This window comes from Lepidochelys kempii, chromosome 1, assembly GCF_965140265.1.
Source record: "Lepidochelys kempii isolate rLepKem1 chromosome 1, rLepKem1.hap2, whole genome shotgun sequence".
Classification (NCBI taxonomy): domain Eukaryota; kingdom Metazoa; phylum Chordata; order Testudines; family Cheloniidae; genus Lepidochelys; species Lepidochelys kempii.
Genome location: NC_133256.1, coordinates 152,426,155 through 152,681,775, shown reverse-complemented (window position 1 = coordinate 152,681,775; position 255,621 = coordinate 152,426,155). Strand labels below are relative to the sequence as shown.

The 255,621-nt window shown below is 41.3% G+C and overlaps 2 protein-coding genes across 6 annotated transcripts; one reads left to right on the top strand and one right to left on the bottom strand.

Annotated features, from left to right (window-relative positions):
- The first annotated feature begins 14,067 nt into the window (after window positions 1–14,067).
- Window positions 14,068–20,327, top strand: RPL8 (ribosomal protein L8). The gene is made up of 5 exons (XM_073358644.1): window positions 14,068–14,211; window positions 16,162–16,303; window positions 17,375–17,593; window positions 19,674–19,789; window positions 20,123–20,327. Exons 1-5 carry the CDS (start codon window positions 14,074–14,076, stop codon window positions 20,279–20,281), a joined length of 774 nt encoding a protein of 257 aa, XP_073214745.1. The 5' UTR covers window positions 14,068–14,073; the 3' UTR covers window positions 20,282–20,327.
- Window positions 20,328–40,530: 20,203 nt separating this feature from the next.
- USP9X (ubiquitin specific peptidase 9 X-linked) lies at window positions 40,531–244,553 on the bottom strand. Of its 5 annotated transcripts, XM_073358602.1 has the most exons (46): window positions 243,895–244,552; window positions 218,323–218,486; window positions 211,621–211,874; window positions 204,624–204,769; window positions 204,238–204,317; window positions 198,884–198,996; window positions 197,836–198,054; window positions 180,949–181,064; window positions 180,429–180,680; window positions 180,213–180,351; window positions 178,049–178,201; window positions 173,962–174,066; window positions 169,609–169,815; window positions 167,312–167,448; window positions 159,833–159,966; window positions 140,623–140,710; window positions 132,776–133,118; window positions 130,491–130,586; window positions 128,899–129,110; window positions 120,298–120,538; window positions 119,452–119,601; window positions 119,214–119,334; window positions 118,597–118,727; window positions 118,020–118,298; window positions 111,052–111,177; window positions 106,760–106,885; window positions 102,745–102,911; window positions 93,903–94,011; window positions 93,072–93,218; window positions 92,804–92,950; window positions 91,405–91,627; window positions 85,223–85,443; window positions 84,583–84,773; window positions 84,014–84,187; window positions 78,766–78,907; window positions 77,293–78,043; window positions 76,383–76,506; window positions 74,611–74,836; window positions 63,204–63,333; window positions 60,970–61,155; window positions 58,686–58,906; window positions 56,148–56,236; window positions 44,902–45,058; window positions 44,282–44,494; window positions 43,645–43,740; window positions 40,531–42,118 (listed from the first exon to the last, which is right to left on the bottom strand). In XM_073358602.1, the coding sequence occupies exons 3-46, from the start codon at window positions 211,714–211,716 to the stop codon at window positions 41,984–41,986; spliced, it is 7,659 nt and encodes a 2,552-aa protein (XP_073214703.1). In that variant the 5' UTR covers window positions 211,717–211,874; window positions 218,323–218,486; window positions 243,895–244,552; the 3' UTR covers window positions 40,531–41,983. The 5 variants fall into 5 exon arrangements, with proteins under 5 accessions (XP_073214703.1, XP_073214713.1, XP_073214693.1 ...); XM_073358612.1 differs by lacking the exon at window positions 218,323–218,486 and having other exon boundaries at window positions 91,420–91,627; window positions 243,895–244,553; XM_073358592.1 differs by lacking the exon at window positions 218,323–218,486.
- Window positions 244,554–255,621: the final 11,068 nt, after the last annotated feature.

The window sequence follows — 255,621 nt, the reverse complement described above, 5'->3', positions numbered from 1 at the left end:
CTTAAAAGGGAAATGACCTGGCTGAGTCACTTCCATGTTTGCCCAGGCGCCCCTGACTGACCTCACTGAGGTCGGCTAAAAGAGCACCCTGGAGTATGGCGACGATGGCTACCATCATACTGCACTGTCTGCTGCCAAAAGGCAATGAGCTGCTGCTGTGTAACAATGCAGTACCACATCTGCCAGCACCCAGGAGACATACGCTGACGGTGACCTGAGCGGGCTCCATGCTTGCCGTGGTATGGCGTCTGCACGGGTAACCCAGGAAAAAAGGGGCAAAACAATTGTCTGCCGTTGCTTTCACGGAGGGAGGGAAGGAAGGGGGTGCCTGACGATATGTACCCAGAAGCACCCGCAACAATGTTTTTGCCCCATCAGGCATTGGGATTTCTACCCAGAATTCAAATGGACGGCGGAGACTGCAGGAACTATGGGATAGCTACCCAAAGTGCAATGCTCCGGAAGTCAATGGTTGCCTCGGTACTGTGGACGCACTCTGCCGACTACATGCACTTAGAGCATTTGTCTGGGGACACACACAATCGGCTGTATAAAAACGCTTTCTACAAAACTGACTTCTATAAATTTGACCTAATTTTGTAGCGTAGACATAGCCTTGGTCGACAGAAGAATTCTTCGGTCGACCTAGCTGCCTATATGCCGGAGATTAGGTTGAGCTAAACTACAATGCTCAGGGTGCCAAGTTTTTCACATCGCTGAGCGACATAGCTGGGTTGATATAATTTAAGTGTAGACCAGGTCTCAGTGGGACAATGCATGCAGAGCCATCCCTCAGGGACAGCAAATCGGGCAACCACTCTGGGCCCTGCGCTTTGGCGGCCCCCGTGGACTGGTGCAATTGGCCAGCGCCACATGGGCAGCGGGTGAACCGCTGTCTGGGGGAGGCTATCCCCAGCCCCACCTCTTCCACGCGTGACCTCCCCAGCCCTGGGAAGGTGGACAGCGTGGCCCCAGTCCCCTGGAGCCCAGCAGCGAGGCCGAAGTGGGGCCTGGGGGGGAGGAGGGGAATGGAGTGTGGGCAGGGCTATGCCTGGCTGTTTGGGGAGGCACCACCGCCCCCCCAGCTTCCCCATCCACCTTCTGTGCAGTAGGTCCCAGAAGTGATGTCACTTCTGCCCCGGGCCCCACACTGACCTAGGGATGGCCCTAAATGCATGAGGTGGATTTTTGCAATATGTGAAAGTCAACAGAGTTTGTCATGTTAAGCTTGTGGCAGTGGCATGTGGAATAAGGACATTATTATTATTATAATTATATTATATTATTATTATGGCATGTGGAAGGGGATGGGTTGATACAAACTACTTTTCACTAGTAACTGTGCTGTTAGGACTGGAGTAAACACTGGTTTGAAATTAAAATTCCCCAAAGCTCCAAGGATGGTATGATTCCCATTGTTCCAGGGCAGTAAATGGCTATATATATAATTTGATCTTTATAAATAAGTTTTGTGTTAGGCCTCTAGAGGTCCCCATAGCCTCATGAATGAGAATGTACTAGGCAGATAGGAATGAACAGCACAGCTCTGTTTTGTTTGTATTTCCATCTCTGTTGGAACTTTGAAGCTCTCATCTTCCAATTTATCCAGGTTTTATTTAGTTGTGAGATACATAAAATGCCTATGACACTATAATTCATGGGAAGGCTTAAAAATATAGCAATCAGAGTCCCTTTTGTTTAAAGGGTTGCTCTGAAAAGTAACTAAAAATGAAACTTTCTTACTGACAAAACAGGCTGTTCCATATGCATATTCAGAATCACTTCCACTGACTTCAGTGACAAAAATGTTTTTACTGCTTTCTATCCCTGACAGCAGTGCATAGCCAACAGAGCTGAGTCTGCACCCCCTCATGTATCAACACCATTCTTCACTAAACTTCAACCACATCTTTGCAGACCCACTGATCACAAGAGGGTTACATAAGTGTCAGTGAGGGAATAATTTGGCATGTAATGTCGTTTTGCTATTCATGATACATGAAAGGAAAGAATCCAGGTTGGCTCTTAGAGTCCAAGCTGAGTTTGCTGGGCTGGAAATTAGTTTAAAAAACATTCTTTTACTTTTAAACTAACTGCATTTGATCTGGAACTAGTGAGATTCAAACAGCTGCACTGTAACATTTAAGAATGATAACCAAGGGTTAAATTGTGCCCACAAGATCTGCCCAAGACCTTTCCTGCCCCGTGTAGGAGCAAAAGGGGCTCCCCGAGGCCTCATGGAGGGCTCTTCATGGTTTGGGGAGTGAGCAGGCTGGGTGAGGAGTGAATAGGGCATAGCTACAACGGGAATGCGCATCAACCCTGCCTGCACAAAGGATTAAACAAAATATTCTCTCTTCAACGTGAGGAAACTCCTTTAGGGGAAATCCAAGGTAGTGGCTGCCTGTGAGCAAAGATGTGTGTGTTGGGGTCCATGGCTAGAATGGAAGCAATGGGTTTCTGTGAATTCTTGGAGATCCATGTAATCTGAATGCAGAACCACAGCTTATTGCAGGAGGGTCAAACTCTACCCCAACAGAAGAATGTGAGAAACTCTGTGAGGGAATCCTTAGCAATTTCCTTCCCTGTAGTGCCCTTGTGTGGAAGTGGACAATCTGCCCCCTCCGCCCGATATTTTCTCAGCTTTGGCAGTGGCTTGAGGGTTCTTTTGGACACTCTACAGTAAGTGAACAGATGTCACTTCTACGGTCTGTGCAGCAATTAAATTTTTCCTTTTACATGAAACATTGTAATTCATGTTTCAGAGTAACAGCCGTGTTAGTCTGTATTCGCAAAAAGGAGTACTTGTGGCAACAGGCACATGAATTACAATAAGAAAAGGAGTACTTGTGGCACCTTAGAGACTAACCAATTTATTTGAGCATGAGCTTTCGTGAAGTGAGCTGTAGCTCACGAAAGCTCATGCTCAAATAAATTGGTTAGTCTCTAAGGTGCCACAAGTACTCCTTTTCTTATTGTAATTCATGTGCCTGTTGCTTTTCTCCCCCTTCCTCTGGTGATAGCAGGTTGCTTCCATCTCTTGTATCTTGCTTATGTGAACTGCAACACGTATTAATGTGTTTGCCCATGTATTTGTAAATCTCTCCTTTGACATTTTTATAGAAGATTAGTGTGAATGTTTTTTTTGTTTTTAAACATACTCAGGCTTTGATCCTGCAATCTGATCCTTGTGGCTGGACTCTTAATCCCATTCAAAGCCCTACTGAAGCCAATGGGGCTCAGCACAACAGTAAGAGTGCACTGGTTTGTGGGACTGGGCCTTAATCTTCATCATGCATGAGATACAGAAACCATCACTCCCAGAGGTAATTCATTCACACAAAATGGTTTGTGGGATAAGCATATTCAGGTAACAAAAGAGAAGGGCTTAAATTCAGTGCAAGCTCTGTTACATTTTACCTGGGCACATGGGGGCAATTTAATTGCACTAGCCCTTAGTGTATTTGAGGCTAAGGTATACGCTCAAATTTTGTATAATGCAGAAATGTGTGGATGGAATGATCCCAAGTGACTGGAAATGATTGAAAACAAATTTCTTAGAAGATTCTTGGTCTCCCAAATAATACCTGTCTTGTCTCTAAGAGCTGCTGAGTTATCAATTCTCTTCTGTTCAAAGTGCAACAGCACAATATTAATTTTTGGATTCATATTCATTGTATTCACCCAAAGCATTTGCCAAGGTTATGCTTAGAGAAACAGCTCAGCAGGCCTTTCTCACATAAGGTCCCCTGGTTGGAGCATATTCAAAATTCTTTGCATTCTCTAGGCATCTCAGAATTAGAAATGAGTAGATTTAACTTTAAAAATGTAAAATCCCAAATCAAGTCAAGAATAGAGAATATTAATAAGCAACTGGATATGGCAGTTATTTCTATCTCAAATATGTCACCTTGGTTCCCCCTTATTAAAAAGCATCTTCAAACCATACAGCTAGCTTACTTAGAAGGCCGATATATTGGTATAGAGAAATATAACCATCTCTGTCCATGTACCATAGGACAGGTGGAAGACCTACCCCGTTATTTATTACATTGTAATTTGTCTTGCCACTTGAGCCAATAATGACTGTCCGTATTTTTGCCCCAGATACCCTTTTTTTTTTTTTTTTTTTACAATCTCTCAAAAAACAGAATATTTGTTAAGAACTGACAGTGAATCTGTGAGCTGAGCGGTTTCCCTATTTGCATGCTCAGCCGCAAAAATAAGGAAAAGGCAAGTGGCATGGTGATCATATATGGTTTAATGTTGTATTTCCTTGTTAATTCTTATTGACAAGTAATTCAACATTTTAATTTTGGATTTAGTTTTAAGTTATATTGTAAGACTTTTCATTTTTTGCACATTGGCCCAAGGCTAAGTCGCTCTTACAAACTATTGATCACTCCCAGAACGTACAAAAATAAGATAAATACTTATAAACAACTGTAACAAGGGTCTTATCACTGATCAACTACTAACACTTTCCTCTTTTAATTTATACATGCAAAAAAAGAATCTAGTCTCTTCTCATCCTGCTGACTCAGGGCTGGCCTTACCATGAGGCGAACTGAGGCGGCCGCCTCAGGTGCCAGACTGTGTGGCAGCACCACTAGGACCCAGAGTGTAGAAAATTGTGTCTGCTGCTGGGGCATATGTATTCTCTCTGCTCTAGATGCACAGAGATGGTGGAGTGCTGTGCTGGAGGAAGGAGAGCACAAGAGACATAACAGGCAGGCAGGAGAAAAGGTGAGAGGGAATAACAGAAAGCAGCAGGAGCTGCAGGGAGAGAGAGGAGGAGGAGCCTCTTATATACCTCTCTAGCACCCCCAGGAACCTGGACTGATTAACACCAGCTTCTCAGGGAGCTTCCTGTTTGCTGCTGCTTCCCTGAACCTACCTGAGGAGAACAGGCAGTCAACTCAAGTAGTAGGAGCCAGTTAGGCCCTTAAGATGCTGATATCTTCCCTCACTCAGGCCCCGCTACCAGCCTGCTTATTTGTCCTCTTCAATTGAGTGTTGAGAGCCACTATAGCTGGCACAGAACAGCAGTCATGAGTGAAAGAAGAAAACGCCCCTTTGGGGCAGCATTCAGAAAAAGAAAGAAAGCAAAGGAAGGTTTTCTATATATGCAGGAAGCAGCTCTCCTGAGATACATAGACACAAATGTTCACGGTGAGCCTTCCGGCCCCATTGAGGATGTGAGTGGTGAGGAGATGCCTGATCTTCCAGTTAGTCAGAGTGCAGGTGACCTGGCAGCTACTGCAGCATCCATATCTCCATCTCAGATGGATGTAACTGTGCACATTCCTGAAGAAAAGTGTAGATCAGAGAAGAGTGTGGTAGAGGCGCAAGAAACAGCTGCTGCTGAGTTTAGTTCCTTAAATCTAAATGATCCAGGACTGTGGACCCACTTGAGCAGTAGCCTGAGGGACTTCCTTGTACTGCATGGGCCACAGCAAGTGAAAAACTTCATGTTCCCCAAAGACAATGAAAATAGAAGTTTCCATCCAACACATTACTGGTGTGAAATCCCCAATGGTGACAAAGTGGAGAGGCCATGGCTTATGTACTCAAAAACCCAGAATGCTGCATACTGTTTTTGCTGCAAACTCTTCCAGTCTAATGTTCCAGCCACATTGGGTTCTACAAGAACAAAGGACTGGAAAAATCTGGCTAGAAATCTGGCATGCCATGAGAAGGCAGCAAATCACCAGAGAGCATTCCACAGGTGGAAAGAGCTTGAGATGAGACTTGATTAAAGGCCACCATGGATGACCAGCATCAAGAGAAGATTGCATCAGAGTCTCTTTACTGGCAAAATGTTCTGAAAAGGCTCGTTGCCATTGTGATAATGCTTGCTACTCAAAACTTAGCACTGTGTTGCACTTCAGATCAGCTGTATATGCCAAACAATGGAAACTTCCTTAAAATTGTGGAGCTGATGGTTGAGTTTGACGCTGTACTCCAGGAGCATTTAAGAAGAAATGTACCACCCAAGAAATGTACACACACCACTACCTTGGAAAAACAATTCAAAATGAGACCATACAGTTACTGGCAACAAAAGTCAAACAGAAGATTGTGGCGGATCTGAAGGCAGCAAGATATTACTCTATTATTCTGGACTGCACACCTGACATCAGCCATATGGAACAAATGACTTTAATGGTGTGTTTTGTAACAACAACAGAACCTAGTGAAAATGACCCTGCAAAGGTGACTGTCAGAGGGCATTTTCTAGAATTTATTGACACTGATAGTACAGGAGCTGGTATGACAAATGTGCTTCTTAAAAAGCTGGAAGATACAGGAATTGCGATAGCTGACATGAGCAGTCAGGGCTACGATAATGGTGCCAACATGAGAGGAAAGAACAGAGGAGTACGGACACATATCCGAGAGTTCAACCCTCAACCTTTTTAGTCCCATGCAGTTCTCATTCATTGAACTTGGTGGTCAGTGATGCAGCATCAGCTTCTAGTGAGGCTGCTGAATTTTTTAATGTAATTCAAAGCATCTATGTATTTTTCTCTGCAACAACTCATCGATGGCAAATTTTGAAGCACCATCTGGGAACATCCTCTCTGACACTGAAAGCACTGAGTGCCACACTATGGGAAAGTCAAGTGCAGGTGATAAAGCCTATCAAACACCAAATTGGGAAGATAGATGATGCCATAGTTGCCATTATGAAGTATGATGCTCTGACAGGAACTGTTCATGGGAGAACAGTGGCAGAAGGAAATGGAATCACCAGAAACATACATAACTTCAAATTTCTGTGTGGCTTAGTGTTGTGGCGTGACATACTGTTTGAAATAAATGTTGTAAGCAAGAAACTCCAAGATTTGACCTTGATATATCTGGAGCAATGGAACAACTGGACAAAACAAAGTCTTCCCTACAGTCTTACCGGTCAGATGAAGGATTTCAAAATGTTCTGAAGAGTGCACAGGCGTTGGCAGAAGAACTTCACACTGAAGCTATTTTCCCACCCATTTGAGAATACAAGAGTCACTGAAGAAGAAGACATTTTGATTACGAGGCATGGGATAATCCCATAAGAGACCCCAAATAACAATTCAAAGTTGAATTCTTTAACCAGGTGCTAGATTGTGCAATACAATCAGTTGAAGAACATTTCATGCAGCTCAAGGAACACAGCAGTATATTTGGGATGTTGTAGGATATTCCAAAACTCCTCACTAAACCTGAAGAAGACCTACACCAGCAATGCAGGACACTAGAGGCAATGTTGACACATGATGACATGCATGATACTGATGCGAGTGATTTAGGTGATGAACTGAAAGCCCTTTCAAGATACATTTCAGCAGGATCAACTCCAAAGGCTGTTCTGGAATATATGTGCACAAATAAGATGATCACCCTCTTTCCAAATGCTTTTGTTGCTCTGCACATACTTCTAACACTTCCTGTAACAGTTGCCAGTGGAGAATACAGCTTCTCCAAGCTGAAGTTAATAAAAACACATCTGCGCTCCACAATGACACAGGAGAGGCTGGTTGGCCTTGCAGCCATTTCACTAGAGCATGAGTTGGCCCAGACTGTGGATCTTCGGTAGGAAGCAGTTCAAATCTTTGCAACCAAGAAGTCACAGAAAGCACCACTTTGATTATTCAAACAGCTAAAAATGTCAGTGTTTACTATGCAGACAAGAAAAGTTACATTTGCTGTTCAGGCATTTGAATGTTAAGTGTTACTTAAAATTTTTGAACAAGACATTTTAAGTTGTTAGTTCTCCTTTATTGGGGTAGGTAGCAGAGCAGTACCATGAGAGGAGTAGACCAGGAAGAAGGCAGAATTGAGACCTTTCAAAGTTTTGGCCCAAACAAGGGAGAATGGCGGCGTCATTTGAGCTCCCCGCCTCAGGTGCCAAAATGTTGTGGGCCGGCCCTTTGCTGACTTCCCTTTCAAGATGTTGTTGGAGGGAAACGCTTCTCCCTGTTCCTTCATTGGATGGCAATCTCACAGAAATACTGTCCTGTCAAATACAAAGTATCTCCCATCTGCAACAAACAGAACACCCTAGCCTTTTACTAGTTACAGTGCAATTATACTATAGCCCTGGGGTCTAAAACACACAGCCCGCAGGCTGCATGCAGGCTGCAGAGTTATTTTCTGCAGGCTGCCATAGGCGCCTACTCCACCGGCAGCCAAACTACCCTCACCCCCTACTCCTCTCCCCCCCTCCAAGCGCACCACACCCCCACTACTCCGCCTACCTCCCAGCGCTTCCTGCCACCAAACAGCTGTTTGGCAGCACTTAGGACTTTCCAGGAGGGAGGGGGAGGAGTGGGGATGCAGCATGCTCAGGGGAGAAGGCGGAGAAGAGACCGGGCCAGAATGGGGATTTGGGGAAGGGGTTGGAATAGGGGCAGAGAGGGGGCGGAGTTGGGGCGGGGACTTTGGGGAAAGGGTTGGAATTGGGGTAGGGCCTCATGGACTAGACAAGCAATCTGAGGTATGAAGTTCAGCATGTATGATTCTTTGCTGTGAGTAGTTGGGAAGAATGTTTGTTAAAAGTGGCAACATATTTTGTATGAATAGTTACTTTAAAAAGTTCCTTCCATTACAGCTATGTTGATAGACTGGTTTTGTGTAGATCATCATCAGTGTTACTGATCACATAAGCAATAGTTACAGGTGTTGCAGTTCAAATACAAGACAGCACAAAGCTTTAAGCAAGCAAGCAGGCTGGTCTGCCAACGGGCTGCCCCTGTCAGCTTTCCACCCTCTCCTTTATTCTTTCTCTCCCCCCGCGCATTACATTCTCCAACAGATAAAAAGAATACACTGGCTTTGTTTAACATTCTTATTTACCAATTTCTATCTACCGCATTCCTTGCTCTCGGGCCTTGAGCCCAGTCCTGGGAGGCTTCCCATGGTTCATGTCATCTGGGCAAGATTCCAAGGTTCATGCCCTTGAGAGGAGCTGTGTGTGCACTGTTCCTACACAACACTCCGGGTGTGCCCTGAATGTTGCCAAGTGCATGAACCTTGTATGAATGCTACATACAGGTGTTTATATTTTATTAAAACCCCTCTTTGCATTACAGTTTTAAAAAAGTTAATACATTGACTTTTAATAGCATACTATATTACTATTCATTTTTTTTCATTTTTGACTATACTTTTGTTTCGTTGTATGAAAAAGTTTCAGTGATGTGGCCCTTGGGCCAATGTACTAGTCCTCATGTGGCCCTCGTGGTGATTGGAGTTTGAGATCCCTACTATAGCCCATTAGCCTATAACTGTCATAAAAGGATTCAATAATGCAATATACACCCATGACTTGTATACTCCGTGGAACTAGTGCATACAGTTTGTATCAAGTTAATGGAGAATTTTTCTTTAAGTTTGTTTGGGTCCATCAGTGTTTGAAACCCCATAAACTGTAAGCAAAAGCAAAATGGGATTTAAGCACATGCTGAAGGGCTTTGCTGAATCAGGGTCTGAAAAAAGCTACTAGGGACAACAGTAGCTGGAGTCTTGAATTTGTTCAGTAATCATTCCAAGATTACTTTCTGCTGGAAATGGGATGGTCACAGGATAGTCCCATAATATATTTTACAGTCTGTGTCATCAAACATCCCCTCCAGCAATGATCCACCTTGTTAGGGAATAACAACACTACCGTGTTTGAAACTGCACTTTGTTAATGTACATGAGGGAACTTCTAGTGCACACCAGCAGGGTCTACATGGGTCAGTTTGTGTGCAACACATTGGTGCACTTTAGAAATCACACCCCTCTAGTGTGCATGGCTGCACCATGTGGACAAGCTCTAATAGAAATGACATACTTATAAGATGAGAGATAACTTAGATTGTAAGCTCTTTGGGGCACGGACCCCTTTTTGTTCTGTCTGTACAGTGCCTAGTGCAGTGGGGTACCTGGTCCATGACTAGGGCTCTTAGGCACTATGGAAATACAAATAAATAATAATAAAAGTGTGACAGAGTATACTACAACATTATACAACTATATTTATCCTTACCTAATTGGTTACTAGTTACCACTCTTCATTTGCTGTAGAGGACACAGAATAGCAGTGACCAGTATAATGTGCTGCTTATACAGATAACATGTGAAGATTCATACAGTGCCTTAGTGTCAGGATGGTTTGCCCGTAATGACGGAAGGTTTTTAACCCCCTTTTGTCCTGGGGAAACCATGAAGCAGAAAGTTTAGCACAAAGGAAATTCTGGATGTTTACATTTAGCTCAGTTCAATGAGAGGAAAACGCTGGCCTACAAACAATTGCACATGTGAGTCTACACCTGCTGTGTTCAGTAATCATTCCAAGATTACTTTCTGCTGGAAATGGGATGGTCACAGGATAGTCCCATAATATATTTTACAGTCTGTGTCATCAAACATCCCCTCCAGCAATGATCCACCTTGTTAGGGAATAACAACACTACCGTGTTTGAAACTGCACTTTGTTAATGTACATGAGGGAACTTCTAGTGCACACCAGCAGGGTCTACATGGGTCAGTTTGTGTGCAACACATTGGTGCACTTTAGAAATCACACCCCTCTAGTGTGCATGGCTGCACCATGTGGACAAGCTCTAATAGAAATGACATACTTATAAGATGAGAGATAACTTAGATTGTAAGCTCTTTGGGGCACGGACCCCTTTTTGTTCTGTCTGTACAGTGCCTAGTGCAGTGGGGTACCTGGTCCATGACTAGGGCTCTTAGGCACTATGGAAATACAAATAAATAATAATAAAAGTGTGACAGAGTATACTACAACATTATACAACTATATTTATCCTTACCTAATTGGTTACTAGTTACCACTCTTCATTTGCTGTAGAGGACACAGAATAGCAGTGACCAGTATAATGTGCTGCTTATACAGATAACATGTGAAGATTCATACAGTGCCTTAGTGTCAGGATGGTTTGCCCGTAATGACGGAAGGTTTTTAACCCCCTTTTGTCCTGGGGAAACCATGAAGCAGAAAGTTTAGCACAAAGGAAATTCTGGATGTTTACATTTAGCTCAGTTCAATGAGAGGAAAATGCTGGCCTACAAACAATTGCACATGTGAGTCTACACCTGCTGTGTTCATTCTAATTTCCCAGTGACCCAAACTGAAAACAACAATAGACTCACTGTGCCGGAAGAAAGTAAGTTGTGATAGTATTGGTGATCCCATAAGAAGGGAGCGGGACCTCTTCCATGCTGAAAACACAGGCTGTAACAGCAGTTTAGACACTCTTCACTTCCCCTTTTCATAGAGGGACAGCAGCTGATTACGGCCAGCCACCGAGGGAATTATCTCCAGTTTGCAATAATTGCAGTTTAGCTCCTAATTAATATAGATTAAAATCTGACAAAGGCACCTAAAAATGGCTGATGAAGAGTTTTCATGAAGATCCAGATTCACTTCTCAGCCCGAACAAAGACTATTGAACCTCAACTAAATGATGTAGAAGTCTTTTTTAAAAAGTCAGCCTAGGCAACCACTTCACACAAACAGCACTGTCTATCAAGCCAGTAACTGGGATTGCCAAGTGGCAGCCTACCTTTGGAATGGGTCTGCCAGCTCAGGGAAAGTGGCTTGATACAGGGTCTCCAAGGTTAGAAATGACATTAACCCCCAGATATTTAAAAAATGAGATATAGAGGTACAGACCATTATTTCTTTGATCAAAGTGTACAAGCGTTTTAAAAGACAAACAAACCTAAACCTTTAGAGTGGTGTTCTGAAATAGTGCTTTTTACAGAGAGGAGGAACCTTAGCAAGGCTTGGGTAACACAGTTCTAAGAAAACACGCCCTGTTCACACTGGACAGGCAAACCATGTCAGAGCCCTGCTAGCAACACCCATACTTAAACAAGAGGCTCGTATACCTGCACATCCACCAATGTGATATATGCCATCATGTGCCAGCAATGCCCCTCTGCCATGTACATTGGTCAAACTGGACAGTCTCTACGTAAAAGAATAAATGGACACAAATCAGATGTCAAGAATTATAACATTCATAAACCAGTCGGAGAACACTTCAATCTCTCTGGTCACGCAATCACAGACATGAAGGTCGCTATCTTACAACAAAAAAACTTCAAATCCAGACTCCAGCGAGAAACTGCTGAATTGGAATTCATTTGCAAATTGGATACTATTAATTTAGGCTCAAATAGAGACTGGGAGTGGCTAAGTTATTATGCAAGGTAGCCTATTTCCTCTTGTTTTTTCCTACCCCCCCCCCCCCAGATGTTCTGGTTTAACTTGGATTTAAACTTGGAGAGTGGTCAGTTTGGAAGAGCTATTACCAGCAGGAGAGTGAGTTTGTGTGTGTATGGGGGTGGGGGGGATGTGAGAAAACCTGGATTTGTGCTGGAAATGGCCCACCTTAATTATGCACATTGTAGGGAGAATGGTCACTTTGGATGAGCTATTACCAGCAGGATAGTGAGTTTGTGTGTGTGGTTTTTGGGAGGGGGGTGAGAGAACCTGGATTTGTGCAGGAAATGGCCCAACTTTATTATCATGCACATTGTGTAAAGAGTTGTCACTTTGGATGGGCTATCACCAGCAGGAGAGTGAATTTGTGGGAGGGGTGGGGTGGAGGGTGAGAAAACCTGGATTTGTGCTGGAAATGGCCCACCTGATGATCACTTTAGATAAGCTATTACCAGCTGGACAATGGGGTGGGAGGAGGTATTTTTTCATATTCTCTGTGTATATATAAAGTCTGCTGCAGTTTCCACAGTATGCATCCGATGAAGTGAGCTGTAGCTCACGAAAGCTCATGCTCAAATAAATTGGTTAGTCTCTAAGGTGCCACAAGTACTCCTTTTCTTTTTGCGAATACAGACTAACACGGCTGTTACTCTGAAACCAGCACTCTACTTTGACTCCCCCCATCAGGACGGAGGAGCCAGGGGTCCCTACTTGAGTGGACAGTGGGGTGGCCACCATGGGGCCCCCTACAGTAGCGGCTCAGCGACAGCCTCAAGCCCCCCTACAAGCGCGGGGAGCTGCAGGGCGCGCAGTCCAGGGGAGCCGACCCGGGGGCGGGGGGGGTTGCTGAGCGTTAACCAGTGTAGAGCGGGACCGGTGTGAGCGCCACGTAAAACATCCCGGGGGACGCCCCCAGCCTTCGGCGGCCATTCAACTAAACTAGGTTGAACTAAACTCGGTTTCAAAATGAAGTTAAACCGGCGCAACCCCGCGTGTAGACAAGCCCCCTCAGGCTCGGGGCGTGGCAGCCGCGAGAGTGGAGTCGAGCATAGGAATGTGGGCGGGGCGGTTACACGCTATAGCGTCACCGCGGCGGTTACTGATTTGCGGAGACGTGCCACGCTGCACGGGCCTGGCTCCCAGGAGCGAATGTGACACAGCGCCCTGCTCCCGACGGTAATGACGTCACATAGGGAGGGGGCGGGGGCTGCACTTAGAGACACGCCCCTTCCCTCAGCATCACTGGGCCCAAGCACGAGCCTGGCCTCCTCTCACCCTCCATGAGAGGCGCATGCGCCCCGCCCCGCCCCTCACCTCACCTCACCTCAGACTCGGAGTTCGACCAGAAGCGAAGGCGACGGGACTACGTTACCCGGGAAGCTAAGAGGCATGACGTCACCGCGCGGCGCCCGTGCCTTGCCCCGGAAGGGTTTAGCGCCGCCATGACCCCCCCCTACCGTCCTTCCCCCTTCCTTTCTGGAGTAGGCAGCGGAGGAGGTAGGAGCAAGGTGACGCTACAGGAGCCGGGTCCATCCGCCCCCAGCGGGGGCGACCCAGCCCCGGCCGCCCCGAGCCTTCCCTCGGCTCTTCCCTGCGCCCTTGGCGGGAGGGGTTTGAACGGGTCGCGAGGTTTCGGGGCGGGACCGGGCAGGGGCCCGAGGTCCGAATCGCAGCCGGCTCTTGGGGCCTCCTCGCCTCGCGCCCGGTTGTCGGCCCGGCCTCCCAGGGCGGGAAGGGCCAGCGCGGCGCTGCGGGGGGCGGCGGCGGCGGTTGGGTTCGGGGGCGCGGCGCGCGCAGAGTCAGCGGTTTGTCGCGAGCCGGGTCCGTTCTCCCCGCAGAGCGCCATGGGCCGCGTGATCAGGGGCCAGCGGAAGGGCGCCGGGTCTGTGTTCCGAGCCCACGTGAAGCACCGGAAGGGCCCCGCTAAGCTGAGGGCGATCGACTTCGCCGAGAGGCACGGCTACATCAAGGGCATCGTAAAGGTGGGTCGGGGGCTAGGGGCCCCGCCGGGGGGCGTCGGGCTCAGGCCGCGGGTGGGAGCCGGCGCGGGGGTAGCACGTGTCATCCCCCCGGCCATGGCGGGACCGGACTCGGAGAAAGGGCAGTGAATTGCTCGAGGCAGGGGTGGATCGATTTAAACTCTGTTTTAATCGCGATTCAGGTCAGCCAGCTGCAACCTATTGCAATTACTTCAATCATGTTTTGTATTCTCATGGGTTGATATACCCGTTAAAACATGATTTGCAACTACAGGTAACCTTTACCTTAAATATGATTTCCATGGCAGTTAAGGCCAAACCTTCCTAGGAGCTCTTGTCCTATCATTAGCTAGGTAGCTGCTTTTTCCCTGGCTCTGAAAATCTAGCTTCATAAATTTTTAAGAACACAATTGTTTCATTCACTCTTGTTTTTTGATAAATTAGAGGCGGGAAATAAAGCTTTCATCCTGTCTCAATTTCCAGTCTGAACTTTGAAATAGTGGAAAATGGAAAAAAATATTCTCCATCTGCTAACTGAACAAACCAAAAGCAATTAAGGGAGAAACTTTAATGCACGACAAAGTACTTGCAGGTGGATGTATGTAAATACCAGAATTCCCTCCATTGTAAGGAATGAAAATATAGATATTTAATGTGGTACCTCATGTTGACCTACTTATAAAACCTAAGTTGATATCAAAGTTAAAGATTAATTTCCCCTGATTCTGTATAATTAAAGCAGTGCTCTTTAATTGCAAAATTTGAGGGTTCATCAATACAACATATACGCATTTTTAAAATCTACACTGGCCCTGTGTCTCCCAGGAGGATAGTGCCAGAGCTGGAAGTAGAACCCACATCTGACTCCCAGATAGCTAAGGGAATGTCTACAGTTACTCTTCTGTAGTGGCACAGGTATAGTGCTTCATCATAGACACTACAATGATGGAAGGATTCAAGGGGACAGGTAGCTGGATGAAAGAATACTTCCATTGACCTAGTGCAGCCTATACAAGGAGTTAGGTTGGTTTAATGACATTGCTCCTGGGGTATGGATTTTTTCACACCCCTGAGTGATGTAGCTGAGTCAATCTAATCTAGTGTAGACTAGCACTAGACCAAACATTAGCTGGGTTTTTTTAACACAATAAATTCCTCTAAGCTTCTTAGAAAAAATACTACTCTTAGCTTGACACTTCAGATGGTTGTCAGGCCAGAAGGGAGTTAGTCTGAAATCAATTTGAAAGTCTTTTAGAGGAATAGAACTTGTTAAGTGACCCAGATTGTTTGATGTTCAGACAGATCCTCTGAGCAGCAATCTAATTGCAACAAATCAGTGTGATCCTATTGGAGGAAAGAAGGGGCAGTCTAACAATACCAAACACACACCTACAAAAGCTAAATGAATTTGGCAGTTCCAAATCAATTAAGACCTTTACATAAATATATTGGCAGTTCTGAAACTCTGACAGATGTGGATTGGGAGGAGTTACTTGGAGAGCAGTTGAAAAAGTTCCTCTCTTTTTAAATGGTTCTCAAAATAGCTTTTTGGTAGGTCTCAATTAAAATATGCATAAACATCTTATTAAATTGATGTTAGTGAAAGCCAAATGCCTAATTTTGGAAGGTCTGCAGGGATTAAAAAAGGGCAGTAAGTGTGATTAGCATGAAGTAATATATTTAGCTGAGAACTGTTACAGCTAGGTTTTTGATCTGGCCATCTTGCAGAAGTGAACTTGATCTGAACTTAGAGTGAGGGTTGAGTAAAAGACTGGGAGTGTGTTTAAGTAAAGATTAGTACCAGATTCTAACTTTCTGGAGGAGTTAGAATAATGTTTAAACTACTTGTCTTAAGAGCCTGTTAGGTTTAAGTATTTGCTACAAGCTTATGTATTTGTCACTAATCTGAATAAATGACATAGCTGTTTCTAAATATGCTTTTTATCACATCAGGATATCATTCATGATCCTGGCCGAGGTGCTCCCCTTGCCAAGGTTGCATTTCGTGATCCATACAGGTTTAAGAAAAGAACAGAGTTGTTCATTGCAGCTGAGGGTATTCATACTGGCCAATTTGTTTACTGCGGCAAGAAAGGTGAGTTAGGACTGCAGCTAGTCATGTTTAAATGGCCTCCAGAAGCTGGTAGTTTAGACCAGTGGTTCTCAACCAGGGGTACATGTAGCCCAGGGGGTATGCAGAGGTCGTCCAAGGGGTACATTGATACTCATTTAGATATTTGCCTATTTTACAACAGACTACGTAAAAAGCATTAGTGAAGTCAGTACAGACTAAAATTTCATATAGACAATGATTTTTTTATACTGCTCTATATGCTATACACTGAAATATAAGTACAAAATTTATATTCCAATTGGTGTTTCATAATATGGTAAAAATGAGAAAGTAAGCAATTTTTCAGTAAGTGTGCTGTGATACTTCTATTTTTATGCCTGATTGTGTTAAGTGAGTAGTTTAAGTGAGGTGTAACTTGCGGGTACACAAGACAAATCAGACTCCTGAATAGCGTACAGTCATCTGGAAAGGTTTAGAACCACTGGCTTAGACTCATATGATGGAATCTGACCTGCATGTTTGTCTTCCTGAGAACTTTACGGCATGACCTTGTGAGCCCTAAGATTTCTAAAAGTAATGTTTAATGCACTGGCCTTCACTAGCTGTTTGCAAAGTACTATGTTTTTATATGGAGCTGGAAACATTTCACCATCCAACAAATTCTGCAACTAATTACAACATTTATAATCTAACAAGGTGCATTTTTTTTGTCCAGGCCTCTGACAAACTATTCCTTAGAATCCCTTACATTTGACTGACTGATTACCCTAAAGTCACTGTTATTGAAGGAAGGGGGGAGGGAAAGTGTACCCAGATAGCATCATGTTGGTAACCCTATAAATACATCTAGTGATACGTAATAGTTTAATACCTTATTTCTGGTTTGAGTCTGTATATTGTACCTGAAGATATCTATACATATTTCTGGATTTTTCAAGATTACAGTTAAGCTTCAAAAAGTCCCTCTGAGGAACCTGGCATTGGCCACTGTCAAAAGACCAGATACTGGGCTTGATGGACCTTTGGTTTGACCCAGTATGGCCGCTCTTATGATGTGCATCTACAGATAACTAAATGGGTCTATTTTTTCAGCTCAGCTTAACATCGGAAATGTCCTACCTGTTGGCACTATGCCAGAAGGCACCATTGTCTGTTGCCTTGAAGAAAAGCCTGGTGACCGTGGTAAATTGGCCCGTGCTTCTGGAAACTATGCCACAGTTATCTCCCACAATCCTGAAACTAAGAAAACCCGAGTGAAGCTGCCTTCTGGTTCCAAGAAGGTGATCTCTTCTGCAAACAGAGCTGTTGTTGGTAAGTCACAAGTGACAGTGGTCAATTTATGTATTGTATCTTAATGGTGTCCAAACTATAGTGAAAGGGGTGGTAGTAAATAGGCTCACTGCTTAATACCTCAAACACAGGTGATCTAGGTTGGGGTGTGTGTTGCGTCTTTGAAAGCTAACTATACACACGTGGACCCAAAATAGCCTACATGTTATATAGGTGTACATGTGAATAAATAGTTTGTACATGGGAGTTTAATGTACTGCTTTAATGTGGGTCTTACTGCACAAGTTGTGTTATCATAAAGCCTAGAATCTTTACTATGCTAGGCATTATACAAAGAACAGAAGACATTCTCAGCCCCCAAATAACTTAACACATTAGCCTATATACTTTATCATTAAGAGTTATTAGGAAGTTATTGTGTTGGATTTAAGAAGTTCTAATGGTGTGTAGGCTTGGAAATAGAGTTCAAAAGTAGACTGTGATAAACTCCAGTTCCAGAGAGGTATCATAATACACATGTGCAGAGAGCTGATCAGTTTATGAAAGCATGCAATTCTGCTACCCTTGCTTGGAAGACTTGCAAGGAAAACCTTCAGTTCTGTAGGAAACAGTATTGGTGTTCCAAGAGGTGGCAGGCTTCCTTTCGAGTGAGTCTAAGGCTAAAGCCAAAGCCCCATCAGGCTGTTGCAGGTGCTCTGTATTAGATGAGACATACAGCAGATCCTGACTATCTGATCACTAAATCCTGTGGTACTACTTGCAGAAGTTGGGATGGCTGCTTAACTGTCCAGTCTAAAAGCTGAGTTACACTGTTTCTCAACCTGGGGGTCATGGGATGGGTTCAGTGGTGGCAAGCAGGACAATTGCCTGGGGCCCAGCAAAGCTAAGTTCCATGCTTTAGCCCTGGGTGGCAGAGCTCAGGCTTCAGCTTAGTGAAGTCCAAAGGCAGTTACCAGTACAAGAAAGTTGAGAAACAGAGTACTACCTGCTTTTTTGAAATTGCATGAGGACACAGTATTACTTATCCTAAACTATTATAGCAGGTGCTATGTGAAGCTAGCAGGAAATTGTTTTAAAAACTGGACATCTTTCATTGTAAACAATCCATTTTACCAGTAGCTAGTTTTTGGACTTCAGTAGCAAACTCATTACTTCCCTGTACATTTCTTCTCTGCCACAGCTGGGTAGGGTTGCTAATTTTCTTTGGACATAGTCCTGGAGGCTTCGTGAGATAACAATCTCTAATTTCTAGAGACTCCAGGAGAATCCTGGAATGTTAGTAACCCTACATCTAGGGGCACAGGGAGGCTTGACAACTTTTGCATTTAACACACATACTGATGGAACAGAATAAGGGCAGGGGAAGCAATATAAAAAGACTGAATATGCAAATTACACAGGCTACAGTAATTTTCATAGTTAATTCATTACATATCTTAAGCTGTTATTAGCAGTGTGCCAAGTCAGTTATGACCAGTGTGTTGAAGGTAAAACCCAGTAGGCGTTAACTGTTTCTCCTGATCTTTCAGTGATGATTTGTTCTAACTGAAAGGTTGTCACATCTCATTACTCCAGGCAGCTGTGTTGGCGTTGTACAAGCAATTCTGGGAAGTATGACCAATGATCTAGTATTCAGGACCATCTTTTGTGATCTAGTCTTACTATTAAAAGGAGAAAAGTTACTTAAATAGAGATTAAAATTAAGAACTCTTCCTTTGCAGCCCACCTTCAATGCATAGAGATACTAGAACACCTGTTTGCAAGAATGTAGTTTCACAGTATCTAACCTTCATGAAGCAATTCATACTCTTGTCCTGGGTGTGAAATGTTTGTGTGGACAGTTGCACATTTGTGACTCACTTTCACAGATTAGCTAGCTAGACAAGATTTCTAAAACAGTTTTAAAATCGCAAAATTGCAGTCCATTTTTTCCTTAGTGTGAATGGGTACTTCCCCTTAAATATCCCATCACTAACAAAGCCATTTGCTAATCATTTTAGCCAGACTTCACTGCATGAGCTAAAGCTTTCAAAATATAAAGTGATGACCATAACATCTTAACTCGCAACTAATTAATTTGTATTTTTAAAATTAATTTCAGGCATTGTTGCTGGTGGAGGTCGTATTGACAAGCCTATCCTAAAGGCAGGTCGTGCCTATCACAAATACAAGGCAAAGCGAAACTGCTGGCCACGTGTCCGTGGTGTGGCTATGAATGTAAGTGTCTCAGCTTTCAAATGTCTGTCCTTCTATAGTTCACGTAAGGGCTTAACAATTGTCATTCAAGATTCAGTGGTGCTTTTGGCAAGAGCTATTGAGTGTAGGCGATATAAACTGTCTAGAAAGTGCATATAGTATTGCTCTACAGTTGCAAACATCTGCTGTAGAGCATGCATGGTAGGTAAAATTATTCCTTGATATAAAGTAAGGAGATAAAAGGTATAAAATAAGTTCTAGAGCACACTTACCTTGGTTTGAGTGTTAAGTTTAATTTATTTAACTGAAACATCCCTTTGTCTACATTTTTGACCTTGTTGACTTTCTTTATAGCCTGTAGAACATCCCTTTGGTGGTGGTAACCATCAACATATTGGTAAGCCTTCAACCATCAGGAGAGATGCTCCCGCTGGTCGCAAGGTCGGTCTCATTGCTGCCCGTCGTACTGGTAGACTGCGTGGAACCAAGACTGTGCAGGAGAAGGAGAACTAATGTCTTTCAATACAGTTTACACAATAAAAGGCTTTAAAAACCCCCATATCTGTCTTGTGTAAACCTTATGAAGGAATGATATCAGCTTCTCGGGACTCTTCTATTAGTGAGGAGACTTTTGTAGGGTGAGGGTGGATTGTGGAACTCTTGCTTTCACTGAAGGGATAAATGGGACTTTAGTCGCAATCAAATAGCCTGGTACTAGGAATAGGTTTTAGAAACAGTTCAGATCAGATTCGCTATGGGATGAGGATAAGATTGAAGCTATCACCTAGTGTTAAGGGGGGGGGGTAAGAACTTGGTCACCCACCTCTCCTCTTCCCTGGAAAGGAATGGGTGGCCTCTACCCATGCCTTCCTCTAAAGTGTGGATTAATAGGTGACGGTTCTCTTTCACATATGCACTCAGTTTTCTGTGGAGGAGAATCTCCTTCAGGCACTAACTGAGAAGTGTATTCAAGTAGTTCAAGGATGGCTTATGCACTAGACCATTTGAAATAAACTTTGTGGAAGGGGAAGGTCAGGAAAGTCTATTTTGAAATATTACCACTGGCTTATAAAAACATCTGCCCTGTCTAGCCTTAACAAAACTGAATGTTATGGCTGCTGTTCTATTTGGTGCTAGTACAGAGTGAGCAAGCTGCAATAATAAAGCCTTGTGGTGGGGAAAGCTTAGTGACCAGCAAGTACTACCCCATGATTGTCTGTTAGTATGCTAACTCCACACAAGGGAGTACCTGCTCGTCAAGCTACACCAGAACCTCCCTTATACCATCAGCATTATGCATTAACATTACAATTTTTTGGAAAGGCAGCCACAATGCTGTTCTGCCTGAGAATACCTCACACTTCCCTCATGCCTCCCTGTAAAGAAAAAGGCAGATCTTTGGGTGGGTAGGACAAAGGCAAGAAGATGATTGCTCTCAGTGAACATATAAGCTGTTGCATGAATCATGCACATACTGTTGTGCTGGAAAAAAATTTCAGCTTCTTGTGAACAAGTCCTGTTTGGAAATCACCTATACCTTCTCACATTAGCCAAGGGGCTGCTGAAAGTAGTATCCTCCATAAAGGACCTTTGCTAGGCACTACATGAATCCACATCTCTTCCATCAAGCAAGTGTGGGGGGTGAAGAACTGAAGGAGTGCTCCATGTCAACTTAGGGTATGTGTCCACTACGAAATTAGTCAAATTTATAGAAGTCGGTTTTTTAGAAATTGGTTTTATATATTTGAGTGTATGTGTCCCTACAGAAAATGCTCTTAAGTGCATTAACTCAGTGGAGTGCTTGCACAGTACCAAGGCTAGTCGACTTCTGGAGTGTTGCACTGTGGGTAGCTATCCCACAGTCTCTGCTGCCCATTGGAATTCTGGGTTGAGGTCCCAATGCCTGATGGGGCTAAAACATTGTCACAGGTGGTTCTGGGTACATATCCGTCAGGCCCCCATTCCCTCCCTCCATGAAAGCAAGGGCAGATAATCATTTTGTGCCTTTTTTCCTGAGTTACCTGTGCAGACGCCATACCACGGCAACCGTCACCGTATGTCTTCTGGGCGCTGGCAGATGCGGTATGGCATTGCTACACAGTAGCAGCAACCCATTGCCGACTGGTAGCCGTCCTTGTCGTGTCTGAGGTGCTCCTGGCCACATCAGCTGGGAGCGCCTGGGCAGACATGGGCGCAGGGACTAAATTTGAAGTGACTTGACCAGGTCATTCTCTTTAGTCCTGCAGTCAGTCCTATTGAACCATCTTATGGTGAGCAGGCAGGTGATAAGGATTGCTAGCAGTCCTGCTGTACCATCTTCTGCCAGGCAGGCAAGAGATGAGGATGGCTAGCAGTCGTACTGTACCATCTTCTGCCGAGCAGCCATGAGATGTGGATGGCTTGCAGTCCTTCTGCACCGTCTGCTGTCAGCCAAAGATGTAAAAGATAGATGGAGTGGATCAAAACAAGAAATAAACCAGATTTGTTTTGTACTCATTTGCTTTCCCCCCTCCCCCATCTAGGGGACTCATTTCTCTAGGTCACACTGCAGTCACTCACAGAGAAGGTGCAGCAAAGTAAATCTAGCCATGTATCAATCAGAGGCCAGACTAACCTCCTTGTTCCAATAAGAACAATAACGTAGGTGCACCATGTCTTATTGGAACCCTCTGTGAAGTCCTGCCTGAAATACTCATTGATGTAAAGCCACCCCCTTTGTTGATTTTAATTCCCTGTAAACCAACCCTGTAAGCCACGTCGTCAGTCACCCCTCCCTCAGTCAGAGCAATGGCAGACAATCATTCCGCGCCTTTTTTCTGTGCAGATGCCATACCAAGGCAAGCATGGAGGCTGCTCAGCTCACTTTGGCAATTAGGAGCACATTAAACACCACACGCATTATCCAGCAGTATAGGCAGCACCAGAACCTGGCAGAGCAATAGCAGGCGAGGAAGCAACATCAGCACAGTCACTTGAGTGATCAGGACATGGACACAGATATCTCTGAAAGCATGGGCCCTGCCAATGCATGCATTGTGGTGGTAATGGGGCAGGTTCATGCTGTGGAACGCTGATTCTGGGCTCGGGAAACAAGCACAGACTGGTGGGACCGCATAGTGTTGCAGGTCTGGGATGATTCCCAGTGGCTGCAAAACTTTCGCATGCGTACGGGCACTTTCATGGAACTTTGAGACTTGCTTTCCCCTGTCCTGAAGTGCACGAATACCAAGATGAGAGCAGCCCTCAGTTGAGAAGCGAGTGGCGATAGCCCTGTGGAAGCTTGCAACGCCAGACAGCTACCGGTCAGTTGGGAATCAATTTGGAGTGGGCAAATCTACTGTGGGGGCTGCTGTGATGCAAGTAGCCCACGCAATCAAAGATCTGCTGATATCAAGGGTAGTGACCCTGGGAAATGTGCAGGTCATAGTGGATGGCTTTGCTGCAATGGGATTCCCTAACTGTGGTGGGGCCATAGACGGAACCCATATCCCTGACTTGGCACCGGAGCACCAAGCCGGCGAGTACATAAACCGCAAGGGGTACTTTTCAATAGTGCTGCAAGCTCTGGTGGATCACAAGGGATGCTTCACCAACATCAAAGTGAGATGGCTGAGAAAGGTACATGACGCTCGCATCTTCAGGAACTCTGGTCTGTTTCAAAAGCTGCAGGAAGGGACTTTATTCCCAGACCAGAAAATAACTGTTGGGGATGTTGAAATGCCTATATGTATCCTTGGGGACCCAGCCTACCCCTTAATGCCATGGCTCATGAAGCCGTACACAGGCAGCCTGGACAGTAGTCAGGAGCTGTTCAACTACAGGCTGAGCAAGTGCAGAATGGTGGAAGAATGTGCATTTGGACTTTTACAGGCGCGCTGGCGCAGTTTACTGACTCGCTTAGACCTCAGCGAAACCAATATTCCCACTGTTATTACTGCTTGCTGTGTGCTCCACAATATCTGGGAGAGTAAGGGGGAGACATTTATGGTGGGGTGGGAGATTGAGGCAAATTGCCTGGCTGCTGGTTATGCACAGCCAGACACCAGGGCGGTTAGAAGAGCACAGGAGGGCGCGGTGCGCATCAGAGAAGCTTTGAAAACCAGTTTCATGACTGGCCAGGCTACGGTGTGAAAGTTCTGTTTGTTTCTCCTTGATGAAACCCCCCGCCCCTTCTTGGTTCACTCTACTTTCCTGTAAGCTAACCCCCCTCCCCTCCTCCCTTTGATCACTGCTTGCAGAGGCCGTAAAGTCATTGGTGCTTCATATTCATGCATTCCTTATTCATTCATCACACAAATAGGGGGATGACTACCAAGGTAGCCCAGGAGGGGTGGTGGAGGAGGGAAGGAAAATGCCACACAACACTTTAAAAGTTTACAACTTTAAAATTTATTGAATGCCAGCCTTCTGTTTTTTGGGCAATCCTCTGTGGTGGAGTGGCTGGTTGGCCGGAGACCCCCCCACCGCGTTCTTGGGCGTCTGGGTGTGGAGGCTATGGAACTTGGGGAGGAGGGCGGTTGGTTATACAGGGGCTGTAGTGGCAGTCTATGCTCCAGCTGCCTTTGCTGCAGCTCAACCATCCACTGGAGCATACAGGTTTGATCCTCCAGCAGCCTCAGCATTGAATCCTGCCTCCTCTCATCACGCTGCCGCCACATTTGAGCTTCAGCCCTGTCTTCAGCCCGCCACTTACTCTCTTCAGCCCGCCACCTCTCCTCCCGGTCATTTTGTGCTTTCCTGCACTCTGACATTATTTGCCTCCACGCATTCGTCTGTGCTCTGTCAGTGTGGGAGGACAGCATGAGCTCAGAGAACATTTCCTCACGAGTGTGTTTTTTTTTCTTTCTAATCTTCACTAGCCTCTGGGAAGGAGAAGATCCTGTGATCATTGAAACACATGCAGCTGGTGGAGGAAAAAAAAGGGACAGCGGTATTTAAAAAGACACATTTTATAAAACAGTGGCTACACTCTTTCAGGGTAAACCTTGCTGTTAACATTACATACATAGCACATGTGCTTTCGTTCCAAGGTCGCATTTTGCCTCCCCCCACCGCGTGGCTACCCCCTCAACCCTCCACCCTCCCCGTGGCTAACAGCGGGGAACATTTCTGTTCAGCCAAAGGCAAACAGCCCAGCAGGAACGGGCTCCTCTGAGTGTCCCCTGAAGAAAAGCACTCTATTTCAACCAGGTGACCATGAATTATATCTCACTCTCCTGAGGATAACACAGAGAGATAAAGAACGGATGTTGTTTGAACGCCAGCAAACATACACTGCAATGCTTTGTTGTACAATGATTCCCGAGTACGTGTTACTGGCCTGGCGTGGTAAAGTGTCCTACCATGGAGGACGCAATAAGGCTGCCCTCCCCAGAAACCTTTTGCAAAGGCTTTGGGAGTATATCCAGGAGAGCCGCAAATGCCGGGCAAATTAATCCTTTCACATGATTGCTTTTAAACCATGTATAGTATTTTAAAAGGTACACTCACCGGAGGTCCCTTCTCTGCCTGCCGGGTCCAGGAGGCAGCCTTGGGTGGGTTCGGGGGGTACTGCCTCCAGGTCCAGAAACAGTTCCTGGCTGTCGGGAAAACTGGTTTCTCCACTTGCTTGCTGTGAGCTATCTACAACCTAATCATCATCATCATCATCTTCTTCATCCCCAAAACCTGCTTCTGTGTTGCCTCCATCTCCATTGAAGGAGTCAAACAACACGGCTGGGGTAGTGGTGGCTGAACCCCCTAAAATGGCATGCAGCTCATCATAGAAGCGGCACGTTTGGGGCTCTGACCCGGAGCAGCCGTTCACCTCTCTGGTAGGCTTGCCTCAGCTCCTTAAGTTTCATGCGGCACTGCTTCAGGTCCCTGTTATGGCCTCTGTCCTTCATGCCCTGGGAGATTTTGACAAAGGTTTTGGCATTTCGAAAACTGGAACCTAGTTCTGATAGCACGGATTCCTCTCCCCATACAGCGATCAGATCCCGTACCTCCTGTTCAGTCCATGCTGGAGCTCTTGCGATTCTGGGACTCCATCATGGTCACCTCTGCTGATGAGCTCTGCATGGTCACCTGAAGCTTGCCACGCTGGCCAAACAGGAAATGAGATTCAAAAGTTCGCGGTTCTTTTCCTGTCTACCTGGCCAGTGCATCTGAGTTGAGAGTGCTGTCCAGAGCGGTCACAATGGAGCACTCTGGGATAGCTCCCGGAGGCAAATACTGTCGAATTGTGTCCACAGTACCCCAAATTTGACCCAGCAAGGCCGATTTAAGCGCTAATCCACTTGTCCGGGGTGGAGTAAGGAAATGGATTTTTAAGAGCCCTTTAAGTCTAAATAAAGGGCTTCATCATGTGGATGGGTCCAGGTTTACATCGATTTAACGCTGCTAAATTCGACATAAAGTCCTAGTGTAGACCAGGGCTAATACAACTTTCCCTCCACATTGCATTGTCAGGGCATAAGGCCGCAAGGTTCAATGCCTCTTAATGGCTTCAGTTGTAAGGAGATATAATCAGAATTGGATACATTATATACAAAGGTTTCAGAGGAACAGCCGTGTTAGTCTGTATTCGCAAAAAGTCTTCAGCAGGAGTGTCTCTTTGAAATCACAGCAGCTGCTACAAATCAAGGAAAGTCCTTTGGCAGCTGAATACTATTGACAAATCTAGCCCCATTTGTGTGTATTTGCTGTGGCATCAGCTTGCCAGTTTTATTCAAGTCCATTGCTGGCACAGCAGTCAAGAAGAAGAATTCTGACCTCACTCACCCATGAGTTATACAACATGCACAGGGTTGTGTATGCTGGTTTATTTTTTTAAAAGGGAATAGAATACAGCTATGTTGGGGCTAGAGACCCAAAGAAAATAAGCAATATGGTTTGTAAGAACTAAGCTCATTTCAACCAGTCATGTGATGCTACCTGTAGCATTTTTGGTGCTGTAACAAGAAGTGCTGTTATCAAACCTCACATGAATTCAAATACACATTCAATTATGTAGCACTATACACTTTGGAATATAACTCAAGAGGAATTGCAGGTTAAGGAGAGCAGCAGCCACTGTTCTTTAAGGCCCATTTATTATGGTTTATTTCATCCACTTTATACCAGCATTCAATGTGCTGAACCCACCAGTGGAGTGTTAATAAAAATCAGAGTAATTTCCACAATACCTCACTTTAAAAATGTCTAAACCACACAGCTTCAACTAGGGGAAAGGCACTTTCCTCTGAGCACTAGCACAAAGTTTAAAATATCAAAAAAGGTCCATTCACAACAATCAGAATACCAGGGTTGGAAGGGACCTCCGGAGGTCATCTAGTCCAACCCCCTGTTCAAAGCAGGACCAATCCCCAATTTTTGCCCCAGATCCCTAAATGGCCCCCTCAAGGATTGAACTCACAATCCTGGGTTTAGCAGGCCAATGCTCAAACCACTGAGCTATCCCTCCCCCCATATTCACCTTTTACTCTGATTCAAAAAGGGCAAACACCCCCACCCCAGCTACCACTGAGCAAACAGGTACAAATTTCAGACCAAATGGTCATAATCTCAGTTATAAGAGCTAGCCTTCCCCCCTGCCTCCCCCCATGGTGGGTACCTCTCATTTGGTGTCAATTAAATACAAAAAAAATGTTAGTTTCCATTAAGGGCGAGGATGTAAATTTCTAGCCCACTCCCGTAAACTGATCAATGCAAAGTATTGCAGTGATTTGACCTAGACATTTTTTAAGCACCCACAGTACAGGGAGACAGTCTGTACCTTACAGATTCTGAATCCTTCCCACAGCCAAACCACTTAGAGGCCAACCTGTGGCTTTTCAGAAGTTAATATGCGGCTCCTTGTATAGGCACCAACTTTCCAATGTGCTACAAGGTGCTCACTGCTCTACCCCTGGCTCTGCCCCCACCCCCTCCCCTGCCATGCCCTTGCTCCCCCCCCCCGCATGCTACAAAACAGCTGGTCAGGAGCTGCAAGGAGGGAGGGAGGGGGAAGCACTGGGGCAGGGGGGAAGGCAAGGAGCTGATGGGGGACTGCTGATGTATTACTGTAGCTCTTTGGCAATGTACACTGGTAAACTCCAGCTCCTTCTCAGGCTCAGGTTGGCCACCCCTGACTTAGAGCACAAACAAGGCTCTACCACTCCTGTCTATCCTGAGCCACTCTGCATGTCCTTTAGATTAAATTCCCACTAAAAATCATTTTCCTCAACTGCTAAAGGCAGCTTAGTGCACAGTGGTGCAATCACACTAGGCAGAAGTCTGTTACATTTGCAGGGATGAGGAAGGAGGAAAGAGAAATACTGTTTCATATTGTTTCATCTAGAAGTTAAGGCCAGCTCTGGTTGTAAGTGCCTGAGAGAGGCATTTATAATGGAAGTGCCTTTTGATAATAGCCTCAGGTTTGACCTGTCTAAAACAACTTTGGGTTAAGTTGTATTGTAGAGCAAAGTTTTGGGGAAAATTATATAAAAAGCAATTTAATTGGCCAGTCTTATTGTGTACCGTCCATTAGTAGTGCAGCTGGGTGGTGTGACAGTTTGTCCTCTCACATGCCAGCCACTCCTGCCACGAAATCATAATCCAAAACATTCCCTTGCTCTGGATAAAAATCCAGCATTATAGCATCAAACCTAGAATAGGAAGAGGGAAGATGATTCAAAGGTTTGAGCTTAAATTACTAACAAAGGGAAGAACCAAGGTAAATATAATTACACGTTAAGTCTAATCCATTTGAAACTTTTCTCATGCATGAAAGTTGCTCTTTAAGGCTAGTTGATGGAAAAGAACATCAAAACCAATTTGCATGAACTGTATCGTAAGGATCCACTAACCTACACACTTAGGACAACAGCAGCAAAAACAGTACCCCACTATATTGCTGAAGGCAGCAGCAAACCTATTTCATGTAAATATACAGGATGCAATGCCACATTTCATTCTACATTCACACATCCAGAAGAGGATTTTTGAAGACTTGAGTCTGTTCACTCTGCACCAAACTTATCAAGAACGAACACCCTTTTAATGCATAACTAAACTAAAGGCTGTATTGTAGTAACTGATGCAGCTTCTAGTCTGTAAGTAAAGATCCCTTCCTTTAGTTTATGTAGAGCATCCTTGAATATAAAGAGCAAGTTGTAAACACTCCTTTGGAAAGACCCTATTTGTATGTATAAAAATCCTTGCACTCAGGAGAAGTCAGGTTGGACACAGATTTCAAAATTAACTCCATATCTGGTAGTAAAGGACCAGTCACTTATTACAGATGAACTAGAAGAGGGACAGGTTGAGATTCCAGAGGTTCATTCCAGAAAGTGAATGTGATAAAATTTAATAAAAATAGACCTAGGGACAAAAATAAGAACTGGACACATCTATGTACCGACAACAAAAATAGGGAAATGGTTCCTGACATAACAGGGATTCTTGCAACATGATGGAATGACCAAATCAGCGGGACACTAATACCCGGAGACAATTGCACTGGAAATATAGACTAAATCATAGAGATGGAGTAGCAGTGCTATGCTTAGAAAATTCCATAGACTCCTACAGGGTAATGATGGGGAACACCATCCGGTAGAATCTGTATGGATGCAAATTCCAGGCCACAGGAATACAAATATACTAGTTGGGTCCTAGCACCAAGTCATGAAAAGGACACTGAGGTTCTGATCCAAAGTCAAATGAAGTCAATGGTACTTCATTCCTATTGACTTAATTCTGCTTTGGATCAAGACAAGAGTATACAACATAGAGGGAGATCAAAAGAGCTAGTAAGTCTAGTAAAACAGTAATAATGGGTAATTTCAACTACTGCACATAAACTGATCAAATGGCACAACAGGACAACTTACAAAATCCCTTCTTGGAAAAATGAATTCGAAAGCACACAAGAGGAAGGGCTATTTTCAATATAGTCTTAAGTAACACACTGTTTAGATCAAGAATAACTCCGCTATTAAGTGACCAATGCATAATTAAGTTCAACATTCTTGTGGAGGAATCATACCAAAAACTAGTATCGCAACTGTAAACTTAGAATGAGGGGTTTAAATTAAAAATGAGGAAGCTAAGTCAAAAGGCCCTAAAGAAAACACATTAAAATCTTAGATTGAGCATAGTCTGAATCATCATTCTCAGAGTCACAAAAGGTGTTCGCACCGCTAAACAAACATAGAAGCAGGAAGGTGGCTGGCTGGGGGAGTCAAGTTATATGGCCTGGGTTAAGGGTTCCTTTTAAACCAACCAGTTTTCATTCAAAAATGGAAATTTAGCTGAAGTGATGACAGAAAAGAGCATAAACTATGGCAGTTAAAATGTAAGTGGAAATTAGGAGGGCTAAGAAGGAATTGGAAATGCAAATAGCCAAAGATGTACAAACAAAAATTCTTTAAGCATTTCAGAAGCAAGAAGCCTACACGAGAATCAGTGAGTTCACAAGTCTGCCAGGGAGTAAAGGGAGAAGTTAAATAGGATACGGACTTCACAGAAAAGCAATACACCATTCCTCCTCACACTGGATGCTGGGTTGATACTCAACCCAGACCTACCCCTTTCAGGTAAAAAAGATGAAGCACTGTCAGAGACTGATGGCGCTAGAGCAAATAGATGCATTACAGAGCAACTGGTCTCCAGGATCTGATGGTATTCACTCAAGAGTTCTGAAGGAAATTAAAAATTAATTGGCTGAGCTGCTGAGAAAAATATGCAAACTTTCATCGATCACTTGCTATGCCATAGGATGGCAAGGTGGCAAATCGACTACTTATCTTTAAAAAAAGATGGTAGGGATGATCCTGAGAATTGAAGACCTCAGATTCACTGCAATGCCAAATGGATTGAAATAATTAAAAATAGAATATTCTATCTGTAGAAACCTATGGTAAGTAGAGCTGGACATGATACAAGAGGGATGACCTAGTGCAATTTCTGTAAAGGAGAACTGTGCCTTTTCAATCTACTAGAATATTTTCAGCAGGGCAACAAAACAGATAAAAAGCACTAGTTGATTTTTCATTTGGAGGTTCAAAAAAGCCTCCTGCTTTTTTTCACTATAGGAACCAACCACTAATTGAGGGGGTTGAGTAAGATGGTTTCTCATTTTGTATAGCCCACAATGTGGTTTCTTGCAACTTCCTCTGAAGCATCTGCCAGTGGCCATTGTCACAGACAAGATACCAGATTAGATGGACCACTGGTCTGAGGCAGTAAGGCAATTCCTATGTTCCTAAATAGATGATACTTCACACAAAACATCCGCATTCATGCTGTTGCCTTTATGTTCGGTATTGTTGCAGTCCATGAATGTCTATTTGATTTTGGTGTTGCCCGGGTTGCTGTATTTTTCAAAGCTGAAATCAGATTTATATAATGAAAGTTTAACTATTCAAATCCCCCCCGTTTATCAGTATTGATATCAGTCACCTGCTGGCACCCAGTGCTCCTCCCATTTCCATTTTGAAATGCTCCAATGTTGCTAACAGGATGGATATCATGTAGTTCTCAGAGCACTGGGGGGGGGGGGGGCACAGACACAGACAAGCCCAGTGGTAAGACTGTTCGTTTCTTTCTTCTGTAACTTTACTTCAGCAGCTTTATAAAAAAATGTAAACAGTAAAAGAGAGCAAAATAAATATGAATAACGTAGAATAAAAGTGTGTCATCAAGGGTGCCTTGCATTAAAAACATCTTATTTGTGGCCTACGTGATAGTCTATGGTTCTCTCACCCCTACCACTAAAGGGCACACACTTGTATTAATCTGGACAGCAAGTACTAATGTGTAACAAATGCGTATTATACCCACTGACCTGTTCAAACCAGCTGTTGCTGGTTATTGAGAAGGAGACACAGATTATACAATTTATTTGCTCACATAATTTACAAACAAAGGAAAGATCAAAATTTTTATCACATGGTTAATATAGTGTCAAAATTAGTTCAAAGCAAGTCCAGTGTTAATGCAGCACAATAGGCGAGATTTAAAGAACTACAGCACTGGTCATTAAAAATGACAAGAGAATTGTGAAATATTATCTTCAGTTAAGATCTCGCCGTACTGGAGACTCTGACAGGAAGTAGATCACGTTTCAGAAGCAAGGTACTAAAATGCCAATGTTCCTACATGAGTTTCCACTGCTCAGTTCTAGTACAAGGCTTTGCTTGCTACAAAGTATACATGCAAGTTGAATACCAAGAGGCTTCCATTCAAAATTGGAAGCTTTAACAGTGGAGCTCTAAAGAGATAAATTGCATTTTCTTTACACCTTCATAAGGGCATGTTGTGAATCACCAAATTTTAAGCAGGGACACTATGCCATACAGTATGGCATTCTTTGAAAGTTTACCTACTAGTATGAAAAGGAACTGCCCTATTACAATTTTTTTGGGGACTTTTACAAATTAGTCTTAGGATGGTCACAAACACTGTGGGTGATCCTTATTTGTACACACACACAAACAGATACAAGATCTTACTAACAGATATGTGAAGTCTACTACTTCACTAGTATTGTCTCCTCAGTCCAAGTGTAATTGAACAGATCCTCTGTAGTGATTCAGAAGTGTCCATGCACTTCTGAGCATTCTCCATCTACTCATCCAGGAGTAGTGGTGAAACAATGGATCTTGAGTGAAATATAGGAGATATGTGTTTGAGGGAGATAAATCAGAGCTAAATGATACAGGGCAGTGGTTCTCAACCAGGTGTATGTATACTCCCGGGGGTACACAGAGGTCTTCCAGGGGGTTCATCAACTCATCAGATATTTGCCTAGTTTTACAACAGGCTACATAAAAAGCACTGGTGACATCAGTACAAAAAAAAATTCATACAATGACTTGTTTATACTGCTCTACATACTTACATGGAAATGTAAGTACAATATTTATATTCCAACCGATATGTTATAATTATAGGGTAAAAATGAGAAAGTAAGCAATTTTTCAGTAATAGTGTGCTGTAATACCTGTATTGAGGCATGAAAGACAAAATCAGACTCCTGAAAGGGGCACAGTAGTCTGGAAAGGTTGAGAGCCACTGATACAAGAGAGCCCTGAGAAAGTAAAAGGCCTTATCTTCAAAAGTATACACTGTAGAGTTTATAATGGTATCTATACTTATTACACAAGTGAATATGAAAAATCTGAGCATGAAAAGTGATTTGGGCCATATGTTCAACTGGTGTAAAATGGCAGGATGTGAATACTTGACAGGTTTCAAGCAGCTCATTGATAAATCACTACACTTCTATCTTTTTCACAAGTAAAAGGAAATTCACAGTTTAAAAAATCTGATCCCCCTTAGCACTAGAGATTACTCCTGGGGAAACTGACTACTGGCAAATGGGAAACATTTGAGGGATTTTTAAAGTTTTGAGTTGCCTTAATCAAAAACTTTCCCTTTTCTGTTTAGCACATAAAACAGAGTGGTAACTGTAAATGTACATATATTGGGGGCATCTGAAAGAGTTTAATTATCATCATTGTGCTTTTTTTCATTGAAATACTAATGGCTGGTGCTGCAACATGCACTCAAGACACCATGGTGGTGGGTGACTTTATAAAAATATAGATAACTAGAGCAGATTCTTATTCTTGCTAGAGTTCATGCACTTCTAAGGGTGGCTTGTTTCATAATGTGGTTATTTTTTTGTACATCAACACCATAAACCAACACAATCATTTACTGGGCCCCACTTCTTCTGTGCAAAGTGAACGTAAAATGCTACTTAATCCAGAATTCTTCAGTCATAGGACACACAACATTTCACTCACTTTGTACAGTCCATTCCAGGTTCTGGCCCTAGCTCTGATGGTGCAAAGCTGGCTTGTAAGAAGAATCCACAGGAGGCATTTAGCCATCGGTGGCTCTTCAGCACTCCCCCTCGGGTCCTGGCCTAGGTGGCAATCCTGAAGGAAAGTGGGCACAGCTGGAGTATCTGCATTCTCTCTGATCGCAGCAGCTGTGGGCAGCCAAATATAAATTAGACCAGCCTTTGGGCTGTTCTAAGGGAGACTGGGGTCCAGTCTGGCCCCCAGCTGGCCTCAGGATCCAGGGACAACAGAAACTTCAAGCTACCTTTCTCATCCCTGTTCTGCACGGAGCACAGTGCAATTGAACAGAGAATCTGACCCCAAATCATGACAGTGGATGCAAGGCAGAGGACAATCAGGCTATTTTGCTTCTCACACGAAGCACAACAGGTTTACTTCTGTCTCCAAGATGCTTAAAGCAGATACAACTATATTTCATTTGCAGTTCAAGACATCCACAACAGAACCTCTCAACCAGCCTGTTCTTCAGCTGAGTCCACATTTTTCTTCATGCTTTGCTGGTACTACTTTGGCCCGTAGAGTCAAATGCCATACTCATCATTTGAAACCTATCTAAAGAACATTACCAAACTACTCTGAAGACAGTATATAGCACCATAATACAAATCTGTCCTAGGTTATTCTACAGACATTACGATCTACAGTGACAGTAATCCTTTGGTTCAAACTGCAGAAATGTTCAGAAAACCACTGCTAGACTTTGCTTGAAATATACTGATTATAGTTACATTGCCTGCATAATCAATGTAGCAACTTAAAAATGCTCAAACTGTGATCTGTGGAACATAGGTTTTTCACATGGTACTAACCCTCCTTTCCTTATTTCCAGCTATTCAATTGCTTGGACAACTAAAAATACATACTTCATGTTTATTCATGTAAACAACAACTGTGGTTGTCACAGGGATGTTATGTGATCTTCACAATCTTGCACGCTTCCTTGAGATCAAATGGCAGGGGGAGGAGCATGCAAGATTGTAAATGGGAGGAAAATAGTCCATGAGACAGTCTATTAAGTGGAGGTCCTAGGTATGAATGTCTGACAACCCCCACTTTAAGCGACCCACAGGCATATTATGCGTGGAATCAGAGTTCAAATGATCCAAGACCTTTGCTCCATGGGCTAATGGGAGCCAGATACTACTACTATAGTGGCCCATAGGTGGGTGGAAAAAAGTCTTTGTCTAGAAAATTCTGCAGCTGCATGGGTGTTGAAAGAAGGAACAAGCTCAGCTGGCTGTGAGACCACTGCCATGTTTCAAGTAGTATCGAGTCTCGGTAGGAGTTTCAGGATGTAAAGGGTAGAAAGTGTCAAATGACCACGGTTAAAGGCTCTGACCCACCCATGGCTGAGTCCTAACACCCTGTTTCCATAACGGGTTCAGCTGTGGGGTGCAAACCACAGCAGGAAGCCTTATAAAGCAGCTGTGTGGTGGCTTGAGGATACTTTTGTGAAGACCTAGGGAGAAAAGGGCAGAAGAGAATGACTTACACACCATTCGGTGGAGATTTTTCTTATCAGTTTAGGAGGGACTCATGGGATACATAGAAATTGCTGCTTAGATGGGAAGATGGTGGCTGAGAGAGCTTTGAAGACACAGGGTTAACATGAGAGGTGGTGTCCAACACCGAGGTTCAGTGAGGCGAGGAGAATGGTCTCTTGGGAACTGGTAACATAGGCATGTGTGGAATAGCACCACTTTACACATGCCCAACTTCTGTCCCTCCCTCCCCAGTTAATTGGCTGAAAAGTTTGATTTTTATGATCAGTTAATGAAATAGGTTCTGCTCCTGCGTTTGCAGTTAGCCTGGATAATCCTAGGCTTTTGGATTTGCTTTCAAAAAGGTAAGGACATTGAAGCTTCTCTCAGATTTTTTTTTTTTTTTAAATACAGCCAAACACAGCAAGAGGTACCTAAGTTAGACACAAGTTTTATGATCCAGAAGTGGAGAACTAGAGAAGCCATCATGGATCTACTTGCCAAGAGACAGGAATTGCTTGAGAATGAAAAAAGGAGGCTTGGATTCATGAACTACTTAAATTTAACAGTGTGTGTAGTAGCACTAAGATATTAGATTCCAAAAAAGCCGTTTTTGAGATATTGAGAAATATCGTGAGATCCAATAGGAAGATATTGTTATCACAAGTGTAAGAAGCGGCTAGTTCATTGTAAATGAGAGAAATCCTAAGAGACAGAAAAACTGTACCATTTTCCAGATCATCTAAAATACCTATTGATAAACAGATAAATAATTAGAAATTTATAACTATACAAATCAGTATTCTAGGGAATAAAAATACCTAAATAAATGTACTATATTCCTGAAAAACACTATTGGAAAATCATGGGAAACTAGGGGTTATCAGATGATGTAACAAGAGCAAATGTATCAATCTTTAAAATAAGATGACAATAATCCTAGCAATTTAAGGGGAGAAACCTAGAAAGCAGTAATGCTGAGATGGACAAAAATTGAACATGATTTTAAAGGAATAAAGCAGCAAAAAAAGCCAAGACAATTTTGTGCTGCATACACAGAGGCATCACAGAAAAATAAGACAACAACTCTCTACCTGGCTCAAGAGTAACCAGACCTGGAAATACAAATTCAGTTCTAGTCTTGTCATTACCAGAAAACCATCACAGAGTCCAGAGAAGAGCAAAAAAAAGGTCTTGGATCCTGGAGCAACTGATTTACATGGAAAGATTAAATACATATAAATTAACTGGTGACTAAAGGGGATATAAAAGTGTACAAATTTATAAAGGTGCAAATATGAGGACAGACATTTATCACAATACAAAGAATGTTACTAGGAGTAATAGAATTATGTTAAGAAAGGGAAAAATTAAGATAATCATCAGAAAGATTTCTGTCTTCCAAGGGAAGTGATAGAAGCCCCATTGCTTGGGACTTTTAAAACTAGACAGGACAAAATATTAATAGATCTGTAATAAGGAACAATCCTACATTGACAGGGAGATGGACTGGATGACCTAATTTTCTTTCACCAAATTTTACTGTTCTGTGACATGGAGATTTTGGATAAGATTTAAGTTTATTTACTTAGCTCTATTTCCACTTTCATGACTCACCATTCATTCAGAGAGATTAAAAAATAGATTAAGTTAGTAATTATTTTGTGAGATTGTGTTCAACAGTGACAGTGATTTTCTATGCTAAAGCTCTATTTACTACAAGTTAGTCTAGAAGTTCATTTAGTTTCTGTCAAAAAGTGGCTTTTAGTTACTAAGCGGTTTGAGTTCTAAAGTTGAAAATATAATTTGGATACTTAAAATGTGGCAGAAAATTAGCCCTTATTCAGGAGAGATTTTTCTTCCCAAGAGTTAAGTCTGTTCTTAATTCTTTTGATACCATTTCCCCACCTACATTTAAATACAGGTGCTCTGGATGTGGCTTTTGGTTTAGGCCCCAAATCCAGCAATGTAATTGATGTGGGCAGATCCCTGAAGAGCCCAACTGATTTAAAACAGGACTCCTCACAGAGGAATTTATGCAAGTCCAGTCAAGATGATCAGATTGCAAGATTGAGACCTTTGACTTTAGTGTCCTTGGGACAGGAACTAGGTCACCTCCAGGTCCTTCACAGCACCCTACACATATTTTATGCACTAGCACTTAAGTCAGCACAATTCTAAGTACAGCCTATAAACTGCTGCTGCAGAGGCAGCACTGAACAACATTTCTTATGGGAAAGGAAAATAATGGCCACTTGGCATTTCAAATGTGAGAGAGTCAGGAAGGCAGTTTAATAGAAACAAAGACACCAGACATTTTGGTACTAACTTTAAAAATGGTTAGATTGTGTAAAAACTGACAGTGCCAATTACAGTGGATTAAAGCCCTTATTGCACAGTAGATAATTTTGCTAGTCCTTATTAAAGTGGAGGCTTAGTGCAGATTATTGAAATTTAGTCACAGCAATCCCCACCAGCTGTGGGGAGAGGGCCAGAAATGCCCTGAAGCAGGGCTAGGGCATTTATTGTGCCCCTCCTTGCCACTAGTAAATCTGCTGCAGCAGCTACATAGTGGTCCCACTTCGTCTGCACAGAGAAGTGGAACAGAGATGCTCATCTGCAGTAAGGAATGGAGACCTTTAGGAAACCATCCCTGCTGCCACCTCTTTGCTTCCCTGCAGCATTCAGATTACTTGTGAGAACAAAGAGAAGCTGGGGTCTCTCTTTCCCCTGAGCTCAGAACTCGCAAGAGTCTCATTTACTTTCACTTTCTTAGAACTACAGAGATCTTAGTGAAACATGGAGTATTCACAAGGCGGTGATTTTTCTAAAGACCTCTGCATCTTTGCTCCAGATAAAAGCCTGGTCATTTCTGTGACTGTGGGCATAGCGAGAGCCTGAGAAAAGGGGAGCTGGGAGGATGAAGAGCACAGTTACATGTACTCTCTGTTTCAGGGCACTACATAGTGCTGACCCGGAACTCCCACACTGGCCCAAGGGAAATGTGAGGTCTAAGATAGCGGCCCCATCTCCAGCAGACTTAGCAAATAGCAATAAAGGAAATACACTTTTAATGTGGGTTTGCAGTTTACCAGATTGTGGGCTAACAAGGTTTTACTGCAATCAAAAATAGCTAACTACTACTCTGATCCTTTCCTAATATCACACTTCTCCCTTTATTTATACAATTTAAAAAACTTTAAATCATAACATTTTTCTAACTTGTTTCTAACAATGCAATGCCAGCATTGCAAACTTTACAACAACACTTAGATGTTAAAAATTATTTTAATAGGAATTATATAAAAAAGAAAAAACACCCATATATTTTAAATCATTTTACCAGCATGCTTATTGCAGGCCAAGGATTTTGAGAGCTAGGAAAACCAATTAACAAGCATATAAAAACCAAAGCAAAACCTAAATAAAGTTGCTACAGTGGGCTAATTTCAGCCAATTTAGCTTTGGCAGAGTAGCAAATCTGATTTGCTGTGAGTGCAAAGTGTTATTAGGAGGGTTTTGGAAGAGTAACTGCTCTTCCTCAGCATATACACTGAAATATACACACTAGGCACAACAGAAGGATTGAGAAAGCATACAGTAGAAACTTCAACTCACTTTCCTTAATTGGTTTGTTTCTTAAATGATCAGTTTCACTCTGATAAGTGACCCCACAAAAATGGCATTGTGGGACTGCATGTTTGTGTCTCAATTTCCACAACGAAACATACTAGCTTACAAACAAAAGTATTTATTTCCCCCTCCTAACTGCCAGTCCTGCAAACTCATTCAGAAATCTCCAAGTAAAGCTGGGTGGCTTTCCTTCTTGTGCATCACCACCAGTAATACAAATCCTGCAGGTCAAATTATGCCCCCACTGACCACTGTAAAAGCCCGTTTTCTTCAATGGGTTTACACAGGGGTACTTGATAAGTTCTGAAATTAGAACTTAATACTCTCATTGAAGCATAAGGAAGAATGGAGTCCCATTCACACATACCTGTGTTAACCCTGCAGTAACAATAGTAAAAATTTATTTTAGTCACTAATGGTAGCAGGAATTAATCTAAATACACAGAGGGAGAACTTCTGTTAGGTAAAATGCAGCTTTTTATAGATACACTTTACCACCACATAACATGACCTATGAATGTTCAATTTGTATGCATTTAAATGTCAAATTGTCAGGAAAATGAGAAATTGTTTTATTATTTATTGGCTCTTATTTTGTGGAAGACCAGAGATTCCCCACTATCTGTTCTAAACAAAAAATATCATCCAGAAATTATTGAAGGGGAAATTAAACCTTTAGGCACTTTGAGGATGTGTGCCATATCAATATTGAGGTATTGGATATAGCCTGAAAATGACCACTGCCATATTGCTGCAACTGTAACATGCATATTAAACTTTTTGCTAGTACATTTGTTACTTAAATGAATACAATGTAAAAACTATTTTGCCCAGAGTGAAGAAAAGATTTTCTCCCCAGCACACTTTTTGCTGTAGCTATCTATTTTGAAAAGCAAACACCACCACAGGCTAGCTTTCTTCAAAGTGGCAGATGCAGGATAACCTCAACTTGCCATCTGAAAAATAACTGCTACCAGTCATGATTCCCCAATTCAGGGGAGAGGGGAAAAATCACAACCTTCAAAAAATCTCACAGGTTTTTACATGTCTCTACAATCATTGCACTGTTAAAATTAATCACATTTGGCAAGGCTGAACTAGCACATTACATGTTCTTACCTAAATAGAAAAAAATGCACAATCGTCTCTGAGACAGTGTGTTTAACAATAATTACTGGTCCAAATAAATATGAACTATTTCAGCTCTAATATGAAGGCTACTATTTTGAGTTATAACTTCCAGTAAGTATCCCCAAACACATGTGGGAAAACTTCTCCCAAATTTAACAAGTTTAGGTAAAATGGTATTATTAAAAAACCATGAAAAACTGAAGTAAGTGGTTGAGCACTAAAGAACACATGGAAGCACAAAAGTGATCACTGCTACATAGAATATTAAAAAAAAAATCAAATGAATTCATCTCTGTAGCCCTCCCTTATATTACACTAAATGCATAAGAATGCACTTATGATTTTTTTTTTGTTCATTTCAACACAGACCTTCTGTTTGATTAAGCAGCTTTGTTTCTATTAACTTAGTTGTAAAAAACACCATCAAGCTTGTGCTCATTAAATATATATATATGTATATATAAAAACATACAAAAAGTACAAGATAAATCACATTAAGAAACTTTTACAGGGTAATTGTCCTAATTTTTTATTCTTAGTCAAGGGCCCAATTTTTCTGTGCACAAAAATCTCAACGTGACTGTAGTTCCAGAATTCAGCATAGTGCCATTGCACAGAATTAAACTTTCTGTGCAGTCAAAAAACAAAACAAAAAAACCAACACACACCACAGGACAAAATATTCTTCTTAAATCAAATTCTATTTGTGAATTCAGCAAAATAATTTCTATAAAATAAAACAGCAAAATATTTAAATAGTATAGGGTGGGCTGTATCTGTTTTGCAGGGGTATTTGGTTTTTAGACAGGTTGCAAAAAATTACACACATTCAAGTTACCAATTTTCATTTAAATACAGTATTTACTGATGCGTTTCTTGAAGTCTTTAAACAAATGTTTATTCCAGACTAGAGATACCTTAGAATTGTATGTGACTAACCAGTAGTTTCTTTTATAATTAAACCCTGCGTCTAAAGTCAAGATTTCTCGTATAATGGTTAAAGAGCTAAGACAATTCTTGCTTTCAAGTAGAACTGTGAATGAGCAGAAAACCAGCAAGTTAACTTGGTGCAGTAGCACACACAAGTACTGTGTGATTTCGTTGACTTCCACTTCACTGGGATGCAGTAGAAGGAAAGTGTTAGTAGTTTATCTAATAAGCTCTACCAAAGAAACAAAACAAGCACACCAAATACAGTCTATTATGCTCCAGGCATCCTGGCATAGCAAAATTTTTGCATATTTGTTTTAAATCTTTTAAATTCCTATTACTGAAAACTAAGTGTTTTTATCCCACCCAGAGACAGAACTGTCCAACATTAGATGTGAGGAATATATGTGCAACTGAAAACCACTTGTTTGTCACATTTTCCCTCCCTCCCCCATTTTGTAGTCTAGGTGTAAGAAAAAGCTCTGAGCAATACAGTTGTCACTTTGGGACAACTACTGTCATGGTTGGGTTTTTTGCCCCGATTGGCTACACTAACCTGGTGTGAAGCCATGCTAAATGTTACAGCATAACTACAGCTTCAAAGTGATTAACCTAATACCAGAATGAAAAAGGCAATGAAAAAAGATCTAGAAACAATGTTACATCACCAATTTTCCACATCAACCAAATAATTAAAAGGTTACCAGCCATTACGTTGCTCATAGTAAAATCGACTCCAGTGGCAAAGAATTAACATGAAACTATTTTTGTGGTTGACATGGATAGGCTTTTTCATAAAGGAGTTGATCCAACTGCCATTAGGCAGGCAACACTGGTTGCAGAGCGCAGCGGATATATCAAGAAGTTACTTTTTGTTTTTGTAGATCTGTGAGTCTCATCAAGACAAAAAAAATGTTTCTTGCTTAAGAATTAACAGTCAAACATTAATATACTATATACACCTTTGCCATTTACACATTAGCATCAGGCCATTTATTACAAAACACTATACACTTTCCACTGCAGGCAGGTTATATATTGACAGCAATTTTCTGCAGATAAGACAGTGAATAGACTCTCCACTCCATGTTGATTAGGAATAGTTTTTCTAGTTTTAAATATTAGCCAGACACAGAGAAAGGTTGGACTGTAAGGCCTGGGTGCACAGTCTTGATGGAGCAAGTTAATTGATTATGTGCATTTAACTAATCTTTCGTCTGAGGCGGGGAAACTTCTTCACTGCCTTCATAATTTTCTTGTGCTCGTTGGCCAGTTCGTTGAGGGTTGTTCATATGATGTGCTGCTGGACCTGTATATGGCTGTCCATGCACATGGTTATTCTGCAAAATAGAATAAAACATTTTAAAGAGACCTTATGCTTGGGAAATTTTTTCTAAGCAATTATATTGATTCCCCCCTCCTTTGAACATACCCCAAAGCATAGTGAACTGGTTAATTAGTAATACATATTTCAGGATGTTTATTAATTACTGTGAAGTCTCCTGCTTTATCTTTTAAATGAATTTATGCTGAAGATTCTGAATTGGAATTGCGAAGATTAAGCTAGTGAAAAATTAGTAATTACAGATTTTAAATTGCAATTACATGCAAAACAAAGCAGGAAAAAGAGGATGAATGGAATGCTGCCTATGTGATATGTACAGTTTAGATTAAAATGTAGATATAGTTCTACCAGAAGATAAAACGGTATGGGAGAAAAATTTAAACACACACAATAAAAGAAATTAGTTATAAATTGTGCAAACATACATTAAGTTTTGCTCGCTAAAAAATAATTGCAACGGAAGTCAATAAAAGCTGAACAGTTATTTTCCCCAGATGCTAACAAGTACAATTTTTCAAAACTAACTAGTACAATTTTTAATTAAAAATACACCTATACAACTGTCAAATGTAAAACGTTGTCTGCCTATGACACTTCAGGGAACTGCAAGATTTGACCAAGCATAAACCTATTGCAATACTAAGAAAAAAGGGTTGTTTTTGTTACAGGGTGAGAAATGCCAGCAGTTGTGAGAAAGTGAACACATCACACAAGTAAAGAATTAATCAGCGAGTTTGTGATAAACTGCAACTTAACTCCAAGGGGACGGAGGAGTCTATATCACTTGCCAACTGCTCTGCTGAGAACATCAGTAAGGAAAGCAAGATGAAGGGGGAATGGGTTTGGGCAGGGCAGGAAATGAAATGAGCGGATTCAGAATATATAAGTGATTTGAGAAAAGTAGGAAAATAAAAACTACAGTTAATTCAGGGACCTACTAACTTCGGTATTACCAGCTCAATAATTCTAGTATGGTTTCTTTCACATCTAGCTTTCTATTTAAATAGATGCTAACAAAATAAGTCACTTAACCCTGAAACAGATTTAAATTTGATATGCACTTTAAACTTGGATATCAGGTTCACAGAACAAATTATATATGGGACAAAATCATTTTTAAGTACTTACTGAAGTCTAAAACAATTTACTAATGTAAGGCTGGATTCTATCATTTAAGTCAATGGTGCAATTCGCAGAGTAAGGTGCTAAACATGGAAGAAGCACTGCTTAACGAAACCAGTATGCATTCGCTAGGGGATGGCAGTCAGCATATATGCTTTTAGTATGAACGATAAATAACTTTATGGTAAAATTTGGGGTTTTATGTGAAATTCTGATGGAGAAATTGCTTCTAGTAAATGGTGCTCAATGTTCATCCTTATGATCACTCTATAAGTGTGAGATTTGAACTATAATGTGTTTCTAGTTAAATATTTACTACAGTGAGAGTTAGCATGAAAGCTAAAACAAAAAGTTAGACTTTAGATCCTTCAACGGAAAGTGAAACTCTGCACTGTTTACCTGTTGATACTGGGAACCGGGTGAATGAGGATACAATGGCGCATCTTCTGGTGGGGAGGATTCATGTTCATCTGGGGCATCTGGGTCATCTGGTTCCTAAAATTAACATACAGTAAAATATTATTTTCAAGTCAAATCCAATCCCATCCTTAAACTGTAATCTCACTGTTCTTGGGAGACCAAGACACTCCTCCTCTCCCTCCCCCCAACATTTTAAAAAAGTAACATTAAGTGACAGCTTGCTCAATATCAGAGAAAAGACTTACTTCTGATATAAGTTATCAGATATCACCTTATCTCTTCCTAGAATTGAATTTCACCATTTTAGTTCAATTAGGGGTATTCCAACTTTGGAATCAGTTAATGCCAGTACAAACAGTAAACAACATGAGAGAAGATTACTACAAACCATCAGCACTATACAACTGGCAGTCAGTGGAAACTACTGTTAATTTTAGGCAGTTTCAGACTAGCAAATGAAGTTACAGAACTTCTTACTTCTAAAACGAGCAGAAACCAGGAACAATCTGCTGCCCAACTCACTGTTGCTACTACTGGATAAAGTACAAAGGATTTTGAGCATTTAAAGCAGTAATTTTATTTAACTTCCCATTTGCTGTGAAGTCTAATTTTTTACCTCCTCTGGGCAGAGTTCACAAGCTTTTGCAAGGGTCATTCTAGCACTGTGTGATCTTTCCAAGAAGTAACCATTTGAGGTTTCATTACTCTGTACGGGGGGAGACCAATTATTATACGTGTATTGTGGATTTCCAGTATATGGCCTACGCTCAAGCTCATCTCCAAGCCATTCTACTGCCCAGGTCCATTTTCTCTTCAAATCTCCATTGCTCTGCAGAGATAGAAAAGTGACAGTTCAGAATCCCATTTTTATTCTTCAAACACCAATACTTCTCTATTGCCACAACATCCACGCATTGGAAAACAGGTTACTGTCTTCACACCAGCCCACTGTTTAAGCAAAAGTTCTTTTTACTGAGTACATACATTTTTCCCCCGAAGGGAAAAGCATTGGTGAGTTTGGAGCAGCTGCCACACAATCATTAATACAATCTGTATATTACTGTCAAGTTTAGCTGAATCCCTCCCTCCCACTTCCTTCTCCTGATCTTTTGACAAAGAAATATCCAAATGAGTTTTACTTAGAAGAAGAGGGCAATTTACTCTGTTGTAATTTGCTTAACTTACTTTTTGTCTAGAATTCTAAAACAACAATGAAGTCAGAATGGAAGGTATCACCTGTAAGATTTGGTAGGCTACAGGACAGTTGCTGAAAAGAGCTACCATGCACTTGATACACTGGTAAGCTCTTTTCTGATAATGGTTCTTAGAACGCTGAATGGTGTCAAATAGCCCATCCCTGTCATCTGGGATTCCTTTAAGTGCATTGTGAATCCTGGAGGGGGAAGGAAAAAGGAAAAAAAAAATTTTAGTCCTCAAATTTGTTACACATTATAGAACAGTAACTGGAATGACACTTCAATTACACTGTAATTATAAAAGTTAATATTCTGATTACAGGATTTTGTACTAGGTGTGTTCATCAAAAAGTATAACAGTAATTACAATGCAATGTATTAATTAGGACTCTAAAAGGGTTAAATAACAATTCAGTTATATGCTTGACCTCCTGGATATATTAAATCAGAGTAATCACAGATACCAAAAAAGCATAACGACAATTATAGCTATAGCAATAAAGTGTCACCCATTAATCATTAGTTCTCAATCAACAGAATTAAAACAAATCCTTTCCATAAATATCTACCACCCATTGTAATGTTAGAATATAGTTGCATCTCAGAAAGAACGGTTGCTTACCTTACAGTAAATGTTGCCTGAAATGTCATCAGTGTGGATCCCACTATAGATGCACATGCGCCTCATGCATGTGAGATGATAGTCTTTTGCTGGGACCGTGCATGCACCCCGTGCTTCTTCACATTCCTTTACGAGGGTATAAAGGGCGGAGCGTCCGCAACTGCCCCTCAGTTCCCTCATCAATTCAGAATCCCATATGCTGAGGGCTCCGAAAAAGTTGTTACGGAGGAAGGGTTGTGGGATCCACACTGACAACATCTTGAAGAAGGTTTAGTTCTGTCCACACAGAGGATGAATGAACTTGAAATTCCACAGTATGCAGTTTTAATCCTGGTACAGAATGGGTTTTTGGAAAACAAATTAACTTGATTTGAATGGAATTCTGAGACCACTTTAAGGATGACCATATGATGAGGTATCAGTACGACCATGTCTCCGTGAAATGTCATGTAGACAGATTCAGCCACAAAGACCTGGAGCTCACAGATTCTCCTAGCCAAGGTGATGGGAACCAGAAAGACCATCTTTAAAGTAAGATAATACAGGGTGCATCCCAAGAGTAGCTCAAAAGGGAAGCACAGTAAGATTTAGGAAGAGGATATTACGGTCTCACACAAAAGAGTTAGTTCTTTACCTGGGGTTAAAAATATAAAGAGGTCTTTGTGGATCTTCAATACAGTTGGTTGTGAGACGATCAAAGACAAGTGTACAGGTGAATGACAAGCTGAAATTGCTGCCAGGTGAACCACACATAGAGCTAAATGAAAGGCCAGAATGTTTTAAATGCAGTATGTAGTAAGATCTTTGGTACCTATGTTTCTACTGAGACTGGGTTGTGCTGGGCCACCCATATGGAGAACCGCTTCTATTTTGTGGAATTGGTCCTTCTTGTATGTTGCTTACAACTATGTATAAGGATTTTGTGCATCTGAAAGGAGCAGAGTCTGTCAATGGTTCTCAATCAGCCAACGTCCAGGCTGTCAGATGTGGTCACTTTGGGGCTAAATGCAGAATATAATCATTGTTCTGAGATATGTCTGGCAGAGATATGGGAGACCTGAGTGGACATCTGTAGCAGGTTTCTCACACAAAACTGCCTTAGCCAGTAAGACGCCATGAGGGTAACTGTGGCCTTGACCTGTCTGATCTTACATATTACTCTGGGAAAATTGGGGAAAAGGCATAAGTGAGGCTTCAGTTCCACAGACTTCCCACGAGCAAAAAGTTGGACATTTGGTGTTTTCCCTGGTGGTGAAGAGGTCTTTTGTGGGGCTCTCCCACTTCGAGATATCTGCTGGATGATGGAGCTCTGCAGTGACCACTCATAACTGGCGAGTGATTGTCTGCTTAAGAAGTCCTCTAGGCTGTTGCTGACTTCTGGGAGATGAAGAGCCACTGGGGTTATCCTGTGTTCCTGACAACATTCATAACACGATCACTCCCTGGAATGGGGGTAATAAGCACACACTGGTGTGTTTATGTAGACCACTGAAGATGTGTTGTCTTTTATGCAGAATTTCATATCACCCTAGGACCAGGACCCTTGCATCTCAGGTGGTCCAGGTGACCACCCCAACCTGTCTCTGACACATTTGTGATTAGTGTCACTGTTGGAGGAAAAACAGAAAAGGGTATTCCAAATGTTTTTGGGGTCTAGCTACCAATTCCTCTCTGAGATGACTCGAGGTAGAATATCTGATGACTTACTGGGAAATAGACTGACCCCTGAGTTTTAAGGGTCGCAGGAGAAGTCTAGCAAGTGGTGAGAAATAATTGCCATACTGACATTTGACTTAATAGTCTGAGACAGGCCTGCACTGTCATCATGGCCAGATTTGATTTTATTCCATTCAGCAGTCATTGCAAAGAGAGGAACTTGTCCTTGGAGTGACGTGAGGAGGCTACCACAGTTCCTATGATTGCTCTTTTGTGATAGAGTAAGGAATAATTTCAGTTCACCAAGAGGGCTAGCTGGGTGAAAAGGGAGAAGGCAATTTTCAGACCCAATGCTCTTCTGCTGGAATCCACCTTCGTTCAGCCAATCATTCCAGGTAAGGGTAGATATGGATATCCCTTCTCCTCATATAGGATGCCACAACAGCAGCCGATTTGTGAATATTGTGTGTGCTATGGAGAGTCCAAACAGCAATACTTTGTACTGATAATGGACTCCACTGTGAGGCTTAAGCCTGGTCTACACGGAGAAGAATATCGATCTAAAATACGCAACTTCAGATATGAGAATAGCATAGCTGAAGTCGATGTATCTTAGATCAACTTAGAATTACTAACTTCATGTCCTCATGGCACAGGATCGACGGCCGCCGCTCCCCCGTCGACTCCGCTTCCGCCTCTCGCCATGGAGGAGTTCCGGAGTCGACGGCAGAGCAATCGGGGATCAATTTATCGCGTCTACACTAGATATATAGACATGGCCTTAGGTACTTTCTGTGGGCTCGGTGGATGGCTATGTAGAAGTACACATCCTGTAGGCTGAAAACGATGAATCAGTCTTGAGTCTGAAGGGATGGAATGATGGAGGCAATAGTTACCATTCTGAATCTGAGATGGTGTATATATTTCTTCAGAATTCTAAGATCTAGGATAGGATGAAGACACTGTCTTTTCTGGAATGAGGATATATCAAGATGCCTCTTCCCCTGTATTCTTGTGAGACTTCTTCTGTGGCTCCTAGATGAAGCAACAAGGCTAATTCTGTTTGCAGAAGGCTGAAAAGGGTCCCTGAAGAGGGATGGGGAAGTGGGTAGGCGGGGGAAAGGACTGGAAATGGATGGGACAGTGGGCAATGATGTCTAGCACCCATCTGTCTACTCTAATTGCAGACCAGGCCTATTGGAAGGAGGTAAAGTTGGCTTGCTGAGGTAATGATTGGCTCTAGACAGGCTTTGGTGTGGCTCTCAACACTTCTGTCAAACCTGCTACCTCAGTGCAGGTACAGTGTGCGTGACAGAAAAGGACAGTGGTTGTCTCCTGGAATACTGGGGCATTTTTCTGAGAGTGTTTTCAGGTTTCCTACTTTGGGAGCAGGTGGATGTTCTCTGTCTCAGTTGTGATCGGGCTTGTGTATATACCTAAACACTGCAGTGTGGCCCGAGAGTCCTTTAATGAGTGGAACACCACATCACCAACACATAGTAGGAAGGTGATATGGAAGGGGGGGGTTCAGCTGTTGTGACCTGCACTGGATGTGCCATGTTTGTCTTTCTTCCACAGGACAGAAGCGATTTTGTCTGTACAAAGTGCAAGCTGGTCTCCATATTGGAAGAGAAGATTGAAGGTCTGGAGCAACAGATAACGACCCTGCGTTGCATACGAGAAACGGAGGATTTTCTGGACAAAAGTCAGGATATGCTTCTACGGGCACAAAGCTCTAAAGATTTAGAGCGGGTTGCACAGCGGAGCCAAGAGGCCAGTGAAGAAGCTTGGCAACATGTGACCTCCAGAAGAAGAAGGGGGAATGTCTGGGTTCCAGCAACGCAGACACAGGTAACTAACCGCTTTCATGTTCTCTCCACAGGTACCATTGCGGAGAGTGGACCAGATGATATGTCTTGGGGGGTGGGAGCAGAAGGAGACTCCGCTGGTTGGAAGGCATAAGATGCACTGTCCTGAGATGAGGGGTTCCACGACCACCACTCCCAAGAGAAGGAGGTGGGTGGTGGTGGTCGGGGACTCTCTCCTCCGGGGGACTGAATCATCTATCTGCCGCCCTGACCAGGAAAACCGAGAAGTCTGCTGCTTGCCGGGGGCTAAGATTCGCGATGTGACGGAGAGACTGCCGAGACTCATCAAGCCCTCAGATCGCTACCCCTTCCTGCTTCTCCACGTGGGCACCAATGATACTGCCAGGAATGACCTTGAGCGGATCACTGCGGACTACGTGGCTCTGGGAAGAAGGATAAAGGGAGTTTGAGGCGCAAGTGGTGCTCTCGTCCATCCTCCCCGTGGAAGGAAAAGGCCTGGGTAGGGACCGTCGAATCGTGGAAGTCAACGAATGGCTACGCAGGTGGTGTCTGAGAGAAGGCTTTGGATTCTTTGACCATGGGATGGTGTTCCATGAAGGAGGAGTGCTGGGCAGAGACGGGCTCCACCTTACAAAGAGAGGGAAGAGCATCTTTGCGAGCAGGCTGGCTAACCTAGTGAGGAGGGCTTTAAACTAGGTTCACCGGGGGAAGGAGACCAAAGCCCTGAGGTAAGTGGGAAAGCGGGATACCGGGAGGAAGCACAGGCAGGAATGTCTGAGAGGGAAGGGCTCCTGCCTCATACTGAGAATGAGGGGCGATCAGCAGGTTATCTCAAGTGCTTATATACGAATGCACAAAGCCTTGGAAACAAGCAGGGAGAACTGGAGGTCCTGGTGAAGTCAAGGAATTATGACGTGATTGGAATAACACAGACTTGGTGGGATAACTCACATGACTGGAGTACTGTCATGGATGGTTATAAACTGTTCAGGAAGGACAGGCAGGGCAGAAAAGGTGGGGGAGTAGCACTGTATGTAAGGGAGCAGTATGACTGCTCAGAGCTCCGGTGCAAAACTGCAGAAAAACCTGAGTGTCTCTGGATTAAGTTTAGAAGTGAGAGCAAGAAGAGTGATGTAGTGGTGGGAGTCTGCTATAGACCACCGGACCAGGGGGATGAGGTGGATGAGGCTTTCTTCCGGCAACTCGCGGAAGCTACTAGATCGCATGCCCTGGTTCTCATGGGTGACTTTAATTTTCCTGGTATCTGCTGGGAGAGCAATACAGCGGTGCATAGACAATCCAGGAAGTTTTTGGAAAGCGTAGGGGACAATTTCCTGGTGCAAGTGCTAGAGGAGCAACTAGGGAGGGAGCTTTTCTTGACCTGCTGCTCACAAACCGGGAAGAATTAGTGGAGGAAGCAAAAGTGGATGGGAATCTGGGAGGCAGTGACCATGAGTTGGTTGAGTTCAGGATCCTGACACAGGGAAGAAAGGTAAGCAGCAGGATACAGACCCTGGACTTCAGGAAAGCAGACTTCGACTCCCTCAGGGAACAGATGGGTAGGATCCCCTGGGGGACTAACTTGAAGGGGAAAGGAGTCCAGGAGAGCTGGCTGTATTTCAAGGAATCCCTGTTGAGGTTACAGGGACAAACCATCCCGATGTGTCGAAAGAATAATAAATATGGCAGGCGACCAGCTTGGCTTAACGGTGAAATCCTAGCGGATCTTAAACATAAAAAAGAAGCTTACAAGAAGTGGAAGGTTGGACATATGACCAGGGAAGAGTATAAAAATATTGCTCGGGCATGTAGGAATGAAATCAGGAGGGCCAAATCGCACCTGGAGCTGCAGCTAGCGAGAGATGTCAAGAGTAACAAGAAGGGTTTCTTCAGGTATGTTGGCAACAAGAAGAAAGTCAAGGAAAGTGTGGGCCCCTTAATGAATGAGGGAGGCAACCTAGTGACAGAGGATGTGGAAAAAGCTAATGTACTCAATGCTTTTTTTGCCTCTGTCTTCACGAACAAGGTCAGCTCCCAGACTGCTGCGCTGGGCATCACAACATGGGGAATAGATGGCCAGCCCTCTGTGGAGAAAGAGGTGGTTAGGGACTATTTAGAAAAGCTGGACGTGCACAAGTCCATGGGGCCGGATGTGTTGCATCTGAGAGTGCTAAAAGAATTGGCGGCTGTGATTGCAGAGCCATTGGCCCTTATCTTTGAAAACTTGTGGAGAACAGGGGAAGTCCTAGATGACTGGAAAAAGGCTAATGTAGTGCCAATCTTTAAAAAAGAGAAGGAGGATCCTGGGAACTACAGGCCAGTCAGCCTCACCTCAGTCCCCGGAAAAATCATGGAGCAGGTCCTCAAAGAATCAATCCTGAAGCACTTACATGAGAGGAAAGTGATCAGGAACAGTCAGCATGGATTCACCAAGGGAAGGTCATGCCTGACTAATCTAATTGCCTTCTATGATGAGATTACTGGTTCTGTGGATGAAGGGAAAGCAGTGGATGTACTGTTTCTTGACTTTAGCAAAGCTTTTGACACGGTCTCCCACAGTATTCTTGTCAGCAAGTTAAAGAAGTATGGGCTGGATGAATGCACTATAAGGTGGGTAGAAAGTTGGCTAGATTGTCGGGCTCAACGGCTAGTGATCAATGGCTCCATGTCTAGTTGGCAGCCGGTGTCAAGTGGAGTGCCCCACGGGTCGGTCCTGGGGCCGGTTTTGTTCAATATCTTCATAAATGATCTGGAGGATGGTGTGGATTGCACTCTCAGCAAATTTGCAGATGATACTAAACTGGGAGGAGTGGTAGATACGCTGGAGGACAGCGATAGGATACAGCGGGACCTAGACAAATTGGAGGATTGGGCCAAAAGAAATCTGATGAGGTTCAATAAGGATAAGTGCAGGGTCCTGCACTTAGGACGGAAGAATCCAATGCACAGCTACAGACTAGGGACTGAATGGCTAGGCAGCAGTTCTGCGGAAAAGGACCTAGGGGTGACAGTGGACGAGAAGCTGGATATGAGTCAACAGTGTGCCCTTGTTGCCAAGAAGGCCAATGGCATTTTGGGATGTATAAGTAGGGGCATAGCGAGCAGATCGAGGGACGTGATCGTCCCCCTCTATTCGACATCGGTGAGGCCTCATCTGGAGTACTGTGTCCAGTTTTGGGCCCCACGCTACAAGAAGGATGTGGATAAATTGGAGAGAGTCCAGCGAAGGGCAATAAAAATGATTAGGTGTCTGGAACACATGACTTATGAAGAGAGGATGAGGGAACTGGGATTGTTTAGTCTGCAGAAGAGAAGAATGAGGGGGGATTTGATAGCTGCTTTCAACTACCTGCGAGGTGGTTCCAGAGAGGATGGTTCTAGACTATTCTCAGTGGTAGAAGAGGACAGGACAAGGAGTAATGGTCTCAAGTTGCAGTGGGGGAGGTTTAGGTTGGATATTAGGAAAAACTTTTTCACCTAGGAGGGTGGTGAAACACTGGAATGCGTTACCTAGGGAGGTGGTAGAATCTCCTTCCTTAGACGTTTTTAAGGTCAGGCTTGACAAAGCCCTGGGTGGGATGATTTAATTGGGGATTGGTCCTGCTTTGAGCAGGGGGTTGGACTAGATGACCTCCTGAGGTCCCTTCCAACCCTGATATTCTATGATCTGTTTGGCTACTAAAGAGCTCTATTCCCTCAATAATCAGCTCCTCTATTGTGCATTGCACCTCCTTAGGAATGCTTAATGCTTGCAACCAGGAGGCCCTTTGAATGATAACGGTCACAACCACTAACCTATCAGCCATTTCCAAGGCATCCATGACTGTTGCTAAGACAACCTTATAAACAATTTGGCCCTCATTTATAAAGTCCTTGAGGTCCTCCATGCTGCCCTGAGAGAGTCTGGTTAGGAAAGTGACCACTGTCACAAGTAAGGGAACTGTATTCCACAAACTGAGCTTGATAGTTTGCCAAGTGAAGTTGTAAGAAGGCAGAGGAATAGGGTTTATGCTCAAAGAGAACCAGCCTTTTAGGGGCTCTCTTTTGGGGGTACACTTCTTGATTTGGACTTTTTTTGGACCACTGAAATCACCAAGATACTGAGTTAGGATCAGCACAGAATTATTAAAAGCCCTTATCTGGTATTTAGAATGTCTTATCAATCCTCTTGGCTGTAGGAGAAAGAGTTGCTGGAGCCTGCCAGAGTCCCTTTGCAAGCTCAAGTATTCCCTTGTTAATGGGGAGGAAAATACTGGCTGTGATTGAAAAATTCAGGATGTCAAAGAATTTATGAGACGACTTCTGGATTACCAAGATTTCAATGTCTAGAGTCTCTGCAATTTGAGCCAGTAGCTCCTGGAATGCTTTGAAAGAATTCAACACCGGTGCTGCCACATCCAGGGAGAACAATGATTCCTTAGGGGGGGGTCAAGAAGGCTGTATGTATTCCTCCAGTGCTGCCTAGATTTGTCCGTGATCACCTGAACCTGGCTCCAGCATGGGAGGTTGAGCTAGCAATTACAGTGGGAGTGAGATCTCCTTCCCTTCCTTAATAGGTGAGAAAGGGATCTGCTTTGAGAGACATGCGAAGGTGGTCCCAATACAGCCAAGAGGGTATACTATATTGGTATTAGCCCAGTTAAGTTTGACCTGCCCACTGCCACACATTGAGCTTATGATGGGCTCTCCAAGAAGGGAGCCTCCAGTGTCTTCTGCAGAGTCTCCTCCTGATCGTAGAGGAGATAGATCTCTGCTGAACATGGAGAAAAAATGAGGTGAAGGTGAGGAGGAGCACATCTCTTCAAGTGGCAGTGCCGTAATGTGGGGTGATCTTGGTAGCAGAGATGCCAGTGCCAAGCTCTACTCAGAGGACATCTCGGGTGGAGACGTAGACTCTTGCCAGTATATACACCTCAGGGTTCTACCAACAGTGCCCATGACAGTGGCTGAAAGACTGAGAATGTTCTGGCTGGTAACATGCAACCATGTCTTTCTTGAGCCATGCTAGTGGTTGAGCTTTTATCCCTAGCCCTCACAGTAGCAGAGCACTGTGACTTTCCTCAAGGCAGGACTGGTAGTGGCTGCGCCCAGTGGTGAGTGGAACAAGACCATCACAGGATAGGCAGGAATCAAAGCTGTGGGATTTTTAGTTTGCCTTGAGGTGTGGCAGTTGGTGCAAAGTGCCTAAACCCTCTGTACTGGAAGGCTGTCCTGTTTTTTTGCAGCGGTTCAGTTGAAAGCAGTCCACTTATTAGTGGAGAGAAAGAAAAACAAATTCTTCAGGTAGATCAGTGAAATAGAATGGCAGCAAACACTAATAAGTAGTGGGGTGGACCTGGGCAATAAGAAGGAACTGGGACATGGCTGTGATCACTCCACCCTATATACCCTCATAAGGGAGCATGAGGTGCCACAGACCCAGTGGACACTGCTACTCAAAACGCTCTTATATAACATGCTTGAGATGCATGCACACATACAGTGAGATCCACAGCATGCATACTTGAAAAATCCGAGTTAAACTCGTATTTCAAATGCTGAAAATCCAACAGCTGGACATATGAAAAGCAGTAACATTCAGAATCCCAAACCAACCCAGCACTTTTGCACGTCTAATGTTGTGTCTTATTAAATTGTTTCCCTCTCCAAGAGTGTTTCTTAAGCTAAAGACTATGTGAACTTTATACATCTAGCTCAGTTGGATATGCAAGTGTTGACACACCATACAGGGGTTCAGAATCTGGGGAATGTTTACACTGAAGCTGGGAGCAAGCTTCCTAGTCTGGGCAGACAGATTCATAATAGCCTGGCTCAAGCAAGAACGCTAAAAATAGCAACATGGATGATGTTGCGTGACAGCTCAGGCTCTCAAGCCCATGTTACACTCTGGGTCCAAGCTCAGGTGGCTAGCCCAAGCCTGCAGTGGCGCCACAATGTTCACACTTATGTTTAGTGCACTAGCTTGAGCTGAGCTAGTAAAAGTCTGTCTACCTGGGCTGGGAGCAAGGCTCCCCTCCGTACTGTAGACATATCCTGGAAGGTTTGTTGGGAACAACTTCCTATCAATATGTAAATCAAGACTTAGAAATAAATAAATAAATTTAAAAAAAGATCAGTCCCCAGTCTTTGGAGCACAGCAAGCCACACCACTGTCTTTTCAGAGGTGGTCTTCAGGGATATGTCCAGGTAGCAGCTGAAACTAGAAAGTCCAATGCAACTCTAAAGGGAATGACTTAAGGGCCCCCTCAAATATTTTCATCATTGCAGTCAGTTTTCATTGTAACACTCTTTCAAATGATTTACTAAAATCTAACTAACAACATATTTCCACACACAAGCTATCAAGCAGTGGCTGTATTTCAAAACATGGCTTACTACCACCTAGACGACGTTTATTGCAAGTTGTACCCCTCTTCCATGATACTTTTGATTTTGATTGAAGCTACCAGGAAAAAAAAAGTCAGTATTCATAAAGTTGCAAAGAAAAAACATTGAGCATTTTAATGGTCATTTTAAAAAGTCCTTATTCTCTCAATTGGTGAGAACTGTGTTTCAAACTGGTTTGAATATTTGGACACTCTTAAAAGAGACAACTGTCTATTAAAATGTGACCTAATGTAGAATGTTTACTGTCTTCAAAAACCGCAACTCTCCTAACTTCATGCTTCATACGTGTCAAAGGTAATAAATAATCCTATCCACATAGGAATGTGTCATGACCAATAACACCACTATTAACACAGTATACTCCTCTTAAATGGATTAGCCACTTTACTTTAATGTTTCCAAGACAGCAGTCTAGCCTAATGACACTGAGTACCAGTGACTGCTGCTTAACTGGAATATTAGTAAAAGGTTCCACTTTTAGAGGGATGCATTCAATTGGTGTTAAGTGGCTAAGTAGCTTTCTGCCAGCTGTGAAAAAAGTGAAATTCTAAGCTCAAGTTTTAAATACACAAGTTGCCTAATTTTAAAAGTAGGGATAAAAATGAAGTAAGCTGAACATAAGTTTTGTCCTTGTGTTTTGAATACCAGAGTTTAAGTCTTTTCAGATTTTTTAAGTCCATTTCTCTTAATCAGCAGAACCATTTAGTTGGGAAGAGAAACTGTCCAACAGGGGTGCCCCATATTATAAAAAGATGGGAGTCTACCGTAAATTGGAAAAAAAAGAATACTAACCTGTGGGTCTGCCAAGAGTCCTCAATTAACAGGATTTGCAAAAGCAGATCCAAGTAAGGTCGAAGTTCATAGGTGTATGAATATGCAACCTTAAAAGAAGTGAAAATGAAGTGAAAATTATATCTCAGAAAAAAATGTTTCTTAAAATATTATGTTGTAATAAAGATAACTAGGACATGAGTTTGAGATGGTTGCAATATTCACGTTCTGAATTCTCAATTCTGCTTCTCTGGCACTCTCTCTCAGACAGCATTGTCACTCTGGGGCCTTCGCTTCCCCAGGATGAGTTTGGCAAAACTCCCTCAGCTCTTGGGAATTTTGATTCCAAGGGGTGGTGGTAGTAGCAAGCACTGCACAGAACATGAACCAGGCCCTTACTAGCTGTTGCACACAACCTCCCCACTATTACAAGATATAAATATTGACATTTCAGCATCCCAGCCAATTACCTCAGTTGTACAGCATATGAATCTCCTGAGGAGACAAGACCAGCAGAGAGATTTACAAAGGAAAGAAACGGACTAAAAAATGAAACTAAAGAAAAAAGAACACCTCAAAAAATGTGACACCCAAACTCTGAGGGGAGGAAGGTAGATGAAGGAGAATCCTGTTTGAAAAATATAGCTTCAGAGAAGCAGAACAACAAGAAAATACTTTCTATTACAATTCTTGCTTCTGGAGAGTAAGCAGCATAAAGGTTATCCCAAAAGAAAAAGTAAACTGCAAATAGCTGCAAAAAGCAGTAATATTAATGTCAATGTTGTTTTTTAAAGATACCACTAGACACTCCAACCTATACGATGAATATAAATGTCACAGAGAATAAAACTAGTCCAACCTAAAATAAGGGACATCCAAAAGTAAAACAAAACTTCTACTGGGGTGGGAAAATGTGATCTTCCTTACCTAGGAAAGAGTTTTTAGAGTAGAGCTTGGAATCGAAAACCAGATTCCTTCCTAAAGACTGAATCCAAGTAAACATGCTTTGTAAATGTGTGAGAGGACTACATAGCTGCTTTGCATACCTTTGCAAGAGAGACATGTCAGATAGCCAGTGGTCATAGCTTTGGCTCTAACCAAGGGAGCCTTGATATGGCTGGCATGAAGATGAAAAGCTAAGTCATTATAGAGGTGTCTGGCAGCAACTTCATGGTTAGCTTTGCATCGTAAAATAGACTTAAAATAGGGAATAATTTCCTCTCTCTCTTTAAAAGTAGGTGGCCCAAATGGTGCAAAATTTCACAATAGGTTAGTTTGTATGCCCTTCAATTTTCTGTGTGGATTCTGTTTGGCTTCTCTTCATACATTTTTAAAAGGAAGTCTCAAGTTAGGTTCTGGCTGAAAATTTCCCTTGGCAGGCCTAAATTTTCATTATTGATGACAGACAATGCTTTTTAAGAGCTATCTTCAAGGAACTTGCCAGAAAGGTCGGTTTGAGAAAGCCTGTGCAAAGGAGAAGGGTTTGTTAAGTGTTGGATTTAAGGTAATTTTTAGCCAGTATTCACATTAAAACTGGAAGTTTACATACTATGCATGCAAGCCTGGTTGATGGGAAGGACCTGGCTCACACAAGCCGAGCTGGTTGATCGAGGGGTCTGGCATATGAAAATACGACTGGTTGAAGGGGGTACACATACTCCTTAATCATCCCTTATTAAACTAGTAATACACCAAATATCTATAATCAATAGTGTTGGAGGGGAAATCTGGTAAAGGGGTGAATGCAGAAAGATGAAAATGGTGCATGGTCTGTGGTGCACACTAGTTGTGGTAAAGGTAAGGTGGGTGCTTGTGAGTGGAGTACAGTCTAGGTACCATTAGGTGGCTTAACTTTTGTTTCTTTGCTTGTGTGTGTTTGGATCAGGCATACTGAGTGTGTAGGAACCCTAAGTGCTTCACAATGGACTTCGTGTATTAATAACAAAAAAAATGCATGATAACTAGACGCACACAATCCTTTTAGTAATAGCACTGCCCAGTGAATTGCTGTCAAAGGAAACTAAGTAGGGTGGACTTTCTAACGGTTTTAGTTCACTTTAGATAATCCCCCCTAAGATCTTTTGGCATCAAGCATATGAAGAATGTTCTCACTGGAATGGGCATGCCAGCTAAAAAACAGTACTCAGCAGATAACCTAGCAGATACACTGAAGTTTTGCAACATACTGACTGGAAACAAAAAAAGGAAATTTGAAGACATGAATCAATGAGACTGAAGCTCCTTTGCTGACTGTGCCTAGGAGGGAACTAGCCAGTTTGTGGGTGGCGACACACAAAGGCCAGTTTGATCTGGTTGTGCTATACCCTGTTATCATTGCCCTGGGGGCTCCTAATTCTTAGGATCTGGGCAAATTCTACAGTACTTCAATATGAAGCCCCAAGAGAGAATCCCAGCAGAAGGCATCCAAAGAGAAGTTTATTTATCACATATAAATACAATATCTAACATGGATATCACTTCTCCCTGTATGGCATATTTTTACACTTACATATGCCCAAACTTATCCCATCTGCTTCCCTGATTTTTATTTTATTTTACCTGCCAGAGAAGTTCACTTAGGACAGTGGAAGAGAACTGAGGATTTTCCCAACAACAGAAACGAAGCAATTTGATGGTCTCTTCTGAGTTGCTACAGTCTTCAATGATTTTCTTCACATAGCTAGTTCGTACGAACAAAATGTCTGCCACGTTCTGCTGAAGTGCCATTATAGGCTGTGACAAATTAGGATCACCATAAGGGTTTGAAAGTGGGGGATTACCTAGAACAAACAAACAATACTGATGAAACCGTACTTAAGTACTTTTTAATATAAAACGAATACATATTTAAACTCTGGGACTAACAAATGAAAGACACATGGTATAGTCAATGGAAAGACTTAAAATAAGACACTGAATTTGTAATAAACTATCCTCTCTGCGAAAAGTTCTCTGGCATACAGAGCTAGATTCTCTGACATTGAGGCAGGGGACTTGTGTGACCTGAGTGAACTACCTCTTGTTTCGTGGGGCATTACCACAGTTGAGGTCACTGAAAGCATTGGAGCTCTTCTGGTATATAAAAGAGAATGACTTGTTGGCAGGGTGTCCTCAGTGAGGGCCCTTCAACTTTGGAATATACTCATTGTCCCACTTGTCTAAAATAAGCCCAAATCTGTTTAATTTTAGAGCATGGTGCAAAGTCCAACTGGCAATTGGGATACGAGGGTGTGTGGTGGTTTGGATGGAGACAGATTTTTGTGGAGGGGGGGTGGTCACTGGTGAGGAAGGTAAGAGCCTGTGCAGGAACTGAGGTTGGGGGATTTAGTTCTGTAGACTTATTTGTTTTGTACAGAGGAAAGTTGTTGCTTTGCTCCTGGTGTTTTGGTTTTAGTTGGATTATATTTAGGGTGACCAAATTTCCCTATGCTGAATACAGGACACCTGGTAAAATTACTCATATTCAAGTGAGTTCAATGGCAATCAATGAGAACTATGCAGTACAAACGTTCAAATTAACATCAAGTTGACTGAGCTCCTGTTAAAAAGAAATACTACACAATACTTTCTTATCTTTAAGGCTTTAGGGTTCACTCACTCCTGTACACCTCTCACATGTGGGGGTGACCGACCGACCCTCCCTGCCCAGCACTCTCTGACCTCCATAGGACCCGGACTCGCCTCTCTTGGTACCCAGCGCAGCATCTTCCCGAGGAAACACATGAGGGGGGCGGGGGAGGAGGAAAGGGGACATGTAGGGTCACATGCCCCCTCCCCAATATCTGCCAGGGTTTACACCAGAATGTGGCCAGCAGCAGCCTTTCAGCACTGTGCAAGATGGAAGGGACGGGAGCTGCTTCCAGCCGCAGGGGACAGGCGTGTGTGACCTGGCTAGCGTCTTTGCAGAGCTCATCCCTTACCCCCTCCCAATTCCACCCCCATGGCTGGAAGCAGCTTGTCCCTTCCTGCCTGCAGAGTGTTGAAAGGCAGCTAACAGCTGCCTCCTGTCCCCCAGCTACAGCGTGGGTAGGAAGGGGTTAAGCCCTAAGGATGCACTGTGCACCAGAGCCCAGGGAACCTGACTGCAGGGGCATCATGGAACCTGGCCAGAGAGGTGACTCAGCAGGGGAGGGTACCTAGGCAACGGAGCAGCCCCACACTCCCTGGGGACAGGACCCAGGACGGGGGGAGGAGGGAATGAAGAGGGTGCTAAGCCCCTGCCAAGGGGACTGCTGTGGAGCCTGGAGGTTTGGGTCGGGAACAGGATGGAAATCGCTTCCCTCCCGCCACTCCAGAGTTTAGCTGAGGGGTGCAGAGGCTTCCTCGTGCCAGCACTGTGTGAGGCTTTGGCACATGCAGGGCTCGGCTCCTTCTGGCCAGCACCCCAGGCTGCAGGATCTTGGGCTTTCCCGGGGCACCGGCTTAGCAGAGTTAATTTTTAGTTAACTTCTCATCAGGTATGTCACTTCAACTCCATTAATTTTAATGAGAAGAATTTAGCACAGTCTTTATAAACTAAAACAGCTAACTGCAATAGGTTTGATATTAATAGGTCCTCTATACCTTCCTAATTGTGTTCTTTTAAAAGGCCTACACAGGCTTAATGGAAAATGATTTGTAGTTTTAGTGAGTTATGTATATCAAGATAGGATTTGGCCACCGCAGAATGAGGAAAATCTTTATTGCAAAATGTGAGAAACTGCTAAACATAATGAACCTCCTAAGACTATTGCTCCAATCAGTACATTTAATAAATAGCAAAACACCGCATATACTAATAATTTACCAACTTATAACCAATGTTTTCAATTAATTTAAAGAAAACATGTAAAATTCACTATACCATTGATAGAAGACTGCATACGTGATGACACATTGCAACAACGGATTAGCTGTGACACTACAGTGTACAATTTTCCCAGTTCAGCATACTGATATTTGATTGGAGGGCCTGGGCCTTCATCCAGAGCCACAAGCATGAACGTTGCAGGTACGCTTAGTTTCAGAAGTTGTGTCTTTTCTGCTACACCTTCAGAGGGGACAAAAAAATTACACCTCATGGATAGTATTGACAACAATATGTTATTACAAGCTTAACTCTTACTGTTCTTATGTAGTTGGATTTTTTGGAAAAAATTCTGAAGAATTTGAAAAAGTCATTTTCCACTGCTGGTTTTTATTCATGCTCTCAGTTATACATTCCTTCCAGGAGGGAGATGGGGGCACGGGGAAGAAGCTGGACTGGATTCTTATTAGAGTTTAGCTGAAAACTGCATATATCAGCAGAATTGTGAACAAAAACATTTCCACAATGGTGCTCATTAGTGCTCACATAACTAGAGATCAGTCGCTAAGAACATAATGCTCCAATAAGTCTGTTAGTCTATAAGGTGCCACAGGTCTCTTTGCCACTAAGAACATGAGAACGGTCATACTGCATCAGATCAATGGCCCATCCAGCCCAGTATCCTGTCTTCCGATAGAGGCCAATGCCACATGCTTCAAAGGGACTGAATAGAATAGGGTGATTATCAAGTGATCCATTCCCATTGTCCAGTCCCAGCATCTGGCTGTCAGAGGCTCAGGGACACCCAGAGCACGGGGTTGCATCCCTATCTTGGCTAATAGCCACTGATGGACATATCTTACATTAACTTATTCAAATTTTTTTAAAATATTTTTGGCCTTCACAACATCCCCTGGCAATGAGTTCCACTGGTTGACTGTGTATCATGAGTCTCAACTGTCTCCAATACTTTGCAGGAAGAAAGGTAAAGCCCACTTGTATCAGACTGGGAGAGAATCAGAATCCAAAGTGATTAAGTTGTAGATCATTACTGCAGCAAAAACATGCCTTAGAGTACCTTTATGCTTCATGATAACCTATATAACTATCAGTCATTCAAAATGCTGACCACAAAAAACTGACATTTTAAATTAAAAAGATTTATCGAGTTGTGGACAAGCTTAATTAATCAAATCACAGTAAACAACTAAAAATCTCACCAACGGCTAAACTGTGCTGACTGACTGAAGCACAAAACAGGGAAGCACTCAAGCCTACCAGAAAGCAGCATGTCAAGAATGATAGTGAATAGCACCATACTGCATCAACACCAGTCATTAGAAAATGATTAAACTTACATTATTTAATGAGTAGACAGCCACCACGTATTCAGTAGAGTAAAAATAAAGAGCCACTGTAAGCAAATATTGCCCCCAAAATCAATATTAAGATTAAAAATAAACAAGCCTTGCAGTCTTGGGAAACAGAAGATTAAGTCCAATTCTTAAGGTTTCCTCTCTGAATTGGTTACATGATGTAGTTAGAGAACCCCTCCAAGTAACTGATTTGCTCAGCTGATCTTTGCCAGAGCATAACTGCTTATCTCATTATAACAAGTCCACAGCAACATGATTAGAGTAACAAACTGTGCGACTCATCATCATAATGCTTAGTTTTTATATAAACACTTTACAATGTCTAAACACTGTACAAACTTTAATTAACCTCCCTCCCTGAACCCCCTGAAGTTATGTACTAAAGTTTTTAATGTAATTTAAAATTGTGATATGCTGTTCAGCACCTGGAGCAATTTGGCAGGGGGCTATTTGTAAAAACAATATTACTATCACCATTTTAGGATAGAGGAATCAGTGGTTAACTGACTTACTCAAGGTTAGCAAGTCTTCTGCTGACCTAGTATTAAAAGTTTATAGTCCCAATCTTTGGCTACTAGACCACACTGATAACGTACAGTCTAGTGAGACTTTGGGCAAACCATTTAGCCTCTCTATGCCTCACCTTACTTATTGTAAAATGGGACATTATTTCACAAAAGTGTTGTGAAGTTTCATACACCCATTGTCAGAAATGTTTTGAAATACTCAGTTGGAAGTGCTATATAAGTACCTAATATTCTTAAAAGTATTAACACCCCCACAAGTACAATATGGCCTGCAATTTCTTATTGATCCTGGTCATCTCATTACTTGAGTCAGCATGGTTAGTTTCCTATATGTAAAAACAGAGTGCCTTACAGCAACACCATTAAGCATATTTCATAAACTACTTACCTAGGTTGGCATACATCACAAACAGATTGAAATACTGTTGCAAATGGCGCCCATGCTCAGACACTTCCCTTCTAAGAAGGTTTAGTACTGCTCTCAGCAAGTGATCACTCAAACTTAAGTTATCATAGGCCTGCAAAACAAAAAAGTTCTAACATTAATGGCAGTTCCTGAACAGTTTCCATTCAGTAAATCCATACATGGGAGCTCAATACCTGATAACACGGTCAGCCTATTTAGGTGTCATTTTTCATGCAGCGAACTAGTATAAGGTGAAGCCCTTTTAAAGTGGAATAGTTAAAAAACAGGTTTATGAAATTCTAAGACAGCCTCAACTACTGGGTCCAAAGTGAGAGAAATAAGAACGCTTCACAGTACTCGACAAAAGAAAAATATTCACCGTTTTCCAATTAAGATGCAGTACATATACTGGGAAAGACAACCAAGTGCCCAAATTACAGTTAATTTTTTTAAATCAAAAAACGTATAATTAAAAGAAAAACCCATTTACAACTAGTGAGGAAGGAGAATGGGCAAGCGATATTCTACTATAAACATAGACTTAAGGGAAAAAATTGCTTGCATGTATTTTGATCCTCTCTGGAAGTTAAGAACTTAAGATAGATCTGAACTATCAGAGAATAAATTCGGATATGTATTTAAAATAAATGACCTGTATATTAATTAGAATGTGACCAATCATCATAGATAATGCAATAAAAATAAGCGCTGTTCCTTAGCAAGAGTAAACAGCCTCCAATAAAGTAAAGAATTAAAGGATTTCCCTGTTAATTCTCTGGGGAAAAAATTAAGAGTTCACAATTTTAATATGAAGTAAAAGTTCATATACCAACACACAGAAAAACCTCTCTCTCCAGATTTAGCACTGGTACTCATCACTATACTACCTGAGCACGTCACAGGATCATAGCTGGCATAGTGAGGTACCCTTGTGAACTTTATTAAGTCTTTGGCTCTTCTCCCTTTCTCTGGTTATGGGAAGCACTATTTGAGTGTGGGTCCCATCCCCCCCAAATTTTACTGAGGATTTTTTTTGGGGGGAGGGGGAGGATAGGGTGAACAGAGTTTGATTGTGGCAGAAAAGGTTTATCAAAGGATTTGCAGCTTTCCCTACATGTAGTCACACTATTGATTAGACCCATCTACTGTCTAAGTTTGTTCACTGGCTTGGTCACCTCAACCACCAATGGTTTAACTCCAGCTCTGATATGCTTCCTTCTAGGCTTTGTGATTTGCAATGTCCAAGAGTGTATCTGTCTTGGCAGGTCAGAAATGGGTGATATGGTCTCTAATGTAGCTGAGATATGATTCCTTACTGGCATTCACAATCGGGACCAAGGACTTGAATTGGCATGAGAAGGAGAAGGAGCCAGTGGAGGGAGTAAAGTACAGGAGTGCTGTACTTATGGCAATCTATCCCATGGAGGAGAGGGCAACTACATTCTGTGCAAATTGGAGCCTTTGAATTGTTTACACAGTCAGCTTCTGACACAGTGAATAATTCAACCTGGAGATGACAAATCTCTGCATCAATGTGGCCACATCCTCATCTGGAAGGAAAAGGTGAATTTTCCTAGAAAGCTGCAGGTGGAACATGGTGTTTATCAGTGATGTAACCTGCTCATGCAGGCTCAATGATGAGCTAAAAAGGACCCCAAAGCTTCTTACCCCTTTAATGAATTGTGTGTGCGTGTGAACACAAAATTAGATATTTTTCATTGTTGTATGCAGTACTGTAACTGTGTTGGTCCCAGGATATTAAAGAGACAAGGTGGGCAAGGTAATAGTTTTAATTAGACCAACTTCTGCTGGTGAGAGACAAGATTTCGAGCTGCACTGAGCTCTTCCTCAGGTACGTGAGAGAGACAAGCTTTCAATCTACCCGAGAAAGAGCTCTATGAAAGAGCTCAAAAGCTTGCCTCTCTCACCAACAGAAGTTGGTCAGTAAAACATATTATCTCACCCACCTTGCCGAATACACAAAATTAAAAAGATGGTGGAAACAGTTGGTCATTTAATCCAGAAGATAGGCCTTTGTTCTATAGTACTGAAAGGCCAAACCTTGCTTCATTGCAAAGAACTGCCAATAGTAAGTCCTCAGAATTTGTGGTTCTTTCTGTATCATGACAAAAGATCAAGCCTCAAGATCATTCAGGGCAGTTCTGGAATGTTCTAGGGCACTAGTCTTCATATAGAGATTGGTTCAAACAGTTCCCATCCACCACCTTCTTGATTCATTTTCCTATAAAGGTGAATTGCAAGATTGGGTGATAGCTGGATGAATATTTAGCCTTTATAGATCATGTTATACATCTTCAAGTCACTTCACAAACACTATCAATCCTCAGTGTCTCTCTCTGTCAAGAATTATAGGTTAAGTGGTACCCATATTTTGAAGATAGGAAACTGAAGCAAGAGAAAAATGACTTGTCCAAAATCTGAGTGGGTGGCCAAGCCTCAAGTTTCAGACTCCCTATTCTGAGCTCAAACTACTGGAAAACACTGTCTTCTGCCTCCTTCTATGACTTCAGTGTCAAGTGATGGCTTCCCTAAGCAGCAGTTGTACCTCAGCATATTTCATAAAATCAGCTCTGTACCCTACACTAAGGAATTAATAAATCAATCCAACCAGTTACTAACTCCATGTTGACTTTTGCTAGCCATTATCAGCTAGGATATCCACCCACAAGCAGTGGACTTAAATCCATAATGGATTCTCCAGACGTCGTGAGGTATGACTCTACCAAATAAATGCAGTGGATGTACTCATGCCTTCTCACTTGGACAACTGTGTATCTACACTGAGACAAACTGAACAATGAAACTTCTTGAGACACCAATTAATTAGACTCTTCACCTGAAGAACAGCTCCAATCAGTAATGGCAAACCATTTATATTTGCATTGATTACAGCTTTGTGAAATGTTCCCTAGACTCTATTGAGTGTTCCTCTGATCATAACTTCATCGTTCACTCTGCTTGTGACTCATGGTCAGAACAGGTAAGAAAAAAGACCCAAAGCTGACGCAGCACAGTCAGCACTTCTAAAAAGTGCTATATTGTAGCAGGCCATGACCACCTCCCACCCCCAAAAAACCTCTCCTCACAATCCAGATGTGGCTCCGACCACCTGTTAGAAATAAACCCTGATATGTGGAGCCAAGAGTGACTGTGGTGGCTACTAATCTAATTTTTCAATTGAATGAGGCATAAAAAGAATGCACAAGTGTGTCCAGAATGTCTTTTAGTTATTGATACATTACCAGTCACTGTAGTATCTAATTGGAGACTTGCAGCGACTTGAAACATTATATAACATTGATGAGACTAATATTGATATACTGCATCCAGTTCTGGGGTCCACATTTTAAAAAGGATGTTGAAAAATGGGAGAAAATGCCTTAAGCTAAACAACTTGAGTCCTTTGTCTTTCAGTGTATCTAAAGAAGAACGAGGGTTGACTTGATTACAGTGTATAAATACCTTCACAGGGAGAAAATATGGAGTACTGAACAGGCTCTTAAATCTAGTGGAGAAAGATATAACAAAAAACAAGGTCTGGAAGCTGAAGCCAGATAAAAATTAGTGCCTAATTTTTAAAATTTAATTTACCAGTGAGGGTAGATAGTCATCAGCCATTGCAACAAACCACCAAAGGAAGTGTTGTCATCTCTTGGTAACTTCAAATCAAGACTGGATGTCTTTTTGGAAGGTATGTTTTAGCCAAACACAAATTATGCTTTAGTCAAACAAGTTATTGGGCTCAATACAAGGATATATGGGTAAAATGTAACAGCCTGTGATATACAGGAAGTCAGATTAGATCATCTAATGGTCCCTTCTGGCCTTAAATGTCAAAAATCTTGCTCCATAATCACATCATCAAACCCAAGAGCTAGGTTTCAAAATCTCTTTGACTGAGATGACGACATCCATTGTTCTAGTCAGACAAAAGAATAACTCTTGAAGCATACTGGCATTAGGTGGAGCACAGTCAAAAGAGATCTAAGTGAGTCTTTCCAATTCTCCTTTAAATAGATTCTGAACATGAGTAAGACAGATTCCTGAGAGAAAGCCACACAAAAGTCATTAGATGTCTCCTTCACTGAAGACCTTATGACCAAAAGCCTGCAGACAACAGGTAAAATAAACGTCAAAGACGACAGAATAAAGTACCTTAAGTTCCCAGTGAAATAGTGGCCCAGTGGCCATTGCTAGCCTGGAAAAAGAGACTTTAAAATTTGTCCATACTTTTGGTTAAGGAAATTAGTCAAGTAAACGTAAATAAAGGTTCCGAAACCCCAGACGGTCTTGGAATAAAACATACACACGGTGAGACAGATTGACACTTAGGTTCCAATCCTGCAAACACTTGTGAATAGTCCCAGTGAATTTAATGGAATGACTCGTGCTTAAAATTACATACATGGTAAGTGCTGCAGGACTGGGGTCTTAAATAAGCACTACAGCAATCATAATGGTTCAGGTGCTTTGGTACCTCATATGGCATAAATGATGAGACAGAATGAGATGTCCCTACAAGCTAACCTCTGGTAGACATCTAGGTTAGAGGACATCTTTCCTCAACAGAGTCTGAATTGCTTGATATTAAACTGATAGAAATCTGCCCTAAAAAAACCCATCAAGGTATTTAGCAGATTCGCAAACTTCCAGCTAAAAAGACAACTAAATTAGTCTTAGTGTATCAGTTGTTATTATCTGTAGAACTGTAGCATGTATGGGCCATAGTCATGTACCAGGACCCGATTGTACTAGGCACTGTACAAACAGATAGATTACAAACTCTTCAAGGCAAGGACTAAGCAAATCTCAGTAGACCACAGTGCATAGTCATAAAGGAATGTGGAGAGATGCATTTACTAGGTCCACAGAAGTGAAAAAGTCCCCTTAGAGATATTACCACTAAATCTAGAGTCTCCATCTGGAATCTAATTTTCTTCATCCATTAAGCTGTTTGACATCTAGAATGGCTGACCCTGCTCGCTTCTGGACAATGAAGAAAATGGAGCATAATCCTAAGAATTTTTTTCTCGGGGAACAGTTTCTATTGATCCTATGTCCAGGAGATGAAGAAGTTACTCACATTATGCAGTAATGATGGTTCTTTGAAGTGTCCCCCCCAACAGGTGCTCCATTGTAGGTGTGTCTGTGTCCCTGAGCAGCTGATCAGAGAACTTTGGTAGCAGTGTCTGTTCACCCAGGACATGCGCTGCTCCCCACCTGCCATGGGGCTAGTTAATATGCATAGGTGAACCCTACCCTCAGTTCCTTCTCTACCCATAGAGTCTAATCAACTACTAGAACACCGAAGTAGATGGGAGGAGGATGGGTCGTGGAGTACCCAGAGAGACATGCATCTCGTAGAACCATCATTACTGCACAAGGTGAGTAACTTCGACTTTGAGTAGTGTCCCTATGAGTACCCCACTTTAAGTGACTCCTGAGCAGTACCCACCACTAGAGGCTGGAACTTTGCAGTTGAGTTTGATATCGATGATAGTGCTGTGGGGCACCAAATTTGGTGTCTGGATCCGAATACTCCAGGATGGCACAATGTTTTTCCAAGGTGTGTGCAGATGCCTATGTAGCTACTCTGCAGATTTCTGATATAGGGATAAAGCGACGGACAAGGAGACTGACCTGGTAGAGTACATGCATACTGAAGATATGTTGTTACATTACACAACTGTAACAGAATTTCACACAGCTTGAGACTCAAGAGTGTCCTTGAGCTGAAATCGCTGAACCTTTTGACTTATCTGTAATGGAGAGGAAGAGTCAGATTTTCTGAAAACTCTTGTCCTGTACAAATAGAAAGCCAAGGCTTTCCTCACATTGAGCGTATGGAAAATGGATTCCTAGTATCCTGAAGAGGTTTGGAATAAAAGGCTGGAAGCTGAATAAGCTGTTTCATGTGAAATGCAGGAGTCATCTTGGGAGTGAACTCTGCATGTGGTCTGAGCATGACTGTCAGGGAAGAACACAGTGAAAGGGGCACGTGCCATCAGAGCCGTTATCTCCCCTATCCTTGCAGAGTTGATGGCGATCAGAAACGCCGTCTTCATGGAAAGGTGAGTCAATGAACAAATGGCAATAGGTTCAAATGGTAATCTAGTCAGTCCTTCTAGCACTAGGTTGAGATCCCGTTGGAGGGCTGGGAAGTCTGGGTTGTGGAAAGAGGTTTGCCTTTGAGAAACCTCTTCATAGTCAGATGGGAGAAGATTGAGTATTCTTCTGCCTGCTGGTGGAAAGTTGCAATTGCTACTTGATGAACCTTTTGCAAACTAACAGAGTCCAGATTTCTTGAGAGTCCACAGGTAGTCCAGAACTACCGGTAAGGTGGCTGTAGTAGGAGTCACACCTTTGGGCTGGCATCAGATCAGAAATCTCTTCCATTTTTGTAGATAGGTACAATGAGCAGCTCCTTTCCTCCTGTGCCTCCTCAGAGGAAGATGTGTTTATGTGCTGGACCCATGAAGGAGCCATGCTTTGAGCTGCAGAATCCGCAGGTTAGAATGGAGAATCTGTCTCCTGTTCTGTGATAGGAGGTAAGGTATGATTGAAATGTGGCAGTAAGCATCTTGGAGGTCGAGGGCCAAGAACCAATCTCCTTTTTTTAACGTTAGAATGATCTTTGATAACGTGACCATCCTGAACTTCTGAGCCTTGATAAATTTGTTGAGGGCTTGGAGGTCCAATATGGGTCTCCAACCCCCTTTTTTCTTCAGTATCAAGTAGTAACAAGAATAGAAACCTCCACCCCTTAGATGTATGGGCACTGGCTCATTGAAGAGGGACAGTGAAGGGTGTTTGGAAGGAGGAAAGGAGGAAGAAATGGATCAAGTATACATCCCAGATGATCTCCAGCACCCATTTGTCGGAGGTTATTCATTCCCAGGTGCTGCAGAATGGAGGGAGATGGTTCCCTAAGGGATGGAATTTTCCAGAGTGATGCAGCAGTTAGAAGAGTGTTCTATAAACACCTCAACCAACCCGTCAAAACTGTCTTTTCAAGGTAGAGGGTTGAGAGGAAGTTTGCTGAGATCCTGATGTTTTCTGTCTAGGGAACCTGGTCTTCTTCCTTTTGGGTTCATATGATCTCTGTGAATATTGAGATGAATATTGTGATGAATGGAGAACTACATTTTCTTTTGTATCCAGGAGTACAGATCCTGAGGGATCAAAGGGTGGCCCTGGAATCTTTTAATGTGTGAAGGGAGGCATGGGTCATCTCTGTAAATATTTTTGTCCCATCAAAGGGATGGGACTCCACAGTCAATTGGACCTCCTTTGGGAAGCCAGACAGATGAAGCCACGAAGACTGTCTCACTACAATAGCAGTAGAGATGAAACTAAGCTTGGCATAGTTTTGACAGTCATATTTAGCCAACAAGGTATGACAATTCGCTACTAGGAACTGGAGGGTGGCCAAGGAGTTCCTGCAAAAAAGGTCAAGGCGCTTCCAGTTACCGTCATAAAGGGTTGACTTAAACTGGTGTTGGCGGCCCTTAGAAATAACTGCATCCACAATATTAGAATTGGGAGGTGGGTGTGAAAACAAATTCCTGCGTCTTTCGCTGGCACATAATATTTCTTGCACGCCCACTTGCAAGTTGGTGGGACAGATGCAGGAGTCTGCCATATTATCTTGGTGGGGTCCAGTAGAGTCTCATTAATAGGGAGGGCCACTCTGGAAGAGGTGGAGGAACGTAAAATGTCCACCAGCTTCTGGTGCAACTCAGTCACCCCTTGCAGAGGTATTTGTAGTGCTCCTGCCACCCTCTGTGCCAAGTCTTGGAATAGTTTAAAGTTATCAGCCATAGATGGCTAAGGGGGCATCACTGTCTCACATCAGATGACAACAACGAGAAGTGGGCTTGAGAAGTGATTTCCTCCACAACTTGGGCCTCCAGTTCCTCCCTTGCCTGCTCAGGGGGTTCAGAGGCCCTTGAGGCAGCAGCTGAAGGAGGGTACTTCCTTGGCTACTGGTAGGCCACTGTAGAGATGGAGGCCTGTTACCTTTGGGCCTGCCAAGGATCCCAGTACAGTTACTTTGATGGGAAGGTGCCCAGTGGTTGATACCACAGCTACCTCTCTCACCCACTTGTCTGCGGTCAATCAAGGCCATTCTCTGAGAAGTGGGAAATTCTGCCAGCTAGATTCAGGTCTGGGTGGAGGCACGTTTGTTCTCATAGTGGACTCAGAATGGGTGGATCCACTTCTGGATCTTCCACCTTCATCCAGGGTTTCTGCCCTGATATACCCATTGTCTTTCATTTGATTCCTTTGTGAGGAGGATGTACAAAAGCAGCATTTTTGTCTGTTGCTGGGTTTTGTTGTCCCTCAGACTACTGGGTTGGGAGGGGCGAAAGTGTTTTGGTTTGGCTATGGCTTCTGACACTAGTTTTTCCCAAAAAGGAGAGAGCCTGGGAATTTAGATGAGCATACAATTTGTTTAGAGTGAGCATCAACCTTCCAGGGACAAAGCCAGATGTGACATCCGGCTGCTGAGGTGGATACTATGGCCCTGACTGAAAATCTCATTGTATCCATTGAGGCACTTGCCACGAAGGCTGTTGCTAGTGAAAATTTTCTTACATGTAGACCAAAAGTCAGGATGGTGTCTGTCTTTCGTGGCCTTAAGGTCAACCAACTAAAACATTGTGGCTCTTGGAAAGCATGTAGCCGCTAGGATGCTCTAAGGGTGGCTGATGAAGCCCCTTCTGCAGGTGGCTTTCACCTTTCTATTAGCTGGATTTTTGGTAAAGAAATCTCATTCAGATGAAATTACCATATCTTTGCGAGAGATGCCACTGCAGCATCAATCTTTGGTATATCTGTAACATTTTTTGGCTATTGCAACTTGTAATACCCAAGTACATGCCTGCTTATGCTTTTACCCTTATCAGGGGTTTTCCACTCCTCTCTGATCACATCATCCAAAAATGGGTGAGATGGGACTAGTGTCTCAGGTGAGGATTTAGAAGGCAGGTTATTTACTTTTAGGTTTGTCCCTCTGCCTGCTCAGTAAGCACTACCACCTTTCTGTAGCTAGCTTTATGCAGTGCCTTGAGCCCTCTGGATACGTCTCCCGCAGTGTCCTCCCCTGCGGAGTCCCACTCCCTCTGCCAAGGGGATGGGATTTCATTGCTGGAGTTCCCCAATTCAAACTGGGAAGAAGAGGAACAGAGAACTTACACTGCATTTTAGGTCTAGGGGGAGTGGAAATCTGTAAATCCTTAAGGGTTTTTTCCGTCCGGTCCTGTTCTTCCCCAGGATTTACCAGGGCCGCCCAGAGGATTCAGGGGGCCTGGGGTCTTCAGCGGCGGGGGTCCTTCCGCTCCGGGTCTTCGGGGCACTTCACCAAAGACATGGTGCAGAGGTACCCCCGCCGCCGAACTTTGCTGCCAAAGACCCGGAGCGGAAGAAGCAGCGGCGGGGCCTTCACTCCGGGTGAGTTTGGCGGCACTGAAGGACTCGCTGCTGAAGTGCCGCCGAAAAATCTCCGGGGGCCCCTGAAAACTCTCGCAGGGGGGCCTCGGGCAAATTGTCCCCCCCTCTGGGCGGCCCTGGGATTTACCCCCTGGCTTGGCCAGATAAACTTCTCCTCAACCTTGGAATCTTTCCCTCTCTGTGCTGCCAAATCAGGATTTTTTATGCTGGAATTGCAACTTCTTGGGGCAGAAGGACCTAACATGCCTGTCCGATTCAGAGTCCCGTGCCCTAGCAGTGCAAAGGTTGGTTGGTTGAGAAAAAACAGGGCATAACTGACCCTCCAAAGAGCCTGCAAAAGCTGTCTCACAAATAGCATATCGCTTGGATTTAGCTCAGTAGCTCTGCCATGCCGGGACACTGGGCACCGAGGGGCACTATAGTGCTGGCTCTGGGTGATTGAGACCATCTCACTGCTAAATAGCAGATCTAGGGAAGGGAGAGATAGAAACCCTGTTCCCTAATACATGAAAAAAACAGATACAATAATAAGTTAACAAAGAAAAGTCAGGAGCAAAGTGAACCACCACGTGACTGCTGAAGTGGAGGGAGACGATCTGGCAGTACACAGGCGGCCAGAGAAGCAGGTATGGCTAGCACAGGCTGTGCTACAGCTTTGAAATACCTCCAGAAACTGCAGACAGGAGGGGAACAGCCCGTATTTATCTGAATTGTGGGAGACACTGGGCTACAGAAAAGAGCCTACTATTTGCAACTCCCTATTTCACATAACAGAAGCCTGTGCTTTTGATTCTGAAGGTCCTGGCTTCAGACTCCAGCTGACATCCCACAGTGGAGGGGTCATATATAGCAGTTCTCAAAACTAAGAGCAGGAGACCACTAAGTGAGGAACTGTAAGAGGTTCTGGAGAACTGCACTCGGTAGCAGAATTCAGAATCAGAGGACATTCCCACATTATGTTTGTGTTTGTGACACAAACACAAACAAGGACACACAAAATGTGTCTGCACTGATTTCCAGAAAGATCTACAACCACTACCTCCACCTTCCTCACCCCCACACCTTTTTTTTTTTTTAAATCAAATCTGCTTTCTGCAAAGGTAGACAACAGAATGGTTGAAACAGCTGGGCTGCTAAGGAAGAGGGGAGGTAGTAGGCTCAAAAATCCCAGCAGCCGATCCATCTATTTACATTACAAAGGAACTTGGAGCTGCCCCATTTTTCAGACTAGATACACTTGAACAGAAAAAATGACTGTGGGACCAGGGGATAGTGCATCATTATTTATTACAACAGTGCAATAAATAATGCAGATGCAGAAGTTTTCATTCAGCTTTTAATATAAAAACACCTGCTGGGTCTAAGTGCATAGCTGATACATCAAATCCACCTGTGGAGACTATAAAAGGAGACCAAACAAGGATTATATAGCAAAATTTGAGCTGCCAAATGAAGTAAAACTATCAGTGATTGAAACATGCCCAGCTTCATCTTCATCATCACAGATGCTGTATTGCTAGATTTTACACCATTTACCACTTTCTGAAGAATACAAATTGAAAATTAATAAAGCCTACTGAAGGTTTGTTTCTGGAATTTTAACAACTACAACATTGCAACAGTTTTACGCATCCAGACTGACCAGATTAAAAAAACATAGTAAACTTTTTTTTTCTTTTGAACTATATTGAAATCATGATTTTTGGTGCCTCTAGTGTTGCAGGAGTGTGAATGAAAAACCTGAAGCTCACCTCCATTAAAACCAAATGATTTGTAAGAAATTATAAACAAATATTTGTTTATAAACAATTGTCCAAAGTTTGCAGCTTTGATGCTGCCACTTGTTCCAAATGAGCATTTAAGTAAGTTGCAAAACAAATAAGTAGATGTTTAGACTGAAAACTGTTGTAAATACCTGACTAGACGGTCCAGGAGAGGCAAAAGGTGAAGGACATGGTCCGTCTTGCAATGAAAAATGTGCAATAAATACTATAAGCTTTGCAAATGCACCCCTCACTTCAGCACTAGGGCATTCCAAAAGATACTCAGAAAAGCGGTTTGAAACATTAAAAAGGACGTTGTGTGCAAACCAAAAGCGTACATTCTTGCTGTGACGAAGGAGGATGCATAACGCATCATACCTGAAACAGAGAAGATACATTACAACTGTGATATTAACATCGACATTAAAATAACAATAACTTTAACAGATATTTACAAGATGCAACCCTCATTTTCTATAGCATAAATGTCTTCCATTTGCTCTCTTAACCACCCATTCCTTTAGAAATTGAGGAAAAAGCAGATTTCTGTACAAACATAGGTCTTTTTGATCATCTGTCACATCTCCACAGAAAATGTGATTACTTATCCTGACTAGAGCTGTCTTAACTGTTTTGTTCACTAAACAGTAAAAAGGACCATACTGTGGTTTTCTTTCATACAAATTATTTCAAATGAAAGTACTGAAATTAGAATTAAATATTAAGCCAGAAGGTTTTCATTTCCATCTCCAACATATGCCAAAAAGCAATACGTACCCCAACTTCATCAAATTTGCACTCTAATGTAGGCTCCCAAGCTGAGAGTCATTGCAGACTCAATTCCTCTGTGGATCAGGCACGGGGGGGGGGGGGGGGGGCATAACTGATCAATGGATTACACAAGCACCAGGTGGGTCAAGACAAATATGAAATGTGTATTTTGGTGATTCACACCATAATTTACAGTTTATCGTAGTTTCTAAGTACAAAACCTGCTTTAAAAAGGTCTTCTGATTGTGGGAATCACATGCAGTTGTACTACCCCCACACACAGATCAGCAGTAGGTTATGAAATGTTTTGATCATCAGATTCCTAGCTTAGACCCTTCCTACTTGAGCTACAGGCGTAAATGCTCGCTCCTTTCTAGACCAATCACTGGAGGAGGGTTTAACACCTTCCCAGCGTGTTATACGACTATTTACGAGTCAGCAATTGAGTACTGCTGATTCTGTTCCCAGCTCTGGAAGAAGTGTGGGGTTTATGGTGGTTAGAGATTGACTAAACCAGTATGGGTTAGCCTTTTTGAAAGACAGTATGGTACAGAGCCTAAGACAGGTTTCTCATGTTTCAGACCTGGGCTCTTTGTTTAGGCAGTGAAGTTGCATAAACTCTCAGCTAATGTATTTTTAAAATGGGGGTGATATGTGTGTGTGTCCCAGAGTATCAGATTTCTTGCAAAAGGGTAACAAAGAAAACAGACAATCCAGCGGAAAACTGCCAAACGTGGTGATTGTAAACTCTTGCAATTCTTCGCACCACATCATTTTTTATCAAACCACCATGAGACATTCAAACAGCACTCAGAGATTATATTCTATGTTTTGGGTTGTGCCATTGCAATGGAGATTTTTAAAGAAAGTACTGTTAAACATGAATTCTGTAACACAACCGTTACTATAGTATAGCTTATTCCTGCACAATCATCATATACATCAAAAGGAGGCTAGCCCTCACTTCAATTTAGAGCTCAATATCTCCCCTGTACTTCCCCATCCAGATTTAGCTCTCATCTCCACATACACATTTGAAATAGACATGGAATGAATACCTCAAACAGCTTTAACCCTATTTTTACACAACCTGAATTTCTTAAAGGAAACCAAACTGTCAAAATGGTACAGTCATTGTTAAAGACTAATATACCAATCACTGGCAGGGCCACGGACTATTTTCTTTGTGTGAAATCCTGTGGTGAACAGAAATCTAGCAGCTAGCTGAATACTGATCATAGTTATTTCTTCTGCTTCAGGCAACAGGTGATCTTGTCCTAAAGAAGTGTAGACAAAATAAAAAACAAATAATTTTACCTACAATTGGCAAAAAGACTAACTAACGTTCTTGTTTGGTAGCATAAACCTGGTCAAAACAGAATCTAACATAACGTCCAGAACCTCTCATTACTGATTAAGGCCTAATCTTTCAAAAGTGAACAGTAATTATGGGTTAACTTGAGATACCTGAAAGAGGCACAATTTTCAGAAAGTGCTCAGGTTCCACTCTGAAAAACATAAGCCGCTTTCAGGTAAATCTGTGTGCCCAACTTGAGATATTAGTCACTTCTGAAAAATTAGATCTAACCTTGAAAATTTGGTTAGATAACAGCTGACTGATGGAGTTAATCAACCAAAGCAGCTGCTGCTAATTACTTTTGCCTTTAGTAACATACTCAAACAAAAAGTAAGAAACTTCAACGAACAAGTAAGACTTCAAGAAACGATGGCAGGAAAAAAATGTCAACAGTAGTATAGAAATTTAATACATCTGGTATCCATAAGAATTATTTTAGTGATTTTTGAAACACAGTTTAACATAATAGATAAAAAATAAGGTAATAAATCCTTTTTAAAATGAAAATCAGAAAAATTATTCTAATGGTGCAGGTAACCTTAAAGGAAAGCAGTACCCATTAGGAAAAAAAAATGTTCAAAACGAAATGCAATATATTAACTTTTGATAGGACTCAAGAATTCTGAACAATGATCATAAAATCTTTCCTGGCAACAGAGACTAATTTTCTATAAGAACAATAGATAATAAACTTTCAAATACTAACCTGGAGGAGGATTTAAGTAGACACTGTTACAAGTAAGCAATTTCTTTATAAACTGGAAATATTCTAGACTGTACTGCATACGGTTATGCATGAATTGCACATTCTGTTTCCGTACACTTCGCTCAATGGCTGATGGCATTTTAATCTGGTGGGGTTTAGTGGTCATAGCTAGTTCTGAAATATATTTTATTAGTTCATTGTCTTTATCCATTGTGTCCATACGTTCATAAAAAAGAATGTAAGCATTCCACCACCTCTTCTGGCGTCTGTAGGACATGCGCTTCATCATATGATCAAACACCTCCCCCATGTACTCTCCACCAAAACACTGATTTTTCATTTCTTCATCATCATCCATTTTACACTCTGTTACATCTCCATCATCAAATTTATACCATCGATTTTTCTCACCATCTCCACCATTTCTCTGGATAATGTAAGAGTAATAATGTCCACCACTGGCCTGACCACTGTGTACTAATACACCAACTAGCCTGTATTTAGTGCTCCCAGAGTGCTCATTTTCCGGCTGTTCATTTTGTATCAACTGATTTTCAGGATTTACATCATCTCCTTCCAATTTAGCTACACCTGCCACTGTATAAGGCTCCATGTCCAGCTCCCGTGGAAATTCAAAATAATCATTGAACTTGATTGCACATTCCCTTTCCCAGTCATAGTCAAATCGTTTTAACTGGATAGCAAGAACTGGAGGCAACTTCTTAATCAACAAGCGTTTCACTGTATCAACCTAAAAAAACAATCAAACAGTATACTAACAGATATTGATTCTTAAATTTTCATTATCACTCAACACAAAATTTAAGGTCTAATGATGAAAAACCCATTTAATAAATGCTGTCAATGTTTACCAATAATATACTGAGAAACTTCAGCATCAATAGAATCTTGGCTGCAAAGCAAACAACATAGTGTAAATAGCATTTCAAATTTCATACAATAAGCACGCAATGGACTTGGAAGTAAAATAATATTGTTAACATCTCATTGAATTATTGCTAACTATTAAAACAGTAGCAGTTCTCTACAGCCTACATCACCATGATATCATCTGACCTGTTTAGGCCACTGTTAAGCTATCTGTTATACATTTCAAACAAATTTCCAAGTTACTTCTGAAAGGTTTGCTTACAAATCCACTTTTCCATAAGCAGATACACACTTTCAAAAAAATGCAACACTAAAAAACAGGGTTGCAGTAACTTTAGATATAGGAGAGAAGCAGGTTGGTCATTTGAGATCTGGATTCCTGACACAAATTCTGAAGTCTTATTTAAATAAATGACGGTTTCCTAGAAATATTCACAGTGAAACTGCCTCACCCAACCACAGACTGATAAATTATGTGCTAAAAAATAATCAAATTTAAATATATTATGCTAAAAACAAGCTAAAACTTTGTTAAACCAGTAACAAACTTGCACAAAAATAAATCACAAAAAGGATCATTACCTTTTTGTTGCATTTTTCACAATGATATGCATTTGCACCTTCCAATAAGTCTCCTTTGACATATTGTTCCAAAGAATCAAGCAGGTTTTGGTGATTTCTAATATCTACATTCAGAGTTGTAAAGGATTCCTCGCACTCGTACCTACAGATATGATTGGTGGGGGGGGAGGGGGAGAGGGAAAGGGGGAGAGGGAAAGGGGGAGATACAAACGTGTTCATTTGGCAATTTTACATGGTTTGCAAAACATTCTAGCACAAAATGTTTTGTTAGACATTTGATTACAACAGTGACACACCAAAATAAGAAGCCATTCTTTATTATATAAATGTATGTATTTAAAGTCACTGCTTCGACTATCAAAGATGACAGTTGAAATTACTTCCTCTTAAGTGCTAATTCAAAATGGTAAATCTTTGAACACATCAGCCTGTTTTAAAAATAAAGTACAATAGGTTTGTATTAAGCTTCAACATGAACTCCTTCTCAAACCACACCCCTCCACCAGGTGATTGATAGTCCAAGCAAAGGATAAAGGGTTTACAAAAATAAATATTTGCTACAGAAAACTCAACTCCATCCCCTAAAGCTAACAGCCACTTGGAATGAATCAATAAAGATGGTACCACAGTAAGCAGACATGAAGAATGACTAAAACAATATGCTACTGTATGTGTTGCATTGCAGATTTGAATTGCAGCACTTATCTGTGTGCACTCCAGCTGCGTTCAGTGTGTTAGGTGTAGTTGTATTGAATGGTGGCATGATTAGTTGGAGCAGATTAGCAGAGGTGTAACTATGAACCTCTTGCTTAAATTTCAACCACTAATCCTACCCTGGACACTCATGAGGCATTGCAAATTTCAAAACAATCCAAGCAAGCAGAGAGATTTTAGAGCACTTAGAAAAACAATCTGTTAAAACAGTGGGTCTCAATCTTAATAGCTGCTCAGTTATAGTAATAGGTGCATTTTTTTTTTATAAGTAACACATCAGATTATACTTTTTTCTGTGTAGAGTGTTTGACTACACAACGTATAGTCAGTTTCACTGGTTCCTTTGTACAGTCACTCAGTCTCTCCTGCTGAGCAGGACTCTGGCACAGCAACAGTACAGAAAAATATTTTAGAGAGAGGAAAATGCAACTGTAAAACCACAAAATTGGTAGGGGCAGTCAGAGGCAGGTATAGTACCTGAAACTACTTTTAGCTCATGTGTTCGAAAGTGCATACACAGGCTAAGAATAATTGGATTTTTACTGGTAAATGTGGGTAAACATCTATTTCACTGCGCACATACAAACAGATGAAAAATAATGCCACTAATAATAAGCAAACTGGACAGATAGGCAAAGTAAGAAAAATGCTGCTTGAGAACTTAAGGTATGATTAAAGATATTTACTTTGTATATTTTGATGTGATGTTAACAATTTGTGTTTTAACTGTTGTAAAATTTTAACTTTTTGAATCACAACATCTACTGTTCTACATTATGGCCTGACCCTCCACCATAATTTCCAACAACTGTGAAGATTTTGATAAAAATAAAAATATTAAAAACATTGATATCTGTCAAAACTATAAAAATTAAATAGAAATTCTGTCAAACCTATGCATACATTTTAAGCTGATATCCCTTTAATTATAGGTAAGAAACAATGTAAGAAAAATTACACGCAACTGTCTCTTGCTAAGTTAAGGATAAAACAATTTTTAAAAATCCCCTTTTTTAGTAAGAATAGAACTGTGGTCATTTAATTAGTGAGCTGCAAAGCTTTAAATCACTTGTACACTCCTATAGGCTCAGTACTGTAAACACACTACTAGGTGAGATGTTTACTACTTTGAATAGTACCATTTATTTTAACAGTTCTATTTACCGCAGTGAATTCCCTGACTAGCAGCAGTTTTGCTTGATTGGGTCCTAAAAGCAGCAAATATATGTATCTCTTTAAACATGTCAGACCTGTGTTTTAACAAAATCTGAGACAATTATGAGACCCTGAGGAAAACGAGCAGACGACTCCTGTTTCCTCTTCCAGAGAGGGACTGATGTTGTACCTACCATAAATACAGGCTGAAAGAGCTGTTCTATTCACACAAAATCTTTTTGGAATGAAATTCTTAATGCTTAGTCTCAAATTAAAGCTCCAAGAAAATGTTTAAAAAAAAAATCAAATCTATTTTTGAGTTATATAAGCATGAAAAATGATGCATTCCAATGATCCAAATATACATTAATGTATATAAGTAAAAAATGAGAATGAAGAACCCAGATGCTGCATGGTCACTCAGTTGGGCAGCAAAACAAAACAATCTTGAATCTTATTCATATGAGCTCAAAACTATCACCTGGTTTTGTTGAAACTTCATACACACAGTCCTTTAACTTTAAGGAAAGGGTTTGTCTGCACACTGACTTGCACTAGTTTAGTTAAACTAGTGCAAACCCGTGCATGGACAACCCTTATTCTGATTTAGTGTAAATCTGACCTAACTTAAACAACCCTGGTTTAACCCAGTTTAAATCAGTTTAAAATTGCAACTTTTGTTAAAGCAGTGCAACTGTGTTTAGACGAGCCATATATCTGGAACATGAGAAAATTCATAACCCTTCCCCAAAAACAACACTTATGAGTAAAAAAAAAATCACTGTAACTATCTTTTGGTCTTTGTAATATCACTCAGAGAAAAAGTCTGGATCTCAGGATTCTCAGCATTCTGAACAGCTCTTTCCAATTTTTGTTAAAACATGTAATATCACTACTATATTTTAACAGCTAGATATTCTCCCATTTTTGGGGCTCTCAAACAACTTTTTAATTAATCTTTTGCAGTTCAGTAATCAACTATAATATACCCAAAAGTAAGTTTTGTATGTTTTATAATCAAAAACAAATGGTAAAAATTAGAGACCACCACCTGAATTGTTCTATTACATTACAACTTTTTAAAAGTATTTTTGGAAATTTTTCTATTTCTTCCATTAATAGTAATCCTACTTCTTTCAAGATATCAGTGTAGGCTAGTAAGCCGAGTATGCATTTAGGGTCCATGCCAGGTATGTAGTACATTTGCTGAAGCTTGCACTGCACTGTCTTCACTACTGTTACCTGCACTAGTTGGATTCACACTAGTTTAGGTAGGCTATCCTGTACACAGATTTTACTGTGTACACATACCCCGAAACACAAATAGGTTATGACTGAAGAGCTCCTCTAACCTACAAATGATCTAATCTGCTGTTAACCTTAGAGCTTCAAGAAAATTCAAGTGGGAATGTATTATTGTATTATATATTAATTTACCCATTCACTTTACTTTCAATGATCTTATTCTGATAATATTATAGTATTTTCTATTAATTATGCACTTTTCAATCTTTGTCCTCAAGGCACTTATTTTAAGAAGCTCATAGAAATTACTTAATTTTCCTAAACTTCAAAAAAGGTGGCAGATGTTTATCTTTAGGATTATTCATTACATGCATTTTTCAGCACCTCACATCTTTTAACCATCTAAGATATCTTGACAGACTTGCTTAACTCTCAAGAAATGAGTGGACAAGCGTGCACTGACAGAAGATTGTACTTTTATAACCCAATTTCCAGCTGTAATTTTTTCCATAGTTGACCTTTTATTATCTGGAGTTTGGCTTTCCCAACTTGATAAACTATAGTAAGTACTTTATATTAGAGCTAAAGTGATGGCTTCAAACAGCCACCCTAGGAGGGTATATTTAGCTTCCTATCTGAAAATCTACAAGATAGAGACTTTACAAATCAGTTGACACTTTCTGGCATGTCTGACTTAATGCGTTCTGATGTGACCTTCAAATTAACAAATCAGAGCAATGAAGCAGCAATATATGGAGACAATCAATTAGGACATATCCTGGACAGTAGCTGACCTTATTGATATTTATCAAATGAAAGGAAACTGAATAGATCAAAAGGGTTCTGCCTGTTCTACACAAATGTAAAGAATCTTTTTCTCTAACTTGTAAGCTGTTGTATACTCTCCTCTATTCTAGGCTTCTATGATAAAATTACTATTATTTTGAATCCATTCCTTCAAAACATTCAGTGACACCACCTATATAACACTCATGAATTTGGAACTTTTACTTCCCTGCCATCTCTCTCACTCTATTTACCACCAGCCTCCTCCTCCTCCCAAGACACCATTCTTCCAGGGCCATCCTTTTTGCTAATAGATACTGTTACATAAGTCTGGTAGAAACAAACCCATAAGCCAGCTAAACCAAATATTTTCAAAGGCCAAGAAGTAAACATACAACCACACAAGTTCCTGAACTTTGAGAAACACCCAGGTTATTACACATCTCTGTCATTTTACACACATTTAGCCTTTTCGTATGGGGAAGGAACACTTTTTTTTAAATTAAAAAAATCCAATGTTTTTAGCAACTTGCAGTATTTTTGCTTTCTTCTAGCAAGAGAGACATATTAAACTCATAGCTAGCAGGTACTTACTTCTCTTAACATTATTTCTTGAAGTGGTTACAGTGCGTGCCCAGTAATTCAACTGGGGTCAACAAAACAATCATAATAAAATCCAACTGGATCATTATTGACCAAATCTGCCTTTTCTGTTCGTTTCCAATAAAGTTATATTTCTCAATAAAAAGGTACACAAAATTTTAGGACACAGATACATTGGCAATTTAGGAGACAGTTGCACCTTTCATAAATATATTTAAGTATACGTTATTTTAAATAAGAAATAATTGTATACTACTATAATATCTGATTTAATTCGCACCTTTTTTATTTAATGGAAATAGCTTGGTGCTTGAACTGAACAGAAATAAACATGCAATATGGTCAACTGGGTCTTCATCATGTTGTTCTAGGGTGAAAACAGCAGTGGGGCATGTTTTAGGACTTTGCAAAGTGCATTTGGTCCTAGGCACCCCTGTTCTAGTACAGATGGTTTGTGTTCACAGAGTGATTTAGAAATTTTTGAACACAGTTGATAGTGGGGAGCAATAAGACCAACAGAAACACTAACACACTGTAAATATTGTTAAGACTTTGGCCAAACACGATAGCAATTTCCGTTAAAGGCAAAATATATCCTCAATATTAATGGGGTTTTCCAACGTACGCTTCTTCTAACAGAAAGACTTTTATAAGGCAGTTTATTTGCTTTACAACATTTTTGTAACCATCTTCTCTCATAAATGTAGAATGTTTTACTGTGAAAAAGGTGAAACGAAACACTTACCTATGTGGGCATCCTTGACAAATCTTCTGATCAGCGAAGGACCCTCCCAAAACCTTACTTAACATGGCTGGATGCCCCAAAGCTTTTAAAGCTTCATCTAGACTGTCCACCAAGGAATTAAAAAATTCTAAAGCATCATGTTGTTCACGGAGATTAACAGGTTCACCCCAAAGTCTAAAAAGAAAAAAAAATGTTTTGGGGGTATTTTTGGAGGAGAGAAAAATACACTGAAATTATAATACCTCTATTCACTTTTACTGAGCATAGTTAACTGATTGCTTATGGTGTTGTGCATCAACTGGCACAAAAACTAAACATTCCCTTTCACATATAACCTAATATCTGGCTGATAAGTCTCAAAAATTGCTAGAGTTCAAAGATGTCGCTGTTACTTCTGCTCAATTCAGCTTACTTTTTCACCATTCTAAATAGCACATATAAAACCACATGAATCTTTAAATTTATACAAACTGTTTATGTCTAATACTTTTTTCATATCACTGACTTCTATTATATTTTAATAGTCTCAGTGACCAGAAATCAATAGTAAAAACCAATTCTCTATTTACCTGAATTGTTTCCAAAACCCTCTTGGTACGTAGTATTGTAGTCTGGAAGCTGCTAAATGACCAAAGATGACTTGGAGATGTCTCAGAACTCCAATATTGTATTCTTTTCTATCTTCTGTTTTACTTAACACTGGTTTATCTTCATACTGATGTGGATAACCAAACACATCATCCCGAGGATCTACATTGCTCTATCAAAAACACAGTCATGTAATCTTCATTAACATAATGAATAGAAGCAGAATATAGGAGAACTAAAACTAGCAACAAGGCAACATGTACAGTATGGTGCACTCTTCGTTTACAGAACGATTATCGGAAAAAACTAGTAACTTGTGTACTGTTTCCTCTATTTTAACTTATACATGCTACATGTAGACTGTTTAATCGACATTGTAGATGACATTTTCAATCATGTATTCCATCTGAGGGAGAAAAAATGAAGGGGAAAAAGCAAGCCTGACCTTTAATCTTTTGGACCTTCTACTTTAGTCTATAACATTTCCAAATAAGAAATATTAGGTTACAGTTTTGTTGCCAGAAATGTAAGGAAAACCCATTAAAATAAAATTCTATCTGATGAAAAAAGTTATGACTTAAACGTATTAAAACAGATGACCAGCAAGTTCTGTACAATTACCTCATTGTCCTGCTTCTCATCCCCAGACATATCATCGTCTACATCACTGCCTGTGCCTTCAATTGCAAGAATACCATTTCTGATAGCTGGAATCATGTATAGCTGCTGAATGACAGAATTCATGTAACAAGTAGCACCAGCATTTTTTAATCCTACAAATCCCTTTGATGGCCGAGGCCCAACAGGTGGCAAATATTCCCATTCTGTAAGTGCTTCACAAGCTACAAGAGAATAACCAAAATTGATTTTAAAATTATTTTATTACAAAACAATATTATGATAATCAAGGCAATTCCATAAAACTGAAATTACTATTTGTTCACAACGTTATATTAAACGAAGTTTAACTTACCAAACCTTCAAACAGAAAATAGTTAAAAACCTCTAAAATTGATGCCCGCATTTGTTGCCAATGACAGTTTAAGTGCAACCTTTAAGTACACTATCTTATATAACCAACTTAAAAATAACTATAGCTAGTGCCAAATTAGCAGCAGAAGTACTTATTCCCTTGAGACCAGTGATTTGCCTTTTAAAGACACTTAAGTTGAAGAATTCAAAATCCACTAGCAATGACAAGGAATCAGAGTTCAGAATACTGCACCAGTTTGGCTCTGTAACTTGTTTCCTTATTAAAAGTAAATAAATGTCTTAGAAGAATACTTCTCTAGTCAGACTATACTCCTCTTAAATCTCTTATTCTACATCATGTTTATTTATGCCACACATTTTACTTCACAGTTGAAAGCAATTTCACATAAAGATATCAATATGGCTTACGGTTGGGTTTTCTCTGAAAATGGGTGTTATTTACAACTGGAGGTTCTTCGAGATGTGTGGTCCCTATCTGTATTCCATATGTGAGTTCGCTCCATGTGTCCAAGACTGGAGACTTCTAGCAAGTAGAGTGCACTGGTCCACCCCTGAACAGTTGCTTCCCTCATGCTCTGCACCAAAGGAATAAAGGATGGTGCGGACCGATGCCTCTCCAATTCCTTCTCTTACCATGAATCAGATAGGATTCAAAGCTAAGGGGAAGGAAAGCAGGCAGTGGAATATAGATAAGGACCACACATGCCTAAGCAGGTCCAGTTTCAAGTAAGTAACCTCCATTTCTTCTTTGAGAGCTGGTTTCTATGTGTATTTTCACATGTGGGTAATTGGTAAGCAGTACATAAACAGGAGCAGGGAGCAAGGATGCAATTGGTACAGATGTCTGTAATACTGCTGTCCCAACAGGTGGATCTGCAGAAGAGGTCTGGACTAAGGCATAATGTTAAGGTATGGATGGAACTCCAAGTTGCAGCTTTACAAATGTTCAAAGAGATGCTACAGAGGTTGCCTGTGCTCTAGTGGAACGGGCCCTCACCCTTTCCAGGGGAAGAATTACACACTGATGATAAAGAATGATACAGCTGGACATCTACTTAGAGTCTCTGATCCAATAATGCTTGTCCCCCATGATCGCTCTGCTATCGTGACAAACAGTCTACGTGTTTTCCTAATTGGTTTCTTTCTTTCTTTGCAGATATATTGCCTACAGCTCTTCGCTGTAGAAGACAGTCCACCTCCTGACAGAGGATTTCCTTGTGAGCATGGTCCCTGAAAAAGGGTCAGCAAGGGCATGGTCCCTGAAGAGGGGGAAGAGACTCGATAGTGCAGTTGGACGGAATGATCTCTAGTACCCACCTGTGACCTGTTATTCCCCTTCAGTTGTGGGTGAAAAGGGTGAGTCGACCAAAGGTTTGGGGGGCAGAAGGGAGTGATATCAATAAGGGTACATGGTTCTCAAGCATCCCATCAAAAGTAACCTGGTTGGTGGATGGAGGTTGAATGGATGTAGCTGTGGTGGAGAAAGCTGCATATATAGGCCTTTATGCCCTCTGACGTTTGCACAGAAGTTTTTAAGGGACTGGTTGTAGAACACCTAAGGGAAAGGTCTTAGCTTGTACACTTGGTTTATGGTGTTTTCTCTTTGGGGCCAGGGTATAAATACTCAAGGAGTGGAGAGTTGTCCTGGAGTCCTCAGCAAGCATAAAGATTAATCAGTCTTTTCATTTAATAGATTAGGGTCCTCAAAGGGCAAGTCCTCAATGGTATTCTGGACTTCCCTAAGGAACCCCAAGAAGTGGAGCCAAGGTTCACGCCTCATCACTACAGCTGTAGCTATACCTCTAGATGCAGTATTAGCCATGACCACTGCACCCTGAAGCTTAGCCATCAGTTTACCTTCATCGATGAGGACTTGAAATTGGGCTCTGGTCCTCCTGAGGGAATTTGTCTTTGAACTTCAAGTGTTTGTGAAAACATTTTTTGCCAATAGAGACTCATAGTTAGCAATTTTGAACAGAAGGCTGGTGGATAAAAATATCTCCTTTCTCTAGACGGTCAAGGTATTTAAGCACCTTGTCTGCAAGGATTGCCTTGCAGTGCTATAAGCATGGATGTCTTAGTGGCTGCTTGTACTACTAGGGAGTTGTGGGCAGCGGGAGTAAACAGAAACTCCGTCCCTTTAGCTGGTACAAAATATTGCCTCTCAGCCATTATTGGGATGGGAAATTAGGAAGAAGGAGTATGCTAAACTATCCTGGCTGGTTCCACACTGGCCTTGTTTGCTGAAGGAGTATGCTAAACTATCCTGGCTGGTTCCACACTGGCCTTGTTTGCTGGGTGGGTCACCTGACCAGGATTCAGAGGGCTGCAAACTGTCAAATGGAATCTGGATCTCACTCCGCACCTTCTGCAGGAGCTTTTGATGTTGCCCATGGTAGTCAGGTGGGGATGGCAGGGATGGGGTAATTGCCTCATCAGATGAGGAAGGTGACACCATCAGAATCATTGGTACTGGTGAATCTGGTTCGATTTCTTGTATACTGACATTAGCTAGAGGAGGAAGGCCAGCAGTATCCATGTACTAATCTGGGGTGTCTAATGTAGGGATCTTATGGGCATCAATATGGCCAGTATGAAGGATCAACCCATTGGGGGGACCCCAAGACACTGGGTACCACTGGTCCCGTGGGTACTCATATTTGAGTGGAGGATGGATCCAAGACCTCCTAGAGTCTCTGTCCAGACTAGTCTCCTTCTGTGGCAGCAATGGCTTATGTAGAACATCTGAGCCAGCCAACTAAAAGGTAAGTTCTGGTTCCAACAGCAATGCTGTTGGTACTAGTGAGTGAATGTTCCAACTTGTGGACAGGATATGGAGTATCCTTTTCTCCTTAAGGTAGTTCCTCCTCCAGTGTGGAGATGTCACTCAGGAGAACCAGACCCGAAGGGAGAGGCAATTGAGGATAAGGAAGGGTGAAAATATCCTCTGAAAAGGTACAGGTTTCAGTCCATCCTGGAGGGTGAAGTGTCCCGATGGTTATATGCAGCATATCCATGGTCATGGTGGTCTGTGGGTCCTTCTGGGGACAAGACAATACCATGTAAGAGGAGTCCTATCTGGAGTTCCTAGTTGGTGTCAGCAGGTGTTGATCCTTTGGCTCAAGAGCTGGATTACTATAATGGGATCCATTGGTACCATTCTCCTTTGCACCTTATCCTCATAATTTGGAGGTTTAGATGATCATAGGTCCTTAGGATCCAATCATGAGGACTTGCCCAACTTGGACAGAGTAGGAGAGGGATCCTTTCTTTTAGGAGAAGACCTGGAGGGGGATCTGTTCTTGAGTATATTAGTGTGCCCTTTAGTCTCATCAAAAGCCCAGACGTAGTGATTCCCTGGGCTTAGCAGATCTGGCCTCTGCTTCTGAGCTTGTGCTTGAAGGGATGGTGTTTTACAATGGTATCAATTTGTGAGCAAGACGGTTTCCCTGGCCTGGATCCACGTGGGGTCCCATGGCTTTCCCCATGAGGTACTTCTTCAGTCAGAACTCTTGTCCCTCACAGGTTTGGAGAGGGAGAGTGGCAGCTGCTGACCTTAGCAGAGATATTAGCCTCCCCAAGACTGTAAAGGAAACACTGGTGTTCATCACTGACCGAGAAGATGACAGCTCTTAAACCCTAGGACTCTAAGCACAGTCCTTTTCCACAAGAAGAGGATCCCCAAGATGGGGAGAAACTAAACTAAACTAGACTATAAAAATACTAAAATGCTTAAACACTATGAATACTAGAACTATATACAATTATATTTACAGGTTTTGAAAGACTATGCAAAGATAGCTTCAGACACAGGATTCTGACTCAGGCCATGAGACAATAAGAAGGAACTTGAGCGGTGTTGGTCTGCACCACTCCTTATGCTCTCAGTAAAGAACACGAGGGAGCAACTTGACAGAGGCCCAGACTAACAGAGTACTTGCTAGAAGTCTTTGGTCTCAGGTGCATGAAGTGCATGCATGCCATGTGTGGAATACACATAGGAACAAGCACTTGAACTATTCCTTGCATCCACACCCCCAGACTCTCAACTAGTCTTTTACTGTCACCAAGTAAGCTAAAATCAGTGACCAACAGGCCAACCTAGTGATGTCCCAGCAACATTGTAATGCAAGCAACTCTGATTTGAAAGTGACCTATAAATTTATTCCCCATAAGCTTGTGATCCATTGTGTATATAACACACTTAGGCTCCCGTGCCTTTGCCATTCCTATGAAAATCCATCCAAATTTGGAGAAAAGTTATAAGCCTTTGAAAAAATCGCTGTTTGCATATGCTCAGTAGACTTTAGACTATAGTAACTAAATTCCCTGAAGATTCCATCTGCACTGGGCATGCTACAGCCCAAGGGTCTTCAGGACTTTCCCTGCAACTCTGCTGGGTCTGGGCACCGGAACTGAGAGAAGGGAGATGGTCTCCTGGGCTCTCAGGGTACGTCTATACTGCAACATCAGCCCCTGCTTGAGCCTGGACTCAAGGCTAGCCTCCCTTGTGTCTATACTGTAATTGTGCTAACCCAGGGCTCTAATGCACAGTCCCAGGATCCTGCAGGGCTGGAGTGTCCAAGTTTGAGTCAAGCTGGGACCCAGGTTTCAAGCCCTACTGCTTTGCAGTGTAGATGCAGCCCCACTTGACTCAGGTCCCGGGAGTCATCTGGAAGTATCCCACAATTCCATGGGACAACTTAGTCCTCTCTATCCCAACAATCTGGAATCCACTCTATTGAAAATGGAAGCCACAATCCCTCTGCAAACTGCAGAAATCCAGGTCAGTGTTAACCCATTCTGGTCTGATCACCTATTTGCAAGCACACTATCAGAGAGCCTCCTCGTTTTGCAATGCAGAGAAAACAGATCAAACCTTTTGCAAAGCAAGCTGCTTCCTGGTAATGTTCAGGGTGGGCAGTAAAGTTTTCCCACAGCACTTTATGGTCCTAGGGCTAGAGCAGCCACATGGAGGGGATGGAGGTGCACCATGGGAAGCCTAGGGATTCTAGGATATGGTTACTTTGACTCAGGTTTGCACACTGCATTACGGATGCCAGAGCCCTTGGTTTGAGCATGGGTCAAAAAATTCTTAACCTAGTTAAAATACAATGTATTTTATATTGGGCTTACATTGCAGTGTAGACCCTCAATGACCCTCCTGCTGGACCCAGGCAGCACAGAGGAGGAAGCTGCCAGATTCAAACGCAAAAGAAACAAGAAGCAGACCTGTGGGGGAGCGTGTGGGTGGAGGTAAACTGAGACAAGGAGGCTGTGGCAGAGACTAACACTGGAGGCTAGGGATTGGGATGTGTCATGACTGCAACTGTCTAATCAAGAAGATGGACTAAGGAGTAGAAAAAGGTGATGGGAGACCAATCTGAGGAGGAGCTGGAAGAACTGGGACTGACTGAGACAAGTAGACAGGGGATGAAGGACACAAATAGGGCAAGGAGTTCAGGGAGGGAGACAGGGAGTATGGGGGTGGAAAAGAAACTGGGACAGTCTGGGCAAGGAGACTGGGATGTGATCAAGTTATTAAAGACGATCATAATGCATACAAACCATGGGGCCAAAGTAAGGCTGCAGAAGCAACCTTAACACTGGTATTCCCTAACTTTGTAGTGATTGACTTTACAAACTTAAAGTTAAAGATTCTTTTAATCGGTGTGTATGTGGAGGGGTGTAATTAGCATCAAAATCAGTTGACACCACAAGTTACTCGTATAAGTGGGAGGAAACACTTACATACATTATAATACATAGATTAAATAATTAGAAAATAGATGGTTAAAAATACTACATACTAGTTATTGCTGTACCTATGTAATACATTTCAGTCAAGGTGTCTACTATTTGTTTGAGGTTTCGGACACACCCCACTGCTAGTGCAACTAGCAACTCAAAACCAGCATTAATGGTAGCTGGTGAACTACAGACTGGTATGGCTTGCTCAGCAGGCAGTTCTCCATTTCTCATGTATTGTAAATATACATTGGAAGCTGGAAAGATGAAGTCATCTATCAATTCCTGAAAAACAGAAAAGTTGTTACCCGTTACTATTAAAAAACTGAAGTATTTTTCAACAGTCTGGAAAGCTTTACATTTATGAGAGAGATGACTGAAAAGAATATAGATAAGCTAAAATGTATTTCATTCTATAATAAAGAAGAGCCTAAAAAATTTGAAGTGGTAGTCTTATTTTTTTGGAAATATTCTATCTTCAAGTTAACTCTCTTTTTAGAATTCAATTGTAAGTCTCTAATCAATCTGGATCAGTGACAAATCTTGCTAAATTAGTGTATCACCTTTGGAAAGTACTATTCTAGCTGTTGCTTTGTGTTCTCAACAAGAGAGCTTCAAAGCTCAGAGCTATCACCCTACTCATGCACAGAAAACACTTGATTAACTATTCAGACATGATGGAGTTGTACATAAACTTGAACACAAAAGAATAAATTAATTAGCAAGAGCTAATAGACTGAATTTGGGACATGAAAGGAAAGAATCTCTGTGCTCTATATCTGTCTCACTATGCATAGTTTGTCAAGCTAACTTGTTGCTTCAGTTTCCCCAGCTGCAAAGCAGACTATAAGTAAGGCCCTACTTGAACTGTGGGAAGATTTTCAAAAAATTGCGGCTGAATTCTGAACAAGCCATAGAAAATTGCAGAAAAGTAATAATGGAAATTATTTGCGGTAATAAAGTCTGTTATTACTTTTCTGTGATTTTCTGCTGTTGGCCGCCCAGGCTGAGAGTAGGAACACTGGGCTGCTTCTGCTGTTGGTTGCCCGGAGCTGACAGTGGGGGCTCCCATGGTCAGCCTCAAGCATGGTGGGACTCCTGCTATCAAAATTGTGGTGGAAGCTAAATATTGTGGAATATGCAATTTCTGCAATATTATAAGTGGGGCCTTACATATAAAGTTATCTCACTAAGTTGTAACAGATCAACAAACGGTGGTCTGAAGATGTAAAAGGCAATGTAAACGCTAAGTATTCTTAATAGACCAACATGTCCATTATACTTTGAAAAGTTTAATAAATTCCAAGTAGAACCATTTGCTTTACAAACAAAAAATGCTTCATGGAATGAGGCACTTTTGTGGTTCCATTCTGTAAAATAAAAAGTTTCTCCACATTTTTTTTTTACTGGTTTCAAAGTAGCGATATTCAAAATTAACATATAATACAAACTGTAACTTACTTTAATGAGATTAGCACCTCCCTTTTCACAACCAATATGATATTTCTTTTCAGGAGTTTGGAATGCCAACAACTCTTTTGTTACTCCAAGGTGGCCTTCCAAGATCGTCTCTTCAACACCTGTTTCTCCTGTTCTTTTCACTTCATCCTAATATTTTAAAAAAGTTAGAAGGCTTGAAATTATGTATCTTTTGTGAAATTTACAACTAAACTTTAATCTGAATTTTTGGAAGACCAATCTCTATAATTCACCTGATATTACAACTTACCCTAATCCTTTTAAGCCAGTCTATTTCATTATTAAGAAGAACTTCAGCATTGGGCACATTAATATTACTGTTGTAAGCGTAGTTAAGAAGGTGTCTTAATAGGGTGAAGTAGTCTCCTGAATGCTTAGCTCTCTCTCTTGCAGTACTCTAACACAAATATAAATAAATAAATTTATAAATGCCTTTTTTATTTAGAGCCACTAAACCCAGACAATTTTTTCCTAAGCTGAATAGAACTGTAATAGAAAAATAAAATGAAAAAGTTTAATATTTGAAGAGATTAACAGTTGTGTGTAAACTTAAAAATGACAATTTATTTTGGAACTAAATACTTGAAAAGCAGCTTCTTTCACTAACTTGTAAAGATCAACTGAGGAGATAAAACGTTTAATACAGAGCCAGAAGTACACTGAGTTTGAAAGTCCTGACAGGTACAGAAAATGAAGGATGAACTGCTTCACAAATATGTAGCTTAAAAACAAATTTATTCATAATTTATGCATATTTATCTAATTTGCTAAGGAATAAACATTTCAAAAGAAGTTTTGCCATTCACTTTTAAAATAGTTACATTTTAAAAAATATATTTTTAGTATTTGTGTAAGAGACCATTTTTACCGCTATCAAATTGGAATGATCCTACAACGCATTGCAACACAAGAGCCATAGCAGCATAATTAAAGAAAAAACGTTCAAAACATGTAAATTCAAGTGCATTATACATGGTAGTAAGGTACTCTTAATTGAAATTATTTTTTATCTTATCACTCATTTCTTATAGAACACCAAACTGTACTAGAATAATGGAAGTGTTAATTTCAAATGCCTTACCCCTAACACAGTAAACAGCAGTGTAATGAAGAAAAGCAGAGGTCTCTGTCCCATACAACACCTGGTAGCCATTAAAAAGAATTGCTCCTGTGCCATCTGACGAACAGTTCTGAAAACAGTGAAAAAAACATTTAATTTTTCCTATAAAGGATAAATACAATTTTAATGTGGGCTAAAAAAAATACCTCTTGAAATCCACGAAAATTTTTGTTAAAAGAGAAAAACACACAACTGTAAATTATATGTTAAACTGCACAATATAGTCTTTTTTGGCAAAATGTAAGCAACAACAATACCTTCACATTTTAGTTATTGTCCCTCATTTGTTTTTTCTTTCAAGAGAATCACTATTTATAAACCAAAAACTATAAAAGAACCAACCATTAATACGACAAACTTTTAAATATCTCACCTTGCCCTTTAAAACAAGATGAGCAAAAAATCAATGATGTTGTCTTTTAGTATAAGTGAAGGTGATCTGCAAACAGATTTAACAAACACCCACAATTTTGTATGACTGCCAGCCCTTGCTCCATGGCCCAATACCAACATGGTGACATTAACCCCATACTGGAATCCACTAGAGAGCGTGGGGTGGTCTATTCAGTACTTAAAAAAACAAAAGGCCCCAATACGTTTGTAGACTGCAGCTTCTTTTTAAATATCTTTTATTCCATAGGGTGTAAACTGCATTAAAAGAACCTTTGCAAAACTATGCAATACAAATAAGAACAGTTTATTTCCTAGACTGTCTCCTTATTCTATAGCAGATGTAACTTCACCTGCAGACTTATATGCATTGGGGCATCAAATGAAGTCAAAACTGATGACCGGGACTTTAGTGAGATATGAGAATGCAAAGTTTAAAACAAATTACATCCTGAATGCCCTCTACCTTTGCTATTTGTGAATTTCAGCATATAATTCTCAAGTTACTGGACTTCTGGCATCCTAATTGCAAATCATATTTAAAAAAATCAGAGTTGAAATGATTTATGAGCACGATGTACCTAATTAAGATTCTTCTAGTCAAGTAGTACGACTTGCTGAGAATCCCCTTAAGTGATCCACGTTTAAAATTAAATGCATATACTGCAAAGTAGGGGAGGAAGACAAGGATGTAATCAGAACACATAAGGAAAGCTCTCTGAATATTCAAGCGGCTGGAAAGGATAGAGAATTGAGACGATCATGCAACATAACATACAGCAATACTGAATCAACATGTAACATGCAGCAACATATACATGTAAAAAAGAACAATACCATATGTTCACAAATGGTTGGAATTCGATGAAACTTAGTTTCACCATTTAAAATAAAATAGTAGAAACTGGAATATGCAAAAAAAGTGCTATTTAAAAGATATTTTTAAGCATAAGGTAATTTTTATTTGGCAAACACGTAACAGGAAAAACAAACAGGCCAAGTTCTCCAAACCAACCAACACACACACACACACACGTCTTTGTCATTGTGAACTGTCATCACACTAAGAGACTAACCAATTTATTTGAGCATAAGCTTTCGTGAGCTACAGCTCACTTCATCGAATGCATACTGTGGAAAGTTTAGAAGATATTATATACACACAAAGCATGAAAAAATACCTCCTCCCACCCCACTCTCCTGCTGGTAATAGCTTATCTAAAGTGATCACTCTCCTTACAATGTGTATGATGATCAAGGTGGGCCATTTCCAGCACAAATCCAGGTTTTCTCACATCACTGTGAGAGAAGCAATTAAAATATACTTTAATAGAATTGATCAGTTCAGGAAAACATCATCCCTGTTCAGTTCCTTCCACCTTTAAATGCCTAGATCTGCAATGAATCCACACTCTGTGCATCTAGTGAACCAAGTGCTGTGTCATTGAAGCCTATTCAGCCACAGACAAAGCGTATTCCAAAATGGATCAGATCCCATTCATTGTATTCCACAGCGGCCTTCTGGGCAGAAGATATGGGCGCCACAACAGGGGAAATCTGTAAAATTGCCACCTTGTCAACCATCAAGACTGTTGCATCCGATGAAGTGAGCTGTAGCTCATGAAAGCTTATGCTTAAATAAATTTGTTAGTCTCTAAGGTGCCACAAGTACTCCTTTTCTTTTTGCGAATACAGACTAACATGGCTGCTACTCTGAAACCTGTCATAAAACACTGTAAGCCTTATTTTTCACTCCCAAGCAGAAGTGTCTTTTTAGCAGGAAGATGCTCCAAGAGGTGATCCCAAAATTACTAATCTCTCTTACTGTAGGGAGGGGGAAATATTCCTCTATTTTTGTTCTCCCTTCATACTCATTTTTTCTTACTGCTCTTTCTCCCCGAGTACAAGATAATTGGAACAATTCAAGAATGGAAAAAATGTACCAGATTTCTTTTCTGTGACTGACTTCTTTTCAGTTCCACCCCCGCTGAGTGAATTTTTTCTGGATATATATACGATGACCTATTCAAGGTTCACGTCTATATATATTTAGCACAATGAAAGAAGGTATTAGAAGATTATAACCTCTTAATAAAACTTTAATGATTCCATGCATCTGTGAAAGTACTCATCAAGCATGAGAGTGGGAGGGGAATAGCTAATGCTCTGGAACTTTTTGGATGAGTCTGAACTGCCACTAGTAGTTTCAAGAAGAGAGACACTACCCATGTCCAGAAAGGAATTCTGTTGTACAAAATGACTTCATTTAATCATTTTATCTGATAGATCTTAGTGTGATGAGTCCAAAGAGCAACCGTTTTTCCTCTTGAAAAAAGCAGTAAATCTTGTACCTTTTAACAGCAGAGATTTGGTGACCACTATGCCTTTATGGGCCACAAATATGAAGTAATTGTATACAGTAGATTTTGAATAGATGGGTTAAGAGAGATCCCAGACACGGAAGATCGAAATAACTGCTGGTTTGGTTAGAGACGCTGCTCTAACAAACTTGGAGGCTGATCTACATCAGACTTGGATGAGTCTGAGACTGGTTTATACTAACACATGGGATGCAATGGTGGTTGGTACATGGTCAGGTTTAGTTCCATCCTGTATGGAACGCGGAAGAGCTGAAACACTTGATATTTCCTAGGACTGATCTATTGTGAACACCAGTGGGATGGATGGAAGGCTTGCAGCACCTGCTATTTTGAAAGAATATTGCCATGTTTAGGAATTCAACAGTCCTGGAATAAGTGCTCCTGCCTGTTAGTAAGCTGATAGAGTGGAGACATGAGATCTCTACTTGGTCTGAGTACCATACCTTCAATATCTGTTTTGGGGGATGAGAACAACAGCTGTCTTACTCCTTTTTTCATCTTTTGACATACTTAGCCTAATAGTGAAAGAGTGGAGGAAAGCCAATCTGCAAATTTGTGAGCCTGTTTCCTGATGAAGGAGAGCCTTGCCTTTGTGTTACATCTAGATAGCTCTATGGCATCTCTGAGTGGTGTAGCTTTGAAATATGAGCAGAAACACTTTTGTTGCGGGGACAATTTAAGGACCATTCTGAGGTGTTTACCTGTTAATTGTTCAGCCAGTCTCCTCTTCTTTTCAGGGTATTCCCTTATATTTTATTGCCATAACAGAAGGTAGGTGACATTTTGCCCACAAAAGAATCCAAATTTCTCTGACATTTTGATTTGAGTTTCTTGAACCCTGCTGCTTATTTATGTATGCCAGGAGCATTGTGTTGCCTGACTCAAACAGCATTTGCCTTGCTCTCAGGTGATCTGGGAAGTCCAAAAGAGCCAATTCAACTACTTTCCTCTAGGAAGTGATAATTCTGAAGATACGACGCTATGAAGATCTGACCATGCCCACCTTCCCCACGTATTATGGTTCTTCAGCTATGATCAAAGATTTGGGGGAAGTGGGGAGAGGAGATTGCAATCATATTCCAGGTCCCCAAAAATAAATCTGGAAACTCTTTCTTATGTGATCTTGCCTGTTGAATAATCTCTTTGCATGAGATCAGAAGACTTATGTCCTGGATATAGATGGAAGAATGACACTTCAGAAGTCAGTCCTTGGATCTTATTAACCCCTCTCTGCTTTAGGAAAACTGACTTATCTCTATCTTGACTCTGAAAAGAGAGATTCTTTAAATTGATCATAAATGCATATTGTCAAAGAATGGAGAGGGCCCTCTGGGTTACTTCTAGTGGTTCCAGGAGAATGCTGTTCTGATGAGCAGGTCCTCTAAGAATCGGTATAGAGAAGTTCCTAGAGTTCTCAGCTGGGTTATCACCACTACTAATAGTTTTACAAACACTTGAGGTAGACAACTGACCAACGGGTAACTTATTGTATTGACTGTGCTGACATCCTTCATTTTGCTAAATCTGGCTTGCTTCACCACGATGGTGGAGAAGGGAAAACCAGAGATAAGAAGCTCAGTGGGTGGCCCCATATAAGTGGATGAGTCCCTTAAATTTTAGCACATGTGAGAGAGAGAGAGAAAAAAATTGTTAGCTAATGACACCATATAATCTTTAAAGGCTGGGATCGTAATGGATGACTCAGGAGAACTAAAGTGCTGCTCTGTTTAGCAAGTTGGACACAGAATTAAGACATGAGGGAAAAAAGGGGTGTGGGTCAAGCCGCAGAACGCAGGTATGTTTGAACTGCCTCTAGCGGTTGCAGGAAGAAAGACACAGTACAATTGTCCCATATACTGAGAAAGGTCAGGATACAGAAACAGAACAAAATTTCTCAAAACTAAAGCACCACTTCAAATTTGGCCCCAGTTAGCAGCAATCAAAAGTAAACACTGTCTCTTAGCTGTTCACTTGTAGTCTCTAACCTAGCAGTCAAAGGCATAACAAGATCTAATGGCTGGAAGCTGAAGCCAGCAAAGTTCTGACTGGTAATAAGATAGTTTTAACAGCAAGGTAATTAAACACTGGATTACCAAAAGGACCTTATAAATTCTCCATCATTTGGAGTCTTCAAATCAAGACTAAATGTTTTTCTAAAACATGCTCTAGCTTGGCCACAAATTGTGGTAAGATGCAAGATCCAGAGTGAAATTCTACAACCTATGTTAAGCAGCAGCTCAGTTTAGATCAAAATGGTCCCTTTCTGGCCTTCGAATTTATGCATACTCAATTCGAATTCTGTAGTCCAGTTACTGATGCATAAATGCCAAGAACAGAAAACTCATTATTACAAATGGCATCTTTGACAACCAGTTTTAGCAGTCTCCTATGACTGAAGGGGTCTGGATACATAGCTTTGAGGTGGGGTTGATATGCTATTACTATATGCTTTCTGTAAACAGGTTACTTCACTTTCTAGTGCAGTCAATCCAATACCTTTCATAAGTAAATTTACTTGAAGATTTAAAATTCATTCTAAATGTAATTTGTAAGATGTTTGTAAGTTAATTCTGTGACTTATCAGCACTGAGAAATATACAGCATGTTATACTTGCATCAGATGTTTATGCGAATGCCAAATATAGTTAAATGTTAAGTTAAATGTCAGTTCTTGCAGCAATACAAGCAGTTGCTAATTATCATTAAAACATGATTTGTCATTACAAAATAACAGATGTCATTCATAGTAATAAAAGACTAACCTAAATAGTTATTCTGGTTGCTCCTTTCAATGTCAAAATATTAGCCACACTAGCAGGACCAAACAAATTAAATCAGGGGTGGCCAAACTGTGGCTTGTGAGCTGCATGCAGCTCTTTTACAGTTAAAGTGTGGTTGCGGGGGGGGGGGGGTGGTGGTGGTGGTGGTGGTGGGGAGTGCACACGCTTAGAACCTTTACCTTGCAGCGGGATGATGGAGTAGGGGCTTCTGCCCAGCGGGGAGGGGGATCTTGGGACTTCAGCCCTGTGGAGCACGCCTGCTGGGGCTTCAGCAGGAGTGGGGCTGAAACTCTGAGCCCCAGCAGGTGCCTCCCGAGGGGCTGAAGCTCCAACCCCCGGCCAGTGTGCCCCATCTCTTGAACTTCTGAAGACTGTCATATAAGGCTCAGTAACTTGGGCCACCTCTGGATTAAATTATATAGTGAAAGGAAACTTAATGCAAAGTGGTCTATTGAATGCTCATGTAGAAAAAAATTCAATAGTGGAGGGATGCCCAAGTGTGATCCATGACAGACTACCAGGTCTCACATAAAAAAAATTCAAAAAGTGTGTAACTGCAGATCACAAATTCCTTGCCTTGTCAAAAAACCCAGTTGAAAGAGGATGCAGAAATCTATTTGCTTGAGATACCACTTTTAGCTGCTATGACAAAAAGAGTATACTGCTGGAAAAGTCACAATAAATCAAACACAACAGTTATGTTGTTGGAAAAAACAGAAGATCTAGACTGACATTTCATGCAGAAGATTTTATAGTACAATGGTCTTTATTTTAAAATAAACTACTTCAAATTTAAAAGTTACTGGAGTTAACCAAGCATCAAGCCATTTAGTAATGGAGACTATATGAAGCAGTGTGTAACACACACTGCAGATGTGTATCCCTAAAGGGAACTTTCTCTCAACAGTGCTTGATATGTGCTGCACAAACACTGCATGGCACATATTAGATATAACTGGACATGGACGACCTCATCATGAATGGTGGGTACCTCACCTACATCAATCAAAAATTGCAGGGGAATGTATATTTTGCCTCATCTACATTTGATTGTCTTTCCAACTCTGAAGGAAAACAAATTTCTACACACACACAGAGTCTGATGAGATGAAAATCTTGATTGATCTATGCAGTGTTTCATTTCCCAATAAATGCAACATACTTCTAGATCATTTAACACATGGAGTGTGAGACCCACTTCCTAGAATTCAGATCTTATGAGGTATTTATCTCTGTAAAGGAAAATGCTACTATTAAACCAAATGCAGATGCCAGATTCTTGAATAACCTTATACTAAACTATCTCAGAGATGTCAGGCATTATTCAAGCTTGCACAGTCAGGACTGCACAGCTTTGTACGAAAAAAAGTCTTCCAACGTTCAAGAAGAGGTGAACAATGAACAACTTTACCTATATCTCTGCTACAACCACCCTCCAAGTTTGATGTGTAATGTGCATACACTTGGAACCAAAAAACCCCTTGATTTTATATTACAGAAAGGCTGCTCTAAAAATACAAGAGATTGGTGAAAAATAAGTCTATTTAATATCTGTTAGCGTGATTAAAAATAAAGTTAAGCACATTTTGTCTGTCTGCATTTTTTTTTACTACAAGCTATGAAAACTAATATGTAAATTAATTAGATGTGGATCTCAAACTTTTGTGAAGCTGCTAAAGCAACAATCAGTATCACAAGGTACTAGCAGCCTTGTTAACTGCAGCCTATGATAATGCAGGGATACTTAATCGTACGGCTAAAGAACACTACTGTAAACTGTAACACAGTAGTGAGGAATGATACTTACCATTTTGTTGTGATTGATACTCAAAATATTCATGAACAAAATACTACGGGCAATGGGCCTATTACTGTTCTTCAGGTCACATTTTACTGCTATATGTTTAGGGTTCATAGAATTCATTTGCGATAACTGATTTCAGAAGTTGAAAAAACAGCATCTTGAAACACATTGTGTGTCAGTTGCTTTCACACCCACAGTCTGGCCTTTTGACGGCTTTCAAGCAAACCAAAAGATAGAATGTGTCCTTGCTTCAGGTCAACGTGAAGTAATTATGCTTATTCTCTGGTATTAAGCCTCCCCACTCCCTGCAAAAAACTTCATACCTGAAGTTCATGTTCCTTGTGGCTATCCTCAGCTCATATATAACTAAGTTCATTTATCCTGGTACCAGTGATTCAGTCTTTGAAACACCTGTCTTAGATAACATTCACTCTGGCTGACGTGGATTGCTATATTAAGAGGCAACCACATTTCAAGTGTTTCTCAACGGAAAGGATTTGTTAGGAGATACACACAGAAAAAATGTTTTTCCAACACTAGTGTACAAGATGTGCTATATGCTAAAGAAAATGTCTGGAAAGTTAATCACAGAACTTCATGCAGAGTAGTGTAGAAATCTTTACAGCTTGTCACATCTAGATGGAAAAGAAATCAAACACTGTGGGTGAAACCCTGACTCCATATAAGTCTATTTCAAAACTTGTATTGACTTCAATGGGGCTAGGATTTAACCCAGATAACTAACATTCCACAGATTGGACAATCATGACTTAACTCACTTACCTATTGTTGATCTTTCAAAATACAAACTCAACAAAATAAAACTCAACTTTTTTGAATGGCATTAAATACAACATTTACTGGTCTTTTTGGAAGCTTAATAAGCACTCTGTCAAGTCAGTTGGACATTTATAATACATTAAGGGTTCTCCCTCTTACCAGTAAAAGAAAAGGATTAGAGTTTTTGAACAAATGAGTACAAGTGGAAAAAGTAACAACATTAGTGTTACTAATACATGCATCACATTATGAACGAAAGTCAGAATGGCCAAATACCCTCTTCAGGATTTCTAAAACACTATTTTCTGGTTTAACTGACTTTTGAAATAAACAGCACAATGCTTAGTGGTACTGAACACCTGCAACTCACTGATTTCAGTGAAAGTTGGTGAGACACAGAACCTAGTTACAAAGTTATATTGCTAAGCAGCATACTAATACATATTTGTACATGAGTAACCAGTTAATCATAAAAAAGCAAACGTATTTTGAACTTAACACAAAGCAAACCAACACTGAAAGTCTTTAGTATTTCTGTACAAAAAACCCCCTTGTAGTTAAAAAGATGATAAATAGCTGCAACATCTACTTTGTGTTTTAGATTAGTTTGTACAGTGTTTTGAAGAGGTAAAACACTATACAAGTGCTATTTATTTTAAATCACTTACTTGCTGTGACAGTGCAATAGCAAGTCAATGATAAATGTCTGCCATGCCTTTTCTTTACTAAGTGCATCCAATGCTGTTGGAATCAAAGCAAAACACAAGGTCATCACCTCCAAAGCTTCACAGCAAACTTGTTCATCTTCCATGTCTGGCTCATTGCCTGCATTTGTCTGTAAAGTGAATCAAATGAACAGCATGAATGGATATGGAAAAGTGCAACAAATCTGCCTGGCATCTAGCTATACACTTAAAACACAAGGGGATACCAAGAGTTTGTGTACCAATGCCCAGCTAAATCTACAATGCAAGTTATCACATACATTGATTCAGTCCTCTCTCCCCTAAACTCTTTCCACTCACCTGCTGCCTTGTGTCTTAAATTATAGGTTCTCTGGGGTAGGAACTGTCTTAGTATATATCTAGTAAAGTGAAGTGCTGACCTGTTTGGGTCCTGCAGGTGCTAGTGTAACAGAACGAATACATAGTAATATATGCAGAAGAGACTGTGCCTTTTTATACTTAAGTTACAAGCACTTGGATCTTAGTTATAATTGTTTAGTTACTTTTCCTTCCACTTTTACATTGGTAGCGTCTTAAATACAATATTAACCAATTTCTTTCCCGCCCTTGTCACATTAGTATGCCTTAATATTATTCCACCCTCCCATCCCCCAATTAAAGTTTCTCAATACTACTTGTCAAACTAACACATGAAGATATGGACTGTATAAAGCACCACATAACAAAATGCATAGTTATACCAGATTAGTAAAGGCAAAGCTCAGAAAAAAAGATGCAAAATAGGATGCCTATCCTTTTGGTACATAACTGAAATCCTCTCCAGCAAAAGACAGTTCACCTAGTCCAACTCAACAATCATTCCCTCTAAAGAGATAAGAAAGCAAAACAGCTTAGAAAAATTTTATTTCTATTGGGGGGGTGGGGGGGACCTACAAACTGCTTAAGGCTTTAGACACCCTAACACACAACTACAATACTATTCAAATCTCAGAAGCATTAAAATGATCAATTCAGAGAAGCTCAGCCAGCCACTTACAAAAACTAAAGCATATTCTCAGTCTTCTTCAAAATTCTTATGAATAAGCAGACCCCCATTTAGAGTGAGCATATTCACACATACTGTATACTTACATGTATTAAAAATACTCATTTAATGTTAAGACTGAGAAATTAAGCACTCAAGGACCCAGAAAAAAGTTCTGGTCCCCTCAGGTAAGGGACCAGATCCCCAGTAGGCAATAGAGACAAAGTCAGCTGCGACAACACAGGCTGCATGGCAGTCCCATTGCAACACAAAGCCAGACAGCTGCAGGGTCATCCCAGGAACAAGGTAGTATGAACCCAAGCCCATGGGACAGGATGTTCCGCAGTACATTTCAGGGTGTGCATGGAGGGCCAAGATCCTGGAAGGTCCTATACACCCTTGGGCAACACCACCATGTTTTTATATGTTCCAGAAGAGTCATTACTTCGCAAACTGTGCAGAAGGAGGAGGGATGAATATTGGGTTGGAGTTTGGGGGAAGACCACGGAAGCGCGAATATCAGTTTTGTGGAAGAACTGAGGTGCAAAAATGGAGGAGCTAGCGGATAGAAGTTACTATCACTGTATGTTACTGCTAGTTGCTCACATTTTTTTTTTCAATAAAAAGAAAAAAGTTTCCAATGCAGTGCAAATGTGGAGTTTAAAATTTTGCAAGCAGAGCTGTTCTTCAAGTACAGCAGAGTTGTCCCTGAGGAGTTGGTCTATGGTTCTAAGGTGCTCAGGACCTATTTGACTAACTGAGGTTCTTAGTACTCCTTTCCTAAAATCAGAAAAGAATAGAATTTTCTTCAGATCAAATAAGCCAAATTTGAATGGTCATCTTTTGATCATTTTTGATCAGACATGAAATTTTTTTGACTGGAATACAGCCACTCCACCATACCTTCTTGCATAACTAAAAAATGGCTGAACTGATTTTGCCAAAGTTTCTACAAGGTGATTTTTAAAAAAAAAGCAAGCACAGGATATAAAAAATTAACTGGTTTGAAAAAGCTTTGCGCCAATAGAACATATGCCAAATTTCAACCTTAACCATCGCCAACAGTTATTATATGACAGTATTATAGAGGGGTATATACACACACACACACGATATGCATTTTAGATGACAGATAGAAAGATCACAGGGTTAAGTATGTGGGAAGAAGAGAAGGGTAGAGTATCTTGTGTTAGCCTTCTCACAGGGGTGATTTTCACCCCAAGTGAAAACTGGGTGAGTATCTAAAACAAATGTGAGAAATTCCTGAAGCAAAGTTAAATGGCATTTAAAATTAATGTGCAGGAAACATTCTCATCTTGTGTACAATTCTCAACATCATTCGTCCAACTATAGTTTCTCTCTAGTTATTTCTGTGGCCATATACATTCTTATTTAAGATACATACTCACTGCCTAATGTTTTCAATTCTATCTTTAAATATATAGTTTACATATACAAACTGTAAAGCCTGAAACAGACAGTACAATACAGAGAGTGTCAAGGTTCAACTGTGGCTTTGCCACGATGCCACAGTAAACAGCAGCACATTGTTGCACTGCTACCCTTCCACCTGGTTTCCTCGTTATTCTAAGGAGGGAGTAAACTGTGACAGGTCTATAGCACAGCAGAGGCTCTCCAGTATGCCAGGGCAGCTGTACTGGCTAGAGTGTTGGCAGAAAAGGGGACAAGGAGCCAAGACTTCAAGTAGTTCTGCCCTAGCCTGCCCCCTTCCGTACACCTGCATATGGATCTTGCTTCCCCTCCCACACACTTTTTTTGTGATATGGGTAGCAAGTGAAGAAACATTTGAGAAAAACTTCTGCTTCTCTACTACCACACTAGCTTAGCCAGAATTTAGCCCTGTTAGCAAACTTCAAATAAAGGGAGGATTACTCTTCTTAGTGAGGAACTCATTTTGTGAGAAATTGAACAGGATACCTAGGCAATCAGAAGTGCTAGGGCTACTAAGCTAGCTAAACGAGAAGCTGCTTCTTCTGGAAGTAAACCTATTTTTCTGTAAATCAAAAATTTAAGCAAAAGGTCTAGTATACAAAGAATAAAAGCATCCCATCAAATTCCTTCTTCCTTTACTTAGCTAAGTACTTAGCAGTGCCAGACTTGATTAACTTTGAAAATTCAGAGGAGATAGTGAAGAGACACGTGAGACAAACAGAACTTGCTCTTTCCAGAATTCAGCAACTTCCTCAACTACATCATCCAACGATACACATGAATTTGCAATACAATTCTAGGAGTTGGTTATGTCATTACTTTTAAAATTTTATAAGCCACCGTTGATAAGCTGAAGGTTACTTTTACAAGAACAAGGTTCTGAGTAGTGTATACCAAGGGGAAAAAAGATCCAAAAGCTTGAGACAGTATAAACATTTTGCATGATACCCAGAAATATCTCCAACTCAGATTGGTCTAACCCACCCCTTAAATCCTGTGTATGCAAAGATCTGATATTTTACACTCCAAGTACGTGCATAAACAATTAAGGAAAATAAACCGCTATACATGCTATCACTCAGTTTTACCAGTGCTTCAGTGTCAATTTCAAAATCAAATTTCTTCCAAAAAAGGCAGGCTAAAAACATTTTTCATTCCATATGTGCCTAGTCTGAGCTTTAAAGACTAAAGCATTTGAATTATCTAAATTACAAAAGTACACCTGAAAAATTTAGCATGATGTTTATTTCATATTCTGATACAACAGAAAAAATGTGACTTCAAGTTTAAGAAATTTCAGCCCCAAAATAATTGAAAATAGGCACATGGCATGGAAATGCCATCTTAATCTTAACTTCAGTATCACAATTGTGACCCTACATTAGAATCCAAAGCATATTACCAACAAGAATATAACTATTTGAAGATAGGTCACATTTTGAGCCTAAATTACTTGACACTGTCCTTTTTATAGCTGACCAAATAATTAAATAGAAAAAGAAGTTGCTTAAGAACTCTTACCTTTTCATAAATTTTACTAATTTCCTCATTTGAGCTGAACACCAGCTGTACTGACCCACACCCTGATGCCCAGACAATTTTTTGTACTGCTCTAATAACACAGATATCAGGGATGTATTTTGAAGCCTGGAGACAAAGAAATAAACAAACCACGGCAACATTAAAATACAGTTGCTAGTAATATTAAAATGGACTCTACACCATTACGGCAACTAACCTCGTAAAAATAGAATCTTTACACTACTTTTTAAGACATTTTATATTGAAACAAAACAAAAAAAGATGCTATAACTTAGAAAGGCTTGTGCCTTCATTTAGCATTTTACACTTCACTTTCATCTTAGCAATGCTCATGAAAGCCAAATATGAGTATTAGGTAGTGTCTCAGGGTCTTCCTTCACGCCACTATAGTTAGTGAGATATAAGTATTATAAACTGATATTAGATAAGTGACAAAAATATTTGATACTGGCCAAAATTTGGCAAAAATATTAAAATTATTTTCAATATTGTTTTTAAAAAACCTAATCTGCTCAGCCATTTTTCATTAGAGAAGTATACATAAAATATACATTTACTGGATTTGTTTGCTTAGTTCTCAACTCCAAAACAGCTGTGATTTGGAAAGCAATTAGCCTATAAAATGGCATAACTAATTTTGATAAAGAAAAATAACCAAGATATTGCATGTTAGCTGCTATCCAAACACAGAAGAGTTCACCCAAACCCCTAATTAATTTTCAAAAGGAATTTTGCTACACATAGGCCCTACAAAGTTTATCAGAGAGCCGAACACCTACAAAGGTTATCTGAGTCTTGTTTTATGAATGAATTACTAGAATTCAACAGTTTTGGGGCATAGTTCCTAGTTTATATACTAATTTTTTTAAACTTTAGCATCATGTTTTTATCTATCACTAATTGCTGCAAAAGAGTTGTTTGTTTTCCAACATGCTTTATAAAGGTGTGATTAATTTAAAATATGCAACCAGAGAGAAATATTACACCTTTCCTGCCCCCCCGCCCCACCACCTCATACACAAACACAAGTCCTTAACATTCTCCTTCAGGAAGGAGAATTAGCAAAAAGTAAGAGTTAAGGACCACGTTTTAGTTTTGAGGAGTACTGCATCTCCTTCCTCCCCTTGACCACATTTATGTCATAGAATGTAAACTTGGTTTTATAAGCCATAATCACCTTATAAGAACACCTAATGTATTTTTTGAAAGCTGGAGGATATGGTATTTGAGAATATTCATAGCAAATTATATAGCCCAAGCTTTTAAAAAAAAACTAACAAAATCCTATGCCTCAAGCTAGCCTTGCAGGTCCAGATGCTGGCATCTAAGTAAGTGGCCTGGCTTTCCAAGGTGTTGAGAGCACAGAAGCTCCGAAGCTGCCTAACTTGAGAGACATTTTTTAAAATCCTGGTCTCTGACTCCTCTTTTTAGACACTAAAAAAAGTATTCCGTTTAACATTAACTGTACTCACTTTATATAATGAAGAGGAAGAAAGCAAATTATACTCTCAAACATGAAAGTCAGAATTCTTGCAATTTTATATTTTAAGTAACTGAAAGAAGTCAGTCTTAAAGTGACAATGTCAAGATTTATAGGTCCAAAATCTGACTCTCCCCACCCAATTTATCTATTTTACAATAATAAGCAGATAAGGATAAAATCCATCTACAGTCCTAATGAAAAGTCATGCATTTCAGCTATGGTGTAATTAGACATTTCTCTCTACTGTGAAGTAAGCATGAAATATGACAGCCAAGTTAAGTTCCCAATTTTTATAGCACCTTAAACAAAAACAGTAGTTCTCATACTAAAGCCAACTCTATGTTTAGTTGAGTTACACAGTACCTTTGGGAGCCCTTATATTGTATTTTGTTGATGGGAGCTATACAAACATAAAATAATTCCAATAGGACTGTTTGGAACAGTAAAATCCAAGGCCAAAGGGGAAAATTGTTAATACATAAAACCATCTGCAAGATCCCAAGAAGTTAACAGAATGTATATTTCAAATTAATTACTATAAATACATATTTGGTAAAGGTAAGCAATAAGTTTTCTGTTGCTTTACTTTTAGTAACTTTTAAATAAAGCACTGTATTGATTCATATATATCAAATATTTGGTAGTACAAACACCTAAAACATTACAAAAAATTTAAATACCACAATCGTAACTTCTCCCAGTTTGCAACAAGCTTTCACCGAAATTTCATGAGTTCATATTCAAGGCAACATTGTTCAGGAAGCATACGTCCCTCTAATAGGGGAAAACTTCCAATATCCTTTGAGAAGGCTGGTATCTAGTCACCTTTTTTCTGTCAATGTATATCTTCCAATACTCAGATTTATTAAACACTGAACATAAAAAGCTTAATAAACTGGTTCCATCATGAGCTTTTAATCCTAGATGAACCTACACTACGACTATGGAAATGGCAAGAGCTAGAACAGAAAGTAGGAACTTCACCAGTCTCTCCACCAACTGATTCACCTTGCATCAGAAGCATCTCAGTAAGAACTTTCACATATTAAGAAAACAAAAATAGGTTTGTTAATTTAGTCTGGAGAAAAGTTACATTAAAAACTTGAAGTATGATTATTAACAAATACGTAGATTTTTTTTAATGCCCTTCAACTCTTACTCTATTCTTCCCTCACAGGCTGCATCCAATGTCTCAAAATTAAATAAAAAACAAGCAAACAAAAACATTCTGCTGAAGAACAACAAATTATTGGCCACCAAATCATACAAGAAAAATCTTGCAGGATAAACCAGATAATACTTCAGATTTAGCTCTTCAGCAGTTCTCTTCATTTTTGCAAATAGAGACTATTTTAGCACTGATGCAGTGTAATCTGAGTCTCGTTCCTTTGATCTGTCTCGCTAGTGTTCTGCTTTTAATATTTTTTTTTAAGAACTTCATTCACACAGAGCACGTAAAAATCACATTTCACATCCTGCCCTCCCTCCAAGATCTATTTCTTCTATGGAAAAATCTGTGTCTAAAGTAAATGTCTCTACACTGGCAACTTCATATACAAAATTCATGACTGATGCAGCTCCATCAATGGTAGCAATGATGAAAACTAGGGATCCTGTTTTGGTGTCCAGTTCCATCAACCTCTTTTTCTCAAGCCTGTGTCTTTTTTTACTTGTGGCAGACGCTGTACATTTCATATTGTTAAAATGGTCATGGAGGGTTTCTACACTTTTGGATATCTCAGCAATGTTCTGAGGTAATATGAGGACATTATTTCCTATACAGGTCCTGAAGTCCAAGTCAGCATTGCTTCCACTTTGGAAGCTGATGCAGCACCAATCATCTGGAAAGGAAGTTGTAATTTTTCCTTTGGCCACCCTTTTACCTGACAGGCCACAACGTATTAAACGCATTACTAAAAATTCTAAATCTAATAACTGAGACAACATGGGTGAAATACTATCTTTTACTAGACCATCTTCTGTTGGTGACAGAGATAAGCTTTCCAGCTTACACAGTGCTCTTCTTAAGATATTATCTCACCCAGTATTGCATAAATCTAATAAGGCTAAGTCACACCATTTAGATAGATGATCCATTTGTGAGCAAAGCTGTTCACTTTTCCTCCACCCAGGTGATCCAATTTTCAATTATGTGTAGTTTAAACATTTTTATATTATATATATTGTTAATAATCTGAGACCTCAACAGTTGAATTTTTTGTATTAAAAGGCATTTCAGGTCACCTTTAATAAAATATTTAACCTTTTTCTCTCCATTTTTCCTATTACTCTCTAAAAAGCATATTACCAAAGACAAACATAAGAGTAAAAAAGACTATAATATTAGTAACAATATTTTCTTGTTAAAAATATTTCTCTGGTTATTCTTCAAATACATTGATTACCTCAAGAAAAATTATGCTAAGTTTACTTTTAAAATCTGCAACAATACTATACCAACTGCGTTCTGGTCTCACAGTATCAGAACCCATTAATATAGATGTGCAGAACCTTACATAGTTCACTTAGCTAATACCATCTGAACTCCATTACACATATTGGTTTTCCCAAGTAACCACATGAAAAAGATGTAAATAATTTTGTAAAGAAATAAATCATTCAATATTTTAAGTGTTAAAAAATAAAAAGTATGCAAAATATCCTACTTGTATTTTGAATTTAAGGAAATCTATCATTTTCCTATATGAAAGGAAATCTAAGAATATGATGAAATAAAATGAAAATCTAGTAAAGAAAACTTAGGTTTTACAGGAAAGAGTATACTAACCTCATCAGATATTTGCTGGGCAAGACGTATTGCTACATTTCGTAGCATGCACTCTGAAGTTGGATTGGGAATGTTCTGTAGGGCAGTTTGCAGCACCACTGCCTGGTCATGGGTAGCCTGGTTTATCTGGAATAAGTTATTTTTATTATTTACATTTTAAAAAAAAGTATTGAAAACCCTAAAGTATGAAACTAGAAATTATCTGATAGGCGTGGGGAGAGGAGACGAGTGGAAGAAGATGTATTATATTTAAATACAATACACATGCAAAAAAAAGGTTTCAGAGGAACAGCCGTGTTAGTCTGTATTCGCAAAAAGAAAAGGAGTACTTGTGGCACCTTAGAGACTAACCAATTTATTTGAGCATGAGCTTTCGTGAGCTACAGCTCACTTCATCAGATGTTTACCGTGGAAACTGCAGCAGACTTTATATACACACAGAAATCATGAAACAATACCTCCTCCCACCCCACTGTCCTGCTGGTAATAGCTTATCTAAAGTGATCAACAGGTGGGCCATTTCCAGCACAAATCCAGGTTTTCTCACCCTCCACCCCCCCACACAAATTCACTCTCCTGCTGGTGCTAGCCCATCCAAAGTGACAACTCTTTACATAATCAAGTCGGGCTATTTCCTGCATAGATCAAGGTTCTCTCACATCCCCCCCACCCCCATACACACACAAACTGTTTTTTTTGTGTGTGGGGTGGGGGGGATGTGAGAGAACCTTGATCTATGCAGGAAATAGCCCGACTTGATTATGTAAAGAGTTGTCACTTTGGATGGGCTAGCACCAGCAGGAGAGTGAATTTGTGTGGGGGGGTGGAGGGTGAGAAAACCTGGATTTGTGCTGGAAATGGCCCACCTGTTGATCACTTTAGATAAGCTATTACCAGCAGGACAGTGGGGTGGGAGGAGGTATTGTTTCATGATTTCTGTGTGTATATAAAGTCTGCTGCAGTTTCCACGGTAAACATCTGATGAAGTGAGCTGTAGCTCACGAAAGCTCATGCTCAAATAAATTGGTTAGTCTCTAAGGTGCCACAAGTACTCCTTTTCTTTATGCAAAAAAAAGACACTCATTTTTGTTATTTCGAATACTAACCAACCTTTCAATACACACATTCATGTATTTGATATTTTGTTGTTAAAATTGGTATTCCAAACTCAAGTTTTGGATAAAGTCCAAATAGCTTCTTAAAACATTACAAAAATGGGAAAATGTAACTGTAAAACTATAAACATACTGGCAAGGAGAATCATAAATAGGTATAGAATACCTGAAACTAGTTTTAATTCTTTTGACATTTGAATAAAGTTTTAAATTGACAGTTCCCTCTCCCCCCCATCTTTTGAGACAGGAAAGGAACAGGTTTATGGGATGCCATTGGACTGTAAACAGCTGGTGCCCTTAATGGTGTCATTCTTCAGCTAGATGTTGCTCTCCAGAAAGTGTCCAGAAAAGTACACCTTAATTTTCTTTTAAAAATATAAATTCGCTGTTTGGACATTATTAGAACTGATGTAAAACTTGAGTCAGAAGTATAAGAGAATGGTCTTTAGTAGTTCTCTGAATTCTTTTTACTGTTTTCCAATGCCTGGGTCCATGCTTTTAACATGTGACTTAGGAAAAACTTCCTCAGAAGTTTTTGATCCTCTTAGCTTTTAGTAGAGGTTCTTCACAAACACATTCCAGTTGATTGGACCTAGTGTACACCCTCCAATGCCCCAAAGTAAATTTGTTTCTGCATAAGAATTTAACAGTCAAAAAACAAAAATAAACATTCCACAGAATGGTAAAAAAACAAACAGCTGTAGCTTCTCAAGCTCTGAAAGGTGGTAGGTGCAAAAGTGAGAATCCAGACAGACATAATCAAGGAACAAGCATTACAAGTACGTAATTTTCTTTTCTAGATTTTTGCTAAGGCTAGAAAACTTGAATGGTATTTCTAAAAGAAAAATGTTATAAAAACTGCAGCAACTAGAAGCAGTGTCTACAGTGAACAACAACATAACATACTTTAAAAACATGAATAAGAAAATTTAGGGGGAGGGGAGAGGAGAGGACATTTTATCTAGACAAAGAAATCTCCAGAAGAAACCCAAATACATCAAAAGTGAAAATTAAGGCAAAAGTATTCAAAAGGTGGACATCCCAAACACAAAATTATAAAAGATGGGAGTCTGGGCACCCCTCACAGGGAGATAGGAAAAGTAGCACAGAAAACCTGGATTTTTCTCTTGATACTAAATCTAACAATGATTTGTAAAATGCATGGAGAAAACACAATGTGACTGTTTTAGAAATCTCCTATAGAAAGAGACAGTAAAACTGCACTGGAGTCTGCCTTGTGACCACTAAGTTCTGATATGGTACGAGGAAAACTGCCGTGGTCATGAGACTCCCTCTATTGTATGGTTCCTGCTGGCTCTGGCAACTCCTTTCCACTACATTTACAGCATCCTGGATCATGTCCTGGAACATGAAGATATTGACTAACTACACACTAACAGTAGCATGGACTGATCCTTGGATCCCTTCCAATGTGGTGTTTCTGATCAGCCAAGAGTCAGGTGTTGAGGAGACTAGCAGGTCTGCATGTCTCAGGAATAGTTGTGGAACCAGGAGCTTTGGTACAGAGGTCAGCATTGCTGGCAGCAAAGGAGTGCGAGTTGTAGCCACCAGTGCTGAGGGTTTTGAGCTGTATGGCGTAGGTACTGCAGGTGGCACCACTGCACTGCTTGGTGCAGAGGTTCTTTTCAGCTCAATGGGTATTGAGGTGGAGGGTTTCACTTTGCTTTGTGAGCCTCGGTTTGAGGTCGCCCACGTAGGGTCTTTCACTTTCTGGGAACTCTCAGTACCTGGCCTGGTATCTGTCAGACATAGTATGATCATACTGCATACATTTAAAACTAATGAGTTGTTTGTCCCAGACAACCATAGGGAAGATGCCCTTCAAATCCCACAGAGACTAGCTAACAGAGTCGAGCAAAGAGAAACATTAAAAAATTCTTCCAAAGAACTGTTCCATACCAAGAGACAAAGCCTTGAAACACTACCAATACTGTGTGTTGGAAGGCTGAAGCTTCAAAATGTGTACAGTGTTCTGCACTAAAGCAGTACAGATATACATACCAGAGACCCAAAGGCAAATGGCACAGTGCCAAAGGATTGAAGCCCCCCACCCCCAAACAGTGTTAAACACCAAAAGTAAAGAGCCCGATAAAGGTATCGCCCAAGCCCCTGCAACCCATGTTTCCAATATGCTAGTTAAAGTAGCCCAAGTGAATGCATGAAAAACACATGAATTACTTTAAAAAGAACTTCAAAGACTAAAGGGAAAGAATTACTTACCTTACAATAACTGTGGTTCTTTGAAACCACATAGATTTCACTTTTGGTGTGCATGTGCCCCATGAATGGGAGAGCAGATTTTTCTCGCCAGCAGCATCTGTTGGGGCAGCACCTATACCTGACATCATAAAGGGAAGAGTGGGCCAACCACATCTCTGTTCCTTTACCAACAATATACCCCAGAGGAGTAGGACGGGTCATAGAACCCATGTGGACAACACATTTTGAAGAACAGTTACTGTAAACATTCTTTCTTAAAGTAATTGTCCATTTGGATTACACTGTTGGTGCATGTAAGTGTCAGTAAAGTAACAGCATCAGCATCCGCCTCTCACGAGCACTCGTCTCTGGCTGATAGGTGCCTACAATCACTCAGTGTTTTTTTCCAAGGGGCAGCACCCACCTCTCACAGGCACTCCCTTTCCGGTCAGGTGTGAGCCTGCTTTTCTTTCAGTTCTTACAAGGGGTGGCACCCGCCTCTTGCGAGCGTCTCCCGGTTGATGGCTATTTGACAGGTCTTCAGCAACTCAGCCCTCTGGCCAAGTCTCTCACACTGTCCCCCCTTCTGAGGAATACAGTCTCTAGTTCTTTCTCACGGTCCTGGTATGGGGCCGTAGCACCAAGGATTCCTCCCCAGAGACACTGCCTTTTTTAAACAGACCAACAGGGCTTGCTACCCTCAGTTGGTATCCTTTTGGCAGCCCTTGCCTGGGCTCAATCTTCAGCCAAATTAGGAAGGCCCATCACAGTACCCTTGCCTGGTCTGGCTAAGTTCTGGGCTCAGTCTCCTGGGCTCAGCCTGCCTGCACTGACCTGCCCAAGGTCCTGCTGTTCTTCCAGCCAGCCAGGCACTCCTGCTTCAAGATCCAGGCAGCAACTGACTGATCTGCCTCTGCTGCTCCTTTTTACAGGGCCCTTCTGGCCCCTCGCTGTCAGCTGTCAGCTCCAGCAGCCCCTCTGGTTGCTTCTCTTCAGCCATTCTAGACCACCTGGAGGACTTCTCCTCTGCTCTCTTCTGGGGCAGGGTGAGGCATAGGTGCGTGGCTTCCAGCAGGGGACCTCTGGACCTAGTCTACGCTGTCGCAGTGCACAACAAGCAGATATACATTTGTTTGGAGACTGGAAATAGGAGTCCTACTTAAACAATGACTGCAAGACAATCACACCAAAGCAGGCATCCTATCTGGAAGCCACCGTCAAAGAACAGGTCTTGTAAAGGTGTGGATCAAGCACCTCATAGCTGCCCTACAGATTTCAGAAATAGTAAAATTCTTCAAACAAGCAGCAAAGGTTGCCCAAGCTCTACTACAACTAGGTAGATCTAACCTGACTAACTACTAACATGCCCGTATACAGTTGAAGACTAAGATAAGTTCAGAGAGGATACTGCCTGATGCACATCTCTCTGCAAAGGCCATAAAGTTTAGGTGTATTCCTGAAGGCTTTTTCACCTGTAAACGTAAGAAAACTGTGCCCTTTCTTCATCAACTGTGACACGTTTAGCTTCCCATGAGGGGGAGTCAGGCTTGAAGAAAAAATGGGATATGAATAAACTGGTTCACACAAAATTCTTAAAACAGGAATTTGGAAGGAGTCCTGAGAGTAACCCTATCTTAAAACATTATGCTCCTGCATTCATAGATTATAAGGTCAAAAAGGACCATTGTATTCATCTAGCCTGAACTCCTGCATAACAGAACATAGAACTGCCCCAAAATACTTCCTGTTTGAACTACAGCATATATTTATTTTAGAAAAACATCTAATCTTGATTCAAAAATGGTCAGTGGTGGAGAATCTACCACAACCTTAGTAAGTTGTTCCAATGGTTAATAACTGTCACTGTTAAAAATTCTCACCTTATTTCCAGTCTAAATTTGTCTAGTTTCAACTTCCAGTCAGAGGATCCTGTTATACCTTTGTCTACTAGACTGAAAAACCCATCATCAAATATTTGTTCTTCATTCTCATGGCTCTTTCCTGAACCCTCTCCAAATTAACATCCTTCTTGAACTGTGAACACCAGAACCAGATACAGCATTCCAGCAGTGGTGACACCAGTGACAAATTCAGATGTAATTTTACTGGCTCTGAATATAAGATATGACCTCTGTTTGCAAAACCATGTCAGGTAGAACAGGTAGCGTGACTGAAGGATGAGTTGACAGGTTCACCAGATCCAAGTACCAGAATTGTCTGGGCTAAGCTGTGGCTACCATGCTCAGAGAAGGAACCTAGGTCTCAAAGCCCAAGTTTCAGTCCAAACTGCAACTTCAAAGCACTGTTTATACAGTTAATTTTAGAGCACCAGTGTCACCCCCGCTGACCCAAGTCTGTTGACTTGGACTGGGAGGCGCTCTCTTGCTCAGTCCAAAATTCTGTGTAGAGATACCCTTATAGTCCACTAGTGTTTGTCTGCTGTCTCAATTTGCCAGAGCATTTTGCAAGCCTGGAAGATGGTCTGATTTGATGACAAATACTCCACCCCAGACACAAATGGCTTCTTTGGAGAGCAGACATGATTGTACTCCTATCTTGACATAACGTATGGCTGTGGTGTTGACCATTATCACTTGGATAATGAGTAGAAATGATGTGCATGAAGATGTATGGCTCTGAGCTCCACAACATAACATGAAGTTGAGCTTCCTGGGGTGACCTAATGCCCTTGTGTCTGCAAGTGGCAAAGATGAACTCCCCAGCTGTACGCAGCACATCACCAGTGTCTTAGTAGGCAGCGATGCAGCAAAAGGTACTTCACACATGAAGTGGGTTCCTCCACCAACCTAACAGGAGGACTGGAAGGGACCTCCAGGATTACTGAGCCTTATCTCCTGCTACTGCAGGCAACCCAGTCATATAATCCCAGCTTTAGAGGCAAGGATCCTTGTACCAGATGTATCCCCTAATATATACATACACTCTTATTTATTTGCCAAAAATAACCCCCACCCTATTATCTACATTAGTTATACTAACTACTATTAACTAGCCTAACAAGACATCACGATGTGCAGAGTAAGCAGAGACTGGGGTTCAGTCCTGCTGTCAAGGGTGGTAAAAGGAACTGAGAGGTGGTAAACCCACTGGGACCTTTATGCCCTCTGGTGGGGGGTGTGATGGACATAAGGGTGCAGGTGCAGCCCCATCAGGCACATCTTGTCAGAAGAATCTGATCTTACATGCACAGGATGCATATGCACCAAGAGTGAAATTCACTTGGACAGTCATTGGAACTCACAAATACATGTAAATGAAGGATCACAGCAGCAAATACCTAGTGAGACAAGCTGGAACAGTATTGGAAGAGCTGTTCTTGCAGTAATTCTGTTACTTTCCAGAGTCAGAAAGGAACTGAACTTGCAACAATGGAGGTGCTAGGAATTGGTGAGGCAGAACCTTTTACTATCTCAGACATTTAAAAATGATTATTATTAGTTCCTTATTAATCACACAGTTGAAATATACATCTAACACAGAAAAATAAGTAAAAGTGGTATTATTATAGGAAGGCATCTTTGTAGACCTGAATGTAAATTACTGCATATTAGTGTTTCTATAAAAGACTGACTTTTTTTTTTAAAAAAAACCTCAAAAAGAAATGTACATTACCGGTGAGACTGGACTTGTGCCCTCTACAACTGGCTGACAAGCTTCTGCCACAGCTCGAACATGGCCAAAGCCAATTGCTGTTAGCAACAATTTGGCTATTTTTAGAGCATTAAGGTAGGCTCCCCTTCTAGTTTCCATATCTGCGTTTGGCAGGAAATTATTTCTAGTCAACATGCTCAATACAAGAGGCAAACCACCACTTTTTAAGAAGTTATATTGGAAGTCACTGGCATCTTCCCCCAGAGGTGCACTGGCAGGCATTAACAAGGCATAGACTACCTGCAAGAAGGAAATAAAACATTAGCAAACGCACACGATACACTTTTTCTAAACACATACACCAAAAAATGGAAGTACACAGAAGTACATTTTATACAATGATTTGATATTTCTCCCCATGCACACCTCCCACACTTTGCTGCTTTGATAGGTATTTTGAATCTTTTTAGTTTTACACCAGAATTTGATCCTGTTCTTCAACTCCACCATAGAAAATGTAACCTTAATGCCAAAAAGAGTGTTAAAATATAAATAAAAAAAGTTTGGGTTTTTATGTTTAAAGAAAAACATTACAAACCTCTGTTAGATATAGCACTTGTGAGGCAGAAGGGCCAAAGAAGAGAGAGTCAAGGGATGGACTAAGGCTGCTTTCACCAAGTTTTGCATGGTCTAAGCAAATAGCTCTTAGTTTCTCTACTGTAGTGTTATCTGCAATAAAAACACAACCTCTAAACATTACTGCCATAGTTACCTAAAAATAAGTCACTGAAATTGACAATTAATAATTAATACCCATCAATTTGAGAAACTTCAAAGGACATCAGATAAGAAAAGATGCAGGAATTGTAACTGACATACAAATTCAGATTCTTCAGAGTTTACTGTGTTATATTTATTACCAAAAGCACTTAGAAACTCCTCCTATACAGTAGTAAGTGTTGCAAAATAGTTTCAATTTTAACACCTTTCCCCATTTTCAAAGATAAACAGGCACTGACAGCTAAAAAACTCTTTAAAATATTTAACTTTCTATTATGGACAAGATATAGCAATACAGGAAATAAATGAATGAACAATCATGACTACCATACAACTAAATTAGTAGGAGGAAGGATTTCATGATAAATATTCCACTTCCAGAAAATGGATGAGATATAACCTCAAAATATAAAGAGATTAAAATTATATTCTGACCTGGTGGCATAAGTTTCATAAGGACACGTGCTCCATCTCTAAGAGGTGGCATATTTAGGCTACTGCCTAAGTCTGCAACTTGCCAAAGAAACGAGATGTATCTAGGATGCAGTGACATGATCTAAAACAAAAATAAAAACTTGTCATGCTTTTTCAGCAACTGAAACAATTTGTGCTAATATTTACAATGTGTCATTTTTTAATTGCATAAGATTTTTGGACTAATACATATACTTACCACTCCAGGCAAACAGCTTTCAATTTCTGGGTTTGGACCGTCACTATAGTGATTGCCATGGTTGCCCGGAGAACCAGTTGAAGAGTCAGAAGAACTATCAGGGCTTGAAGGCATATTGGAACTTATTTGCGTAAGCTTGGCTGTAATTAGCTGAAAAATAAATTTGTAGAAGATTAATATATTTTAATAAGTATCAGATATGAAAACTATAAACTTTAGAACATCTTATACTAGTAGCTACTAACATAACATTTCACTAAGTTGGAATGGATCATTTGAAAAAGTATGCAATATTGCAGTAATAGTGTTTGTCCCACGATATTAGAGACAATATCTGTTGGGTCTTCCATTGGTGAGAGAGAAAAGCGTTCAAGCTTACACAGAGCTATTCTTCAGGTCTGGGAAATGTACTCAAGATTCTCACAGCTAAAAATACAACATGGAACACATTGCTTAACATAAGTAGCAACACATTTCAAGGGACTACTCAAGGTTAAGTGGCCTGTTAATACCTTTCCAGTCATTGGTGTGCGGGAAGCTGGGGGGCTTTGGGGGAACAGTGGGTTATAGATTGTTGTAATAATCCATAATTACATTATGGCTTACAATAATAATTATAAGAAGTCTTCATTCTTGAGTACTTTCCCCAAATCTGAAGAAGAGCTCCGTGGAAGCTCGAAAACTTGTCTCTCAACAGAAGTTGGTCCAATTAAAGATATTACTTGCCCCTCACATTTCTAATAATGATATTCCTGCTCTCATTTCTCACCAATAATTATAGAAATGGAGTAATATTAAATTACTCCATTTCTTACTTTACTAATTGACTAAAGTAATAGCACTCACCGTTTTATCTTTAAGATTTAATTGTCCAATTAACTTCCTATCATCTGCGGGATCTATCAGCTCACCACCAATGAACAGTTCTACTTTTGTATGTGCACTGTTGGCTTTAATACGATTCAGAATACAACGCCGTACAGAACCAATTGTGTCATTGGTGTGAGACCAAATATCCAAGTCTTCTACCTGCCGACCTTGGTTTGGAAAACGAACCACCAGCGTGATATGTTTACCACGAAAAGCTCTGCAAAACAAATGGAGAGCACATGCTAAATAAAGTCGTTGCTGCTGGCATAAAACAAGTACAACAAAAGTGGTTATTTTTCTTGCAGTCATTTGTACTGCAACTATTACAGAATGATTTTCTGTAAGTCTTTTGGAATGTGCAAGCATATGACTATTTTGCACATGCACTGCTGCATTAAATTGAACATTTGTGCAGCCACAAGTCAGAGTGGAAAATGCACACCCACAAACTTACTGAAAAATCAGTTCTACACTTGCATTCTGAACATAAGTAAAAGTAATTATGTAGTTCAAATTTTGGGTCTCTCTTCACAGTTTGCAATTCTCTGTTCAAATCTTGGAAATAAAATTTCAGTCCTATTGGCTTATTCTGTTCAGTTTAGCACTTATATTTTATTCTTTTTGCAGCATAAAAGTCAACATGAATTTGCCTTGTTTAATTTGTTGTTGTAATTACTGAATGCTATTAGTATTTTAACTAACTTTTGCTCCCACTACTGGAGCAGCACTTCAAAAATATAGCAAGGTCATGAGGTTTTAAAATTTCTTGGCAGCAATGGTGAATTAAAAAAAGATTTAGTAAACTCAGAACATTCTCACCAGATAATTAAGATGGATTTTCATGGTGAGTAATCTTTAGGAACCTCAATTTATCCTTTACTTGTTTCTCAGAATTTCTTGCCTCATTTGTTAATTATTTAAGTAAATCTGGAATGGTTAGTAGTTAGTCTTCCCTCCTATTTTGCTCTGCTTGTGACAATCATTTCTACAGCAACAGACTGAAGTAACCAACACAAGACTACTGAATATATGACAGAACTAGGAAAACTAGGACTTGTGAAAACCTTTTACCCAAGCACAAATGTCTAAAATAATATCAAAGTGGACATGGAAAATTGCTGGTCATATAGAATCATAGACGTGGAAGGGACCTCGAGAGGTCTTCTAGTCCAGTCTCCTGTACTCAAGGCAGGACTAAGTAATATCTAGACCAGTGGTCCCCAAACTTTTTCCATCACTCCTCCACCCTTACCCATAAAGGAACCTATCTGCACTCACACCAGAAATCATGGTCGGAAGCCATGGCTAATGCTGCAGTCAGGAGCCGGGACCAGAGCTGCAGTCAGGCCAGGGAGCAGGACTGCAGCTGGAAGCTGAGGAGCATGATGCCCAGGGCCCAAGCTACAGTTGTGGCTTGGGCCAGAGCTGGGGGAAGAGTGGGGCTGAGTGGTGCTCCTTCTCCCACCCCTTGGGGGCTGGCTTAGGCCCTGCCACACTCCCCCAAATGTTCCTCTGTGCCCCTCTAGGGGTGTGTGCCCCACAGTTTGGGGACCGCTGATCTCGGCCACCCCGACAGGTGTTAGTCTAACCTGCTCTTTAAAAAAAAATCTCCAATGACGCAGATTCCACAACCTTCCTAGGCAATTTATGCCAGTGCTTAACTACCCTGACAGTTCGGTAGTTTTTCCTAATGTAATTTAAGCCCATTGCTTCTTGTCCTATCCTCAAAGGTTAAAGAGAACAATCTTCCCTCACAGGTCATGTTTCCTGGACCTTTAATAATTTTTTTTTCTCTTCTCTGGACTTTCTCCTATTTGTCCATATCTTTCCTGAAATGTGGCATCCAGAACTGGACACAACACTCCAATTGAGGCCTAATCAGCGTGGAGTAGAGCGAAAGAATTACTTCTTTGTCTTGCTTATGACACTCCTGATAATACATTGCAGAAAAATGTTTGCTTTTTTTTTTTTTTGCAAGTGTTACAACGTTGACTCATATTTCGCTTGTGATCCACTATGACCCCCAGATCCCTTTCTGCAGTACTCCTTCCTAGGCAATTTTGTATTAGTGCAACCGATTGTTCCTTCCTATGTGAAGTACTTCGTCCTTACTGAATTTCATCTTATTTTCTTCAGACCATTTCTACAGTTTGTCCAGATCATTTTGAATTTTAATCCTATCCTCCAAAGTACTTTCAGCCCCTCCCAGCTTGTTATTGTCCACAAACTTGTAAGTGTACTCTCTCTGCCATTAAATCATTGATGAAGACATTGAACAGAACTGGACCCAGAACTGATCCCTGCTGGACCCCACCTGATATGTCTTTTCATTAATTAGTCTGTGAATTTTTTTATTTGTTGTTTTTACTTTTGCTCCAGTATAAAAAATTCACTTTAAGGTAATCCAAAACGTGGAATGCAAGTATTTTACAGTATCCCAGTAAACATCTCTTGAGATATAAGAAGGCACTGACAGCACTAACCACAGTACTTATTGCAGCAATAGTGGTCATGTCAAGCAGAGGACCGGCTTTCCTCTACAAACTGCATAAAGGATCTGAAGTGGAGGTTACTTACTGTAACGGGAGGTTCTTTGAGATGTGTGGTCCCTACCCGTATTCCGCACGTGGTACGCATGAGCGCCATGCACCTGAATCCAGAGATTTGGCCCACACATCCTCTTGCTCCCACTAGAGGGTATAAGAAGCAGTGTAGGTTGACGCCCTCTCAGTTCCTCCTCTTACCACAAATCTAATCAAATCTACAGCATAGTGGATGGAGGGCATGTAATGGAATACTGATAGGGACCACACATCTCAAAGAACTCCTGTTGAAGTAAACTCCACTTCTTTGAGTGCTGGTCCCTATGTGTATTCCACACGTGGGAGATTCACAAGCAATTATCAGATCACAAGTGGGTGTGAGGAAGCCTGCAACGAAGATGCATGCAGCTCCGCAGCAGAGGCTTAGATTAGCGCATATCTAGCAAATGTATCTATGGAGCTCTAGGTGGCTGCTCTGCATGTCGCACACTGGGACCTCCTGCAGGGATTCTACCGTGCTGGCCTGCACTCTGGTGGAATGGGCTGTTACAGTGACAGAAGGTGGGATGCGAGCCAGCATTTCTTAATTCTATAGCATTTCTTAATTCAGCCATAAACACACTTAGCAATTCTTTAAGAAGATACTGACCACATGATCTCTCCGTTATCGCAACAAACTATCTTGGAGATTTTCTGATGGAATTGTTCCTTTACAGGTAAAAGGCAAGGACACTCCTAATGTCGAGGGAGTGAAGTCTTCTCTTCAGGACAAGCGTGGCATTTCACAAAAAGGACAGGTAAGTGAATACGCTGGTTAAGGTGGAATCTGGAAACGACCTTGGGGAGAAATTTAGGGTGAAGGAACACTTTGTCCCTGCGAAACATCGGGGGGGGGGGGGGCGGGTTGTGTCCACCATAATGGCTCCTAGTTCACTGATCTTCCTGGCTGAAGTAATGGCCACTAGAAATGCCATTTCCATGGATAGACAGGACCACGGAACATGTTGCTAAGAGTTCAAATGGAGGTCTAATAAGCTTTGACATCACGAGGTTCAGACCCTATAGCGGTGTGGGTTTAGTGACTGGTGGAGAAGCACTGATGAAGCCCTTCATGAACCGTGTCGTAGTTGGCTGGGTAAAGATAGACTGTCTGTTGGGGAGAAGAAGCTACTAATGACTGCTAGGTTGATCTGTAACGAGCTGATCAAAAGAACAGATTTTTTTTTTAAAAAAAAGAGACAAGAGGTAATCCAGAATGATCAGGACGACGCTTAAAGGGACTGGGAGTGACTGATTGTGCTGCACCCAGGTTGACAACTGTTTCCATTTAGCCAGATAACAGGATCTGGTCTATTCTTTCCTAACTCTGGGTAAGTATAGCCTGGACTGCGGCTGAATAAGAGCGATCTACTTTTGACACCCATCCAAACACCAGGCTGTGAAGTGGAGACAACCCTGGTAGGGGTGTCTGACCCTTCCCTTGTCCTGCATCAAGAATTCTGGGAAGGGGTAGATCTTGATTGGAGACACTGAAGCTTTGGGAACCAAAATTGCTTGGGCCAGTAAAGCACTAGGAAAATGACACTGGCCCTGTTGTAACTTATCTTTCTCAGCACTTATGGAAACAGGGGGATGGGAGGAAAGGCTCATCCACGAAACCGCTCATCCATGACAGTAGAAGCATGTCACCTTGAGAGTCACGACCTATGGCTCCTCTGAAATAACACAGGGGTAGTTTCTTGTTTGTTACACAGAAAGGTCCCATAGAGATGTGCCCCAAAGCATGAAGATGTTTGTCAGGCAGAGTCACAGACTTCCCATTTTTGGTCTGCTGGGAAATGCCTGGGGTAAAGTTGCCTGCTAAGGAGTTGTGGATACCAGAGAAGTATGCTGCCTGGATGGTGGTGATGTGCCTGATGCACAAGCTCCAAAGCCTAACTACTTCAAGACAAAGTGAGAGAGACCTCACTTCTCCTAGTTTATGTAGACCACAGTGGTGATATTGTCTGACACTACTGGGATGTGGACGGAGCGAATGAGTGGAAGGAAGGTCTTGCACACAAGGCGAACTGCCCGCTGCTCCAGGATGTTGATATGTAGTCTGGCCTCCTGCCTGGTCTACATGACTTGTGCAGCGTAGCCAGAAGGCGCCACACCAAAAGGGATCGCATCTGTTACAATAGTGGCACTAGGAACAAGGGGGGACAGTCATCCTGGAGTTGATGCGGTCTTTGTTGGGCGAGTAGACCAAACTGAGCTAGGCCTACAGGAAACACAGATGAAGCCTGGCAAAGGATGTTACATAAGTACACACTGCCATACAATCTAGCAGCAATAGGCACATCCACACTATAGTCCTTGTTCTGCGGAAAATCAAAGAAATTAGGTTGTGCATCATCTGAAACCTTTCTGCAGAGCATGGCTCTTACGTAAACAGATCCCAGCACTGCCCTGATAAAGTTTGTCCGGGGGGGGTGGGGGGGTGGAGGGGAAGGGGGAGAGATAAAAGAGACTTTTCTCTGTTCACGCAAAGCCTCAGGGCTGTGAAGCTTTGAATGAGGTACTGAATAGCCAACCTGACCTCCTGTCAAGAGCGACCTACAAGGAGCTAGCTGTCGAGATATGGAAAAACTCTGTGGCCCTGACTTTTCATCTGGGCCACCACCACAGAGAAAACTTTTGTAAACTCTCTGGGAGCTGTTGCTAGTCCAAAGGTGAGGACCTGGTATTGGAAATACACCTGGCCCATGATAAACTGTAAGAACCTCCTGTGGGGGGTGTATGAATGTCTGTATGAAAATATGCATCCTTCACATAGAGAGCCACAAACCACATCCCTCCTTGAAGAGAGGGCATTATTGATGCCAACATGACCATCCTGAATTTCATCTTCTGTAGGAAGACTGGGAGTTGCCAAAGATCCCGAATGGGTCTCCATCCCCAGTCTTTTTTGGGGACTAAAAAATAAAACCCTCTTCCTTGATACTGAGGATCTATTTCCCCTCAGTGTAACAGGGACTCCGCTTCTTGTGGAAGAATTGCCTCATGAGAGTGGTCCATGAAGGGCAATGGGGAAGGGAAGGAGATGAACTCTATGGACTATCCCTGATGTATAATCTCCAAGACCCAACTGTCAATAACAGTTAACTCCCAGTTGGAGGCAAACAATGAGATGGCCTCCAAAGGTGACAGAAGGAGAGGCAGGTGGCATCAGAGAAGGCGAGCAGGTCTTGACTAAAATGTCAAAAATTGTTCCTAAACACAGACTGAGAATGGGTCACGGTCATGGTAATTGGCAATGCGGAATTGCAAGCCCAGAGAGAAGATCTTTCTCTCCAGGAAGTCCAGTTTCTTGGAGCCCTTTTCTGATGGGGTGGTCCTTCAGTATTGAGACCTGTTACAGGCTGCTAAGGAATGTACCACCAGGGAGTTGGGAGCAAAGTCGGAGAACAGGAATTCAGCTCCCTTTGCTGGAACAAAACAGCGTTTCTGAGCCGTCTTATGTGTGGGTGTGAAGAACACTGGGGTGTCCAGACCAATTTTTCCAATTCCAATAAGACCTTGTTAACTGGATGCAGAACATCCAACGGTCAGTGGTGTGGGTCTTGGACTTCCTCCAGAGATATCTGGACATCACTAGCCATTCTTCAGAGTACGTGCTGGTATTGCCTGTCATAGTTTGGTGGGGATGAGGAAGGAGAGACTGCCTCATTGGGGGAAGAGGAGGAGATTCCTGTCATCATCTGTGGTTCCGGTTCAACACCATCATCATCCTCACGCACCAATGGAGCCAGTTGTTGGCGCAAGGGAGAAGAGTAGAAAGACTCCTGTGTGGGTCCCAGACATCTATACAGAGATCCTATGGTCCCCAATAGGGCCAGAAAGAGGAGTTTGATTGCAGGCCCATAGCATATGGAACCATCGGTCCCTAGGGAGGTCATGTTCATACGGGCAGTGACCATAAGTCCTGCATCGCCTGTCTGGGTTTGGTTCTCACTGGGGAGGTGAAGGATAGACTGGTTCACTGGATTTGTCCGAACCCAAAAACTGCTCCTGCTGTAATGACAAAGCCGTCAGCACCAGGGCAATCCTGCCTGATGGTTGTAAGCGGGATGGTTCCTGGGATATCCAACTAATATCTTCTTCTGGTGTGGTAATGTCCCTCAAGAACACTGATCCAGAGGAGACTGCGGGTAGTAGAGAAATATATCCTCCAGTGCTGTATAGATCTCTGTGCACCCTGGCACATGGGGAGTTCTGATGGCTGGCACTGATAGTACTAGTGCATCCCTATTTCTAATTCCCTATTGGGTGGAAGTGTCGATAGCACAGAGTCTGGAGCTGCATTTGTGGACAGGATCAGTGGATAATGGCCATTGTTCTTCAGTACCAGAATCATGAACAGAAAAAAACGGTCACTCAGTTTCTTGTAACTGTTCTTGTTCGAGATGTGTTGTTCATGTCAATTCCAATCAGGGACGTGCACACCACCCGGAAGATTTTTCCCTTAGCAATGTCTGTACAGCCAATCTGGCGCCCCCTGGAGTTGCCCCTTCATGGAGCTCAATATAGGACCCTGCCGACCAGCCACCCCCTTAGTTCCTTCTTACCACTGGTGACGGCTAGCTGGAACAAACTGCTGCTCTTGCTTTGCAGGCACGTTTGGGCAGTGTCCACTGTTCGTGTTTATAACTTCTAGTTTTAATAGTCCCAAGGGTTCAGGCTCTGTGAGAACTGTGGAATGTTAATGCCTCAGAGCGACCTGCACTCTTCCTGTCTTCGGTGCCTGGGGGAGAGCCACCAGAAGGAGAAGAGCAGAATTTGCAAAGGGTTCCGCCCTAGGACCTTGAAGGACAGAGGTCAAAGATCCTTCTTCCTACACACCTCAATGGGCTTCAAGAAGGAGTCTCTCTCTTATGGACAGTCTTTGACCCCATGAGAATGCCCCTTATTCTCATGGGAAGCCTTTGTGGAAGAGTCTTTGGGCAGAGACACCCACAGCTCTGCTCCTACTCAGAGGGGTGGGCACTGCTTGTTTGGTGAGGCCAATGGGGCTGTGGGGGGGGGGGGAGTCTTACTGACCCAGATAGGAGAGAGGCTTCCTTGACTTCTCCATTAAGCGTTTTCTAAGGTGAAGCTCATACCTTTGCGAGTTGTTAGTGGAAATGAGCAACAAATACTGCCAAAATAAGGGTCTCACCCAGACAGCAGAGATAGCATTGGTGTTCGTTGCTGACGGAAAAGGGTCTAGGGCAGGAGATGCAGTTTTTGAAGCCCAGTCCCGAGAAACAAACTATACTAAGACTAACTGACTAAGCTAAAGAACTACTTACAATCTTATCTACAGATTTTCTGAAAGGCTGAAACAAGAGATGACACTGAATTCTGACTCAGACCATGTGGCAGTAAGAAGTGAAAGAGAGGACATCAACTCACACTTCTTATACCCTCGTTCGGGAGCACTTCTTATACCCTCGTTCAGGAGCATGAGAAGATCTACTGTGCATATACAGGCCAATGAACGCTGCTTGTTAAAATCTCAGGACTCAAGCACATGGTGTGCATGAGTATCATGTGAGAAATACACACAGGGACAAGCACTTGAAACAAGAATCCTTTTTCTTCAACACAAAAAATGAATATTTTTGAAATAAAAGGAAATATAGCAAAAAAAATACTTTAATGACAGTGTGTGTCAACTACAGGACCAAGTGCCAGAAATTCAGATTTAATTCTAGTTCTGTTAATCAATTAGTTCCTACCTGCATGTGGATGCTTACCTACCTCACAAAGGAATTGTGAAAGTTAGTTATTTAGAATGCCTAATAAGTTCATTACATTAATTTAAAGGTGTTTTTGAAGGAAATTAAATGTTATTTGTTCAATAGTTTGTAATATTCACTTAGGATAACTGCTACAGGATTTGTTTTATACACTGGTTAAGGAAGTTAAATTAATTTTGAAACAAACATTTTCCACTGTTAAGATCACTTTAATGAAGATGAATCACAGTAGTTCTGAGTTCTTCACAAACCTTGACATAGGAAGAATTGTTCTCTCTTCATGGTAATCACTGTCACATTCATTTATATACTCCCTTAAAACAGTCAATACTCGCACCATTCGTATTGCTTCTTGCCTTGCACAATTAATACTGTCTTTATCTCCATCCAAAACACACAGTGTATCATAGGAGGCCTTCAAACGATCAAAGCAGGATTGAATGAAGTCTTCATGGATAACTACCTAATGTAACGTACAAAAGAAATTGGGACAATTACAAAATATTACATAGCCACCTTTCAGCTGCAGAATCAAACAAACGTGCTATAAAAACTTAACTGAAAACCAAATCTTTACTCAAGACTATTCACAACTTTGGTTTTCTCCACACTAACATTACAGTTGATAACAATCTAATACAGTGTACTTTTTTCTTTTTTTTTTTTTAAATACCAGTGCTAACTCTACAACTTGTGTGTATAGTACAAACCTTGCCCCTCAACCCACCAACTTGAACCAAATAGCTGCAATGTAAGCAAAGTGCAGCTCTGTGCAGGATACTAAGTTGGACTGCTCTCTCATTTAGTTGCCACTCACCACAGACTAGAATATGGAATATTTACATATCCACCTGGCAGGTAGTACCTATATCTTTAGACGGTATTTTGCAGACTGCTGGTTTTGAGGACTAAAAAAAAGTGTCCTTAATGGAACAACAAAGGACAGTGGAGTGTAGCAAGGAGTTGTGGGTTAAAAAATACAACTAACATTAGATGCAAGAAACTGGTTGGAGGTGATCTGGAGGGCACAAAAGTCCTCAAAATCTTAGGATTATGTTTTCAAATGTTTATACTCAAAACTACTGAATTCAAGAAAGGCACAGAAGGTTTCCGTTACTGCACTGCCCTCCCTGGCGCCATGGCTGCAATATGCATGAGCAAGCTGGTAACAACACTGCCCACTAGTACTATCTTGATAACAACAAAGGAAATTTCAGAAATCCCAACAGTTTATCCTTTCCATGATCTTTCTAGAAACTTGCAAGTCTCTCTCACTTTCTAATGAAACATACTAATAGGCAAGTCTGAATCTTGAGAGAAAGGATTTGATTCTCCAGAGCTTAGTTAAGATTGCTCATTTCTGAGAGCTTTGCAATGCTCTCTTATGTGAGAAGTGAAATGCATTCAAGGGTTGTATTAGCCACCATTGGCATGACCTAGCCCCAGCCAGCGAACACACTGGACAAAATATCACATACCTCAAATCCCAGCAGAATGCAAAACTAAGTATCTGGCACGAGCCACTGTTTTGCTAATAGAAATACAACAGACATAACTAACAAGTGCATTAAACTTTGAGATTTCTCAAAAGCCAGTAATTTTAATCTTTAAACACTGTTAGTAGATCACTAAATCTCTGCAAACAGCTAAAAGGAATGAAAGGGTAGGTTCACAAACATGCTGTACATATTAAAATCTGCACATGGGCAAGAGTGCATTGTCCAAAAGGGCGTTCCATGGATGGAAACTGTCATTTTCAAAACTTTAAGCTATAAAAATATCACAATTGTTAAATTTTACGATAATCTTTATTCAATTTTACATTCCACTCAATATTTTTTACCTGATTAACTTGTAACCTTGGACCAAGATTAGTATAGATCTCTTTAAGCAGATCTATTGCTCTGCTGGCAATGTCATCATTTCCCTGAATCACAACCTAAAGCAATAAAAAAGTATGAATGCATTTTAACTCTTTTTGGTATCCAGTTTAAAAAACAAAAGGACTACACATGAACATATCCTCATAACAATGGATAAATTATTTCTTCTTGTTCATCAGAACAAAAAAGTAACTAGAGTATATAATCAAAATACAATCATTGTAAATTATCTGTCTAATTTCAGAGTAGCAGCCGTGCTAGTCTGTATTTGCAAAAAGAAAAGGAGTACTTGTGGCACCTTAGAGACTAATCAATTTATCTGAGCATAAGCTTTCATCACGAAAGCTTATGCTCAAATAAATTGGTTAGTCTCTAAGGTGCCACAAGTACTCCTTTTCTATCTGTCTAATGTGACCCTAATCAAGATTAAGATTCAATCAAATTAACTGCTTTAAAAGAATTCATCGGTGTCTGCAAAAAACAGATCGTGCTTTGTCAAGTGACAGAATGGCACACAAAATTTTCTCCATGCTATGTTTCTAGTGCCACTAGTTTTAAAGAATATGCATTCTTGTTGTATCATTACAAGCTAAGTTTGAGGCCCAGAAAAACATTTAGTTAGCTACAATTAAATCTTAACCTTCCAATGATCTAAATGTACCAGTACTTACAAGTTTTGTGTTTATGTTAGTTAGGAATTCTGGGCAATTAAGAGAAGTTAATTTTTTAATTCAACAATTTAATATCATTAAAGACCTCTCTCAACTCAAGATAATCTGTGCCACCATTTAAGATGAGATTTAAAATTTACTTCAGAACCTAGAAAAAGGAGTGTTGTACCTAATTTGAATATTAGGAAACTTACTGCTAGCCACTGGCCTGAATTGAAGCTGAAAAGCTGTCATAAATTGGTCCCACTAAGTAGCAAGATAGTAGCTCCAAGCAGAAGGGCAGATCCAAGGAAGTTACTGTCCACAACTGACAGCTCGGAAGAGCACCTCCATTGCTTTTTCACTGGGCATATCCCAAATGTTTGGATTACACTCTAAGTCAGGGATCGGCAACCTTTGGCACGCGGCCCGTCAGGGAAATCCTCTGGCGGGCCGGGCCGGTTTGTTTACCTGCAGCATCCGTAGCTTTGGCTGATCACAGATCCCACTCGCTGTGGTTCACCATTCTAGATCAATGGGGGCTGCAAGAAGAGGTGGCCAGTACATCCCTCGGCCCAATGCCACTTCCTGCAGCCCCCACTGGCCTGGAACCAGCAAACTGCAGCCAGTGGGAGCTGCGATCGGCCGAACCTGGGGACGGGACGCTGCAGGTAAACAAACCAGCCCAGCACACCAGCAGATTTCCCTGATGGGCTGCGTGCCAAAGGTTGCCAATCCCTGCTCTAGGTACTTCAAGTGCTTTACAAAATGAAACATTAATGCTGATGCTGTAGCACAGCCATTATACACTAGACATCAAAGGTATTTCAGAAACGGAATGCTGAAAGTTGGAGTTGATAACGCCAGTGTGCTCTATTTAATAACTATCATGGGATCATCAGCTGCCACCTAGAAACCACCAACCTTGAACAAAAAAGGATGTCTAATCTTTCATCCAAAAGACTGCATCCATAACTCTGCAGTAGTGAGCATAAGCTCCATATTTAGTAAAAGGACTAAAACAATGATCACCTTGTTCAGAGATGAGAGCGCAATACCTGTTTGTTACTTACACAATACTGCAACTAATTATATGAGCCAGTTTCTCAGATGCTCAAAATAAAGTTCAGTTCCATTTCCTGTTAACTGGAAAGATAAATCTTTTCCCGTAACCCCGAGATGTTACTGGCCATTAGTGGAAATGGTGATTTCATAAGTAAAATCACTGGTGAGTGAGAGCATAAGGTAAATGAACAATGCACATCAAAGGTATTTTAAAAATTAAACAAATGGGATTGGTTTTATGGTACAAACAAAACATTAATTTCACATGCACAGACATTACAAATACACTCAATTTTTTAATTCCTCTTTCTTTGTCTGTCATATTCGGAGTTCAAGGTTCAGCCCTGAGAAATAATTAACTTAGGAGTATGAAAGGAAAACAGAACCACCAATTTTCATGCAGTTAGTCTGAAAAACACTTAAATTACAAAAACGTACGTCTACACAGATTTAGTTACAGTCTTAAATAATTTTGGTTTTAACAAAAACATAGCAGTAAGCCATTTGCATGTTTCCTCTTTTGTACTTACCCTCCAAAGGTAGTCTAATCCTATTAATTCCAAGTCATCCATCATATAAGCTCGTCTTTTCGCTACTAGCTTCCCTTCTCGACAGTTCACAGCTTTGAAGAAACGTTCAAAACATTTCATTCCATTTTCTGTTAATAGGGAAGGATCCAACTGAAGCACATTATTTTCAAAGAAGTCTTTATTAATGTCAGGGTCTAAATCTGGTTCATCGCCCATTAGTTTGGAATACCACTTAAAACAGGCTTCACGATCACAAAGATAGACTGCATTTTCGGCTAAACACTTCCATATTTGCTTCGCCTGAGGGGCGCAGAGCCACAGCTGACCATCCTTCAATAAAAATCTTGAGCAAAACAAAAACAATTAATAACACTGACATCTTAACATTTTAGAGACACTAAAATTACAGTCAACATATGTTATAGGCCTGAGTCTGAAAACTTTTACTCATATGATCAGTCCTCATTCACGAGTGGTTCCATTGTCTTCATCAAAGTAAAAGTTTGTAGGATCAGGCCCCAGAATTCTAGCTATGTATGGAAACTAGATTAGACAAAAATATGCATTACCTATAAAGTATTGAACATGATTTTTTCTCTCCAAAGACATTTAACTAACGTCATTACTATACAAATGATAACTTGAATTTTTATGTCATGCTTCTTTCCATATTAAGCAAAACTATATTTAAGCAACCAAATCACTGGATTATCTAAACATTCTTAGCCCTCTTAATTCTGAGGATGCAACAGAGTGAAATGAAAAATTACATCTAACAATGGATTGAGTTATCGATATTAGATTGGAGGTAGGAAGTTAAGAGAGTCTGAAATCTGTAGTGAAATTCTAGGGTACTTCATTCACAGTTCAGAACATAAGACAGAATTACTCTTCATGCATCTTTTAATTCCAAGAAAAGTCTTGGAGAAGTTTGTAACTTTACAGTTATCTTTCACACAGATATACTTAATAATTCTTGTAAGAACATTTCAAGAAAATACACAATAGATTTTACTCTTCAAGAATCAGTTATATATGGATCAAAGTAATATACTCTGACTGTATGTGAGAGAAATAGAGGACTAGAGTAACAAAATCGTTCATACCAATCATAAACCTTATGTTTATAGTATATTATGACATGCAATTATAAATTTGGCAATATTATTCCATTATATACATACCAAAATCATTGCCAAATTTCAAGAAAAATATAGTTTAACTATTAGAAGATGATAGAATGATAATTGTTTAAAGATTGGTGGCCAGGAGTTAGTCCCCACTATTTGGTAAAGTAACCATTTAATAAGAGATTACTTACCTATAACTGGAAGTTCTCTCAGACGAGTGGTCCCTCTCTGTATTCCAGTGAGGGTGGGTTTATGGAGCCAGAGAATTTGAAAATAGTCACGCCTGTTCGTTTGCGCACGTGCCCTTGCTTTGCCTTACGGTTTTGTCAGAGGCAATAAAGGGTAAGGTGGACCGACCGTGTCTCCAGTTCCTTCTCCACGACAAATCAGATCCGCAGCAGAGGGGAAGGAGAGCGAGAAGTGGACTATAGATAGGGACCACATATCTCAAAGAACCTCCAGTTACAGGTAAGTAACGGCCTCTTCAAGTGATGGTCCCTATTATATTCCACTGAGGGTGATTAACAAGCAGTACTTAATTTGGAGAAGGGTGCAAGGACAAGGATGGAATGGTTGAACTAAGGACAGCCACACTGAATGAAACATCCATTGCAAAGTCCTGCACCAAGCTGTAATGTGCAGTGAAAGTATGTACCAAACAACATACGGCTGCCCTACATACGTCTGGAAGTACCACATTGTGCAGGATGGCCATAATCAATGCCTTGGCTCTTCTAGAATGGGCTCTCACCCCAAGGGGTGCAGGCAGTTACTACAACTGACAGAACGTAATGCACCCCAAAATCCTGTGTGTGGAGATTGCTGGTCCCTTAATCCTCTCAGCTATAGCTATAGGGAGTCTAGAGGACTTCCTGATTGGTCTCGTCTTCTGCAGGTAGAAGCTCATGGCCCTGCGGACACTGAGGGAGTGACAATGCTGCTCTTCCACTGAGGTGTGAGGCTTTGGAAAGAAAACAGGTAAGCATATGGGTTGATTGACATGAAACCAGGATACGATCTTCGGTAGAAACTTGAGGTGCAGGGACAGGGAGATTTTGCCCTTATGGAACGTGGTGGTGGTGGTGGGGGGTGTCTGCCATCATAGCTCCAAGTTCACCTACCCTTCTGGCCAAACTAATAGCCATTAGGAAGGTCATTTTCATGGAAAGGAGGGACAGAGCATGAAGCTAATGCCTCAAAGAGCAGTTTCATTAATGCAGCTAGAACGAGGTTGAGGTCCAACTGGGAGGTGATAGGTTGTATGGGTGGTAAAGTCCTCAGCAGACCTTTTCAAAACCTGAGGGTCAACAGATGTGTAAATATGAAATATCCTTCCACGGGAGGGTGAAAGGCACTGATAGCTGCTAAATGGACCTTGAGAGAAAAAGAGTCCTGACATCTTCAAGGACAGCAGGTAGTCCAAAAGGGGAATGTCCACTTCCTCCAGGGAAAGCCCATTCTGCTGGGCACAGGAGGTGAAGTGTTTCCACTTGACCTGGGGAAGGTGTAGCTGATCTGGTCTGACCAGTGGAGGATGAGAACATCACCTTAAGAGTGGATGACACCACCTCCCCTTTGAGCAGTATGCGCTGTATTTGTTATTGACGTGGGAGGCAAAAGGGTCCCCCATTGGCTGAAGATGTCATTTACTATGGAGTTGTGAAGCTCCCACTTGTGATCAGCAATGAATCTTCAGCTAAGTCTGCAATCACATTCTGAGTCCCTGGAAGATAGGCTGCCGACAACAGGATCTTGTGGGCAACGCACCAATCCCATAGTTGACCACTTCCCTGCACAGAGCAATCAACTTCGTGCCCCCTTGTTTGTTGATGTAATCAACAATGGTGGTGCTGATAAGAACATGATCGTAGCGAATGGAAGGTAGAAATGCTTGACATACTTGTACTGCCCAGAGTTCAAGAATGTTGATGAGCATCCTGGTATCCCAAGGGCTCCACGTCCCTTGTGTCATGTGTTCTTTAGTGTGTGCTCCCAATCCTGTAAGGGATGTGCCGGATAATTGGTCTGTCCATGGAGGATGGGAGAAAGGGGATCCCTGTACAGACCTGCTGTGCATCTATCCACCACTGGAAGGAAGAGAGCACTGTGCCGGGGGACTGTCAGCATAAGGTCCATAGCATGTCGCGTAGGTAAGTAGACTCTCTGAGGCCACATCTGTAGACTGCAAAGGAAGCGATGTACATGCAGACTGCCATGAGGCCAAGAAGGGATAAGCAAGTTCTGAATGGGACAGATGGACTGTTGACTACCTGGACGAGTGCCTGCAGAGTATGGAATCTGTCCGTTGGCACGTAAGATCAGGCTGTGACCAAGTTGATGGAGGCCCTTATGAAGTCTAAGGACTGTGTGGGAATTACAGTTGATTTTTCCATGTTGATGCTGACTCCCAGGGAAGAAAGGAGTCTGAGCAACATGGAAGCTGAGATTCGAGCTTTGTCTGTGTATCATGCTGCTAGCAGCCAATCGTCAAGATAGGGGAAAATAAGGACTCCTGAGCATCAGAGAGGGCTGCTATGACAGAGAACTTTGGTGAAGACCCAGGGAGCAGGGGTGAGTCCAAAAGGAAGGACCCTGCACTGAAAATGCTAAAGGCCCACCATGAACCTCAGGAATCTTCTGTGGGCTGGATGGATGTCTGTGTGAAAACAGGAGGCCTACATAGTGAGAGTCATAAACCACCTGCCTTTTCCTAGAGACGGTATGATGGCTACTAAGGCGAAACTTGGGCTTGCAGATAAAGCGATTGAAGTTACAGAGATCCAGGGTAGGCCTCCACCTCCCCTTCTTATGTACCCAAAAGTAAGGGCTGGCCTTCACTATAGGGAGATTGACGCTGCTGCAATCAATGCAGCAGGGGTCGATTTAGCGGGTCTACTGAAGACCTGCTAAATTGATGGCAGAACGCTCTCTGGTCGACCCCGGTACTCCACCTCTCCGAGAAGAGTAAGGGAAGTTGACTGGAGAGCACCTCCCGTTGATGCAGTGCAGTGAAGACACTGGGGTAAGTCGACATAAGCTACGTCAACTCCATCTATGTTATTCGCGTAGTTGGAGTAGAGTGATTAAGGTCAACTTACGCCGGTAGTGAAGACAAGCTCCAAGTCTAATAGAACCCCATGCGCGGATAGTTCGGAGGAATGTGCTCTATCACTCCCCTTTGCAGTAAGGAGTCTACTTCTAGTACCTGGATCCTGTCATGAGAGTGGTCCTTGGAAAGCGATCAGGGTGTGGGATGTGGATGAGGTAGGGTGGTGAACTCAACTGTATAGCCATAGTGGATGACATCCAGGACCAGCTTGTCTGCTGTTATTGAGCTCCAGACTAGTAGTAAGAGTGATAGATGACCCACGAAGGGGGTGAGTTGGTTACATGGCAGTAGGCATGGTGGTCGACAGCTCTTCAGTGGCACTCAAAAATATTGTTTCTGAGCAGTCTGAACATGACAGGATGAAGACTGCGAAGGCAGGCCTGGAGAGCAGGATTGTAGAGTCTTCCGGTACTTACGAGGAGGTTCATATGGCCTCTGGTGGAAGAAATGGGGGGACCTGAATCCCTGTGTAGGTGGCGGGCAGTAGAATTTTCACTGGATAGATACCCAGTGATCAAAGTGTGGCTCTGGCATCCCTTAGGGAGTGGAGGGAATCATCGGTCTTCTAATTAAACAGGTGTGACTCGTGAAAAGGGAGGTCCTCAGTGGTATTGTGCACCTCTCTGGGGAAACCATATGAGTGCAGCCATGATTCTCTCTGCATGACTATTTCCAGGGCCATCAAGTGTGATATCTGCAGCATCCAAGGCTGACTGTAGTGCTGTTCTAGCCACCAGCTTGTCCTACTCCAGAACAGACTGGAAACAAGCTCCATCTTGCCGAGGAAGCTTTTCAGTAAAGTCCTCCAATTTACCTTTGTTAAGGAAATCATATATGATCAACAAGGCCTGGCAGTTTGAAAATTGGAAGCTTGCTGAAAAGAAGACCTTGCTTCCCAGAAGGTCTAAGCTTTTACCCTCATCTGTTGGGGTAGATCATGGGTGTTGCAGCCTGGACCATTCCACTGATGCTTGTGCCATGAGGGAATTGGGTGGGGGTATATATAAAAAGAGAAACTCCGAACCCTTCACTGGTGCATAGTATCTCCTGTCTGCCCCTTTGGGGATAGGAGTGCAAGTGGTCGGGGTTTGCCCAACTTTTTGGGCTGGTTAGAGAATGGCATCGTTGATCAGTAGAGCAACCCTGCTCAGTAGTGAGAAATGAAGGATGTCCAGGAGCTAATGCTGCTTGTCTTGTACTTCCTCCAGCGGAATATGATGCTTGTCTTCCATGGTTCGCAAGAATTCTTGGAATTGCTGAAAGTCATCTGGCGGCAAGGGGGAGCCTGAAGTTGCTGCAGCATCTGGAGAGGACAATGGGAAACACTCTTGCTCCAGTGGTACAGGACTGAGCGGTTTGTCCTCCATAACCAGTTTGAAGTGCCTGGTCAAGAGTGTCATAAGCAGGGATGGGCAAAGCCTCCCCCACCAAACATGCACGTTCTCAGGGTGGGTACTGGGGCCAGAATCCCCAACAGGGCCAGCAAGATGAATCCAGCATATGCTGAAGAGGGCCCCATGGGGAGGGCAACCAGTGACTTCCCTGTTGGTGGAGAAGGGATACTCCCACGCCACTGGTGATCCTTTCAGGTACTCGTACTGACACTTCTACTCCAGCAGAATCCTCCAACGATGAGAAATCAGATCCTGATTCCAATGGCGGTACCGTTGGAGACGGCAGAAGTCTGTAAACCACATGAGAATGAGTCAAAGCACAATCAGACTTTAGCAAGTCCTATATAGGAGATTGGACCGCCCTAGGTGAGGTTTGCAAAGGAAAGCATGGAGATCTCTGTTCCCTTAGGGCAAACTGCTCATGTGGCTTTGGTGCTTTCTCCCATCACTCCAGAATTAATGGTACCGGTTCTGTCGCCAAAATTGAGTGCATGCTCAGTACCAGCGGATCTGCCAGTGTGCGCAGTTTCTTCTCATGCTTGTACGCCATGGAACATGCGGCCTCTCCATGGCTGGAACTAGTGGGAGATGCATCATCCTTTGTTTTGGAGGAAGACTTACTGCCATGCTTATACACATGCTTCCTTGCCTCCTGACTAGGCCTCAGCACAGGGTCCATAACCCTAACCCGGGTCTGACTGAGGCCTCCGGCGACTTCCGTGAGGTGCTTCTTGAGGCGGAGAGCCCGGCCTTCTCAGGTATGGCTTGGGAAGGACCAGCAGATACCGCTCCTGAATGAAATGTGGGCTTCTCCCAAACAGTAGAGGTAGCATTGGGACTAGTTGCTGACCAAGAACGAACGCGGGCAAGAAGCACAGATCTTGAAGCCTGAAAGCTTCGGGATAATCTGTTTACTGGTCCTACCAGCATCCACACACAGGTACTGGATTATGCCGAAGATTTCAGGCTTCAAGATCTGTGCTTGTGTGTGATCTGTGTGAATTCCCAGTCCTACTAAAACTAAACTAGGTAAAAAAACAAAACAAAAAAAAAAACAGCAAAAACAGTAGACGCAAACTAACTAAAAAAAATTCAGAATTATATATAAAAAGTGTCAGACGAGAGGACACTAGCAACTACAGCTTGGATTTGGACCATGCAGTGATGAGAAGGAACTGGGGACGCAGTTGGTCTGCCCAGCCCTTTACAATCTTGGACGAAATAATGAGGTGAAGCAAGGGCTCACGCGTGGACCAATGGACACTAGTACTTCCAAATTCTCTGGCTCTGGACACATGGCACGCATGTGTAAACCCACCCTCAGTGGAATATAATAGAAACCATTACTCAAAGAAGTACTATTTAGTTTAATCTATAATCAGTTCTGAAATTCAAAGTTATAATATGAATCTGCATTAAAGAATGAGTTTAAAAAAATTTAGGATCAGACAAATGGAAGAATGATACAGTCACAAGGATAACAAATATACTGAGGGAGATAAACTGTGAAAGAATACCGTTATGTCCAAACTAAGAACTTGACAAGTTTCAAGCAGTATCATTCTGTGGCAAATAATTTTTAATATTCTCTTCCTAAATCCTTTGTTTTCTTACTTTATTCAAGAACTATAACATGGTCGTTATAAAATCCAAACTCACCTTTTCCATGTTGCTCACAGTAAGTCAATCATTTTAAAAGGTTTATTTTAGGCATGTGCATATGTTAATGGCTAAGTAACCAAGAGTTTATTGCTGCACCGTTTGTTACCTTCAGTTATTGTGCCATGTCTAATATTAAGCCACGATCCTAACCTGATACGCACAGAGGTGCAGCCCACCACACACAAAGAGCTTCTTTAAATCAATGGGACTTGGCACATGCACTGCGGTGTGCCGGCACACATTTTAATGCACAATCAAGGCCCCATATTGTAAATTCTGTGGGGGAGGGATTATGTCTTTATGTATACAACCCCTAATACTCTCTTGGGTATTCTAATACTATGTCCTCTTTCAAACCCAGGAATTCCAGCATTTTACTTTATTTTGCTATCTTGATCTGCTGGAATTAAATGTTAATGCCATACACTAAGCTGGACAACTGTATAAAAGAAACAAAAAAGTTCAACATAATTGTTTCTTTCCATTTCAGAAGTTTAAGTTATGAACTTGTTTGCCTTCTAGAGAAAATGACTTAAGTTACTCGAAACTAACCGTAGGAAGTTAAGTCGCTCCTGTACTTCTTGCACATGACTGTATCTACTTCCTGGTCTTACAGTTTGTGGATCATACTCTCCATGCTCTGCAAATTTAAGAAGTTTTATTAAGCAATACATACAGAAAACAGATGCTGATTCTAAAGTCTTGTTGCTCTGCAGAAAACCAAACCAATTTTAACAAAAGTGATTCATAAATCTGTAATAAGACAATCTTCAGAGACCTGCTCAGAATTAAAGACTAAATTAAGATATACACTGTCGAAGATGCTTGGCCTACAATTAGATTCACCAACTGTATTTTTACTTGCAGATGTGCACGTGTGTCTTTCATTATGAATAGAATATTAAAATATCAAAGAATACTACGTTCTGCTTACTCAGACAGCTGCATTTCTCCATCGCTCAAACTCTTATTTCTTTGAAAAACAAAGCAAGCAGAGAAAAAATCCTGTACACTGGATATATGGTTGATAGGTTACCCAGCAATGTCGACATTTTAACAATATTGTAACCAGCTTTCATTGTGGCAAGAATTATATCACTTTAAAAAGTGGTTTGTTTTAAAGATGGGTTATATATTGGAGATACCAACTATGACAATGTTTCTTTAAAGCTACCATAAACATTTGTTGTCACATCAGGGGTTTAGGAAGTAGGGAGGGAGAAGAGGCACGACAGCTATCCAAAGCAATTTTTATATTGATGAATCAGTTTTTTTACTGAAATGTAGATACTGAGTCATAAACTGGCAATTTCAAGATAGGACAGAACAATATTTATTAGCAGTTAAGATGTTGTTACATGTAGAATTAGTATTTCTAATCCTTTCATTGTAATGGAAGTTTTTTCAACTTTATTGTTAGTAATGAGTCAAAAGTCAAAGCTACAAAGAATGCGTGTAGAGAAAGAGCAACATGATATCGTTTGTCAGGCCAAGTTATATATTTTGGGGTTTTTCTCCTGCAAGATTTAGCAAACTGGTTCTTCTCATATCTGTGTCATATCTTATACACTAAGTTTTATTTCTGCATTTGTACATGCTACAAGTGCAACTAGAATACAACATGGTTTTATTGTGACAAAACCAGGAAGAAAGATCTGAGCTGCAGTGTTATATTTGAAAACTTCAGGAAGATTTACAGTAACTAATTTTACTAATCATTAATAGTTTACAACCTCATAGTATGATAGTGACAATCATTTAGGTGGAAATAATACTTCCATTTCAAATCCCTAATTTCAATCCAAACTAGTAAAGTTAATTTTGAGGCTGAAATTTCTTGCATCCTTGATCTCAGCCCAGAAATGAATGCATGTGTTTGTGCTTGCACACAAAGTTTCATAAAAACATTCTATTTGAATTACCTCACTGAAAAAATAAAAGCATTTTGCAAGTATCATACAGCAAGTTATCCACCAAATCATTTAGATTTTCACTCAGGATGAACACTACTCATTTTTCTTGGAAAAGTAACTAATGATGTTATGTGATTTTTAAAAATAGTAAATATGAGCCAGTTATTACTTTAATAGGTTATCAAAGAATATCTGGTTGTCTAGACTCCTTGCTTCTCTAACAAATATGGATAAATTTCGTCATGTCAGAGTTTACCCATAAATAAGTTCCACTGATTGTCTCACCTAATGCCCCATTCCAAGTGGTCTACAGTGTTATATATGAGCAGAGGTTGATTCCTTCTCTGAATAAAGTGCTCCATCAATAATAATAAAAAGAATAATCCTTTACCCATACTGCTATCAGCCAAGCCCTGCCAAGCCCCATAATGAGCAAGGGTGGAACTTGGACCTTCTAAGGGCTTGTCTACACAGGAAAGCTACTGCAAAATATGCTAGAGTATGAATTTAAAAGCATAACAACCCACACTAACTCAGCACGTGGACACTTATTCCACACTAAAACTGCCTTTGTAGTTTAACAATCCATTTCTTATGTATTACCCACTTAAACCACTTCTCTGTATTACAGCTGTACTTCCAAAGTGGATTAAAGCTAAATAGCACAAAGGGTCTTTTATTGCAGAATAAGAGTGTCCACCTGGTAAGCTAGTGTGAAATAGCTACTGCGTAATACCTATTCTAGCCTATTTCCCCATGTAGACCACCTCTAAAAATGCAGTCTTCCACAAAGAAACCCAGCTTGTGTAACAGACTGCAACTAGTTCCATCTCCTAAAAAAACCTGTCAATGTGATTCTGGTTGCTCTGCTTCAATTAATTCTTCTCTTCTTTGAAAAAGGTCTGAGTCAGCATGTGAAGTACCAGTTGTGCTTATCAATGATTAGTGTACTGCTGGCTTGAACACACCATTGACCTGCTACTGTATATAGATATAATAATCTCCATGAGTACTTAATTCACAATCACTAAATTAAAAGAAACTCGTATATATATAAATTTAAAGAAAATAATGCCCCTTCCTCAGTTACTAACACTTAAGATTAGTAAAAGTAAAATTTGAAAAACTAAATTTATTTTTCACTATTTATGACACTATTTGCTGCTTTTCATAAAGTTATCCAAGCTGTAATGGAAAAAAAATAAGAGGTATAAATGGTTAAAATAATGAAGGATGAACTTGTGGTTAAGGCATGAGCCTGGATACAATTGCCAGCTCTGCCACAGATTTCCTGTGACCGCAGGCAAGTCACTTAATCTCTGTGACTCAGTTTGTCATGTGTAAAATAGAAAGTATTGTTCTCCCTTTCTCCAACCCTTTGTATGTTTTTTCTATATAGACTAAATTCTTTATAGCAATGACTATTTCTTACCACGGGTTTCTGCGGTCACTAAAACATAAACAGGGCCACGATCTCTGGTGGGTCCTGCCGACATTACTCTAATACTGTTGTTGCTATTAATTGTATTGTGCTAGAATCTAAATGCCCCGGTCAGGAATTAATGCACTAACATTTTAGGCACTGTAAAAACCTCAGACAGTCCCTGCCCCAAAGAGCAATAGATGACAATAATACTTTAATTATATTCATAGTATTAACTTTTCTGTATCACCTGTTGCTAGTTCATTTCACTTCGTAGTAAATGTTCTCCATAATAATGTTCGGGTTCATGGTACTGTAGAAGATTTAACTTTAAAAAACTGAAATATTTTTATTTAAATAAGGTTTTGTAAGAGCCCCCTAGCTTTGTAAATAACTGGGTGTGTTTGTGTGGGCCTGTATGGCTGTCATAAAATTAGATCATATCTGGAGCAGAGCTCTTTGATGAAAGGACTGTCTTTTTATTATGCTTCTGTACAGTGCCTACCATAATGGGGCTCTGATCCTTGAATGGAGCAGCTAAAAGATACTACTAAACATGTGTTAGCCACAAATGCATAACAACCTCATTATAATCCAGAGAAACAACCAGACTAAATCTGACAAATAACGTGCATTACTTTTGACAAATGTGACACGTGTGGGAAATTGTGTCATGATAGCCAGTCTCTCTATGCAATTCATATATAGCAGAACCCCATCTATCCAATCTAACTGGGACAGAAGCTAGATCAGATAATCAAAAATTCGGAGAATGTGGAGAATGGGTAAGTGCAAGGCTGCAGCACCACCTAGGGGCCACAGGAGAGACTGCCTGCTTCTGGACCTGTGTGCACTGGTTGTTTGGTTAATAACAGAGAGCCAGATAACGAAGGGACATATAAACGGGGTTCTACTGAATTGTAAAGATACAAAATAAATCAATTTCCTATTGCTTCTAAGAGAAAAAACAAATTTATAGATCCAATAGTCAAATGCATACTGCAAATGGTTCAGAACTGGGGGAAAGGAACGGTCTGAAAAGACAGTCATCTATGAATGTGTGAAAAAAGGTACACCAACTTAAAAACTAGTCAATTTAGTCAAGAATTTCAGGTACTATACCTGTCCCTACCAATCTCTGTGGTTTCACAATCACATTCCATTTTAAAAAAAAAAAGATTTCCCTACTTTGTTGCTTTGTGAAAGACCCATGCAAACAGGTGAAACTGAATATACTCAAGAGCACTATCAAATACACAAAATAAACTAAATAAAGAAAACTATGTTTTTCCCATTCCATTATAGTAATCCCAGGTGTTATTTGTCACAGTAGAAGATTAAAAAAATATATATACAAATGTGTGATTTTTATCGTCTAGTAAACTTATCACTGGGAATAGGTGAGAGAAATGTTACATTTAGGAAGTAAATGCTGAATAAATTCTACACTTTTCCGTGTCTGAAATTCAACCGTCTGTTTTCCTACCTTGGGCTCAGTCATTTGGACGTTCGCTATTGCTCCCACACTTCCCCTTATCTCAGTGGCTATTCTTGGGAAAGCTCTTCTGACAGACAAAAGGAATAATCTCTTGAGGTACAGATTTTATTCTTCTGAGTTTCCCTCGTTTCCATTTTCTCTTTCATTCTCCCTTAATTTCTCTTCTTTCCTCCTCTTGATTTCCCCACTCAGTCCTGCTTTCTGTCCCTCTGTGCCTCAGCATTTTAGTACAGCAGTTCAACTCAGCCAGAAAGTTTAATTTTCCAGCCAATCAAGAATAGGTTCTCAGGCAAAACTTTACACTCTAATAATTACGAAAAATGTCTGGAATATAAATCACTCTGTTGGGGAGTAAAAAACCTATCTACCTGAATCACTACAGAGTAATACTGAAAGTCCTAGGCCAGGTAAACATCAGGCACGTGACAGAAGAAAATGACAAGGAACATGAAAAATTTAGATATAAACCATTTATTTCAAAGAAAAGACAACTATACATCAAATCTACTCAGTCACATGCTAAAATCAAGAGAATAAAAATGAGACACCTGGCACAAAAGTTCAAAAAAGCACACAGCAGCTACAGACCCTAAAACAAAAGAAAAGGAAGTAAAATCCTTAGTTGTAAAGTCTCAGAGGGCATGTGTACCAATGAATAAAAAGGGAACCAGGAAAGTAGGTAGTAATTCAATATGGCTAAAAGATAAAAATTTAGAGAAACTATTCAAGCCAAAGAGAAATCCTTCAAAATTTAGAAATCTAACCATAGTAACAGAAGTATAAATACAGCAATCAGTATGTAAGGGGAAAATCAGGGGGACTAAAATTAATTATATAACATTCAACATTCAAAGATACAAAAACGAAGAAATTCTTGAACTTCATCAGAAGTGGGAAACCTGGAAAAGAATTTGAGAGTCTGCTAGATCAGCAGGGAACATAGGGCACAATTAAGGAAGATAATGACGTTGCTGAGGAGCTAAATTCACCAAAGAGGATGTTGGGGAAATACCTACCATAGATTTACTCTTTTCTGATAACAAAGATGAGGTACTGTCAGAGATTGAGGTGTCAGAAGAAGTGCTAGAACATACTAATGACTCAAAAGACAATGAGTCACAGATAGTATACCTCCAAGAGTTCTAAAGAAGCTCAAGAATAAAATGGTTGAGCTACCACCAAAAATGTGCAAAAAGATATTGTACCAGAGAACTGGATGACCACAAATGCTGTATCTATATTTTATAAATGCCTGTGGAGTGGCCAGAGGACTTATAGATTAGTAGGTCATACATATTTGCCTGGTAAATGTGTTGAAATAATTATTTCAGGGAATTCTATGCCAAAAATTAAAAATTCTGCGACAAAACTGCAAAATTCTGCAATTTTATTTGTCAAAATAACACAATATAATCATTTTCAATTATTTGCTGATGAGTATTTTGAAATAAATTACCAAAATAATTGAAAATGGTGTGATTACATTGTTATTGCATTTAATCACATTTAATATAGCATTTAATTTCAGAAAGGGGAACTATACAAAAATGAAGACGTTAAACAGAAATTAAAGACTACAGTTCCAAAAATGAAATCTCTGCAAGCTGCATGGAAACTTTTTAAAGACAACGTAATAGAGGCTCAACTTAAATGTATACCCCCAAATTAAAAAACATAGTAAGAGAACCAACTATGGCTAAACAACAAAGTAAAAGAAGCAGTGAGAGGCAAAAAGGCATCCTTTAAAAAAATGGAAGTTAAATCCTAGTGAGGAAAATAGAAAGGAGCATAAACACTGGCAAATGAAGTGTAAAAATACAATTAGGAAGGCCAAAAAAGAATTTGAGGAACAGTTAGCCAAAGACTCAAAAAGTTATAGCAAATAAAAATATAAATATATATTTATATTTAAGTACATCAGAAGCAGGAAGCCTGCTAAACAACTAGTGTAGGGCCACTGGATGATCAAGGTGCTAAAGGAGCACTCAAGGACGATAAGGCCTTTATAGAGAAACTAAACGAATTCTTTGCATCGGTCTTCACGGCTGAGGATGTGAGGGAGATTCCCAAACCTGAGCCATTCCTTTTAGGTGACAGATCTGAGGAACTGTCCCAGACTGAGGTATCATTAAAGGAGATTTTGGAACAAATTGATAAATTAAACACCAATAAGTCACCATCATCCTACTACCCCTCCCCTCCGCACCCAGCTGGGACTAATATCCTTGGGTGGCCAGGGCATCCACGTGTGCGCACACACAGATTTACCTCTCCCTTGGCTGCCTGAACAGATGAGCCCGGGCTACTGGGGAGACAGTGAGTGAACACTAGTGCAGCTTCTCTTTGTTACCTCACAGAAACCCATTTTCTGCAGAAAATAAAGAGAATCTGCAGGGAGACTTTTTTCTGCATGAGTGAGGGAGCGCGGAATTCCCCCAGGAGTAAATATACATTAACAAAACATCCAGAAGATCATGATATGACACGATCTAACCAGCATGGTTTCTACAATAGAAAACCATGTTTCACTAATCTTAAAATTCTTTATACATCCAAATAAAGCAGTGGATAAAGGAGAAAAAATGGTTACCTACCATCTCAATTTTTCTTGTTTGAGATGTATTGCTTGTGTCCATTCCATTCTAGGTGTATGTGCACGCACGTGCACAGTTGTTGGAAATTTTTGCATTAGTGGTATCCGTATGGTCGGCAGTAGCGTATATCAGGCACCGCCGGCCCTGCGCCCTCAGTTCCTTTTGGCGGGGAACTCCAACAGAGGGGCAGCAGAGCAGGTAACTGACTAGACATAAGCAACACATCTCAAAGAGCAACAATTATGAAAAAGTAGGTAAATTTTTCTTCAAGTGCTTGCTCATGTTGATTCCATTTCTTGGTGACCCACAAGCAGTGCCAACAGAGGTGGGCTCAGAGTTCACCGTCTTGCATCTTGCAGCACTGCTCTGGAAAAGCCAGCATCATTCCAAGCCTGCTAAGTAAGTACATAATGGGACAAAAGCATGTGGACAGATGACCAGGTAGCAGCTCTACAGATCTCTTAGATCAGCACCTGAGCCAAGAAGGCTGCTGATGACACTTGCGCTCTAGCTGAGTGCACCTTGACTATTGCTGGTGGAGGCACTTTCACCAGCTCATAGCAGTATTGGATGCAGGCTGTGATCCACGACAAAATCCTCTGAGCAGAAACTGGGCTCTCTTTCATCCTTTCTGCCACCGCAACTAACAGCTGTGTTGACTTGTAAAACAGCTTTGTCCTGTCCATACAGAAAGCCAACGCCCTCCTGACATCCAGGGCATGCAACCTGCATTCCTATTTGGATTTATGGGGCTTCAGGAAGATTACCTGTAAGCGTATGTGCTGGTCGGTATGAAACTGGGAAACCACGTTGAGCAGGAACGCTGGGTGTGGCCACACTTGGACCATATAGGGTAGTTCTGAAGTAAGCGCCCTGATCTTAGACACCCTGCAGGCAGACGTAACTGCAACTCAGAACGAAACCTTCCAGGAGAGGAAAAGAAGAAAGCAGGAAGCCAGAGTTTCGACGGGAGGCCCCATGAGTCTCGACAGCACGAGATTCAACTCCCTGGGATGAACAAGATCCTGGATGTGATGGTAGAGACACTCCAGACCTCTCAAAACTCGGGCCATCACGTTGTGAACAAAGACCAACCTGCCTTGGAACAGAGGATGGAAAGCCGAAATAGTGGCCAGGTGGACCCTGATCGATGGCAGGGACAGGCCCTGAAGTTTGAGATACACAAGATAATCCAGGATCACCTGCAGCGAGAACTGCTCAGCCTGGACACATCGTTCCAAAGCCCAGCCACATGAACCTTTCCCACTTGGCCAGGTAAGTTGCTCTGGTGAAGGACTTTCCGCTACCCACCAAGACCTCAGGCCAAGCTCTCCTGCTCTTCCACATTCATCCATGCAGTAGGCATGCCAACAAGTGCAACGCCTTCAGGTTCAGGTAGTCCTGGGACAGCAGGTCTGGCCAGAGAGGTAGCCGCAGCAGGACTGCTACTGAAATTTCCAATAGCGTGCTGAACCGGTCTTGGTGAGGCCGCTCAGGGACCATCAGGATAACCTTAGCCCTGTCCTGTTTGATCTTCACTAGAACTCTGTGGATCAACGGCACTGGTGGGAACGCATACATCAGGCCACCCCGACCATGGGAGCAGGAAAGCATGTGGCAGGGAACCCCTGTCCATTCCCCAGAGCGAGCAGAACACGTGGCATTTCCTGCTCTGAGACAACACGAACAAGTCCACCTGTGGGGATTCCCCACTTTCATCATACTGACCTCCTCTGGGTGGAACAACCACTCATGGCGAGACGAGAAGGTCCTGCTGAGGCGATCTTTTGCTTTCGGGATTAGGAAGTAACAGAAGTAGAATCCTGTCCCTGTCATGTCTCGAGGGACTTCCTCCACTGCCCCCATAAGCAGGAGGTTCTCAACCTCTTGAATGAGGACTTGCTCGTGAGAAGGGTTCCTGAAGAGGGACGGGGGCAGGGAGAGGCGGCCAAAAAATTCAGGGTATAGCCTTGAGACATTATTTCCAGAAGATGACTGAGGAAAGAACAGGGTGGATTCAGGGTGCAGTCTTCAGACACTATCTCCAGAAGATCTCCAGAAGATAGTTGAGGAAAGAATGGGGTGGATCCTGAGAGGGGACTGGGGTGTCTCTCCTGATTACACCCTCAAAATGAGGGCCGGGTTGTGCAGGTGAGCAAGAGGAGAAAGGGGGGCAGCAGTAGCTGAAACTAACATCTGTCTCTTCTCCTTGCAGATCCTGGACAAGACAGCCAAGGCCTTGGTGGAGGGGGTGGCTAGAACTGTTTTCTTGCAAACTGCGGCAAATACATGCCCAACCAGCAAAGGGTGGCCAGAGTGTCTTTTACCCCATGCAACCTTGCATCCATTTGCTCTGAAAGAGAGACAGAACCCATTGAATGGGTGGTCTTGGGAGAGACTGGAGGTCTGAAGCCAGGAGCTGCACCTCATAACCACTGCCAACATGACCACCCTAGCCACAGAGTCAGCCATGTCCCACACCATTTGGAGGGAACACTGAGCGGCTGTGGTGCCCTCCTCCACCAGGTGTGCTGAATTCCTGGACCAAACCTTGCGGGAAGGACTCCTTCAATTTACGGAGGGAGTCCCATAGAATTTCAATTTATCTCCCTCGGAGGACCTGATGATTCGCCACCCGGAACTGTAGGCTGGCAGTTGAATAAAATTTTCCTCCCAAACACGTCCAATATTTTGGCCTCTTTATTTTTGGGAGTCAAGATGGTATGCCCTTGTTATCTTTTTAATTGGGCACAGACCACCAGCGAGCCCGGGGAAGGGTGGGTGTAAAGGTACTCAAACCCTTTGGCCGTGACAAAGTATTTATTTTCAGCCCTTTGAGCTGGGAGGGATGGATGAAGGAGTTTGCCAGAGGGCCTTGGCAATTTTGAGGACTCAGTCATGCACTGGTAGTGCGACAAGGGCCAGGGTAGAGGCTGACAGGACATTAAACAAGATGTCTGCCTACTCAGCCATTTTCCCCACCTCCAGGCCCAAGTTCTCAGCCACCCGTTAAAGCAGGGCCTGGTGTTCTTTAAAATTGTCCAGCAGGTTGGCCCTCGAGGGTCCCGAAACCACCTTGTCTGGGGACAAAAATGATGACTATACCGTCGGGGGAGGCCCTGGGGCATCTTCTCCCATGGGGGAGGGAAGCTCAGGGGTGGGTGCAGTCTCCTCTGCCTCGACCTCCAAGCATATCTCATACACCAAGCCCGATGCAGTCAGTGCTGCCAGCTGTTGCTCCGAAGAGGCAGCCGATGAGTGGTGTGAAGGGGACATGACCATGACCGGCACTCCCCACGCACTCCAGTAAGGCCACTGGCCGTGCTGCCCAGGCGGCGCTGTCGATGTTGACGCAGCCTCGGGTGCCCATTCACACCCCTGGAGTCTAAGCGAGGGGCTAAAGGAATCCATGCCAAAGGAATCCCCTTCCGGTGACCATGATGGGGCCGTCGATACCTGAGTCTGTCTGCTGACCGGCACAGTCGGAGACCTGTGCCTGGAGCGAGGGGACTGGTGCCAAGGGGACCGGAGACGTGACGGAGAGTACTCCCACGGGGTAGGCGACCAGGACCTGCACTAGAGAACAACCAGCGAGAGGGCAAATGGTCCGAGTAGTATGGAGACCAGCGTCTCCCTCTAGATGATCTGTGTGGAGATGGCAGGGACCGCAATTGCATTGGTGGTGACCAAAAGCAAGCCCAGAGGCTCTGGCCTGCAACTGTGGCGATCTGCAGCACAGAGCTGGAGACTGCTGCTTTGTCTCAAGGGAATCGGCGGCACTCCACTGCCCCCTGAAGGGTTTTAGTGGCTGGCTTGGCAGAGGCTTCCCACGAGGGCAATTCCTGTGGCATGTGCTGCATCGTAGGCACGGGCAGAAGCCTTTGCTCTCTTAGAGCCGGCTGAGCTTCTGAAGGCGTCAGTGGCGTCAGGGGTTTAGGTCCCATGCCGCTTCCGGGAGGGCCCCAATCGGAGAGTCACGAACTTGTGGCTCTGGAGTGGCCAGGAGGCCCGAAGTGGGTCCCTTGCCCAATGACCCATTGCCCTTCTTGCCTGGTGCCAGGAAGCGGTGCTTTCTCACCTTCTTTTGGGGCACTGGCGACAGGGAACCATACTGGGCAGAGACTGGTGCCAGCGGTGCACTGCACATCAACGCTGAGGTATTCAGAGTCCTGGCAGGATGGCACGGAAGCCGGATGAAGGGCAGACTCTGTGAGGAGAGATCGTAAATGAATATCCCGCTCTTTCTGCGTGCAGGGCTGAAAGTTTTTACAAATATGGCACTTATCTCTCAGGTGTGATTCCCCCAAGCACTTGAGGCAGCTACTATGTTGATCGCTTACAAGCATAGGCCTGTTACAGTCCACGTGAGGCTTAAACGCGGGAGACTGGGGCATGCCCCGCCAGGGGCGAAGTCCTTGCTGGGACTCTAACTTGTAACTACAACTACACTTAACACACTAACTGCTATAAAAAAAACTATTTACTAGGCCCTAAGGCTCGAAGTCAGTAAAGATGAAAAACTGCTAGCCCTTACTACGCAAGGAAAGGTGCTCCGACTAATCATCAACGGCATTAAGAAAGAACCAAGAGGGCATAGGGCTGGCGGCGCCTGATATACTAATACATGAGTGCCGACCCTACAGATACCACGAAGGCAAAAATCTCTGACAACTGTGTACGTGGGCGGGCACACACCTAGAATGGAACTGAAATGAGCAAGCACTCAAAGAAGAACTGGTTAATTTTTTTCAACTTTCTAAAGGCCTGACAAGGTTCCTCAAAAGAAACTAATCACCATGTATTTCTCATGGATCAAAAACTGGCCAAAAGCAGGAAACCAGAAGTGTGGGAATAAATGGTCAACCTTCTGCCATGATAAAAATTGAATAGCAGGGTGCCTCAAGTGTCCACATTAGGTCCATTTGTTGTTTAATATACTAATGGCTGGGAAAGGGGGACTGAGCAGTGAGATAATAAAATCTACAGTGGCACTAAGACCTGGTCTACACTACAGGGTTAGGTGGAATTTAGCCGTGTTAGGTCAATTTAAAAATGACTGTGTCCACACAACCAACCCCGTTCTGTCGACCTAAAGGGCTCTTAAAATCATCTTCTGTACTCCTCCTCGATGATGGGAGTAACACTAAAATCGACCTTGCTGGGTTGAATTTGGGGTAGTGCGGAAGCAAATCGATTGTATTGGCCTCCAGGAGCTATCCCAGAGTGCTCCATTGTGACTGCTCTGGACACCACTTTGAACTCCGATGCACTAGCCAGGTACACAAGAAAAGCCCTGGGAACTATTGAATTTCATTTCCTGTTTGGTCAGCGTGGTGAACTCAGCAGCACAGGTAACCACGCAGTCCCCCCAGAATTGAAGAGCGTAGAACTTTTCTATGCTCCCCCTATCATCTCCATCCCCGAGGTTATCGCAGATTAGAAGGCGAAAAAACACACACTCGCGACGACATGTTTTTTGAGCTCATGCAGTCCTACCGCACTGATAGGGCACAGCTTAATGCATGGAGGCATTCAGTGGGAGAGGCCAGGAAAGAATTAAGTGAGCGTGAAGAGTGGAGGGAGGATGCAATGCTGAGGCTAATGAGGAAGCAAACTGACATGATGAAGCGTCTGTTGGAGCTGCATGAAAGCCAACACCCCCCGCTGCATCCACTGTATAACTGCCTACCCTCCTCCCCACGTTCCATAGCCTCCTCAGCCAGATGCCCAAGAATTGGGGGTGGGGCGAGGCGGCTCCGGGCACCCAGCAACTCCACTCCAGAGGATGGCCCAAACAACAGAAGGCTGTCATTCAAACAGTTTGATTTTTAGTGTGGCTACAATAAGCCATGTGGCCTTGTCCTTCCCTCCTCCCCAACCCCACCCAGGCTACCTTATCCCTTATCTCTTTTTTTCTCCCCTCTTGTGCTTGCATCTCCCTCCTCATTTGTTCTGTCTGAACTCATCGGAGTCTCTTGGAGCTAACTTTTTTCTCGGGGGTGGGGAGAATTGGGGAGAAGAGGATGGAGAGGGGCCCTGGAACTGGCCAGAGTTGCACACAAAGGGGTGCTCCTACCATCTTCAAGCCAATGTACAGGGGTGTCTCCCCAGTCAGAAGCAGTCCCCATGAGGAGTCTTCAGAGTCTGAACTCTCGACTGTCTGTCCCGCCTCAGAAATAACTGGCAGATACAGGATCTGGGAGGGATATGGGCTTCCCTAGGCAGTACAGACAGGCAATATGACTGACTGTTACTAGGAAAAGCTTTTGGCAGTCTACACAGCTCTTGAAGCTGGGAATCCTTGGAATGCTCTCCCTGTCGCTGATAGAGAACATGGGAGCAGGATGAGCGTGTGAATTGCTCCCCACCTAGGGCAGGGTCCCAAAACTAGGAAACTGAACTCCACCACTCTATCTAATTTAGACTAATTAAAAAAAAACAAAACAAAACTTATTTTGGGGGAAGGGTGGGGGCGGTTATTTACAGAGAAAGCAGAAGTCGTCAGCACACACAATGAGCCTCCATTCCAGACCATGAGCAGTGAGATGGAAATGAAATCGCGGTCGGTCTGGCAGCCCCCTTTATACCTTCGGTGCAGAGCATAAGGAGAGCAGGGGCAGATGTGTGGAACAAGTGGACACTGCTAGGGAAAATTCTCCAATCTTGGTGTATGCAGCACATACACAATCTAAAGTGCATTACTCATAGGAACAAGCACTCTGAGAAGAAAAAAAATTTTTTTTCACAGAATACATAATTGAACTGTTGAACTCATTGCCAAAAGATGTCAATGAGACCAAACACACCACAAGATTAAAAGGAACTGGACATTTAGAGGACTAACAAGAATATCCAGGGTTATAATAGTGCCAGCAAATTTCAGGCAAGATTAAGCCTCAAAATTCATGGTTTAAAACAATCTGACTACTATGGATTAGGAGATCTTTCTTCTGAAGGATCTGGTGCTGGCTACTGCTTGAGACAGGATACTAGACTAGCTGATCCACTTTGGGAACTCCTATTCCAAAAGCTCACTTTATTTTAATTTTAGAGAATGACACTATAGCCCCAAAATGGCAACCACAGTGTTTTCTTATCAAGCAACCAAATCTGAAGTCTTGTTTGTCCAAAATATGCCTGGTTGGAATTCAATACAAGTATTCAGTCTTTAAAATATCCAATTTTCTTTTGAAATTAGAGGCATTAGACTGAACAATAGGCTACTACCAATTAAATGCTTGTGGGCTTTACATTGTTGGGGAGCCACTGCAATCCTGAAAACAGCATGAATGGACTGAAGACAGCATGAAGGGCTTTTGAAAATAATTTTAATACAGAACATTTGCCGATACGGGCAAGACAAAGGAAGCTACATCAAAATACCCAAAATGAGATCTGCAGACATGCCAAATACGGAGTGGGACATATTCAATTTTGACAAATGTTTAAGAGCAGACCAGAAGTGTTAAGAGGACAATACCGTTGTCAGCATCAACTTAGGTGGTTTATTTATTCTTCAGAGCAGAATTTACCTGCGCTGAAACAAAACCTGTCACATTTGAACAGTTTCTTTAACAAGGCCCTACATACAACCACACAAGCTAGACCAAATTTCTGCAGCAAAACCACCTCCTTTCTACAGCATTTATGTGCTAAAGAATTGACATTTTGCAGCAGCTTCATTTCATGTGAACAGAATCTGTTTTCATATTTTTATATTAAATATACTTTATATTCTTTCCACATTTTCAGTTATTCTTGGGCCACAGATATTCATCTTACCAATCCTTACCTTAATCAAAAGTTGAGGGGGAAGCTGGGGCTTTTGGCACCCAAGGAGGTATCGGAAACATTTTAGAATAAATAAGCAAATTAGCTAAATCTTTCTGCTAAAATAAATCAGCAGAGAGATAGGTAAACAATATTGACACAAACTATCATCTTTTGGTTTCAGAATTTAAAATTCTTTGAGATGAGTGGTTCAAGTTCACACCTCTCTATTTTTCAAGCTGTCTGTAGACACAGGAAGACACCGCTGTATTGGAATACATTTGTTTAATGTGTTCTTCACAACCATGATGACCAGAATCAGTTTTATTTGCTGATCAAAGCACAAAAGAAATAGGGCTAATTGCACTATGAAGTCCTGCACAATTCACTATAAATAGCAACTAATTTTGGTGTCATGAATGCACACAGCCTAAAAGTACCACAACTTTTTTCCTCCAGTTTGACCTATTACCCTGATTTTAATATCCATTTCAACATAAAGAAAAAAAAACACCCTTAATTTTATCAAAAAGAAAAGGAGTACTTGTGGCACCTTAGAGACTAACAAATATATCTGAGCATAAGCTTCCGTGAGCTACAGCTCACTTCATCGGATGCATTCAGAAAATCATCTGCTTCTCCCATTCTTTTTACCAAAGACAATATGTACTGTGACAGGGTCGGGCCGGATGGCTACAGAAGAGTAACAGAAGGTAGATATATTAGCCCCAGGTTAAGTAGGTCCCTTTCCCCTGTGTAAGGGGAAAACAGGGAAGATTCCAGAACAATCAGGAACCTTCTGCAGACAATTAAGACAGACAGTCTGAGTAGAACACCTGCAGACAATCAAGAAGCTGTTAGAATCAATTAAGGTAGGCTAATCAGGGCACCTGGGTTTTAAAAAGGAGTTCATTTCAGTTTGTGGTATGCATATGAGGAGCTGGGAGCAAGAGGCATGAGGAGCTGAGACTGAGAACGCGGACTGTTGGAGGCCTGAGGCGTACAAGCATTATCAGACACCAGGAGGACGGTCCTATGGTAAGTATAAAGAAGGTGTTGGAAGGAGGCCATGGGGAAGTAGCGCAGGGAGTTATAGCTGTCGCACAGCTGTTCCAGGAGGCACTCTAGACAGCTGCATTCCACGGGACCCCAGGGCTTGAACCGGGAGTAGAGGGCAGGCCCGGGTTCCCCCCAAATCCTCCCAACTCCTGGTCAGACACAGGAGTCGTCGACCTGGACTGTGGGTTCAGAAAAGTGGCCAACCTGAGGCTGCTGTGAAGCTCCAAGGCGAGCAAATCCGCCAATAAGCGCAAGATCCACCAAGGTAGAGGAGGAACTTTGTCACAGTACCCATCCTGAATACTTTCCCAGGGAGATTCACTCCTATTTGATAGACAAGAGGAATGCCCAGACTCTGAAATCCCAGATTCAATTCCAGATTCTGGAATGAAGTGTTCTTCCAGTGGTTACAGACCTTTCTGCCATTGCCTCATTCTTCTTCCCAGCATAGCCAATAGCATATCCTTGTTCCCCTCCAACCTCCAAACTCCTATTTAACCCAGTGTCTGTCCATCTCCCTACCCTGAATTCAAGCCAGACTGTTGCCTCTTCCATGCTACCTGGGTGCCAGCAGGGGAACAGTGAAAACACAGAAGCGAGTCTTCCCTCTTCTAATATACCTCCACTGAGCCTGGGCAGACAGTAATATTCATAGGTTTACAAGCTGGCCAAATTTGGGTGGATTTTCACAGGGAAAGTAAAAAAGAATCTTTCTGATTCCAAGAGGCAAGCTCCCTGACAAATTCCAAGTCCCTGCTCTAAACCATGGAGGCGCTAGACCTTTCCACTTAACATAAGGAAAACAATTTCTCCCCAACTTCATTCTCAGAAAGGGCTGACCTGTTTTTGATGAAACTTTCCAAATATTTTCAGCCCAAGGAAGACACTAGGCATAAAAAAATATGTCAGCATGAATAGTTGAAGTTTGGCAAACTTATTTGGAACTGGGAACGACCCCACAGGCAAGTATTAGACAACCTTAACTATAGGCAGCACCACCAATGATATAAAACAAATAAAAATTGAAGCGGGAATTCAAACAGAACTTCAATACAAATTGGTGGCTTAAATTTGGTGCATGGAATGTGTTCCAAGAAAAAAGTCTTTGGAGGTCTCCTCATCCAATTACTGAAAGAGGTCAACGTGGCTTTTTTAAAAATCTGACAAGATCAGCCCTATTCAGAATGGTCTGACCCACCAATTTCAAACTGTTTCATTAATTGCAACTTTTACTATTATTTAAAATGTATGTATCCTGGGATGAACATATACAAGATTTACATACTCGGAACATCTGTTACCCACTAAGTGTTCTAATTCTAGGTTTCAGAGTAACAGCCATTTTAGTCTGTATTCGCAAAAAGAAAAGGAGTACTTGTGGCACCTTAGAGACTAACCAATTTATTTGAGAATAAGCTTTCATGAGCTACAGCTCACTTATGCTCAAATAAATTGGTTAGTCTCTAAGGTGCCACAAGTACTCCTTTTCTTTTTGTTCTAATTCTGTGAACCTTTGTACCAATAAGCTGAAAAGGAAAAAGTGTTACTGTTCCAGGAAAAGAACTTTGGACAATGTTGGTTTTAAGAGAGCTAAGATATTCATATAAAACATTAACTTCCTGTGAAATAAATGTAATGGTACTCTTCTCCATTCCCCCTCTTTGTTCTAGACAAGTATAATCGGTCAAATATCTGCATTTGTGAATATTCAGTACATTCCTCCAATGGAAGTCTGAAGTCAAGAAATTAACACATGGGACATCCTGAGAATGGTATGTTATCAACACTTATCTTTTCCTTATTGGAAAATAATGGATTTTACATAGTTTGTCCTCATTCAGAATTATATATTATCCTAAATTTCAGTTATCCAATATTTTAGTTATCCCCAACCTAAATATTCAGGTAACTTTAAAAGTGCCACACCCATTTTTAATAAATGTTTATGCACAAAGACTAGCACATATCCCACTCCATTTTTCCAGGCAAGACAAAGCCTGAGTTATGTCAGCACACACAGTAAATTTTGATAAAGTTATATACAATTGAAAATAAGCTATTAGAATAGAAGTGCCATCTCTACATTAACTATTGCAGTGCTATTATAAATGTAATCACTTAAAATAGGAAACACCAGATGAAGAAAAAAAAAACTGACTGTGCAGTCTCCAGGTCTCTTAAATGAAGGTTGCTCTCAAGGCCTTGTGAAAATAGGTTGAAGTAAATCTTGGATAGTAGCACAAGTTCAAGAGCTGAGCTCTTTAGGTTACGAAGTCAAACACTGAAGAGTTAGGAAATGCCTGAATTAAGGCTGTCTGTGCAACATGAGTAACCTTCTTTTAACAGTTTTTCTGTATGTAACCCCTCGAGGGAGGGCGTTGGGGGGGGGTATATAAAAGGAAAAAAAAAATTTCTAATGTGCAGCTGTAATAACAACCGCCTTCCCCCATCATGCATCTGTAAAGTTTGAATCCTGAACTCAACACTGCAGCACAGATATCTACCATTTGAGCTACACAGCTAATTACATTAAGCTCACAGGCTGTTAAACCCTGGGGTGGAAGTGGGTGGCTAGGCACATATGTTGGGTAAGCAGGGCACCCAGCTCTGATCTCTTTCCCCATTTCACCCTCTGTTTGTGGGGGAGAGTTCCTGCCCCATGTGGTGCCAACAAGGTGGACGATGTGCCCCAGTTCCATGTGTTGAATACAGGGCAGGCTGGGCACTGTTGACATGACCTGGCCCATCTTTCTTCTTTACCTCCTCATCCCTGCTACAGTTGTACAGCAGCGACTAGGTTGCCTGCTCTTGGGATTCCCAGTGCAGAATAATCTACAGGGGACTGGCCTGACATTGGAATATGTGCATATTCATTATTATTTTGGCATACTGACAAAGCAAGCAACAGAAAAGAAGGGTTTTTCAGAAGTTTATAACTCAGCTAAATATTAACAGAATTTCATGTAACTAATAAATAGCACTTCTCTGGCCTCAGGGCTTTCTCCCTACCAAGTTTTAAATGCTTGCTGTGAACAAGGAAGATGATAGAGCTTCTAAGACTAAGAATATTTTATGATGGTAAGTGCTATGCAACCGAAATATAGGTGTTACTACCAACTCCCTCTGTAATAATGAATAATGAGATTTACACAAAGCTACAAGTGGGACAGAATTTAACATTTTCCACAAACACAACTATCACAAATTAAGCAGGGCATGAAAGGATTATCTTTAACTTGAAAGTAAATACAAGCAATGAGACTGCCACTTTTGAAGTTCCACTACAAAACGCATTTGGTTTTTTAAATTTACATTTACAAGAGTAATCTTAAAATTTAAATTTGACTTGTTTTGGATTGATATACATGTGTAGGCCTCCAATATCTAACAACCTATGAAAGTGAAATAAACACTCTCTCTCCCCACTAGCAATATGTTGCTTTAAACACCGATTTTCAATTGGAATTATGAAACACTTGATTTAGGAAGCAAAAATATAACTTACCTTTAGCATACTGTCTCATGCTTTCCATATACGCGGACAGATTTTCTGCAACCAAAGTAACTAGGGCGTGATTGTGCTGAAGTTGATTGATTAAGTCATGGCGGTAAAATACATGGGGACTTCGCTGAGTCTGGCTGTAATTAATACACAAATTTTAGAGTAAATAAGATTTCTTGCATCTAATGAATTTTTCTAGAAAAATTCATTTTTTTTTAAAGGAAAAACGTTATTAGGACTTGACCAATAATCAATCACATGGCTATATTCTGGGATGCCAACATTTTTCATTGACATTTGAAATTTTTTTATCATTTACGAAGTGAATGGAAACAGTTTGACAGACCACTCCCACTGTCCGTTCTTGAATAATAAAATACGCAACTGTAAAAACAACTATGTTCAAATATTTCAACGTAATATATCTTGAATTAGCCCTATCAAGGAGACAACAGAATCACTTCTCTTTGAGTCTTCGTTTGAAACTATAAAGTGTGGAGGCCCTCGATTTATTATCCTTTATCCAACCCCTATGTCACAACATAGCTTTGTCTTCAATTAAGTTGACAGCATCATCTTAAAACTGTTCAGCCCAGTATTAAATATGATCATAATCTGATTAAAGTTAATTGATCTTTTTTTATTTGCTTGAAAGAGGTCTCTAATTTTTTAATTCTTGGGAAAATATCACCCCATTTTCTACCTATATAGATTACATAAAGTAGTAGTTGTAATACCCTCATTCTCGGGAGCACAAAGGGAAGGCAACACCTGCACAAGAAGGGGATCTACTTCAGATCACCTACTATTCACTGAGGGTTCTCCACCACTCACATTAATAGTAGGGTTGATCATGTGGATCCAGTTGTTTCTAATATTTGGCTTCCAAGGTGACCTATGCTTTTTAAGTCTGATTTGTCAAAATAAACCACTTCTCTCACAAAGTGAAAAGCAAAAATAAAGCAACCACTGCAAAAATTAGAGAATTATAGTTGGTGGAATAACCCAAGTTTTTTTTTTTATTTTGCTCATTGAAATGCTACATGGTCCCTCAGAAAAGCTAATCCTCCATCAGGCTGATGGGCTCAAAAGGGAAGAAGAATTTCTGTCCACTCATAGAAGTAGCTCTGGTAGCAGCCACACTGACCAATAACGAGCTATATTTTCAGAAACATTGGCAAATTCCACAACATGAGCACTCAAGTTATTTCTGCAAATACTGACAGACTAGAGGCCAATTTTACCCATTGGTCTGACTGAATTGTGACATCATACTTTAGTAATAATTTTTTGTAAAGAGTAGCTATGAAAAATGAAAGCCTGTATCACACACAGCTATATAATCTTAAGGAAATTTATCATTTCCATAGAAGCAAAAATATTTGTTGAACCTACTAGAGAGAACAATCATTGACTAGATTGTCCCTTCAACTGGAAAAAAAGATTTTGGTAGATTTCACCTTTGCTGTCATTTTAACACCAGTAAGTAAATTAAAATATATCTTTAAAAGATTTTATGTTGTGTTGTATTTATTGATACCAAGTGGTATCATGACCAGTACAACTTGCAGCCTTCAAAACAGAGTTCTCCTGCCAAATTAACAAAGGTTAAATCTTTTAAACAAAAACTACAGGTCTAACTATCAAAGATCACCAACAAAGTGCAAATTACTTCCCTGCCCACAATCAACAGAGTATATTGAAAGCAGATTAGGGCTCGTGAACCTGAAGACAATGAGTCAAATTCCCTGCTGATGCGAGTGTGCACAACCCCAGTGAACCGTTTCAGAGTGGTAGCAGTGTTAGTCTGTATCAGCAAAAAGAACGAGGAGTACTTGTGGCACCTTAGAGATTAAAATTTATTTGGGCATAAGTTTTTGTGGGTTAAAACCCACTTCACCAGATGCATGGAGTGGAAAATATAGTAGGAAGATATTTATATATACACACACACACACACACCATGAAAAGATGGAGGTTGCCTTACCAACTCTAACAAGACAAATAAATTACAGTGGTAATCAGTTGAATTCGACCCTATGATGAAAGGAGGTCTTACCCCTGTTGAAACTTTGGTTTCTTGATGTTGCTATTCTGGTTAAAGTAAGGCTATGTCTGCATAATTTATGTAGCTCAGGGGTGTGAATAATCATTCTGAGCGACATAAATTACACTGAAATAAGCTGTGACACAGGGCCAAAAAGGGTTAAGCAACTTGCAGGCTAAATGATCCAAATTCAACCTTTAAAGGCATATTAGAGAAGTAAATAAATGGTAATTAAGGCTATTCCTTATAAATAGCTAACATAGCCATGTTAGACAGAGCTTTGAAATGTAAGCTTGTATTGTTAAAGAATTAGAGGCAATGCTCATTGTATGTGTTCACTTATATCTTGTTACATGTTAACCATGTAAACAGATACTTCCTGTCTCTTACTGTATCTGTTAATTCAAAGATACAAAGGGATTATGAAACTTGGGTATAATAATGTCATTGTCTACATTTCACTTTGAAGTTAGTAGTAAACTGTCTATGAACTGCTTAATGAATTACCACCTTATGCTAGTAAATGTAGCTAATTACCGGTCATTAGAAAAGAGAAGGTTATTTCAAAAGCCTATTGTTCACCCAAGGACTGCCCGTTACCAAGAGACTGCAAAAAATCTCTTGAAAGACTCCTGGGACCTAATCCTTTCAACTGAAATCTGCTTAAACTTTGACAGGGGTTTGAGTTGCAAGACTGTGGTCTCCAATGCATTCTGGATCGCCCTGATATTGGATGACAGGTTTCAGAGTGGTAGCCGTGTTAGTCTGTAACAGCAGAAAGAACGAGGAGTACTTGTGGCACCTTAGAGATCTTGTAGGTGTTTGTCTCGGTCTGAGGGGTTGGAGCAAATGCGGTTGTATTGCAGAGCTTGGCTGTAGACAATGGATCGTGTGGTGTGGTCTGGATGAAAGCTGGAGGCATGTAGGTAAGTATAGCCATCAGAAGGTTTCTGGTATAGGGTTGTATTTATGTGACCATCGCTTATTACACTGTAATGTCCAGGAAGTGGATCACTTGTGTGGACTGGTCCAGGCTGAGGTTGATGGTGGAATGGGAATTGTTGAAATCATGGTGGAATTCCTCAAGGGCTTCTTTTCCATGGGTCCAGATGATGAAGATGTCATCAATGTAGCGCAAGTACAGTAGGGGCATTACGGGACGAGAGCTGAGGAAGCGTTGCTCCAACCCCTCAGACAGAGAAACATACAAGATCTCTATCAAGCCTTCTTACAACTACAATACCCACCTGCCGAAGTGAAGAAACAGACTGACAGAGCCAGAAGAATACCCAGAAGTCACCTACTACAGGACAGGCCCAACAAAGAAAGTAACGGAACGCCACTAGCCATCACTTTCAGCCCCCAACTAAAACCTCTCCAGCGCATCATCAAGGATCTACAACCTATCCTGAAGGACAACCCCTCACTCTCACAGATCTTGGGAGACAGGCCAGTCCTCGCTTACAGACAGCCCTCCCAACCTGAAGCAAAATAGTCACCAGCAACCAGACACCACACAGCAAAAACACTAACCCAGGAACCTATCTTTGCAACAAAGCCCGTTGCCAACTCTGTCCACATATCTATTCAAGGGACACCATCATAGGACCTAATCACATCAGCCACACGATCAGAGGCTCATTCACCTGCACATCTACCAATGTGACATATGCCATCATGTGCCAGCGATGCCCCCTGCCATGTACATTGGCCAAACTGGAGAGTCTCTACGCAAAAGAATAAATGGACACAAATCAGACATCAAGAATTATAACATTCAAAAACCAGTCGGAGAAACTTCAACCTCCCTGGACACTCAATTGCAGACCTAAAAGTCGCAATTATTCAACAAAAAAACTTCAAAAACAGACTCCAACGAAAAACAGCAGAACTGGAATTAATCTGCAAACTGGACACCACTAAATTAGGCTTGACTAAAGCCTGGGAGTGGATGAGTCATTACACTAACTAAAAACTATTTCCCCATGCTAATTTTCCCCCTACTGTTACTGGCACTTGCTTATCAGCTGTTTGAAATGGGCCATCCTGATTATCACTACAAAAGTTTTTTTTCCTCCTGCTGATAATAGCCCACCTTAATCGATTGGTCTCGTTAAGAGTTGGTATGGCAACCCCCATTTTTTCATGTTCTCTGTTTGTATCTTCCTACTGTATTTTCCACTGCATGCATCTGATGAAGTGGGCTTTAACCCATGAAAGCTTATGCGCAAATAAATTTGTTAGTCTCTAAGGTGCCACAAGTACTCCTCGTTCCTTCTCCTGATACTGGATATGGACACTGGACTATAAACCTGATCAACTGATTCTTTGCAACTCTGAAGCTCACCATCGCTGCTATGAAACTGCCCTAAGAATTTTATTCAAGTCTGTAAGTATAATCTTTTAACCAATACTTTTTCTCTTTTAAAAAATAAATCTTAGTTTAGTTAATAAGAATTGGTTGTAAACATGTATTTGGGCAAGATCTGAAATATTCATTAACTTGGTGGGTAATGTGTCCACTCCTTTTGAATTGGTAGAACTTTTTATATGATGAACAAGATTTTCAATAATCCTCATCATATTTGATTTGGCTGTCTGGGTGGGACCCCAAAGGCTGGGTTGATTTAAGGGAACTGTGTTTTGGCTTCTGGGTAACCAATAAAGTGTTACAGAAGCAGATTTGTTGCTAGCTTGGTGGATCTAAGTATTAGAATAACCTCCAGCTTTGGGGATTGTCTATCTCATTCTTTGCAGTCTTAGCGTGGCCACCCTGGAACCCCAGTCACATAAGCACTCGTGTGCATAGCACTACGTCAGCAGGAGGGCCTCTCCTGCCGAAACAGCTTCTGCTTTTTGCAGAGGTCATTTTATTAAGTCAATGGGAGCGTGCTCTCCCGGCGGCATAGAGCATCTTCAGCAGACATACTGCAGCAGCCCAGCTGCATCGGTACAGCTGCAGTGTTGTATGCACAGACATGCCCTAAGTTTCCCAAAAGGTGTACCTTTTCCTTGTAGTAAGAAGTCTGCTGTGAAAGCAACTATCCAAGTATTTATAGGTTTCAGAGTAACAGCCGTGTTAGTCTGCATTTGCAAAAAGAAAAGGAGTACTTGTGGCACCTTAGAGACTAACCAATTTATTTGAGCATAAGCTTTCGTGATCTACAGCTCACTTCATTGGATGCATTTATATTTATATTGCTCTCAAAACTTTGTTCATGTGCAAGTTAAGTATGACACCTAGGCCATTCCCCTGAAGAGAATCTCTCCTGTGCAAGAGAGATAATTAAATTTAACCTTAACATCCTGCTGTGAACTCAATGCCCTTATCTTTTCTAAATAGCCCTTTAATTGCCAATGGCTCAGATACCCAAGTGGGAAGCAGGATACATCATCATAGAGATTGCATACATCAATATTGCATGCAACACTCTATGCAGTGTTCTTCAAATGAATTGTCACAAACATCTCTGATTGTTCTAGGAGTTTGATTTGAAAAACAAATTCCAGAGACTCAAGTGATAATGTGCACTGAGAAAAACAAATATCCACTGTTAGCAAATATGTATGTATTGCACACCATATTAATATCTATTACACACTATATAATACATAAATGGTAGCACAAAGCTTTGTATGTGAATGGTATTATTCTTACTCTTGTTCACTCATGCTAAGTATATCCTATAGTACTTTGCAAAACTGACATCAGCTGTAGCAGTAGCAAATAAAATGACAACCCATCAAGAAAAAATAAGTGATGCTATCATCTGTTACAAATTGCACATCATCCCTCAATTTTTTCAGTCTTATCCATTCCTGTAAGCAGACAGGGTACTGAAACTCATTTGAATACTCTGCCTGCTCACAGAACTATTCAGGTAAAACAAAGGAACAGTGGAACATGCATACACAAGCACAAACGTTGGAGTTTGCAGAAACTTCAGCACCCATACTGAAATTTTCAGTTTTGAGGGGTCAGATATTTTTGTGATGAGGAGACACAGTAAGTGAAACTAAGCTTGTTAATTTCAACAGATCCTATTAAACAGTTAATATATAAAAAAGATTTAGGCTAAACTTTCACTTTCTTTTATTCCAGAAAAGCATGATAAAATAGAAAAAAGCAAAGCAAAGAACCAATCTGTTACAATTAGAGAATTTTAACTAATGGAAATTTCTGGGTAATCTCCAATTTGCTTTTCTTAAACAACTTATTAAGAAGTCAAGAATTCCCCCGAAAAGGTCATTTTGCATCAACAAAAATCCCGAAGGTAATTGAGCTGTGTGATTCTAATTAGGTAATTATATGGCCTCTATCTTCAGAAAGGTTAAAATCTATGAATTTATACTTTCATTACCACTATGAGAAAGGGAAGTATTATACAGACTAGGGACTGAATGGCTAGACAGCAGTTCTGCACAAAAGGAACTAGGGGTTACAGTGGACGAGAAGCTGGATATGAGTCAACAGTGTGCCCTTGTTGCCAAGAAGGCTAACAGCATTTTGGGCTGTATAAGTAGAAGCATTTCCAGCAGATCAAAGGACGTGATGATTCCCCTCTATTCAACTTTGGTGAGGCCTCATCTGGAGCACTGTGTCCGGTTTTGGGCCCCACACTACAAGAAGGATGTGGAAAAACTGGAAAGCGTCCAGCGGAAAGCAACAAAAATGATTAGGGGACTGGAACACATGACTTATGAGGAGAGGCTGAGGGAACTGGGATTGTTTAGTCCGTGGAAGAGAAAGGGGGGGGGGGGGGGATTTGATAGTTGCTTTCAACTACCTGAAAAGGGGTTCCAAAGAGGATGGATCTAGACTGTTCTCAGTGGTAGCAGTGATAGAACAAGGAGTAACGGTCTCAAGTTGCAGTGGGGGAGGTTTAGGTTGGATATTAGGGAAAAAAATTTCACTGGGAGGGTGGTGAAGCACTGGAAAGTGTTACTTAGGGAGGTGGTAGAATCTCCTTCCTTTGAGGTTTTTAAGGTCAGGCTTGACAAAGCCCTGGCTGGGATGATTTAGTTGGAGATTGGATCTTGCTTTGAGCAGGAGGTTGGACTAGATGACCTCCTGAGGTCCCTTCCAACTCTGATATTCTATGATCATCCCCATTTAACAGCTGAAGAATGAAAACTCAGAGATATGAACTGAATTGCTCAAGGTCACACAGCCCAATGAGAGTGTAATTAGGAGATTGTAACATCTCAGTTTAACAGTCTATATACACTTGAAGTAATAAAGTAGTCAATGATTTATTCTTGTGCCTGAATGCTTAAATCCAATAATTTTTAAATGGTTTATACAGGCGCACGCGCACACACGTATTTTAACAGCAAAAACAAGCTTCAACAAATATAAAATTCATTACCTATCCTAGTTTATAAAAAACTAGGACGTTGTCCACAACTCTATCCCATTCACATTAGTTCTTTACCTCAAGTTCTGTGGTGCTTCACCAAACAAACTACAAATTTCTCTAATTTGTTTCAGTGCAGGAATGACCCATTTGTCATTTGTGCGAAGCTCTTCTATAAAACGATCTATCCACTGGATCTTTTGAGTATCCCGATCCTTAAAAAGCAAGTTTTCACAGTTTAGTATACATCAAAAACAAATTAAAACTGCTTTATCCATTTTTATTTTTCTATCTATGTGCGTGCATAAATATAGAAGAAACAAGTAACTGAACTATCAGACTAATTTTATTGAGCTCTGAAATTTCAAATCACAAGAGGGAAGTCCAAGTGGCTCATGGCATCAGCAGAAGACTTCAATGGTGTAACAGATCCATAATTTGCAATTTGTTCATTCTACATATTAGTTCCATGAATTTTAAAATTTGTTCTTTTCCCTTTGCATCTCCACAAACCTGCCAGGAGTCTGCCCTGAATCAAAGTAGTTGCAGGATTTGAGTACACTAGAAAAACTACCAGATGTTGATAATGGATGTTGGCAACAGGTGCATCTGAAATGGTGCTGATTTTGGTAATCATGCTTAGAACCTTGACCTTACTAGGCCAAAGAACAAGTGTTTCAGTATCTTTTTCTGAAAAGAGAAGAAACCAAGGACTGGTCTAATAATATTCTTCAGTGCCACTGCACATGGAAGGATTAGCAACTTCCAGATACTGAATATGTAGTATGATATATACTTTGGTACAAGTAATATTGAGGAAGGGATAGAGAAGAATACTGAAAATGTGTCATATAAATCAGTATTACTCCTTTAAATGGATTATATTCAATTCTGACTAACCCATCTCACAAATGATATAGCAATAGAAAAGACTCAGAAGGGAAATGAAATCATTAGAGGCATGTAAAAACGTGGGAGATTTAAAAATTGACTATTTATTTTAGAAAACATCAGTAAGAATAAATGGTCAATTAGGTTCTTCCCATTTATCTCCTTTATCTTCCAATAAAGAGTCAAGGATTACCCAGAAAACAAAGCAAAAAATTTAAAATTGACCGGGGAAATGCCTTTTTCCTCCCAATTCAGTTGAGGACCACCTCTTACTCCCACGTTACCATGTGTCATAGGGTAACTGAGCTCTGAGGAGGTCAGGCACTCAGCCTACCTGTGACAGGCTCCGCTAAAAAGAATGAACCAAACCAGGTGGCTGTGAAGCAGTTAATTAGTTAAGGAACACATGGGCCTAATAAAGACTTACGAGAGTTCAGTCAAGAGCCCCAGAACACAGGAAGCTCCAAGGAGAGAACCCCCAAGACTCCTGGTTAGGAAGCTACTTCCAGTGATGCCTCCCTGGTGAGCAGAGGCTCAAAGAGAAAGAGGAACAGAAATTGTTCCCAGGCAAGGGACCTGAGCAGCCCAGGAGAATGCACTGGGCATGAACCTCCCCAGAGAGCTACTAGGGACTTGCTCAGCAAAGAGTGACGCACTGTGGGGGGAAAAGTAGTATCCGGCTGAACACGTGGCAGAGGCCTAACCTCCAGGCAGGGTATTCAACCTGGTGTGTGTCTAGCTACAGAGCACCTAAGACTGCTTACCCCAGAGAAGTACGGACAGAAAATATCATAATGCCACTACCTAAATTCATGGTGCACCCACCCCTGGAATACAGTGTACAGTTCTGGTCGCCCCATCTCAAAGAATACAGTAGAACTCAAAAAGGTTCAGAGAAGGGCAACAAAGATGATTAAGGACATGAAATGGCTTCCATACAAAATGAGACTAAAAATAATAGGGCTGTTCAGCTTAGAAAAGAGACGAGTAAGGCAGGGATTATGATAGGAGTCTATAAAATTATGAATGGCGTGGAGAAAGGGAAAAGAGAAGTGTCATTTACCTCTTCCCACAATAGAAAAACCACAGGTCACTGGATGAAATGAATAGGCAAAGGGTTTAATACAAACAAGAGGAACTACTTTTTCCACACACTATACAAACAACCTGTAGAACTCATTGCCATAGGATGTTGTAATGACCAAAATTACAACTGAGTTGAAAAAAGAACTGGTTAAGTTCATGGAGGATAGGTCCATCAAGTGCCTATTAGCCAAAGCGGTCAGGGACACAACTCCATACTGACTACCAGAAAGTGGAGTGGAAGACCGAGTGGATCACTTCACAACTGCCCTATTCTGTACACCCCACCTCAAGCTCTGGTACAGGCCATTGTCAGAGACAGGATACTGAGCAAAACAGACCATGCTCTGACTCAAAATGGTAGTTCTTATGCCCTAATAAAACCACAATCAATTTCTTACCTGTGAACAGCTGTAATCTAAAATTTTAATGTGGGCACTAAGAGCCTGGTCCATGATATCAACAGGTACATCATCACTATGTGCCAAATTCCACAGAAGGTTCAATACTTTGTGTGCCATCACACCATCTTTATCATCCTCTGCAAGACGACGGATTAACTCAAGTAGTTTTTCCCGTTGTTTTTTGCTTGCATTTGTCCAGCTTGCCTGGTAAACAAAGAATTTCATTCAAAATGAAAAGCCACCAGATTTTTACGTTTGATCTTATACATTATGACATGTCCAGTTACAAAAGAATACTGTGAAAATAACCTCCTCATTTATTTTTAATTAATTGTCAATCATAAAAGACACATATTAAGAGCACAAATTTCAGTGATTACTGTTGTACAACAAAGTTCTTTTAAGAATTAAAAGAAATTCTGGGGTTTAAGGGTTCCTTAATTATGAACATCAATACATTCCATTGTTTTGAAACAGCTGATAAATCATTTACTGTTGACATTTTAAACAGTAACCAAAATGGAGTGGACCTCGGCTGCTTTTTGTTATTGCTTTCTAAAGACTCCCCTGCTTATAATTAAAAGCCATCTAGTAAATCATTCAAATGTTACTTGTTAATCATTTAATAGTTATAATACTGATCTCTCTGATGCAATAGACTGCCTGATAATACAAAAATTTTTACTAGCATACCTGACCCAAAATAAGTTACTCCACATCCCTTTTCTTAAAAGAGGCCACAAATGATATTAACATTTACTTTCCTTTTAATGTAATTTCTGAGTACTCATTTGAATAATTTAGTAAATACGGTTCTAACTTTCAATAAATTTGAAATATATATTTGAATCCTTTATTTACATGAAAACATTGACTAAAGAAGCACCTATCCAGTCAACTGCACACACAAATCAGAGAACTGGATCCCACAAAGCAGGCGCAAACTTGCTGGTGCAGAAGTACCTACTGATCTACTGAAAAATCGGGCCCTATACTTTTAACGGTGGCTATTAGATCCAAGTATGCATGTCAGTATCTTTTAAAAGCAACTATAACCCACCCCTTCAAAAACGTGCAGAGAAAAAACAAAACAAAACATTCCTGAATGTCATTACACAAAAGCACTTGGCATAAAAATATGTTATGAGAATAATTTCAGCATCACTCAGTATAAAGCTAGTGCATGTCATATAGTTGCAAGTATACAAATACAATAAAATATTTTGAAATACAGAATTTTCCATGTCCGACATGTACATATACATACACATACTGCCCTTAGTTGAATAAAAGTTAGCTTGACAATGGGAAGGAAACATCTGAGAAATCACTCTTAACACTAATATTCCAGGACAAATAGTTAAAAGTAAGTGGTTTAACAAACTGACAAAAGCTCAGAATTTAGAAGTCTGTCATTCCATCACAAAATTATACCACTGTGAGACATTACAACAAGAGTTTCAGTATATTTACCAAATTTACATATACTGATACTGTACTAAGACTTGAAATGCTTTTTTTTTTTTAAATCATATCATTAGGGATCTGCCTATTGGCATAGTAGTAAGAAGTTACTCACCTTGTGCAGTAATGATGCTGTTTCAAGATGTGTCACTATGGGTGCTCCACTGTAGGTGTGCTTGTGTCCCTGCACTGGTGATTGGAGAACTTTGGCAGCAATGTCCATTAGGCCTGCACCTGTGCGCTCTCTCCTCATGCCCCACCATGTTAGGTGCACGGGCTAACACCCCTCATTTCCTCCTCAGAGTCATTGACAAGAACTCTGAAGTGGATGGGAGGAGAGCAGGATTTTGATGCATCCATAAGGACCCATCTCGAAGAACCATCGTTACTGCACAAGGTGAGTAACTTCTTCTTCAAGTAGTGTTTCTACTGATGCTCCATGTAAAGGACTCCCGAGCAGTGCCCCTATTGGAGGGCTGGGGTTTCAGAATCTGGTCAGTTACAGACGACAGTACTGTAGGAGCCAAAGATGGTATCGGAGGCAAAGTTCCCATTGATCACATAATGTTGTGCGAAGGTGTCGACTGATGGCCATATCACTGCTCTACAAATTCTCAGATAAGGACATTCTTGAAGGCTGCGACAGATGAGACCGACCAACCTTGTGTAGTGTGTATGAATAGTATCTGGAGGGGTTGGACTGCAAATGTAGTAACACTGTCTAATGCAGTTTGAGAGAGACACTTGGAGAGGCTCTGGGCTGATACTGCTGAGCCGTTGGATCTTTCCGCAATGAAGAGGAAAAGTCTAGTGGGCTTCCTGAAACCCTTCGTCCTATCCAGGTAGAAGCCTAGGGCTCTCCAGACATCTAGAGTGTGTAATATAGCCTCCCTGTTGTCTTGGTGAGGGTTGGGATAGAAGGTTGGAAGGTGAATCAACTGGTTCATGTGAAAAGGGGAGGTTGCTTTAGGAATGAATTTTGGATGTGGTCTGAGAATAACCTTGTTCCAAATAATACCAGGGGGCAGAGGAGGAGATGCATCATCAGTGCCACTATTTCTCCCAGCCAAGGTGACTGCTATCAGGAAGGCCATTTTCACTGAGAGTTATGTAAGTGAATAGGTAGCCATGGGTTCAAAGGGGGGTATGGTCAGTCCTTTCAATACCAGGTTTAGGTCTCACATGGGGGTAGGGAGTTGGTGTTGTGGGAAAAGATTTACTATACCCCTGAGGAGTCTTTTAGTCATCGGGTGTGATAGCACTGAGTCTCCCTCTACAGCAGTGGTCCCCAAACTTTTCACATCATGCCTGCCCCCTTCTCTAGGGAAGACGGGGCTGGGAAATAGACCGTGGCTTGTGGCCTGTTGCAGACAGGGGTAAAGGGGCTAAGGCTGGGGCCACAGAGGGCAAGTCTGGGGCTGGGGGCAGAGAGTGTGACTGCAGCCAGTGAAGATAGGGAGTGCTTCTCTGCCCCCCTCTGCAGCAAGGCTGTCTTGGTCGGGCTCTCGGGGACCAACAGCATTCGGCAGAGCTGCGGTGGATACCTGGTAATCCACGCCTCACGCTCCTCAACTGGCACCGGGACGTTGAACAGGACCGTGAGCTACTACAGGCCAGTGGCCAGGAGGATTGTCCTGAGTAGGGCAACCTCCTTCTTGGAGACAGGCGATGATGGCCCAGCAACTGGTGGTCTCTGGTGTCTGATCGGCCCTGGGCCCTTGGAGATGGTCGGGGCTGGTCCCAGAGTTCTTGCCAGGTGGCACGTGCCTCAGAGGGCCTGCACCAATCTACCAGCGAGGTACGCCTCAAGTCCCTCAATCAGTGCCCCTGGCGTGGGTACCAAAGAGGGCTCAGCTGAGCCTTCCTCTCCAATCCTGAGGCGTGACGGCTTTGGGTGGGCAAACGCTGGCAGGACATCCCTCTCGATGGGGATCGGTACCACTGAAGCGGGGACACATGCACAGGTCCCAATGTGGGTTTTACCCAATATGGAATGGACATGAGCAAGCACTCGAAGAATTACTACAACTTCCTTATCTTCACTAGGATATTACCTCGAGTTAACTGAGTTAAAAAACACCCCTTTCCCACCCCCCCACCAAATGAAGACAAGACCCTGGACTACAAAAAGGGAACGATAAATAGCTTCACTTTTAAATTTACTTTCTGAATGAAATGATAGTGTTCAAGGAATAAAACTGAATTTACTGAGCTTGAAGACACAATGAAGATGCATTAGCTGAAAAAGCCAAGGGAAACTAGATAAACAAGTTGTCAATAAAACAAGTAGAGTATGTCTACACTTAAAACGTTACAGAAGCACAGCTGCACTGCTGTAGAGCTTCAGTGTAGACACTACCTACACCAATGGGAAAGATTCTCCTGTCAACATAGGTAATCCGCCTCTCCAAGGGGCAGTAGCTAGATCAACAGAAGAATTATTCCGTTGACCTAATGCTGTCCACATGCGGACTTAGGCTGGCTTAACAATGCTACTCGAGGGTGTGCTTTTTTCACACCTCTGACCAATGTAGTTAAACCAGCCTAATTGTCGAGTGTAGATTATGCCATAGTCTAAATATTTGTTTTATTTCAGAAGAAATATTCTGAAAATATCCCAGACTGTGCTCTAAACAGTACAGCAGTATACAAAAGTTACAACCCTGTTCATACCTACATGCAAAGGGAAGTCCCCTGTCTGCGGAGACTGCTAAAGAGTATGACAGACAATTTAAAGAGTTCTACTGTGGTAATTTGAATATATAAAAATGCTTTTAGCAAATTATGCACAATCAAAATACTAATCTATTTCATCCAGTACATTAAAGGCAAGTTCACTGTATTCAGTATTTACAGTAACAGAACAGCTGAAAAATGCAGTGTTACCTTAAAGCAATCAAACAGGTGATCAAGTTGTTCAGGAGAGAAATCCCAAGCCAACTTTGCAAGAAGATCATGTACATTCTTAACAATGGCTTCATGTTTTCCAGCCTGTCAGAGAAACAAAATTAACATTTGTAACTATCTATACTAAGATAAACATAGTAAGATATAACACTTCAAATTTGTCAGATGATTACCTGAAATGGGTAGGAAGGATTACTACCCCACCACCAAAGCATAACCCACTTTGACTACATAGATTTCCTCAGTGTAACCTGATTGTCTGGTTTTATTTTGTTAGTTTAAGTTTAAAATATCAGGTGAAATTAGCCCTGGTCTACACTTGGGGGGGTGGGAAGTGGGAGGGGGAGAATATCGATCTAAGTTATGCAACTTCAGCTACATTATTCATGTAGCTGAAGTCAACGTACTTAGATCGATTTACTATGGTGTCTTTACTGCAGTGAGTCGACTACTGCAGCTCCCCCGTCAATTCTGCCTGTGCCTCTCGCGGAGCTGGAGTACAGGAGTCGACAGGAGAGCACTCAGGGGTCGATTTATCGTGTCTAGACTAGATCCGATAAAATCAATCCCCGCTGGATCGATAGCTGCCCGCCAATCCAGCAGGTAGTATAGACATACCCTTAGTTAGTGAGGGATTGGGTTTAAAAATAATCTGTAGGTCAAAGCTTGCCCGATTTTTCACACTTTTATGTAGAAGATAATGATTTCTGCAAAGAATTTAAATTGAAATTTCTAACTGAAACAAGCTGTCCTGCACTTCAATCCATATTCCATCATGCTGCTTTGTTCTGTGTCTAAATGGATTTTCAATACAATATTTCTATACTGTATCTTAAAGTCTTCCTGAGATAGTAGTGGAGGATGGCTAATTGAAAGCCTTCCTTAAAAATCTGCTGACAGCACTCTAAAGGTGAACCTACTCATTGATCAGCAGTGCATCAGAAAACAGCCATGGTAAGAGAGGTGTCATATAAAGACTTTTTGAAATTGAGGGGGGAGAAGAGAGAGGCTTAACCAATAATTGTTGGCATTTTGATTTAGGGAAAAGGTAGAAACCAATTTTTTTCTGGTTTAATGCTAAAAGAGATGCCTTATTTGTGTTCTATGCCTATCAAGCATGAGGATTCCTGACTAGATGAACCAATAGTCTGATTTGATATGGCATTATTTTAAGCAGACACGTTTCAAAAAATTAATATGTAGAGTTGCGAGACTAACCCATTATTGTAAATTGTAAAGCTTCGCAAACAAAATTTAGAGATACTGTCAATCTCATTCAGTGTTAAAAATTAATGCATTAATAGTAATGAAATTCACTATTTTGTAAACTCTGCATCAGTATTTCACTTCACCCCTTGCAGTACTCAATTCAGTATCTTAAAATTATATGGTGTGCAGTGTTACTACTTTATATTTGTTCTAAATTTTATCCACTGACTTTTACTTTCATATTATGGTCCAGATTTTAAAAAAAGAGGGAGTGACTGTGGCAGTCATACTGCTGAATACGCCAAATGTTCAGTAATTTTAATTTTCCTGATTCAATAAATCTACTCCTAATTTTAAATTTAAATAATTCCAATCTATTTGAATACGACCAAACTTTTTAGAAATTAGTGTCCCCCTGCTGACCAATTCAAATCTCAATTTTTTTAAATCAATTCCTCCAGTTTCTTCTCTGGACTTCTTTGAACTCCCTCCAATTTGTCGTCTTTCTAGTATTAATGTGGCATGTATTTAAATGCTAACATCTCATTGCCATTAAACCAACACCATATGGAGAGAGATGCAATCACCAGTCCAAAGTGGCTTTGGCCTTTTTTCCTACTCAGATCTAATTTATCCACTATCATGCCAATGCCTATTTTTGGCATTTCTGATTTTTAGCTTCTTTCCTCCCACTGAATCGGTTTATGATTATTTTCCCCAAGTCAATCTCAGTTTGTTATTTTCAGCCCCGTTTCTGAACTTATTCATTCTTTTTGTTACTATTTATGATGCGTGCCTTTCACATTATGGACAGCTATGAACACAAGGTCACTGCACAAAGGACAGTATAAACACCACAAACACAGAAGAGGGGATTACTCTGTCCTCAATGGTGTTTGCAACACCTCTCAACTTAGTATCTGTGAATTTTCAGTGGGGAAACTTGTGAGTTTTTACGCCAATGAACTGGACAGCATTTCTCTGTCTAATCTTTGAATCAAAGAACCAGTTGACGGTAATCATTAACACCTTCCACCCTAGCACCCCATCTGTCCATCCTCCCAATAAAGTTTAAAACATTGACACCATGAATGACTTCTCTCCAGACAATAAAATGAAGAAAGAACGGTGCATGGGGGCCCACACAGTGCCCCTAGAATGGGGAAGAAGAATGTGGGCACTCAGCCCATGGCATGTGGCAGAAAGGAGATATCAGCGGGCTCATAGCAGAAGGAGGGGAAGGAGGGGCAACAGAGCCCTTTGCATGAGGGAGAGGGTCAGGGAGGGGGTGCAGGGAGTCCCTGAAATAGAGGTGGGTGAGAGAGAATCAAGGAATGGAAAGAGACCCCGGTGTGTGCAATGTGCTCAGCCTGCAGAAGCAATGAACCCTGTGACCCTCTAGGTAACATGCTGTTTATTCCCACTTCTAGATCATTAATGAAGGAAAATAAGATGGGGTCCCAACACCAATTCCCTCCCCTCATGACACTTCCCTTAAACTCAATCTGTTGCCATTGAGCACTAGTATTTGCTTGCAGACTTCAGTATTACTCCCCAAACCTACATGAACTAATTCTGTTGGCAGGAATTCATGAGACACTTGAAAATGTTATACCGAAAGCTAAATATTTTAGATCTCCTAACAGGTTAAAGCAGCATGATTTCCCTTGTACCCCACAACACGTGCTGGTTTGATCTTATCACTGTATTTTTATTTGAGTGCTGTAACAAGAGGCTGAATCAGTTTCCTTGGAACTGAGGTGAGCATGCATTGTAATTGTTGGACTCTTCCTTTTGTCTTTTTTTTTTTTTTAAAAAGATGAGAACACTAGTGACACTACAAGCTTTCAGGAACAGTCACTAGTTTTATGGATATACCGGGTGTTCAGAATTCACTGTTTCACACTTTATTTCCTTCAGAAGCTTCAGAATACTCATTTGGCTCTCAGATTTATTGCACTTAATTTGCTCCAGTAATTTCTTCTTAGGGCTTGCCTACACTTTAAATGCTACAGCGGCACAAATCCATTGCTGCTACTGCAATATCATAGCACTTCATTGTAGACATTACGACGCCAACGAACAAGGTTCTCCCATTGGCATAGGTAATCCACCTCCCCAAGAAGCAGTAGCTAGCTCACTGGAAGAATTCTTCCTCTGACCTAGTGCTGTCTACATAGGGGGCTATGCCAGCCTAACTACACTGCTCAGGGGTGTGGATTTTTCCGACCCCTGAGCAACATAGCTGGGTCAACTTAACGTTTCAGTGTAGACCACGCCTTCGAGATTTCATGGGAAATGGTATGTGTTCTCAGCGAAAATTAAAGCACTCTCAAAAAACTCCCTTGTCCTCTACAGTAAAACTAAGACAAAATATTCATTTTAAATGCTTTACACTACTTCATTATCTTTAATTGCCTCATCTTGTCCACTGGTAGGCTAGAGAATCTAGAATCACACGCCGCTTAATATATATTAATCCCTCCTCCGTACCATTTTATCATCTATGCCTTTAGAATTTATTACCTCCTGCCTAGTTAGTCCTGCCCAATGAACTTGTAGCACATCTGAGAAGGCAGTCTGAGATCCTGGACTTGAGTCCACCTAGTAGTCTAAATTTAGTTTTCAAGATCTCCTCCCCCATTTCTTTTTGTATATACCAGTGCACACCACCAGCAACACAATCTCAAAGCACCCTCTCGTCTACATGAAATCCAATACCCTCCTTCCTTATTTGATAACATGCATGCCATTTGCTATGTTGAATAAAAGTCATGATTTGACTTAAAATTGTAAAGAGGTGCTATAAAGTAAGATCAATCCTGCTTAAGGACAGGGCAATAGTTTAATTCCTTACCTGAGCTGCCCAAATGTTGTCAAGATCTTCCAAAGTGAGGGCTTTTTCTTTGATGACAAAACGAAGAATCTTCTCTAACTTTTCTACGTATTGAGGCTGATGAAGACTATCTCGTAATACGATTGATAAAATATTATTTTGCTGGATCCATTCCTAATTTTAAATTAAAATACAATTTCAAAATACTGAAGTTTTTGAGAAGTAGATAGTTAAAGTTAAACGGAAAATGTAAGCCAGAAATCATCATTCTGTCTCTTATAAAGGTAACACACACCAAAAGGGAAGGATATTTATACTTCACTTCCAATTTCTAGAATGCAATACCACCACTCCCCCCAAATCAAAGCAAGTCAGTGCTTTATACAATTCTGATTCCCTACCCATTGTAATAAATAAGATTTTTTTTCCTGCAGCTGTCTTCTGAAGGCAAGGTCAGCAATAATTCCCATGCTTTGTAGCTTCAGTGGACAAGGATACTTCACTACAAATGTTTTTCAAGCAAAGCGCAACAGTGAAATCTGAACATAAAAATTCTCATACAGCTTCCAGTGTAAGGGGACGGGGGAAGACTAAGCATCTACTTTTTCCAGGGATACATTTTTTCAGTAGCTTGGAGCCACTGAAGACATTTCAGTGACTCAGGTGTAACCTTTCTGTAACTCAATTGGTACACTTATAGCATAGCATGTTACATAACAAGAGGATGGTTGAACACTGGAAAACATCAGGGAATGAACTATATTCTGAAAAGGGTACTCCTTAATCAGCTTCACCTCTTTAAATGCCTCAACTTCTACTTGAATTAGAGAAAAAAAGAGTTCAAGCAAGATTTAAGAAGTGGAGACAAAAATTAAGATGATTTCAAAGGTTGCACTGATATAGTGCAAGGAACGCAATGTAGTCCAGCTCTTTCGTTCAGACTGAGGCATCAGCAGAATGTCTACTGAGTGCCAGAACTAAAAAGGAATGAGAGAAGGTGGCCATTCCTTCAGAGTTGCTATATTTGATTATATAATTAGAAGAGTCAATCTGGCACCTCATGTAAGACTTGGACAAACAAGGTTTTTCAATTATCACCTGTACTTTATATTTTCCAGTATAAAGAGATTATTTTTGGCAAAAATTTTTTTTAAAAAATGAGTATTTCTAACAAGAGTCAATCCTGCTTGAGATGCCTAATCCCACAGTTGTGTCAAGAGCCACTTATTCACTTATATAGTACATATAGCGCAAACGCTGCATAATCCTGCCCCATAGCATTACTTCTCCAGATTATGAATTTCACAGCAGGGAAAAAAAGTCACTAAACCCGGAGAGCATGTGAACTTTTTACTCTCTTTCTCTCGCTCTCACTAAAGCAAACATCTGTAGCAATTACATCTTAAAATGCAGCATGCTGGAACTTGATAAAGGTTCTATTTCAGGGATTCCTCAAATCTGTACTCAGGGACAAACCAGCACTCAAAGCAAGTGAATGTATGGACTGTATATTAAATTTAAAAAATGATTATGAATGTATTTAACATAAAATCAGAATGAGCCGTTGTATCTATAAAAATATATCTTTAGGTAAATTTATAAAAGTCTTATCACAAAACTATTCTACGAAAAGTTTTTCGGTCAAACAATTAGGATGTATACTAAAGACCCACATGTAGGGCAATCACTTTCAAAATTTAATTTGAACTGTTTAAATAATTCTTTTGTAATTATCAACATTGCTCTCTGAGAAATGACTCATGTAATTTTGTTTAAATTAATGCTGTACTAATTATAGTGGTACAAAAAAGTGTCAACTTCAGTACACATCTATTTTTACGTTCAATTTAAAAAAAGAATTCTTTTAAATTGTGCTACACCTTGACACACAAGATCAACTTCGAAAATAATTTTTTGCAGATCTTATAAATCTCTGAATACATTTTAATAGCAATCCTGATGGTAATATAGTGATGTCAACAGCAAAGCATAAAAACCCTTATGACACACTAGTAATTACTGTGACTAATTATGAAGATAGTTAATTTTCATGACTTTGGATAACACCAGATAATGAGGATTCACATAAAGTAATGTACATTATTACTCTATCTCTGAAGAATTACTACTGCATTTAAAGAAAAAAAGTCTTAACCTAATTCAGGTAATAAGAACAAAAACTTACTGCCATTCTCTCTGCTGTAAGCCACTCTTCCTCTTCAGGATTACCATGCCGATGCGTATAATATGACACACTAGATATCACCTTGTTAACTTCGTTTAGTGCATTCATTTTACCATTGAAAGAGGAAATTTGCAATAATCTGTAAGAAATATTAAGTGTAAGAAATGCAAAAAGACAGACAAAAAAATAACCATTCCAACAGAAAGAGTGCCTTACCTAAGTATCATTTTTAACCTAAATATTTCTAAGTTTTTTACTGTTTCTTCTTGTCCTGGGACTCTGGAAGCTAAGTTCTTTAGAGATTTGATTATCATTGACAGAGCATCATTTTTGGCTTCATTCTTTGCTTCTTTTTTCAGTTCATCATCAGTTAAGTTTTCTAAAAACTGTGGAACCATTTCTATAATTGGAAGGAAGTATTTCTTGACTGTGTGTAGCGTTAGAAACTCATAGCATTGTCCAAATGGTCTAAAAAACAATAAAAAACATCAGATGTAATGTGAATACTTGGCTACTTTTATTAAGATATTAGAGTATTTTGTTCAGGAAACTGGTTTATTTACAAGTGAACAAAATAACAAAAGGTAATTCAGATTCTGGACATTCAAGTAAACAATACTGAATAGCAGATCACAGTACCCCTTTTCAGAAGAAAAAAAATAAATGATACTTGAAATCCTTGCATTTATTTTCAATGAACATATCCCAAAACTACTATGCTTTCTAAGGAACTTACTTGATGAGAGCTGCAATTATCTGAACATTCAATGCTGAGCCACTCATAAAACGATCATGCAGGATCTGAAATCCATTTAATGTGCCAAACTTGTTGATGAGATCTACTAGCCAACCCTGCAACACAATAAATTAGTTACTTCCTCATTTTTAAAAACTGTTACCATTATAAACTGCCAAAAATACAATATTTGCCACTACAACATAAACATCACTTTTGTTTAGAGACTCATTATGCAACCAATATAGTCATGTTTTTCTATTTGTAAGGGTAACACAAGTTACATATGATCCTACACAATCCAGGACATGCTGTTTCTGGGTTGTGGTGTTTTGTTTTTTCAGCAGAAAGACAATTCTGTCTTTATTCATTAAACTGAAGCACAGGTATTGTACCTATTAATTATTCAAAGAACTTTGTCAAATATAATTTGTTTGTGTATACATGTACTCTGAGTAGTAAATTAATAGTAAGCAATGCATTTCTGTTCTTCTAATTTTGGTCAAATTAATTTAGTAGATACTGACTAAAGTGAAAAAGCAAGATGAAAGATTCATTAGGTGAAATCTGCCCCACTAAAAAAACCTCCCACTGACTTCAGTATGGCAAGAATTTTGCCATTACTTATTTCCATGGGTGAGACTATTTGCACTAGGAAGCCCCAGAAGGATAATCAATTAATTGTTTGATCATAAATGTCCAAAAGTTGTAATATAGGATAACATACATTCCCAGTATTATTTAAAACTTGGACATGTACATGCATAAAATCACTTTTCCTCCCCAACATCTATTCCTATCAATCTATTTTTACATTGTTGGTAAAAGGTACCATTGAAACAGTATCAAATACATTCTCTCTTATTGTGCACTGCAAATCAGAATTGCTTCTTTTCCACATGAAAGCCAGTTTTCTTTCAAGGTCATTCGCCTACCAAATCCTTTTTTCCCCTCATTAGATCATGTGAAAGTTCAAATGTACCACATTCCAAGTCTCTTTCTGATCATCTTATGTGATCACCAAAAACTGACAAATTGCGGGAGAAGAGGAACGTTTGTTTCCTGTTCATCCTGAAGCCATTGGTTCCACTCAAATTAGCTTCCTATAAAATAAACAGTTTCTCTGAAAATAGGAGAAACATTATGCTTAACTTGGAAGTTACTGGAAGAGCAGATCAATTAAAGTTGGTTTTGATTTCTAAAAAATCACAAAATGTCTTATTAGTAAACTGGCCAAACAAATATATTTCAAGACTCTTGAAGTCTCTGAAACTCTCAAGTTCATTATTTCAGTTAAAGCCTATATTATTTGCAGTGTGTGTCACTAGCAATGGAAAAAAAACAAACAAAAAACCTCATTCTATCTAATTCTACCCCAAACCTAAACGGTAGTTCTCTAACAGATAGGCACACATTTATGGAGGACATAATTATTAATAATCCCAGTAATCTATAAATGTCCGCATTACCGCTACTTCCTGCTTCAACTGTGATCCAGCATTTGGCTAGATGAGAGTTCCACCAAGCCAAAAAAAAAAAAAATTAATCTGAGTTGGCTGGATTGAGAAAAATCACACATTGCTTGGAACAGCTCTCTCACCCTGGTTAATCAGTGGTATACATTATACCATCATCCTCTCTATACCTGTTATTTCTATCTGGGATGACTATAGGAAAGTGTGTGTGTGTGTGTGTTTGGGGTAGGGGGGAGTGGACGGGGGGGATGTTAATAAACTAGGCAAAATGTTCATTAGACCATGGTTATTTTCCCTGGCCAAGAATTTGGGCAGCTCTCCTAGCATTTCATATCATTTTTAGTTTGATGAAGTAACAGTTTGATACTTAAATCATATAGATGTTCTAGGTTGAAATTTGAATTCCCAGGTACCTTATACAATGTGGTGTTCATTTACACAACACTTTTCTGAGAGAATGACTTTTTTGAATCTGGCAAATATACAGCTAGTTTAAGCCAGACATTTTCCCAAAAGATGATTTTCATATAATGTTAAGGAAGTGTTTGATTTAATTAAAAATAATATTGTCCCATGTGCTACTCTGTGGCATCTTCCAGTTTTATTCCTGTAACAAATCAGTTATCCACTGTCTTCTGAGCAAAATGCTCCATGGCCAGTGCAAAAAGTAAAGGATACCGCAGACACTCCTGATGAGTTCCACTATATAACTAGAGAACACTTAACCCTACTAATTCCCATAGTTGCTTTTGGTATGGAAATAAGACCAGTAATCCACTTAAGGAAATAAGGACCAATGGGGAACAAAACTTTAACTAAAAGATTCCACTACACCCTATCCAACACCTTCTGAGTCAAGTGATCAAACAAAATTTTTTTTTAATATTTGGCACTATGAATGATTTATACATTCAATAGATTCCAAGGCAAGAAGGGGCCCTTTTGATCATCTAGTCTGACCTCAAGTATTGCATAAGCATTATCTAACACTTGCCTACTCTTAATAACCCTACCCTTGCCTACATACCCTCTGATCCAGATGTATGTAAACTAATAGTTTGGACAGGAAACATGGAGCTAGTATTTTTGTTAAGATTTTTATATCATGATTTGATAATTATATGTGGTCCAACCTGAGGAAGAACCCACAACGGTGGCACCCTGTATAGATGGAGGGCTCATACACACAGTGCAGCAATGCACACTATGGGGTGCGAATTCTGAAGTGCACCAAAGTTGAGCACTAACTAGCTTGTGTAGACTGTGCACAGCAGCAAGGATTGCACGGGCCAGTTAGTGTGCAACATGGTGTGTTTTAAAAATCACACCCCACAACATGCTCTGCAGCACCATGTAGATAAGCCCTGAGATCTTTCCCTAACAAAACAGTATTAAATGTACCCTTTGAAGGACCTCCTAATATCTCCTTGTAAAATTAACATGGCTAGCCATAAGACCATGAAATTTATCACTTTTCTTGCTTGCTATTGTCTCTATGACCATCACCTAAATAATTTCTGCATCCGAAGTTGGTTTATGAATCTCATGATCTGTGACAAACCTGCTACTTCCAGATATTTTCAAATAACTTCAGACTGTGGAGCGTCTGAGGTATAGGGGTTAATCTACTGAGCATCAAAAGCTGGCCATATTTCATGAGAGTAACTAGCTTTTGCTGATCATTTTTAAATGGTGGGGGAAAAGCCTCCAGGTTTTTAATCCTCAGGTTTTTCAGCCAACTTACTACATGTATTTCCTTTTTCATTTAATTTCTCTTTGTATACTTGAGGGCTTTTTCAGTGATGTCTATGGTCATGATATTCAGTTTTCCCCTAACAATAGCTAATTGTTTATCATTTTAAGCCTATATGAATGTGCTATCTCCATCTTGTGTTCCATTTTTCGAGGTCCCCCCTCACCCCCAAAAAAAGATTCTGCTTATCAACTGACCTAAACATTGCTTTACCTGCCTCCCATAGAAACTCCTTCTTTAAACTGGCTTTTATCACACATTTAAAAGTATTGAACAATGTCATCTTGAATTACTGCAGCCTAATAGTCGTCCTCAAGCAGCAATTTTCCAAGCAGATGATCTTTGTATCCTATACCAGCTATCAAATATTACCCTTTGTAACAGTATTAATTTCTACAAATCTTGCCAATTTCAGTAATCTAAAAAAAATTACTTATTTTAGTATACAAAATGATAGGTGTGGGAATACCATATACAGTCTTGTTTCCTAAATACAAGTCTCTCCAACGAGACGTCTTTAGGACAAAAGTTGATGCAGAATCTGTTCTCTCACCTCCCTGCACCCCTGCCCAGTTCAGCCAAATAAGAAACCTGTGAACTCCTTACAACTCAGGTTAAAGACAATATAGTTTCTTGTGAGCAGTGACATTAAAAATGCCATGCCATTGTGGAGTTGTGTTTACTGTGCCTCAATAATTCTGTATTAAAAGTAAAAATGTGTGTTTTTGAAGTCCTACCCTCAACTTGAGATCTGAAAATCAGGCTGTATTATTTACTTCTGACACATCACTACTGGTAAAACTGACCCAACCACAGTGTAAGAGATTTAATTAAGTTGCAATTGAGGTGTATATTTCAATTTAAAATCATTCAGATCACAATTGCAACTTAAGTACATCTTTGTGGTAAAGCATAAGAAAAACAGCTTGACCTTAATATTCCAGGTTAATAAGCCAGACTTCTAGAAGTTTTACTTGTGAACTCAGCAAGTTTGACAAAGTCAATAAGATAAAACAAGAGTCACAGAAAAAAATGGTTAACAACCTTTTGTAACTGTTGTTCAAGATATGTTGCTGATGCCCACTCAATGCTAGTGTGCATGCGCCACGTGCACTGTTGCCACAGATTTTTTCCCTTAAAGGTATCCATAGGGCCTGCCCTAGAGCCCCATGCTTATGGACCAGTATAAGGGGCGTCACCGGCCCAGCACTCTCTCAGTTCCTTCTTATAGGTAACTCCGACAGAGGGGTAGGTGGGCGGGTCATGGAACGGACATGAGCAACATATCTCCAAGAACAACAGTTATGAAAGGTTTGTAACTGTTTTTTCTTCCTCGAGTGCTTGCTTATGTTGATTCCAAGATAGGTGACTCAAATAGTATCCCTGGAGGTGGGCTCAGAGTTCACAGATGTGCTGATTGCAACACTGCCCTTCCAAAACTGGCCTGCTGGGTGATGGCATAGTGGGATGTGAAGGTATGAACTGACGACCATGTCGCAGCTTCGCAAATGTCCTGAATTGGTACTGAAGAATTCCACTGACAAAGCTTGAGCCCCTGTGGAATGAGTGGTCACCATGGCCAGAGGCAGAACCTTTGCCTGCTCATAGCAAGCCCGGATGCAGGTGGTTATCCAGGACGAGATTCTCTTGGATGACACCAGGAGACTTTTCATGCTGTCTGCCACTGTTACAAAAGGTTCACAAAAGTTAATTTACGCAGACATCTGTTGCAGTACCCAGGCCCGGATGTTTCACGAGCTTGATGCCTCCTTACACTGGGACATGATAAAGTTAGCTGGCTACTGTAAGACTTGGCGCCTCCAACCAACCATCATAAAAATAGTCTCCAGTTTGTCCAATCTTCATCACACCGGCAGAAACAGAGAACTGAATGATTATCTGAATGGTCAGAAGGTGAAGCATGAAGTAGAACCGGTCAAGCTAGGTGTGACCTTCGACTGCACACTGTGTTACCATGCCCACCTGAAAAAGACAGCAGCTAAAGTTAAGACACGCAACAATCTTATTAGCAAACTAGCAGGTTTGTCATGGGGTGCTAGTGCTCCACCTTTGCAGATGTCAACTCTTGCCACCGCATATTCAGTGGCAGAGTACCGAGCACCAGTTTGGAGTCGATCGCCACACACTAAACTGATGGATACACAGTTACGTGCCACCATGCGCATCATCTCTGGTGCCCTACGTTGGGCTTCATTCCCATGACTTCCAGTTCTAAGCAATACTGCTCTTCTTTATATCAGTCGAGGGGTTATCACTGGCAAGTTACTGAAGTAAATAGGCGCCAACTCAAGCCTACCGCTGCATGACCTTTTTCAACCACCAACAGCACGTTTGCCATCACGGTCTCATCTGCCACGCCAGAATGTTATGGAGGAAACACTCTGGTGAGAGGAATGGATATCTGTTATAATCCCCAACCAGTCCCTTGTCGTTGACACCACAATTTGTCTGCCTGGTTTTGACCTGCCCTGTTGCCAGTGGTCCCTGTTGAACAGGTTCGGGACCAGGCAAAGTCTCTGTGCAGCCAACTAGTATTGCTGGGGCCTTCGTGACAGCCCTTTGTGCAGCTGCAGCGCAACACAGACGATGTTGCACATTGTCGATGAATGCCTGCCGACTAGGTTCAGCGGTGGCCTAGAAGAACGGCATCACACCACTAAAGATGCCATCGCTTGGCTAGACAACTATGCACACACTAAAACTGCTGCAAAGAGCTGTGTTGACTTGCAGAAAGGTTTAGTTCTTTCAATGTAGAAGGCCAGAACCAGTTTAACATCTAAGATATGCAGTCAACGTTCCTCATCAGTTCTGTGAGGCTTCGGGAAGAAGACAGGCAGAAAAATGTCCTGATTGTTGTGGTACTGTGACACTACCTTTGGTAGGAAGGCTGGGCGCAGCTAAACTTTGTCGCTGAAGAACACCACGTAAGGGGGCTCTGAAGTCAAGGTTCTCATCTCAGAGACCCACCCTGGCCAAGGTAATTGCCACAAGGAAGGCAACTTTCCACGAGAGGACCAGTAGAGAACAAGATGCCAACGGCTCAAAGGGGGGAGGGGGGGGACCTGTGAGCCTTGACAGTACCAGATTTAAGTCCCATGGGGGAATCAGGTTGCGAACCTCCAGGTAGAGCCTCTCTAAACCCTTCAGGAACCGAGACGTCATTTTGTGGGAGAAGACCGATCTACCTCAGACCAGAGAATGGAAGGCCAAGATGGCTGCCAAGTGAACCTTAACTGACAATACAGCCAGGCATTGGTGCTTCAAATAAAGCAGATAGTCCAAGATGGACTGCAGGGATGACCGATATGGAGAGAGATTCTATTCTGAGGCCAAACAAGTGAAACACTTCCACTTTGCCAAGTAGGTCACTCTGGTGGAAGGTTTCCTGCTGCCTACCAAGACCTGCTAGACATGCTCCAAGCAGGCTTGCTCCTCTGGATTCAGCTATACAGCAGCCGTGGCATCAGGTATAGGGAGGAGATGTTCATATGGCGCAGCCAGTCTTGATTCCTCTAGATCAAGTCAGATTGGAAGGATCTGCCACCACCTCGTCCGGAGAGGACGACGAGGTGGCTAGTGGAACAGGAAGAGCTGTAGCATCCCCCTCATAGAATATCAGGTTGGAAGGGACCTCAGGAGGTCATCTAGTCCAACCCCCTGCTTAAAGCAGGGCCAATCTCTAATTTTTGCCCCAGATCCCTAAATGGCCCTCTCAAGGATTGAACTCACAACCCTGGGTTTAGCAAGCTAATGCTCAAACCACTGAGCTATCCCACCCACCCTCAGCTTGTCTCACGTCCCTTTGGGCCAACTTGGCAACCTCAGTACCATGGTCAGTCCCATAATTGGGATACAGTGACAGGTGGGATAGTGTCGCTGTCTGCCTCTCAGATACCGTAAGTACGACTGCTGAGAATGGGGACCTGGTACCAGAGGGAACCCCCACGGGCTCCAGCCCTGCCACTGCATGGGCCAGCCCGATGGCCAAGCTGCAGCACCAGTGCCGCAGTCCAGTGCATATGCTGGTAACCAGTACTACTACTTGAGACACTACAGACTCCACCTCAAATTCTGATGAGATCTCTTCACCTTGAGACCATGGCGGAGCCGCACCCGGTTCCACTTCCCTGTGGTGCTGGGGCACTAATGACAGATGCCAGGCCAGGGATCATTGAAGTGGGGCCATACAGCGCTTCCCTCTGGAAGGTGCTGCTGCCACTGTGGAGCTGTCCAGTCTGTGTGTCCCTCTATCCTCAGTAGCCTTGGCCAGGTCAGGACCTTGGGGAGTGGGCGGTACTGGGAGCGACAATCAGTCTTTTGCATCCTGGAACACCTCCAGTGTCGAGGGGGCTCGCAGGTGCAAGGGACCACAATTGCTCCCGGGATTTGAACACGAGTCCTGAATAGGGCTCAGCACCCTTGGCAGGGTCGCTGAAGTAGACTGCAGCTCTGGGGAGCGTGAGTGGCCCCGCACTGATCTCAGCATGTCACCTGCTCCCCTTGCGTCCCTTTTCGGCGCCAGCAAGCACCCTCTCCCCGCACACTGTTTCTTGTGCCTCTTCCTTGGCACCAGAGATGATGAGTGGTGCTGGGAAGAGAATGGTGCTGGCGCTGCACTTCGCACTGATCAGAGCAGGACGGCTCCGAAGATGGTCTGAGGGCTGCCTCCATTAGTAGAGCCTTCAAATGAATGTGTCTATCCTTTTGAGCCCTTGGCCCAAAACCTCTGCAGATCATACACTTGTCTTTGATGTGAGCTTCCCTGAGGTACTTCAGACAAGCTGAATGCAGGTCGCTCACGGGCATAGGTTTGTCACAGGTGGAGCACGGCCTGAAACCCGGAGACCTGGGTATGCCCAATCCGCAGGACAAAGTCCCCCAAAGACTGGAACAACTATCTACACTTTAACACTCACTATCTTAACTAGGCTAACTAGAGAGAACTATATACAACAGAAACAAGTCCAAACCACTAGAGCAGGAAAGCCTTGCAAGAGCAAGAAGCCGTTACAGCAACCATCACAGGCGGTAAGAAGGAACAGAGGGTGGGGGGATCTCTTATACCGGTGCATAAGCTCTATGGATACCATGAAAGGAGGAAAAAAATCTCTGGCAACTGTGCACTTCCCATGCACACCCCTAACATGGAATCAACATGAGCAAGCACTCGAAGAACCACTTTTAAAGTCACTTTTCAGAGCAGATGAAAAATATTATTGTACTTGAAAACTATCACTACAATAATTTTATTTTTAACTGATACATATTTTGTCCATATTCTTTTGTTAGTTTCACTCAGTGAAATGATGCAATGTGCATTTTGTTTTTGACGAACTTCCAATAAACTTTACTACTGTACAATAGTCATGTTAATTCTCTCAAATTATATTGGCTCAAATTTGGACCAAATTAAAGCTTCAACAACATTGTAATAGTTATAGGATTTTACTAAGTACTTCATTCAAATGCTAATCTAAGAACCTGTCAAGTCAAGTTTCATATAAAACTTAAGCTTTATGAAAATCACCTTTTCAAAACTCATGACTAAAACAAACGTTACGATTCACTTTGAAAAATTTAAGTGGATTCAGGTTTTTTTTTTTTTTTTTTTTTAAAAAGAATTGTCTACATTACTTACAACCCAAACTTTACAATCTTGTACTTGAGGATAAGAAAGGCAAAGCGACTAGAGATAGGTCATAAGTGAAGCCAGTTAGTCTAAGTCAATTTCCCTTGTCAAAGCTTTAAAAAAAAAAAAGCATATAGTGAAAATTAAATTAGATTTTAAAATTTCTTTCAAGTTTTAACATCTATGGTGTTATTAGTAACAAATAAGGAAAAATGAAGGTTATACACTTGCAACCACAACTATTTGAGATGCTTCTTCACATTCACATTCTTGGGATGTGCCAACAGTGTAGCTTGGACCAGTGTAAACTTCTATTAGCAGTGCCCTTTGGAGCACTCTTGTACCTCCCAATGTTCAGAAAGAGGGGCCATAAGGGGGCAGCCCAACTACCCCAGTTCCTTCCAGTGCCTCCTCAGGTCCAAAATTATAACTGGGACTCTGAGAAAGAGGGGAAGGTGAGGAGTGTGAATGGGCAGAGGCTCATCTAAAAGAACAACGGTTACAGATTAGTAATCTTCACTTCTCTGCACGGTCTCTGCACATTCCCAACTCTTGGGCATTAGGAAGACAGTACTTTGATGGAATGAGGAGGCCCAGTTAAATAAAAATTGTAATATTGATTTACCAAACTGTGCATCTGAGACAGATGCCAAAACAAAGGAATAATGTTTTGTGAAAGTGTAACTCAAGATCCAAGAGCAGCTCCACAGATTTCGAATATGGGATTATGTCTAAAGCAGGCTCTGGAGAAGGCCTTTGCTCTAGCTGAGTGCTCTCTCAGCCCTTCTGCAAAATGAAAACAGTGTGTTTACAACATTCTTCAATATAGAGTCTAACCTACTTAGAAAGGCATTAGGATGGGATTGCTTTTATTCTCTCCCATATGAGAAAAATAGTCCAGGTGATTTCCTGTTTTCCTTAGATCTAGTAAATGGAAGGCTAATAATGTTCTCTTAGCATCGAAGGTGCTTCCCCTGAGTTAGACCTAAGGAAAAATACTGGCAAGTTAACGGAAAGACAATGTGGCCTACTGGCTAAAAAACTGAACTAGGACTCTTGGGACCAGGATTCTAGCCCCAGCTCTGCCACTGGCCTTTTTGCCTCAGTTTCCCCATCTGTAAAATACACCGATCTACAGATGAACAGTACTATGTAAGCGATAAGTATTTTTTATTTAGGGACTGGTTGAAATGGAATAGTTACTATAGTAGGGACAAATTTCAGATGTGGATGAAGAACCACTTTATCTTTGTGAAAGGCTGTAAAAAATGGGGGGAAGTCATGAGAGCTCACTCTCTTAGCGGATGTGATAGGTATACTAAAAGCGGTCTTAGCTGAATAATGAAACAATGAACATTCTCTCATGGGTTCAAAGGACGTTTTGTGAGTTGAAGTAGTACTAAATTGAGGTCCCATGTAGGTTGAAGTTCTCTAAACTTCATTAACCCCTTCCAAGAAGTTTTACTGTAGCATAGGTGAATATAGTCTTTTACCTAATGGAGTAGTGATGAGCCAAGATGGCTGCAACATGTACTTTTACCAACAACGTGAAGAGTCCATTCTAGTTTACATATTTATATGGACCCCATTACCATAGTATCTAAGGCCTGGTCTACACTTAAATTTAGGCCAACATAGCTATGTCCATCAGGAGTCTAAAGAATACAAACCATAGCTATGCCAACCCTAGCCTCCGGTGTAGATGCAGATAGGTCAATAAATAACCTAGCGACTGTCACACGGGGAGTGGCATTCCTATACCAATAGAAAAACCCTTTCCATCAGTGTAGGCTGCATCTGTATTATGGGGTTATAATGGCATAATTACAGTGCCATAGCTATACCAGTATAGACCCCATAGTGTAGACGCTTACAGTCTCACAATCTTTCACTATATTCATTCTTACACCACCGTCAGGTAAGGAAGTACTCTTGGCCGCATTTTACAGATCGGTAACAGAGATTAAACAACCGACCCACGGTCACATAGAACATTTGCAAAAAGAGCAGGGAATTGAACCTGTCTCTCTCAGGTCCCAAGCTAATGCCCTAATCAGTGGGCCATCTTTCCTCTTGAGTCTCAAAAATTTCAAATCAAGTACATATAAACTGAATACTAACTGAAGCTGGGTTTATGGTATTATTGGTTGCCCACAAAAATAATCTTTTCTACTGTTATCAAAACAGATGAGGTGACGACTTCCTAAAGTTTAACAGACTCATGTACTTTCACTTAACAGGACAGTTCTAACTCTGTCAAAGTCATATGGCCCATGCTGGGCAAGCAGAGACAGCATGGATCCAGATAACAAATCTGAACTCTCTGCTGGGTCAATAATTTCAGAATTGCAGGAAGAAACAGTAAATTGTCCTGTGACAGTTGCAGTATATACTTCTGGGGAGTGTTTCTGTGTCACTGCGCATGTGCTGAATTCATGTCCCCTGCAGATTTCTTTGCTTCTCTGTAGAAAAATTACTTGTGGTGGCGAAGCAAGGGGAAGCTGCAAGAGTGGTCAGGCACCCCTTCCCGGCAGCGCAGGCAGGTTGGTTTGGGCACCAGTAGAGACTTAAATCACCAACAGGAAGTGTGTGCGCGCGCACGCATGCCCCTCTCACTCACTATTGCGGCATGCTTGGCATGGAGGGGCAGGGCTTTGGGGTGTTTCTGAGAAGGTAGGTGTAGGGCAGGCTCTGTCCCCTCAGACAGAGCACAATGTAGCAGCCTGCCTGCATAGTGAATTATTTCCACTGTCTTTGTGAATTCCCCCAGGAGTATAAAACAAGTGTAAAAGTTTTAGGGCTCCTTTACATTGTCAGAGTGGTATAAAAGACTAGTGTGGCCTTATAAATGCTTGTGGTGATTAGGACTGGTCTAAATTTTTGGACTGAAAAAATTTCCTATCAAAATGCGCTCCATGAATTGTTTGCTGCTGACATTTCTGGAGATGGTCAATAGCCAATATAAATTGTGTGTTCGATTCCCCAGCCCTTATCACTTGCCTATATTGTAACACTGAGCATAGGACTACATATATTTGTTGACTAAACTCGAAATAAAGGTTGAAACCTAGCTACATTACTATTAGGCAAGGGGGGTTGCTCTCCACTCCCATTCTCTATCCCCTATATTGTAGTTTAAATAAATTACTGAAATAATTGACACCAGAGTGACCATATTGCGTTATTTTGACAAATAAAATATGCAGAATTTTGCAGACTTTTAAAATAAGTAAGTATATCCAAGAATTACTATTGTCTTCCACAGGATGGAACAATCAAAATCATCTTGGCTTTTCTTGTTTAATTTCCCCGAGAACTGTCTGAATTAGATGTGGAAAAAGGTGGAGGGAGAGAGAACTACAATGCTTTCTCCACTCTAGAAGAAACATTTGAGATAGGCTGGTTGTCTGCTCTTGCTCTGGAGCAAAACCTTTAGATATTTGGAGCTATATTTTTTTGCAAATAAGACTCTCTCCGGATAGTTCCACACAAGGAGATGATGTTCTTGAGTGACTAACTCATGCTAAATGTGCAAGTCTCTGCTGATCTGATAGTATATTGTCCTTGTCTGTAAGGTGGACAGCTACAGGATAAATCTGGTGTATTATGAACCACTCAGAGAATTTTGGCCTCTTTGCACAGCTAACTGGAATGTGCTCCCCCTGCTTCTTCATGTGAAATATCACTGTAGTATTGTTAGTAACTACTTGAACTATTCTGCAAAGCAGATGGGGGAGAAAAGAGCAACAAGTTGGGCTCTGAATTCCTAATTATATAACACTGATATGGAGCTTTTTCTCCCATAAATTCCAGTGACTGATTCTTAAATTCTTGCAATCAGTTCCACACTCCAGACTGAAAGAGTCAGAGGTGGCTATGGAAGACAGAGCTGGGTTGTTGAATGCAACTCCTCTGAGGACATTGATGTGCAGACCACCATATGAGGGTTAGGGATACATCCTAGGTAGTGTCAAATTCATAAATATGTTGCCTATATTGGGCATATATAGCATCCTGCTAGCCAGTGCTGTAGAAGCCTCATCTTTAAATGAGTTTATGGAGTTACGTATGTCACTGAAGTCATAAGGCCCACCAAACTAAGGAAGAACACTGTTTGAAATTAATTTTCCTGTAGTACTTCTATTGCTATAAGGATTTTTAAATACCTTTTCTTCTGGAAGAAAAACTGTATTTGAGAGTCCATAACAGCCCTAATAAAAACTATAATCTGGATCGGAAATTGTGGGTCTTCCACTTTATCTTGAACACCAGTGTTTGGAATAGAGTCATGACTGTGTCATATCCTTTGCTACGTCCTTCTATGAGGATATCCTAGTGAGCCAATCATCCAAACAAGTAGACATGGATGCCCCTACACTGCAAATGTGCTGCTTCCATTGAAAGGCACTTTGTGAACACGCAAGGTGCCGTAGACATGCCAAATAGACTTTTGCATCGAAAATACTTAAGGTTGGTTATGAGAAAACATCACCACCAGTACAAAAAGATATTCTGAGATGAGAATAGGTACCCTCTAAATCAAGAGGTCCCAAACCAAGCGTAGGTGGATAAAAAAAGGATAATCGCAGCTAGGATAAGGATGAGGAATTTGAACTTTCTAATGAAAGAGTTAGCTTCCAAAGGTATGAAAGGGGTTGGGAGACATCTATAATTGTTTGAGATCAGAAAATACAAGAAATAAAATCCCTTCCCATGAAACTCTTTAGGAACTTCCTTTATGGCACCTGACTCTACTAATGAATGAGCTACATGTTGGAGAAGATGCATCAGTCGGTGACAGTACTCCAGGTATTTTAGAAAAAGGAGAGTTTGTTTCTAAATGAAGGGCAGATAACTAATATGTTTTAAAAACTCGTCTGTAGTTCCCATACATCCCTTCAATCCTGAGGCTGAAAGGCTTGTGCAGAGATTGACGATGCTGAAGATCTCCCCTTCGCTTGTGGTTTCTAGGATTTACTTCTCTGCTGATGAGGAACAGAAGGCTTTTCTTGGTATTGGTTCCACTGCAGTGAACAGAAGCAGAAGCTGGGTATGGTTATCACTGGTTAAAAAAACACTGGGACCTCAAATCTTTTTAGTTGAGGACTGAGCAATCTTGAGACCTTGTAGCACACCTGGTGTCTTTCATTTTCAATAGAACCTTGTCTGCTCTACATCTGAACAGCCCCTTCACCGTCAAACAAGAATTTTCCTACTTGGTTCTTAGCTCCAGAAGAAGGCCAGATGAATATATCCAAGAGTACAGCTTCAAAATAACTGTGGATGCTACAGCTCCAGAAGCCACATCAGAAGCAGTGAAGTATGCTCTCAAGGAGTGCTTAGCAACTAACTGATCTTAGCTGCATTGGGCATTGGCCAGTTCTCTGGTCTTCCAGCACTGACTGAGCAACACAGTGCAGTTTTGTCCCATAAGTAATAAGGGAGAACTCAGTGTCCAGTTTCTCACCTTCTGTATCTGAAGGAGTACTGTGGATTTCACCCCTTCAGCAATTTGAACCACCACTACCAATGATTCTGGAACTGGAGGGGTTTAAAAGAACAAAAAACCATTAGGAGACAGTTGATATAATTTATCTATATTTTCAGAAATTGCCAGTCCTTCATTATTCTTATTCACAGACCAGGATAGATGCTGGATTTAATCAGATAATTCTGCCTGCTATAATAAACCATCAAGAACTGATAAATTAATCTTACTCCTAGAGATGAACCCAAAGTATCAGAAAACAGGTTTGTAGATTCCTTTAAGATTATCAAAGGGATAAACTAGAGCACCTTCTGGAGAGAAAAAAAGATGGATGCATCCACAATGTCATCCAGCGAAGTATGAAAATCCACATCCATATCTACATTGAGAGGTTCAACTGGCCTCTAGCATACCTGGGATAAGTAAAGGAGACTGCTCCCTTGATATCACAGAGTGACAGATCTAGGCAGGGTCACTCCAGTGCAGGACATTTCTCTTCAACTCTTTTGGAAGAAGGCTCCCTTAGTAGCTGTCTTTTTTTCAGTCCTTTTAAAATCAGGATAATACAGAAGGGAAAGCCAATATGGTGACAATGCCCATAGTGCTACCTCCCAGTTCTACCAGTAACCAATAGGAAATTCCAACTCAATTTCTGGGTGAAGGAGGGTGATCTTGGTCAGAAAGATTGGAATCCAGAAGTTCAATAATGCTTTCTAGGTCTCCTGATCCGTTCCCTGGGAAAGTAAGAGCAGAGAAAAGCATCAGGCCAGTAGTTGAGACCTGATTCTGGATCTGGGTGTGGCTCCAAAGCCCAGTCTGAGGAAGTTTCCAAGCGTGACAACAACAGCCTGGTAAAGCAAAAAGCCAAAAAAGAGATTAGACTTATTAGCTTGGGGGAGCTTCATACATCTCCCAGGAAATTTGTGTAGCTAGGGAAACTGATTACACCTTGAAAGAATTTTTCTTTATTTCTAAAGAAAAAAGAAGGAACCAGCCTCACCACCTTACACTTCTTTTCTTTATATCTAGAATTTAAAGATAAAGAAATGTATCCAGTGCTGCATAAGAGGCCCACAAATCCAAAGATACACAAATTAGGATGTTCCAAGGGTCCAACACAATGAACTGAGCCATCATGGTAACAATGGATCCAAGAGAAACTGATAGTTACACGAAAGTATCAGGAGCCTTATCAAGCTTACAATGAAGTTTCAAGCATGGAACTCACGACTTCAGATCCAGGGCAGTTTGAAGTTATGTAATAAAGCTTTGGTCCTCTATATGCTGTGGCTTCTGAGGTGGGACCTTATGGATATGCTTTTGTACCATCATTGTTTGGAATTGAAAGTACTTAACGCTTACGAGTATACCCCACAGTGTCTCTTTAAGTAGAGACTGACACTTGTGAAGCCAAATATTTATGCTCAGTCAGAATCAATCTTTATGAATCTTCATGACCACTATCTTTGGTTTCACTCCAGCCAAGGAAGCAGATACCTGCACTCAGGCTGTGCAGTGCTTTTTAAACCCTTTGAAGATAGGAACTCACGCTGGTTTCCAAGCACTTACAGATGTCTGCATTAGGAGTCAGAAGGCTTAGCTACTAAATGCTTAATTCTGATGCTATTTTCAGGCAAAACTACCTCCCTCACAAGCAGACCAAAACAATACATACAACCAAAACGGGAAAAACAGCAGGGCAAGAAGCACATCTCCTGAACCCTGGTTTCTTTGTCTTTGGTTCTAACATATGGTACCCAGGACCAAAGCCAGGAGGATCTTTAGGCAAAAAACAAGAAGAGCTAACAAAATTAAAATGGACCACATTAGGAGTGATTCATTCCAATTAGTTTGTGTCCAAGGTCTCAACAAGGCTCCTGGTCCATCTGCTATTGTCAGAACAAATGGGGGTAGTCCCTACTCCATGCCCCACCTTGTAGGGCTGCACCCTCTGAACAATCAAAGCCAGGAAGAATGGGGTAGAGGCATGAGAGGATTCCAGTGGGCTCTACTACTAGATGGCTCCCCTGGTCCAAGCTGCACCATTGCCACATCCAAAGAGCGTGAATGTGTAGATGTCACTCAAAGACTAACTCTGCTTTTGACAATATGATTAACCAGATGATGCATCTTTACAACCCTGTTACACCTACAAAATCAAAATGATATGAAAAGGGAAATCCAGTCACTCTAGCAAAGACTTCTGGCCAACTAAAGCAGTGAAACTGACATTCCAAATACAGTTATGCCAGCACTGATCACTGGTGGGTACCTCACCATGGGGACTCTGATTGTGGAGCAAAGATTAAAAACATGAGGAAGAAGGGAAAAATATTGGAGAAGCTCTTACAGTCACAAGGCAATCAAATATCAAAACAAAAAGCAGCAAGTCTTATGTGGGTTCTTTCCTCCTAAATGATTTTTCTGATTGGATTATGAGTGATTTTGTTTAATTACAAATATTAATATGGACTTTAGTTTTAAGGTGTTAGGATTTTAGTTTGAAAAAATATCAATTTACCTTTGGTGATCGTGGGTCAGGAGGACGGGCGTAAAGTTCATCTTCAGCCAGCTGAACTCCCGCAGGAACTGTTTCAGAGGGACGTGTACCATTGTAGAGATGAAATTTGCAGTGTGGATTTAAGGCCATTGCAAGCAGTTCAAGAAGAGGAAACCAATCTTGGGACAACTTGGCCACACATAGCTCTACTAGACGGTGAGTGTTGTTAATAATACACCTCTATTAAGAAAAAGATATTTAAAAGTTTTGGCAGATGATTGAAATGTAACAAATTATGAACTGTATTACTGCATTCACAGAAGCAAAGTTACAAAACTTTGTTCTTTGCTTCCTCGAAAAATTTGTCTGAGCTGAAGCTTCCATGCCTATTTTCATAATTGGGGGAAGAGGTTAAAATAAAATCTGAGCTAATCTTCTCAGTGTTTGAGTTATCAGTGGGTAGAAGAAATACATATCTTTTCTATTTAAATTTTTTTCCAGACTTATTTACTCACCAGTAACTCCACCACCTCAATTTTGGCTAGTACTTAATGAGAGGAAAATTTTAGTGTTTAAGAAGTCGTTAATGAGCATGCACAAATCAGCAAAGTTTCTAAAGGGTTTACCAAAATCTGAAGACATAGCTTCATGCCCCTGAACTATATAATTACTCTGGGGAGTAGAAAGGACATAGACGTGTCCACCATAACCAGGAGCCCAACAAGGGGTTGCACTGATAAACGCAGGAAGGGGACCTTGATACCTCATCATACCAGGCCCTACGTTTGATTTTTTTTCAACCCAAACTTCCTCCTAGCTCAAATGTAATCTCCTACTAACCCAATCTCTCTCCCTTCACCACTCGCCCTACAGGTCAGACCATGAAGCTGTGAGGAGCGAAGAGAAGGAAGGAGAAAATTTATTTCCCATAAGTCATGGAGTTGTGCAGAACTGTCAGAAAGAAGAGGATTTTCAAAAATTGTTCATGGCTGCAAATAAGCAGATGGCCTCTGCAGCTCCATCACTGTTTAAAATTATTTGCTTTTCATAAAATACAATACAAACTTACATGAATCTCAAACTTCCAGCCGCTCACCGCCTCATCTGTAAGGATTTTTGTGAAAGATATTGTTAGCCCATCTCGAAAAAATCGCTGACATGCTTCACTTTTAACATCAAGGCCTATTTAAAAGAGAAAAGGGAAAGATCAGTTAATATACTCCACTTTACTGGTTGTCTACAATGCTCACTTAACATTAAGAAGAGTCATATTTTGGACTTACACTTTTAACATCCAAGGATTTCAAAGTGCTTTACAAAAAATGAAGACCTAAAACATTGAGTAGGTAGCTATTATCAAGCTCCTTTTATAGACTGATAAACAGGTGGGGGGGGGGGGAAGGGGTTCAGTGATTTTACTACTGGATAGACAGTGAATCAGTAGCAGAACTAAAAATGAAACACAGCAGCTCCGATTCCCAGTCTCCTACTCTAACCACTGACTTCTTCCTCCCTATTTTTAGATCTCAGCTCTTAATATTTGAAGAACTTCAATATACATTGAAGAGTTTCAGTTGTAGATATTGCCTAATGAAAGGAATATAGCCATGCAAACTAAAAAAAGAATAGCGTTCTGTCAGAAAGTGTCAAAATTCAGTACTAGACATTAAAATTGCCAATTAATTTTCTCTTCTCCTATCAAATTTCACTTAACATTTCGGCTTCAAAGTTTTCTTTACATGACTATGTAAATTTTAATTTGGTGAAACTAATTAATTCCCAAAAATTGTTTTTGATAGAACATCCTTTTAAAAATAGTATGTCCTATATTTAAATTGCTTTAAAAATTGTAAATGTTTTCTGCTCCCTTGAGACTTAAACAGTCTTTTGGGCATGTCAAATCAGAATACAAAACCACAACCCTTCCACTCCTTTTTCATTTTGTACACACTTGCGTTTTGTCTCTTCAGTTTGCTGGTAGTGGTAAAAACCAGCTTGCAGGGTACATAAGCAGAGTCATATTTACAATATAGACACTAAACACCCATCTCTAGGCCCAACATCCTTGAGACATGCAACTACAGAGAGCCTGAAACAATGGCTCTGAGAGGGGTGGACTTCCCCATACATCTCAAAGCAGTGTTAATTCTAAGACCCACCACTCTGGTAGGTCTCACCAATACTACCCCAGCAGAAGACTGTGTGAGGCAGGAAAAACTAGAGTTGGCCCTCCTCATTCACCCAAACAGATACACCTGCAGGGGTAAATACTAGAGGGCCCCCTTGCAGCTCCCCATGCCTCTCCAGGGAAGGGGAGGAGAGGAGAAGCCTAATGGTGTTCCTGCACTGAACTCACTCCAAAGCAGTACCTGAGAGCTATGCTAATGAAGAAGACAGGAAATGAAACTGACCATCAACGAAAACAGTGAAATCGACCATATACAAAATAAACAAAAAAGGAGGAAAGAAAAATACTGCACTCTTTCAGTTATGTTAGCCTTCAGGGTTACTTGAAACAGTACGCCCCAAATTTTCACACAGAAATGTAATTTTTAAGTTGACATTGTCCCTTTAAAGTTCATTTTTCATTTGAAAATAACTCAGTTCTGGGGACAGAAAAGAAAATATATATTCAATGTATTGAGTCACACATACACTGAATACAACAGTTTGCAGAAAATGAGTTCAAACCAATTCATTCAGGGAAATCAATGGCCTGTATTATTCAGGAGGTCAGACTAGATGATCACAATGGTCCCTTATGGCTTTATCTACAAATCTATGAAAAGAGGAATTACGTGAATATAAACTATTACATTAATAGCCAAGAGGTTGTATCCTGCACTGTTATTGTGCAGGACATGTTTCATTTTCAGTCCTGAAATCACACTCTTTATGCAATATGACATGTCCAGCCTCAGAAAACATTGACCAACCAACCACAGGCAATACTGGGGACCCAGAAAATATATAATTCCTGTTCTATTCAGTCTAGATGAATAATGGTCAAGACATGTCACTTCAAAAGAGTAACAGAAGATACACTTTTCCCTCCCCCACAATTCAACAGAGATTCAAAGAGGCACCCAGAAAGAGCTCAGTTCAGGGAGCTAGCAGTAACTCCTATATTTGAGTTGCCTAATACCCTCCATTATAAAATATTCTTTAATTCTTGTGATCTTTTGTGAGAAACTCTAACACCTCCACTGCAGCAGGTCTTTGAATTTCAGCAGAAATAAAGGGTTGAGTTATAAGTTGTTAAAACTTGACATTTCCTTTCCTCTTGCTTGCACCAGTCAGGAAAATGTTAGCAAAATGAAAAAATAACTGAACATGAACATTATAAAGAACCAGGTCCATACCACAAAATCATGAGCTGAGGGAGCACACACCATAATGGGAACACCCAGCAGCTGTCAGACCAGCTGTAGCAGGGGTTTTATGGGGGAAGCAGAGCATAAGAGCCAGGCATAATTTTTAAGTGTGCTTCTATTTTTTGTCATAATATATGTTATATAGCTCTATTATTAAAATTTAATTTTTGGAGTAGCTGCCACTATTCAAAAATAGTATCCCTGATTTTAGTTATTTTATAATTATTCAATAGCGAGCTGATAGGTACCATTCTTTCAATAAGTTGCTTCTCCAATCTCAGAAAAACCTCACACAACCACCCGAGTGCCTCTTTAAACTGAGAATATATTCTCTCCCTGAAAAAGAGTTTTCTCAAAGATTAAAAATAAAGTAAATACCATCAGACTGCCAGTGCCACAAAGTATTTTAATGGTTCAGTGATCCTCCTCCTATGTTACTCTTTCCCCCAAATTAGCAGGAGATAATACCAATACAACCACCTCATCTTATATAACACTCTTCATCAGTAGTTCTCAAAGTCACCTTACAGATAAGGACTCAGAGAGATGAAGTGACTGGCCCGTGGTCGCACAACAGTAGCTGAGTAAGAAACAGAACTCAGATCTTGAATCCCAGTCCAGTGCTCTATCCACTAGGCCACACAGTTTTTCAAAAAACATGCAACAACAAAAATAGTTTTGTTGTGTAATAGTCTAGTGGGCTACCAAAACAATATCTGGTTCCTCTGCTCTAAAGTTCTGGTGAGCTACAGATCTCAGTGCAAAATTACATCAATGCCAATATTAGGAACACAGTTATTCAATTTCAATCCCTTCTTCCAGTCCTCATCCTCTCTGTATCCATTCCACCAGATACCATTTGGATTTAAAGTTTAAGTCCACATATGGGTGGTAAGGTACCTAAACTCATAAAATCTCACTGAAGACTTACGTTTCCAGCAGATTAACAGAAAGGTTAAATCATAACAACAACAACAAGTCATCATTCTTGGAGTATATTGCCTCTGCATTTCCACACTTTCGAAGTTCAGAACCATTTAGCAAAAGAGTGCCCCACTTCAGAACAGCTAAGAACCTCACTCGTAAATCTGACTGTTCAGAGTTATAAAAGGGACAACAGCCTCAGCCATCCTCCATTCTTCAATGAGTGGGGAAAGATGTTACTTGTGTTGCCTACATGTACACACTTCCTAACAGTTTCTGGTAACCTCTCTTTCCACTTGTGGGAAAGTAATCTGCAGCATAAACTCCAGGGGTGGAATGACCAGTGGTAATTAACAGCAACTGTAGAAACATATGCCTAAAATTGATATTAGAACTAGCGCTAAATTCAGCTTAGAACATATTATATAAATGGAGCTCCAAATTGCAGCTTTGCAAATCATCTTCAGAAGGGTAGGGAGATGTGTGAAAAAGATTTCTCAGACTGATTGTCAAATCTGTTGCCTTGTAGTGGAGTGTGTAGGTGTTGTCCGCAGAGCAGCTGAAGAAGCTTTCTGTCTATATTTATTTGCTACACTACTGACAGTGTTGTGATTTTTTAAAGACAGACATAGCTGCTGCCAGCAGCCAAAAAACTCCTCAAACTAGAAACCAGAGGATTTCTTCCTACCAGCGTGCTGCAGCAGCAGACCCAAAGATGTAGCTAGTTGCATCTTTCAAATTTTTTTTTGAAAGGTAGCATTTGTATTGTCATTGAACAAATGTGACCTCTTGAGAGATCTTCTATGTTCACCTGAAGATTTCAGCCAGGCACACATGTCTACCAAAAGTCAATGGCCACTGGAGTCCCAGAGAACAGATCAACTGCACAGTAAGACGTGTGTATCACATCCAACCTTTGGTCTACGCTGCAATAAAAGACGAACTGCATGGCCACAGCTAGACCTGGGTCTGCTGAAGCTGGCACCCAGGGGTCAGGCTGCAGGGTTATAAAACTGCAGTGTAGAAGTTTGGGTTCAGGCTGCAACCTAGGCTCTGAAAGACCCTGTGAATTGGGCGTGCCTCAGAGACGGTCTTGAGCCCAAACACGTACATTGCCATTTTTTGCCTCACAACCCAAGCCAAAATCCATTAACCCATGCTCTGAGACTCCGTAACAAGGGATTTTTATCACGGTGTAGACATACCCTAGATATTTAGAACACCACAACTTTTTTCTTGAGCAGGTGCTTCAAAACAGGTGACTAACACTCATACAAAATAATTCCTGCAGGCCAGAACTGCCTGCTGACAACAACCTTTATTCCTTGCCAATTCTAGGAGTAAATATTTATCAGTGAGGTAAGTTCCTCCTAGTCCAACTATCCAAGGGTAAAGAACAGGCAATTTTATATTGTAATAAAAATATATATTTAAAACAGTACTATTCTTCCTCTAAGGCAGGGGTTCTCAAACAGGGGGTCATGAGGTTATTACATGGGGGGGGGGGGGTTTGCGAGCTGTCAGTCTCCACCCCGAACCCTGCTTTGCATCCAGCATTTGTAATGGGGGTAAATATATAAAAAAGTGTTTTTTAATTTATAAAGGGGAAGGGGGGGGGGGGTCGCACTCAGACAAACAATCATTAACTAAATCATTCTAATTGTTTTGGGTCACACTGTTTCTAATGGTTCCAAATCTTGTTTTCTAATATTATCCAAAGTGTCTAAATGTAGATTTTGAAGAAATGTTTTTAGCAAGGTATTTGTCAAAATTTTTCTGAGAAAAAAAATTAAACTTCAAAGTTTAAAATATAAGAATTTGTCAGGAAAATAGACCTGATCAGGTCTGATATGCAGGTAAAAATACAGAAAACAAGTGGGAAAGGATCAACAAGACTTATTTTATAGCTGTGGGCTCAGTGTTCCCCAGTGCTTGAGTCAAGGTAGAAAATTCATAGCTATGCTGTTTTCAAAAGATCTATGCAGCTTTTCATGCTGATCCAGGATGTGGGACTCTTGGATCTCAATTTATTAAAGAAATAAAGCTCCAACAGGGACATGGAGGACCTTTAAGGAGTTAGATTTACACATTCCTCTAGCAACCATTCATTGTATTTTCAACTTACCTTTTTTACTAAGATCAATAGCAGCTTCTAGAAGAACTTCTAACTCCCCTTTCGGCAACACAGGAACAACCCATCGAGGTCTGAATTTTTAAAAAAGTACTGCATTTTAATTAGGTTTCTGAAAAGAAATTGAAACGTATCTTCCCCCTCATTATGCCCTTAGGTTAGGATAAAAGTGTAAAATCTATTTTTAACCCACTAAAGAGGGCTCAACTTTAGAAAAAAAACCTCACCAACCCCCATCTCTTTTCTTATTTCCCCCCAAATCCGCAAATATGCAATCTAATACACAAACACAAAGCCAGGCCCATAAATTTTGATGGCAATGTTAAGAGATTTTACCTATAAACCACACGATTAGGAAGAGTACATCAAACTTAAAGTACCTGTTGATCATGTCATCCAACTTTGCCAGATCTGTGTGTGGAAATGCGGGCTCCTCATCTTCAAGTTGGGGTGGGGCATCCCCTTGACCCTGCTCATCAGGAGGGGTAGCTGGGGAATTCTCATTGGAAGAATCAGGTGAAGAAGTCTGAAATAAAAACATTTCAATGATTTAAATTAAATACTGTATGTACAATATTCATCCTACTTCTCAGATACTATAGTAGATGTACATCATTTACTCTTGGCTTCCTTTTTTCCCCCTTGAAATTTCATTTGAATTTTGAAAGCAAACAGAGAATGTCAATAAAATGTAAAAAAAAATCTTTAAAAAAAACACACCACCACAAAATATGACTATTTAAGGCTTTTAGAATTTAACTAAAATTATTTATTAGTCCAATTATATATTTTATTTAGTATTCAAGTAGTCTAAAAACAATGCTAGTTTCCTGGAATATGGAAAAAGGTGTCATTTGAAACAAAGTTGGTCCATGATTTTGTTGTTAGTGGACCAACTTTCTATTTCTCATTGAAAAGGCCAAAATCAGGGCTTTGGGAATTCTGTGCATGAAAGAGTGTCTTAGCGAAAAGGAGGGATGCTCTTTGTGCAAGTAGAAGGTCTTCAAAGATGCACGAAAGAATGGAGGTGGTCTGTCCACAATGATGGAAGTGTAGGGAGATCAGGTGTCTCATTTCAAGATGGACGATGTCATTGGGAGTGAGGAGCATGCATGTTGAGTGTCAAGTGTAGAGAACAGCTAGCAGAAACAGTGCAAACTGCAAGGCTGAGGCAATAAATCACCTCACGTATTTATGACAAAATAAGGCAACTGCCAATACACACAAAATCTGTTTGTATTACAAACTCTGATGGTCCAATATAAATCTGCCCCCTAGTTTATCTTGTGACTTTCTGAAAGGCTCCCCCACTTCTAAATTTATCGAGTGTAAAATTACGGAAAGCAATGCATAGTGTGAAGACTCAGCTATACACGCCTTGCTCGATATATTCCACCTTGACTCCACAAGTCAGGAGCCTCCCTGAAGGGGAATGTTGATTTGGTGCATGGCAGCTAGATTGTACTGAATCCAGCCAAGATAACTGGCTCACACTGAAACAAGATTGAATGAGCAATGGTTGGCAAGCATTGCCACTATGAATTCTATGCCCTGGTTGGGTTCTCCTGGTTGTATGGATCACAGATAGTTGATAAGACAAATTACACAGGGAGTACACATGTCTTCCACTGATCATGAAGAACCACATGCTAAAGATTTCTATTTATATAACCTGTTTGGTGTTGGTTATACCCCTGCTCTCTCTTGTGGGAATCTGGTACCTGCCAAGCAAGCCTTGATTTTCTTTTAATGTGACTATTGTTATTCCATCATCTACAGTTTGCCAGCTGCAGGAAACAATTTCTTTACTTGTCCAAAATGCAGCACATATGAACTTAACATTACCTCCCTTCCTTCTTACAGCAGTTGCCAATAAATTACAAACCACCAATATTAAGCATGATTTAAATCAAGCAGGAACCTTGCTTTAAATCTACTTTAGTTATATTCCTAAAAAGAGATCAATTCTAACTGGTTGGTACTACCATTTAAACACGTTGATTTGCAACTAAACAAAGCCTTTACACTGAATTTGGTACTTATTTTTGCTACCCAGGATGACATTTATTTAAGCAAATTATTTATTTAAGCAATTATATCACTCAACATATTTATTCATAATCTTAATTTTTATATTTTTTCAGTATGTTAGAAAATGATGAGGGATGCATTTCTTTATTTACTAGATAACTTTTTTATTCCAAATTCATCCTCTCAAAATGCATCTGGATGGAAACTGACATTCAATTAAAAACAAATGGAAACAGCACTTTCAAATTGTTTTTATTAGTTAAAACTAACTTAAATGTGCTGACACAAGAAAATAAGATTATCAAATCATGTTTTTTTTAGTTAAAATTGATTTATTAAACAAAAGTATTAACTGTACTTAGTGAGTTGATTTCTCCTCAGAGCATTCTGTGCCAAAAAACTAAATTCTGTGCACAATATTTTAAAATTATGCAAATTTTATTTGTCAAATAAATGTGGAGGCTCCAGCATGGCACTGGGGAGCAGAGGCCACTGACTGCACAGAGGTGGGAGATCACTGTGCAGCTCCCCACTGGGACATGGACTCAGCGGTGAGGCTTCACCCGACACCGACACAGCACAAGGACCGAGCCTGCCCCAGAAACCCCTCAGGACCCTGTCCCTCTGCACCAGGTGTGGGCAGGCAGGCTCAGCAAGGGAGGATCCAAGTGTGGAGGGGCCTAGTGTGGGGAGACCCAGGGGTGGGTTGAGACGGTTCTAGGTGGGGCAATCTGGGTGCCAGCAGCTCAGTGGGGGATCCAGGTGCAGGGGGTGGGAGGAGAAGAGTGTCTGGATTTACAGCGGTATGTTGAGGGTTTCTGGGTGCAACAGTAATGGGACTCTGCAGGAGGATCCAGGTGAAGGTGGTTGGGGCTCAGCAGGGAGGGCTCAATGTGTGGGGATAGAGCTTGGCAGATGGGTCTGGGGAACTCTGGGGGGAGGGTCCAGATGCTGGGGGAGTGGGGATCAGTGTGGTGGGGATCTGGGTGGCTCGCCAGGATGGTCCAGGTGCAGGGGCAGTGGGGCTCATCAGAAGAGCGGGTGGGTTGAGTATGGGTGAGGCTCGGCAGGAGGGTCTAGGTATGAGGGGTCTGGCTACACTGGGGTTGGGCAGATGGGGGAGCAGCTCCCTGTACAGGGATCCCTCCCCCTGCAGCTGAGGAGCGATGGGTGCAGGAAGCACAGAGGGTGGGGGGGGGGGGGAAGAGGAGGAGGAAGGAGAGAAGAGGAGTTGGCAGAGCTTCCTGCAGCTGGGGGAGAAATCTGGGAGTGGCTCTGACCCAGCTCCAGATGCCATGCAGGGGAAAAGGAAGTCCCATCCTCCCCAGCCCAGCTGGGACTAGCAGCTGAGCCCGGCACAGGGTAGGAGCCCCCTGCCCCACAGTGATTTACCTCTCTGCCAGCTGCCCTGGGCACCTGAAACATACTGCTGGGGAGGATCACATGACTGCTCTTGTGGCTTCCCTTTGGTTCCCAGACAAAAATTTATTTTTCTGCAGGGAAGCGAAGAAATCTGCAAAGGTACATAAATATCGCACATGCGCAGTGGCGCAGAATTCCCCCAGGAGTAAAGTAGATGAACTGTGTCATCTTGAAAGCCTAAAGACCTTTGAAAATCTGTCCCTGTCCTTCAGTGTTTTACAATTAGATCTCATCCTCTTCCATTTTTTATTCATAGACTGAACGTTTTCCTGTTGTTTCCACTGTTTTTCAACTTTGAAAAAACGAGGAAAATATTCTCTCTGCACCTGCTACCTAAACTGAAAACAAAAGTAATACAGGCAAAAGGTTTTCTGCACAACAGAAACAGAAAGTACTTACATCTGGAAAAAAAAATACCAACATTTGCTCCACTGTAAAGACTGAAAATAATATACTTAATACCGCATATAACACTGTAACATTTAAATGGCTTGCGTTGACCTCAAAATTTAAGACGTTTTCCCCAAAACTGTATACATACTTTAAAAAGCAGTACCTTTTAACTTATTAAAATTGGGAAGGGCTCATTGATGCAGCATTTTATTTCCATTTTAATTTTAATAGATTATATAGTAAGTTTAGAACTTCCGTTTGTCAATTTCACATTTAAAAAGAAAAAGAAATGTATTTAATTTAAAAAAAATAGTGAAAATTTATTTTTAAAAACAGATTTTTATCCACCCTGCTTTTCTGACACTAAAAAGTATTAAATAGTTGAAAGACCGGGCTTGGTTGATATCCTTCCCAAGAACTGTAGTCCTCTTCAAACTACCTCTTGGTTCCATCACTTGCACTCTTAATTAAATGCCTAAGTATGGACTGAGGGACCTAATTTCAGACATAAATGTTTTAATAACTTAAAATGTAATTAGCATATTTTTACACTCCACTGCAGTTTTCCTTTGACTCAGGGTTTCTTAACTCTTGCACAATTACAATTTCAACTTTAATACAGCATGAATGTAGTTTCATATAGTCTCTTCTTAGATCAGAGTTTAGTCTTCCAATAATGCCAATAGAAAAGTAATTTTAAAATTAATTCAATCAACAAAAAATATGGTAAAGATTTCATTACTTCAAATTTGAACTAGGCAGTGGTCCTTTATTTAAAATATTTGTATTTCTGTAGTACGCATAGGCCTCCATCAGAATCAGGGTCCTGTAAATTAGGGTTGCCACTTTTGGTTGGACGTATTTCTGGGGGTTTCATCATATGACAATCTTTAATTCCTGGAGATACCAGAACAATTCTGGAGGGTTGGCAACCCTAATTGCTGCACTGAACATGCTACATAAAAATGAGACAGTCCCTAGTCCAAAGAGCTTTCAATCTAAAGAAAGGACAATATAGCAGAAGGTGCAGAAACATAAGAGGAGGTGAAAGATCAATGCTTTCTTTCCTGTGTAACTTGGATCACTGAAATTAAAAAAATTCGTAAGATCACTTTTTTTTTTTTTTTTTTAATATTTGCTGCTAACTTTTTGCATTTCCATGAAGCAGAGCCAATCAGTGGAATAATTTCACTCTGATTTTCATGCACTAGAACAACACTACAATGTTTGGGGGTTGCAAATACTTCAGGGATGTTTTCAAACCAGTAACAAATGTAAATGAAAGTAATTTTAACATTTCTATTTGTTTTGAAAAAAATCATTACACAAAAACCTAAGTTGTCTGGGCATAAACTTTCTGAATCTCACATTAATGTCCCTCAGCATTCTAAACCCCATTTTATTATTTAACTTACAGTACTTAGAATCTTAGCCATATTAAGTTGCAACCTTCAATTCCCTTCACTATTTGGTATGGTGAAAGCCAAAGTCAGCCCATGTGCTAACAACTTCAGTTCTGACACAAGAGAGACAGATTTTAGTTTAAAATGCTTTCAGTCACCTATATCCACTTGGCCAACAACACAGGAAGCCCTCCTCGCTATTCCTGAATTTTAGATCCTGATTTATCTTCTCCGCCACACTCAAATCTACTTCTCACTTGTTCTATTTAAATTATATTATTTAAACTTTCATCAGAAATGTTGAGTAATGAAACTGCAGGTTGGACAAAGATACCTTTGCTAAAGAAAAATTCTGTATCATTTACATTTGTGCTATTTTTATTCCCTATAATTGGGCATTAAAAGTCTAACAAGTATGTTCAGTAGCATATGTTTCTATACATTGACCTATTAATTTGCTCCAAGTTGCAGACGACCACATCTATAGGTGACAAGATAATTCAAACTTGATGCAATCCTTGGTCACTATGGTGAGATTACGATCAAAGATGCCAGTTATGAAGGTGGATTTTGACCTGGATTTCTCTTCACTAAGAACACTTCATATTCACAGCTGTTTTGTAGTCAGATCATTTTTACTCACTAGTGACATGGGTCAGATTGAAACCAAATTAGAAGCGACTCTCCCTTGCCTTGTCTACTCCAGCCTCTCTTTTCCTAAAATTTCCTATCATTCTTACTACCAGAGCAACTCTATTGGTAGAAACAACAGTGGGGAAATATGAAGAAAAAAAAATCTAAAGACGACAAGGCCATACTCATTACCAATGCGTGAATCACTGAAGATCCATCTGCCCTAAATTATTCATCAAAGGAACATTGTCAACTTAAATTTGAAGCAAATGTTTGCAAAAAAGCTTTAATGCAGCAGTACCAGACTTTTCCACACTGTTTTTAAAGATTCCAGTGAAAAAAGTTCTGAAATTTGTTATAGTTGTTTGAAACTCTGAAAAGGGGGAAGTTATATAACTGACCCTTACTACTCTGAAAAGGGCATTTTTCAGGTAAACAGGGATCATTTTTTTCTATTCTCCATCTTAAGATCAATAGGTCTGCTGACAGTGGGGATTTTTATAGCAGTGTACGTTCAAGGAGGGCAGAATTACATTAAACTATATACTGGATTTAAACCAATTATCTGATATGAGAGGACTACAACATGAAGCCCTCTCTTACCACAGGCAACTCTGGCAGATATCTGGACCCTCAGCTTGTAAATCCTACAGAAGGTGTGAATTGCCAATGCTTTTCAACTTACAGCATTTGGAAATGGACCATTCTGATTCAGTATACTTGAAGAGTTCAATCCGTTTAAGGTGACAGGTAAGTTAACAAAATGGGTCCAAGTCTTGCAGAACTGCTTAATGAAAGGAATATAAATAGACCCAGGGTATGCTAGAGTTTCTTTCAGACAGACAGTTTCTGCAAGAAAGACAGGAGAACTATTACCTGTGACCTACAAAAGATGAAGTTGATCTCCAGAATAAAGCTTAGGACACTCCTATGTGTTACTTTACCCAAACAAAAGGTACAGCACTGCTCTTCTATGCAGAGGGCCCCCAATTCTGAAACCATTCTGGTGGATGTATCAGCCATTAAGGCATCAATTTTAGTGAATGAAAACAGGTATCTCTCTTCCTCAGGAGAGGGGAGGGGAAGGAAGGGTCAAAAAGGTGTTTCAGAGTGCTGAGTATCAAGCTGACATCACAAAATCTGAGGTAGGTGAATCAGACATGGCTCTGAAGAAGCATCTGACATCCTGGTATGCAGATTTCTTGCCCAAAGTAAAGACACTTGGAAGGGCAGCTTACTTCATCACTGTGGATTTTATCTAAAGGCAGCACCTTCTGCAGTACAGGGTCTCCTATCACCATACTGAGGCAGTTGTTCAGCAGTGACTCACCTACAGACTTCCAACAAAGTACAAACTAGGCCTGACCCTGCTTCAACGGGTCATAAAATCATACCCTAAGGAGATTTTGAAAGAATTACCTGAAAAAAAGTAATATTGAATGCTGCAGAACTATTGTCTTTCTAGACAGCTTTACTAACAGCATTAGCATCATACCTGATTCTGTTGGAGGGGCGGCTGAGACTGTCCATCAGGAGCCTGGCCCTGGCTATCATTCCCTCCTACTGGAGAGCCACGGGTCGTGGCTGTCATACTCGACACAGGGCAGATCTTTGCAATTTTGTCTGCTTATGTAGTTGTCGTGATAGAAGAAATTATAGTCCGCTTAATAAAGTTGAAGTACCAGCATAGGTCTGCCTTAAAAAGCTCCAACTCAAGAACAAGCCATCTTGCAGAGACCATTGCATAACCTGAAAGAAATAAAAAATATTAGAAACATACAAATTTATTTTAAATCCACATTCAGGAAGAAACCAAAGTATCAAGTCAAATACAACTTTATTAAAGTAAGAAAACTTACTCCTTGCCAGTGAGTATAACTAAACATTTACTCATTCTTGACGGAAGACAACATTTCTAATAGTCTAACTATTGTATGCTACATGTAATGCTATACGAGGATTAGCATCAAGAGTATTCAGAAACTGAAATCTGGACACAAAAGTAACTTCAACCAAAACCCTCCAAACCACCAGTAAGGGATCCAGTAGTTCTTTATTATTTGCCTATTCCAAATATGCTGATATGTTACAATAATAATTCTTTATTTGAAGTTTTCTATAATTTGCTGCTTATTGCACACTTTTTACTTATGCTTCTTTTTAACTGCAAATAAACCTCCAATTTCTGCATTTTATACTGTTCTTTACCTTTCTGATTAGCCATACCACTCATTCATCTATTACGCAGCAGCAAAAAGTTAATTGTAGCCTTGACAACTGTATTTTAAAATTCTTTCCAGCTTTCTACTATTGATTACCTAGCTGTACTGTTGAATTCCAGCCATCTTATTTAACTCATTCTATATGCACTCATTCTGAATTTCTAGAGTTAAAGCTTACTAAAGGGGTTCATTTGGGCCAACTGGAGAGTCTTCAAAATCTGAACCAGTGTAAACTGATGCAGGGATGGCTCTCTGAATCTGCAAATACCCTGAAATAGCTGAGAGGTCTGAACTGCCCATATGCTATGTGGATTTCATGGAAGGGTTTATTAGATCTATTACTGAGTTATTTTGCTCTTGGGTTCTGTTTACTTGTGTATTTATACTAAAAGACTGTCAAATATGTCCTAAGCTCTGAATGGGCACTCATATTGTAGAGTACTAAAAAACAGAAATATTCACCTCTACAGCATGTTAAATGAAGTCTAATATGATAGTTTAAATATAAATATTTCACTGTTGATCAAAGCTCATAGCAAAGAAGGATGAACATACAATGAAGATAGGCGCAAACTATGAGTAGTAGAGCTGGTCAGGCATTTGTCAACTATATATTTGTGTCAGAAAATGCTGATTTGTCAAAACCAAAGCTTCTGGCAGAAAAGTGTTGGTTTCAGGGAGAAAGAAACCACCCCAGAATACCTAATGCCCCATCGGTGAGGGACTCCCCCAGTATGTGGAAGACATCCGTTCAAATCCCTGAGCTGCCTGACTCAGACCAAGGACTTGAGCCTGAGCCTCCAACTTTCTAGGTGAGTGCCCTAAAATCATTGGGCTAGAGAGTTTCCATCAGTGACTCTGGCCTAATGTGACCTAGTTATACAGTAGAACAGCTCCACCAGGAGAGAGAGAAAAAAAGAGGTGGAGACAACAGTTCAAGTCCCTGGTCTGAAACAGTCACTGCAGGGATTTGAACCAGTGTCTCCAAAATCCCATCAAGCTATCAGCTATTCCGAGGTGGGGGAATCTCACTCTCTTTTTCACAAAGAATTTCAATAAGTCTCAGTTTTGTTCCACGCTGAAATGGAAACCCACGTTGAAAATTCAATTTTTCACAGAACAAATGTTTTCCAGCCCACTCTAATTATGAGTGGAGTCCCACTTTGGCATATTGTTTTGGTATGGCAAATGGGCAGAACTTCGTGGACAGCTCATGGGACAGGACTCTTAATTTTTCTAATTGCACACTTGTGGTTTCCAGATCACACCAGATAGAGTGTTTTGGATACTACACACACTACCAAAAATGAGTCCCTGAACAGAGTCAAGGGACAGGACCTTTTTCTTTCCAGCTGGAAGACAGGAAACAGCTCCACTGTTCTCACACTCTGCTTCTGAAAAGGAATGGAACTTCACTATCTTTCCTCTCCTTAGCTTTCTGGCCTTAACGGAACCACAACATAACCTTGACTACCTGAATGACATCATGGTAGGATGATGATTTTCTGAACAAAATTAAGGGAATTTTCAATGTAATAGACACTGGAGACAATCCTTTATCAGACAGTTTTTGGTAAACTAAGCTGCATAAGAAACAAGTGCATTTATTTTAGTATAAGAGATACATACATGAAGTATAATATTTCAATGTGTTTAAGGTTAAGGAAAGTATGCTTCCCCCCCCCCCCCTCTAAATATTGTGGATTTCTTGAGCACCTTCCACCCAAGATTCTCAAGCCTGGTTTATACTTAAATTTTAGGCAACATAGCTATGCCAGTCAGGAATGTGAAAAAAAATAACAGCCTTGAAAAAAAGTTACGCCCACCTAACCCCCAGTATGGATTTATTTCTTTCAATGGAACAATGTTTCTGTTGACCTAGCTACGATCACTTTGGGAGGTGGTGTTCCTGCACCAACAGATACCCTTCCATTAATGTAGAAATCTCATGGGGACTACAACTACGCAGAAGCTCATCTCAAGTAACTCCAGTTACTGGAAAGTAACCACCATATCTTTTTTGAGAAGCCTCTGCGTATTATCACTTGTGGGAGTTTAGCGAGCAATACAATCCTTAGGAAAGGGAACTAAAGAATTCTAGATAAACAAGGACAGAGGTTTTGTCAGCAGAACTGACAAAACAGGCAACAGCTCTGGATAGTTGGGTATACTTAAAGGGGCAATGAAAACTCCCCGACACTGCTGACTATATACCTCTTTGGTGTCATGTCAGAAATTCAACATTTGAATTTGGTCAGCAGGAGAAACCTTAGAGGTCAAATAGCTTTCAGCTTCAGTATATCGATGTGGAGTATCATTCACTGAAAAGTTCACAAACCTTGAAAAGGATACGATCAAGGTGAGTTACTCAGTCTACTACTGAAAATGTTACTGCACTTGACAATGGAGGGGAGAAGAGAACTAGATGATAGCATGTCTGTTTGTCCTTTGTTTTTCCCGCATTAAAGCACAAGTGTCTTGAGTCACAATGCCTACGGCCCTATGAAATCCACATTAAAGAGAACACAGACGGAATCAAAACACAGAATCCAGTGCTGTAAAAAAACAAAAAATCCATGGCTGGAGGAGCTCTGTTCCCTCACCCATTCAAGGTGGGATCCAGGGACAAGGTTCACTATACCCCAATGTCCGATATTGTAAAGGGCATTATAGAGAGGGTGTACCGTATATGCGTTTTTGCCCTCTTCCGTCTTCAGAAAGCCAGTCAGAAAGTGAAGATGGCAGGCACACCATGATGGTCTCCCCTGATGTAATACACACAAGATGGAATAGCTGGTTTCAGGCAATAAAATCATGCAGAGCACACTGATCTCTACCAGGACTTTTTTGAAAAAGAAGTCATCAGCACAGGCTGTGACAAACCTTTAGACATTACCTAGCAGTCAGGAGAAATCAGACTTGCTGAAACTTAAGACAGCTTTCATATCTGAAGCTTGTCCCAAACGGATAACAGCACCAACCATCCTTGAGGATACCCACTGCCCTACAGCTAACCATCTCTTGCCCATCCCTCACCAGAATTGTGTGAACAAAGGTTGGTGTTTCTGTGCAGCACTCAGAATGAGCCCAACCCAGATCCACTGGATCTCCGACGCTTACTGGAAGATAAGAATGTAAGAACAGAAGAACCACCATACTGGGTCAGACCAAAAATCCATCTACCCTAGTATCCCGTCTTCCGACAGTGGCCAATGCCAGCTGCCCCAAATGGAATGAACTGAACAGGTAATTATCAAGTGATCCGTCATCCTGTTGCCCATTCCCAGCTTCTGGCAAACAGAGGCTAGGGACACCATCCCTGCCCATTCTGGCTAACAGCCACTGATGGACCTATCCTCCAAACTTATCTTGTTCTTTTTTACAGATTATAAAGGGACGAGTGCCTAAAGTAGCAGACACTGCCCTACCTTACATCTTCTTTCCTGTCAGATTTTTAGACACAGAGAGAAGCTTTAGTAAATATGAAAATCTACTTACAGACAAGAGGGAATCACTTTCTGAGGATAATGCTAAAAGGATAACCATAAATGTACCACAATGGAGATGTCTGCCAGAGATAGCAAAAATATTTAAGTTTGTCAATTTGTAATACTACTCAGCAATAAACTGTTGGTTTGATAGTCTGAAATTATTTAATCAAATTTGAAATTAAGTTAAACATTCCTTCCGAATATAGGAAGCTTGAAAGTTAGAGTTTAATTTAAAATGACAACGACTGCTGCAAAGATCAACTATTTTATGTTTAGTGCATGTTTTTGTTTTTTAATTATTCAAATATGAATTCAGTTACATTGACACTGTAAGAGACTCTTACTTCCGTGGACTTCTTGTATTACTGTTCAGCAGTATCAGTTTGGTCATACTACCAAGAGCTACTTTAAAAAAGCGATTTAAAATGTGTTACTTTTACATATACTGTATATCTGCAGGATGTTTTGTTTAAATTGTAGGATTTTTTTTAAATCAGTTTTTCCCCATTGTAATCCAATTCTGAATATTTTCATGAATTTATAGTAAGGCTACTTAATTGTTGTCAAAGTATCCCAACAATTTTGATTAAAAAAAACAAAGACTTTTTTTTAAAAGGAAAAAACAAAAATCGGAAAATAAATCCACCATAATAAAACAGATTCATAGGGCCCAAAATGTCACACGTGTTCATAATCCAAGACAGAGGTTGTATACCCATAGCAGACACACAGAGGCCTAAAATATAGCATGATGAAAGACTGCACCCAGGTGCAGTAGGAACCTGTCCTCCAGCAGGGAAGTTTGCTGGTTTAGGCCCCATTAGGGATCCAGTGACCCCCAACCCTTTCATGTACGGATTAAAATAAACCATGTTTTGTTTATACAACGTTCCAAGAACTGAAAGGTGCAAATACTCCTGCGAGCCAAAATCTAGACACAGAAATTAATGCCCTAGCATCTCAAAAATTATGATATTCAACCATTTGGTGAAAACTGGTAGTGCTAGAAAAATGCCCAAGTACAGAATGCTATGTTATTTGGTAGATGTCTTCCATTATACTAGCCAGAGCTATATTAAATGAGAAAGATCAAAACATAAAAGTAGGCATCTTTCAAAACTGTACCATCAAGTGTGCGGACTGAAACTGCAATTTACAAATTGCAACGCAACTCAATGGGCAAGACCCCATAGGTAAAACAAATACTTCTGGCTGGGTGCAAGTCAATAAGCACTGTCTGTGGAACCTCAGTGGGAAAGGCATTCTCTTGTATCAATTCTCTGATGGATAACATATCTGAGCAGTAGCAAGCCACATGTGAAGAAATCATGATCAGCACTGCTTGCTAGTTGGCTAAGGAATAAACCTTACACACCAATAAGTCTTTATCCTTAAATGTTAATCCATGGGTTCCTAGACTAGTGTTTCTTCCCGTAAGCCCACATTTGGCTGAATTTAAAAGTGCTCAAGGAACTGAAACAGACTGTCTGCCACCAAGAAGTTGTAAATAATCAAAGCTAGAGCTGCTGAGACTCCCTCAAATACAAAGCATGACGGCGCCACTGGATCCAAAGGGGTACTTGGCAAAAATTTCTAACACCAAGGCGGGGCTCAGTATCACAGGAACAGCACTGACCAATTCCACACTCTGGGAGGGTGCTACGGACTATAGCTGCCCACTCCATACCAGAGTCACTCCAGAATTGAACGCCAAAAAGTGCTGCTCTTAGTTTAGTACTGGAAGCAAGTTACAGCAGCTAGTCAGTAATCCAGAGGGGGGGCTTGAACTGATGAACTACAAAGGAGATAGATGGAATATATATGCCATAGGACATGAGTGAAGTAAATGCTAGCCTAGCATAAAACACCAAACTGCAGTCTACCCCAAGAGAATGAGTAAGAAAACCACAAAATCTCCACACAGATCTCAGTGTCCATCCAGAGTCATGTTAAGGAGCCGCTCTTTGCAGTGATTGATCCTAAGCACCAGACTCGGTCAACCAACATGGACCTACGGATTTCCATGCCACTTAGACTGAGCATAGACAACAGAGCTGGAATCCCTAAGCAGAGAGATCTGGGCACCATTGCCTCTTTGGCAAGCTCGCTTCATAGGCAAACATGCTTGCTTCTTGGCACTGGACTCAACTGATCCAGAAGAGCTCTAGACATATAATGCTGCTTATGTCAGACACAGAACTGGTTTGAAAGTGCTTCATAACTGATGACATTAGACCACAGCACTAAGAATTGATCCAGATGAATCCAGAGAACCTTGGTGCTGCTTATGTCAGCAACAGAACTAGTTTTAGCTCTCCAGAGAGAACTGTTTCAGGACCTTGAAATCAAACTCTGACTGCAGTACAGTCTATGTCTGAAACTCTTGTTTTATCTAACATTTCCAAGTCAGAATTGTTGATTTAAACAATCTGAATCTTGTACGTTATTGCTATATTTAATATCTGTTAGACAATGTGCCATTACCTTCATAGCTTTCAGTATCATAGGGTAAGATGTTCTTTTTCCATTCCATGAAATCACAATGTAAAGAAGTGGACCAGACAGTGCTCCATATTGTCAAGTGGAAGACCAGATTTCAATTCCCATTCCTGGGTCTGGCTCACACGACAGACAATGGGACAGAACGGCTGAAAAGGAAGCACATTCAAAGATTGAAAGGGATGAGTGCCTCACCTCTTTAAATAGAAAGTCCTCAGGCAAATGGAAGAACAGACTTCCTTCAAAACCTATATATTCCTCAGTCGAGAAGATGGTAGTTACAATGTAGGATCTAGGGGGTTGTTAAAGCAACAGATAGCCTTAATGATCCTTAAGATACTGGTTAACAGAAGGAGAAGGGAAAAACTGCATCCTCAACTATACAGACGTCTTAATTCTACTGTGGCATTATGGTGACATCAGCATGCCTTAGTACACTGCAAAATGTACACAAATTACATGTTAATAAATTGTTTTTCCAACTCACAAAGCAGAGGAAAGAATGCAAAACTACAAGATCCCCGTGCAGAAATCTATAGAAAGTAGGGGGGTTATGCACTGACTATTCCTATTCTGAGTCTGCACCTATTCTGAGTTTCCACCTATAATGTGGGTGAAAGCCTGAGATTCAGTTGTTCTAAAATTGAGACTGAAAAAAAGTTGGAGTTGCTGTGTTTAGGTGGTAACAGAAGAGAGAAATTAGACCTTGGTCACATATCTGTGAGTAAAACAAACTAAAGTTTGCAAGCTGGAAACAAGCAACTGATGTTAGGCAAGTTTGGCAAAGAAGACAGTGGGAAAATGTGTACTACAACTTAAACAATGAGCTTCCTAAAAGTTTTAGGATCACTCCTACTAGAATGGCCTTCAAATTGTTAAAAGATTTTTGAAATTTATGATTGTGCTTTCTACCTATTATGAAGACCCTTTCTTGTCTACTCCTAGACTTTCATTACCAAATGTGTGTGACAATGGAAAGAAATTTAAGAGATTTCTCCTCACCTGGGGCAAAATTTATAGCAAGTGACAACCTCAAAATAAAATTTAAAAAAAAAAAATCGAAGGTAAGAGTACTGCACATATACATTTCAAATTGAGGACGACTTAATCACATGCCTGATAAACAATACAATACCATGCTTTCATTTTGTGTTTTTCAGATCTACTAAAGGACAGCATCCCACAGAAGTATTCTTGGCAATATAACTGGTTGGAAAATTTTGAAAAGTTCAGAAGTCTGACAAAAATGTGGGAAGGAAAAAAATCTGACATTTTTCATTGTTTTCCCCCTACTTTCCAATCAGCTGTACTTGACAATCCAGGATAGATTAGGGTCTTGTACCTTCCCAGTGTCAAATCATGTCCATATAGAGGAAATAGCCTAAAAAGTCAGTTAACAGTTTACCTACTATACTGGCTTCTAGTATGTATTGCTTAACAAAACATTAAAAAGTGTGACCTTTTAAGTATCCCAGAAAGACACAAAAAGGTGAGTGTATTGTACTTACCTCCTTTCTACTGTTGGGCACTATCTGCATTTCAATCATTAAGACAACATCCCATGACAAACAAGGACAAAAATTGCTTAGACTTTTTATTAAGGAGTTTTGATTGACTCTCTGTTGCATCTTTGGCAGATAAATCTAAGATCTGTCAATAACAATTACAGTAATTCCTCGCTTAAGGTTGTAGTTATGTTCCTGAAAAATGCTACTTTAAGCGAAACAATGTTAAACTAATCCAATTTCCCCATAAGAATTAATGTAAATGGGGAGGTTAGGTTCCAGGGAACCTTTTTTCCCCAAAGACAAAAGACGTGTGTGTGTTTATATACACACACACGGGGGGGGGGGGGTGTTAGACAATGCAATACTGTACACAGCAATGATGATTGTGAAGCTTGGTTGAGGTGATGGAGTCAGAGTGGGATATTTCCCAGGGAATGCCTTACTGCTAAATGATGAACTAACACTCGGCTAAGCCTTCAAGGGTTAACACATTGTTGATAATGTAGCCTCACACTCTACAAGGCAGCACAAATGGAGGGAGGAGACAACAGATGCATGGCAGTGGCTGCAAACAGTTCCCTGCGGAAACTGAATGTGATGATCCCATGCTATCCCACTGGAGCGCACCACTCCCTCCACTTTCCAAAGTGCGGGGGGGGAAGGTGTTACACACATACATACATATATATATACACATACATATGTGTGTGTGTGTGTGTCAGACGCACATTGCCCTTTTAAGTATGCCAACCCCACTCTAAGTACACTGCCTTTTTCAGCAGATCAGCAAGTTGAGACAGCAGCTGCTGCCAGCAAGCTCCCTCAGTCCTGAGACCTGCCGTGTGCCCCCTTGCTCTGTGGAGATGGGGTACAAGAGCGGGTGGAGGGGGACACCCTGATGACAGCACTCTTCCCCCTGCACAGCTAGCAGGAAGCTCCCAGGAGCAGCTCCAAGGCAGAGGGCGGGAGCAGCACACAGCAGTAGGGGGAGGGACACCTGAACTGCCTGGCAATTGATAGCCTGCTGGGTGGCTGCCGCACAGGGAACTTAGGGGAGCTTATGGGGGGCTGCCAGCCCACTCTGGTTCCAAGCCCCCACCAGCTAGCTCCAATGGGTTGTTCTTCCTGCAAGCAGTGAACAAAGCAGGCAGCAGCCAACTTATAAGGGAGCATTGTGCAACTTTAAACAAGCATGTTCTCTAATAGATCAGTGACGTAACAACGAAACAACATTAACCGGGACAACAAGTGAGGAGTTACTGTACATCCAAGGCACCACTGATGTTTTTGCTTGGCCGTTATTTTATTGCAAATGTTTTGCATTTTGTTCAAAACTGGTCATAAGAACCTTAGACTGTTCATTTTAAAGTTGACTAAAATGTAATGCCTTTTCTTCACCTGTAACTCACTCCCCAAAACCTCCCCTCCTCCTTTCTCCACTTCTCTCTCCTCACAAAATCTTGTCAGTTTTCTCTTGGAAGAAATTGGCAGAACGCAATATAACCTTTGCCCTCCCCTCAGCTTGCCTTCCCTTTCCCCCTTCTCTCCCCATCACAAAGTTTCTTGTCTGCTCGCCTCCCCTAACCCTTCCATTTGCCTCAGTAAACCCATTCCAGCTCCTGATCTCCCTCATGCCTGCTCTCATCCCCTCCCTTCCTCTTCTCCTTATCACACTCCCTTCTGGCTCTTTCCCATCACAACACAATCATGCTTTCATCTTAAAAACCCACCCTTATCCTACTTGCCTCTCCAGGTACAACCCCTTCTTCCTTTTATATCTAAGCTCACTGAACATGCTCTTTACAATAGCTGTCAAGAGTTCCTCTCCTTTAGTTCTATTCTAGATGCTTTACACTCTGGATTCTGCCCCTGGCGCTCCACTGAAATTGTTCTCGTCAAAGTCTCTACTGACCTCTTCCTAGTTCAGTGGTCCCCAAACTTTTCAGAGCTGTTCCTGCCCTTACCCCTGTTGGGAGCACCCCCACAAGAGTGGGGCTGTGGCTCTGTGGGAGGGGAGGGGAGGGGAGCTGCATGGACAAGGGTAAGAAGGCCGAGGCTGGGACCTCAGCTGGGGGCCGGGCTGGGGCAGCAGCCAGGTGGTGCTCCCTCCTTACCCCCCGTGGGGGCTGGCACAGGCCATGACTCCCCAAACATTGCTCCATATCCCCCTGGGGGGCATGCCCCACAGTTTTGGGACCACTGTCCTTAACTAAACTCAGAACCAGTACTCCATCCTCATCCTCCTTGACCTGTCAGCTACTGCTGACAATCATGCTCCTCTTGAAATCTTGCCCTCCCTTGGTTTCTCTGTTCTCTCATGGTTCTCCTCCTACCGCTCTAATTGCTCCTTCATTGTCTCTTTCAGAGTATCCCCTTCTCCCACCCTCCAACTTTCTGTGGAGGTCATAGAGTTTAAGGCCAGAAGGGACCATCAGATGATCTAATCTGACCTCCTCAGATATATCAGAGGCCACCAACACCACTCAGCACCTGCACACTAAACCACAACAAGCAAAATTAAACGAAAGTATTACTGATCACAGGAGACTAAACTATTATTGTGCTATAGGCAGAGACCAGGAGGGACTGTGGTGCATCAATGGCTGAGGCCCTGCAATGGCCGGGAACTGATTAAGGGAGATATACCCACATGTTCCCAGCAAGTGACCCGCACCACAAGCTGCAGATAAAGGCAAACTCCACCAGCAAGGTCATGCCAATCTGGCGTCAGGGAAAATTCCTTCCTGAACCCACATACAGTGATCAGTTAGACCTTGAGCATATGAGCAAAAGTCAGCCAGCCAAACAACAGACACAGAAAGCGGGATGCCATCTTAGAGTTTCCACAAGTCTCTGTCTTTGGTCCCCATCTCTTCTCCCTATGCACCTTATTGCTGGGTAATCTCATCTACAAACACAAATTAAACTTCCACCTTTATGCTGACGACTTACAGATCTACATCTCTACTCCAGACCTGTCTCCTTCTGTCTAAACTAAAACCTGACATCTCCTTGTGGATGTCTAGCCATCACCTAAAGATAAAAATAGTTAAAAGAACGCTCCTAATTTTCCACTATAACTTCCACAAGGCCTCCCAACTACCTCCTATCGCTCGCTCTCTCTCACTGTGGATACCACCATCATCAGAAATACACGAAAAGCAGGAAGCCTGCCAAACAATCACGGGGCCAAAGGATGATTAGGAGTACTCAAGGAAGATAAGGCCATTGCAGAGAAGCTAAATGAATTCTTTGCATCTGTCTTCACTGCAAAGGGTGTGAGGGAGATTGCCATACCTGAGCCATTCTTTTTAGGTGACAAATCTGAGCAACTGTCTCAGACTGATGCATCAATAGAGATGGTTTGGGAACAAATTGATAAATTAAACAATAATAAATCATGAGGACCAGATGGTACTCACCCAAGAATTCTGAAGGAACTCATGAAATTGCAGAACTACCAACTGTGGTATATAACCCATTGCATAAATCAGACACTGTACTAGACGACTGCAGGATAGCCAATGTAATGCTGATTTTTTAAAAAAGGCCCCAGAGGCAATCTTGATAATTACAGGCCAGTAAGCCTAACTTCAGTACTATGCAAACTGGTTGAAACTATAGTAAAGAACAGAATTATCAGGCAACACAGATGAACAGGATATGCTGGGGAAGAGTCAACACTGCTTTTGTAAAGGGAAATGATGCCTCACCATTCTATTAGAATTATTTGAGGGCGTCAGCAAGCACGTGGATAAGGGTGATCCAGTTGATATAGTGTACTTGGACTGTCACAGAGCCTTTGATAAGATCCCACACTGAAGACCCTTGAGCAAACTAAGCAAACATGGGATAGGAGGTAAGGTCTTTATAGATCAGTAACTGGCTAAAAGACAGGAAATAAAGTGTTAGTTTTTACAATGGAAAGAGGTAAATACCAGGGTCCCCCAAGGATCTGTACTGACAATGTGTTGTTCAGTATATTCATAAATTATATGGAAAAGGTGGTGAACAGTGAGGTGGAAAAGTTTGCAGATAAAAATTTTATGAAATCTAATGTTAAAGTATATAACACACAGGTTAAGAAAAGTGTCTATACATCTGGGCATAGTGCTTACATTATCCACAAATACAAAAAGTTTGTTTTAAAAGTCATAAGATACATATACATATATACAGAGAGAGAGAGCGCGCGCACATAATCAGCAATAACCTAAATTTAGGTAAATAAATGTAATTAAATTAGCCAAGATAGTTAAGTCCAAGATAGCTAAGATCACCGTAAAAAGTTACAAAGGAATCTCACTAAACTGGGTGACTGGACAACAAAATGGCAGATGAAATACAATATTGTTAAGCACAAAGCAATGCACACTGGAAAACAATCCCAATTACGCATACAAAATAATAGGGTCTGAATTAGCTGCCATCACTAAAGAAAGATCTTGCAGTAATTGTGGATAGTTCTCTGAAAAAAACTGCTCAACATGCAGCAGCAGTCAAAAGAGCTAACAATGTTCAGGAACTTTTAGGACAGGGATAGATAAGAAAACAAAAAATATAATGCCTCTATATAAATCTATGGTACATTCACACCTCGAATACTGCTTGCAGTTCTGGGCACCCCACCTCAACTGGAAAAGGTATAGAGAAGGAGAACAAAAATTATTACGGGTTTGGCATAGCTTCCATATGAGGAGAGATTAAAAAGACTGGGACAGTTCATCTTATAAAAAAACCTAAGGGAGGATGTGATTGAGGTCTATAAACTCATGAACGGTGTGGAGAAAGTGAATAGGGAAGTGTTATTTACCCCTTCACATAACAAGAACTAGGGTCACCCAATGAAATTAATAAGCAGCAGGTTTAAAACAAATGAGGAAGTGCTTCTTTCCACAACACACAGTCAACCTATAGAATATAGAAGGTTCCCCCTTCTCTATCACTTCAAACATGAGCTGATGATCTTCACTTTCGAGACCCTTCAAGGTCTATCCCCCCCCCCAACATCTCATTTGCTATTGAGATGTTGCCTGTTGTATCCATTTGGCCATAATGCCAGCCTTCATCACCCGCTTCTTAAAATTTTCCAACCAACAACTTCATGTTTTCTCCCATGCTTCCCTTTACACTTGGGAGAAGCTCCTTGTAAACATCCACAAAGCTACCTCATTACTCATTATTCACCTTGAAAACCCTCAAAACTTTGCTGTGATACTTACAAAAAACAGTTAGGCAGTATGCTCAACACACCAGCAGCCTATCATGCTGACCAATATGGTTTCACTGTTTCCTTGTATTCAGTCATCTGTCAATCAATCTGTTGCCTTTTGTTTTAGATTGTAAGCTCTTTGGGGCAGAGAGTGTCTTTTTGTTTTGTGTTTGTACAGTACCTACCACAGTGGGTTCTGGTCCATGACTAAAGCTCCTAGGCACTACAGTTATTTATAACACTAATAAAAATGAACACATTTTGATAGATCCATAAAAATGCTGGATGACTATTTAAAGGTGAAATACAAAAGTTAGTTTCCTTAAACATTCCTGAATAAACTGGAGGGGACCTCAGACTCTAGAAAAAAATTAAACCTTTTTCAATAACAGACATCCATCTCCCCACCCACATATAGTAGCTGCAGAATCACCTAATAATTAGTAGAGATTTCACCAAGTTTTGTGTTTTATTTCCCACACACACCTCTTTTGCAAGTCCACTTATTTGTCACTTCAGGAAAGTGACTGTCCCACTGGATGGAGACAACCCAGCATGGACTAAATCAACACCAGTAATATCACTGATCATTAACAGAGCATGGAATCTCCTTTTGTGGCTGTAGGAAATTGCACTTTTCAAAACAAGGCTCCCAAACTACCTTAATTCTGTCCCGAGATGTCAGCCTATCATCTTCCCTTCTTTACATGTAGAGTATCAAAACTGTGCATCACAGAACACGGATTTTATCATTTATTTCATACACACATCTGATACTGGATGTACTGCTTTGTTACCACACTAACCTTTGCTTTCTTTAGTAAGAGCTAAACTTCTTGATCGGGGTATACAAGGTTCATATGTGGAGACATGCTACCTCTCTGCCTGACACTTAGCCAACTGGATGGCAAACCGAATCATTGGGCTCAATCCTGTAAGGTGCTGATCACTTCCTACTAAGAGGCATGTCTTCAGCATCTGGCAGGATTGGACCCTTAACAATGAGGAATGATTGCCTTCATGTTGCTATCCTTCTATTAAGTAATTCGTAAAACTGTATGTATGAATGACTGTAAAAGAAGACACTAAGCAGTGCAACTACTATTCAATTAAGATTAAGGCATCCTCTCTATGTGGTCACAAAAACTTACGGATAGACAATACGAGTTCCTAATTCTCAGACCCAAATTAAAGCCACTTGAATGCCTTGCTTAAGTGCAACCATAACTCTATTTCTTGAGTTTAAGGGATTTTTTTTGTTTATAATCTCAGGTTCTTTTAAAGTGCAGTCAAACTATTGATATGCATCTGGTACTTTCACTTCATAAATTTGCATAGTTTGTGTGGGAAATTCTTTAGTTTTAGGTTGGACTTTTTCCAGTCTGGTCCTAAGGCCTGCTGGAGAGAAATCCTGTTCCTATAAACCCTAGCATGTCTACAAAAGGGACAGGCCTAATCCAGCAGTGTTAATCAGGTCTGGCTTTAGGATGGAGGTGCCAAACCCTCTGTGATCCATAGGAGAAGTACAGAAGTTCTTCCCCTACACTCTAGTCCTGCAAGCCCAATTTCCCTCTTAGCTGAAGACCTTAGGAGGAGACTGGCAGTCATTTGCACATAATGAAGTTGGCAGGAGGGGTAAAGCTAGAGCATTCCCTACCCCACATTGATAAGCCCAGAGATGGGATTACATTTTGAGGTCTGCCTTTATGAAGAAACAGGCCAAAAACTTTTTTTTTTTTTTTTTAAAGCAGCACTCTTAGGTCTTCAGTAATCTGTTTAACATTTTACACTATGCTTGCAGGAGTCTACATTCCACAGACATGTTACTAATTTACAAATTAGCTAATTTTGAAATTACACATTAGCAAACTACGTTTTGGTTAGGGATCAGATTCCAAAAATGGCACTGGGGCATTATTCTGAGCTCCACCCATTAAACACCACACACAGTAGATTTTGCAGATGTTTAAAATGTAACCATGCACACTCTCCAGGCTCCTTAGTCCCACTTTCCTTTCAGGGGCATATGAATACATCCATTATGGGTCTGGCTACCTCTCAAAGAGGCTCACATGGCTTGCTGGGCTTCTTAAACTTGGCTTCTCATTGAGAGGGCTTAAACATCCCAGTGGACTCTTCTAGGCTCATTAGGCTTTTTCTTGATTGAGGGAGGGAAAATGTGGCAGTTTCCCAAGCTCACTCACTGGTGGTACTAAAATGTGTTCTCACTCTCAGTTGATTATGCATCTTCACACTGTGCAGATAAAGATTTTTAATAAGTCCAATATATTGTATACATTCACGTGTACATGTTTAAAAGACATTCACCCATACATTTTTAAGTGACCTATCAGTAATAAATATTCCCATACCGCCAGCCATAAATTTCACGCATGCAGTTCCCTGCGAAACTAGACCTAAGCATTAGCACCATGTGCACTCCTACCACTCTGTATGACTTCTGTTAAGGCCAGTCTACACTGAAAACTTACATCAGCATAGCTGTCTCCGAAGGGTCTGAAAAATCCACACCCTGAGACACATACCTATGCCAACCTAACTCCCAGCATAGTCAGCACTACACCAGTGCAAGCATTCTTCCATCGACCTAGCTACTTCCTCTGGGAGAGGTGGATTAACTACAGGGATGGGGGACCCCTCCCATCACTATGACGTGTCTACACTGAAGGGCTACAGCTGTGTGCTGTAGAATTTTAAGTGAAGATAGAGCTTGAGATGGACAACATTAAAAGCATTGCCATGGCACCAGAACAACACAGGATGATAGTGTCCCACTTCAGACTTTTCTTCTAAATAAGTTATATTGGGAAGCATTTAAGTTTTCCTTAAAAGTATATTAAAAATACTTTGAACAAAGTGAGAACTCTACACACTATGTTTCTCTCATTAAGTACGAACCATAAGCTATCCCCGCAAACTAGTAACCAAACAACTCACTGCAGACTACCTGCAAGCGGCACAGAATTTGTAAAGCAGTGGTCCACATGCTCTGCTATAGTAGTCAGCAATGCTCTTATACCAACAGGGAAAATAGAGGCAACTTTTTAATTTCATTCTTGAGTCTTGACATAGTTCAATTTTGTTAATCCTCAACATTTTCTTTTAAATGCTTTCTAAATTCAACAAAAACTCTGTTCCTCTTCTAGTGCTACTAGCTCTATCCAGCACTGCAGTTTTTTTATACTCTATTTTTCATTTTACTAAATGATAGCAAGAGGTGAATCCAGTGCAGGAGCAAGGATGCTCAACATCAAGCACAATTTAAGTCTCTCATCAATTACAGAAGAAGTTGGAAATTATGACTATAGGTAAGGCTGCCTAATACTTTTCATTACAAGACTATGTTTTCAGTAGCTTTAACTGTAAAACGTCAACCACTTGGGCTGAAATTTTCCACATCGGGCATCTGCCTCAGCCAGAAGATTTCTGTAAACGGTTTTCAAGAAAAAAAGGCTAGTGAAAACTGTTTTGTCCATATTCAAAAAACTCTTACAGCCACTTTGGTGAAAAGCTGTAGATTTGGGGGGAAATCAGTTCACACAAGCTCTGTAGAGGTTTGTTAGAAGCTCACAGCTAAAATCTTTGAAGATCCTGTCTACACTAAAATGCTCTACCCCTGAACATACCCCATCCCCAAAAAGTGACTGAGCATGCTCCAACCTATGGCTGAAGAGAACTTTTCCAGCATGTGCTCTTCCAGGCACAGGAACTGACAAAAAGGTACACTCTCCCCTATGCTTTCAATGTTCTTCCTGCTGGCACCTAGGCAGCATGGAGAAGGATGCAGTCTGACTTGAACACAGAGGGGTGAGAAGCAGAGAGCTGATGAGGAGAGTGAGCAGTAGTGGGGGACAGAGAGTAGTCCATAGTGGGGTGGGGGGAGTTTGAGGAATCAAAGCAGAAGGGGCAGGGCCAGAAGGGTTGATAACTAGCAGAGCCCACTGCCCTCCAGAACCTGGAACTGAAACCATTATTTCTGAGTCTCAACATTCCTTTGTTGTCTATTAAATGAATGTGAAACTTAGGAGCAAAGTGTGTCATCATTCCCCTCTAACTGACAGATCCAAAGAAAAGATAGCAGCCTTCAATTGCTATCAATTATTCTGTTAGCTCACATGGTTAAGGGCTATGCTGTGGATTTAAAAGGTCTCTCTCTTCTGATGACCAATGTGGAAATCAATATAGTTTCATATGATCAACTTCAGATTTATTTATCAGCTTTTCAAAAAAACAGGAAATTACACAGATTATAAAAACTACATTAAAAGAACACTGTTACAAAATAAAGCACTCAAAAAAAATTAAATGGCAAGATTAAGGTTGCATGGGCAAAGTTACTTCAGTCCCCCTTGGGTATGCATTTTGATACAATCTGTAGTTAAAGACAATTTTTTCCATAGGACCACTACCTCATTCAGTTCATAGGGTGGACAGGGTTCAGGGCTGTTCGGTGAATGAGGCTGATGTCTGCAGGACCCTTGCCTCATCTGTTGAAGAAGCTGAAAGGTGTATACTGAGAGAGGCAGGATATTGCAGGAAGAGAAAGGAAGGTCTTGTAGTTAAGGGAACTGAATGCCACTCTGGAGAATTGGATTCTATTCCTGTCTCTGGCACAAAGATCCTGTAAGTCGCAAACTAAAATTTCCACAGGTGGCAACTAACTGCATGTTCCTCATTTTCTATCCCTATCTTGAGATACCAGGGGCCTAATCTGCACAAGTGGTGAGTTCTCAGTTGTAAGTGAAGTCAATGGGAGATGTGTTTTAAACACATGAAGGGCTCTAAAAATGCTAAATACTCTGAAAATTCAGACCCTAGGCACCTGAAGTTGTGGACCCAATATTAGTAATACTTGACAATTTTGCCCTTGAATTCTTTGCGACTCAATTCCCCATCTGTAAAATGGTGAGAACACTGCCTCCTCACCTTGTGAAGAATAATTCATTAATGCTTTTGAAACACACAGATGTTAAGGTAAGACTGCCACAGAGAAGCTCATGAAGAATTAAGTATTCAGTGCTGAGTTTGGATGGTGTTCAATAAATAAAGCCTAGGATAAGGAAGTGTTTATTGTATCTGGGAATTTTCCACCTGCATAAGGATAGCATAAGAGAAAACAAAGGTCTTTATGAAAGGACCTGGCTGGTACATGGTAAAGACTGGGAATGTTGGCACAGAGAAGGAAGGAGCTGATGTCATGAAATGTTACCAGATCAACTAAATAGTGTTCGATTAAACTGTGAAGGATCTTGGAATGTAAAGACAAGAAATTCATGTGTTTGATACAGCGGTTAAGAGGAAGCCAGAGGGACTGAAAGAGGTGGGTGATGTGGTCAGAATGACAGGCCAGAAAATGAACTTAGCAGCATTATTTTGAATAGATTTCAGGGGAGTGAGAGTGCAGTAGTCAGGGTCAAAGAGGCCAGTCTCCGGAACGAGGGGCCAGCCGGAGGCAATGCGGTACAGCAAGTCGGGGCGGCCCCACTCGCCGAACCCAGCATGAAGGAACAGTTTACAAACTGGCAGCTGCCAGATGCACACTGGCCCATCCGGCACTATGCTGCTAGTGTGCCCCTTCCCCTCGGGATTGGCCCATGTCACCCCACACTGCCCCCCAGCCCAGCGCCTCCCAAACCCTATGCCCAGCATCCCCACACTGAGACCCCCCTCAGACTCCTATCCCCCTGCCTGCAGAATCCCCCACCACAACCACACAGCGCCCTGCGCACCACCACCACCCAACACCCTCTTGCCCAGCACCCCCCCACAAGCCCTCCAGAGACCCACTCCTCCACATCCTCCTGCACTCACTGGCCCCACTGGGAGGTGACCATATCTGCCAGGCTGAGCTGGCAGCATGGCCAGAGCCAGCCCCGGGACAGGGATGGCTCCAGCCCCTCGGGAGTGTGCAATCAGCCAGGTCAGTGTGGGAGCAGATCTGGGTTGGGATCCCTCAGAACCCACTTGCCTGGTGGGGCTCGGTTGAGCCCCCCATGCTCCCTCCCTCTCCCCAACTGGCCGAGACCATACCAGCCTCTGCACCAGTCCCACTGCTTCAACCCTAGGGAGGTAGATGGGGCCCCACAGGTGGCAGGCAGCAGAGACCACTTGGAGCCAGAGCCACACTGGGGAGTGGGACAGACTCCTGGGATGTAACCCCCGAGAGTCCTCCCGATCATGCCCACTTGCCCCACAGCCAGCAGCCCTGCCCAACCCGCATGGTGGAGCCCAGCTGCTGGGCAGCGAGCCCCCTACAGGGGAGCACAACCTGCTGGCTGGGAGCTGCTTACACAGCAAGGTCTGGGTGCTGGACTGCCCCTAGCAAGGGCCCAAACCTGGCTGTGTGGATGGGTTAGATGGGTCATTAATGGGGTTCTTCCCAGTGTGGGCATGGCAACATTGTAAACCCAGTATTCCACCTAACTCAGCCAAGATAGGAGAAGCAAAAACAGAACCACAAGGAAAGTACAAGGATGAGAGAGCATAGAGGAAAAACAAGGGAATAAGAGCAAAGGAAGACCCCAGGTAAAAAGTGGAAGACAAAAACAACGAATCTGATGCCTTGGTTAATTAAAAAACACCATCACAATTTTCTGTGACAGAAAGGGAGAAAAAAATACAATGGACCAAATGGAAGAAGAAAAAACTCAAAGGTAGTGAGGGAGAAAATGAAAAATTATGTTTACCTTTGACACCGAGTAAGTTTGCACTGTAAGACCATGTTTTCAGTAAGTTTCCCAGACCTGAAAAAGACCTGTGTAGCTCCAAAGCTCTTCTCTCTTACCAACAGAAGTTGATCCAATAAAAGCTATTACCTCACCCACCTTGTCTCTCAAATGGAAGACCTGACGGTAATTCTATCAGATCCAAACAGGATTCAATTTTAACTATTCCTTAAACTTAAAAAACTTAACAGAATAACTAAACAGTTTAGAGCTGATTAAATAAAAAAAAAAAAAATAGAAAACCTGATTCTATAGGCACCTAAAAAGAAAAAGTTATATCCATGGCTTGTTAAAAAAAAAATTTTATAGAACTTTTTTCCATAGCTATTGTGCCAGTTTTCAAAATCAGACTAACACAGATGTTCTCAAACTGGGCATTGTGAGGTTATTACACAGGGGTCACTAGCTCTCAGCCTCCACCCTTAAACCCCACTTAGCCTCCAGCATTTATAATAGTGTTTATTATTTAAAAATGTGTTTCTAATTTATAAGGGGGTGGGGGGGTGTCGCACTCAGAGGCTTGCTGTGTGAAAGGGATCACAAAATACAAAAATTTGAGAACCCCTGGACTAACAGGACCCCAATTATCATTTTTTGCAAGCCTCACAAGTGAGCAAAAACTGTAAAATTAGACCAGTGGTTCTCAACCTATTTACCATTGTGGGCCACACATGCAGCTCTCTGTGTGTTATGTGGGCCGCATCCACACAATATATACACTACCCATATGGTCTTGAGGATGTTACATGGGCCACAGCTGTTTGCTGATTGGGCAGCAAGCAGCCCAAAGTTTAAGACCTACTTTATTAGACTATGTATATAAAGATCAAGCATCTTCAGAGTGAACACATCCCTAAACTTCAGCACCAAGTTGTGCAGTATTGATGAGCAGACCTGAAGTTTAGGAACAGTTTATACTAAATCTGGTTGGAGAGAGATTAATTTAGATTGTAAGAGTTACTGTAGAAGTAAACATGAGCAGCTCCTACCCGCCAAAATTAAGACTGGTAGAAAAAAAAGTATATTTAATAGGTATTTGTTCCCCTTAGAAAACACTGACTAGCTCAGTTTCTATACAACACAATCATTTTTGACTTAAGAGTCAAAGTTAAAAACAAAACAAAAAACAGTTATACATCTGGTTTGCTCCACAAAGTAACACCCATAAAACTGAAGGGCTAAAAGTTCTCAGGTAAAATCAACAACTGTTTTTTTAAAAAGTAAGCCAAAACAGCACGAACATTAACAGATAAGAATTTTCCCAAATGATTCGTATTACTTTGAACTAGATATTAGTTCTTACTGCTCTGTTACCAGACACATCACAACCAGGTTACACTAAACAAAAAAGAGTTGGACTGCAGAAGAATTCTGATTTCTGAGCAGCAATTTTCATTTAGAATTTAAACAATTTTAGAATTGCAAAGTCTTTTTTTAAATACTTAAATCATCACAGTTATCCTAAAGTCAGCTGACATAGTAAAGAACAAAAGTTGAGATCCTTTCCTGACTATACACTTTACACACCAGTATTCAGCTCATATTAGCCTGATTTTAAGAGGTGCTTGGCAAATCTCACTTAACTCAAGGCGAGGTGTAGTTGCTCTTCACCTCTGGAAAAAACAAAAACAAAACAGGCTGTGTGTCTTATATCCACCTAGAGAGGAACTGTAGTCTAATGGCTAGAGCACAGGATCAGAGTCGAGAAACTTGAGTTCTCTATGTCCAAATGACAATTTTCTGTTTAACAACAGACAAGTTACACAGCCTCTCTATCTCAGCTTTCCCACCTGTGAAATAGAGATAACCTAACTATTCAAACTGAAAGCTTTGGAAGAAAAGTGTATCAAGAATAAAATATAATGGTGAACTTCAAAACACTTTACAAATATTAATCAGTCCTCACCCATGTGAGAAGTATTATGCTCAGGGTTTGGGAGAGAGAAAAAAAAATCAATCTATTCACTTCTGGGGAGATGCTTTCCCTAGTGACTTGGAAGTGGGAAAGGGAGATCTAAGTTCAATTTCTGCAGAATCTAACCTTTCGTGTTTTAAAAATTAAGTCCCCACTCCATACAGTTATGTAAAAACCTTCCAAGTGTGAACTGAGGATGAATCAATGCAGTCTGAGTATTCAGACAGCCTCTGCTATTACTCACCTCATTGCCATGGAGGAACACAGTGAAATTTAAAAGATTTTGGTCATTTTCACTACTGCTTTTCAGCTATCTCTAGGCAGCAATGAAACTTGCTGTTATGGGGGAAGTTGTAAGTAACAGCAGAAGCAAACACTGTCCAAGGGGAAACAATACAAAAAAGTGGAGGCCAAGGCAGGGACCTACTAGGAGACACTTCTACATCCTCCTGCCAAGCAATACCAGCCAAGACTCTTGAGCAGGAAGACACTAGTAAAGACCCCCACTCAAAGTCAGAAGACACTGTGGCTGGAGTGCTGGCAAAGATGAAGAAAAAATATCCCCCCTTCCAGCATACAAGGAAAAGGTGATCTTCAAATTCAGACATCTACTAGCAAGAGGCTGATATTAAAGATGGAGCCTCTGAGCAGGGTCAAAGCATCTTGGAAGTACTCTCAGCAACTGCAGGTGGGACTTCTCAACAAAGATCTTGTCTTGGCCCCCACTGGTGCTCCTCTCTTCACATCTTTCATATTGATCAAAATTCCAAGCCCTATTTTCCAGTTTTACAGATGGGAAAGCTAAGGCAAATTAATTAATGGTTTACCCTATGTCACAGAGGGAGTCAACATCATAAGCCTTGTCTACACCAGGAAAATTACCCACTGACAACAAATGTCAGTAACAGGGGCAGCTGAACTGGTGCTGAACATAATTTAGTGCAAACAGGCAAGGACAAACCTTGCTCCGCATCATTTTTGGAAACCATAGCTAAGCCCTGCTCTGACCAGATGTGGGGAGAGAAGAGAAAGAGGGAGAAAAAATAGTGATGGAGCTAGAGTATAACATAGGAAAAGAAACATGGACATGGTGTGTGACTTGGGGGACATGGCCTTGGCAGTTTGACAGCTTAGGTAGCTAGTATGAGAAATAATCGCCTTAGTAACACTAGTGCTCAGTTGGCAAGAACAAATGGGACAAATGCCCAGTTTTGCCAAAAAAGTCAGGACATCTGGGACCAAAATGGAAAGTATGGTCATCCTAGGTCAGGGGTCCCCAAACTTTTTCAGTCACACCTCCCCCTTACCCAGTCCACCCCTCTCACCCCCGGGCAGCCAGGGCTGGGACCCGCAGTCAGTGGCTGTGAGTAGCAGGGTGGCCATGACCAGAGACACAGCTGGGCCTAGGGACAAGGCTGGGGTGGGAACAGAGTGGAGCTAGGGGTAGGGCTGGGCCCTGCTGCATCCCACTAAACGTTCCTCCATGCCTCCCTAGGAGAGCATGCCCCAAAGTTTGAGGACCACTTCCCTAGGCCGTGGTAAGAGCTGCCCAGGGAGTTCTGGCAGCTGTGGGGAGTCCCAGACCTGCACCTGCTTTGGGCAGGGGGCCGGGGTGACCGAGAACAGGCCCAAGACCTTGTCCCTGCCCCACAGGGCGCACCACCCAGGGAAGGTGGAGGGTCCAGGGCTCCCCACAGTGGCCCAGGCTCCCTGGGAAGCTCTGACCATGGCCTGGCTTCTGGGGCTTTGGGGGGTGGGGGGGGAAGGGAAGGAGCAGGGGGGAGCATGTGGAAAGCCCCAATATTCTGTGTGTCCAGGACCCCAACAGATCTTAATCCACCTCTGTAGGGACCATGAAAAAAGTACAAGAGACATCTGAGGTATTAAAGAAATCTGACATTAACACTTTACCCTGCTCAGAAAAAAAGATTAAAGCATTACTGTCAGAAGGGATAATTTAAAGAAAAATACAAGTTAAAATGCAAAAACTAGCATTTTGAAATTTAAGGTTCTACTGAAGTTAATCACGTGCCACAGGGGTCCACCCACATGGAGGTCTGTGTAGAATCTGAGCTTAAAATGGCAGACCAAATCACTGATTTTTCGGGACAAAACTATCCTATTTCCAGCCAAGCTCCAGATTTTCTATATTTTCTGGGACTATGCCACAGTTTTTAAATGACTGAATATTATCACAACCAAACACCTACCAGAATTGGATAAAAAAGGAATGTTCAAGTCATGAATAACTAACATTTTCTTCACTTTTGCAAATGAAAAATAAAACATTATCTATTGCCTAAATCTAGGATTCCATGCTTTTACAAAATTTTAGGCTAACGTGTTTTCACTCCCCAAACCCCTATAAAAGGATAGACTAAATCAAATCTTCCAATAATCCCTTTTTCTTTCTTTTATTAAAAATCATGCACACAGACTTAGTTTGATGAAACTTGTAAAAATGTGCTAAATATTTTATTGGTACAACAGAAACAAGAAAAAATAAACACTAGTATATTAAAAACATATACTGAGATGCCAATCTCTTTCGATAGTAACATTTCTCATTGTATAACTTACACTGCTATTATGGAAAACCAATAAAGAAATTTTTAAAAGAGGCTTCCCCTCCACATAATTGTAAGAGGTTTAATTTCTAGTACAAAAGGATCAATAACCTAGAATCCAACCCACATTTCTAGAACTTCTATACTGCATCACAGTGTTGAGGGAAACCCACCTCTAAAATTCTGTCTTTTATGAAAGAGGGATCTTATTTCAAGATAATTCTACACATTCCTAAAGAATGTGCAAGTCTAATGAGGGTCAGCTTCCCCCCTTTCCCCCCCCCCAACCCCTTTTGCTGTTTTCCAGTTACCTAGACTCATGGGCTGAGAATCCCTGTTGAAGACTCAAAACTGGGTATCCAAAACGTTTCAAAGGGTCACATGGCAGCTCCTGTGGCTCCTGTCCCACAGGGCAGTACAGGCTCACCTCCCTACTCCAGGCACTGCAACCTCTGGGATCCCACCACCACCCAGGTTTGGTCCAGCTGTCTTGACTACATGAGTCTAGGTAGGCTAAATTTGAGTGGCACTGCAAGCCCATGAGCCAGGTCACAACTCAACTCACACAAAATTGATCCAATTAGGTGTGTGGGGCCAAATCTGACTGGCACCGCAACCCCAGAGGCTGCAACGCCCAAAGCAGAGAGCCAAGCCAAGCCCCACCCAACCAGCCTCACAGCACAGCGACTGCAGGAGCTCCCACTGCGGAGTGAGTGCTGGCAAGACCACCTTCTCACTCCCAGGGGCAGGATCTGACTGAAACCACGCCAGGGTCTCTACCCCTAGACTATTTACTGGGTTGCTAGAAGCCATAAGAATTTACAAATGGATCCTGAGCCCAAAAAGGATGAGAATCACCGATCTAGAATATTAAAAGCTCCCATACTGCAAATACTTGTACTTTACTCTATTCCAGCCCTACTGAAGCTATATGCATAAAGTTAAGCCTCTACTTAAGTGTCAGCAAGATCGGGGTGCCTAGGGGATCTAGAACACAAAGTACAGTAAAACCTGTCAAGAGCAACCACTCATTGGGGATAGCAAAAGTGGTCACTTGTAAGATGTGGTCTCTCTTCAAAGGTTTGCACAGCAGACAACGATCATATTCCGTGGCCTCTGCAAGAAGTTGCTCATAACAGCTGGTCTCTGAGGCAGGTTTTACTATATATGCCTTGTGCATCAAAGGAGGTCATATTAGAGTATTAAATACATATTTTTATATATATATTTTATACATATTAAATACTAACAGCTTTTCAGGTCAATGTTTATATTCAGCTCGTTGCAAGAGATGCATTTCTTGTAGACAAATGGTAGTTGTCTGTTATACTTCAGGTACCATGGGAAAACAGTCCAGAACCTAATGAAAAAGAAGCCCATACAATCTAGGATTTTCCACTAAAGTAAGCATGTATCAAAATGTAAGTTTTGTATTTTATTCCATCAATGTTTGCATGCCTACTATCATCCAAAACATTTGTCTCAATAACCAGAAGACAGCAAGTCCTACCCAGCAGCTCAGAACTGAACTTTCTGAAATACGTGAGTAAAATTACTTGTTTTGTACAAAGAAGAAATATTAGTAAAGTTCACAATGAAAAATGTAAGAGGAATTAGGTGGGTTAATCACCTTCCTTTTTTTTAAAAAAAAAAAAAAAAAAAAAAAAAGATTCCACTTTGGAATGCTGTCATCTTTTAAATTTATTCTCCCCCTCCCCTCAAGTCAGATGCTCATATCCGAGCTGCCTTGTACCTTTACTGATATCCAACTTGACAAATCATCCAGAAGGCCACTAAACCAGATTTATTCTACTCACAGGAAATGCATGATGTAAGCATGCGGCGTGGGGGAATCCCTAAAGTCTCCCAGGGATTCCACAAGCGAAGTTCTGAGAGGGTAAAATTAAGACAAATAGACAAATGCAGAAACCCTGTCCACTCTAACAGACAACTGCATCATTAGAAGACCTACTTAGAACAAAACTGTCCAACCCAAGTTAAAACATGATTCTGTACTCAAGCATAGTTGGAACCCTTTTTTAATTGCATTCCAAAGTAAAGCTATCACCATGTCTCTGTTCAGGAACACGGTCAAAAAGTACAGTTATTTTAAAAAGGCAGTTATACCCATTATGACAATACTATATCAAAGCTAAAAAATTGTAAATATCACCATATTCATGGGAGAAAAAAATTACAAGATTAAAATATAAGAAGTCTGGTGGTAATTTTTAGTAATTCAAGAATCCAAAAGAACTCAACCTTTAAACTGTTCGTCTAATACAAACCACATAATGTTATCACCACCCACAAGCACACACTTTATATCACAGACTACACACCACAATCTTAGTTCCGCCACCTAAGAATGGCAGCATTCCATCACCCTTGTAGCCACCCCCTCTGCATACCCGGGCTGTATGGTCTGTGGTATACAGCAGCTGAGGTAATAGTAAGGTATTGTGCTTGCAGGTAGAGAACTAGAGGGAACTAGAGGGTACTGTTAGGGAATGTCTACACTGCATAGGAGAGCAAGCCTCCTAGCTTGGTCCACAGACCTGCGTTAGTGGGGCCTCCGGCTAGAGCTCAGGCTCTAAAGCTCCAGGGGCTAAGGGGGCTTCAGAGTCAACATACCAGGCCAATCTGTAATATCAAAGCACCATCTACACAGCTATTTTTAGAGCACTAGTGGAGACCTGGGTCTCTACCCAGGCTGGTAGGCTTGCTCCCAGATGCAGATTAGATGTACCTTTAGATCAGGGATTCTCAAACTGGGGGTTGGGATCATGAGGTATTACACAGGGGGCCATCAAGTGATCCATTCCCCATCACCCATTCCCAGCTTTTGGCATAAGGGGCTAGGGATACCCATCCCTGCCCATCCTGGCTAACAGTCATTGATGGACCTATCCTCCATGAATTTATCTAGTTCTTTTTTGTACCCTGTTATAGTCGGCCTTTACAACATCCTTTGGCAAAGAGTTCTACAGGTTGACTGTGCATTGTGTGAAGAAATATGTCCTTGTGTTTTAAACCTGCAGCCTATTAATTTCATTTGGTGATCTAGTTCACGTGTTATGAGAAGGAGTAAACAACACTTCTTTGTTTACTTTCTCCACACCAGTCATGATTTTATAGACCTCCATCATATCCCCCCTTAGCCATCTCTTTTCTAAGCTGAAAAGTCCCAGTATTATTAATCTCTCCTCATATGGCAGCCATTCCATACCCCTAATCATTTTTGATGCCCTTTTCTGAAGCTTTTCCAATATATCTTTTTTGAGACGGGGCGACCACCTCTGCACGCAGTATTCAAGATATGGGCATACCATGGATTTACACAGAAGCAATATGACATTTTCTGTCTTATTATCTATCGCTTTCTTAATGATTCCCAACATTCTGTTCGCTTTTTTGACTGCCGCTGAAACTGAGTGGATGTTTCCAGAGAACTATCCACAATGACTCCAAGATCTCTTTCTTGAGTGGTAACAGCTAATTTAGACCCCATCATTTTATATGTATAGTTGGGATTATGCTTTCCAATGTGCATTACTTTGCATTTATCAACAGTGAATTTCATCTGCCATTTTGTTGCCCAGTCACCCAGTTTTGAGAGACCCTTTTGTAGCTCTTCGCAGCCTGCCTGGAATTTAACTATCTTGGAGTAGTTTTGTATCATCTGCAAATTTTGCCACCCCACGGTTTACTCGTTTTTCCAGATCATTTATGAATATGTTGAATAGGACTGGTCCCAATATAGACTGCAGGGGGACATCTCTCTCCATTCTGAGAACTGACCATTTATTTTACCTACCCTTTGTTTCCTATCTTTTAATCCATGAGAGGACCTTCCCTCTTATCGCGAGCTGTCAGCCACCACCCCAAACCCCACTTTGTCTCCAGCCTTTATAATGGTGTTAAATATTTTAAAAGTGTTTCTAATTTATAAGGGACATCACACTCAGAGGCTTGCTATGTGAAAGGGGTCACCAGTACAAAAGTTTGAGAACCACTGCTTTAGATGGCTTAACTTTTTCTTGTGTCTGGATTTGTGTAAGGTACATTGTGCGTAGCAACCCTAACTACTTCCTCAGTAAGTCTGCGTGTATTATTACATTATGTTAAATGACACACTGTAAAATACAAAGGAGAAAGACTACAACCCAGTACCATAGGTACATGATAATTTATTTTTTGCAAAAGATATACCGTCTTCTAGGACTAAAATAATGTCCAACCACTCAAATTTAGTTCACATAATACACCTGAACTACAACTTTAGCCCCTAAATTTAAAACAGATATGACAAGAGCAATACAAGTATTATGTACTACATTTTTAAGGATTCACGCAATAATCAAATTAATGGTTAAGAAGAGCACATACTTCCAAAGCATGATGTTCCTAGCAAAATAATGATTCTTGAACAGCAGCAAGAATTTTCACTTAAGCATTTGGATGTTAACATTAGTATCCTAAATTATAAGAGAGACAAACCCTCATGTTTATAACCTCTACTAGGGATTAGGAGGAAACTTTCCCCATGTGCACATTATTCCCCATTAGGGTTTCTAACACCTTCATCTGAGACATTTGGTTTTGACTACTGTTGGTGAGAGGATACTGGATCAGACAGACCACTGGTCTGATTCAGCATAACAATTTCAGTGCTCTTTGGAATGCAAGTAAGGATAAAAGCATTGTTTCTTCCCTTAAAATATGATCAAAACAGACTGAAGGAAGTAATTTTAAATTAGATGTTTATTAGTAAAAATGTTTTCAAAATGTTATTGCAATTTTTAATTCTATTTATCAGCTAACAAACGCTTTTTCAGAAAAAATAGCTATGCTGCCTGAAATCCATGTAATTGTTAAATTCTAGTACTTTAAATACAGTTGAGTATATTGGGAAAAATAAAAAGGTTCCTATGACTCTTGAAGAAAAATTCTCAGTAATCAAGTAGATGTGTCTCAAAGATATTTTTATCACAGTCAACAACAAAATTCTTATTCAGTTTTACTCAGGATATCTGACATTTTGAAAATTCCCTACATGAATTGCATATTTAGACTTGAGAACCCCAGCAAGAGAATACTACTGTGGTTACCATAGGCATTTCTAGTTCCTCAAGTGGCTATTTACTTATCTTTTCTCATTTTCTTTGTAACAATTCCAGCATTTTCAATACAATACACAACTGACAAGACTGGATACATAATAGAAACAGGGGTTGCTTGACACTCCGGGGTACCCTCAACCGTGAATGCACTAAACTGGAAACAAAACACTTCTAAAGGGGGTGGTGTTCTAAAGATGCAAAAGCCACACCTGGTCTGCTCCCACTGCCCTTACTGATTGGTACCTACAGAAGCAGCCCTTCCTGTCAGTTCAATAGGAAGTAGTATCACCAGAATAGTAAATTCACCAAGACGCAAAGCAGCAGGCTGGAAACAGTAAGAGGACAGCAGAGGTTGCTCAAAAGAAATGTTTTAAAAAGACTATATAAAGAGGCAAGATGATAGAAAGGGCACAAGGTAAAAGTGAAAAAGTAGAAGAAAAAGTGGTGCAATCTTATGGGTTTATTTTTAACCTAGAGCCTTTTTTCACATAACTAGATGCTGGAGGTTCTTCCACAGCAGTTCATTCTAGATTATACTGATTATGTCTTTATTCAGAGCTATCTTTAAGTATCCATGACATCCAGCGCAGCTGGCCTTTACTCTCCTGCTCCAAATACTGCAATTGAAGGAAATAATTTTAATATTTGAGAAATATGACTGAGAAAATTGCTGAGTTCTGGTTTGCGAAAACAAATGGTGCTGCTGCCTTGCAAATAAACATCATTACATGTTTAACAAAAACCTCAAGATCAATGTACAGTAGGATTAAGATTTCGCTGAAATAGCTGGCTTCATCCTACATGTTCCTCAATCAGGAATGCTAAAGGAGGAAGCCCCACCATTTTATCATAAGCAGCACCCAAACGATCCAGGACGTATCTAGCAGTTTGAAATTTGTAGATAGCTGCTAATCTGTTACCAATAACCTCTCAAAGTAGACATGTCACTACAGCTACCTAATCAGCAAAGACCCAATCCTCTCAACACTTACCACCAGTCCCACAGCCCAGCACAATTGTAGTTAGCTAGCAAACGGATAAGAGATCCAATGACAAACAAACCTGCAAGTCAGTTTGCCATAGCAAGCGTTCCTAGCATATTTAGTACTATATATCAAAAATAAATTAGCCCAGTTTTAAAATTTAGGCCTCAATCCTGCAATTAGGTCCATATGGGCAGATCCTTGCACATACCCAAAATTAGTCCAGTGAGGCTTTGTTGAGATGTAAAGGTCTTCCCACACTGAACCCAACTGCAGGATCAAGGATTTAAAACATTTTGCAGACAAAAATCAACATGCCTGGTAGAACCATAATACACACCTGATTTGTATAAAGAATTTTAGAGTCCTTTCAAAATTCTAATTAGAATTACACACTTTTATATTAAAAAAATAATTTTTGCTACATGATCATTCAATATACAACTTGATTCCTGAACAACAATAATCAAATTAAATATGGCATCTTACAACTTAGGACATTTCTATGACATTTATATAGAAACAAGTTTATTTGGCAATAAGAGACTGTTAGTATGGATTTTTCATATACATCCTCACTGTACACAGACAATGGTGCCAAAAGTGAGGTAGAATAGTAGTTAGATAACTCCGGGGGGGGGGGGGGGAGAGAGATCCTGTGGTCATCTCCTCAATTACCTTTTATATTGTCAATAAAAAAAGAGGGCCAAGACATTAAAAATTATGTCCCAACTGCCCTGCCGCAGATATGAATCTCAAAGTAAAGTTTTAACACTGGTGTAAACGAACAACTGGAAAGTCTTAAGTGGTCATTTTGGAAAACTAACAGGGTGAACTAAAGAGAAAGGGGCATAAAAGGGTAAGGCCGTTTTCCACACAGGAACAGTTTTATTAGGAATGGGAGCTAGAGGCGGGACGCACTTCGCCCGCACCCGTGTTAATAACGCTTACAGCGGCTGGGAATGAGCTGGTGCTGCTGGATTTCACTCCGATTTGGGGGAAGAGTCTGAGCAGGGCCTTTTATTTCCAGGCGTAGCCCAGGCCTACACAGCTCCAATCACTCCACCTCAGTAATGGCGCTTGGTGTGAAATGAAACGAGACTCAGGAGAGGTAAAAGCGGGTGCCGCTCTGCGGGGAGCCCCTCTCACCCCAGCGGTCCAGGGAGGGGCCGCCCGGCGGACACGCTCCCCGAGGGTACCAGGTTGGGTGCACTCCCTCCAGCCCGCCTCGCAGCCCCGCACAGGACGGGGAAGAGGAGGAGACGCCGTCAGCCATTTTCCTTCACGCTCCAAAACACAGCGATGCACGGACACACGCCGGGGGCGGCGCCGCCGCCACCTCCCCCCGCAGCCACAACACAGCGGCCTCCGGCTCCCCACCCCGCCTAGGTGGCCCCGTCCCCCGGGGCCAGGGACCGCTCAGCCTGCGCCTCCCTGCGCTCAGCGCGGCCACCGGCTGCGGCACGAACCGCTCCTCTCCACCCGGCCCCGGCCCATGCTCACCCCCGCACGGTGTCCTCTTCTCCCGCTGCTGCCGCCGCCGCGGCCCGCTCCCCCGCTGTGTGCTGCTGCAGACGATGCGCCGCCGGGGGCTGTCTCATCCCAGGCAGCCAGCAGGGCAGCGAGTCATGCTCCGCGCAGAGCCGGCGGGCGGAGGGGGCTGCCCGTTGCCGGGCCCCGCGGCGCTGTGCGGAGCTGCCCGCGCTCGGATCCCGGCCTAGCCGCTTGGCTCCCTCCGGCAGCGGCGCCGGGGCGTCTCTCCTGCGTCACCAGCTCCTGCCCGGCAGCCCGGGGCTCTGGCTGGGGCTTGGCCGGGGCCTGCACGCTCCGCCCCGTCCGGGGCACAGACACACACACGCCCGGGGGAGGGGCGCACACGCTCCCCGCGCCGCTCACCGGGGCCTGGGTTCGGCGGGGGGGAGGGGCCGGGCACTGGCCACTCGTTGCGTGCACGGGGCGGCGGAGAACAGACGCGGCGGCGTGGCCGGTTCCTCGCTCCCGGCGCTAGCGTCTCGCTACGTCCTGGGCAATATGGCGGCTCCGGCAGCGCTGGGCCAGCGGCGCAGACTCCGACCTAACGCGACGGCGGCCCCGCCACCCAAACAGCGTGACCCCCCTCCCCCTCCCCTCCTCTCTCTCGCCGTGTGTCACTCAGCCCGACGGCGGGGCAGGCCTGGCGGCCGTCACCGCCCCCTCGAGGGGCGCGCGGGGCTCCCCGGGGCGGGGGGAGGGGAGGGACGGGGAGGGGGCGCGGCGCAGAGCGGGGCGGCCGGGCCGCGCTCACTGGGGCGGGCGGCTGCGCGGCCGTTTCATGTCGGTTAGGTTCGTTGGGGTTCCATTGTGACCCGCTGTGCGAACAGCGCCGCCGCGGAGAGCCCGGATAATGACGTCAACGCTTCCTCCTTCGGGGCCGGGGTGGGGGAGGGGGAAACGGGGACTGGCGCGCGGGGGCCTGGCGCAGCCGCTGACGTCCCGCTCCCCCGCGGGGCCCGGAGCCCCGCCTCAGGCCGAGGGGCGCCGCAGGCCGCCTTCAGGCCACGCGCACCGGCGCAGGCGGGTGGTGCCCGGCGGGAGAGGGAGAAAAGCCCGGGCCGGCCGCAGCGCTGTTTGCCGACTCCGGGTGTTTCCGCCGCACTTCCCCCCTTCCCCCGCCCCCAGCAGCGGGCTGCCCGTGGCTTAGGGCACAAGCAGTAGCCGTAACGCAGAACCGGCCAGACAGCCCCTCGCCCTGGCACGGGCACGGGCGCTGGAACTAGGGGAGTTTCCTCCAGCTGCCTGGCACCGTGCATGCAGACCGGCGGCATCACTCGTTTTTCATGCGAGTCTTGCATGCATACAGCACCCTTCAATCCGAAGCCTGTTACTAATTTAGGACCCAGTGCTGCAGTTGAGTCAGACTATGGAGTTTTGCCTAGACAGTAGGAGGGGGCCCTTAAGCTGTCATACAAGCAGATACTGTATACATATAGCAATTACTTCACCCTTCCCTGCATGCAGCCACCACTGGAGTAAGCCACCATCATAATTTAAAGGGCATCAGCACTGTAAAACTCAAATTTATCTGTTTTCCTTCTCCCACCCCCAATTGTTTTCTTGTAACACTTAAGGTTACTATAACAAATATATTATTTTTGTCTATTTTTTCTTCCGGTTATTTGCTTGACAGCACTTAGAATATAGTAAATTCAATATTGTCACATCTCTCCATTTGTGTGGACTTTGTGTATAGCAAGAGGAGGGAGAAAACATTTTAAAAATAGGGAATAATCTAAAACCACAAAAGTTGACAGGGAGATGGAACTCAACCAGATCTAGTACCTGAAACTACTTTTACCTTTTTTTAAAAAAAATTGATCATATTCAAGTTGAGTCTCTCTCGTTATACAGCATTAGCCAATATGATGCTAACAGTTTCAGGGCAGGCAGTGAAGACAACAGTATCCAATTAAAAATGCAGCGGTAACTTTATGCAGAATGTAAGGAGTTGGAATTTGCCCAGGAGGTCAGGGCTAACAACCCTAACTTGTGAAAAATGTTTATCTCCAGTGTTTGCAGTCTGTACAGACCAAAACAACAACTACTCATAGTGACTGGCCTCAGGGATTCTCTTCTAAACAGTCTTTAGGACTTCGGACTGAAGGGTGAATTATGGTGCAATTTCCTGATTTACTTATGTTTTCCTGCCAACCCTTAGCATTTGGAGAGGACAGCAAAAGCACATCTTAGGGCTGTCTACACTATAAAATTATGTCAACCTCATTTGTCAACATACAGCCGCCACAGTTACTAAATCACTTGTGTGTGTGCGCGCACACTTGGCTCCTTGTGTTAGCAATGCAAATCCTCATCAGGAGCGCTTGTATCAATTTTATTGTCAGTGTGGAGCATTCTGGGATGCCTTCTGAAAGCCAGTAATGTGCACAAAGTAACCCAGTGTCTACACTGACACTGTGTCGACTTAGTTACATTGACCATGACTACACTGCTCAAGGAGGTGGTGTTACTAAATTGGTGTAGAGAGGCACTTTGGCAGGAAACCAATTTAAGAGAAGACACATCTACAGCTAGGTTAATGCAAGGCTGCTTACATAGACCTAACCCTGCAGTGTAGACCAGGTCTTAGTGTTAAGCACTCTGTAAACAAACCAGTACACGCTGCTATCCTGTTATAGTACAAATGCAGCAGTTTGTTTACTGTCAGACTAGTTTTTAGTATTTTTACCACCAACAAAAAATATAAGGAATTAAACAAGGTAATAATTTCAAACTATGGTCATTGTAAACATCAATAAAAGTTTAGGCCTAACAACCTTTGCTTTTAAGAACTACATCAAATACAGCCCAATTATTTCAGTTTTGATGACTTCCTACACCTCTTCATGAGATTTTGATGTCTCAGTCTCACTCTCTTGTTATACCTTCCTATCCCTTTTCTCTCTCTGCACCATCACTCATTCTTTCCTTCTATTCCATTTTGATTTTGTTTTGTCACCCACATTTCCCCTCCTTTCCCCTCTGGGCAGACAGTAAAGTGAAATTGACCAGAATGTCTGCAATTCTACTTCATTTCATTTCTTGTTCTGCCTCAGTACTCTCTGTTTTGCAGGAACCCTCTAGGCTCTGACTGTTTCAGCTTACTTACAGAGGTGTAAGTGCATTTTCAGAATAGATCAGAATTTTCAAGTTGTGTGCACTTCTCAACTGCCTCCAACCCTGTAAAACAATTAGTAGTGTCTAATTACAGTCATGTCTCTTTCCTATTTATCTTTAAGTGGATTAGTTTCATTTTTATGAAAAATGCCAGGTTGACAGCACTGAAAATTAAAGTTCCCTATGTATCCAAATAATAGTACAAGTAATAACAGTGCAACCTTCCCTATGCTGTCCTGACAATATAACATTATCCTAGGTTCAAATAAGGAATATGTCCTTCTGTCTTTAGCACCTCTGATGGCATCAAACAGATTGATAGGTGTACTGGCAGTTTTTTTAATGCCCACTAAGAAATGGACTCAGACATCAGTTCAATTTGCATAATTCAACAAAAGACCATTAGATACTACTAATAGCCCTATTAAACCCCAAGCACCTTTTAGTAAACAGGATAACTACGTTAACTTGTAAAGAAGGCTTTCTTTAACAAAGAAAAGGAATAGAAATTTCATTGCATTTAACTGAAAGCTTCAATTTAAGGTACAAAACAGATGTGAGTTCTCCATGACTTTCCAATGTCCTTGGAGGTATTTTCCTCATTTGAGATTGTAGTTTACTTCCATTTCACACAAACCTAGTGTTATGCAATTTTTTATTATTGTAATTTACTAGTCTCAAAAATACTGAAACAAAATTGTGCATTTATGCTAAAGAAATTATGCCCATATTTCTTCTGGTACTTTGATATTTTATCTCCTTTATCAAACATTTTAAAAAGATGTGTTTCAAAATATTTTGCCAGGACAACAGTTGCCTGTAGCCATATTAATCAAACATCATGATAGGCTAACACAGACAGGTATTTATGGCATCAAACAAAAGGGGGCCTAGGATAGCAATGGGTCTGTTGTGGTTATTCAACAAGCAAATCCCAAAACAGTCTTCTCTGACTGTGCAATTCTTCCATTCTAACCAACAACAAGAAATAAGGCCTCTGTTTATGTTCATTTGAGCTTCCGAGATGTGCCTCAGAATCCTTTGAGTTGGTTTCCTCAGCTCATTTTATGAAGTTTTGTTGCAGCTGATGAAAAAGTCTGTGGACCACTTTTGGGCACTGCAGATAAGTGCTGCACGCAAAATGGGAACGTTATGGAAGAGAAAATGAACAGATAAGGGAGTAGATAAATTATTGATTAAAGAGGATTGGTGGCTGGAAGACAGCAGTTGGTGAGCAAGTGCTCACAAAGCCCACTTATTATTCCATAATAAAGTATCCACACAAGCATCTATTCCAGGATAGCTATTGCAAAATAGCTTATTTCATAATAACGATTCTGGACAGGTTTCCCCTGTAGACTAGCCCTAATCTGATTAGAAATTCTTACATGACATTTTAAATTCAATTTAAAAAAATGTAGGATTTAGGCATTCCCCTGCACGGTTTCCAACTCATTAAGCTGCAGCATTGTTCTAGTCAGCATACCAAACTCAAACTGAAACTAGCTATAAATATGTGAAACTGACTAATCTAGTTTCATTGTCCAACCTGTAAGAAATGCAAAAAGTAGACAGCAATGAAGATTAAGATGTTTAAAATGTTCAGTTTAATATATTATGAACAAGGATATTTAGATCAATTACTCTACATGTTCCATATACTAGATTTTTATCTTGCAGTATCCCTTTCAATAGTTATACATTTTTATTACTTTACAACTTTTCTCAGAATTAGCACTGTAAATGGAGGGATCTCAATAAAGACCAAGTCTCCACATGAACATATATCTTGCTGCAACGCAATGCAAGTGTTCAGTATAACTCTACAAGCTAGGACTGTTCTACCACATGACCTGCCTTTGTAGCCTTATGAAAAGCAGGGGTCCAGTGGAAAAAAAAAGTATATCATCATGTAATTTAAGACTATCATAATGCGTACACAAAAGAAGGCTGAATTAAGGTAGCATAGGCCATTTTAATTTTGGCGTTTCCTAACTTTTGAGGGATTGAGTTTTCATCCTTAGTTTTTTTAGTGTCGATTTTTTATGTAATCATATATGAAATTATGTAGGTAACTAGCAATCAGAAATAATATGTGAGCTGACATTGCTCTGAACTTTTGCATTTCCTGACACTTTAAATTAACTTGGCATTAGTATTGGTTTTTGTATTCTATGTCATTTTAGAGAAAACAAAGCATTTGTTATAAAGTTGTGTTGCGTAATTTGCACAGCTCCATAAACTAAAACTCATAGACTTATTCTACACTTGACATTTCCCTAAAATGCACATTGTTTCCACCACTGACATAGCTTTGCCATGTTAAAGTATCATGTTTTAACTTTGGTAGGTATTGGAACTTGGGCTAAAAAGGGTTCTTAAAAGTGGTTATAAAGACATGTTTTCTTCTGTCTGCCCAAAAGATATAAGGTGATTGTGCCACTGTGTTAAAACATCTTAGAATCTGTAGATGGGAAATGGCCCAGGTAGGGACCATCGAATTGTGGAGGTAAATGTGGAGGTTATGCAGGTGGTGTTGGAGAGACGGCTTTGGATTCTTCGACCATGGGATGTTCCAGGAAGAAGGATTGCTAGGAAGAGATGGGATCCACCTACCTAGAGAGGGAAGAGCATCTTCGCAGGCAGGCTTGCTAACCTAGTGAGGGGGGCTTTAAACTAGGTTCGCCGGGGGATGGTGACCTAAGTCCAGAGGTAAGTGGGGAAGTGGGATACCGGGAGGAAACACAAGGAGAAGGGTGCAACAGGGGAGGCCTCCTGATTCATACTAAGAAAGTAGAGCAATCAGCTAGTTATCTTAGGTGCCTGTACATGAATACGAGAAGCCTGAGAAACAAGGAGGAAGAACTCAAAGTCATTTCACAGCAAGGAACAATGATGTGATTGGAACAACAAAGGCTTGGTGGGGTAACTCACGTAACTGGAGCACTGTCATGGATGGGTATAAACTGTTCAGGAAGGACAGGCGAGGGAGAAAAGGTGGAGGAGTTGCACTGTATGTAAGAGAGCAGTATGATTGCTCAGGGCTCCAGTATCAAACTGGAGAAAAGCCTGTTGAGAGTCTTTGGGTTAAGTTTAGAGGCAAGAGCAACAAGGGTGATGCCATGGTGGGCGTCTGCTATAGACCACCAGACCAGGAGGATGGGGTAGATGAGGCTTTCTTTGGACGACTAACAGAAGTTTCCAGATCACAGGCCTGAGTTCTCATGGGGGACTTCAGTCGCCCTGACGTCTGCTGGGAGAGCAATACAGCAGTGCACAGACAATCCAGGAAGTTTTTGGAGAGTGTTGGGAACAACTTCAGTACACGTGCTGGAGGAACTAGGGGCTGTGCTCCTCTTGACCTGCTGCTCACAAACAGGGAAGAATTGGTAGGGGAAGTAGAAGTGGGTGGCAACGTGGGCAGCAGTGACCATGAGATGGTCGAGTTCAGAATCCTGACAAAAGGAAGAAAGGACAGCAGCAGAATATGGACCCTAGACTTCAAAAAAGCAGACTTTGACTCCTTCAGGGAACTGATGAGCAGGATCCCCTGGGAGGCTAATATGAGGGGGAAAGGAGTCCAGGAGAGCTGGCTATATTTTAAAAAAGGGCGCAGGAACAAACCATCCCAATGTACAGAAAGAATAGTATATATGGCAGACGACCAGTTTGGCTTAACAGAGAAATCTTCGGTGAGCTTAAACACAAAAAGGAATCTTACAAGAAGTGGAAACTTGGACAGATGACTAGGGAGGGGTATAAAAGTATTGCTGGAGTATGCAGGGGTGTAATCAGGAAGGCCAAAGCACAATTGGAGTTGTAGCTAGCAAGGGGTGTGAAGGGTAACAAGAAGGGTTTCTACAGGTATGTTAACAACAAGAAGGTATGGGAAAGTGTGGGACCTTTACTGAATGGGGGAGGCAACCTAGTGACAGATGATGTGGAAAAAACTGAAGTACTCAATAGTTTTTTTGCCTCTATCTTCACAAACAAGATCAGCTCCCAGACTGCTGCACTGGGCAGCACAGTATGGGGAGGGTTGAGCAGCCCTCAGTAGTGAAAGAACAGGTTAAGAATTGTTTAGAAAAGATGGACATGCAGAAGTCGATGGGTCCGGATGTAATGCATCCAACAGTGCTGAGGGAGTTGGGGATGTGATTGCAGAGCCATTGGCCATTATATTTGAAAACTTGTGGCAATCACGGGGGCCCCAGACAATTGGAAAAAGGCAAATATAGTGCCCATCTTTTAAAAAGGGAAGAAGGAGAATCCAGGGAACTACAGAACAGTCAGCATCACCTGAGTCTCTGGAAAAATCATGGAGCAGGTCCTCAAGGAATCCATTTTGAAGCACTTGGAGGAGAAGAAGGTAATGAGGAACAGTCAACATAGATTCAACAAGGGCAAGTCATGCCTGACCACCTGATTGCCTTCTAAGATGAGATAACTGGCTTTGTGGATATGGGGAAAGCAGTGGACTTAATATCTTTACTGTAGCAAAGCTTTTGATATGGTTTCCCACAGTATTCTTGCCAGCAAGTTAAAGTATTATGGATTGGCTGAATGGACTATAAGGAGGATAGAAAACTGACTAGATCTTTGGGCTCAATGGGTAGTGATCAAGGCTCAGTGTCTACTTGGCAACCGATATCAAGTGAAGTGCCCCAGGGGTCGGTTCTGGGGCCAGTTTTGTTCAACATCTTCATTAATTATCTGGATGATGGGATGGATTGCACCCTCAGCAAGTTCATGGATGACTCTAAGCTGGTGGGAAAGGTTGCTATGCTGGAGGGTAGTGATAGGGTCCAGAGTGACCTAGACAAATTGGAGGCTTGGGGCAAAAGAAATCTGATGAGATTCAACAAGGACAAGTGCAGAGTCCTGCACTTAGGACAGAAGAATCCCATGCACCGCTACAGGCTGGGGACTGACTGGCTAAGTGGCAGTTCTGAGGAGAAGGACCTGGGGATTACAGTGGACGAGAGTCAACAGTGTGTCAACAGTGTGCCCTTGCTGCCAAGAAGGCTAACAGCATATTGGGCTGCATTAGAAGGAGCATTACCAGCAGATCGAGGGAAATGATTGTTCTCCTCTATTCTGCACTAGTGAGGCCACATCTGGAGTATTGCATCCAGTTTGGGCCCCCCACTACAGAAAGGATGTGGACAAATTGGAGAGAGTCCAGCGGAGGGCAACAAAAATTATTAGGGGGCTGGGGCACATGACTTACAAGGAGAGGCTGAGGGAACTGGGATTATTTAGTCTGCAGAAAAGAAGACTGAGGGGAGATTTGATAGCAGCCTTCAACTACCTGAAGGGGGGTTCCAAAGAGGATGGAGCTCAGCTGTTCTCGGTGGTGTCAAATGACAGAACAAGGAGTAATGGTCTCAAGTTGCAATGGGGGAGGTCTAGGTTGGATATTAGGAACCACTATTTCACTAGGAGGGTGGTGGAGCACTGGAATGGGTTACCTAGGGAGATGGTGGAATCTCCATCCTTAGAGGTTTTTAAGGCCTGGCTTGACAAAGCCCTTGCTGGGATGATTTAGTTGGAGGTGGTCCTCCTTTGAGCAGGGAGTTGGACTAGATGAGTTCCTGAGGCCTCTTCCAACCCTAATCTATGATTCTATGATGAAATAGGATACACAGAATCCCTACTTCCTAAACTACAGAGTAATGCAAATATGTGTTTTCCAAAACTCCACAGGATTTAAACTACACCTCTCAGTAGATGAAAGAAAACATACAATAGATGTTGTACTCTGTAGTTCCCCAGTGTAACACAGTGGAGCTTTCAACTGCATAGTAGTAGATGACTATAACTGAACATTTATCACAGATGCAAAAATCAAAACGTTTATCATTTATAAACTTTTTATTTTATGTTTTGTTTAAAACTTAGGCCCCAATCCTCCAAATTGCTTCATGGGGCAGATCCTGAATCTACAAAGAGATCCACTGACTTCAGTGTGTGTTCACCCGAATTAGACTGCTTGCAGGATTGGGGTCTCTCTCTTACAGAGCAATTATTTATCAGATTGTACTAGTCACAGTTCAAGTTTGGAGTTTAAGATAAGCCATTTGAGTCAGTTTTATAAAAATTATAGATCTTAAGGTTTTTTGTGTGTTTGTTTGTTTGTTTGTTAAGGTATTTTTCCTGTTTATCTAAAAAATAGCTAGATTGAATTTTGCTCAGACATTTCCAAAATATTCATCTTTGAATTTAGACCAAGCAAAGGAAGTTTCAGCTTAGCAGAAGAAATGTTATAAAAAGTTATGGGTGAATGAAAACCGGGAGCTATAATAAAAATTGAATTGCAACCTTAACTGTAGATTTTACTATATTCTGCTTTTTTGCAGTTACTTTTATGCTTTCCCAAAAAAACAAAAAAGAATTCTCAAATAATATTTCTAACAAATTGTTTTCAATCAGATGTACCATTCTTTGGATAAACACCTTTAAGAAAAATGTACCAATAAAATACAAACACATTTTCATAGCTCATCTACCTAACTTTGGTTTTACCTTTTGTAATTTACTGCTGTGGTATATATGAATTAATTCTATTCAGGACTACATAGTTTCAGAAAATATGGACGCTATTACATTTGCAAATAACTAAAAATGATTATATTTGGATCCTTTTTTTTCCAGTTCAGTTTATCAAACATTGTGTCTTCTGACCCAAAAAATCTTTCAGAAAATATGGCCAATCCTGCACACAAATAAAATGTATAAATTTATTTCAAAAAGAAAAGATTAATGAAAAATATCTGGTTTTCAAGCAAATGTGAATTACTGCCTTTGGCATTAGGGTTTATTTTTAAAGGGCATCCCTTCTTTGGGGCTCAATCCTGCAAGTTGCTGAGCATTCTGGCCCCAATCCAGCAAGTTACTTAAGCATGTGTGTCATCCCATTCACTCATGAGACTGCACATTTACTCAGGCAAGCCTGTACTTAAGTGTTGGATTCGAAAAAGAGTGCTCAGCACATTGCCTGATTGAGCGTTTGGTACTCAATGTCCCGTGCCCTATCTCAAATAAATATAGCATGTACTTTATCCAGTATTTCAGCAATAATCACACAAGGATATGTTTGATTTTGAACAATAAATATGCAATTGAAAGGTAGTATCCCTTAAATCAGAGGTTCTCAACCTTTTTCTTTCTGAGCTCCCCTTCCCTTCCTCCTCCCCAACATGTTATAAAAACTCCACAGCCTAATTGTGCCACAACAACTGTTTTTCTGCATATAAGACCCAGGGCCGGCATTAAGGGGTGGCAAGCAGGGCAATTCCCCGGGGCCCTACACCACATGGGGCCCACGAAGCAAAGTTGCTCAGGCTTCGGCTTCAGCCCCGGGTGATAGTGCTCGGGGCTCTGGACTGCAGTCCTGCATGGTGGAGCTTTGGCTCTCTGCCCTGGGCCCTAGCGAGTCTAATGCCAGCCATGGTTGGAGGACCCCAGAAACCTGCTCGCGGCCCCTGAACTCCTGGTTGAAAACCACTGCCTTAAATAATAAGGGCCTTTTATTTTTTGTAATTGTCTTTCTTTTCCCTTTGAAACTTAGATGGTCACCCAATTTGTAATAGAACGTATCTTAGTTATGACAAAATGTTATCATCTTGGGAATTATAATCAGTCTCAAACTTTTTTTATTCTTCCAGTAATAGTTAATATGTGATACTTTCAAACTCAGGTTGTATATATACATATTCTTTATATGTATGTAAACACCCTATACTCTGTATGTGTAAAAGATGATGACTGAATAGAGAAGGGTTCCAGAGATCTGCAAAATTTTCTAGGCTATATATTTGTTGACCCTCATCATGAGGCTAGCCATAGGAACTAAGTGTTTACAGTTCTCTTGCAATTCAAGAGTGTATACAAAGTGGTATGATTAGTGTATTCAGCAAAGGAAAATACTGTATCACGGTCAAAAGACTATGTAGTGCTGTCTCTTAATTCAGTAATTCAACAACCTTTTAAATATATTATTCCTATGACACAAAATATCAAGACATTGTAGGACATTAATTTATATTTTACAATAAGTTGGTTTTCTTACTGGACGAATACATCCTTTTTCTATTTTGTTTTGTGTGAAAAGATTTGTCATGTACAGATATATGCAGAGCAGTGTTTATGAACATGATCTATAGAAAAATAATCAGAACTCCATTTTCTAAGCACAAATATGAATACCTTCCACTAATATTCTGATAACTAAGCATAAAACTAAACTCACGTATTCTGAACATCAATAATCAGAATACTATTAAAATCCTTATGTATACCATGTTTATATATACACAATAGATACTCAAAATTCTCAGTATTTGGAATGCAACTTTTAAAAAGTGACATATATAAACACACATAAAAGTTGTGTTGAAATTTTAAGAAAGAAAAACCCAACCCATATTTAACTTTCTTCGATTCTTAGATGTACCATTTTCACCCTAAGTTCCCATTACTGCATATTATATTTATATATTTGTTTCTAATTCTGAATGGTGATTTATTATTCCTATAAAAGTTATACACTGATATGTTGCAAAAGCTGCTCTGAAGTGA

Coding starts and splice junctions, on each gene's coding strand:
- RPL8 (XM_073358644.1), top strand. CDS start 14,074: ATGGGCCGCGTGATCAGGGGCCAGCGGAAGGGCGCCGGGTCTGTGTTC. Junction 14,212..16,161: donor ACATCAAGGGCATCGTAAAG/GTGGGTCGGGGG, acceptor TTATCACATCAG/GATATCATTCATGATCCTGG. Junction 16,304..17,374: donor TGTTTACTGCGGCAAGAAAG/GTGAGTTAGGAC, acceptor CTATTTTTTCAG/CTCAGCTTAACATCGGAAAT.
- USP9X (XM_073358602.1), bottom strand. CDS start 211,716: ATGACAGCCACGACCCGTGGCTCTCCAGTAGGAGGGAATGATAGCCAG. Junction 129,111..130,490: donor CAAGGTTACAAGTTAATCAG/GTAAAAAATATT, acceptor ACGTTACATTAG/GTAGTTATCCATGAAGACTT. Junction 118,728..119,213: donor TATGAAACTTATGCCACCAG/GTCAGAATATAA, acceptor TTTTTATTGCAG/ATAACACTACAGTAGAGAAA.